This window comes from Pristis pectinata, chromosome 16 (assembly GCF_009764475.1).
Source record: "Pristis pectinata isolate sPriPec2 chromosome 16, sPriPec2.1.pri, whole genome shotgun sequence".
NCBI lineage: Eukaryota > Metazoa > Chordata > Chondrichthyes > Rhinopristiformes > Pristidae > Pristis > Pristis pectinata.
In genome coordinates this window covers 34,228,939-34,472,731 of record NC_067420.1, presented here as the reverse complement: position 1 = coordinate 34,472,731, position 243,793 = coordinate 34,228,939, and the positions used below count along the sequence as shown (strand labels likewise).

Genomic DNA, 243,793 nt, shown 5'->3' with positions numbered 1-243,793 from the left:
AATAAATTCAACAATTTAAAGTAATTAAGTTAATCCTCAGGCCCTCAACAATCTGCATACATGATGATACTATTCTGTTGATAATCTGTATTTAATTTAAAATTTAGAGACAAACCACAGTGAAAGGGAGGGAAAACATGTAATGAAAGACTTTGCAAATAGAATCCAGCTAATTGTTCAACCCTTGCCATTACCAACAGTAACAGAATTTATAGAAGTTGCATTGCCCAGTATTTAAGATAAGAGCAATAATGAACATAATCATCGAACCATTATTAGGATACAAAGTCCCAAGCTGCTTAACAGAAGAATTGTTAAACAAAATTCAATATAGTGCATTTAACGAGACATTAGGGTAGATGACTGCTATCTTCAATGCAGGAGTAGGCTTTCAACAATATCTTAAAGTAAGAAAGGATGACGAAGTTGAGGGAGCTTGGACCTTGGAAACTGGAGACACGGCTTCCAATGATAGACCAATTTTAAAGATGAAGATGTTCAAGAAGTGTAGAGATTTCAGAAGGCTCCCAGAGGATAGAAGGGACTATAGGGAAAGGGAGGGCATATTTGTGGGATCCTGGCCTCGTATGATAGATTTGACCATATTGGCATTGTATGAAGTTTGCTCCTTAAGGGCACTGTAATCTGGCAGAATTGAACACCCTCCCATTGTAAACCTTCTCAAGTTAAATTTCATTGATTTCAAGGATCCTAATGATCCATGGATTAATGAATAATCCATGGATAATGATTATGGAGACTGATGGTTGAAAGTTTGTTGGTATCAAGTGGAAGAAGCATATTTGAAGTTAAACAGTCTCACAAAATGCTTGAACACTCATGGGCTGTGGCTACTTCAGGATTCAGGTACTGTGGTGAGTGATGTATTTTCCTTTACTCTAATTGAGATGATTAGTCAACAACTCCATTATCATTGTATCATGTGACCTTCAGGGTGGACCGTGGTAATTTCTTGTCCATATTTCTGTGTCCCATTGTCAGCAATTGGCCAATGATACAAACTGCATGTATCAAACTCTTAGCAATATAGGACCCAGAACAATGAGGGGAAAACATATGTGCGATATTAGCTATGAGTTGCATTTGATTAATAGTTTGTTAACTTTATCTTGGATATATACAACCAGGAGTCCTTGGCATGCCTAGTTGAAAACCAATTTAGTTAATCCTTACTTTATAGTTCTATGCCTTTATACAGTTGGTATGAGGATGTGCTTGGCAATTATGAAGAGTGATCTCTCTCCTGCTACTGGACATAAGGTGGGTTTGTTTCACTTTGAAAACTGTCATATAATCTGGCTGTATGGACTAGTTTCAAAAGTCCTTGAAAAATTTCAAATCCTTGTTTATTCAATGCCATTTAACCACAAGATTCGTTGTCACAAAAGTATTGACTGCACATATTGATCAACAAGGTGGTGGCATAAGGTAAAGTGTAGACACATGCACAGTCCACGGAACACCTATCTTTAATAAAAACACTCACAGGTTGCTATTTGCAGTTACTATTGAAAACAACTTGAGCAGTATCAGAGAAAGAGAGAGAGAAATATCGTAAGATTACAAATTTACACAAAAAAAGGATTATTTGTCTTTTGATTGTCTTAGCAATAGCAGGTTTTTTAAATAAGAACTTATCTTCCATTGGGAGGGGCAAGTGTGCTTGCACAGAGCACAGCTCATATTGGGGGAAAAAGCAGGAGTTCATAAATAGCAAGAACCATTAAAAAAACAGTGATTGTACCACGCTGTTGATGACCACAAGTCACCCTTTCCCCCATGATGTCCAAAGCAAAGTCTCAATGACAAAGAAGGGTTCAGTTGACTTTGTAGTTAACATCATATCAGGTTTGTGTCTTTTCAGTAAAGGCGCATTTCCGTAATGAAGATAGTGGTGCAGTGGTTTTAAATGAATTGAGTTTTTTTTTTGAAGGTCAGATCTCATTCTTAACTCTGAAGCCATTTTCATTTTTCTTCTGTGAAGGTTAAGACAAAGCAAACATCAACTGCATAATCCACACATCTCATAGCTGGATCGGCGCCACAGTCAAGGAGCGAAGGTGCAGTCTGTCCTCTGCTACAAGTACTCAAGTTCAAGCGCATGCCGTAGGGCCTCAAGGTCTGCATGGCACGAGATCCTCCAGAACGGCATGTTGTTCTGTAAGAAGCACAGGAGAGTTTGCTGAAAGGAAAGGTGTCAGACTTCAATCTACAACAGGGTGACCAATCAGAATATTTAATTCAGAACAAACCCTGCCGCACATTTATGCCTCAGCTCCAACTGACTCTTGTAAAGGTGGGTTTGGGGGTGGACGGTCCGCTGCATTAAGTGCCCAGCTGCCATGCATCCACACTCCCGGCAATAAGTCAAGGCGAGATCTGGGACCAGGTCATCTACAGAGAAGAGGGATACTTGGGGTTGGGGTGGATTGGAAGGCGTTTGAGGATGATTATTGCCATTGTCAGGGTGAGGGTTGATAGCTGTGGATAAATGGTGCCGTGGGGGTACTGTCATTTGGAGAGTGGTGGTTGGTGACCTTGGGGATATTGGTAGTTGGTTGGGGGGACAGTGGTGGCCAGTCACTGAGGCATGTCATTCATAGTCAGGGATAGATTGGGAGCTTGACATTTGGGTGGATTTGATAGTTGTGGGGCTGAATGGTGGCTGGAGATGAGTAACTGGTCAGGGAGGTTTGAGTTGGGTCAGCATATTGGTGAGTGACGAGCGTGGGTGAAGTGTTTCGAGGAGATGATGGTAATTACCAAATGTGTGGGCAGGGACCTGAGGGGAGGCTGGGTGAGGGTGACTTACTAGAAGGAGCCCTGCCTGATGTGTGTTCCAGCACTGGACTGGGTCCAGCTCAGACAGATACTCTTTAAGTAATGATAAGGCAGACTCGTAGGTGTTGCTTCTGCATGAGGGACCCGTGGAATGAAAATTAACGAAGTTGCATCCAGCCATGCATGCATGTCCTTGGATGCCACAGCACTTGATTGGCAGCTCCCTGTGTTGACACATCAGGACTAAAAGGAAAATAGGGGACTTTGCAATCCGCACATTAAATCCTCGATTTTGCATCTCCTGTTGCTTTTCATTGAAATTGAATCACTTGGCACCCAAGAAAATGATGCTACTCGACATTAGTGAGTTTCTTCAGAGCAGCAGCACTACTCCCTCAAGTTAAAGAAGTTGTGGAAGGGGGTCAAAGACTTTCTTGTGAGGAAGGGAGTGAATGAAAATCCCTTATTATTTTAGTGAAACGTTTCTGCTTGTGTTGCAATCAGTAATGACATGGTGTGCTTCTGGATCAAATTTACTACAAATCTACTGCAATGTGCAATTCATTCCCTTGAAAAAGATTCAATGTCAACAGAACTCCAGCAGCAGTGAATTTGGAAATTACTGTGGGAAGCTAAAAGCACTGAGGACCGAACATTATGATTAGAGTCCGAATCTTGACATTGAAATTGCATTGGATATTTTTTCCAACATGTCCATGCATAAATGCTTTACACTTTACAAAACACTTCTTATGGCTTAGATCAATGTTAATATAGAGAATATGAGGGTAATTCTGTGGAGATCTATTTGTGATACAGAGCCACACTAGGCAGGATAGTGGGTCTGAATAGCTTTCTCGTCTTGATACCGTTCTTCACTGCCATACCGTGAGGATCCACACTGGGAATAAATGGTGTATTGTTATTCTTTACTGTCAAAGCAGGTTCTATTTACGCTGGCACCCACCTACCAAAGAGCTGAAATAAATATCTAAAATGGACTAATCCAACTTTTTGGTGAACATTGCTGATTTAGTAGAAATACTCATCTATCTAGCACACCCCAAACCAGCATGTGATCAATAAACACTGCAATGTGAGACTGAACCTGCAACAAATATCGCAACTTACTCCTTCCTCCAGGAAGACAAAACAAATGCTACCTCAAAATAACCTTAGCCCAGTTTAAGCTGTCACCTTAATTCAATGCAACAGGAAAGCAACTTTTTACCACTGTAAGGTTACGAGCATCATTACCCCGTACAATCAGCAGAACAGTCGGTAGCGTCAGCTGGGATTGGTACTTATACTATTCTTGGACTTTGAACCAGATTGTGATCTTCGAACCTGATCAGCAGACCACATCAAAGACCACGGATGGTAGGTTAATTTGCCCCTTGTGCAGGTGAGGGTTGGAATTGATGGGAATACGGGGGCAGGGGTTACAGGGAAATTGAGTGTGGGAATGGGATTGATCTGTGAACTGGCATAAACTCAATGGGCTGAAGAGCCTCCTATGTTGTAAGGAAATACGAGTTGGGATGACTGGCTAATTTCATTTGAGTTGCATTTTTCTGATTTTTGGGAGCATGATATTTTAATTTTATCAAAAAAGGTGTTTTTTTTATTGAAAACTGACAATCTTATTTGATGCTGTTGGGGTCAGCCATGTGGCACAGTAGCTTGTTCCATGGTTGGCTGTATGACAAACACTCCCTGGGACCCAGGCCTGTGTGTTCATCAGTCAGATGTAGTCTACCTGTTTCAGGACTCAAGCTCGGTCTACCAGCCATTCAGTTCCAGCTTTGATTTCTCTAGCATGGCTCCCACCCAGCCACAGATCGAAAGGTAAAGCTACTGATGCTGAACTAGTGTGGAGGTAACAGCTGTTGGGTATACTCACCTGTTGATAATCGATTCCTTTGACTTCAATGAAACTAAACGTAGATGGGGGCGATGGAATCATAATTGTCTTACATGTGTTTATCCTTGGTAACCAAAGACTAATTTCTCTCCAGTTATATTTTAGGAAGTGCTTGTATTTACGATTAGCTTAACCCGATAAGGGAAACAGACTGCATAAGATTTAATCTGTACTATTCATGCACAGGTGGATAGTGATCATATGATGGGATGTTTCTATTACTGAAGCATACTCAATGTGGGTATGGCAATTTGGATCTCAGTGCCTTCATTGATGGAGTAGTCTTTGTCCTGCTCCTCTTTACCCTTAAGGTAGTCCAAAATAAACAAACTGTGAAGAAGCACTTTGATTATCTAAAATACACTATTAATGTGCAGCTTTTGATTCTTTTGTAAAAGTTTTATGTTTTGGTATTTTTATGACACTATTCCTTTACTTTTATAAGAAAAAATAAGCAGGGCTTGTTAAAATGGGAATCCAACTGAAGTCAGATAGCATCTGAACTGTCGATACAACAGTTATTTGTAGTGAAAGTCTCTTCAAGCTATTATACATAGCTCAGGTGTGTAGCTGAGTCAGCCCTTCTCATCAATCAACCTATAGACAGGCATGCTGGCTGCTCTTCACGCAATGCCTTCACTACACAAACAGAGCATTCACACTGGGACACACCAGTAAGAGGCCACTTCAAACCTTTTCTTCAAACAGCTACTGAAGCTTATTAGAGTTAGATATCCTGGTAAAGACTTTGTTTGCTCAGTTGCTTCAGGTGTTGACCTTGGGGGGGGGGGGTGGGTGGGGGTAGGGGGAGGAAGATGGGTTTGCTTTGATGTTTCTGGGTACATCAGCTATATCTTTGTACAATGAATTTGTTACTGGGAAAGTGCTGTATATTCGGTGGGACCTCCATTATCTGTCATCATTGATATAGCCCAGGGTGGACAGTGGAAATTGCTGCATAATAGAGTGCTAAATTTTGATGTTGCAATATCCTAGCCATGGAAATAAAGCAAGGACAATATAGATAATGGTAAATTCCTGTTTTCTTTGATTAAGTTTGAATTATATCGGAAGAGAAGAAGATCTTGTGCTGTATCAATTGAGAAGGTGAATAATTTGATATACCATATGTCATGTGTGTACAACAACTAGACTCAAATCTGGCACTGTACTGGAAGTTTGTAATACCAATACTACAATACCACAAGAATGCATAGTTATGCAATACTACTGCATGTCCGCCCCACAACAATAGAGTACATGAAGAATATTGTTTAGGAAATGATTGAATTTACATTGAGATTTTTGGATGCTATCAGCATAGAGTAAATGCTTCATTTTGTCTTTTTGGGAAGTCAAGTCTCCCGGTGCAGCACAGTGTTCAGGCTGCTGAAAAGAGATATGAGGGCCATCAGGAAGGATCAATAGGTGACATGAAGCTTGAAGAAAGACCAGTGATGGAACCATGATAGGTACGAGATGAATACTGAAATGTAACCCCCAAATGAGTCCAATGTTAGCAATGCGTCTGTAGTAGCCCCTGAAGGTCTCAACTTGAAGGCTCAAAGTATTGTCAGGATCAGTTATCATTTGAGGGGAGCTCAATGACTGGTAGGTAGGACTAGTCTGGCTGCTTGAAAGTGGTGAGAAAAGGAGGGGACAAGGTTCTCATAAATCTGCATCTTCCTGATGGGCCCAGAGAGCCCATTTGGTAATCAATGATCACCATGTACAACACTTTCTACAATTAGTATGGTAGGTGATCTGTCCATTTCTACATCTGCTGCTGGAGTCCTACAATAGTTATAGGATCCTGACTTGTACATTTAAACAATATTCCTGTCAGTTGTGGAAGAAACTGTGGAACACCAAATAAAAGAGCTGCCTGAAAATTTAATTGGACAGGAGGATAGGGGTCCGAGTTATCTTGAGTTTAATTCTCCAGAAGCCTGCAAATAAAAATCTTCCCCAAAGTAGAACTGAAACCACCACTGCAAGAATTTTCACTTCCCAGTTAAGGGTAAGTGGGTTTTTTAAATCGAAAATGCATAGAGAACATTAGGAAAAGAAGGAATGCATTCACAAATCCTTGAGTTCAGGAGGAAGTAATTATGTTGCTTGGTATCTAATAATTGATAACTAATAGATTTATTCTATTTGAAAAGTGATGCAGTTCAACATAAAAGACGTACCTTTTTTGCTGCTTGTTCTTCTTCAACACCATCCCCCACCACAATGTAGACTGCTTTCCTTCCAAACCTTTGCACTATTCTTTCAAAACAGCTTTCCTTCCCTAAAAATGAACAACAACATTGATGTTCCTCCAATCTCAGTGAAGAGCAGCAATCGGTGAAGTATTTTCATGTCCCTTCTACAGCTGAGGTGAGAGTATTCACAATGGCATTAGGTGTGATCACAGTGCAACCAAGCTGTGCTGACACTTTCTTGTTCTTGGGCCAAGTACATTGACTAATCATTTACATTCAATTCAATATACCTTGCTTTAATTGTTTGTATTTCAAGTCTTGTTATCTATTAGCGTCACTCACGGCGACTCTAAAGTCAACAATGAGCAAATCCAGTGTTTGCTGAATTCAGGCTCTGCTTTTGTCTGGGCGTTATTTTCGCACAAAATGTAATCCCAAGCCAATTATTATGTATAATTTAGAATAAAAATAGGTTTCCAAGAGTCGTTAAAATTCCAATGCGCTTACCTGTTTTTGTAGCACTGTAGATATTTTCTATGGGGAAGACTGTACCCAGTCCGTACAACAATACCTTGGAGAGGGCAGGTATCAGCTGTGTTGTTGTAACCAGAATATTCACACAATTTGATCTGTAAAATAAATCAATTGACTCAAAGTACTTTTAGATCAGAGCTATACAGTGCCTCAGGATTTCATTAAATAATACTCAACACACCAAAATGTTTTACCTACAGTCTTGAAAGCAAATCATTTTTCTAACTATCTGATAAACCAAGGGGTCTGGTCACTCTTGAGCATTGTTCAAATGGCAGTTGCTACGTTGACATTTTTAACAGTGAATTCTGGTAGGCTATTTGATTGCAAATGCCATCACAGCTGAGTGCAGTCCAGTCGTACAGTAACACAGCACAGAAATAGGCCCTTCAATCCAACTGGTCCATTCCCACCAAGATTCCCATCTAAGCTAGTCCCATTTGCCTGCATTTGGCCCATATCCCTCTAAACTTTTCCTATCCATGTACCTGTCCAAGTACCTTTTAAATATTGTTAATGTACCTGCTCAACCACTTCCTCTGGCAGCTCATTCCATATATTGACCTGGGTGAAAAACTTGCTCCTCAGTTTCCTATTAAATCTCTCCCCTCTCATTTTAAACCTATGCCCACTGGTTCTTGATTTCCCCAACCCTGGAAAAAATACTCTGCACATTGACCCTATCTATGTACCTCTATGTTACCCCTCATTCCTAAGCTCCAATGAAAAAAGTCCCAACCTGCTCAACCTCTCTCTATAGCTCAGTCCCAAGTCCTGGCAACATCCTCACAGATCTCCTCTGCACTCTTTCCAGCTTAATGGCATCTTTCCTATAGCAGGTGAGCAAAACTGAATAACACATTCCAAATGCGGTCTCGCCAATGTCTTGTACACTGCAACATAACATGCCATTGACTCACTTTTATGTGCTATTGGCAAACGATAATGATTTTGCACAGTAAACATTAACATCCTCTTCTGAGTCAGTCCCATCATAATGAAAGTCTTTCAATCCAGGCAACATCCTGGTGAATTGCCCTCTCTCCAGCACATATCTTTCACCCATTCCCCATCCCAAACTTACCAACATATTGCTAGTTGAAAAAGGACCAAAAAACCACAGGTGGCTTACCTAGAGTTAATTAGACTGAGTGCTTTCAGTGCATGTGTCAGCCACAGGTCAGTCAGAGCCTCCATGTCTGCCCTCAGCTGCAGCCACCCTTCTCTCTTGGGTGTCCCGATTAAACCTGTGCAATGACACAGAGCCAAGTCTTAATGCAATACTGCTGGTTACAGTAGCACATTGCTGCTGCACGGTTCTGTAGCCAAGACTAACCAGGAAAACAACATGCAAAATATAACTGTCAGGTACTCGGCCATAATTGGTGAGAGGTCTGATACAGATTCACCAGTAAAAATAATGCAGACTGTCTCCCTTGTGATGAATTACTGCATTTACTAAACGCATCAAAAGTAACGGATGATTCATTGACTTAATTAACCCAGATATGGTTCTCTATCATATCCTGTGGGGTTTGCTTTTTATTACATTTTCCTCTTTCCTTTTGAGAGCAATTTCTTCTTGGAGACTGACAAGGAGTATTTCTATCTTGGTTATTAGATTTGTCAGATTTACTCTCACTGGAAAGACTTCTTTTGAAACTTTTTACGGTGGAACTGTCATTATGTGACTTATGGTCTGTGCATGCCAAGAATTTTTGATAGGAAGGTTTTCGTTCGACATCAAGTTGTAGATACTTGCCCCCAACATTGTTTTTGTAGGTGTTGTACATTTCTTTTACTCGACGGTAACGGAATGCCAACTTTCTCATCCAGTCTACACCCCCATGCACTCCAGAGCCTATGCAAAGGTTTCCACCAACTGCGGCTGTTTGGAAACCATCTGTTGCAAAGTTATATGTGCTGTGTGGGAGGAGAGAGGAAGACTGTTAGTGGCATTAGTTCCATTAATTAGTGCACAGCTGAAACACTGGAGAATTATACAGCTCATGTGGGATTTACTTTCAGTACAAGCTCACCTCAGATCCTGCCCGTTGTCATCTGAAGACACATCATCAATGTGGACCTGGTCACACTCCTGTAAAATTATAATTGAAACAAAAACTCCAGAGTTTGAGTAAACTGCAGCACACTGAATATTTTCATCACCAAATTATCTGCAGTGGAGCATTTTCCCATGAAAAGATCGTTTCCTGAAACAGTTGGGGATAAGAATATGGAATCGGATGTTATATCAAACTCCAGAAAAATGATTTTAACCTTTAGCCTCTGACCAATATCTATATTCTGTCTTACTTAACTGTATTCTCTCAAGGCACTGAGGTCAAAGTTGAAACCCATGTTGGCTTTTAGTATTCTACAAGATTATGTCTGAACAAAAGAATGTTGTTGGAAAATACAGCTAATGAGGAAATGTTTAGTGGTTCTGTCAGGTTCTGTATTTCTACTTTATCAGGAGAAGTTACAGTAAATTCCTTTTGCAGATGTTCAATTGGTAGTAAATGTGCAGAGGCTTTGAAAGCTGTAATGTCCTTTCTACTTCAGTAGCTTGGACATAGTCTGCCACAGCTTTGCAAGTGTGTTATCATTAGAAGTATCACCGGTCAACTGTCAATCTCAAATGAGCTTCATTCAGCAGCAAGGGGTTAAGCTACCGGTTTTACTTTCGTCTTGAAAAGTTAGAAAACGTAGAATGGACTTGACAGAAATGCTTTTTTTAAAGTAAATATGTAGGCACTGGTGGACTTGCTAATTTGAGCAGTTTTTTGCAAGTGAACCTGTGAGGGTGGCAAGGAACAAGATTGAAAGGAATATTCCTGTTGTCCCTCAATATTGCCTAAGGAGCAAAACTGGATAGCAGTCCTGCCTTGGGAGATAAATAGGGGAGAATAGAAACAATAGAACAATGACGACTTTCAGTTATGTAGCATCTTTAATGTAACAAAACATCCCAAGGTGCATAACAAAAATGTAACCAACCAAAAAAAAGACAGAGTCATATGACCAAAAGCTCAAACATAATCTTCTAAAGGAGGAGAGAGATGTTGAGAGGCAGCAATGTTTAAGGACAGAATTCAAATGTTTTAGGGCCTTGGCAGCTGAAGGTCAAGGCAGGGGTGATTAAAATCAAGGATAAGCAAGAAGCCAGAATTAGAGGAGCCCAGTTTACAGAGACTGAATGAGATAGGCCAGGCAAGAGAGCAGTAGAATTATAACACAAATAAATAATGGAATGTAATGCATGCTTGTGTGTGCCAGCTTATTTTCTTAATTCAAAAATAGTACATTTATTTCCAAACAATATTACAAAGTTAAACATGCTTGATATTCTCTTCCAGAACCTATCCCTGACAACCTATTTTATTTGTTGGATCTTGTCTTAACAGCTTGCCAGTGCTCAGGAAAGGCAAGATTTTAGACAGAGAGTCTGCATCAACCACTCCCAGATCATGTACTCTGTCACTGACATATACAGTAAAGCTTCTGTTCTGCTTTTGTCTTGTTTCCAACTTTGGAGATTCACTTCTTTATACCAGTTATTGTCCACTTCTCAAACTTATTCCCTGTTTCAGATTTCCATTTTAATGGCAGATATGGATAAGTCTGTACTGTACTAGAACCTCTTTGACAGGCTGGAACTCATTTTCCATGAGATCTTTACAGAGGGCAGAGTGGAAACTTTAATCCTTTCATTCTGAGCTGCAATCAAACACAGGTCCCAAAGGTGAAAGAAAGTCTTCTAACACACTGAGCCACCATGTCCCATAAACCCTCAGCATTTTTTTTAAATAACTCTGTAGCTTACCCTAAACCTGATACCCTCAGAAGCAAGGATGTGACCTTTTACACATGCCTGTAAAATAACTGCAACCATTTTTATTATAAATCAAACTATGACAAGAGTTCACATCAGTTAATAGAGTTAGTGAAAACTCAGTGAAATTGAAACTTATACTGCAATTGCTACCTTAAATCTAGCTTAGTTTTTGAAAACAGGAATTGTGAAATTCAAATACTACAGAACCTGGCCCAATGATAACACTTGGGTCAATGTTGCAAGACATTTCAATGGATCCTAATCAACATCTTCCTACCACAGTAGTGTTGAGCTCAAACACTCAGAGTGGAGCCTTAAAATACCAAAATCACAAGACCAAATGCTTGTTAAGGACTTGCCACAATGAATTTCTGTTGCACTCCTAACCATCCTCAATGTCAGTTCAGGTAACTGTCCCCTTGATCGTTGGCAATCAATGCAAAGCACTCTAACCAGCAGGTGTCTCCATAAACTTTGAAAAGTTCTGACTGCTTGAAAGAGTGTGGGAAAAGGCCTCTGTGAGTGTTACTTATCCATCCTCATTGACACAACTCTGGCCAAAAAGCAATGAAAGTTATCCTTCGGGGAAACTTGAGAGAGCTAGTTTTTGAGTGTGGATTCCTAAGATGTTTTTATTTACTTGTTCACAGGATATGGAGGGAAGGCCAGTATTTATTGTCCATCCCCAATTACTCCTTGAACTGTATGTGAGGCCATTTCAAAATCAATATCATTGGTGGGTCTGGGCAAAAATATTGCCTAGAATGAGGAAGAACAGCTGATTTCCTTCCCTGAAGGGCATTAGTGAACCAGATGTTTCTAAAAATCATAACACAGTCGTTTCACAGTTACCATTACTAGCGTTCTATTCCAGATTTATTTAATTAGCTGGATTTAAATTCCCCAGCTACCATGGTGGGATTTGAACTCCTTTTTCCAAATCAGTAGGCAAGGGCTCTGAATATCAGCTCAGTAATTTAACTATTATGCTACTGTGCCCACATGAGAGCTTCTGTATTGCACTACCTTTTCAGCACAGAGCAAGTTTCACTGCTCCAATCAGTGTGGGTCAATAGCTTCATGCCTTATGAAACAAAAAACTTAGCCCTGCATTGGTTCACTTTTACATGCTACTGGAAAATGTTAATGTTTATTGTGCAAGACTATTATCTTCTTCTATTGAGTCAGTCCCTCAAGATCAAGAATGACTTGTTTCCATTCCAGTTCTGTTTGTTCTGAGGAGGCTGAGGAGTCCAGTCTAGGACCAGCAGACTCTCCCACAGATGCAACTGAAGCTGCTTGACAGGGTAGTGGGGGTGGGAGGGGTGGTGAGTGGTTTGGGAGGTGAATCATGCCTTCCAGCATTTACATAGGGTTTCTGCCTACTCCCAGTGCAAGGACATGAGGTTCTAAAAAGCATCCATTTTGAATGTTATAAGCCAGAGATTCCAAACAGATAGTGGGGATATTACTCTTTTTCAAGGAAACTTTGAGAATATCCTTAAATAATTTCCTTTGTCCTCCAGATAACTTCTTGCCATGTCAGAGCTCAGAACAAAGCATCTGCTTTGGGAATCTGGTGTTGAGTACATGAATGGTGTGGTCTGCCCATCTGAGCTGACTAAGTGTAATTGGAGTCTCCTGCATGGGCACATTGGAGAGGGAGAGGATTCTGAGATTGGTTCACTTATCCTGCCCATAGACTTGGTTTTGCAGAGACGGCAATAATGGTATCTCTCCAGTGCCTTGAGGTGTATGCTGTAGATAGTCCATTTGCCAAAAGCCTACAGGAGGGCAGACGCCACTGCTGCCCATTAGATTGAGTGTTTTGTACTGGATTTGAGGTTTTGACCTTCCTACACTTCCTACATTTCTCAGATAGCCAGATGTTGTGCTGGTGCACCAAAGCGATGAATTTCATCAGTGATGTCTGCCTTCACTTAGAGGTGGCTCAAAAGATATGGGACGTGTTTTCTGAGGCATCGTTGTTGAGCTTTGTTGTGTGAGGCACTGTTGTTGAGAGAGGGAGCAGATCCCACCTCATGAGCTGTCACAGACTGGTGTTCCCTCGGTAAATGCCAGACCAGGATGAAGCTGATGTGACAGCTTTGGGTTTCTGGCCATGATAGAGCACTCCACCGGCTGACGCCATCCGCCCGCTCTCACTAGGTGGGCTGCAGTGTGTCACTGCCTTCAACCACTCCACACCCTGACTGGCCTTTGGTAGAGGGGAGGTTACTCAGCGATGATGTACAGGGGTGCTGTTTTTGTGGCTAGAGACTGAGGGAAGGAGAGTGTGGGGTTGACTTGGGAGTGAGAGGTGGGGATAAATGGTAGGAAGGGGATCGCCGGCACAGGGAAGGAAGTAGGGGGCCAACATCAAGGCGCAAGAGAGGGTGAAGGGTGTGTAAGGTTGGGGGTGTGGCTCTAAGAGAGGCTGGGAGGAGGTCAGGGGACAAGGTGGATACCAAAGGAGTAGACATTCGGGACACAGGACGATTAAGGGTAAGAGGGGTCAAGGGGAGGGTGGGTGAGGGGGAGTAAATGGGAGGAGGCAGTGGGCAAGGCTACGTGTGTGTGTGTGTGTGTGTGTGTGTGTGTGTGTGTGTGTGTGTGTATGAGAGTACGTATCTGGTGAAAGGCACATTCCTGCATCCAAGGGCTAATGTCCATCCAGCAGAGCCTAGTTTCCAGACATCTTAAACCCCTTCCCACTGGATCAAGACCTTGCTCTGTCATGCATACGTGCTAGCTGATGTATATCGGCCATTCCGTGGTAAAGGAGATCCCACACAGTGCCAAGACCATTACATGTGCATTGGCTCTCTGGAATAAATGTGCTCAAGCCTCAGCCAAATCTGCAAAGGATTGATTGCCTGCCTACATGTAATGAGTTTTCTTCTCTCAACAGTGGACTGATACCCTGAGAACAAATAACACGTCCAAATCACACCAATCAACATAATGTTAGAATGGTGTGTGGTCTTCAGGCTATTTAATAGGTGGGCCACCTGTGCTCTGTGAATATTTTGCTTTCACTGCTTTTCATAAATGTTTTTTAGATTTATAGTTGGGCAAAAATAATGAACAAAGTACCCTACTGTTCTGAAGATTTCTAGTTTTCAAAGTTTAAGCATTTATGCATTTTACAGTTTCTACCAGTAGCTCTAAAATTAAGGCCCTGGATTCAAATATACACATTTTAATCTAAAATAGCAAAAAGGAAGGACTTGCATTTACTTGGCACCTTTTACGTCTTTTTTAGGATGTCCCAAAGAGCTTTACAACCAATGAAGTACTTTTGGTCTATAGTTGCTATTATAATGCAGGAAATGTGCATATAGGAAGCTCCTAAACTATGTAATACTAACCAGATAATCTCTTTCAGTATACCTGAATGAAGGCCGAAAATTGGTCAGAACAACTTTGCTTCTGTTCTAAACAGTGCCAGCTGAGAAAGCAAACAGAAGCTTCGGTTTAACTTTTCATCCAAAAGCCTACAGCTCGAACAATATAGCACTCCCTCAGTACTGCACTGAGTCTAGACTTTGATGCTCAGGGCTTTGGGGTAGGGCTTGAATCCGTGGACGTCTGACTCAGAGATTGCAGCCAACTGAGCCGTAGCTGACACACGCCAGGTATTTGAGCCTGTGGCACAAATTTCCATTCTAATCATGGGTTTACTTTTACCACAGTTAAGTTCCAATCCAAGAATAGGTAGATTAATCAGATAATCACCATCCAATCTTATTAAGTGGATCAACAGCTTGGACTGCAACAATTCATCAATACTATTTTGGTGGCTACTTCCAGCCCCACAGTCTTTGGACCATTGTAATGTGATTACATGAACAGAATTACCTTCACACCACCCTACCTGCCCCACAACTTCCCCACATCCTTCCTGGAGTTTGCAGTGTAATCCTGACTGGTATATAAATCACCCATTACTGGTGCATTACTTAGTGTGGAAGAGCTATCAACATATTCACTGTGGAGACTCAAGGATAAAGCCCATTCATTATTGAGGGCAAATAGGCATGGGCAAAATAGAGAGTTTTGCCATCATCCCCACATCCCATAAGCAAACAGAATAAACATGTTTTACAGTATCCATTTAGACTGTAAGAATGTATTCGTTAACATAGCATGTAAAGTTACTCTGTGCATAGGTCTCAAATTTTACCTCCTTCTTTAACATTTTAAACAAGTTGTGAGTTTGTTACCTCTGACCCCTTTGAAAAGTTGCCTTTTAATGCCACATATTCACCCATCTCCAGCTACGTCATTTTATTATAGGCTAATTGAATGTGGAGAAGATGGATTACTTACCTCATTCTTCATTCAATGTTCTCTAAAAACTCCCACTCCAATTCTTTCCTTCCCATGCTTTTTGTGGGAGGCAGGATTTGGGCTGGACATTTAGCATAACAGGTCTCCTCCTCTATATCCTGTGCTTTGTGCCCAGGGAATGCATATTCTCTGAAAGCAAATGTCAGGAATAGCAACCCACTGTGTTTTTAATTATTGAAGATTATGATAGTGGTTCTGCCCATTTCCTCATCCTCTGAAGAAAGACGTTATGGCCAATTCCTTGTTAGACCTTTCCTTCCAGCTCATGTGGTCATGTCCACTGGTTTTATGTTCCATGGGAAGAACAAAATACTCGTTAATTTACACTGGAACGATTCTTCAGCAATTTAAACACTTGCCCTATGTCCCTTCCGATCCCTTAGTCTTGTTTCTTTGTTGAAAAAAAACCTCTTTCAATCTATGTATTTCTTGGATCAGAGCCCAGAAATCATCCCAGTAGGTATTCATTGCACATTTTCCGGAAGAATTTCCATGGGGACACATACACTCTGCAGAAACCTTGTATCAGACAGTTATTGGAGTGCATTCCTGAAGTCATGAACATTTATTGGTTCATGGTTAAAGCATATCTAAAATGGCTACTGAAGTTTGCATTGAGGTTATTTATTTCTATAAGAACCTTAATGAATTTCATACCACTCATAAGGTCATTGGAGCTAATTCTTTCACCAGGAGCAAAGAGCAGGCAAGCAGCAAAGTGGTGCAGTGGCACAGCTAGCAGAGCTGCTGCCTCATATCTTCAGGGATGAGGTTTGCTCCTGACCTCCGGTGCTGTCTGTGTGGAGTTTGGACCTTCTCCCTTCTTCCTATGTGGGTTTCTTTTGGGTGCTCTGGTGTCCTCTCATATCTCAAAGATTTATGGGTTGGTAGGATTACTGGCCACTGTAAATTGCCCCTAATGCATAGGTGAGTGGTAGAATCTGGTGAGGGGGTGGAGTTGATGGGAATATGGGGAGAATAAAATGAGATTAGAGTAGGATTAGTGTAAATGGATGATTGATGGTCAATGAGGACTCTGTGGGAGTGAGGGCCTGTGTCCATGCTCTATACTCTACAAAGCAAAATTAAAGTTGTGGTAAGAAGTCAGCAGGATCCCATATAAACATTCCAGGTAAGGACATAATATTTTTCAAATGGCAGGTCAATAAAATGGACTTTCCATGATGTTCCTTTGCAGATACAAAAATACATGACACAAAACTCAAATTATTAGACTAATGGAATACAACAAAGCATTTGCAAGTTGATTTGCAACAGCCACACAATGAATAGACCTATCCATCACCATGTCTCCCCACTAGACCCCACTATAAACCCTCCCCATCCCATTTAATCCCCAGTCCTCAGGTTGTGATTCTTGCCCACTCATCCCAATGACTTGCCACTCAACACCACTGCCCCGCTGACTACCAACTTTACCAATCTCCTGCTTCACCAATGTCATGTATTCCCCCAACACCCATACCCTAACCCAATTAGCTATCTGCCATCTGAATCCTCCCAGAATACCAGCAAACTTTACCCTACCCATGCTCCCATCCCCCAGCGATGGCCTGGACACTAGCCTTGTCCCAACGTTCCTGGCTGACACTCACCCTAACCACTCTACTGAGCTCAGGCTGCCAAACTGCTACTGATCCATGACTGTCCCTCTCACCCCTTATCTTCCTTGTCCACAAACTCCTGCTCTCTCCCCAACCCACACCCCATCCTTGTGCTCTGCAGAGGTAAGGTACATAAAGGGATCATTCCCATGTGAAGCCTGTTTGGTTTCTTTTCAATAACCAGCCCTCAAACATGATGTCCATGGCATACCACCCCATTGCCCCTTTAAGAGTGCCACACAGTTTCTAAGAATGAGTGAAGGCAGTGCTCGAGTCAGCTCCAGAAATACAAATCCTATTTCTTTTATTGTTTGCTTTCATTGTACTGAAGCAGGCACTTCCTTCAGTTCAGTTGTTTTCAATTACATTTATTACAAAGTCTTCTTCTCTTCGTAAGCGTCTTTACTAAACTCATTATAATTGCTTCATTGGCATCAGTGCATCAACCATTAAAATGTGCAGTCTGTTGTCGACACACATGGTTCAGTGGTCGTTGAATGGCTGAACGTGATTTCCAGTGGAAGTATGATTCTAAAAAACTTTTTCTTTGTCTGGCAGCTGCTTCGAACTTGGTATGAATCACGGAGAACTTGTGCCAACTTTTGATAACTGGCTTTGTATTCTGCACCTATTCTGTGAAGCAGGTTGAAAAGGCTTTGTATCAAGACTGGAATGTGAGGTGAGTAAAAATACATAGTTTTTACCCTGGAATGTACTTCAGATCCCTTAAGGCGGCAAAGTACAACTATTTGGATGCAATTTTTGCATTTCCAAATGAGCTATCTGACATACAGTACCATTCCTTCAGAATATTGTACATACTCTAGTTATTCTCCTTGGAATTCCACAAAGGCCTCTGCTAAATTTACAACTATTTCTAAGGAGTCCTTTTCAGAAAAGGAAGTATCCACATAAATCAAATTTTTTTCTTGACTAAAGAGTTAATTAATAGATTCCTATTTATTGGATAGTTTGATTTAAGGATAGCTCTCCCAACTCCTTTTGACCCACTGTGTTGGCGTTCTGCCTTTAGTAAATGAAAATAAAAAAAAACTGTATTTGTTGAAAATCTGAAAAGAAAACAGCAACTGCTGGAAACATTCAGCAGGTCAGGCAGTATCTGGAAAGAGAAACTGAGTTAACGTTTCAAGTCAAAGGCCCTTTGTCAGAATAATGTTCATCCTGAAACATTAACTCTCTTGTTCCACTGATGTTCCACTTATGTTCCCTAAGCTGCTGAATGTTTCCAGCATTTTCTATTTTTATTTCTTTCCAAAGTAATTGACCAGTATTATACATATTTTTGTAGTCAAGTGCATAAATGATAGGCACGTATTCTACTTCCAAACTTTCAATGTTCAACAATGATGATAACAGATGCAAGAGACCAATGATAATTCCATTACCAATTGGTTCCCTTCCTCCCCTTTTGTGGGAATGCTTTGCAGGTCCCCTCGCCATCTCAGCTGTGGTTCAGTAGGCAGTACTCTTGCCTCCGACTCAGAAGGTTGTAAGCTCAAAGCCTACGGGTACAGTTGTGAAATGGTTAAGTTACCGCACTAGCAACCAGAGCTCTGGAGAATAGATCCTGTGACAAGGGATTGAATCCTGCTATGGCAGCTGGTGAATTTAAATTCAAGTAATTAAATAAATCTGGAATTTAAACGTTAAAAAAAATGCCTCAGTACAGTAACCATGAAATTACCGGATGATTGTAAAAATACATCTGGTTCACTAATGTCTTTCAGTGAAGGAAATCTGCCATCCTTACCCAGTCTAACCTATATGTGACACCAGTTCAAGGCTAATAAGGGTAAAGCCAATAAATGTTGGTATTGCCACATCCTTTGAACAAATAAATTTAAAAAGAAAAGCTCCAGTAAATTGAACACTAAAGCTGTGGCTGACAATGCTGTGTAGCGCTGAAGGAGTAATACATTATTAGAGGTTCCATCTTTGAATGAGATATTAAACTGCACCCGTACTGTAACTGTGAAAAGAGAATCATCTTGGTGTTCTGATCAATATATATTTCACCATTGACAAGAACAGCAGAAACTTACAATAGAGAAGAATGTCACTTGGCCCATTACATCCAGATCTTCAAAAATACTAAGTCAGAAAAGTTTTATTCTATGTGGGACCTCATGTGTAGATTCAGTACCTTGTTTCCATATTACAACAGAGCTATGTTATTAGAATGAGAAAAGGCTGTTAAAGCTTCTGCATAATTGCAAGACTTTCTCCATTTTCATGGCTAAGTTTGGACAAGAACCTTTCAGACAAATCTATGAGCTACCACTCCAAATGAGAAAAGGCTCCAGTGTAATCCATTCTCTGTCATTATAACAGGATTCTTCTTTCACACCTAGTACAGTGAGGCTTTTCTGCCAGGATTAAAAATTGAAGAGACCCAAAACAAAAGCCAAACAAACTATAATTGAACCACAATTCTCCAGGAGAATTGCTCACAACCAGAAAGACCTCCATTCTCCCAACTCCACCCATCATCTGTACTCCCCAGCACCACCCCAGTAAAGAGATAAACGTCCTAACTTGATATTATAAAAATACATGCGTGTACTCCAAGAGAAAAGGAAGACCCAAAATTAGTGATAAGAATAATGGAGAGGACTTCATTGTGAAAGTTTTTGTCACTAATTCACTGCTTCTCTGCAAGGTATGCTGGTGTATCTTACTCCTGTGTGATTAGTCAACTGGTGAAAATTCCAGATATTCATGAACTATTTTCACTGTGAAAACACTGAAAATATTATGGCTTGCTCAACGTCAGAGTTTTTAACATCATCCTGTAGTGCAATTGTTGCTCAACAATCTCTCTGAACCTAAAAGCACTAAATTTATGTGTCATTCTTATTCTCTCAGATAATTATTTTAAAATTTTATCAATCTTAACAGGAATAATTTTTAAAAGTTTGTCTATGATATTCTGGATATGATCTTAATCTCACATTTAAGGCTCAATCTTTATTTTGCCCTCTGTAAATATTCAAAAAGTGAGTTAAAATTGATACATTCTATCTCCTGATCAATTGCCTCTGAGAATTGGCCATTCACCCCACTTGATAACATTCCTGTTACTAGACCAGAGATCCACTTTAACTGATGCTTGATTGCAACTTACATTGTCAAAGAGATTGCAAGATCTTTATGGGCAAATTTCTATAAGGTCAGTGGTGAGCACTGCCATTTTATCCACATCATTGTTAAGATGTATATTGGACATTAACAACACTACATCCTGACCTTTCAGGACATAACACTTATTTCATTTGCAGACTTGACCGCAGATTTTACAGGGCATTTTTCTGGAAACACATTGACAAAGAAGTTGCTTTTTAAAAATCAGAAGAGAATCTGCTGGACATACATAAGAGATTATTTAAGAACAGCAAGAGTGAAAAGCATTAACTTTACTATTTAATTCAATTGAAGCGTTAATAGGTTTGTCTTTGCTTTTAGTATAGTTGATAATCGATACATTTGCAACATTTATGATTTCAATTACTATTCCCAGAATTTGTGATTTACTTTTTATCACAATATTCCTTTCGTGGTGGGGACTGCTGCCCAGTTGAATGTAAGCATACTGTGGATTAATTATGCAGAGAGCTGTGGTGCCTACCCAGTTCCTATTAAGGCACAGTTCAAACTGCCTAAGCAGTTTGGTATTTGCTCAAGATCTGTGTTTTCCATTTTCTTTTTTTTAAACTGATTGTTCAGTGCAGGAACGTGCAACTCTGGTAGCTATCACATTACTGACTTAATGAAATACCATGAAATTAACTGAGACACTACCTCAGAACCCATCAGCAGCCGCTATCATGTTACTGACTAAGTGACTTGAACAGAAATTGACTGAGACACTCGTTTGGACTGGCAATTGGGACTACTCTATTGCTACTTGTTGAGACCATTTTATTTTGTTTGCATTTTTTTGTCTTAAACCTTGCACCACTTTATTAGATGAAGCTTTAGAATGCAGATGAAAAATAAAAGCACACTTGCTTGATAATAAACTCCTGTTTGCATCCTGTAATGGATATTGTAAAGACATAGGCTGCACAGTTGCTGTTTCTTTGTGCACAAGATCAAACAGTTCAACAGTAGTCAGTAGGCCATTCAAAAGATTGTACAGGACTGAATGATGTTGTCACATGATTATGACTTAATATGTCTGCATCGGTGGTAATGTACTATACTTGACCTATCCAGAGCATTTTAATTCCCATGCATTGCCTGTCTAACCTTACAGTATAGAGTGTAGAGTAAGTTCAGCACCTGGAGATGAAGCTATGATATGATGGAACTCCTGTCAAGCCTGTTTGGTATCACATAGATTTCTGCTAACCCTCTTTTGAGGAAATGTTCACTGTTCACTGTCTTCATGCCTGAATGATTTACCCTATCTGCAAGTTTGTACTCTTTTGGCTTGGAATTTCCTACCAAAGGACTCTCCTTATCTACCCTATAAAACTCTTTATCATTGCAAACTCATTTAGATCATCCATTTATCTTCTATATTCAAGGTAGTAAATGCCACATGTGCTCATATTTTATCCTTTCTTGTCTTGGTGGAACATTCTGATGGATGGTGATGCCCTTCCACCAAGATCAGTACTTCCTTCTAGAACTAAGTTCTGACCTCCAGATGAGTGTCTCACTTGGGATTTATCTAGGTATAATAACAAAATTTCTATCTGTTTGTATTCCAGCTCTTATGTTGTAAAATCCAACACTTCCGAAGCCTACATAATTACCTCTTGTACACATTGGTAGGCCATTTTGGTCATTGTGGGTTGCCACTAGAATGTGGGTGAATGAGAGAATTTAGGAGGAGTTGATGAGAGAATAAAATGGGATGAGTATAAATGGGTGCATGATGGTCAGCACAGACTGAGTGGGCTGAATGGCCTGTTTCCCTGCTATATGGCTTTATGATATCCATTGAGTAATTTTTGTACCTGAATCTCTAAAGCTCACAGTGCACACAGATTTCTTACCTTCCAGTCATGTAGGAAACACTCTGATTCATATTTCATGGGTCCAAAGTGGAGGAACTCGCACTGCTCTGCACTGAATGTTATTTGCCACAGTCTAATACACTTACATAGTTCCCCTGCTGCAATCTTGTGTGATATGCTGTGTGTCATCTGAGTTAGTATCAGCAGCAAACTCAAATGTGCCACTCTCCCTTCCTTCATGCACATCACTTACAAATATAATGAAAAACTGCCTGTCTGGCTTGTTAAATGTATTTGTATCTCCACCACTGACACATGATTTCACTGAGACATTATAGTGATTTGGTGATGATGAACTAACAACATAAACTTAAGTGACGGTGAACCGAAGTCAGTCAAGAATATGTTTTGTTTATCAGACTGATATTAGACTATCATCCTTCTAATTCTCTAAATAAGAGGCAAATCATAGCTTTAATTTTGTGAAGGTGATCCTCTAATATCCTTAGGTTTGGCTCCAGATTAGAATGATGCGGTAAATATCAGTAGAACACAAATCCAGAGGTTAGATTCCACCTCAGAGAAAGTTTGAGGGCTAAGCAGGTGGTTCTCATTCCTGGGAATAATTTTTGCTTTCCCAAATGCAAAATAGATCATCTGCTTGTTGTAGAAGCTGCCTGATTTATGTTCCCATTGATTTTTATTCTGCAGTCGGGAAACAAGTGTAAGTAACTCAGGAGAAGATAAAGTGCATTTCTTCAGGTGCTACCATGGGAGCTGTGTGTGTCTCTCTCTTATTCTTGACTTCAATAAACCACAGTGTGAGGATACACAGTGATGATCACAACCTCCCTCACAGAGTGTCTGAGGCTAGTTACATTCAGTAAATTATTTTTTTTTTAAGTTGCTTGTGGGTACAGGCATTGCTAATTTAAACAAGAAATTAGGAGAGCTAAAACAGGCTATGAAATGCCCTTGGCAAGTAGGATCAAAAAGAATTGCAAGGCATTTTATACATATATTAGGAGCAAGAGGGTAGCTAGGGAAAGGTAGGTCCATTCAAGGACAAAGAAGGGAATTTATCTTGAAATTAGAGGAGGAAGGTAAGATCCTTAATGAGTACACGTTGGTATTCACCAAGGAGAAGGACGTGGACAATGGTGAGATCAGGGAGGGGTATGCTGATATTCTAAGACATGTGAATTTAATCTGGACAAGCATGAAATGATGTACTTTGGGAGGTCAAATGCAAGAGAAAAATATACAGTAAATGGCAAGAGCCTTAGGAACATTGATATACAGAGGGATATTGGGGTGCAAGTTCACAGCTCCTTGAAGGTGACAACACACGTGAATAGGGTGGTAAAGAGGGTGTATGGCATACTTATCTTCATTGGTTGGAAGTCATGCTGCAGCTGTATAAAACTTTAGTTAGGCCACATCTGGAGTACATTTGTGTGCGGTTCTGGTCACCATGTTATGGGAAGGATGTGGAGGTTTTGGAGAGTGTGCAGAAGAGGTTCACCAATATGTTAGCTGTATTGGAGGATATTAGCTATGAGGAGGGGTCGAACAAACTTGGATCGTTTTCTCTGGAGAGTTGGAAGCTGAGGGGGGACCTAATAGAAGAATATAAAATTATGAGAGGCATAGATAGGTTAGATAGTCTAGAGTCTTTTTCCCAGGGTGGAAATGTCAAATGCAGGAGAACATAGCTTTAAGGTGAGAGGGGGAAAGTTTCAAGGATATGTGTGAGAGTGGTAGGTACCTGGAATGGTACCTCCAGGGGAGGTGATAGAAGCAGATGTGATAGCAACATTTAAGAGACATTTAGACAGACACATGAACAGGCAGGGAATAGAGGCATGGAGACCATGTGCAGGAAGATGGGATTGGTTTAGATTAGTGTCATGGTTGGCAAAGACATGGTGTGCTGTGAGGATGGTTCCTGTGCTGTACTGTTCTAGGATCTATGTTTGGACCATGCCTGGCATTTATTGCTCATGCCGAATTTCCCCTGAACTGGGCCATTTAAACTGCATTCTTGTAGGACTGGAGTCACAGTCAGTACATCAGTAAACCAGATCAGTACATAAAGCAGATTACCTTCCCTACTGGGCATTAGAGAACCAGTCAGTTTCTTTTTGATAATAAAGTCTCATAATTTCATCAGCGATTCGAGCTTTTTATTCCAGATTATTAATTAACTGAATTTAAAATTTCCACCTGCCCTGGGAGAACTTGAGCTCATGTATCTACATCATTAGTCCATTCCTTGACACTGCTAGCCCAATAGCAATCTTTTTTTTTGCCTTACTCCTGCCTGAAGTAGGTCATAGCAGCCTGTAACTTTGATTCTGAAAAACCCTAAAATACATCTTAAGAAGTAGTAGCAAAAGGTATTTATTGGGCTAATCTATTCTTCATTTATTTGTATTGGCACAGCTTGTAGAAGTGTATCGAGCTATTTGCAAGCAACTTTCATTGAATTTGCAGACAATAAAAGACTGAGGGGAAACACTCGGACAGTTGGATTAGTTTCCAATTGCTCCATCAAAAAGCTAGCACAAATATGATGGATAAAATAGGCTCCTTCTGTACATAGGTTTTTACAGTTCTACGATTTCAACCAGCACAGAAAGGTCCAAGAAACACTCAATATAGTAGCACAGTGGTTATGTTGCTGGACTAGTATCCAGAAGACTTGCCCATTGATTCAAAGACATTAGTTCTAATCCTGCCATGGCAGCTAAGGAACATAAATTCATCTAATTAAATAAGCCTACTGGATTGTTGTAAAAACCCATCTGGTTTACTAACGTCCTTCAGGACAGAAATCTGTTCTAAGCCAGCATGCATGCAGCTCCACTCACACCATTGTATTCAACCTTTAACAGCCTTCTCATTTTGGGGGCAATTAGGGATGGTCAATAAATAAGAACATAAGAAAACAGGAGCAGGAGTAGGCCACTCAGCCTGTCAAGCCTGTCCTGTCATTCGATAGGATCACGGCTCATCTTTCCCAGGCTTCATCTCTTCTTCTGTGTCAGTTCCTGTGGCCCTCAATTCCCTGATCATTCAAAAATGTATCTACTTCCTCTTTAAAATCCTAAATGATCTTACCTCCATAGCCCCCCAGGTTAGAGAATTCCAGAGATTCTCTACTCCCTGCAAGAAGTTACCACGTATCTCAGCTTTAAAATGATTGGCCCGAATCTTGTAACAATGACCCCTCATTCAAGATTCTCATGGATTCTTCTCAATATCTACCCTATCATGCTCCATCAGTATATTATATGTTTCAATAAAATCACCCTAATTTTTCTAAACTTCAAAGAACATCGATCTAATTTCTTCAGCTGTTTGTGATAGGACAACCATCTTACCCCAGGAATTAGCCTAGAGAACCTCTTTTGGACTGCCTCTTATGCCAGTAATGTCCACATCTTGTGAGTAAATAAATGAAAAAAATTAAATACAAAACAATGAAAGATTAGTGCCCATTTCTTCACAAGACCGTATTCATTATTACGGGTGCTGTTTGAGATGGAGAGAAATACATCTGTTCTCATGCCTCTTGAATGACCTTAAATGTTAACTATTGCTCTTGATAAAAAGCACGGGCACTCCTGTTGTAACACCTTCTGCTCTCTCTTTGCCAATGCTTTGCTCCTGTTGCCACAGCTTTTATAGCAGACTTTGAAATTAGCCTGTGCCTCCAGAAAATCACCCTCTACAAGTAAAATTCTAAGTGAGGGAGATTGCCAGCTTTGCACTGAAAAGGTTGCCTTTCAATTACACTGAATTCCTTTTATGTAAGCATTGATTACATCAACAAAAGCACAGAGAAGTACTTAACAGAGGACGCTTGAATACTGCTTGGGAGGCAATTAAGCTTCCACATCTGATTTTCCCAACCTCCCCTCTGTCTTTTCTCCCATGTAATCAGGCTTCTTTGCTCCAACCCACTGTCTCTTTACCCCCAGCTCAAGCACATATTTTCCAGTTCATTGCACCAAGGCTACACAGATGCATCATTAGCAAATGGAGCTCTTAATTAGCTAAATTAAGGGACGGTGTCAGCAACAACCAGTTCTGAGCTCTCAGCTCTCCACTTATATGCATTTTGTTACTAAATCTACTTTTATTCATATTTAGAGGACCAATTTGTACATATTTACCACTACTAAATGTGCTTATATCAAAATCATTGATATTGCTGAAATGTAAGAACTTAATGATGTTTATGACACCCATACAGAGATTACAGCTGTACCTTTACTATGTGAGAATATAATGCTTATAGAATTCTTATAAACTTGGTCACACACTCTAAAGGGGAATGTGGGATGAGATGAAAATCTAACATTATTTTATTTTCTAAAATTACATTCTTAAATTCAGGAAAATACATTTCCACTTCATCTCTAAACTTCAGTCCCTCACTTATATTTTCTCCCTAAATGCATTCATTGGATATTCACAGTGAATACTTGAAGCATTCAGTGTCAACTAATCAGACACTCAGGGTTTTGCATTCAGTAGCTCAGTAACATGCTCATCACTGACCTCAGGAAAAACTCCCTACAAAACTTTAAATCTCCGTTTTTTCCAATGCTTGTTGCTGTTAGGATTCCAGTCTCAGAGATGTCATAATGTCACCAAGACGGCTGAACTCCAATTCCCACAGACAGCGCATCAGGAAGCAAAAACCTCAAATTTTAATTAAATTGTCAAACAGTATTTAGGTTGCCAAATTAATTATTTTAAAATCCCTTATACATTTAAATATTTATATTAAGGAGTTGCAATATGTATGCATAAAACTAGTAAATCCATGTACTTTGCCAAGCAGTAGTAATGACTTAAAAGCTATTGAAAACTTACTTAACAAAGATATTTAAGGGATAGGACAACAATCTTTTTAAACTATCATGGAAGTAATATATATTTAGGCAATAATCAATAATGGTTTGTAAATAAATTAACATCAGTTCAGGAATTTTCCCTTGATTGGAGAGGAGATGGCTATGAACAGTACAGCTTGTTGAATTATTGATATTAATTTATTGATATTTATTGATAGCACTGAACTATTGATACTGATGTTGCTATTTCTGGGTTAAACCACCAGTATCTGAGATTGTTGTCAGTGTCTTGGAGTAAGAACCATACATTTCAATAATTTTGCAGTCATTACTACTGCAAATTCAGGGCAAATGGTTTATCATGTCTTTTTTTAAACAATAGAGAGCTCCTTGCATTATATAAATTGACCTTTTATGTTCTCATTTAATCACTTATAGCTCTTGGTAAAAATTACTCAGAATCCTGAGCTGCCTTTTTGTTTGGCAATTGGCTTCAAATATGATTAGACTTGGTGCCTAAAGTTCAAGAATTTGTACCTACCTGATATGAAAGCAATCTCTCTAAGCTACTTATGCAAATTATATATATTATGCTATAATCAATGAAGAGTGCAGAGTATTAACATTCTATAGTCACATAGAAGAGATGGAGAATACTAGACAGTGAATGTAAGGATTATCATATTACTGAGTGAGGAAATTCTTTCAAATATTACAGACAGGAAGTGAGTTCAGATTACCTGTATCTTTTTGTATATACATGCCCGATGTTGTTTGAATACTAAAATATGTCCAAAGAAACACAGCTCTGTTACAAGTATACCCATCTCGTCCATGGGTAAGTGCATTTTATTGAGCTGAGTGGATTTAATACATACACATGCATAGAAGTATAAATAACCAAATTCACCAACACAGCTGCAAAAACTAAAACAATGCATCGATGAAGGTCAATGCAGGTCAATGGATAAATGTGCCACCTGGTGTGACACTGAGACACTCAAAGCAGAAGGCTCCCAGAATAGATTGCTGGTGAAATAGTGGAGGTGCTGTGATTTGCCTAATTCCCTGAGACAGGGGGAAGGAATCAGCCAGGGCTGATAAAACCTACTGACCCTGGATGGAAAAGGTGGGTGTGAAGATCTTAGTCAAGGGAAGAATTAGACTTAGAATGGTCAATTTTGTCTTGGTGGTATGCAAAGTAGGCTGCATCACATTGGCCTGCCTATTATTTATGTTAAGGCCAACTAAACTCAATATTGGATGGGCATAAACCAAGATGCCAATACTTGTTTAATACTACCATCCAGGAGTAATTTCTACCAAGATACTCCTTGCTCCTTAGCTGAATAGCTTTCAAACATCCTACTCAGGATTACAAGCTCGGTATGGTCACCAAGCATGGTACTGGAGGATTTCCATTGCCAGTGGGTACACATCCCAGATGGAGGCAGTGTCTTAAGGAGAAGTGTGAAGAAACAAAAAAAAATCTACCTGAGGGATTTCTTGTTGATGAGCTAATTGAGTGCCTTTTTAAAATGCCTGATTGTCATAGATATATTTGTCTCAATTATTACACTGATTGTTCATGAATATACAAAAATAAACTTGTCTATCTAAAACTTTTTACCTACCAAAATGCCCCAAGGTACTTCTCTAGACTGTTATCAAACAAAAATTTATGCTGAGCCACATAAAGGGGTATTAGTGTGGTGACTAAACCTTGGACACACAAGAACACACACAAGAAAATAGCAGCAGGAGTAGGTCACCAGGCCTCTAAAACCTGCCCTGCCATTCGATATGATCATGGCTGATCTGCCCCAGGCCTCTCTCTACATAGCCCACATTTCCCCGATCTTTCAACAATTTATCTGTCTCCTCTTTAAATATCTCCATTGTTTGATTCTCTGCAACCTTCCAGGGAGAGAATTCTTTGCGAGAAGAAATTCCTACGCATCTTGTAACAATGTCCTCTTGTTCGAGTCCCTCCCACTAGTAGAAACATCTCAACATCTACCTTGCCATGTCCTTTCATTTCTTATATGTTTCATTAAGATCACCGCTTTTTTCTCTAAACTCTAAAGAATACAGTTCTAACCTTTTAAGCTCTTTGTAATAGGACAACCCTCTCATCCCAGAAACTAGTCTAGCGATTCTCTTCTGGACTGCCTCCAGTGCTAATGCATCTTTTCTTAGATAAAGGGACCAAAATTATACACAGTATTCCAGGTGCTGTCTCACCAACATGCTCTAAAATTGTAACAATACTTCTCTATCTTTAAATTCCAAGCCCCCAGCAATAAAGACCAAAATGCCCTGTGCCTTAATTACTTGCTGCACCTGCATGCTGACTTTTTCTGTTTCATGCACAAGAACACCTGGATTCCTCTATACTCGACTCACTTACAAGCACTTTCCATTTAGATAATACTCTGCCTTTTGATTCTTCCTGCTGAAGTGCATGTTCTCACAATTTCCCGCATTAGACTCGTTCAGCCAAGCTTTTGCCCATTCATTCAATTTATCTATATTCTGTTGTGGAGTCCAACGTTCCTTGTCACTACATGTCCTCTTGCCTACTTTTGAAACATGCAAGCTTTAAGGTCAAATGAGGAAAGGAGGTAGAGAGGACTAGATTAGGAATCCTAAAGTTTAGAGTTATCACTGGACAATTGCAAATGTGGGTCGTTTCAAAACCCTTAATCAGCATCCTGTGATGCCTCTGGTTTGTTTAGATAAAATTCTTCCTTACCTCTAAGTCATTGAAGAATAGGTGTGAATCAGCCAAATTAAAAATCATCTCCTCCATTCGCAATCCAAGCGACACTGCTGTGGGCGTATCCTGTTAAAAAGCAAGATTTAAGCTTCAGTTTTAAGATCTACTAATGACTTTTAGAAAGTTGGATGAATATGAAGACCTAGTTACTTGGATCTTCAAATACATTCCTGTAAATGATAATTTAATTTTAAAAAAGTCTCATTGTCACGTAAAGGTCTTAGATCAATCAATTAACCAATTGATCAGTATATAAATCAAATTATGCAAACCCAGGTTAGATAAGATAAAATATCTTTATTAGTCACATGTACATCGAAAGACACAGTGAAATGCATCTTTTACATAGTGTTCTGGGGCATCCCACAAGTGTCGCCACGCTCACAGTGCCAACATAGCACGTCCATAACTTCATAACCCATACGTCTTCGGAATGTGGGAGGAAACCGGAGCACCTGGAGGAAATCCACGCAGACACGGGAGAACCAAGCTGCTTACAGACAGCGGCCAGAACTGATGCTGTAATAGCATTACACTAACCGCTACACTACCGTGCCTACATGTAAGTCTGAGACAAAATAAATACTCCAGTTGAGCAAACGTTCCAGTGCAACTCAACTGATGGCTGCGTAACACTGACAAGATGATGGGCTGGTTATCACTGATGGCTAGCCAGTGGACCTATAGAGAACAGTCAACAGGCTGCAATGGTGCGTCAGTGCATTCTGGACTTTACACTGCAATGCGCAGGTATGAAATGCATTGAAGATCAGAAGCAAGTATGCCTGACATCTTGGTCTGTGCCTGGACTTGTCAATGAGTCTAGCTGCTGTTTCATAATTTGCTGAGCAAAGGCATCAACCATATGTTGTATCTGGCTCCTCAACTTTACAGCAATCACAGCTGGTATATTGAACATGGCCTCATTCATTTGAATGAGATTGTTGACTGTATTAGAAAGGTATATTTCACTAAATTTGTTGTTTATATTTTTATTGCACTGTGAATGTATATTTTAAGCTAATTAGAAGCAATTTGAAATGATTTTACAAAAATTATTATTTAAACATTTAAAAAAATACTTAAATCTTCTGTTCAACTATTTCTATATATCTTTGATCATCACTGACATTTGGAAATCATGAAAAGACCTTCTGGCAGTTTGACTGTCAGACTGCTATCAGGGTGGTCTATGGCTGTCTACATTGCCTGAGGCCCACTCATCTCATGGCTTACTCCTCCTCATGGAACTGTCATAGAGATGAGAACCCAAGGTCATTGGAAGATCCAAAGCTGCAGAAGGTTATTGCAGTCAAGGGATTGGTGTAGGCATGGCTGCAAGTCAGGGACTAGGTTCAGTCTAATGTGATCTTTTTTTCCCAAAAATAAACTTTATTCAGAATATAAAAATAATATACAAAAGAATAAACACAGTGCAAAACTTTTTTATATTCTTAGTGTCATATGGTCGATACATTCAGAAGTGTTAACACTTTTATTTAAACCATAGCACCATTGCCACTCATGTGGCCCCCTGGGGTGATACACCATTTCAATGTTTGAGGAGCTTCTCCACCCAATTCAACCCCTCCATGTGTGGTAGTGGAAGGAGCCAAGACTGTGTCCTTCCCCATAACGTCCTTGTTTTGGCTGCACCAAGCTTCAGTGCATCTTTCAGCCCGTACTCCTGCAGCTTGGAATGTGCCAGCATTCCCTTACGGACAGCTCACTGTGCTGGAAGACCAACAAGCTTCAGGCAGACCAAAGAGCGTCTTTCACTGAGTTGATGATCTGCCAGCAGCAATTGATGTCTGTCTGGGTGTGTGACCCTGGGAACAAGGGGGTCCAATGAATAAAGAGTTTGTACTGAGATACCACCTTCACAAGTTTAGGGCATGGTAAAGAGTTATACGGCTAATTAAGCATATTTAAAATGTGGCCACTATTGTAATGTTGGAAGTATGTAGGGCAAATTGTGATGTGATAGGAACAGATGGTCAGCTGAAGGATATTGGTTGAAGAACAAATATTGCCCAGAACACCAGAGAGAACAAGGCTACAGTGGAAATATCCTGCAAACACAGGGACTCCTTCACACCACTGACTCTGTAGCATTCCTTCACTGCTGCATTGAAGTGTCAGCTTCGGATAAGGACTTAACACTGAGCCAAGATGGATACCCAATACTGAATACTTGGGAAGAAATGAGAGAAATACTGACATATGGTAATGCTTACCCAGTGGTCACAAGGTTTTACATATATGAGTGATGATTTTGAGTTGAATTTTTATTCTAATATTCCATAGAAGACAAAAGAGTTATCCCTGGTGACGCAGATATTTTTCAATCAACACCTTGAAAACAGTATATCTAATCGTTATTGCATTGACCTTTGTGGGATCTTGTTGCACTAAAATTGGCTGCCACTTTTCCTATAATATAATAGAGATTACACTTTAAAGCATTTCATTCACTGTAAAGTACTTTGGGCTATCCTGACAGGGATGTGAGAAAGTCCTGTATATATGCAACATTTTCTTTCTTTCCACTGCCCACCCACCGGAACGTACTGTGGAACATTCTTGGTGTATGATAGTCTTGTCATAACCCATTCGTCACATCAAAGCATCAGATGTGTAAATAAGCTTAATCTGTGCAGTATCACCAAAATAGACAGTAGACTAGGAATACCTATTAGCAACCATAATCTTCAGCTATGAAAGACCCAGTTTTTTACACTGCTTGTGTGAGTAAAGATATATTAAAATGCTTTATAGTTGCTAGCCAATTCAGAGCAGTGCTTTTAATGTGGTTGAACTCTGCAATACTAGACCTTTTACCAGCACACATCACCAGGTTCTCTCACCTATGTGTAAATTGACTGCTGTGTTTCCTAATTACAACCATGATTATGCTTCAACAGGACTTCACTGTTTGTAAGGAGATGATGTGAAATCTGGAAGTGGCAGAGTAATGCAGAATATAACTGCTGCCTCACAGCCCCAGTGACCTCAGTTCAAACCTGACCTCCAGTTGTGTCTATGTAGAGTTTGCATGTTCTCCCTATGACTTGCTTGGGTATCCTTTAGATTTCCTCCCACTAGGATGTAGGTGAGTGGGAATTGATGAGAATGTGGGGAGAATAAAATGGGATTACTGTAGATGGGTGCTTGATGGTCACACAGACTCAGTGGGGCAAAGGGCCTGTCTTATGCCATATGATTCCATGCGAAAGCAACTACATAAATGCAAAATCTTCTCTCTTTTATCTAAATGGCTAGTCTAAGACAGCCTTCTGGCTTCTCACCATCTCTGTCAGCACCCTGATTTCTACAAGAGTTCTGAACCTCATCTTTGTAAAACAAATGATCTGCCTGTGGAGCCACAAACCGAGAAAATATTCAAGCAGTGTATTTAAAACTGATATTTTCATGTCCAGTCATTATTGGGGTCAGATGAGCGTGACGCATGTCATTGGTGTGTCAACACATTGCCATAGGTTTTAGGAAGACTCTGTAGAAGTTCGGTTGTCAGATTAGCTCTGTCTCCGTGACTATTGTATTTTAAACACTCAAGTAAAGAAAGGAAGGTAGATTTGAATTTTTGTGATGGGTAGAAAGGAAGTTTGTATTTCTCTGTATTTCATTTTATTATTTTCATTCTCTGATGTAATAATTGCCACTTAGAGAATTTCACCTTGAAATTTGATTTTTTGTGTCAGTTTGACCTCAGCTCTCAAAAACTTGGCAATGGATTCAAAAAGATGTCAACTAGATACAGTTTATGCTGGATTTGAATGTTCCTGTGTGGTTGATGCCTCAGAGGTTGGTATCAGATTCTCTAGATGTAGTATAGAACCGACATTAAAATGTGACCCCTGTAAGACCCTTATTATAACATTACAGAAACCCCTTCTTGTAGCTACTAAGTGATAGAAAACACATTTAGGATGTAAATTAACTTCACCATTCAAAGGATTCTGATATAATAGAACCCCAGTGCTTGGGGACAGAGATGGTGGATCATGTTTACCTTGATTTAGTGCAGCCCAAATTTAACTCAGCATTGCAAGTTAGTGAAACATTAAAGATAGGGCAAAACTTGTTTCAGCTTAAATTGATTTTCATAACTATTTTTTATCTATAGAATTAAAATTAAACCTATTCCACAAAAAACAAAGCCCTGGCATTGTACAAAAATGGGAAGAGGCAGATCAAAATTTCTACAGATACTCATTTGATAAATTTGGAACATTCCAACTCCGTTGGAAGTTCTCTTGGCCCTTAGATTGAAGTCAATGGGCTTAAATCACATTCTGCAGCTTTGAGTACTAAAATCTGAGTGCAGTACTGTGGACGTGCTGTTGTGTCAGACGTGCAGTTTTTATGATAAGATGTTAACCCAAGATTCTACCTGTCCCCATTAGTGGCCAATAATGATGCCATGATGTTACTTTGAAGATAGGCAGACAAGATATCCTCAGTCTGCTGAGTTTTTCATTCAATCAACATCAACAAATAGATGATTATATTATAGTTTGAAGAAGCATAAATTAGTTGCTGTGCCTCCAAAATTACAGGAGGGTCCGTCCTACACCTCATTAGCTGTACAGAGCTTTGGAATAACCTGGAATTGTGGAAGGTGCTATATAAATGTATGTATTTCTATTTTATAAGTTATTCTTTAATGTACACTTTGTCAGACAATTAAGAATTTTATAATTAAACTCCACACTCCAGTTTTCACTCTGATGAAATGGTCAACACGTTTACACTTGGTCTTATTGTTCCAGTAATTAAATGATTGGTGAGTAAGGCTGGGATTGCAAGAAGTAATACTTTTACATTTTTCCAGTTATTTTTGTGATTGGATGCCTGTGACTTGTGGTGTACCACAGGGATTGGTCTGGGACCCTTGCTGTTTGTTATATATGCGAATGATTTGGATGTGGATGGAGGTGGAATGATCAGTAGGTTTACAGATGACACTATGATTGGCAGAGTTGTTGACAGTGTGGAGGCCTCAAGGTGATATTGATGTGATGGTGAAATGGCAGATGAAGTTTAATCCTGATAAATGTGAGGTGATGCATTTTGGGAATACTAATGAGGCCAGGACATATACCATGAATAGTAAGGTCCTAAGTAGTACTGAGGAACAGAGAGACCTTGATGTGCCAGTCCAAAGGTCCTTGAAGGTGGCAGCAAAGGTAGATAGATAATATAAGTCAGGTGGGATACTGGCTTTCATTGGTTGGGACATTGAAAACAAGAGCAGGGAGGTTATGCTTCAACTTTCTAAAACATTGGTCAGACCTCAGCTGAGGTACTCTGTACAGTTCTGGAAACCACCCAGAGAGTGGTGGGTACCTGGAATACACTGCCAGAGAGAATCATTTAAGGGGTTTCTAGATGAGCACTTGGATCACCTAGGCATAGGAGGCTATGGACCAAGATGGGACTAATTAAGATGGGCACCCACTGGTCAGCATGGATTTGGTGGGCCGAATTGCCTGTTTCCGTGATGTATGACTCTATGACCCTTCCTAAACCACTGAGTTTTATTTACCTGTTTGACTATATTTGAAAGGAAAAAGGATTTTAAAAACATTTACTCTATTATATCCATAATGATTTTCAAAACCTTTATTCTATCACCCTTAATCTTCTAAAGAGAATAATCCTTGCCCGTGGTCATTACAAACAACTGAAATCCCTAATCTATGATCTTGTTTCCTCTGAACCCAAGACCTTACCATAGGTAGTGCCCAGAACTGGACACAATTCCACTGCTGATGTTCAACAAGTGATATATAATGGCTTAGCAGAACTTCTTTGCTTTGGGTCTCCATGCTGAGAATCCTAAGTGCTTTTATTTAACATCCTGATCAATTTGTCCTGCCACCTTCAGAAGCTGGTGAATCTGAATCTCTGGGACTCTTCCTTCAGGTACTTACTTCAACAGATGCATTAATTATTTTACATTGTCTCCATTTTTCCCAAATGCATTAGTTTCTAATTGCCATGATCAGTTAACAACTCCATTGGTGTCATCCAACTACCAGGATGGGAGAACGAGTCCCTGTTCACTCTTAATGACCAATTGTACTTGCTTTAATATTTGACAATGCACCCAAAAAGAATAAAACTATGCTAAATATTTATGATGCGGTATATAGAACAAATTAAAACTCCTGCTGTGTAGGCAATCTTTCTTAGCAAACAGTTCAGTGATTTCTATATCCCCAATAACCTCACCACAATTCAAGTGGCATCATAAAGATACAGAGTCTATGATTTGCAAACAATGTCAGGGATTGGTAAGCCTGAATTTATTAAGCCACTCAGTTGAACAAACAGCTCCTTTGTAAACCAGGATAGTCCTTCCCTTAGAATGACTATTCAAAGCCAGGGTTCATGGTATTCGTCAGTGTGTTTTCCTCAAAATAGTGATTCTTTTTTGGAGAAGGGGCTTTGTAATTCTATTCTGAAATTCAGAAACAGATGTCAGGTGAGCTTTAGTTGTGTGAGTGGGCTGTGTTGTCTTGGAATTGACTCCAGCATCTGATCCAGAGAAGTAGACTTCTAGGTCTAAAATATACAGTGTCTTTTGGCGTAAAATTCCAGGGAAAGAAATTTAATTCTTTTCAAGCTGAAAGAGGTGATGTTCAGGTGTATAAAACAATGGAAACTAAAAGCTGTATGAAATTATGAGAGGACTTAGTAGACGTATTAAATTATGAGGGAGCTGTAAAAGAAAAATATTAGGTGTAGTGTATATGGTTGTAAGTGTACCTTTAAAAAGTGTGTACCATGTGGTTTAACTTTTGATACATTGTTGTATAAGCCAGTGTTGTTAATTGAGCGCCGGGTGCCCTCAGTAATGGATGCTTGGTTGGATCCTCATTAAGCCTTAAGAATATCAATGTGAAAGAGCTGGGCACTACAGAAAGGAAGTATTTCTCTTAGAAGAGAGCTCAGTAACATTCTAAGGGATAACAAATTAAAGAATTTGGTAGAATTATTTGAAGGAAGTTAGGTAAAATCTGTTTCTGCCCTGAAGATTCACAAATCACTACCTAAAGTTTTGAGATATGGAATAAAATTCGCTCTTATATAATTTAAATGAAATAAAGCAAATAAATCAAAACAAAATTTATTTTTTATCAACTCATGTTTCTTGCAACTCGCATGCACAGATGATGCAGCTTTGTGTTATGGAAAATTGCATTATGGCCTGTTTCTATGAATGCAACTTTACTCCTCCACGACCCCCCACCCCCCCCATAATGCAGGGGTCGCAAGTACTAGGTCACCAATATTACAGGAGCTAACTTTCTATTACAAATTATTCCTGGAGTGATATATTTGTAAATCTGGCTATAAGTTGTGATTTCAGGTTTATTTGTACCTTTGTCTAATAATTTCATATTACTCACAAATGTAAGTGTCAGTTTGGCTCAGTGGAAGCATTTGGCCTCTGAGTTAAAAAGCTTTGGGCTCAAGCTTCACTCCAGAACTCTAGCACATAAATCTCTGCTACTATTTTAGTTAGCACTGAGGGAGTTGCTACATTGTGAGAAGTGAGATGGCTTAAATGTCTGTTCAGCTGGACGTAAAAGAAACCAAGGCACATCTGTGAAGCAGAGCAGTGTGTTCTCAAGTCCTGGCCAACATTCACCTCTGAATGAATATCAACTAAATAGATTAACTGAAAATTTATATGGTACAGTTATTACACTTCAAAAAGTACAGCATGTTATTGGTGGAAGCTAATTTGTGCATGTAAGCTGTCATGTGAATTCATGTTCTTCTTTCTTACCTCAGTAAGACAAATACAACATTAGCTATTGGAAAGAATCTAAGCAACATTCAAAATAGGAAGCAGCGTATGTTACTAGTACAAGAGTAAACAATAATCTTAGATGTATTGTAGCAGTTAGCGTAACGCTATTACAGTGCCTGAGACCCGCGTTCAATTCCGGCCGCTGTCTGTAAGGAGTTTGTATGTTCTCCCCGTGTCTGCATGGATTTCCTCTCACATTCCGAAGACATACGGGTTAGGAAGTTGTGGGCATGCTATTTTGGCGCTGGAAACATGGCAACACTTGCGGGCTGCCCCCAGAACACTCTACGCAAAAGATGCATTTCACTGTGTGTTTCAATGTATATGCGGCTAATAAAGATATCTTAAAAGCTGAAAACGCTGGAAACACTCAGCACGACACATGGCATTTGGGAAAAGAGAAGTAGTTAATATTTTGGGTCTGGAACCCTTTGTTGGAACTTGGAAAGAGAAAAATAAATTAATCTCAGTAGCAAAGAAGGTGGTGGGATAGAATAAATGGAATATCTCTGACAGGGTGAGTTCAAATGCGGTTAATGGAGGCAGTTGCAAGCACATCATGCTTCTTTGTCTGTGTAATGTGTTGTTAATAGCGAGACTGTGAGACAGGCCCAGCAGGCCAGACTATACAAATAGAAAAAAGACTGAAACAAACTGAACAGCAAAGGTGTGATGGGCCGGAGGGCCTGTTTTTATGCTGCACCACTCAAGGACTCTAAAATGATGACAGGCAGAAATGGCCAGTTCTGATAGGAAGAATGATGAGTTACCTAAAGTTGGCGAATTTGATGTTGAGCCTGGATCTTAGAAAACTAATTTAAAATTGTGTTTTGTTAAAACTATTTGAAAAGAGGCAGAATGCGAGGTGGAGGAATTGAGATGATGTAAAGGGAGAAAGCAAAAAATTACCACATTGTAAGTAAATAGAGTGAGTTAGGTTTTTTAATTGTGGCCTCCAAAGATACTTGTCGTGATGCCATTACTCTTAGCTGGAATAAATACGACTGGGATAGTTCCCCATTAATCAAGACCAGAGACCATAATGCTGCAAGTGACTGGGAATAACTTAGGCTCATAACCTGTATGCAGCAATTCAGCATCTTGCTAGAGAAATAATCAACTCATACTATGTGACTTTCCTCCATCCATTCACATTGCTTTGGTATTATTGTGAGGCATTGCTAAAGTTTCATTTGAATATACTGATGGCTGAAGTTTCATAGTCTGATATTATATAGATTCTGTGACTGTTTACTGTAGTGAGATATGTAAATAGCTTCTGTTCTATTTTCCAGCAAACGATGTCTGAGTAAATAGACATCTTTGCTGTAAAATAGACTGTTGTGAGAACTGATGTAATTCACACTCATTCCCAATTCACTGGCTGGAAGGGTGGTATCAGCAGACACAGGCTTGAATCTCATTTCCCAAAAAGGTGCATTTTACAGTCTAAGCCCAATAGGTTCACAGACATTTTGTTTGTAGGGTTAGTGCTAGGAAATACAATAGTGCACAAGATCCAAGATTTTTCACGTTGCTCAATTGATCTTGCACAAGTTTTCTTTTGTGTTCACTGCAAGGAAGTCTGAGGGCTGAGCCAGTAAGTTAGAGAGCCACAAGGATGGGAGGGGAAGGTCATGGATCAGGCCACTAAAGAAAGGTTTGCTGAGAAATTTGGTTGCTGGCAATTGGTGGGATGAGGGTGAGAGGGCTGGGGTTTATGATCGTCTGTCAGAGGGCAAAGGTGAATCTGGGAGCTCTGATTATTGTTGGAGTGGGTGTCAATTGTCGGGGAAGGGGTGGGACTGTAGTTTGGTGGTGGATGTCTGCAAGGTGCTGTGATCATTGGCTGAGGTGAATATCTATTTTCTGGGCTTGTTGGACAGGGTGGATGTCAATAGGATGCTGTTGTCTATCAGGCCAATGTTAGTAGTTGGGGAGAGGTTGTTACATTGGAGGGAGTGGGCTAAATTTAGTAGTTGGGCATGGGAAATGGTGGCCAGGATTATGTCAGATATAGGGGATGGGTGTTGGTTCAGGCTGGGTCAGGAGTTCTTGAGGTGGCAGGTTGTTTGGCAAAGGTCATACCACTGCGCACACCTACTAGCTGTCTCTCCATGGGTACCCAGAACAGAAAGTGTGTGCGTGTGCATGTATGTGAGAGAGACAAAGAGTCCCTGTGTGTGTGTGTGTGTGTGTGTGTGTGTGTGTGTGTGTGTGTGTGTGAGAGAGAGAGAGAGAGAGAGAGAGAAAGAGAGAGAGTCCCTGTGCGTCTGAGAGTCTCCCTGTATGTGTGAGAGACCCTCTGTGTGTATGTGTGTGCATGTGCACACATGTGTATGTGTCCCTGTGTGTGCCAGAGAGTCCATTTATGTGTGCAAGAGAGAGTGCCTGCATGAGGCAGTGAGCTGATCAGCACTCAGATCTGATAACCTAGGCCAGAGTACAGTAATAGAGGCCTAATATTGCAGAAACCTCTGTTTCTGCAAAATAATAATTTTGGTTGGGCCTTACTGATTTGTGAATGAAAATTCCAAAAGCACCATTCAGGCACACATTGTAAGCCTTTGGATGCTCATGGGACAGATCCAGGGGCTTCCCTGCATTACATGGGCACAATTTGCAATTTTGCTCTCCATGTAGAATTACCCCAATTTACGTTCACACTTTACTTTTTGTAGAGACTGGATCACAGCATGGAGTTATGCATCAAATGTCGAGGTAATTCTGTCCAAAGAGAGGCGGCAATCTAAACTCACCTGGTATCTTGGTAATAGTTTCCCATGATGAGCTGGCATTAGGTAGATTGATATCTGTTTGTATTAGGTATCACAAGGTATGGAATAAACAACTCAAACGTCATCATAAAGCACGTGAAGTGCATTTCACGGCCAGTTGTGTCTGAATTGCTGCTCAGTCATATTAAAAATGTACTGACATCTTGTCACTTCAGTTACACTAGTATAACCATAAATAGGCCATAAGGAGTAGGAACAGGAGGGAGCCATTCAGCCATTGAACCTGCTCCACTGTTCAGTAAGATCATAGTCAGTTAGATCTGGGCCAGGAAATTAAAAGATAAGAGCAAAAAGCAAAGTGTGGTGGTGGTTATATCTTAAATTCCGATAAAAGGTCATCATGATAGGGGTGGCACGGTAGCGTAGCGGTTAGCACGACGCTATTACAGCGCCAGCGATCGGGGTTCGATTCCTGTCGCTGTCTGTAAGGAGTTTGTACGTTCTCCCGTATCTGCGTGGGTTTCCTCCGGGTGCTCCGGTTTCCTCCCACATTCCAAAAGACGTACAGGTAGGTTAATTTGGGTTTAAAATGGGTGGCGCAGACTCGTTGGGCCAGAAGGGCCTGTTACCACGCTGTAAATAAAATTTAAAAAAAAAATTTAAAAAAACACCGATAAATCAGCCCTCTCTTCCTCCATGCACAGAGCCTACCTGATCTGCTGTCCCATTTTATCATATTCTGCTTTTGCAGCACATTTAAACTGCACAATATTTAAACTACACAAAGTTAAAACAGTTAAAACAGTTTTCACAAAGTTAAAACAGTTAAGCATCTGCTTGTTGATATTGCATGTAAATTTGGAGGTCTTTATTATCTGGAAGTACAGTTTAATTTTAAAGTCTTGCAACATAATTGCAGGATTGAACAGGTATGGCTGAGGTTTTTTTTGTGTATGTGTAACTGCGGTCGAACAGAATGGCATGTCAATGTGATAAGCGTTTCCAAGTAATTAAACTATTGCTGTCAGCTTCTAGCTTGCTAGGAACAGGCTTTGTGTTCTCGCTAGAAATGAGAGGATCTCGATTATCTCAAAGAGCCCTCAGCAATGCACTAATCCCTGCCTAACCTCTGGTTGACTCTTGCACAATTAAACCCACATTGAATATAGGGCTAATTTTAATAAAGTCCACTCCCTTATGCTTACAATACTATAGATACAATAGCCTCCTATAACTACTTTGAGCCTTTGCACTGTACTTTATAGAATACAGTTCTCTCTTTAACTTTATCTCATTAGTTGCCCTTAAGATCTTAAAAATTAAGTATTGACAAGTTTAATATTTTTTGCATTCATTCAAATTAATATACATTCAGGGAGAGTTGCAATCTCTACTCCTTTTTCTGGGAACTTTGCCAAAATTAACTCCCTTATGTTGTGATAAGCTGCATAAGATCAGATGTAGGCCATTCCGCCCCTCAGGAATGTTCCACCATTCAATTTGATCATGACTAATCTACTTCTCAGCTAGCTTTACTGGCCTATGTTCCATAATCCCTTGACATCTTTACCAAGAAAATAAATGCTCACTCCTCGTCCTGACAGTGTTATTTGACCCAGAATCCTTCTGAAACAGAGAGTTCCAGATTTCCTCCACATTCATATAAAAAGGTACGGACTGATTTTGCTCCTAACTATTGAAGTTCTAATTTCAAGATTATGCCCTTTCTTTGAACTCTCCCAAAAAAGGAAATAATTCATTATCTTTAACTTTTTCATTCTAAATTAGTGCAGCACTCAGCAGTCTATACACAAGACCTGGCCTTGCAATTTAACCCTTCAAAACTTGGTGTTCTGGTGAATCTGCCTCATACTCCTTTCTGAGCAAATAGATCACTGCTAAGGTTTGGTGTCTAAACCTGAACATAAAACTCGTCGTTGGCTTTGTCCATGCCCTTGCACAGTTTTTAAAATCCAGTTCCCTTAAGTTAAATGGCATCATCCCATTACCTTCTTAATTCCCCTTCATACCTTTTAGTGAATTTATAGTTTGGGGATGCTCAACTTCCTGGATCTGCCCACTGCAGGGTTTCCAGTATCTATCAGGTTTCAGTGCTCGGGCACCCTGCTCAGTAGACCAGACTCCTCTTCCTCAAGCTCCCCCATTGCACAGATCGTAGAGGCAGTTCATTGGAGAGAATCATGTGCAGGGGACTGGAGTCACAGAGAGGATCACGGTGAGGATGGGAAGTGGAGAGAGGGTCGTGTGGTAGGTCAAGCAGATGGTTGAAGGGCTGAAAGGAAGCTGGGTAAAGGGGCCTTCAGGCTGATGATCAGAGGAGGTCATAGGAGAGATAGTCAGGGGTCTTCTCAGGCTGATGATGAATGGAGGACGGGGGTCTGACAGATGACTTGGGGGCTGGGGACAGTGGCACCTACGAGGTGGGATGATGGGAGTAATTAGTAATTTTGAACAGAAGGACTAGTTGTCAAGAAGAAGTTGGAAACCTCAGGCTCTCTGACAGCAGCCCGGGAGGGTAAAGCCCTATAATTAACAATGAAGCGACCCTTCAGTTAAGACCTGCTTTAGTGTTGTAGAGTCATAGAGTCATACAGCATGGAAGAGGCCCTTTGGCCAATCAAGTCTTGCTGGCCATCCACTCTCATTAATCCTACACTAATCTCATTTTATTCTCCCTACATTCTCATCAACTTCCCTCAGATACGACCCCTCACCCACACACCAGGGACAATTTACATGCCCAAATAACCTGCTAACATGCTTCACCATTCTTGTGGGCCTCATATACACAGTAGGAATTTACACAGGTTATGTCAACCAAACACTGTATGCTGTATGTGTTCCAATAAGTCACGGACATAGTGGTGCCTACAACAGTGTTGGCTGCAGTCTTTTGCTCTGACCTGAAAGTGGTTCTCCAGGCAGAATGTTTGGGTCGCTAATATAGATTGAGGGCTAAATTGGCAGAGTTTCCAGCCTCTCACCTTTAATGACATATTCCAATTATCTTTCTCTTGACTTGAAGCAGATCACCTTGCTCTTCCTCTCATTGAACATTGCTTTGTTAATTTGTTTGGACTGTCATGATTCTTAAGTAATATCCTGCTCTTGTTTACATCACTTATTGTGTTTCCTAACTTAGCAGCACTTGCAAGTTTAGATATGTAACTACCCACTTCTTTATCCAAAGGGCAAAGTGTACAGTGGACCATATAGGAACAGCAATTAGCGCACTGGTCAACAAGAGATACTGAAATATTTTCTCCAGTCAAACTGGTCCAAGAAGGGAATTCCTGGGCCCAAGATTCCCAAGTACAGCCTTGCAACTGAAGTCTAATGTAGGCTTCAAGTATTTTTACAAGGACTAACAGAATAGATAATTATTTTATCTATTATTTGTCTTCAGCAGGTGCTTTTGAGAGGGGAATCTTGCTATCGGGAATCCATGCAAAAATAAATCAGTAATAAGTAAAAAAAACTGATCAAATACTGTTTTTAAACGTGTCCAAAATTTGTTAATTTAAAAATAGATAAATAAGCATCTTAATGCTTTAGAAGGGATGCTGATATAAAAGAGAAGGTTCCATATTTGGTCCATAATCATTGCTGAGTTAATTGGTTTTAATCAATATGTCAATGTAGAGGTCGCTGCAATTGACTTTCATGACCCAAATTAAGCTGGAGAAGATACAATCACAGTCTGCAGGATGGCAATTGTTGTTGAACAAGTTCATGTGTGTGGATATTGTGGAAGGCCGTGATGACCATGAATGGATTAGAACATAAGAAACTGGAGCAAGAAAGGGGATGAGCATCCTCAACCATTCAGTCACATGCTGACTGAACTGCTACCAACTTTTCTTACCTCTCCCTTTAACCTTTAAGTCCCCAAAGATCTATCCATTTGTCATGTCACCCCTCAGTCTCAAGAGTCACAGCTGAAGAATGTCCCCTTGGTAAAGCACCAGATAATAACTGGCATCCATGCAGCTTTGACAATCATATTTTGGTCCATACGTAGAAGTTATTTAATTTCATTTAGGGACTACATTGCAGAATTACTGAGCTAACAGATTTCTCTTCAGTCTTCTACCTCATTTAGGATTATATTAAGAAACTCCTTAGCTCTGCTTCTGCAGTGTCTATTCCATGGGCATATCTGTAGCTTGGCATTTGTTGGATGCCCAGTGTACACTAGACCATGCATCTGTGGGACGCCCTGTCTATTCCAAGGGCACATATTTAGCTTGGCGTCTGTGGGATGCCCAGTGTACTCTATGCCATGCATCTGTGGGATGCCCAGTCTGTTCCAAGGTTATATATTTAGCCTGGCGTCTGTGGGATGCCCAGTGTGTTCTGCGCTTTGTATCTGCAGGGTATCCAGTCTATTCTATAAGGATATTTTTAGCCTGACATCTGTTAATGCCTAAATTATTCTGTGAGTCTATCTTAGCCTTGGCGTTTGTGGTCATAGATTTTATCAGGCAGCAGTATTTTCACTGACACAAGAAGTATTTTCATCACAGCGCTTAGAGAAAGATATAGAAATAAGTCATACTGATAAAATATTCACCGAAACACTGGCCAGTAAAATTCCTTCTTATGTAGTTTAAATGGTTGTTAACTTGTTATTAACTGAGGGTAGGCCTAGAAACTCTCCTGGACCCAGGATGGTGGGTTAGCAGGAAGTTAACAACTGTTTTGGTCATCTTTTGGCCCTCATTCCAAATTTCAGTCGTTCCTGAGGTCAAAGGTTTATGATACTAGTGAACAGGTGTTGCACATTGGTGGGAATGGAAATTTTCTGGGACAGGGGTCAAGTAGCCACAGACCCAGTTGTGTCTGTGCTGTGGTAGGTGGGGTATGGGGAGAGGATCTGGAGCCCCAGCCTTGAGCTGGGGTGGGGCAGTTGAGATTGGAGCCTATTCCTTCCATTGGGGTAGTAGCAGAAGGGTTGGAGTCTGTACCTTCCTTAGGAAATGGGGGAGGGATTGGAATCTATCCTTCAGCTGGGGAGATGGGAAAGGAATTGGAATCTGTGATGGTGGAGGGGGGATACATATTAAAGCCTTCATTTGGGTTCATTGGTAAGGCGGTGAGTGGGATTGGAGATCAGAGGGTTGAGCAGTGGTGAACAATGTCTTGGGCTGATGGAAGTATCAATGGCCATAGGACTAGAAGGATTAAGAGTATGGTAAATTAAAGCATAATATGCTGAAAGCACTCAGCAGGTCAGGTAGCATCTGCAGAAAGAGAAACAGAGTTAACGTTTCAGATCTGAGACCCTTCGTCAGACCTGAAACATTACCTCTGGTTCTCTTTCCACAGATGCTGCCTGACCTGCTGAATGCTTCCACCATGTTCTGTTTTTATTTCAGATTTGCAGCATCTGCAGTTTCTTTGATTCTTATTGGCCACTGAAGTACAGGACTTACCGTACAGGGGTCCTAACCTGGTGCAGCACTCGGAGGAACCAACTGCCCTGGGAGTGGCCAATGAAGGTCCCTCCCAGAACAAAATCCTCCAGAATGAGAGTTGCTTCAGAAATGCCTCTCATCCTAAAGTGCCCAGCCAAATTTCCAGAGTGTCATGAAGTGACCCAGCACTAGTTGTTAATGTATTCCACTTCAGGAAAAAAATTGCTTGTAATTGCATAGTGCTGATACAAAAGTATTATGCAAATGAATTTCTAACCAACTCTATTTCAAAGCTGTGTTTTCTACAATATCCTTTGCCAGTTTTGGCCAGTTCCACAACTCCTTCAACCACATTGTTTAATCACAGATATATTGTATGAGGAAATATTCTGAACACCTCCTCTTGTGATTAACCTTAGAAATAGTTCACAATTCAGTCATCAGCATGAAGCTCTAATCTTTCTATTCCAACATAAATAAAAACTTTATTGAGGCTTATATCGGGTAATCTTTTGGGTATTTTTGAGCAAAGAATAACCTGTACTCATTATTGTTACAGATCCAGCTCATGTGGACATTGATCAGAGGTTTTTGTTCTGTTTTACTTGAGCACACCAATTATTTAAAATCTCACGGAGCCATTGCATTGCTGAGCTTTAAAATATTGTCCAGCACCGTTGCAGTAACTGTGCTTCAGAAGCACCTAAAAGGCTGTAAAGCACATTGGGAATGAAGTCATAGAGAGATACAGCACAGAAACAGTCTCTTCAGCTCACCAAGTCCACACTGCCCATCAAGCACCCAGTTTTACACTAATCCTACCCTAACCCGTTTTAATTGCCCCACATTCCCATCAACTCTCCTCTAGATTCTACCAATCGATAGCAACTTAAAGCAGTGAATTTAGCTACCAACCCACATGATTTTGGGTAGTGGGAGTGCCTGGAGGAAAACATACAAACCCCAATCAGACAGCACAGGAAGTCAGGATTGAACCTGGGTCGCTGAGCTTTGAGGCAGCAGCTCTACTGTCTGTGCCACTGTGCTGCGGTTACTAAACACACTTTGTTAGTAGAGGCCTTTTGTTCTAATCCCCATCTCCTTCACCATCTCTCAGCAACAGCTCCATATTATATCCAGTTATTTTTAGTTAAGGAAATGTGAAAAAGCAAAATAAACCCTGAAGGCCATGTAACAGTACAAGAGTGTTTGGCATCCTTAATGCTGTGTGTCATGGATTATTTTGGAGCATTTCAATGCAACCAGTGTAAAGACTCTAAACCTGAAACTTTTGCCTGACAAGACATGAATAATGATGTTCATGGCTTCTTCAGAAAGGGATGGCTTTGACCAAAAGTATGTGAAGAATTTCTGTTACCAACATTTGTTTCCAAGTGGTTGCTGGTGCCAGAAAGACGCTGACTTTGTGCTGATGGCTTGGAAGCTTCCGAGACATGGGAAACCGGAGGGGCCATTCACAGGCTGGTTATGGGTCACTGTTGAACTGTATGCTCTGACCTGTGGTGTCAGGTAGCTCATCTTAGTGTTTACAAAGGAAGGTTACAAAGGATTGAGTGGTGTTAAGCGACATTACCCAGTTGGCCTGGCGAGTGTAGGTTGGACCAAAATGTTCTAAAATTTTGATGTCTATGAGAAGCTCTTATGAAAACTACTAAAATTGTATCTGATTATTTTAGATGACAGTAGCCAGTATAAGTGCCTGTAGGGAAACTACTATTTGATTCTTGTTGTGGAGCTTTACGAACTGCCTGTATTAAACTAATTATATTATCTTTGTCATTTTCCTTCTGTTCCTCTCAGTCTGCAGGATTCTGGATTCCCAACATCATTTCTGAGACAGGATAGCTGTGTCTAACCACATGAAAGCACAATGGGCAGCAATTAATTCCCCAAGAGGAGGGATTATCTCTTCTGTCCCTTCCTCTTTTCTTAGGGGATGAACTGTACTGTCCTGGTGTGTTTTTCTAGAGCAAACAAAACACAGCCATTGTTCGAATCTAAGTCAGTTCCAGTGAATGTCAACGTTTTTTATTCACTTATCTGGCAAGGGCAGTGCATATTAGCCTTGTGAAGGTGGTGGTGAGCAACCTTCTTGAACTGCTGCAACCCTTCAGGTGAAGGTACTCCCTCAATGATGTTGGGTAGACCATTCTGGCATTTATAATCAGCAACAATGAAGGAATGGCAAGTCAGGATAGCGTATGAGTTGGAAGTGAACATCTGGGTGGTGACATCTCCATGCAACTGAAGCCCTTGACTTTCTTGGTGGTAAAGGTCACGGTTTTGGGAGATGCTAGTCTAGGGACAAGAATACATTTTGTAGATGGTTTACACTTCAGCCACTGTATGCCAGTGGTGGAGGGAATGAAGGTTTTGGATGGCAGTTAACCATTTTGATCTTAATGTTGACAAGCTTCTTGAGCTTTTATGGAGCTACATGCACTGAAAAGAGTGGAGGATATTCCATTGCAGTCCTGATTAGTGCCTTGTAGATGGTGGAAAGATTTTGGTGTTGGAGGTGATTCACACTCTGCAGGATACCCAGCCTTTGACCTTCTTTAGCCAACTGACTGGTTCACTTGAGTTTCTGGTCAGTGTTGACATCCAGGATGTTGATGGAGGCAGATTTAACAATGGTAATGCCATTGAATGTCAAGTGTTGGTAGGAAGGCCCTCTCTCATTGCCTGGCACTTTTGTAATGCAAGTGTTAAGTGTCAGCCAATGCCTGAACTCAAATGTTTGCTGAGACTTTAGCTGGAACATACATTTCCCAATTGAGAATTCAACATTTATAGACTTGTAAAAATTAACACTTCAGCATCAATATTCTGGCTGCTTTTTGAAGCTTCTGTAAATGTGATACCTTCTCAAGCTAAAATAATATTATTTCCCTGAGTTGATTCTTCAGAACTACCTTTTAAGGTTGGGCAGATCAAAGATTAAAATTATCTCCTTATTGATTTTCTGTATATTACTCAGTCAGATTACTAGTGATTATTATAGCAAATGATCTATTTTTAAAAATAACAATTATTATAATTGTGGTAAATCACTTTTGTCTAATTTGGTGGTCTGACCTTGCTGGTTTAATGTTAGTGCTTGCAGGTGAGGTCATTAATGTGCAATTCATGCTTTTGCCAAAAAAGAATGATATTTTCTCCTGTATGTACTCAGTTACACTTAGAAAGGACTTGTTCAACAGTTACAGAGGAAATGCTTGGAGGAATTAGACGTTTGGCAGCGTGTCAGTTAATATTGGACTGAAATATGTATCAACTGTTCAGCTGCCATAAATTTGACCGAATGACATGGCAACAACCGGTCTTGGGAATTCAAAACATCATCAGATAAACCAATGAGCCTATTGTTCACTGTGTGACTATCACAAAAGTTATAAAGTGCCAAGATCTCAGTCCGCATCATTTGATGTGTGATAGGCAAAGCGATGTTGACTATACAAGAGCACGTAGGAGGCTGTAGCTGATTCTTATTTGTTCCTCACATTCATAATAAATAAAAGGTTCCCAAGCTTCCAAATTGCTTTGGTTTTCTATAGCCAGCCCTTCAAAGGTATTCAAAGCTTTGAATGCTTTCTCATTTAATTAAAAGGTGTGAAGAGAAAAGTGCAGAGGTTTAGTTGTGCAGAGATTCTTGTGGTTTAGTGGTCTGTGTTTAAGAATACTGTAATTAGTCAGTGCAGTTGAACATTGTTACTGCAGTGTGAACTTGTGAGAATCCTGTGGCATAGCCACTGCACTGTGGAGAATGTTACAGCACAACTAATTATTCTGCTTCTGAACAGCCTGTAAGCACTTTCTGCCCAGCTGTAATGTGCACAGTCCTCTTCTCCATATTTCAGAAAGTGTATAAAGGCACTAGAAGAAGTGAAAAGGTGCAAATTTTGAACCATTTTTATAAGAATGATACCAAAAGGGAGAGGTTATCACTATCAAAAAAGTGTGCAGGCTTGGTGATCTAACAGAAGTGTTTCAAATTATGCCAGATCTTCCAAGCCCTGCCAGCATTCACCTCTGTAGGACTACACTCTAGGGTCCTTCCACCACCACACATGGAGGGGGGCTGAGTTGGATGGGGAAGCCCCTCAAAAGTTGAAATGGCATATCACCCCGGGGGCCATGTGAGCGGCAACGGTGGTATGGTTTTTTTTAAAATAAAAAGTCAGCACTACTGAATGTATTGACCATGAATGTAAGATGTTTTGCACTGGGTTTATTCTTTTGTATATATTTTTTACTCTGAATAAAGTTTGTTTTTGAAAACAAAAAAATTGGTGGCACTTACAGGCTTTAATTGGAAGGCATGCAAACAGGTGAGTGTGCTGTCTTCTGAATGGCGCCCCATTGATCCAGCAGGGACCTCAGCTGTGCTCGTGTGTCAGTGGGTGACCTCTGACCTTTGGTGATCCAGGCAGTTTTGACTTGCGTTGATGCCCCTAGTCTGTGGGATTGGCATGAGGCATGTACTTGGTGTCAGATACACTACTATGGCTAAGGATCCTGGTTTCAGATTCCTCTTTATGGTCTCTGGGTTCCTGAGCTCTTTCTGGGCAATTGGATAAAGGAGAGATCCAGATCCTGAATTAACTTTAACACTCTCCCACCACTCATTGTGGGAAATGATTTAACTTTTCTTCCTGAAAGGCCAGAGCTAGTGGCCAGAGGTCAGGGACAAGAACCTAGACTGTATATTCCCATCATAATCCCAGCAGAACTGAGACTGCTTGCAGCTCCCAATCCCAGCTCACTCAGCGCAGGCTGGCGATGGGGGCGATTGCTTTCCTGCTTCGTGGGATTTAATCTTTAAGGCCAAAAAGGTATATTCTATCAAGCCCCTGGGCCATTTAATGAAATATAGTGGAGGTCTGCATACCTCCAGGTTTTGCAGTGGAAATTCCCCAAGGTGGGGCCTTCCTGGCTGTCATGGCTGTTCAGGGGTGGAGCCGGCCAGTTATGATCAGAAAGATGCAGGGTTTCACCAACCAGCAGCAGACAGGTCTCCCATTGGGAGATTGCACCCAGAAACATGCTGTTCATTGGAAGATCCAGCTCAATGAAGGGTTTGATAGGTTGGTTACTGAGGTGGTGTTTCCACTTGTGGGAGGTTTCAAAACTAAGGACCACAAGTACAAGATTGTTGCTATGATGTCCAAGACCATAAGAAACAGACGCACTTTGACCCCTCATGCCTGCTCTGCTTTTTGGAAATATCAATACTGACCTTTACCTCAGCTTCACTTTCCGATATTAACCCTATATTGTTGAATCCCTTTAGAGCTTATCAATCTCTATCTTGAATATGCTCAGTGACTAAGCCTCAATGACTCTCTGGGATAGGGAATTCCAAAAATTCCAAAGATTTCATCCCTTGGTGAAGAAATTTCTTCTCATCTCAATGGCCAATGCTATATTTTAAAACTGTGACCCCTAATTCTAGACATCTCAGGCAGGGAGAATATCATTCTTGCATCTACCCTGTAAAGCCATATAATGATCCCTTCTTTCCAGGAATCAATGCAGTGAGCCTTATTGCAAGCACATCCAAAGATGCACTTAGTTGACAGAGCCCCTGATCATGTCTCATCCATTTCCCACACCTCTGTCTCACTCCCTCTCCTCTTGTACAGGGTAAGTTTCTCTGGTCCCCACTTTTCACCATCATCCCCTCCCCTTTCAGCATTATGAAGGGACTGTTTCCTTCATGGCACCCTGATCTACTCTTCTGTCTCCACCAACCATTTCCCTTTTCACCTCACTTTCGCAGCCGCCGTAGGAGGTGCAACACTTTTTTCCTTTCCACCATCCAAGGAACCAAACAATCCTTCCAGTGAAGCAGCAGTTCACTGTCACTTCTTCAAATCTAGGGTATAACATTTGGTGCTAACAATATAGTCTCCTCTACATCGAAGAAACTAAATGCAATTTTGGTGATCACCTCACGAAGCACCTGCGTCTGCTCCACAGGACAGTCCTGAGCTTCCAGTTGCTTGCCAGTTTAAGTCTGTGCCCCATTCTCACTGGCCAGTTCTGCTGTAAGTCATCCATCTGTACTCTTGGCTCAGTTGTTCTCTCCCTACCAACTGGATGTGCTGGGTATTTTCTACAGTTCCATATTTCACAGCAATTATATCTTCCTTTGTTTGTGTTTTCTTTGCTCTAACTTCCCTTAATCTATCAACCAGAAGGCTTCATCGACAGTTTATTACCATGGCAACTCTAGCCCCTCCCTATCAGAGATATGTCCTTTGTCCTATTCATTCTTCCCCATTCTCTCTGCAACGTAAAACGAACATGTTTTCTCTCTTTGATGAAGGGTCTTCAACCTGAAATATTAACTCTCTTTATCTTTCCACAGACACTGCCTGAGTATTTCCAGCATCTTCCACCTTTCAATCTCTTGCCATTTAAAAAATGTACTTTATTTTCTATTTTCTTTCTACTTAAGTGGATGACCCTCGCTTCACAGTCCATCTGCCATGACCTAACCCATTCACTTGGCCTGACTACATTCTCCAAAGCCCCTCTGCATCCTCCTTATAAATCACAATGCCACCCAACTTTGAGCGTCAGTTTGGTTACCTTATACTTGACCCTTCATCCAAGTCATTAATATTGATTGTGAACAGAAAGAATTCAGTATAAATTTGTATACTATGAGAGTGGTTAGAATGTCAATCTTCCTAATGAATGCATGGAGTTGAGGTGAATATCCTGGAAGCCTTTAAGTGGTAGCTGATTAAGTAATTTAGGAATAAGGAACTGAGGAATTGTCTGATGAGGCTGGAAAGAGGCAGATTAGGAAGAGGCCCATGTGGAGCATTAAACCAAACCAAACCAATTGAGCTAAATAGCCTGTTCCTGTGCTGCAAGTTCCATACAAATCTTTGTAACAGTCATTTCACTAAATCTCGGAAACACAAGTGAAATGGTTCTTTGCAAAGAAGGAATGGGCAGATATGTGACACGTGAAATAGGAGGTGATATATTTTGGCAGGAAGAGTGAGCAGAGTGAGATGGCTTGGACTAAATGGTACAATTCTAAAATGTACTCTGGAGCAAAGACACCAATGTCTTTGAAGATGCTAGGGCAGGTTGAAGGTGCAGTCAGTAAAGCACCTGAGCTTTATAATTAGATATATAAGCCTAAAATTCCAGTGCACCAGATGGGACTGTGGCAGGGTGTCAACTTCCACTGAAAGTTTTGGTTTTGCCTGAGACCCAGGACCTTGAAAATACCTGACTGGGAATTGGCATGTTTACAGCTCTGAGAAGCTCTGTTCAGTGCTTCTCTCAAGAGGCCAAGGTCATAGGGTTGGTGGCCACAGGCCACGAGGGTGGGGCATAAGAGGCTTATGTTGTGGAAGTTGGAGTTGGGAGAATGGATGGGGGCTGGCATTTTGAAACCAACCATTCGTGGTTTGCGAGTTTGAAAGAAAGTGGACAGTTTGGGAAGAATAGAAATTCACAAGAAGGTGGATTGAAGGGCATGATGACACTAGCCATTGACAGATTGGGAGGTGGGCAGTTTAAATGGGGGAGGATTATGGGGTTCTGCAGAGCAGATCATAGGGTTAAGATGTGTGACCTGGAAGACTGCTGGGTTGTGAGGCAGGCCAGGATTGGGGGTTGGTGCAGCATTTATGGTGGGGACAGAGTTGTCCCAAAGATTGAAGGTAAGTAATTCGCTTACCTGGCAGGCAATCCAGTCTGGTGTTGCACTGGAAAGACCATGACATTCTGAGAATGCCCAGTAATGGCTGCTCCTAGTTCAAACATGGTTCAAAGTCCATTGCAATACTCCAAAAGCAGTGCTACATGGGGGAATTACTCATCCCCTGCAGAATGCAGAATTCACATTGGGAATCATACTGAGGACACTTCTAGGAAGTTAAACTTCAGAGATTACATTGAGAGATTGTACAAATCATTCTTATATCCCCTGGAACTTAGGAAGTATAACAGTGAATTGGCTGATATTTTCGATAGTAAGAAAAACTGAAGGGTTGACAGAGAGAAACCTATTCATTAGGTGGGAAGCCTAGCGCTGGGGAGAGGGAGGCGGCAGACCTTTCAGGAGTGAAGTTCGGAAACGGTTCTGAATGCTAAGGCTATTGGTAGTTTAGAACTCTCTTTTAAAATGGGCAATTTTTGGTTACTCAAAAGTGACTATCTGTCACTCAGAGATATTAAGGGAGGTGGGCAGTGGAGTTAGGTCACATATCAGCAAAGGTCTCCTTGAAGGATAAGATAGTCTTGAGGAGCTAAATGGCTTACACCTGTTCCTGTATTCCTAAGTACTTTCAGGCAGGTTATACAATATCGGGATGTAGCTCCTGATAGAGAAATACTTTTGAACAGAGTTAACTGATGGCAGTGGCAGGTAAAAAGATACCAGGGTGAATCTGCTTAAGAACAACTGACAGAGAGGTTCTTAGTTCAATGGTAAACTCAATACTTAATGTGACAATGACATGCTTAGATTGAGGAGGATCTGGGTCTTGACCTGTTCTGATCTGAGCTGGCACAGCAGGGGAGATGGTCAACTTGTTGAGCTCACCATTCTTGAGCTGGGAGGGCAAACATCTTTCCTTAATATTTCTTTCAGTAAATCAGTATTTCTGTTCTGAACCATAAAGTTCACCCTCTTGTAAAATGTGTTTGTGGATCATATGGAACTTTTAATTTTCATCAAGCACACCTAAATCCCCTTCCTGCAGCTGTTTGTTTAACAATGTATTATTGCCAGTTATTGGCTATATTACTTCCTGTGATTGGACACTATTACTTCCTGAGATTGAGGCTCAAGCAGTTTGTATTGGCAGTAGAACTGACAGTTTGAATTATTCCTCCAAACTCAGTGCCAGATATTTGTTCATTGCAATATATGATCCGCAGTTTATTTAATAATTTTTAAATATTTTTTTACTGAAGTGATGCAGATGATAGGGAAGTAAAAGAAATCATACTAACTTGTTAGTTAAGCATTCAATACCCAATAAATCAACTCTAATTATTTCAGTACAGTGTATCTCAAAATGTACCTTATATTCTTATTATAACTTTCTGCACTTATTAACTGTATATGGACACTTTAATTTCAATTAAGAAAATACACAGCAGTGCACAATTATATATTTGGCTCAACTGCTTCCAAAAACTTTAGTGCCATGTTCTGTTTCAAAAGCCAGCTGGAAATTCCACAAGAGCTCACTAGGTTAGAAAATATGCTTATACCATATCCCTACCTAGGTCTACACTCAAGGGAAAAAAAATTACCTGTACTATAGCTGTTAATTACCATATTTAGAACAACCTATGACCTGCCTAGACTCTAGGCTAACAAATCTAAATACCAAACCAGCTTTTTCTATGGCAATATGAAGTTATTCTCTTTTGCTTACTCCCTTCCTTAAACTTTCATTTGCCCATCAGGCAGAGTTTGTTCCCAAGAGTTTTAAGAGACCAACAATTATTTTCAAGGAAACTCATGGTATAGAAGATTGAACAGTAAAACACCGAAACTGACCTGTCAGCCCACAATATCTGTGCCAACCATGATGCCAAATTAAATTAAACCTATCTTCCTGCACGTGATCCATATCCCTCCATTCCCTGCCTGTTCATGTGCCTTTCTAAATGCCTTTTAAACGTTGCTGTTGTATCTGCTTCTACCATCTCCCCTGGCAGTGTGTTCTAGGCATCTACCACTCTCTATGTAAAAAATCTTATCCTGCACATCTCCTTTAAGCTTTCTCCCTCTCACCTTAAAGCTATGTCCTCTAGTATTTGTCACTTCTACCCTGGGAAAAAAACTCTGAGTAACTACCCTATTTATGCCTGGTATAATTTTCTAAACCTCTATCAAGTCTCCCCTCAGCGTCAGACACTCCAGAGGAAACAATCCAAGTTTGTCCAACATCTTTTAGCTGATACTCTTTAATCCAGGCATCATCCTGGTGAACCTCTTCTATAGCCTCTCCAAAGCCCCCACACCCTTCCCATAATGTGGTGACTAGAACTGCACACAATACTCCAAATGCAGCCTAAGCAAAGTTTTATACAGCTGCAACATGACTTCCTCACTCTTAAACTCAATGCCCCGACCGATGAAGTCAAGCACACCATTTGCCTTCTTTACCACCCTGTCGTTGTTGTTTCAAACCACCCCCTTTTGTCTCACATGCATCATTTCCTTTGCCATCATCCCTTTAGTAACTCCTATCTCCCACCTCATCATGCCCTTTGCCCTTTCCTCTTCTCACTCCCCACTTTCACTTTTTCTCCAGCTCTGCATTTGCTTATAAACCATTGAATCTCCATTTTCTTCCAGATTTGAAGGCCGAATGGCCTATTTCCATGCTGTACCATTCTGTGACTCCATGACTTCTATTTGAGGACTGCGCCACCAGCCTGAGACATTCATCTTGTTTCTCTCTCCACAGCTGCTGCCTGACCTGTTAACATTTCTGTTCTGTGTTTCAGATTTCCAAGGTCCTCAGCACTTTGCACTGTGGTGCGGTTTCAAACTTCTTTTGAGTGTATGCTAACACATCACAACCTGTGCATGCAGGTTCCTAGACAAAATAGTAATACTTCATACAGTCAAGAATAGAAAACATATGCCATAAACGCAGATATAAACGTTGAAGGCTCACTTTGCACACATACTTGTAGCACACAAGTAGTCACAATAGAACAAACCAGTCCATTCCATTGAAGAAAAAATGCTGCTAAATAATGGGAAACAATCGAGATTGCACCACATTAGGAACTGAGCAGCAGTTTTAAGAGGGTAAAGAATGTTTGGTAAATTGGTAACAGTGGGGCATGGACTTGATCTAATGAACCACAGAATCTGCCTTTCTAGTTCTTTTCTCCTGAAATGTTGAAATTCAAGGAGGTTAATTACACTACCAAGGGGTTTCCAGTTACTACAGTGTTTGTTGTGCTGGTGGTGGACAGCTATGTTATATTTTATGACATTCAGCCAGTATGAAGGTGGTATAGTGTACACTGATGGACAAGAAACACGTAACCAATGCTTCATGATGTCAACATAGCCTGGAATACAACCGCCACACTTTTAGCATTAATAAATTATGTCTGACAATCAAGAATAATATATAATACGCTACTCATGTTGTATTACATATTTTCTATGCTATGAGTTAAAAAGTCTGTACTTAATTGCAGGATCTGTGTGGTGTACCTTTGTTAACTGCTAGGAAAAGTGCTATACTTAGGGCTTTGGGTCGCTACGACTCACGTGGTTATCTCTTGTAATGTTGTTTGTACCATGTTTGTACTTCAGTTGAAGACTGATTGCCACAAAGAAAGGTCCATATCTGAGTGAATGAATGACAGTGATACACAGCTCTAGAGACCAGTTCAGATGAACCTATTATACATAATAATCTAAGTTCTCCTTTCAAATGGCTGGTCTTAATCCCTGCATTTGTGAGGCCACTGCTAACCCACTGCAAGTGTCAAGAAACCTTGGTGGCTATGTAGGCCAGATTTTAGGCCAGAGAACAAACTGTTGTCACTTTCTCTCAGAAGGAGGTAAAAACAGTTTCGGTACAACCAGGGAAACTAGTCTTCAGCAAGAACGCAGAAGACAAAGATAGTACATATGTGCAGGATGACACTTCTCAGCTATGTCATTTGGAATTTCCTCTTTACCCCTCGTCCTTCCTTTAAGTCAAACCTCATAACTTAGCTCTTTGATATCAGCCCCATTATTGCTTTATGTGTCTCAGGTCAATACTTCATTTGGTAACATGCCTGTGAAATGCATTAAGATGTTTTTATTACATTAAGGGCGCTATATAATAGAATTAGTTTATTGTCATACTCCTCACTCTTCATGTAAGTACTTCCTTAAGTCTTTACTAAATTTTCCTTTTACTAACTTTTACTTGTCCCAGTCCTGTTCTTGCTGGACTGTTTAAAATACTGTAAGCCATCCACGATAATCACATTTTCTGTTCTTTCTCTTATTAAGAATATTTGCAAAAAATTAAATTGCACAACATGATTTCCTCAGCATTATGGAATTGAAAAACAATTCTTCCTGAAGTGAAACGTGATAGGGAATATTTTCCTGTCATTTCATATCAGTTTGGAAACTCAACTGGAACATAGAACAGTACAGCACAGGAACAGGCCCTTCAGCCCACAATGTCTGTGCCGAGCATGACGCCAATTTAAACTAATCTCTTCTGCCTGCACATGATCCATATCCCTCCATTCCCTGCATATTCATGTACCTATCTAAAAGCCTCTCTCCTGAGTGTGAGTTGCCTGCACACCTTTCGTGATTTCCACAACCATTTGGAGTATTTCAGGGGAAATTAGTTCCATATTGTCTCAGGCACGACATTACTGGACATTCACAGGTCCAACTAGGTTCACCCACCGCTACCCTGAACTGAAACCTGTCAGGTAAATCCCTTAAATGAAATTGTTCTGCTCACACTCCTCCCAATGATCTCCCCCTGATTCCCACCCCCATCTCCAGTTGGTGCACCCAACAGCTAATTCCCTGAGGCCCTCATCCCTGATTCTCCAATCCTCCAATGCCCCCCCTCCCCCACCACCGACCATCTGATCTGACAATGGAAGCCTTGATTTTCCACCACTTACACCTTGCTGCTAACCTCATCATTAGCCCCAGTCCTTGATGTGATTATGGGCCAAATGTTTCTTGCCTCCTCCCTCCCCATCTAAGATACTATTTCCTGCACTCCCCAACCCAGCATTCTCAAATCCCTCTTCCCTCCCAACCTATCACAGCACTGGCCCGATCGAGCCCACAACCATTGGTCAACTCAATCTTTCCAAACTCTGGCTTCAGCACAATCTATTGATCTGACCAATTGTCAGTACAGACATTTTCGTTGTCCAGACAGGAAAGGTCAACAGCATCCTGCTCCCTGGCATACCTAAATTTAATCTCTCGGGTGCACTAGAATTTTGATACCTTTCTTCAAATGTTTATCAAATTCCTTCGTAGAATCATGCCTGACTTAGGTTCAATAGATTCTTGTGTTGAATCATTCCCGATTAATAACCCTTTATGTGAAAAAATGTAAACTCACGCTCTGCTGTTCTAAAATTACATCCCTCTCTGCAGTCAAGAGGAAATAACCTTTCACTGTTTACTCTTATAAACCTTTTTATAATTTTACACACCTGTTAGTTCCCTTTATTCCTCATTGCCGCAGAAACAATGCTATTAATTCAATTTCTCACTATAATTATATACTGACATTTCTGATATTATTCTGTAAAAGCAATTTTACTCTCTTCTTATGCTCCAAAATCTTTACAGAATAATGTAATTGTAGCCAAACCAGTCTTGTGTAAATTGCCATCACTTCCTTGCTTTTATATCTGGTGCGTTAAATCAGAGTTCCATTTGTTCATTTTATAACTTTTCTACTTTCAAGAATCTGTATATACGTAGCCATAAATCTCCCCACTCCTCTATTCCATTAAGTGTTTTAAAGTTTGAGATTCTGGTCCACCCTTCTGTAGAAGTGGCAACACAACAGTTATTTTAATACTTAAGAAAAAAAGGCAAAATTAAGAACAATATCAGCAATCTGTTTAAACAAACATTCTTCTCTGGGTTCATTGTGTCATTGTAGATTCCTCTTGTGTCATCTTGATCATGTGACCTGAAAGGGTTAGGTCTGTGACTCATATTAGAAATGCCTTATTAAATTCTGCACTTTAAAAATCCATGGTCTACTGAGTACATTATGTTCTATTTGTTTTCTAGACTAGTTTAAAGGGTTTAGTGGGTTCTGTTTCACTTCTTTTGCCTGTAAGCCAAGCCAACATTGGAGTAAGGCATCTGCAGCTCTTTAATGTCCCTGAGTGCACAGCACGCATGACTAACATAGTGTAAATAAACACAGCTGAGCCAGGCAGAAATTGGAAGGTTTTCTCATTAGAAAAATAAAATAAACAGATGCGGTTAAGCGCTCTGTCTAAAGTGTTTGTCCAAAGAATGGAGATCTCTCAGAAGTTTGAGCACAAAGGTGACAGGGCCAAGTCTCGTGTAAAAGGAATGGAATCTGCACGGTCCTTTTAACTAATAGTCCTTGGGGAAGCCTGTTGATTTTAACCTTAAAGGAGTGTTACGTCTTGGGATTTTGGCAGCTTTTCTTTTGGTTCTTCAATAACAAACTTGGGACAGTGGTTTTGTGTTTCACAAGAAGCAGAATTTATTGAAGTTGCCCATTGCTGATGCTGGGCCAAGAAATACCTAATTCAGCCAATCTGGTTCAAATGGAGCTGTTTTTATAACACAATGGAGACCATGAGGCTCTGTATGAAACACAAGGTAATTCAACAAACACAGTAATCATTGATCTCTCGATCACTGAAATACCTTTGATGACATCCTTTTACCATTACAGAGCCATTCTAACTACACATTCAAGCAAGAAGTTATGATGTTTTAAATCTTAACTCTTCTGAGAGTATCAGAACAATGTAAAAAAAAGATTATTTTCATGTTTCAAATTTTTTTTTTAGAAATATCAGGATTCTGTCATAAAGCATATTTTGGTGGTTTACGTACATCAACTCTTTTTAAAAGTATTTAACTTAAAAAAATACTCTGTTCACTTTATTTCAGATATTGCTAACGCAAGGGCGAGGAGTTTGAGCCATAATATTCAGCAAAACTAATATAAAACAGAAGTGCTCAATATCACAGTAACATTTCAAATACATTTAACAGGTGGTGAGCAATTCTACCCGGGATTGCACCTCCTTTTTCGTCCTCATTCCTCCCCCACCCCCCCAACCCCTCATTGGAGAACCTTTAAGGAACTTCTCAGGAGAAGATACATGGATATAAAAGAAAAGGAGCACTATTCGAAGCAGCGGGTCTTGAGGTAAAGGCTGTGACCCAAACTCCATTCTGGTGGATTGTAGATGGGAATGGTTTCATCCTGCCACTGCTGCTCTCTGCACTCATTCACCAGTGTGGTCTGATCTGAAGGATCTTCTCTGTACTCCTCACCTGCCCATAGAGCATGGGGCAGCCATGGTCTGCCAACACCAGGTGCCACTGGGTAGACAGCCGGATTCTCCTTGAATCACAGAGTCATACAGCACCGAAACAGGCCCTTTGGCTCACCATGTCTGCTGACCGTTAAGTAACCATCTATACTAATTCCATTGACTAGTACTTGATCCGGTCTCGACCCAAAACATCGACTGTCCATTTTCCTCTACGGATGCTGTCTGACCCCCTGAGTTCCTGCAGCGGCTCATTTTTTGCTCCAGATTCCTGCATCCGCAGTCTGTTTCTCTGAGTCTTCTACACTTTGAGGATTCAAGTGCTTGTCCAGGTGCTTCATAAAGTAACTATCACCACCATCCCCACTGACAGTGCGTTCCAGATTCCAATCACACCTCTTCAGAGGGAAAATTCTTCCCTCTAAAGTTCTTTGTCCTCACTTTAAACCTATACCCTCTGATCTGAGTCACCTCTGCCATGGGAAACATTTTCTTAATATCTACCCTACCTATGGTTCTCATAGTTTTGTATACCTCTGTCAGGTACCCTCCCCCTCACCTCCCAGCCTCCTCTGCTGCAAGGGAAACAAACCCAGCCTATTCAATCTCTTCTCATAATCAAAACATTCCCTCCCAGGCAATATCCCAGTGAATCTCCTCTGCACCCTCCCAGTGCAATCATGTCCTTCCTATGGTGTGGTGACCTATGGTGAGTTTTCTGCAGTTGAGGGGGAGTGGTGTAATGTGGAGGGGTAGTCCATGCTAGGCTGTAGGCCTTGTGTGGTGTGGCTACTAAGACCAGGGAGGCGGGGGAGGGGGCACTGCTGTTCAGGAAGTGGCCTCCAGGAGGGAGTGGGAGTTGAGGGAGGGGATGAGTGAGTGGGAGGGTTAGTTGGAAGGAGACTGTAAGAGGGAGAAGGTTAGGAGGTGAGGGTTTGAAAAGAGAGTGTAGTAGGTTAATTGGCTGCTGTAAATTGTCCCTAGTGTGTAGGTGGGTGGTAGAATTGATGGGAAAATGGGGAGAATAGTTTACACTGAAAATTGGTGGGGGGAAGGGGTTGGCATAGACTCAATGGGCTGAATGTAATCATTTCTCTCGTATTTTATTTTCATTGTCCCAGGTTTCCCAATCCCATTCCTGCTGACCCACATTGTTAGTAGGTTTTTGTACAGATAGTGTTCCTACATACTCAATTGAATCTTAAATAGAATTGATTGAAACATATAGAATTCTGAAGGATATTGACAGGGTGGAGGTGAAGAGGATGTTTCCCTTTAGTGGGGGAAGTCTAGAACTAGGAGTCAGTGTTTAAAAACAAATGGCCACCCCTTTCAGACAGAGATGAGGTAACACTTTATTTTTTCTAAAAGTCACGAGTCTTTGGAACAATCTTCCTTAAAGGGTTGAAGCAGAATCTTTCAATATTTTTAAGGTAGGGATAGATTCCTAATAAGCAAAGGGGTACAAGATTAGTCCGGGTAGACTGAACTGGAGTCAAAATTAAAATCAGATCTGCCAGGTTCTTTTCAAGTGGCAGGGTAGGCTTGAGGGGCTGATTAAACTGCTTCTGCTCCTAATTCACATGGACACATGGTCCAAGTTAAAGTGCTGAAAGGAATTAAAATGGTTAAGAATTGTTTTTATTATTAATGTAATTAATGGTAATAAAGTCACTGAAATTTTGAAGGAAATGTCTGCACAATGTTGTGGGCCAAAGGGCCTGTACCGTGCTGTAGTGTTCTATGTTCTATGAAACCAAGAGACATAGTGGATTGGCATGAACAGGAAAACTCTTTATAGTCAAACATAAGATGGGTCTTTGGGAAGGCAGTGAACCATTCTTTTTGCTTCTGATGTTGAAAAGTTTGAGATCCTTTGAGCTAATAAGCGTGACCTCAAAAAGTTATTGCATTCTAAATCCAAAGCAATTCAAAGTTCCAGCATGAGCTGGTATTTACAGGGCCTGCATCCCAGGAAACTCCCAAGTGTGATTTTCCAACATTTCTTCCCCATAAGGACCAACCTACACTGCAAAAGCTGACTTAATCCTTAGATTAAAGCCTGTGCAGGCCTAATGTGGAGGCAACTGAAGCAGCACTGAATTTATGCTGTGTTTTAAGTTGGCTGTTTGAATAGGACAATGAGGAGCAAACCTTCTCTGCACCCCACATGCTGTATCTCCATTGTGAGTGCCCAGTGGATCAATGCAGTTGGAGCTTCTCTTTACTGTACCTAACTTTGGTCTGCCAGAGGTTAGAGTGTAAATGTTAACTGTCTGTGAATCAGATGATTATAACTGGAAGTTATGATGGGCTTCGTGTCCAATGCATGAAATTTATTAGAAGTTGTAATTAAATGCCGATACATTACCTTATCTATAATTTATTTAGGTTTAGAGATACAGGAATTTATATCCCTGGCATTTCCAACATAGTGACCAATGTACCTAAAGGGATCTTGGGTTGTTCAAACGCTTCAAGGATGCAGGATGGGTGTGATAAGCATGTGAGATTTACAGGACGCATCAGGGATAAAGAGATCTTCGGAAAATTCAAGATTATTAAGACTGAGCTGCCTTCTCCCAATTGATTGTTGTAACTCCAGTGGAAAATTAATAGAAACATCCAATGGAACAATAGGGTTTTGTATATCCAGTGGTGGAACTGTTTGTATATAGTGATAGAATTCACTATTCACATTGATATACAGTGATAGAATTGATTTGGTATAATGACAACTGAGGAACAGAATCAGTGAATTATGTTGACACTGTGACAGGATTCCAAAAGCTGGAGTTACTTTTGCCTTTAATTACTGTGCAATACTTATAATATTAGAAAACTTCCAAGTTTGGCTGAATATTGGTACCAAAACTACAATTCACAATCTAACAATGGAACAAACAACTGTGCAGTCTGGTTCAGGTGGTACGTTGCCACATCTGTATGATAGGAGTGCATTGGTTCAGATTTTCATTTGTACATCATGCTTATTGTAGACATCGTAACCCTCCAAGTGCTTTCTCATATATATGTGCCAATAATTTTGAATGTCAAATATGTGGAGTATAGTAGCATGATGGTTATGTTCCTGGAAATGTAATCTAGAGACCTGGATTAATAACCTGGAAGAAGCTCAAATTCCATTTTAGTAGCTGTGGCATTTGAATTCACTTAGTTAGATAAAAATCATCATTGAGAACTAGTATCATTATTGTTGAGCATGAAGCCACTGATTGCTGAGCAAATCTAAAGTCCTTAATCAGAGGAATTCCTTTACCTTTACCATTATGTATCTGACTCCAGACCAACAGCAATGTGATTGACTCTGCAAATCATTCAATTCTTGGGCAAGTAGGAATATGCAATACATACTTGGTTTGCCTGTGATCTCCATCTCCTGTGCATGCATGAAAAATGGACCAATATCAGATTCATGTTGAATCCTCAACACCAGAAAGAAGAACAACTGTCCTTCACAAAGTGCTGGTTGCCCATTGGGCTTGTCCCACATGGAAAATGCCCATGGTCAAGGCAAGTAAAAGAGGGAGGTCTACCAGACACCTTTCATTGTACCAAGAGACCAATTTCAATCACAGTTTTTGAAGCAGTTGGATTGAGCTGGCCCCAACCTGCCATCCATGCTTTTGTTAGCTCTCTATCTGCACTGCTTGTGAATGTGTGGCTTCCAATGTCCCTGAGTCCTGGGTTCAATGACGATGGAGTGGGCCACAACCAATGAAAGGGTCTCTTTATGATACAAACTGAGGCCCTGCCCACTGCACCACCCTGATGGCCTTTGGCACCTTGTGCTGTCAAATTCCAACACTTAAAAATTTGCAATTGATAGAAATAATTTAAACCGATACAAAAGAAACTGAAAATGAAAAGAATAAATTTATTTTAAAACACGTTAGAGTATTGTTAATAATTTAAGAACAAACATACAGTGAAGCAAGCAAAAATCTTAACAACATACTTTTTAATGAAGATCAAAAACTGCTTTCAAATGCTGGATGCCCCATGTGTGACTGGCATAAAGCTTAGAGCTAGGAACAATTCGTGTCTGGCCACTCAGTTCAATAAACTTCCAAAACACCTGCATCTGAACTTGAGCACGTACTGTATCTCCACACTGCAGGGCAAGTCCAGAATATGCTGACACTCATGTTACAGCTAGTTAGCAGTTCTCTACGGACCCACTAGCTAGCCATCAGCACCATCCAGATTGCTGTCTTGTTATATCCCTTGTCAGTCAAGAATTTTCCAAATATTCACTTCTGTGTTGTGTATTCCCTCTGTAGAGTTTAAACGAATGTTTTACTCCTCTCTTCCTGAGAGAATACAGCCAAAGACTTCAGGAACTTGTCTGAAACACTTTCTTAAAGTGGCACTGTGTATCATTGCATTCAATTTACATTATTTATAGCACAATAGATTAATATTAGTTTTCCATTGAACTTAAACACTCAGTCAGCACTAAATTTAAAGAAATTATTCCTGAGGATTATCCTGGAATTTGGTCAAAGCTGTATTGCTCAACATCTTGAGTTCTGAAACAACATGACCCTCAGAAGGAAATCCAACTTCCCCAAAGTACTGCAGCCTAGAGAGTTAATGTAATAGCGGTCACAGCCTATATCCGTTCACATCCACTTAGATCTCTCGGAATACTTCCTAAACCAGACTCCTGCTGTTCTTGCCTCCTGACTCAGGACAATATACCAACTAAAGGCTTCCCCACCACCCCCTACTCTTCCAAAGTTATTAATTTACAGTCAACAGCGGAACTATTGCAGGGAATGGTGTACGGATGCAGTCATGATGTCACCAGCCACTTATTCTCATTGCAACTTCTGTACAGTATAATTCTCCAGTTCCTTTCCATGTTCAGAAGCTACTTTACAAGATCCAATAGAGAATTGCTCATCAAACAATGTGAAATAAACCTACTGACTCCACTTCCTTTTGGCCAAACATATTGCAGCAAATTCCTGTCAGGGGAATGACTGGGTTGCTGTTAAGTTTGATTTTCCTTACAGCATTATTAATAATATAATGGCCTTTCATATTGAAATAATGACTCCAGCGTCAAGAGATCTGTTCTTCTGTAACAATAAAAAGGTGCCCCTTAATTTTTTTTTGACAGGAAAAGCTGCCATAAACTTATTTTTTTATTAAAGTCAGGGAATGAAACAAACTTAAGAGTTTACAACCAGCGCCAGCATCGAGTATTCCCAGGTCAGGGATAGCTACAGGGCAAAGTAAAGGAGTCTTTGATCTCATTTGTCTGGGCTAGTTCTGAATCCAGAGTCTAGAGCTATTAGAGATAGTGGTCTAGAAATTTGATGACAATGTGCCTATTTCACAAGCAGATTCTCAAGTCAATACTTCAATCAGGGATTCGCACAAACATGATACAAATACTTTAACCTAGTTTTAATTCTTCATTTTTAACTGGGGCTTAAACTCCTCCCCCCAACCTATTTTTTCTTCCTCAGCCTCATTTTACCTTTCTCATTTGATCACTTGACTCCAGGAGATTTTTCTATTTAGAATACGGGATTAGAGTACTACTGCTAGAATTAGAGAGTTATTTTACGCAGCAAAAAACTGCTTAATGGAACAGATTTCCAGCTCCTTGAGTCATATTGACTAAAACTTTGGGGGCTCCAGGGTTATGTGAGTCCATTTTCAGGCCCAAGACAGGCCAAAAGTTTCGGGTGTCTTGCAGAAGCTAGAGAGAAATAAAACATGTCTGAATGTGGGCATCAGGCATCTGCTGAGCTCTAGGCACCAAGCGTGTTGTTCACTGGCACATCACCTGCTGCAGCCCTACTGATTTGGAATAGCTGCAACTGCAGGTGCTGGCTTCTGATAGGTCCTGGAATGGGGGTGGACAAAATCATGTGGAAGCTGGTACACACTGGCTATAGTTTTCGGGAGTTCCTTGGAGCCGGGTGAACATACCTACTGATACCGGCTGCATAGGAAGGAGTTAATGAGAAGTGATTTACATCCAGTGGTTCTTGAGCTGAAGCCCCAGCAAGTGTGGGAAGACCAGAGGAGAAACAGAAGGGCATTTGATCTTTTTTTCAACATAAAGACAAACCAAGGTGGTCACGTCTTAAGATCTTTCTGATGTGCTAGTTTTTAAGCAGAAAATTGCGGTAAATCTACCATAGGGATTACTGGTTTATGATGACCACCTCTTGATAACAATGATTCTATCTTATCCTTCATTCCATCCTATCATAGTGAATTCATCAAGCATTGGATTGTCTGCCCATTAGTGGATAATTGGAGCTTGGTATGGATCATCATGAGACATGTTATCAATGGGGTAAAACTAAACCTAATGGTGCTGTAATAATCCTGCTCAGTAGGAGATGAATTGTAGGTTCTAAGCCTGCTTTGATTGGCACTAACCAACTTCTAAGGGGTTTCTTAACTTGGTGTTAGGTTGTTCATTTGAATATCTGAGGAAATTAATGTCCTGTTTAAGTTGGACACAGAGACATCTAAATATTGTATGTCGTATGTACTTCAGGCACCACAAAGTCCAATTTCTCTCACTGCATACTTGATTAAGAAATTCACTGGGGGTTATGAGAAAAAGGACTCTAAATCCATGACATCAAATATTGGTTAGAGAATGTTGAATCTTTTGGAAATGCTACAAGGGAAAGTAATTAGTGAAGGGTCTCATGATGTAAATTTAGTTACTTCCTCACAAAAACCAGTCATCTTCACGGTGTCAGTTTTAGCAAGGAATCCCATAAGTTCATGTTATACAGATGTTTCTAACAAGAGTGAAATCTTTGGAGGAAGCCGGGCAAAGATGATATCTCAAAGAATTTTACAGCCCATTGTGTCCATTGCCAGCTCCTCAAGAGAGCTCTTTGAAATGTGTACAGTACCATTGACAGACTGGTGCCCATTAGCACTGTACCCATACATTACAAGGAGGCAGACTTGTACCCACCAGTGTTATACAGAGACAGACCTGTTCCTGCCAGTACTTTACTCTAGTGTTAATCATAGACCTGTGCCTACCAATACTGCATCCCAGTGTTATACAGTGACAGACCTGTCCCCACCAGTACTTTACCATTGTGTTATACAGAGACAGAACTGCTCCCACCAGTACTGTACCCCCGTGTTGTACAGAGACAGACCTGTGCACACCTGTTTTGTACCCCAGTGTTATACAGTGACAGACCTGTCCCCACCAGTACTTTACCATTGTGTTATACAGAGACAGAACTGCTCCCACCAGTACTGTACCCCCGTGTTGTACAGAGACAGACCTGTGCACACCTGTTTTGTACCCCAGTGTTATACAGAGACAAAACTGTTCCCACCAATGCTATACCCCTGTGTTATATAGAGACAGAACCATGCCCACCAGTACTGTACCTCAGTGTTATAAAGTGACGGACCTGTGCCTACAAGTATTGAACCTCATTGTTGGAAGGAGATCGACGTGTCCCCTCAAGTTCTGTATTCCTGTTTTAAAATGTGACTGAACTAATTTTGTGCCATGTTTTCTTGCATACGTATTAACATTAGCAGAAGTGTAGACAGGAAACTGGAATGTAAAATCATGGAATGACTAACTCGATCATTAATCTTCAAGCTCCAAGGTAAATCCATGCCTCCAGCCCAACAGGTTATTTCAGAAAATCACAGGCTTTTACATCCAGCAACACCAACAGACGTGATACTGATCTGTTCAGGGTGAGGTGCTGTTGTGGCAAAGGGCTCAGCCGTATTTGCCTTCACGTTATCAAACAGCAAAGATGCCAGAGATGTCTGTATCCCACAAAAGATCAAAAAATAGCTAAATGATGAGCTTGTTGTTGATAACCACATTTATGATTTTGCCACAAATGGTGCTAAATCCCTCTCTCCTTGCACAAGTTATGGGGAAGATCCTTGCCTGCCACATTCACAGCAAGAATGCATTTCTTTAGGTTGAACCAAGCCATGGGTTTAAGGTGAGAGGGGAAAGATTTAATAGAAACTTGAGGGGCAACTTTTTTTTTACACAGAGGGTGGTCAGTATATGGAATGAACTGCCAGAGGAAGTGGTTGAGGAAGGTACAACAACAACTTATAAAAGACAGTTGGACATGTACATGGATAGGAAGGTTTTAGAAGGTTATGGGCCAAATGCAGGCAAATCAAACTAGCTTAGATGGGCATTTTGGTCAGCATGGACCAGTTGGGCCGAAGGACCTGTTTCAGTGCGATATGACTCTATGACTCTATAAAAGTTGGAAGACACTAGACAGGTGTGTGTTAAGTGTCACTGTTGGCAGGTTTTTAATCTATACACCTCGTATTTTGTTGTTGTGCTTTTTCACTTTCACTGTCTCCTTTTCATGCCTAGTCCAGCAATTCAGCACTGAACTTCTGCTGCACCGTTGAAGTTGTGGTGTTATAATCTCAAAAAGGCTATTTTTGAATCAGAAGGTAAAAAACTATGATGGATATTACAAATTGCTTGACATTAATTGAAGAACAGCATCATATCAGTGATCATTGTGTATCACCTCTTGTAGAAAAGGATTGTCCAATTACATGTCATTGGGACTTTGTTTGCCTTGGCAACAATTGTGATTAGCAACAATTGTGATTACAGTTCCTAATTACTTCATTGGCTATGATGTAATTAGGTAATTTTTGTGCATATAAAAGGCATTACGCAAAGCAAAACTTTCTCTTGTTTACTCTTTTCCGTTTTGCTTGTCACTTAACCTTTAACACCTTTTCACCCTCTTTATATCTGCTGCCTCTGGACCTCTAAGAACACCAGTGAGCAACATATAAAGTAAGGTTTTGTGTTTATCACATACTTTTCGTAAAATCAGGATGTGTCAAAGAACCTTATAGCTAATCAAATCATTTGAGATATTGTTCTTGTAGTAATGAGGAGAAAATGGAGCCAGATATTGAATACTTTTCTGAATGACTAAAGCACACCTTAGGCACAAGGACATGTGTTTGAACGCGATGGCCTTCTCTGCTCAATCCTTTTAGTGAAAGCATTAGTTAGAGTGTGTGATAAGCATATGCATCAGCTCTGCACAGGGCTCATCAAGAGCTCTTATGTTAATTCCCATTAGAACTGCTCCCCATAACATGGTGGAGAGGATGAGCAAAAGCTCTTGTCACTTGTCACCTCTTGGCAATGAATATTGAAGAGGGCATTTTTGATGTTCCTTGTTCCTTGTGACCCTCTCTAATACTTTAGAAGTGCACCACGATGTATAGCCAACATTTCCACCACAGGACTGGGTTCTGCTTAACAAACTTACTTTCCCATATGGCCCAGATGAACATAAAAACTTTACAAAGAGCTGGCTGAAAACACAAGAACTCGTGCTAGAATGTTAATGCTATTTTAAAAGGGAGTCTTCAAGCACCTGATTTTTCTATTTTCTCCACATCTGGTGACGGAAGGCCCATTATCCTGGATGCTCGATGTTTTATTATTATAATCCCCTGCAAAAGCAGTCGCCTTTTAAATTCCAAAGACTTGGTCTTATGCGCTAAAATAAGTTAAACGTACAGGCTGACAGAAACTTAATTTGGAATGGTTTCTTCATAAGCACAAAGACATTGTCTCAGTCGATTGACTTAATGTTACCCGAGTCCTCAAGGGGTTAATTAGAGCCTCTGTATACCACATAAAAGGGGGCTTCTACTATTCATTTGGTAAATAAATACACACACACACGCACGTGCGCACACACACACACACACACACACACACACACACACACACACACACACACACACACACACACACACACACACACACACACACACACACACACACACACAGCATTCTTTATCCTCTGAGGGGTTTAGAGTAAAGGTCCTACCTTTCCATATCGGGTGGCATATGTCCCTGTGAGTAATGAATGGAAAACAATGATGGTTTCATCCAAGTCCCACACAAAAACCCGCTGTGAAGAAAAGAACCAAAAAAGGGGTTAGCTCTGGCAATAGTTGAATATTGTTAGTCTATGAATGGAATCCTTGCTTATGTCAGGTTCTACTGGAATCTGGCATGATCACAGTCAATTTCTTGGAGTTGCTAGTTGTATTTGGGGGACAAATAACAGCAGCAGTAACTCTCTGTGCAACCTCTTCCCTCCCCACCAGCCCAAGAGAGGCACTTGAATTTGAAAAGGAACCAATATTCAATGCCATTATGAATAGAGTAGCTGAATACTTCAGGAAGTATTTTCTAAGGTATTATTATAAATGTGTTGAGGCTGATCACATGTTAACTTAACAAGAGCTGTTGCTTTTCAGTTTTCATAGAAAAATGATCGGAATCTCAGAATATAATGCCCAAAACACTGGTAAAATTCCCAGAAAACCCTGTCGCTTCATTTCATAAAAATAGAATTTGAATCATTCGGAAACTGTGAACTAGTAGCCCTAATTGTAAACAGATAGAATCCTGGAATTCAATCCCCAAAACACCTGTAAGAATCATGGAATCCTGTGTAATAAAAACAGTATTTGACTTATTTCATTTACTGCAAATCATTGCTCTGTGCAACTAAACCATGACAAAGATATATTGTGGAATTGTGATACCTATATTTAATGGGCAGTATGGATGAAACATATCCTATATCCTAGAAATGGCCAAAAACGTTTCATGCAAAGCAAATCAGTATGAAGAGCAGCCACAGTTGTGGCTAAACACAGTGCCATTTTGTGCTCAACATGATTACATAAAAAAAACAGAGACAAGCATAACCACTTAGTTCTTTGTGAGTGCTGATGGTTAAAGGAAGAATGTTATCATGGACATTTCGAGTATTCCATCCTCGAAACTGAACAGTATAGCTCACCTTTTTGTGCACTATGTAGTCCAACGTCTCTGCAAAATTAAACATTATAGAAGATTGGGGAATTATTACATGGTGTGTAAAGTTGGTGTTTTCCTTTCCAGGTGCTTTGTGTGTCTGGCATCCCAATCCAAATTGGACCCCGGACAAGTGCAGTGGCATCCAATGACATGCAGTGCATATCTGGATACGGTGTTTAGAATCTTCAGCCGTGCCTTGTGGCCTGTTCAGTACCTGTGCCACTCAGACTTCTTTCAAGTGGCTGTGAAGACTGCTTTAGTGTGACTTATAGGGCATCTCTTTAATAAGGTCCCAGGCTGATGCTGGGAATTTGACTCAAGTATATCCCCTTTAAGTCATTCCCTTACCTGCCTCTCCCTCAGATCCCTCACATCCCATCAAAGGTATTGAACCTCTCCATTTCCCAGGCTTGTGGCTATCACCTGGAACCCCACCCCCTACCATCCCACCACACCTAACAATTTCTTCTGACCACTGACACCGCACCAAATGACTTGTACATCGAAATACACAGTGAAACGCATCTTCTGCGTAGTGTTCTGGGGGCAGCCTGCAAGTGTCGCCACGCTTCTGGCGCCAACATAGCATGCCCACAACTTCCTAACCCGTACGTCTTTGCAATGTGGGAGGAAACCGGAGCACCTGCAGGAAACCCACGCAGTCATGGGGAGAATGTACAAACTCCTTTCAGACGGCGGCCGAAATTGAACCCCGGTCGCTGGTGCTGTAATGGCATTACGCTAACCACTACACTACTGTGCCTGCCCGGTAGTAATTGCACCCTCTCCTACTGTATCCCCTAATCCCATTCCCTCTTCTTACCAGCCAATCCTCATCCATCTCTCCCCATTCCAGGTCTCTCTCCCCCAACTTCCAGGACCTAGCCCTGTCCAGCACATAACTCATTTCACATCTGTGCTCTTCCCTGTTGTACAACAAATGTTTAACACATCTTTGCAGGAAGTTGCTGCCCTTTGAAAATGTGCTTTTTGGGAACATTTTGATTCATGCAATACTGTAACGTCAATAACTTTGGTTCAATCACCATCTTATATCTCCTCTGATTTCAATGAAATTGAACATTCAATGTACAACAGGATGAATCAATGTTAGCTGTTTTAGAATATTATCCAATGTCAAAAATATCCCCAGGAGATTTTTAATACTCCCTCCGAAAACATACTTAATGCCTTTACCAAAATTCAAGTCATTCATCACTGGAGTACTCCTTCACTGTTGTCCTGGAATGTTATCCAAGATTATCCACTCAAGACTTGAAGTGATACATGTACTCTCAGGTTTCTGAATTTACCATCTGAGTTGAGGCACTTGATACTGAATGAAAGAACAGGAAGTACAGAACAGGACCTCCTGTCTAATGTAACGAAGAAATCGAGCTATAAGCCAGAATATTATAATCATTTAAATCAATGAAGTTCTGCTTTACTTTGCCTTCTCAACTTGGTGCTGATTAAATAAAAATAATGCTTTTGAATACCTTTGGGTGAAATTCAAAATGAAGGTGCACACAGCTGGCTCTAAAGGAAGGGAGCTGGGGCTGCTTTCATCTTCAAGAAACAAATCCAATGATTTGTCATATTTACTACAAAATCCAACAACTTGCTGGTTAAAATTACACTGCATGGACCTTACTTCCAAATAATGAAACAAAAATCTGGTGGCAAGCTCAGTGACAAATTATCTTACTCAAAACTTGTTTGGATTCTAATTGTACTATTCTTGAAAAAAAACACAAAACTAAATATTAAGGGGATAAGTCACAGAAATATATTAAAAAGCAATCCATTGAAAATACATTACTCTAAAATGCATGCCACAGAGCTGATATCTCATGTGAACATATTAAGAAACAATACAATGGTCATACTGAAAAATACATTACAATGTCACATTAGAGGGATTTGTCATTTAGGATCCTAGGTTACTTTAAAAGAGGATGTCATTGGACTGTTATAAAGGGATATCATAGAATCACTGGAATTTATGGTACAGGAGAGCCGGAACAATAATCCTGTTTCTCTCTCCAGATGCTGCAAACCTCCTGAGTATTTCAAGCATTTTATGTTTTTGGTTGAGATTTCCAGCATCTGCAGTTTTTGCAGTCACAGCCACTGGAAATAGGACCCAGCTGTTAGGCCCAGTATAGAGAAGTTGGCAGGGTTGGTGGAGGGGGAGAAGAAAGATTGTGTAGTGTGGGTGGGCAAATGTTTGGCACAAAGCCAACAAAATGCTGGTGTACCTTTCAGATTCAGTAGCCCACTGGACACAACAGTACAGAGGAAACATTCTTAAGAAAATAAGAAATTGAAAACAGCTCAAAAAAATCACGTCCTACTTTGCGTAAGGCCCCAATATCAGCTTCACTGCTTATTGATGGTGGTAAGAGAACTCACCCAAGGCTGGAATAGCACTGAGTACATTTCTGGGACAGATGGAAGTGACACCAAGCCAGAGCTTCTCCCCCAGTGAAGGGGAGGGTGGGTGGAAGATCAACACCTGTAATGCTATAATGATGCGATACCTCAACCTTAATGCCAACTCTTTCACATTGTAGATCTCAACATTATGAGTGGAATTGTAATTCAGACATACTGTGAATGCAACACTAATTTTGTCACAATAAAAACTGACTCCTGTGGTTCCATAACAATAAGTTTGGAAAGGTGTGGTTCTTATACCATAATACTAAGAAAGCACCTGTAGCTCAGTGTAGAATTATAACTGATTTATAATGCACTAACACTTTGGAAGGAATCTAAAGGTCCTGCTAAAATTGATAAGTGCACAATACCTCAATATCAGTGTCCAGTGGAGGGGAGGGGTCATTGTTCCTTTTTGATCTTCCACGTAACTTTCCATCTGAGCTTCTCCGCTGTCGATCTGAATCCAAATCTTTCACAGGGGTCCTTGGTCGACTGACAGTACTGTAATCTCCTGGAACAAATACATTCAGACCATTCACCTCAGGCTGAACCCAGCTCTTCAGAGTTTTGAAGCAATCCCATTTTTGGGGTGAGAAATTTATATCTGATTTCCACTATAAAACAGGCATTATAGTATTGGTCACACATTCTATAGTATTCACCTCCTGATATTTGGTTTCATTGAAGTCAATGGGATGGGATATAGGGGAAGGGTACAATAGGATACCACCAAGCTTATTTGGCACTGGTGACCACAGACTAAATTTTATCACTTTACATGTAAGTTAGTCAAGTTCAAGAATGTGAAAGCAAAGCAATCTAGTGACAACATAAGGAAATGATGATACCACTGTGAAAGCAGAAGGATGTGATGAAAAGAATTTGTTATAAAGAGGCTCCTTCGGATTTGCTAATGCTGTGGTAGCTTGTTACGGGGGATCTGTGATTTTCCCTCATCACACTTGCTGTAGCTGTTTTCAATAGTGATTCTGTCACTGGATAGAGTCACTTTGCAGATCCGACCAAATGATTCTGGGCTGACATACCAATGCGGTACTGAGTGCTGCACTATCACAGGAGTTGTCTTTTGGATGTGACGTTCTAGCATGAGGTGAATCTGCTCTCTCAAGTGACATTAAAAAAATCACGTGATTCTATTTTAAGAGAGAGCAGCAGAGTTATCCCCAGTGTCCTGGTCTATACTTATTCCTCAATCATCATTGCCAGAATAGATTATTCAGTCATTAATGCACTTTTGCTTGTGGAAGCTTAAGTGTATATATTGGCTCTTGTCTTTCCTATAATCCAACTGTGATCATAGTTCAGAAGTATTTCATTGCCTGTAAGGAAATTTGTGATAGTCTCAAAGCGACATGAAAGGCATTACTTAAATGAAAGTCAGTCTTTCTTATAATATGGCTGTTATTCCCACCTCATTGAGTGTAAACACGTTCCCCGATTTGCATTGCAACACCAAAATGTTAGAATGATTGACAGGCGATAAACTACTGGAAGTGGTTCCAGGTGTGTCTGCCACATCCTCCAGTCTTCAGTGAATTGTTTAGATTGCTATTCCATTTAGCGTTATTCATTTCTATGTATTTTTTTTCAGTCATTTACAATCATCTTGATGTGCCACAAGAATCTCCGCAAGTTGGCAAAACCAATGTACCCTTTACATATAGACTCCCTTCTCACATTTCTCCATTTTACACTATAAGCCTTCGGTAAGAAGGCAATTTATAAAGAATTCTATTCAAGACAGACTTTGATTTGTACCAGATTTCCACATTAAAGCAGTCACCCCAAAGCAACTATTTAAATTCATGAGCAATGACATATTCCCCGCTACTCCTGTTCCTTAGACCGATAGTGTTTCAGTATTTTGTAATCACCCAGGTCTAATAATACTTTCTGTAGTTACAGTTTTTGAAGCTCATCATTTGTAATCAAATTTGTAAAATAATTTATTGCAATTTTATTGGACAAATACATTTCAAAAAGACACTAAAATTAATTTGCAATTAAACATTGAGCTGAAGATCAAACATAATTTCACTTTTAATTTTAGTTATCTGATGCAGGGTAGGGTAATTAGTTTTCATACATTATTTCTGCTTTCATCATTTCCACCTATAACCTTGCTGAATACAATATAATAATCCAGCTGGAGTTGGGAGTGGCATGGTATGACAGAGAATTAAAATGGTCAAATTTATTTACAGAAGCTAAGAATGGAGTTGTTCCTGGAGCTGTGGATGGTATGTTACTTATCAGAGAAGGATTTAGTTGCAGGAGAGGGGAATGGTCAGATTTACCTGGGGGAGAGGGGACCACTGCATTACTTGCAGGTAGGCGAATTGTGCATTATTGTACTGCAGGAGGCCTGTAGGAGAGAGTCAGGGGTTTTACTTGCAAGAGGGGGGAATAGTGCATCAGTAATAATTGAAAACCCACTTAATCACTTCCGAAAGGAGATGACAGTGATATATTAACTTGCAGACAATGCCAATCGTATTTCAATTCACTTCCTTTCTTAAAAACTAGATGATAAAATTGTTACTTCTAATGATATAATGTTACCGTTTGCATTGTAAAGGATTTGAAATCTTGTTCTGGGCCTCTCATTTGTTTGCTAGATGGTTCTGGCTGAGATATCCTCCATTGCCCACCACCCTCCACCCAACTACCTCTCACACTTGAAAATACCTTATAAAGATGTTAACCATTATAATACAAATCTGTGGTAAATCTGCACTGCCTTGGGAAAGCAGCCAACATAATCAAGGACCCCTCCCAACCCGGTCATTCTCTCTTTTCCCCCCTTCTAAAAAGCTTGAGAACACATGCCAACAGCCTCAAGGACAGCTTCCATCCCGCTGTTGTTAGACTCTTGAATGGACTTCTTGTACAATAAAGATGAACTCTTGATCTCTCCATCTACCTCAGGGTGGTCCTTGCACTTTATTTGTCTACATGCGCTGTCTATTTATTTGTCTACCTGTACTTTCTCTGCAACTGTAACAATATATTCTGCATTGTTCTTTTTTCCTTTTGTACTACCTCATTGTACCTATGTATGGAATGATCTATCTGGATCGCATGCGAACAAAAGATTTTCACTGTATCTCGGTATATGTGAAAATTATAAAGCAATTTCCAATATTATTAATATTATATCTTTTGATGATCCTCAGTTTCTAGGCTATTGAAGGCTTTTTGCATTGAATTAATTTAGTACAAGACTGTATCTAGAGCTCAGAAGTAGCAGATACGAACACTTGCTTCTGGGAGAATTGAAGACTTATGTCCTGCCCTTACCTGACATTGACTCCACATTTGTTTGATTGGTTATAGCAATTGGTGGTTCCGGGATCTGATAGGTCATTCCAGAAATGGCTGATGGACTTATGCTGTTTGCTGTTACATATGGAGAGCTGTATGGAGAGCTGTAATACTGTGGATATTGCCCTTGTGGGAAGCCTGGATATGTAGCGTATTCCTTGGAAAACAGAAACAACCAACAATCTGTCAGTTTAATCAAATTAAATACAAACACCACCAACTCTTTTCTGAGTAAGTTGAATTGTGTTTAGAGCCCAATGCCACAAAATCTATCACAGGTTATGAAAAGGATTTTCACATTTGTTTAGGTGGCAGAAATCAGGTGGAACGGGAGTTAAAATCCAAGCATTATCCCACTAATCTACCAAGTCAGACAGGGGGTTCAGAAGTATATGTCTGGGCTAGAACATATTGACAGGATCCCTAAGCCATTTTACTGGCATGCTGACTAACTGTCCAGCGTGGACACTTCACTCAGTAGAATAGCATTGTCATCTCAAGTATTCTTCTGGGGTCCCAGAAGAGATTGATAATTAATTGGCAGGAGTCTATAGAAAGCAAAAGTATACAATTTCAGTCTTTTTGCTTCTCAACTATAAATATGGTGAAGCTGTGAAAGGAAAGGTTGTCTGAATGCAGGATCATCCAATCATTTGCTGAAGAATCTGTTAGTTTTTCTTTGCACTGTGGGAATAAACTCATTGGGTGGGGATGGGGCTAGTAGGGGGAAGAACATCACATCATAAAGTCTCCAACCAGGATTAGCTGTTATTCAAGAAATGAACTTTCCACAGAATCCTAAGCCAAGACACATAACCTCTACAGTATTGTATAAATAATTTGATTGACTGATTCATGCAGATGATAAATACCAAAGGTTTCACTGCTTATTGCCATAGTCCTTTCTTTAAGAAAACAGAGGAAAAAAACTTTCTTTTGCTGGATGGAGATGCCCTTGCTCACTCAACTTTTCTATTCCCAATACAATACTATCTGTGACTGTTGAAGAAAACGGACTTCACAATGGAACTGGTTTAACATTGATTAAAGCTTCTCAGTGATCATGCATGGGTGAAATATGGCTCTGAGATAAAGGGGATATTCTTCTAATGGGCATTGAAGCTCAGGTATTCATAATCTGCTTAAAATAGAAAATGTAATTATCGTTACATGGTGTAATGGCTACATGTCTTGGTTTGGGATTCTTGGTACCTGTTCAGCTGTATCCAATAATTGACAAGAGGTGATTTAACTGTAAATTGGGCACTCTAACCAATCAGCACTCCTGCTGCCCTTGGACAGGGAGTGCCCTTATGTGCCTCATTAGGAGGGCTACATTAGCTCTTTTGCGCACCTGCTATTTTTAGTACTTGAATAATAGTTGATATGCAGTCCTTTCTGAGGAACTGCACTTTTCTCAATGGTTTCTCAAAGTTCAGGTAGCTTTGGGTATGGGTTCTATTCTTCGTAGCTAAGATAGTATAGTTATTATAAAGCTAGTTTCTGAGGGATATCCTAAATATCTGTTGAATTGAATGATATCAATCATACCTGTTGTGCACTGTTAAAGCCTGTTGAGCTGGTGATTGTATTGTTTCCCTGATAAATCCCTGACGTCGCTGTCAGACCACTACCTGTGAAAGAAGAACATATCCAATGATACTCAGTTTGCAAAGATAATGTGCAAATTAGTACATTTGTAGAGATAACTCTACATTCAACTTTCTCCTGTACTTTTTATACTATCTTGATGTCTTCACTTGTAGCCCACTTTAAGCCATCTACTTTCATCAATTTCAACAACTGCTGGCTTTCATGAAGATAACTGTTAAGAGAAGCAATACAAAAAATACATAAAGACATAATCATAGACAGGAAGATTTGTGAATACAGTGATAGATGAATAGTCTTGCACATTTATAGATTTACAGATGGGCAGTTTTATAAACTAACAGGTGAAAAGGTTTATAGATTGACATTGGACAGATTTATGGACTGGCAGGTGAATTACATCACACAGACAAACAGATGGTAAGGCCTCTAAATATGTGGAGGGTTAATGGACGAACTATATAATGAAAAGTGTGTGGTTTTAAACTTAGACAAGGTTACAGATGGATAAATTGACCGTTGCCAGGATAAATTTGCAAATGGATAGAATTGAAGATTGACATATTAAGATCTCAGTATATTGATAGCCTTTTAAAGATACATGATGTCATGCTGCCAAATGTTATGTAATTTTTTTTCTTAAAAAAAGACAAATAATCCTCGTCCAACTATAAAGAGTGGTATTTGCTAACTTCATTCCTGTGATTATAGGTGGGAAAGATTGACTTATTTATTAACAGTTAGAATTATGGATTAATAAATTAATTAAGATGTAAACTAGCATTCATGTGGGATAGAACAGAAAGAGAACATGGCAAATAGTTTATGGCCAACCTATGGTATTCACAGTGCCCCCGAGCACTCTCCAGATTAAAGTTTAAGAACATAAGCAATGGGTATCATCAGGATAACAATGAAGTCAGCTTCACTGGCTCCTGCAGTTGGATGGTCTGGCAATACTCACTGTCAAGGCTCGCTTGAGGTCCACAGTCACATGCATCCTTTGAAATGAGACAGGATCCACAGCATTTGTGAAAAGAGTGCTCTGCATTTCTGCTACTTTTCTGGAGATGGCCTGGCTCTGATTTTAAGATTATATACTCTAGTTCTGGATTTTCCCGACAAAAGGAAATAGTTTCTCCATTTCCTGTGTATTGAACCCTTTAATCATTTTATTCAACCTGATTAGATCAGCCCTCAACTTTCTAAAACAAAGGTTGTATGCCAAGTTAGTGTAATTGATCTTGCTACTTTAACTCCTCATTTTTGTCAATTTACACTAAACTTCTTCTGAGAATATATCTTGCTTGTGGTTTCTTGCCCAGAATTAAAAGCAGTACTCCCAATGAGATCTGACCAAAAGCTTTACACAACTAAAGCCTTCCTTCCTCAGTTTTGAATTCCAATTGCCTTGAAATATTTTTTCAAATAATTTTTGTGCCCATGCAGACTAATGAATGGACACAAATGTATTGATAAGCTCACATATAGATGGGCAGGATCATGCTAAGAATGGACGCATTTGCAAAGCATGTAGGCAGATTTACAATTGGATGGGATGCATATAAGCCAAAATATCTTCATGTTCATACAACTCATGAGTGGCCAGATAAATGAACAGATTTTGATTGAAATACAAAGATTGGCTAAAAATTAAGACATTTAAATAGCGATGGGATAACACATAGATAGACAAACATATGCATCAATTGACAGATTGTGGATTAGCAGATTTACATTTTGTTAGACTTACAAATGGACAGATGGGAAAACATATTAATTATACATTAGTAGCTGGATGGATTTACTAATCCAGAGATTCATAGCTTGACAGGTGGTGAGAATTATTGATTAACCAATGTAGATTGACAGATGGACAGATTTACTGATTAACAGATGGCCAGATTTAACAACAGACTTATTTCCAGATGAATATGCTTATAAATTGATATTGATGGACAAGTTGATAAACATTAGAGTAATTTTTAAAAAATGATAAATAATTGTAGGTGAAGACCATTACTGCAAAAAAATGGAAAATCAAATCTCTGCCTCTGAATAGAAAGGAAAAAAATAACATGGAAAGCTACAGATTAGCAGAAAGGTGAGTTTTCTTGACAACTATATTCATATGTGTAGGAATATTGACACACACTAATTGGTTCAGATATGGATTTACAGATGAGCAGAGTTATTGATAAGCTCACTAATTATAAAATGTATAATCAAATGTAAGGTGTATATAAACCAACACTAGTTTAACAGTTAACAGTTGCAGAGATTAACAGCTAAAAATTGACAAAAGACTAGATCAATGAAAGGAGTCATAATCTGAGATATATTCTGTAAGAATTGTGGCCAATCTTCTGATGGAATCCACCCAGTTGCACTGGCAGTTTTCCCATTACTGGGCTATTGCTGAGCAGAGGCTGTAGTGCAGCCCCTGTTTAGCAGAGAGATAGCATGGGACAACTGGTCTCTACTGGAGGACATCTCATGGTGTCTGATGGGACAGTTTCCATAAATTTCCCCACTCTCAGACTGGATAGTTCACCAGTTCATAGCATTAAACTGGCCCATTGACAGAAACAGAGAAATCAGCTGGGAGAACATTAAGTAAAGCTTTTTTATTTGAGTAACAAGTGATATTGAATATATTGAGCTGTTTTCAAGTCTCTGTGGGTATGAGTGTGTGTATCTGTGGGTTTTTAGGTTTTTTTACTTTTAAAATTTATTGAATTTAAAATGCATCTTTGACAGCCTGTGAGCCTGGGGGCAGATCTTTACCAGCTGTCAAAGCTGTTGTGTGAGTGCAGCCAACCTCTAGTGTTGAGAAAAACCCTGCACTGCTCTATGCCATATGAACAAGCCGGGACCTAAGTTCCTGCTAGAAGAAATGACCTTCTCAGGGCAGCAGCATATCTACCCAATGTGTGCATGCGTTTGTACCTTATATACACGTAGATGGATAGAATCATAGTTTTTCAAAAGTTAACACTATAGAAATTTCTGATCCATGGATATGTTAACCAATGAAAGATGATAACTGAGTGGCTTAGAACATTAAAGATAAATGAATAAATTAGCACATTTTAGTCTGTGGAGTGATAATACAAGTAATTACCATAAATAACCCATTTCAAAAGGATTAGTGGTAATTAAGAAATACAAATGAGTGTGATCACAATTTTCCCCCATTTGATTTCTGTTGGTTTTTATTAAAAATGTTTTTAATTTAAACTGTGAGTGTTAATTATATAATTGGAAGAATTATCTTGCAGAAGTTATTAAAGACCAGAAAATGAGGGAGTTGTTTTTAATGCTTGCAATTAATGTTGAAACACTTGAAGTTAATGAAAGCATGTCTCCTGAAATTAATCCACCTCCCACATACTGTTTCTCTCGGTAAATTCTCCATGCTATGATCCTTAAAACTGTTGATGATTTAAACAAAGTATATTAAACAAAGTCTGACAAAAGGTAGAATTTTAGAATAGCACAGAACATTCAAAAGTGGCCTCACCAAAACTAGAATAACATTATCTGTCCAATGTCCTTGAAATATATGAGCATTTATTAGTCATACTGACAGCAGCTTTACCTTGATAGATAGTTTCAGTGGATGTAAACAATTGTAACTAAATTCATTCTCACCTTTGCTAATCAACATCTTTTTAACAAGCTCCAATATGTATTATGGTACAATTAACCAGACTAAAATCTATCAGATATTGATTAACCCATTTAGATCTCATCAAATGCTATCAGTCTAAGTTGTATTGCTCATCCCAGCAATGAAAATTTTCAAAATGAAATTGGATAATTATTGGGGGCCGGGGAATTTTATAATGTTGGAAAAAGAGCATGGGAAGGAGATATTGAGGCTGATATCTAGCCTAGCCTTGCTGGGCCAACTGGCCTCATTATTTCATTTTATGATTCTATGCTGCTTTACACAATAAAATTTAGGCACTGTTAGAAAATGTATGTGAAATAATTGATTATATTTTTTGTTTCAATTCAGCCTTGATTCAGATAACATTGATGGGTTATCTACATTGTATGTTCCAATTAATATTTAAGTAATTATCATGCCCTGAAATTCTTCTTTAAACTAAGATAATGAGAAACATGGTACTCTGCATAATTAACAAGCCACTAAGAAAAGAGTTTATGATGACAAGGAAAAAAAGGATCTTTGTTTTTTCACTTAGAAAGGAATATCAGTGCTTAAATGGTTCCAATTACATGGGTGGGAATGGGCCTGTCCTTGACAGCTCAATTGCACCTGTGATTGGATTGACCAAAGAGCAGCACTGAGATGGCTGAAGAACCAGATTGTTTCACCCAATCACAAGGTGGTATGCACGTCTGTGGAGAAGGAGAAAGAATGACAGAAACGAATATAGAAGTGCCAAAAATCCAAAATAGTCATTTCAATAAATAAGCCTTCCATTTACTATAACCCGTGTTATCGCAAGGCTTATTTTGACTGATTCTATTCTCAATTGTTGAATGGAGGCTTCAACACAAATAATTGAGTCTCTTACTAATAAACTTTTCCTTGGTTACCTGTGGCTCTGGAGGTATGCCAGCTTTCTACAACATAGTGCAGAATGAAGTAGATTTGGTGAGTTTCCATTACAGATAGCAGGGGAGGGAACTGCTCACAGGAATAAAAGAAAAGATGGATGGTGCTGTCATTAGCCTTGTTCTTTATAGAATAACCCATTTTACTGCTTAAGTCTGTACCTGTCTTTTTCACACAGCAGGAAGCTGAAGAATTCTATCATCATTTGTCTTGAGGTTTTTTTTCCTCAGTTATACTGCTTATTTTACGTAAAGTCTCTTAAATGAATTTTAAATCGTTGGAGGGGACAGCTGTAAAACCTTCAGTAACTGGGTCATCCTTGCAAATAAAGCCCTCAAAAAAACAGTACACTACAAGACACCTCAATGGCACGTGGCCCTAAAGCCCCTTTGCCAAAAAACAGGAAGCATGGGCTTTACTTTTGTATAAACTCTTCTTCCTTCAGGCCTCAGTAGACCTGTTTGTCTGAACTATCGCATGCAAAATACCTAATTCTTTTCTTCTGAATGGAGGGCAGAGGAAAGGAGGTAGCTTTATTGCTGTAAGGCAAAATCTTAATAACTGATACCAAAACAAAAAAGCCCTTGTATCTTTGAGCTGGGAAACAAAACAGGCTGGAACTTTTTTACTCTTAACAATGTCACTTCATATAGATCCATCATTCTTTATTAAGTCTGTCAATGAGAGGACACAGCTTTAGGCAACCAACACTAAAAAAGAATTTGAATGTTAAAAGTTTATTACCTGTACTCAAGCAATATGATACTCTGCTTTACTCACACAACCTCAATATGACGCCCTTCTTAATTCTGTGGGAGTTGGAGATAATTCTATTGCTCAGGAATGTGAACATTAACAACAATGAAAATAAAACTAATAACTGCCAGTGATTATCATTTAACGGACTGAACTACAAGGCACATTCCCGAACATGTTCAGAACTAAATCCATTGAATAAATGGGACATTGTACATTGTTGGGAGTGTCCTCTATACAAAAGAGTGTCATAACTCACTCATGCTTTGGACACTCGTGATTTACAGGTCTTTTCATGTGGCAAGGCTATACATGTAAAGCATTAATCATTCTACAGAAATTCCTTTGGTCTTCCCACATCATAGACTATCCTTGAATTGAAGAAGGGGACAAATAACTGTTTATAAGGTCTCTAAGCAATGCCACTGCTCAACTGTCCACTCAGTGTGAAAACATCCAAGCATGATGATGTCTTTCCTTTGTTTCTTATTGTTTTTCTTTCTCCAAGTAACCATCCTCATCCTCTCCACCCACCCCCCCACCACCCCTGCACGCCCCAGGGATTGACTACATTGTGAACCATACTTATAATGAAGCTCCGTCAAGCATTTTGTGACCTTTAATTGACATATAAATAGTGTTGGGTATGGAGATACAATTTAAGGTACAGGAAAGCTACTGAGAAGAATAGTTACTGCTTATAGAAACAGGATGTTGATATGGCGTTTTAATTTTGTTAAACAAATGTGAATAGAAATTCAAACTATTTCAGTTTTCTTCTTGGTGAACTTGTTCCAAAGAATTTGATTTGCCTTAAGGTAAAGCCTAGTCAATCAAGACTCCCTTGCCATAATGCTCATTTCACGGCCCTCAAGTGACTTATCAAAGGCTTGTCCAGTTAAAAACATACAAGGACATTAATCCAGCACTGAGGGGCAGGAAGCAGCAGGAAATTAAGCAATCTAGTGAATTTCTATGTCAAGTTTCATGTCAAGATTTATGTGTATATGGGTTGCTTAAAATAACAAATCACCTGCTTCATATCCAAGCAAAAATAAGTGAGCAGTTAGAATGGCTAGCCAAAGATGTTCTCAGTGAGATATTAGAAAAGACTTCCATATCATCATGCTGCTTCCTATAAATTCAGGATATCCCAAAGCGCAAAATCTTCTGAAATTACTTCATAAATGTAGGAAACATGGCAGTTGTTTAGCACACAGAAAGCACTCAAAAAACAACAATGAAATGAATGATCAGGATCATCTGTTTCAGCTTTGTCTAAGAGGTGGATGATGGCCTAGACATTGGCAGAGCTTCATTTCTGTTCTTTGAATGGTACCATGGGATACTTGTCATACCCAGTCTGCATTGATCTCATTTACACTAGGTCCAGATGAAGGATCTCAACCCGAAATGTCAACTGTCCACTTTTCTCCACAAATGCTGCCTGACCCCACCCACCCAGGACATTCTCTCTTCTCTCCTCTTCCATCGGGTAGAAGATACAGGAGCCTGAGGGCAAGTAACACCAGACTTAAGGACAGCTTCTACCCCACTGTGATAAGACTAAGGTCTTATACAAGGTTCCCTTATACAATGAGATGGACTATGACTTCACAATCTACCTTGTTGTGACCTTGTACCTTATTGCACTGCACTTTCTCTGTAGCTGTGACACTTTACTCTGTACTGTTATTGTTTTTACCTGTACTACATCAATGCACTCTGTACTAACTCAATGTAACTGCACTGTGTAATGAATTGACCTGTACGATCGGTATGCAAGACAAGTTTTTCACTATACCTCGGTACAAGTGACAATTATAAACCAATACCAATACCCGCTGAGTTCCTCCAGCACTTTATGTGTTGCTCCAGATTCCAGCATCTGCAGTCTCTTGTGTCCTCACTTACTCTAATCCCAGTTTTATTCTCCCCACATTCACATCAACTCTTCCCAGATTGTACCACTCACCTATACACAAAGGGGCAATTTACAGTTGCTAATTATCCGTCAACTCACACACCTTTGGGATGTGGGTGGAAACCAGAGCACTCAGAGGAAACCCACATGGTCACAGCGAGAACATGCAAACTCCACACAAACAGCACCGGAGGTCAGGATTGAATTCGGGGGCTGAATCTGTGAGACAATGGCTCTAGTAGCTGTGCCACCATAAACATGTAGACAGGGTCTCGGTTTTACAAACTCAGATGAAATTTGGCATCTTTGATGTCGCATTACCCCCTCTATACAGTGATGAAATGTCAGCCTCAACAGTTAACTCTCAGAAGTAGATAGACTCTCAACATTCTAATTCAGCAAGAATGCTCTCATTGTCAAGGTAAATTTGTAGGAAGGTGAGAGGGATATGAAACAGGGTTTCAGAAGAAAGTTTCAGTTTGTGGTCCCAGATGGTTGTAAGTCTTGCCAGAATGGTATGATGAAGGTGCATTGTAAATTTATTTTATAAAAGTGGAAAGAGTGTACAGAGAAGTGGAGCTGGAGGAAGTTGTACTGAAAAGGAAGAATAATACATGGAAGGATTTAAAGATGAATATTTAATTTTGAAATGTAGCAAATGGCGAGCCAAAAGCAGACAGTAAGGTCAGGGTACAGAGCTGGCCAAGAACTCATCAGAGAAAAGACATGGCTTCAGAATTCTAGATAAGTTGAAGCATGTGGGATGGAGCTTGGGGAATGGATGAAAGGGATATTGACAATGTTGAATTGAGGTTACTAATGTATGGATGAATGTTTTGCCAGTGGAGGCGAAATGGTCTGGTCAAAGATGCTTTACGTGTGAAGTTGTTCATTTTTGAGGTGGTTCAATTGTGAGAATTGAAGTTCAACACTGACAGAAGCAAATATCAAGTCTATGCATTTCCACAGCAGCTTCAGTTTGCTGAGTGGATTACTGTCAACTTATCACTTTTGGCTCTGGCTATAAAATGGGAAATATCCCAAACAGTTATGTCAATTAATTTTAGTTAGAGCTACAACTGACCAAAAATATTTGTATTGTATCTACAAACCATACAACAAATGATCAGCAACTAAACTTCTGTGCAGGCAATGATATGTAATTAAAAATGGGAGTAAACATCAGTTATTTTCCTATCATTATGCATGAAATGACTTGGTAAAGTGGACAAGCTAAGATTTTCATAGTACATTTCCTCCTTTTCAATGAAATAGACTTGAAAAGTCATTCAGGGGCCACTTTAGCCTTTCCTGTGAAATGTGTAATTCTTTCTTATTCGACTCGATAGGTTGCTGGGCTTTCATCTACTTAGAAATGCATCCCCAGCTGGTAACACTAAACATGCTACTGGCCACAATGCAATATTGAACACAACACATGACTTTAATGGAATGAATTTCTTAAGCAGAATACAACATGTTGGTGGAAGTAACCAGTGAATGAATATCCAGACAGTTATATTTATCACTGCCAGTGTGGTGCTAATAGAAATAACCTGTGTGTGGAACTCAGTGTTTTGCTTCCAGCCTTTTTTAGCAGTATTGAAATTAAGTTAGCCTTACAAAGTGTGGTTAGATCCAAGAGTAAATCATTAAATCCCTTTCCTGCTGCTTACTACAAGAGAGTTTTAGAAATTGGAAATACACAGGTGGATTTTGTCTTTCTTTTAAGTACAGCAATTTTGCCATAAGAAGAAATATCTAATGGGAAACTTGGTAACAGCCCAATTCAAACACATTTGAAGTATAAAATGTGATATTGTGTTATGCTTTGTCTAGCCCACAATTTCAGTAGCTGCACATCATCCTAATACTCATAACCAAACTCTTGTATTGGTAATACCATTTGTTTCATATTATGTGCAATATCATTGATTATCACTTTTACAAACAGCCAAAAGTCATTCCCTTGTCATCTTTAGGAAGTGTTTTAACATTTGTGGAATTGTCCTGCTGTGTAATTAACCTTTAGTCTGTGCCTTAGTGCAATACTGATATCATTAGAGGCACTTTTCAGTGAAGGTCTGAATTAAACACAGAGTATAAAGATGTTACCTTTTTTCTAAATGAAACCTTTTTCTATTCTCAAAGCTTCCTTATAAGATAGTGAACTTCTAGCAGCTTACTCCGACTACAACTCCTTTAGACTTACTCTCAAGACATCTGACTAGTAGAGGCAGTTAATTATATTGGTCAGTGAAATGATGCCCAGAACTATTGAGGAGAGGAATAAAACTAGATAATATATTCTGTTTGTATTTTCACTTGTATTTGGGCTGTAAAATTATGCTATGTGGATGTTAACAAATAAACACCATTGTTGACTTCTGTTACCAAGATAGAATTCAAACTATTTAAAGTAAACAGGCTAACTTCTTGGTTTTAGCAATGGAATAGATTAAAAATTTATGGCCGATAGTTGCATTGTACAATTGGAAGGTCTTTGTGCACACGTACAGAGTATTGTTTTTACTAGTGTAAGACATTCAGCCAACATAGTTCAGGAATAACTTTCTTAATTGTGGTTTACAGTTTTAATTTAGGAGATATGGTCTTTATCACCTCTGCAACAACTTTTGAAAAGTGCAACGATAGAAAGCCAAATTGGACTTGTTGTGGTTTATTGCCCAATTTGGATAACCTGGTTCTCATTTCCCACATTTGTATTATAACACTGTGGCCAATAGTTTCACGGGGAACAGACACATTTTCACGCTTATAATGAAACAGTAAAGGTGATTATTTCTGCTACATTTACAGTCGACCCATGTTTGTTTGAACACTTTGGAACCTGATGGGGTGATTTTCTGCAGTGATTTTTTACCCTGCTGTTTAAAAAGAGGGGTTTGACCTCTGCTGAAGGAAGCAGCTGCTCTCGTGCTGTGTTCACCACCATTGCAGTCTCAGAGACTGTGCCAAATGAGAACCATGTGTAGAGTGAGAGGCCAAGAGGACACAGGAGTTTATGGTGGCTTTGCTTTTAAATTATATATGGCAGAAGTTTAGCTGTTGCAATAAGTTATAAAAGGACTTCAGAAGTATCTGGAGATTGGATGCATGGGGAGAAGGTTGTGTACTTATGTGAACTTTTCTTCTTGGAAAGAAAGAGCAATCTCCTTTTTGTTAAGGTCAGAGTTCAGGCTTGTAGAGTTCCCAAAGTCTCCATAAAAGACAGGATTTGAAGCAGGCCTGCTGTGAAAAATTGATAGATCCCATGAGAACGACTTGTCTTCTCCTCCTTAGGGTGGACCTGTAGTTAGATTTTCATGAAGGGTTAATATGCTTTTAAGTCTCTTTATAAGGTATAACAGGATAGAAATTCATTGTTGGCCACTAGCAATAAAGGAGTGCTAGAATGCTAAATCTGGAGATAAATTTATGTCCAATATCTCCAGAGGTAAAGGGCTGACTCTCAATAAGGGTACATGAGTTTAAATTTCACCCATAACTCAATTGTCTACAAATCAGAGAGGTGTTGTCAGATTATGAGAGATGAGATTGAGGTAGGAGAATGTAACAGCAAAAGTGGTTAGTCATAAAGGAGTATCTGAAATGGCCAAAAATAAGCTGTGACTCAGTTGTTCGAGCAGAATGCATAGGAATAAAAGTAGACAATCAAACTGTCCTTCCAAAGATGACATTGAATCTCTGTATCCAAAATAAAATTAATTTCAGATTTACTGATTGTTTTAATTTAAATCTAAGCTAAAATTAGAACAACTATTTCTTTTCATTTCATAAGTGTTTTCAGAATCAGTGAGGAAAGACCACCAAATTTGAAGACAAATTGGGTCAAGTTTAAAAATGATAACTTCCATAGACTAATGCATATATAACCAAAAATCTACCCTTTGTGTCTGTGTTTTGAGAAGGATAAAAGTATTTTGGCATTATCAGTCCCAGTCTTCTGGTGGCAGTGGAAAAAAAAGCTGGAGTATGATTTTAATGAATACTGAATCTGCTGTGGAATTAAACATGCAGCGAATATGATATTTGAATCTTTGGGTGTGCCTTACTACCTACGTCTTGAATATAATGCAGCATGGAGGTGATCGGATTTAGAGTCACTGTGATGACCTGTGTAATGCCATCCTTTCACATGCCTAAAGCCTAATTCTTTTAAAAAGTTCAATTAGTTCTCAGGGTGTGCACATGGTGCAGCTATTATTAATGTAAGGAATGTACATACAGATCCTGAACCTTCTCCCTGGTGGCAATGAGACAAGTTTGAAACCCACCTTGTCTTAATTGTATGTTTTAAACTTGGAATTTCTATTCTTATCCTTTTGAGCAGAGAATGATTGATGTGGAAGAAGTGCGCTGTGTGATTCCATGATTTGAGTTCCCAGAATTTGATCTTGACCTTGTGAGACAGTTGTAAAACAAGTAACAGTGAAACAACAACCATTTATAGTTTTTCCAGTTTTTATTTTCACCGAATTCCATAAAAATCAGCAGTAATATTAAACAGTCTGCCAATGCACTGTCACTTGCATTATAACGCTGCCAGACAAGGTGGTGGAATTACTACACTTAAGAGGCATTTAGGCACACACTTAAGTACGCAAGGCGTAGAAGGGCATGGTTCTAATGCGGGCAAATGGGATTACTGTAACTGGGCAAAAAAGGTCGGCATGATTATGCTGAGCTGAAGGGCCCATTTCTGTATCGTACAACTCTATTCACGACTTGTATGCGGTGTCTGTTCAAATATACAGCATGTTCAATGTTTATAAAGTTAATTAAAAATAGTCTTTTCTACCTCACTTGTTGTCAGTGACAATTAACATGATTAGCTGCTTAGCTAGTTTATTCACATTATAAATAATTGGTGCCTCCTTGAACTGGAAATGCCTGATGTTGAAAAAGGGGTAGTCCATGTCTCAGAGACTACTAGATCTTTGAGGGCAGATTTCTGTGCAGACGAGGTTAGTTCCATTGCTTCATCCATAACCATATATTCCAGGTCACTGAGACTGTACATTCTTTAAGAGAATGTAAGTGGGCAAACTCACTGAATCATAGAACCAGAAATTTACAGTGCAGACAGGATGGGCCAAATTATCTTTTATCTTGTAAATTTTCTGTGATTCAACGAAAGCGGGCCATTCAGCCCATCTTTGTCATGCTAACCAAAACTGCTCTATTTAGGTTAATGCCCCTCGCTTGTTCATAATCTTGTATGCTATACTGTTCCAAGTATTCTTCCAAACGCCTATTCAATGTATTGAGGGTTTTTGCCATCAACACTCCTGCAGGCAATGAGTTTCGGATCCCCAATACATATTGGGTGACAAAAAAATCCTCAAATCCCCTTTGAATCAATTGCATTAACTCTCTGTCCTAAGGTCCTTCCAGTTCACCCTGTTTTGGTTGCTCATATTTGTATACCCCTCAGTTAAACCTCCTCTCAATTTTCTTTGCTGCAAACAAAACAACCATAGCCGAGGCAGGCAATCATCAAATCTAAAATTCTCCAGACATGGCAACATCCTAGCAAATCCCCTCTGCATCCTCTCCAGTGCTATCACATCCATCCTGCAACGTGGTTGACAGAATTGCAGACAATACTCTAGCTGTAGCCTACATTGCATTTTATACAGTTGAAGGAAAACTTTCCTGCCCTTTTATCCTCAGACTTGACCAACAAAGGTTTAGAATCTGTAAGATCCCTTGGATCCTTTTTGTTTCCTGAAAATATTCTTCAATACATTGTGTATTTTCCTACTTCTTATCTTTCCCACATTTACTGGGCTAGCTGATGCTCCGTTAGTTTGGGAACATAACTTAGGAACAAGCAGTTTTCTGCTCAGGTGTAAAATGATGGGGATTTCATGTTGTTGCTGATCTAAGGTAATAACTAAGTAATAAATAAAAAAAACAGAAAGAAACTGCATTTCTCACTGGTTTACATTTTTTTTCAATGAAAAATCTAGGTCTAAAGCCAAGTTTCATTTTTAATTACACTAGCAGATTGTAGAACCAAGGACAACAAAAATCAATAAGTAATTAATGGTAGCAATCAACACTTTTCTGAAGTTTGTAAAGATGACTCCTAACTCTGTGACCTCTATCACCTGGAAGGTCAAAGGTAACAGGCAGAATGGAACATAGCAACACTGCTCCAATTTGCTCTCCAAGTCACATCCTGACTTGGTTCCCTGCTGTTTCTCATCTGCATGCATGATAACATTCAAAAACACAACACTAGGTTTCACAGAAGCATCTTGTTCCAACTCCCCAACACATATCTCAACCACACCATTGTCCTGAAATTGTGAGGCTGCTGGGCTGATGTCTTATAATGGATGAGTAAACACAATCAACAAGTGCATCACAGTGGCATAGATAACGGAGCCACCATCTCACAGCTCCAGCGAACCAGGTTCAATCCTGATCTCCCCTGCTGTTTGTGTGGATTTTGCATGTTCTGCCTTTGAACCTGTGGGTTTCCTCCGGGTGCTCCGGTTTCCTCCCACATCTCAAAGACATATAGGTTGGTAGGTTAATTGGCCACAGTAAATTTCCACTAGATTTTAAATGAATGGTAAAATCTGGGGGGAGCTAATAAGGAAGTGGGGATAATAAAAGAAAGGGATTACTGTAGGATTAATGTAAATGGGTGGTTGATGGATAGTGTAGACTCAGTGAGCCTAAGGCTTGTATCCGTGCTGTATCTCTCTGTGACTCCAGGACCCTACTGGGTAGATTTAAGTCATTGCCACTGATCCATCATAATCACCGTTCCTTGTCTACTGACTTCATCCATCTCCCAGACATGAACCAGGTGAATGAGCCAGGTTGCTTGCAGCTTTGGTGTCATACTTTGATCCCAAAGTGAACTTTGACCTTATGTCCATGCCATCATGAATCTGGCCTATTTCCTTATCCGAAATATCCTCTGACTTCCCTCCACCTCAGATCTGCTACATCCATTCCCTCTCCAGATCTGACTATTCCAATGTACCCTCGGCTGCCCCTCCATCTTTCACACGCCATAAACTGGAAAGGTAAGTAGATACATGCCCCCACCATTCCTCCTACCTCCTCACCCCTGCCCCAACATGCACACATGGATAAACTCGAGACGTTTGGCTGTAGAAGCACACACTTTCCTGAGATTGGCAGATTTGAAACCCTGAGGAACTCCTGGACAAACAGAAGTTTATTCCAAAACCCTACTGCCTGTTTGTCTTGTTTACTGATCCAGGCTTCCCTCACGGACTTGCACTGAGCAAGGCTGTGACTTTAAAGTTCTCGTGAAAACCAAAAATACTGCAGATGCTGGAACTCTGAAATAAAACCAGACTATTCAATCTGAAACATTATCTCTGTTTCTCCCTCCACAGGTGCTGACGAACCTGCTGAGTGTTTCCAACATTTCTATTTTGTTAAAAATTGTCATTCTTGTTTCCAAATCCCACCAATGCTTCACCTCTCCCTACCTATGAAATGTCATCCAGCCCTACAATCCTCTGAGCCATTAGCATTTCTCTAATTCAAGCCTCTTACGCTTCCCCAATATTCAACCACAATGCCTCAACTTTTGAAATTCCCTCCCTTAATCTCGGCACTACTTCTCATTGCTTCTTTAAGACACTCATTAAAACTTTGGATTTTGACCAGCATTTTAACTATTTACCCTAATATTTCTTTTTTGACTTTGTATCCTGTGAAGGACCTGGAATGTTTAACCTTGTTAAAAGGTGATTATGGTTAGATATTTATTATTAATTAATTGACAGCCAGCTTGAAGTTAACAATTCCAGTCGTCAGATCTAGTTCTGATGAAAGATCGTCAACCTGAAACAATAACTCTGTTTTCACAGATGTCACCTGCTTTGCTGAATATCTCCAGCATTTTCTGGTCTCATTTCAGATTTCCAGCATCTGTAGCTTTTTGCTTTTCTACTGAAATTGTCAATTATTTGATGGGAACCTATTTATGCCTCTAAAATCAGATTATTTAGCTATTTTCATATTATAGTACCCCATCAGAGGACTGGGGGTGATTATAGAAATAGGATGAAGCTTTGGAGAGGGTCCCGAAGAGGTTCACCAGGATGTTGCCTGGATTGGAGTGTAGTAGCTATAAGAAGAGGTTGAACAAAAGTAGATTGTTTTCTCTGGAGCATCAGAGGCTGAGGGGGCAACCTGATAGAAGTATATAAAATTATGAGAGGCATAGATAGGGTAGATAGTCTGAGGTTTTTCTCAGGGTGGAAATGTCAACTACTAGAGGGGCAAAGTTTAAAGGCAAGTTTTATTACACAGAGAGTTGTATCTGAAACGTGCCACCAAGGGAACTGGTAGAAGCAGGTACAACAGCAATGTTTAAGAGGCATTTAGAGAGACAAAGTGAACACGCAGGTAATGGAGGGATGGAGACCATGTGCATGCAGATGGAATGAGTGGATTAGCGTCATGGTCGGTGCAGACATGGTGGGCCAATAATCCTGTTCCTGGGCTGTACTGTTCTACGTTCCATGAGGCCATGGAAGGTTTCAGAAATAAAAATTAGAATTTTTAAATTGCTTAATTGGGAGCCAATGCAGAAAGTTCAAAGGTGAGTGGGCCTCTGTGTCAGGTCAGGGAGCAGAGTTTCTGATGATTTCAAGTTTTCAGGGATAAAGAAAGGAAGGCCAGCCAGGAGTGTGCAGGCAAAGTCAAACCTAGTGCTGTGTTGGCCTCTTCAACGAGGGCTTCCTGTTCAACTGGCACTGAGTCATATAATATTACTGAAACAGGAATTAATTCAACCCCATGCAAGTACAATGGAGAGAGTAGTCACTTCATCATTTGCAACCGGAAGCTATTATTGGAAAGCTGAGAGTTGTTAACTGTGACATTGCACACCTGGTGTTATGGCAGCATTGCACAATGGGGTTTAATTTAACTCTGCCAAGTGCAGGCATGTTCATCATTATTATTCAGTGTTTGTGTGGGTGTGAATTCCATGCAAAAACTGAAACAAAAAATTGAGCTGATTTTGTGCGTTTATCAACATAGCTCTTAGAAGGAGCTTTGATCTTCAGCCAGATTACTCTTAATTTCAATGTGGACCTATTTTTCCCTTATGACTTTGGGATGTGGCTGGCATTTCTGGTTTACTGTGTATTGAAATTGTATTCCCTCTTCATGAGAAGTTCAAGGTACATGACAAACAGTCTGCATCATTAAAAAAAATTAAAATGGGATCTGTTTCTGCCACTGGTGATGAATCAATGACTGAAACTAATGCCTGTCCAAAACCTTTTATTCTAAAATCTAAGATGCTGCCTCTAATATCTTGGTTGATTAAGTAGCTTTGCTGCACAGATAAGGACCATTTCAACCCTGAGTTCAATTTGTTTTAAATAGATGTCCCCAACAAAAATCGGATTGTCGGTGACATCAATTTTGTTTCTCTTTCCATAGACGCTGTCTGACATGTTGAATATTTCCAGCATTTTCTGTTTTATTATTATTGGTCATGATGCTCAGTGGTGAGAGGTTAGGATAGGAAAACACATGGGATTTGCTATTGCTGATCAAATGCCACTGTCCTTGTTGGAAGTTCAGGGGTATGAGCCTTGGTTGGGTTAGACTTTGCCCTCCAGATTCCAATTCCCTCCCCCAGCCACACAAGGAAGACTTCCATTTACAGCCCCTTCCACATCCTTTGAAGCATCCAGAGGATGTTATAGATAATGAAGTAGTTTTGAAGCTATTGTGCTATATGAAAAGCAGGAGCCAACGTGCACACAGAAAACACTCACAAGAGAAACGTGGTGGCGACTTTAGCAAATTTAACTGTGGGATAAATATAGTGGGCAGTGGAGATAATTTTACTGGTTTTCTTAAAGTAAACGCAATGGGATTTTTCTATTTGCAGGTGAGACGGCTGGAGTACCATCCAATAAAATGGCACCTGCCTTGAATCAGAAATATAATTTAAAGTGTTGGTAGTTGTCCCCACTGGAGCTATATGGTTAGAAGTTTGCCTTCCGGCTGCTAAATTCCTCTCCCAATATTCAGTTTCCACTGATTTCAATGGAAACAAATACCAGAATGTGAGTACCATGGGTCTCTCTCACCCAATTAGCTCTGGTTAACAAAGATGAATTCCTGCCTCAGTCACTCCTACCCAATGTACTGGGTGGGATTTGTGTGTCTGCCACCATTTTACACAATTAAACTAATTTCACATGTAAGTTGGAATAATAGAGAGGAAATTAACTGGAAATTGTCACTAAGTCAGACAGCATCTGTGGAAAGGGAAACCGAGTTCGTGTTTCAAGTCAGAAACCCTTTGTCAAATACCAAACCAGAAATATCAACACTGCTTCTCTATCCACAGATGCTGTCTGACCTGCTGTGTGTTTCCAGCATTTTCTGTTTTTGTTTTAGATTTCCAACATCTACAACTACTTGGATTTTCATTTACTGGTAATTGTCAGTGTTGTGGTGGTGTAAAGATGTTATATTTGTGTTCTACTTGTCTAGTTTAGACAGATGTATCTTTGTATGTATTGGGTAATTAAAATGCCATCTCATTTTCTGATGTAGACAAGAGGGTATTTCCATTTTCCTAGCAAATTACAGTAAGGATAGTTGGGGCTTGCTTTTATTTAGGCAACAGTTTTTTGCAAACTTCCATAAATGATCAGAATTAAATTTTAGGTTTCAATTACTTCAGATCCAATACCAAAATATTTAAAACCAAATACCTACCCTAGGCAGAGAGGCACATTAGATATCACATTGATATATGCTCATTGTTAAGTATTTTCTATCTTTACTTTGATTTAATCGCTCAACGTATCCTTAAATGGCTGTGGAAGAAAGATTTCCGATTTATCTGTTTAAGTTCAATGGGATGTTTCCTACATTAAAGGCACCATATAGATGCAAAATCACGTTGTTTCAGTTTTGAAATTAAGTTCTTGACGGTAACATATAAAATTGGTGTAGAAATTCAACTTTGTTGAATGGTGTGAAATACACAATAAAGTAGCATTTACATGTTAAACTGTTTTTCAGGTTCACTGCTATGGATGTCAATGGCATTCAATTTTGAAGGAGATTGCAATGTGCATGTGCTGCTGTATCATGTGTTAACTGCATGGAACTACCCCAAATGTCTTGAACGAAGACTTGCACATTTATCATCCTTCACTTTTCTTGACTGTTACATTTAAGGAACTTAATCCATTAAGCAACCCAATTAATGTTTGGAAATGTATTAGGAAAATATATGCCTAAACAGCTGGGAAAGCTATGCACCATAGATGTTATCAGTTAATAAAGGATGCTAAATCTAACACCATTTCATGAGAGCTGAAAATGGATCCTTTACAGAGTGAGATATTTCCTGTCCTTCTGACTGTTTGGTGAGCAAGGGGATGGGTGTGAAAGGATGTGCTGAGTGCAGGGTAGAATCAAACTGAAATTAAGAAGCATGGCACTGATTGAAATTTCCTTAGAGCTTCCCCTGTTCACAACTTTGAATTTCCACCAAAGTCATCCTGATGGAACAGGAACATGAAATTCAAGCCATTGTGAGGGAGAAGGCAGGAGTGAGGAAGAGAGGAGGAGAAAGTTCGTGGGGTGACAAAATGTAACTGTGGGAAAATAAGAAGTGGTGAGATGGTTCATTGCTTTGTATTTAGCTTCCTGTAATGCAGCATATTAGAAATGTAGCTGTTGCTCCACAAAAATTGCTGCACGTTTTGTAGAACAGGCTGTAATCAAATGAGGACCAAACCAGGAGATTTCCATACAATGTTCTGTATTGAGCTGAGCTTTAAATCCCATGTCTCACACATCATTGAGGCCTCCTACTTCCAACGATAAACTACTGTGGTCTTTGCCCCTACCTCAACACACTGCTACTGATTTATTCAGCTATTGACTTCTCACTTGTTTCCTGAATTTTGTCTTACATAAATTCCAATTAATTAAAATCTTTGCTGACTGCAAGCTATCACCTATCCATCTTGTCCTCGCCAACCTTTATTACCTTCCATCATCTAAGTAATTGAATCCAAGTATTTGCCCTGATTTAGAAATTTCTAAATGGTTCTGTGTCTCTCTTCCAGTCCTTATGATAGGATTTTTCTCCTCTGTTCTTTCTTTTTTTTACTTCCTTCATTCTTCCATTCCACTTTCAGTAGCAGAGGATTTTGCAAACTTGATCCATTCTGAAAGAGCCAAGTTAAAAGTTGCCTCTTTTGCTCATGCCTGTCTCTTTACATGTACATTGATTCTTCTACACCCATAGCTCACTTAGTAACACTCTTGTCTCTCAGCCAGCAGATGTGGGTTCAAGTCCCACTTCCAAGACTTGAGCACAAAAATCTAGGTTGATAACAATGAGGGAGAATTGCACACACATGACACTATTTCAAACAAGGGAAGGGGAGAGGACATCGGTACCCTTGCAAATATTTATCCTTCAGTCAACATTTCTAAAACAGATTATGTGGTCGTAATCATTGTATTGCCTGTGGGAGCCTGCTGTGCACAGATTGGAGGCTGTGTTTTCTTCATTACAAAACAGTTACATTTCATCAGTAGTTGCTTGACTGTAAAGTGTATTGGGACACCATAAAAGGGATATGAAAGGTGCCATAAAAATATAAGTTTATTTTTTTTCCCTACCTGAAATATTGTGGCATGTTTTGATATGGTGAGGGAACCACATAAACTCAAGTTCTCATTGTTTATCCTACCTGTTTGGGTATTATTATGGCCAAGGCCATTCTGAAACTTTGACACAGATTTCTGAACAAACTAATGGTTGGAAACATGCTTAGTCTGAGCAAATACTAACCATGCATCTGGTAGCTGTAAGGTGCTTGTCCTGGTGAAGGTGTACTGAAACTGGTGCCATAGCCAAGAAATCCCGTCTGTCCTGGTGAATGTGCCTGGCTCAGACCATCTTCTGTCTTGATGCCTGATTGAAAGGCACACTATTACTTCAGGAAAGTGTAAACCAAACCACAGACATGATGTTATTCATCTGCCCACAACACACCTTGAAACATTCTCTTAAGTAACTCTTTCAAGAGGTCAATTGAAAGCTACTCAACACCTCTGTTTAATGTTGGACATTAATTCAACTTGAGTAGGCCACCCTGTTTTGAGAGAACTAAGTGTTAAAATATTACTCTCTTCTCCTAATTCAACACAGACATCCTCTTTGGTTTATTATGTTACTTGCCTGAGCTCCCAGTTCCAATGTCTTGACCTGAATGCAGTCTATCCTTAGAATATTTTCATAGTTCCTTATAAGATCAAAGGAGGCCATTTGGCCTATCAAGTCTATGCTGGCTCACAGAACAACCCCATTCCCTCACTAATTTTCTCTATAACCTAGGCTCTCAACATTCCCATCAGTTTTCTGCATCATCCAGTTTACCACTTGATTCTACAGATCATTTTGACAAACTTTTCAGAGGTAATGGTTCTAGGAAAGTGTAATGATTGGCAAACAGAGGCCTCTTGCAGCAAGGCCAAAATGCAGCACCAACCTTGATACCCATACCAGGCCTGCAGGCAGTTTGCATGTCCTTAACAACCATTTTATTATATAGTGAGGCTGGTACTTTGAACTCAAAAGATTTGCAAAATAAACATTATAATCAGTGGCTATTACTGGTGCTTAACTGGAGCATATAACTTTTTGAAAAGTGATCTCAGCTTTTGACGTACGGTCTCCTGAGATAATGTTTTCTATATAAAAAAAGTTTTTCCTCATCTCAGTCCCAACTGGCCAACCCCTTGTCCTGATATTATATTCTTGATATCCTTTCACATGACTATTATTTAAAGTTAAGTATTTTTATGGTCAAGTTGAAGTCTTCATTCAATGTGCTGTATTACATTGACGAGGCTGACTATAAGTAAATGATAACAAATGTGTAGTGTTCTGTTTGCCCACATGGAACTGTACTCACTGTAGGAAGGTAATCCATAGGGTTGACTTGGTGGCGGGTAAGTAGCATAAGCAGCAGCTTGCTGAATCCCCGCAGTGTACTGCGCTTGTCCGTAGGCAGCCATGCCGTGGAGGGAAGGTGTAGGAATAATGTGGGGATATGATCTAAATAGGATAAGCAATATGATTAATATATCAATCTTTACATTATATTACATACCATTACACTTGCCTATAAATTATTAGAATGAAGAGTAGGAATGGGACTACACAGCTGAGGCAGTCTGTGAAGAACTCATCCCAGTGCAAGTGCAATAACCACAGCCCCAATGCCCAACAGTTTACTCAGCTGGTCAGGAAGAGATAAACAGTGTTTTGGGTTAATGACCTTTCATCAGAACTGGGGAAAAGATTTAGAGATGAAACAAATGTGGAGAGGTACAGGGAAGGGCAGCGGGACCATCAAAAAAGGTCTATGATCGAGTGGAGGGCAAGAGGGTTTAACAAATGAGGAATAGTGTGAAAGAAGTTAAGAGGAAAGACATTAGTGAATAGCAAAGGGTAGGTCGAGAAGAAGGGTAAAGGATGAATAAATACCTGCAATTACAAGGAGAAAATAATGAATGGTGGAAATGTGAGATACAAGGACTGGAATACTGATAATCTGAAATCTTTGAACTCATTGTTAAATCCCGAAGGCTGCAAGTGCATAATCAGAAGAGGCATTGTTTCTCAAACTTATGGAAGGCATTTGGATCCACAACCTAGAGCTATAAATAAGCACTAGTTTATGGTCTTCTGTAATTTTGTGGAACCAAGGTTTCTTTCAACATATAGGGAAACCTGTTGTGCTAACCTCTGGAGGTAAACATGCTCCTTCTTATTTATCACTCTCGTCCTCAAGAACCAAGAAATGAGATCAACCACAAGAAACTGGGACCAGTAACATCAAGTATTTTAGTTGTCGTAGGTATTCCTTAGAACTACAAAGTGGTGTCTGTGGTACATGTAGCAAAACCTGCAGGTTCCCACGTTAACGAGGGTAAGTAGTTTGCTTGGGTAGTGAACGTTGACTGGAACTATGCAGAGCAGTAAGAATCATGATGACAATCAATGCAAATTGTTGGTTTGACACAAACACAGCCATTTTGAAGTTTTAGATTCCAACCTATGCTTTCTCAACCTCACACAGCTGAGCATGTGTTCAACAGCAACAAGGACCCCCAGCAGGGCTATTTAAAGGGATTATCAACCACTTACAGGTTAGTTGCTAATTGATTACTTGTGGCTGCTGCTACCATTCTACATGTATTTGGTGCTCTTTGTAATTGTTTCAAGTTACAAATGTCTACAGGGAGTATAATGGCAGGTGTTGAAAGACTATTTCCTGACTTCAAGGTTTCCACACAAACCAGTTGCCCCCAAGAGTGGCTCCATTAGTAGACACTCCCCTTGGAGTACAGAATGAACAGACCTCATAGGGAGCAAGACCAGCTGCTGGGAGGCAGGGGGGAGGGGACATGGATGTGTTCAGGAGCACAGCTGGAACCCATCCCCATGAAAGGTGTGCAGGGAAAAATTTTACTACCTGAACATCTGCAAGGAACTGCATGTAAAATGACTGTGCTTCAATAAGGAAGTGTTTACAGAAATTTCCCAAGCATGGTAGCCCCAACGCAAAGCAGGACAAGGACCACATTGACAGTGGCTGTCAAGTTGAATGTGTCAGCGAACATGTATGTATCTGGCACCTTCCAGGCTGGTTAGAACTATTTGCAACATCTCTCAGTTTGCTGTCCTCTGTTCAGTGAAGGTGGCACTGAGTCTCTCCATTCAAGGAGATTATGGTTCATTCTTTTTTGCTAGAAACACAAGGCCATGCTGGGATTGCAGACTTTTCCATATTGCACAGTGTTATAGACAACATATAGCACTCAGGCCCTCTGATGAAGCCAAAACTACTCCATCAATGACCAACTCTATATGGCCCTAAGTAGCAGATCGCCAGGTCAATGGCAATATTCCAAAGCAGTCATAAACTACAGAAACAGACCCTTCTGTCCACCTTGTCCACATCAACCATCAAGTACTCATCCATACTAGTGCCATTTACCAGCGTTTGATATTTCCATAAGGCAGTTGTTTGGCAACAAAGGCCATCATCTGACAACATGGTCGATCACTCTGGAGTGCAATAAATGCATACACATACCACAAGTGTGCAATGACAGTCATGTTACCCCATGAAATATGATAAGAGCATCCCAGTGGCTTGCTGAGCTGATGTGGACAACAGTTGTAATGAATATTGCATTTGTTCGTTGCACGCTGAATAACCTTTCTTTCTACTGTGGCCACCACCTGTACAAGAGCAGAAGCAATAGAAAGAGCAAGGAATGGGATAATCCAGCCAAGGGTGTCTGAAGAAACTCATCCCACTGCATGAGCAATAACCGTAATGCCAATAGCCATGAACAGAAAATACTAGAATTACTCAGCTGGTCAGACAGCATCTGTGCTGATACAAACAAAGTGTCAGGTTAATTACCTTTCATCAGAATCGTGAAAAGATTTAGAAATAAAACAAATATGCAGAACCAGCAGCAACATGTCTTTGCTTCCTTATAGATCATGACAAAGTTCACATTACCACAATGCAACATTAAAGAGCAGCACAAAAGAACCATTCTAGACCAAATGCATCATTGATATCACACTAAATTGCATCCAAGCTAATTAAAATCATGGTGCAATCCCTTTGTGACTATTCTATGTGGCTTTGCCAATTCTAGTACTGCTTTGTTGTGCTGTCCTTCTAGCTGTGAAAAGGCTGGTGAAGAGTCATTGAATTTCAAGAGTGAGCTCTTGTCCTTTTTGGTGGTAGAGCCTGCAACTTTTCAGGATGTTCTGGGAAGGTTGTGCATTTAATAGATGGTACACACTGCAGCTACCCGTGTTCTCAGTGGTGGAGGAAATGCATCATTAGGGTGGTCGATTGGATGGCAATCAAGAAGACTGTTTGTCTTGTGTTTTGTTGAGCTTCCTGAATCTTACAGAAGCTGCACTAATCAGGCAAGTGGAGAGTATTCCATCCTGCTCCTGATTTATACCTTGTTGATGTTGACTTTAAGAGGAACCAAACTCTCAAGATATTGGCCCTCGCTGACACATGCAGCCAATGAATAGTGTGGTTGGATCCTGAAATCATTGGACTGATCGAAGTTGCATGTCACTTGCATTAAATGTAATGGGCATTGGTTAATCACACATTATTATCATATTTTGACGGACTATTGAATTTAGCCCCCCAAGTGTTCCTCAAAGTTTCTGAGTTTGATTCCAGAAAACTCCACTTAGCAATAAAAAAAAATCACTGCTATACCTGGAATGAACTCAAATAAAGGGTAAGTAATAAAACAAGAAGTGGATTTTGTTTAGAGTCAGATGGTAGGAATATATATAAGAAATATGTATGAACTGAATTGGTGCTAAAAAGTGGAACAAATTCACAAAATGGAGAATGAATTGTATGGAAGAATACATGCGAACAAGAAACATTTGAACTATAAAATAATTTAGAGCACTTTGTATTTGTGATGTCATCATGTTGGCTGTGAAACTAAATACATCCAAGAATTCCTTCATGATTAGATAAACCATTAAAAATGTTGAACAGTTTTATAACTAATGTTTTTAAAGAATAGAAGGTAATAACAATACACATCAAAAAAGGGACAGATAGTCTGCAATGCAGGAAACCATGGACTAAATATAAAAAACTCACCTTAGACCCTCTGTAACTAGGTATTAGATTTCCAGTACATTTTAGAGAAGGACTACTAAATAATACCTAAGCTTGTTAATTCTACCAATTTCTCTTGATTCTAATGGAGAAAGCTGCAAACAGTTTAACCTGCAGAATGGGACTGAATCACTGAGAGCAACTCCAGGATTTCCTCGTTAAACTTACTTATAAATTCCCAATTCAATATCAGTTTCATAGAGAAAGGATGACTGATATTGCTGCAATTCCCACTGCAAAGTTCAAGCAATAAAGGACAAAGAACTATGAAAATGTTTGTTGTAATATAACAATGAAACCATCTGCCTTTTTGCAAGGTGAAAGAAGATATTTTACTTTTATTGAAGTGAAGTATTTTGACCTTGACTGCTAGTGTTGGCACCTCTAATCCTGACATATTATGTGTAGCTGAAAAACCGCAACATATGTCCAAATTAATTTTAATGTAAAAATTACAGATTAAAGTTCTTCTGTCTCTGGCTGGTGTCTGAGAGAGTCACTTAGTATAAAAACATATTGTGGAACATTCAATTTCTGTGAATTGAAGAGCTAGCTTACAATTGTTTGGTCTTGGTTATTTTCTGGAAAGTTTGGCATGGCATTTTGTGAAGACGTCTCTTGTTGGATAAGCCAACCCTTATTAAAAGAAAGCAGGGCATGTAAAATGTACCGTTATATCTCAGGCTAATTAGCTCAAACTTCAGAGTCAGCCTGCAGACATAACTCATAGAACCAGAACATAAATGGCCTGAGGTAAATTCTTCTCTTCATTGGTAGCAGCAGCAAAGTTCATGAGGGTTGTACAATGGGTGATGATCTGTACTGCCAGATTACCGTCTTGCCACTGGAGACAAAAATTTGCCCAAATGGAGATAAGCCACACAGTGCAAGTTCTGAAAATCTTGGCTTCAGTAAACATGGTGATGATAAAAGGTTAATATTTATCTTTAAAATCTAAAGTGGTTTACCATCTAATTGTTTATATATGCTAGAAGATAAGTAGATATTAAATGTTTCAGGAGTAAATGCATCAATGGAAAATAACATTGATAAGATGAGAAATAATACAATCCAAATTAAAACAAAATGTCATACAAAACTAACTTACTTTGATGTATAAATCTGGGATGAAAACTGATGTGGTTGTCTTTTACTGAAGATATCACTCCTATTAGCTATAGGATATAAAACAGGCAATTAGACAATAAGTTAAATGGCAAGTAACAAAGAAACAACAAAGGTAGAATTACAGACTCCAGCACTTATGTCACAAAGTATAGTTCATTTGCAGCAATTAATATTCATTGTCATGTCATATAGTGTACTTAATAATGGGATTGGTTTACACAAAATGCTAATTAATCAGGCAAAATTAACCAATGAGATGGAAAGTTGGAAATGTGGATTTAATACTGTAATATATTTTGTTCATCTATAAGAAGGAGATTATCTGTTTATATTGGGCACAATCAGAATGCATGCGATGTGAAAATTTCTTTCATTTACAATATAGAATTGTTTCAGCAATTAGAAAGTGATGATATACTGTTTAAATATTCATAGAAATTACATTACATGTATAGTAAGAAAGGGGTTAAACATAAACGAGAGGGGGCAATAACAGGTCATGGAACATGATCAAGCTAAGCAGTGAATTGTTAGGGATAAATGGCAGAAAAGGTAGGTTGAAACAGATAGAGAGAATGGTAGACAAAGGATAATTGTGAAATTGAACCAATGGATCATAGAAGGAGAATAAAGGTGCACATCTGAGAGAGTTTTATGCAGCCCTGTAGTAGTTCTTCAATTATGATAACTTCACTTTAGAACCATATTGCAGGGAACTAATTGCAGGGGTCCAATCATTAAATTGTGGTCAAAAAATATTAAATTATTTAAAATGATAAATAAATTCAATACACAATACACAGAGGAAATCTTTGGAAATTCCAATATGGATGACAATTGTGAATGATATAAAACTTGTTAAAACTTCACAAGGAAAAGTATTTTTCTCTGTTGTCAATGCCAACAGACTGACTATAGGGAGGAGCTACAGAACCAAATTGATTAATGGAAGGTTGGAAATGCAGGTTGTATGAATCAATCATTCAGATACTTCTTTCTTCCACTATTGGTTTTGTATATCAAACTGAATTTGAAATTTTGAAAACCTGTATCTTAAAGTTGGTGTGTTTATTTTCAAAAGATGAATGTTCAGTTAACTAATATCGGTATGTTAAACTTTCAGCTGTTATTACAATCAGCACCTGTATAGAATCGTACAACCAGAAGCCAAGGACAGACAGGGTTTGGGATCATCTTCTTCAGTGCAACTTGAACCAAGTCATAACTGCTAGCCTTAGCAGTGACTTCCACATCCTCAGAGATAATTTTTGAAATATTTTCCTAGCTTAGCACAGTACAGGTTTTAAACACAAAAACATGTTTGAGATGCATAGCATTTGACAAAATAACAGGTTAAAATTAGATGCAAAGCTTTATCAGAACTCATTTCTATCATCTTTGATTGTTATCAACCATTACCAATATGGACACTACCTTAAAGGTAAAAACTGTTTACTTAAGACAGTTATATAAGTGAGTCCAGATAATGGGCTACTTGTCTCCTTGGACTGCCATGCAATCTGGGTCATATGTAATAGTATGCCATTTTATTTGGGGAATTTAGAATACATTGTTGGTTAGATGTAAAATGAGGATAAATTCAGAATAAAAGTTGCTACTCCCAGTATAATACAATTGAAATTTATATAATTATTATTACTTCCATATTTAAAATCTATTTCATTGAGGATAGATCATTTTTGGCTTGTAAGGCAAAGTTGCAGAAGGCTCAAATGATGGGAAAAGTATTGCATAGACTGGAAAGATATAGTCCAGATCTAGATCATATAGGAATTTGTAATTAAAAATTACGGCAAACTCAGTTTTCACAGAGCTTTTAATTTCACGTCTTGCAGATTAAGGTAATATTTAGAGCTCTTTCTATCGGTTTTTTGAATTATATGTTTCATTAATTCCTTGTTAATGGTCCATTTAACAACCACCCATAAATATTCTCCCATGGCTGTTCTGAAAGGTTCATTATTTTCCAAGTCCTCATTTGTGCTGCCATTTTAAATCCAAACAAATGTTGTTATGATCAAAGAAATGAAAGGATGGTGCACACATCAGTCAGAAAAGTCATCTTTGAAAAAACCTTTGGTTGAATAAAATATGGCAGTGATCAATGGCATTTGCAATGTAACCCTGTTATTGTAGCATCAGTGTCATAATCACCAATTGCTTGCATGATTAAAATATAAGGCACAATAATAAACAAAAGTTGTCACGTGTAACTGAGAGGTATGGTAGCCTTTTGTGAATATGATATCTAAGTCGTATCATGGACTTTCAAACTTACCTTTCATAGAACTATATTTTTGCTGCCTTGTCAAAATATTATTTACTTCACTGTCACAGAAAAACTATGGAACGATGAAATTTAGCTACCTGGAAGTTCATCTCCATTCAGAAACACCAAATGCATTATCCGCCAATGTCTGTGCGTTGTATACTCCCTCTGAAATTTGTTCCACTTTGATCAATGGAATAAATTTTGGAGCACATTAAAAATATTACAGTGCCACCATATAGAACATTTAGTGCACATGACGCAGGTGAATTTCTAGGCATGAAAGTCATTGGTCGAGTGGGCTTCACCTTTATCGTGAAAACTCAGTTCAGAATAATACCATAATTAGCAACTGGGAGCAGCAGAGAGAGGCCATTATTAAAACTGCAGACAACACTCTTTCATACAACTATAGATCCACCCATCTACTGAATAAGACATTTTTTCTGTGCAACTGCTGATGGCCTGAACTTTGTGTAACTGTGGGGCTGAACCTCGTTTTTTGTGATATATATCAATGACTTGAACCAACAGAGAGGCCATAACTTAAGGAGTTTACAAATGGTGCCAAAATTGGCAATGAGGAGGATAGATAAGAAGAAAGCCGTAGACTGCAGGAAAATATTCAATGAATTGGTTAGTTGGACAAGGTAACAGCAAATGGAATTCAATCCAAAGAGATGGAAGGTAATGCTTTTGTGGAGGACAAATAAGGCAAGGAAATGAATACACAATATAAGAGGCCTAGAGGAACAAAGGGATGTTGGAGTTCATATCTATAGATCCAGGACCAGTGGAAAAGGTAGAAGGCATTTAGGAAACTTGCCTATGGTGGCTGATGCATCGAATATATGGGTAGGGAGATCATGTGAGAATTCTATAAATCAATTAAACCATAGCTAGAGTGCTGTGCGCTGTTGTGGTCACCACACTACAGGGAGGATGCGATAGCATTGGAGAGAAGGTGAAAGAGATTTTGAAGAATGTTGTCAGCAATGGAAGATTTTACTTATGTGGAGGTGTAGGCTAGGTTGAGTTGTTTTCTTTGGAGGCTGAGGATAAATTTGGCCAAAATGCATAAAACTTTGAGAGGCCTCAACAGAGTGATCAAGAACGGGGCTATTTCCCTCAGGAAAGAGGTCGATAACAGTGGGACATAGATTGAAGGTGGAAAGAAGGGGGAGTTGAACAGAATCAGGTGGAATCTGAAACTCTGGTGGAGAAACATGCACCGCATTTGGAAGATACTTGGATGAGCACTAAATGTGATGTAATGTACAGGGCTAAGGTCTGTGATCTGGGAAGTAGGATTATTCTAAATAGGAATATGCACAAAGGCTGCAATGTGTGGGGAGCGTGGGGTTGCAGAGGTGTGGGGTGGGTAAACAGAGGCATGACCTTCCCAATAATCCACACAAAATATAATTCTAATGTGAGATTGTGAGCACACATGCACACAATTGATATTTGATATTTTTGATATTTATTAGTCACATGTACATCGAAACACACAGTGAAATGCATCTTTTTGCATTGCTGAGAATGTGCTGGGGGCAGCCCGCAAGTGTCGCCACTCTTCCAGCAGCAACATAGCATGCCCACAGCTCCTAACCTGTATGTCTTTGGAATGTGGGAGGAAACCCACACAAACACACGGGGAGAACGTACAGACAGCGGCGGGAATTGAACCTGGGTTACTGGCGCTGTAACAGCATTACGCTAACCGCTACACTACCGTACACAATTGTGCTATAATGTTAAAGATGAAGGTGCAAGCCCTGCAAACGTTAGCAAATTTATATTGCTATGCGTGCCCTTGAGCCTGTGTACTTTTGGTCATCATAGATATGATGGGCTGAATAGCCTCCTTTTATGTTGTAAGTTTCTGATCCTATTATTTTTTTTCCCAGTCTGCAAACTCAGAGAAGACCTCCTGCAACATGAACAAAGAGAGGCTACCATGCCCAACTAGTAAAGACCTGCTCAAGTTGTGCGGCGGTAGAAAGTTTCCCCTTGGATAAATACAGTGAACCTTACTAGTATATCAATGTAAGGAGGTGTACTGTCCGATGAATAAATGTAGGAGGGCCCTCCTATCTAACAAATGTCTTAAATCAATAACTTCTGATTTGATTTATCACTCTGCAGTACATAGTGAATAAATACAAATGTCAACCCAGTACTAACAGTAAACATACCTGGATTAGAGAGATGTTCTAATGTTGTGGCAATCTCGCTGCTGCTCATTGACTCTGATTTGTCTGAAAAGAAAATACATCATTTACTGCACATTGAATAAAGTGTACTGAGCTGCTGAATAAACAGTAGTGAATAGGGCTGTGAAGCAACAAAGTTCAGAGAAAGGCTGAAAGAAACTTCCACTTGAAAGCAATAATTTTTACCTCCATTTAAGACATCTGAAATATGTAAAAATACTTCATATTCCACTCCATTCCTGTGCTCACCTACATGTTTGATTCCCTCTTTTTCTCTTTATATTTTGAGGGAGGATGACAAGAAAGTGGTTATAAAATATATCTTTAATATAGTTACACATTGCCTTCACTCTTTCCTTCCTATTTGTTCATTTTCACAAGGTTGTCTTTTCATTTCATTTTTTTCATCTTTATCTCTCCATGAGATTTTTTTTCTGTCTTTTCTACTGTCTCCTTGCCAATTTTCTCTGGAAAACGTTATCTCTAGTTGGTAACACTAAATGTGCTAATTAATGCTGTTGGTGTGTTGTGCTCTGCCTCCAAGTTTCATTTCAATAATTTCAATGGAATAAATGTCAGAGACAGCATACAAAATGCATATGGTGCATATAAAAAAGCTACCAGTAGGGATGTATTTCTGGGAGATATAATTCATTGCAGCAGTCCAACATGCTGAGATATTGGGGGAATTTTGGTCAGTTTGTCTGATCCAATTTACCATCCATTATGGAATGATAATTCTCTGAGTTGTTGACTTAGAGATTTCCTACACTTTGCAAGGTTGAAGAATGTTTTTAGCAGTTGAGACTGGAACTTAAGAGTGGTGGCCAGTGAATACATCAACTAAGGCATGTATTTAAGTTCCAGAAGGTCAGTGCACCTGGAATAAGTTTCTAATGACAGTTTTCATATGAGATTAATAATGTAGTAGAATAGAGTCCAAATTAGTGCAATTTTACATATAGTCCAAATCTTTAAAGTGATTGCCTTTTGTATTCCTGTAGTGTACTTGGACAATTGCAAATGCCCAGTTGGTTACATTTTTATGGATTCTCCTAATTATCTGCACTAACTTCAGGAAAATCCTGGAATATTAAGATTATTGAATTCATGGCACACTGTTCATATATTCTATGATATACAGGTTTTGTTTTTACTAACCCTAACCCTAATGCAGCATTACATAGCTAAGAACAGGCTGTGCTACTTTGTGCCATTTATTCACTCTACTTATTATACAGGGCAAAATATGGACAGAAATATAGGGCACAATTTAGGGCAGAAGATCAAAGAAACCAAAATAAAATCCCAAAACAACCACATACAACCATAAACTGTGAATTTCCTTTGGGGTTTTTCTCTGACAGGAGAATCAAAGGAACACCAACAATTTGAAGCAATCGGTGTTTATCCCCTTATTTCTGAGCTTTGGCAGCTCTTCTGCCAAAGGTCTGGAAAACGAGTGTGACAACAGATATGCCTCAAAGCAGCAGATTACTGCCGTCACTGGTGCTCTTCAGGTAAGTAAGTAGACCATGGGTCAAAGTACAAACAGAAGGGGAAGAAACTCAAGCTAAGAAGTGGAATAACAATAAATTGGCCAAGTTTCAGCTTTGCAAAACCGGCTTATAATACTTTGAATGAGGAACATAATAATATTTCACAATATGGAAGATAGCCATTTAGTCCAGCACACCTGGCTGACTATCTGAAACGCTATCCACTTAATCTATGTAGCCACTTCTAACTTAAAAGCTTGCTTGATTCTACATGCACATCTAAGTCTGATAAAACTGCTGGGATATGGAATGTCCTGTGTTTAAAAAGAAATAAGCTCCAAACCTCTCTCATCATTCTTTGGTGATAATCTTATTTCACAAATTACAAGGAAGGGATTACAATTCATAATCTGTGTCCCCTTTACCTTTTAACATAAACTTCACACTATCATACCTGTACATGATTAAGTAGGTTCAGCATTGTCTCTTTGTTTTTGGATTCAATCACCCTTTATTTCTTTAAAGCTTTGTCAATATGTTTTCCTGCTTTTAAATGGAACTTTGGCATGGATTTTTAATCTGACATAGAGGCATAACATTGATGGGTCCACCAAGACAGATACTGCTCGGTTTTACTTTCCATTGAAGTCACTGTGGTTTACAGACTGGCTGGTTGGTCTGCAGTGCAGTTTTATAACTTGTTGTCAAGTTGAAAACTATGCCATTTTGTGGTAAAATTAGAGTGATGCATGGAACAATGAGTAGGCATCATTAATCATAATAGATGAAAGCTATTATATTGCACATTGCATATTTGTGTTGGAAGGGGAATAATTTCAAAGCACCAAAGAACAAAATGGACTGACGTGGGCGATTGTCCAACACTGCACCCAATGCATACCTGATTACTGATGAAGAAGTGTATCCCTTTCAGAGTCTGAATGATTTTGGAGTAGGGTCTTTGAGCAAACCGTTCACTGGAATCAGGAGGCTAACCCATGGTCCATCTGCTGACTGGTTTGCTGTGACTTAAATTTGCTTGAGCTAATAAGTTTCCATTAAGACTGTCAGGACTTCTGACAACACTGCTACCTCCTGTGAGAGACTTTGACCTAAATTTCACAGGATTCCTGTTTCTCCAGAATTATTTTTCCTACTAACAAAAATGTAGGATTTTGAAAAGCAGGTCTTAAATTTCATTGCTATCTGTTTTGCCACAGACTGACACCAATTCTGAGCAGAGAGAGTTTGAAGCAAACATCCTGTGTTGGTTAATTTTCTTATGGGTTAGGGCTAGGGTTAAGAGTTAAGGGTTATGGTTAGGGTTATTCTTAGTTCTGCTGTGAATGAGTGCTCTCTTGTCTGCCCTCTGAGAGAACATAACAATCCACTGACTTTATATTGATAACCAAAGCACTTTCATCAATATGCTGGTTAATATTTATTCCTTCACTGATGTGCTTAAGCAGGCAGGACAGTTTTCATTTTGGAAGCATGCATGCACGAACATTTTGTACATCAGCATTGTGACTTATCCCAAAACTATTTAGTTAGCTGTACATTGTATTAAGGCAATATGGAATTTTGAAAAGTACTAAATGCAAATTTTTCATTATCCTTCCTCAGTCAGGCAGTGCATCTATGTACTGTAACTGTTGATGCATTATTAAAATTCTTCATAGCAACGTAGTGCATGTAGTATGATTGCATCCTACATATTTCCGCTCTCCGCCTGTACTTGGGTTGAACCACTGAAATAAAACCATTCTTTACCTTGTTATATTTGGACTCGTTTGCATGATTTAAATTCTCACACTGGGATGTGTCAATCATTATATTCCAACATGACTGACCTCCTGATTGCGTAATCGACATTCAGATTTTAATCACATATATCTGGTGGCTTAAATTCATTATACAGCAGTGAATTATTTTTGTCTAGTGCCAACAACCTCTGATTAACCTTTCATAACAAAGACATGCATTGTACCTGTGAAAACTTGTTCAACTAGCTCTGCTGCTAATAATTCTTTGAAAAGATTTTTAAATTTTGGTACTTTCTTTTTCTCTATAAAGTAACAAATTGGATCCAAAATTGGCTTGGTATTAGGAGGCTAAGGGTGAAGGCAGAAGGTTGTTTATGTGATTGGAGGCCTGTGACCACAGGTGTATCACAGGGATCATTGTTCGGATCCTTTCTGTTTATTACATTATCAATTTGGATGAGAGTGCTGAAGATATGATTAGTAAGTTCACATGAACATTGATGGTGTTGTTGATATTAAAGAGGGTAGTTTTATATAGAACATAGAACACTACAGCACAGTAACAGGCCCTTTGGCCCATAATGTTGTGCCAACATTTTATCCTGCTCTAAGATCTATCTAACCCTTCCCTCCCACAAAGCCCCCTATTTCTCTATCACTCATGTGTCTATCTAAGAGTCTCTTAAATGTCCCTAATGTATCTGCCCCCAAAACCTCTGCCGGCAGTGCATTCCACACACCCACTAGTCTCTGTGTAAAAAACTTACCCCTGACATCCCCCTTATACCTTCCTCCAATCACCTTAAAATTATGTCCCCTCGTGTTAACCATTGTCACCCTGGGAAAAAGTCTCTGACCGTCCACTCGATCTATGCCTCATCATCTTGTACACTTCAAGATGATATTGATCAATTAATAAGAAAGTCAGGGCAATAGAATTTTTAGTGTGAGATAATGCACTTTGGAAGGACTAATAATGCTAGATCATACACAATGAAAGAAAGAAAGTATTGGAGAAAAGAGGGACTTTGCCGTACAAGTCGAAGGACCTCTGAAGACTGCAGTACAAGCAGATAAAATGTTTAAGAAGGCATGTAGGATACTTGCCTTCATCAACCTGGTCACGGAATATGAGTGCAGGAAGATTATGGTATATCTATATAAGACATTGGTCAGGCCACAAATGGAGTACTGTGTGCAGTTCTAGTTGCCATACTAAGGGAAGGACATGATTGTGCCAGAGAGGGTGCAGGGAAGATTCACCAGGATATTACCTAGGATGGAGTATTTCAATTATGAAGAGAGACTGGATAGGCTGGGTATGGTATCCACCGAGTGGAGGCGGAGGGGGGACCTGATAGAGGTATACAAATTATGAGGGACATAAATAGGTTAAATAGTACGACAAGTTTCCCTATAGCAGAGATGTCTAAAACCAGAGAGCAGAGGTTTTAGGTAGAAGGTTTAGAGGGGATCTGAGGAAGCATTTTTTTACCCAAGGGCAGTTGCAATCTGGAACCCACTGCCTGGAGTGGTGAAGGCAGAGACTTCCACAACATTTAAGAAGTATCTGGATGAGCCACTTGAATTGCCAAGTCATAGAAGGCTATGAGCCAAGTGCTGGAATTAGCTTAGGTAGGTATTTGATGGTCAACATGGACATACTGGCTAAAAGATTTGTTTCTGTGCTGGCTGACTCTCTGATTCTGTGCATCTAGCTAGATGGAGACATTTTTGAATCAAACTGTGAAATCATCAATGTACCAAAAATTTAAAAAACACCTATTGCACACACCTTTCAATATCCCAACATCCAAATATGTCTTACAGCCAATTATAGTTGCTATGGTAATGTAGGAATGGCAGCTGCTAATTGCACATTGAAAGTTCCCACAAACAGCCTTGCCTTGTGATAATGACCCAATCATTTGCTTCAGTAATCTTGCTTGTAGGACAAACATTGACCAGGACGTAGAGGAGGATTCACCCATTCTTCTTTACTTAAAAGCAGGGTAAAAGGAATATAAGGGTAGTGTAAAAGTTGTTCATCATTGGTGTATCAGACATGGGGAATGCCACTGTGCAGAATTACAGATTAAAGTACTAAATGCTTATGTAAATTGCCATCTTCCGTGCCAAGTAATTGGGCATATTTCATTCCTTTGAAACTAATGGAATGAAAAGGGATGACTTTGAAAACAAGCTGGAAACCTACTGCCTAAGTGGTGAAGATGGAAATTAACCTCACAGGAAGTTGCTTTCTTTTTTTTATTAATAAATTAAAATGTAAATGTATATGCAATCCAGGCAAATTAATAGATAGAAATCTATGGGGAACACTTTAATTTCCTATTTCCTATATATGGGTGGGGGGTGGGGGGGAACACAGTTGAAAAATTGCCTGTCCTATTTAGACACTCATACATGGCAAGTTTTGTGTCCTAATACAAAACTCTTTTCAACATTATCTTTACTGATCTTAAAGTAGAAATGAAACACAGTTGTATGCATTTTGGGTGTACCTTGAATCAGCACCAGTCACTTACAAAGAAATAGCTGTTAGTCTTGACCTAGATACTGACTTCTAAGGATTGAAGTGGGAAGAGTTAGTGCTGCCAACATATGAAATCATCAATACTCTTTTGTCATCAAATGGGAGACCGATGAGTACATGATTAAGAGAATGTACTTTATATATTTTATCTTGAAGCATTTCTTTTCTTTTAATTTCTAACCCTTCACTGCTTGCCAAGAGTTAGCTGCAATCAGACAATGGCTTATAGAATCTTACAACACAAGAGGCCACTCTGCCCATTGATCCTGTGCTGCATCTTTGAAAACACAATCCAATTTGTCCCATTCATCTGCTCTTTTCATGCAATCATACAATTAATTTGTCTTTAAATATTTATCCAGTTCCTTATTGAAAGTTACCAGCTAATTTGTTCTCTAGCTTTCAAGAAGTGTATTCCAGATCATAACAACTCGGTGCAAAGGGATTTCTGTTTCTCATCTTTGAGTCCTTTGCCAATTATCTCAAATCTGTGTCCTTTGGGTAATAGCCTTCTGCCTAATGGAACAGACCTTCCTTAATCACTCTCACAAAAACGTTTGTGATTTTGAGCACCTCTGCTAAATTCACTCATAACCTTCTCAAATCTTAACAAGTTCACCTTTTCTTGCCATTCTAGATACCTGAAGCCCCTCATTCCTGGGATCATTCTAGTTAATTCCCTCTCAATACTCTTGATATCCTAACATAAAATGTGTTGCCCAGATTGACAACCAATTTCTAACTTACATGTCAGATAGTGACTACAAGAACACAAGAAAATAGGAGCAGGAGTAGGACACTCAGCCTTTCAAGCCTGCCTCCCCCTACTTACAACGATCATAGCTGATCTGCCCCAGGCATCAGCTTCTCTTCTGTGCCAGTTCCTCATAGCCCCCAATGCCTCAACCTTTCAAAAATTTATCTACCTCCTCTTTAAATACCTCCAAAGATCTAGCCTCCTCAACCCTCCAGGGTAGGGAATTCCAGAGGCTCACCACCCAGAATATGATGTAATAAACTTATTCCCAAAACAGGTAGCCAGGGTGCAGACATATTACCCTCTTTAAATATAGTTCCATGACCTCCATCAGACAGATATCTTTATTATTCACATGTACATCGAAACACGCAGTGAAATGCATCTTCTGTGTAGTGTTCTCGGGGCAGCCCGCAAGTGTTGCCACGCTTCCGGCGCCAACATAGCATGCCCACAACTTCCTAACCTGTACGTCTTTGGAATGTGGGAGGAAACCGGAGCACCCGGAGGAAATCCATGCAGACACGGGGAGAACGGACAAACTCCTTACAGATAGCAGTGGGAATTGAACCTGGGTCGCTGGCGCTGTAAAGCCTTACGCTAACTGCTACACTACTCTTACATTCAGACGAAAATCAGTAGAGCTACCCAAGATCAGCAATTTAATGATTAAATGAGTCAACATGGGCTGGGCCTCACATGTGCAAAGTTGAAATGATCTCAATGTATTTGGGAATGGATGTGGCAGAGGAAGTTTTAGTACCTCCAGCCATCTTTGCACTGGCTCTACCACCATATACAATATGAATTTGTTAACTGAGGTTGGAAAAACATTTAGCCAAGACCATTTGCCAATGGCTACAAATACTTTTGCTGTCAAAATAAAATGTTGAAGTGTACTTTAATGCTTTGCACAATCTAAATAAAATACAGCAGAGATTCTTAAACGTATTTTGGCTGCGCCCACTTCACAGAGTTTTGTTTAATTCTGTGATATTAATTCTGTTGATCTCTCTTCAGATGCAGAGTTTTTCCAGCATTTTCTGTTTTTATTTTTGTTTTATTCTAAACATTCACTCTACTACCCATCAGCACCACTCACCACTCCTGGGATAGGGAAGCTCTTCATACATTGTGCATTCGCACAGGGAGATTTTAGTAAACATGGGATACTTTATATCATTGACATATTTACATTTACATTTAATAGTTTGCACCATCAAATACAGACAAATTCAGTTGTGGCATTCAAAATGGAGCTGGATTAGTATTTGAAAGGAAATAATCTGCAGAATTATGAGAAGATAAAAAATTTGTTCTATAATTATATTCCACACAACTAACTTTATGAGATCCTTCACTCCCAGGTGCACCTGCCCCCAGTTTGAACACCTTAGCAATACAATGTGAAGTCATGAGGTGTACTATAATATTTTCCACAATCTAAATAAATATCATTAAAAATTGAACTGAAAATAAAGTGAAAACAACGAATGTACTTGCCTACATAGTTGCTGCAAATGTTTTAAGCACTGATAGGAGCAAAGATTCAATTTGCCTTAGGAAAACCATTTTCCTGACTTTGTCATGTATGAAGTATTAGGTCCCTTGTTGTATAAATTTTCCATGCCACTGTTCCATACAGTATCACTGCCATTTATGAATGGATTTTAATTTGAATCCTATTCTTTAACATGTGTTTTTTCCTCCATAGGGTGAAAAGGTTAAACTAAACTGATACTCAGCTATTCATGTCTGATGGGTTTTCAGTGCCAATTTGCTTATTTGTGATTGGCAAGCTGTGCCTACACTTCTGTAAATGATGCCATGGTCAGATGTTTGTGCTTGTGGTGGTGTGACATGCAATGAGAATTCTGGGCTGGTTCTTATCAGAGCTAATGTTTCAGGAATGATATGTTCACAGTATGAGTCATTGCATGCACTGAATAGATAGTTATTCCAAGTAAATACATCGGTTGCAAGTTGCAACACTTTACATACCCTACTTGTATTTTACCCAAAATATTTATTCATAAAGGAGAAGTTGCATTGAAGATAGCCACAAATCCTTTCTTACAAACCAAATTTGGATGTTGGACATGTTGCACCTATACTTTTAAAGGAATATTTTTCTTAGAATCATTAAATCATAAAATGGTTGCAGTGCAAGAGGTCATTTGGTCTGTCAAGTCAATACTGGTTTCATGTAGGAGCAATCCTGCTAGTCCTACTAACTCTCCGGATAAGCCCTGAAAATTCTTTCCTTTCAAGAACTTATCCACTTCCTTTTGAATGCTGCAATTCAACCTGCTTCCACCACTACCCCTGGAAGTGCAAGTTAATGTGCATGTGATGGGGATAAAATAACCTGATATTTACAAAAATATACCTGGATCACTAATGGGTGTGGAAAGTTTCCCTCCAGTGGATTGGGTGTAGAAAATCAAGAGATATGATTAAAAACTGAATTAATCTTGAAAGAACTAATTTAAGAATTAATTCCAGTGGAATTAAACAATGGCTTGTGAAGAAATTGCTACATTTCAATGACTGCAGACTGCATTTAAATTTAAAGGAGTAAAGAGATGTAGAGAGTTTAAGGAGAAAACTTCATAATCTGGACAGCACTTAGTATTTACAAAGCACTTAACAAAGTTTTCTCCTTAAACTCTCTGCATCTCTTTACTCATTTGAACATTCAAAGAGAAAATCAACAGCCACCAAATTAAATAGGCAAAGTTGAGAGCAGTGGAGAGCAGCAGCCTGCGGCTTTATTACCATTGGGCAGGAGGTACAGAAGCCTGAAGTCTCACACCACCAGGTTCAGGAACAGCTACTTCCCTTCAACCATTCGGTTCTTGAACCAACCGGTAAAACCTTAATCACTACACTTTAGCAACACTATGACTACTTTGATCACTTTGCACTAAAATGGACTTTTTTTTTTGTTCTAATTGTGTTCTTTCTTGTAAAAATTGTGTATAATTTATGTTTAGTTTATGTTTTTCTTGTGGATGCTGCTTATATGATGCTATGTTCCTGTGATGCTGCTGCAAGTAAATTTTTCATTGCTCCTGTGCATAACCTGTACTTGTGCATATGACAATAAACTCGACTTTGACTTATTATTATGGCCAGATTTTACCTCGCACCGCAACAGTTGGTGGGTTCCATGGAATGATAGCATGAAGAATTCCACCTGTGATTCCCAAAGCTCTGAGCATGATCTTGGATGGATGGAACAGCAAAAAACATACAGTGTCTCACAGAGAAGGAGGGCATATTAGAACACCTGACATCTATTCCAAGCAAGGCTTCTATGACTACACTGCAGCAGCCAGTGACTTGTGCATAAAGGCCACAATGTTATGTTTGCCTCTGATTTCAATCAAAGATATATTTCTGGTAGGGGGGGGAACCGGTTATTTCAAGAAGGCATTGAAATATCTGCTATTCCATGACACACTTATTTGTATTCTCATCCCAAATCCTATGAGCTCTGAGTATTTCCTTGCACAGGCATTCCTTACACAGAAAAACATGGAATTTATAGGATAGAAAAGATACATGAACGCAAAAAAAGGGACTAGGATGATGCCATTCAGCCTCTTAAACCTGCCCTGCCATTCAATATGATCATGACTAATCTGCCTGAGGCCTGCTCTTCTGTGCCCATTCCCCCAGCCCTGAATTTCATGATCTTTGTCTACCTTCTCTTTAAGTACCTCCTATGATCCAGCCTCCACAACCCTCCAAGATAAAGAATTCCAGAGAGTAATTAGCCCTTCAACCCATTCAGCCAAATTAGCCCAAACCAAATGTACATGCAGCCAGTGAGCTTTCTCCCTTTATGATTCACTCAACTCCATTATCATGCCCTTCTATTCACTTCTCACTTGAATACTTATCTGGCTTGTCCTTCAATGAATTTATCCTACTTGACTCAACTACTCAATGTACGAGCACATTCCAAATTCTGAAAACTCTATGGGGGAAGAGGTTTCTCTTGAATTCCTATTGGCTCTCTATCATATATTTTTGACCCATAGCTCTGAATATCCCTTCCACACTCACATGTGGAAACATCTACTCTAAGTCTAACTAGTCAAGGTGCTAAGGAATAGAAATTCATTCTCAGTCAGCAGTACTATACGCTTTATACTCTAAGTGTCATATTCTGCTTCCAAATTACATCTCAATTTATGTTACCATAGGTGTTTTTAACACTATTAACCGGGGGGTGAATTTTTAGGCATTTAGAGTTGTCAAAAATACAAGAATTAATCTTGTTTTGATTAGCTGACATTAAAAGAATTCAATGTATTCTGTTAGCTTTGTTAAACAAGACTCAAAAGGATTCTGACATCTCAATTATTAACTTCCCTGTCATTTCTCCAGTAATAACAGCATCTTTCGAGACCAGGTTATAGTCACAAACAAACCTGTTGGATTTGTTTCCCTACCTGCTTTGCCATTTGATGTTTCTGAGATGTTATTGATATGACTGTCGTTGAAGTCTGAATTGTTGGGGCACTCGATACTTGCAGTCAGATTGTGTGGGATCACCAGATCTAACATTTCCATGCACCTGGAAAGAAAAGTAATGTTTTTATCATTTGATAGCGTGCTCAGAAACTTTAAAGAACATTATGGTTACTTGCCCAGGCTACTCTAATCCCAATAGACTATTGTTTATTGACTACAGCTCTGCCTTCAATACAATAATTCCAAACAAGCTTGTCACCAAACTCCGAGACCTGGGACCCAATACCTCCCTCTGTTACTGGATCCTTGACTTTCTAACCAACACACCGCAATCAATGTGGATAGGCAGCAATACCTCCGGCGCGATTATTCTCAACATTGACGCCCCACAAGGCTGCGTCATCAGCCCTCTACTCTACTTCCCTATACACTCATGACTGTGTGGCCAGATTCTGCTCTAACTTCATCTACAAGTTTGCAGATGATACCACCATTGTAGGCCGTATCTCAAACAGCAATGAGTCGGAGTACAGGAAGGAGATAGAGAGCTTAGTGGAATGGTGTCATGACAACAACCTTTCGCTCAATGTCAACAAAACAAAAGAGCTGGTCATTGACTTCAGGAAAGGAGGCGGTGTACATGCACCTGTCTACATCAATGGTGCTGAGGTCGAGAGGGTTGAGAGCTTCAAGTTCCTGGGAGCGAACATCACCAACAGCCTGTCCTGGTCAAATCACATAGATGCCATGGCCAAGAAAGCTCACCAGCACCTCTACTTCCTCAGGAGGCTAAAGAAATTTGGTTTGTCCCCTTTGCCTCTCACCAACTTTTGCCGATGCACCATAGAAAGCATCCTATCTGGATGTATCAGGGCTTGGTATGGCAACTGCTCTGCCCAGGACCGCAAGAAGCTGCAGAGAGTTGTGGACACAGCCCAGTGCATCACGGACACCAGCCTCCCCTCCTTGGACTCTGTCTTTACCTCTCGTTGTCTTGATGTAGCAGCCAGCATAATCAAAGACCCCACCAACCCGGGACATTCTCTCTTCTCTCCTCCTCCATCGGGTAGAAGATACAGGAGCCTGAGGACACGTACCACCAGACTTAAGGACAGTTTCTACCCCACTGTGATAAGACTATTGAACGGTTCCCTTATACAATCAGATGGACTATGACCTCATGATCTACCTTGTTGTGACCTTGTACCTTATTGCACTGCACTTTCTCTATAGCTGTGACACTTTACTCTGTACTGTTACTGTTTTTACCTGTACTACATCAATGCACTTTGTACTAACTCAATGTAACTGCACTGTGTAATGAATTGACCTGTACGATCGGTTTGTAAGACAAGCTTTTCACTGTACCTCGGTACAAGTGACAATAATAAACCAATACCAATACCAATACCAATAGCACATCCCAAACCCAAATCCACAACTGCTACCACCAAGAAGCACTAGGGCAGCAAGTACATGGGGACACCACTGTCTGCAGGTTCCTCTCCAAGTCACACACCACCCTGACCAGGAAATACATTGCCATTGCTTCATTATTTCTGAGTCCTGGAACTCCCAGCTCAATATCACTAACAGTTCAAGAACATAGTTCGCCACCATCTTTACAAGTGCAGTTAGGGATAGGTAATAAATGCTGACCTTGCCAGTGACGTCTATATCTCCAAACGTTCATAAAAGTGAATGATCTCAACAGCACCTCTGCAAGCTCCATTTGATAACCCTATAAGTGTCCCAAACCTGCTTTCAAGTTTTAGAATTCAAACTTTTCCATATTGTGATCAATTGAGATGTTGTGAAATGTTCTAAGTATGCCGATCAAACTGATGTCAGTTTTGCATTAATGAGGTTACATTTATATTTTGTTAACAGTGATACTTTCATGTTACTCGAACACTACACTTTTGGAAATTTTTGAATATCCACCTGGAAACCCTAATGAAATGTTTGCAGAGCATTTGTACATAAGTTAACATGGCAAGTTTTAAATTGGCATGATAAGATTTTGCTGGGAACCACAGTGGAATTTGCCACTATCAGGAGTCTGGGTTATGAACAACTGGAGAAATATTCCAAGTTCTGGGTCTCGAGCAATCCTCACTCACTCATGTTAGTTTAGCAACTCCCACTGGCACATTAGAGATCCTTAATTTGAAACTTAAACAAATACACATTGTTAAGTTTATTTTTTGTACAGAATTACAGTTGCCAAACAGAGAAAATATTCATAGCTCTTATAAATATTTATTGGTCCATTCTGAAGGGATATTCATATTGGGAACCTCAATGGTCATTGCTATGACTCTTTACTCTGGTAATTTTCCATTAACCGAATCTTGCTGCTCTCAACAAATTATATTTTTTGATTATGTCCATCTTTCTTTTAATTAACAGACAAGCCTCCTCCTTACTTTGAAAAGCCCAAGTATTGCAATAATTAAATAGACATCTTCTTCATTATCAGTAACTACAGCATCCCCTGCTGAAGGACAAGTATCAAGATTACAAGCTGAGAAGGTTAAAAGCGATGACAGCAAAATCTTGTATTTAAATCAGACCTTTTAATAACAGAATATCCCAAGGCACCTCATAGGAGCCCCTTCAAATACTGAACCACATAGGCTGATGTCAAAACACTTTTAAAGTTTTGAAGAGTGTCTTGAAGGGTGAAAGAGAAGTGGAGAGATGGAGACATTTAAGGGGGAATTTCAAGCTTGGAGGCTTGGCAGCTGAAGGCACAACCACTAATGGTGGAGCAATTAAATTTGGAAATGATGAAGAGGCCAGAATTAGAGGGGTGTAGATATCCCAGAAAGTTGTATATCTGGTGGGTGTGATAACATTTGGAAGTGGGGAGGCCATGTGATGATTTGAGAAAAAGATGAACATTTTAGAAGTGGGGGCTTTGCTTACATGGGAGCCAATATAAGTCAGCAAGACCAGGGGTGATGGACAGATGGGGGTTTGTGTGAGTTAGACCATGGGTAGCAGAGTTTTAGCTGAAAGAGGTAGAATTAAGGAGGTAGGCCAGATCTTCAAGTTTACAGATAACAAAGGTTTTAGTCAAAGACGAGATGAAGTAGAGTGACCTTGTAGATATTTCTGGTCTCAAAAACAGAAGTCTTAGTGATGGGACAAAAATATGGCCCAAAACTCATCTCAGGGTCAAGTGTGGCACCAAGGTTGTGAACAATCTAGTTCACTTTCAGACAGTTGCCATTGGCAGGAGCTTGGAGTTATTGGTTAAGGAAAAGAGCTTGTGAGAAAGATCAATGTAAAAGTACTTTCCATTATTTGGATGGAGGAAAATTCTACCCATATCATCATCAGTCTAACAATTCAGAAACAGTGGTGGGGAGAGAAGGTATTGGAAGCAATCTTTACTATGACAGGTTAGAAAAGAATAGAACCAGGTAGGAGCAGTCTCACCTCACTGTGTGACAAAACAACCAATTTTTAGAAACGAGTGCAGTATGCAGTAGGTATTACATGCTATTTGCTATTACCTCCAATCTTTGTACAACTGCTCACCTAAAGAATATTTTCTCTCTCCACAGATCATGAGTGGCTGAGATGTTTTGATATTTTGTTTCAGATTTCCAACATCATCAGTATTTTGCTTGCATGTGAAACAGTAGGGAATCTAACTTTATACTAAACTATGGACATTTTAGAACTGATATAAAAAGTTTCTTTTAGAAATCAATGGAACCATCAGAGTACGATACTCCTAACTAATTAAAATCACACGCTTAACATAAGTGACCCAGGACAGATTCCTGCCCAAGTCCTTTATAACTTGTAACTCTTCTGTGATCAGAACTAGCAACTGTATGTTAGAAAATGGATCATTGCCACTTCTCAGTCAGGCTTGGAGCAGATGAGGTTGAAGGGAAAGTTGAAGACAATAGTAAAATACTGGCAAAGGACTCTCAGGGGAATGGAAGAACTCTGGTTAAGCTGGTAAGGTACTGTAAGGGTAAATGTTTGGATTTGTGATTCATCCTAGTTCCAGTATGTTATTACCAGAGTCTGTCTCTTTTCTGATAAGAAGGTAAGATTATTGGAGGTGGAGTAGACCCCATGACCCGCTAAAACCTGCTGTGCCATTCAATAAGATTATAGCTGACCCTCAAGTCCACTTTACCACCTTATTCCTTTATTCCCCCTAGTGTCCAAAAAGCTAAGAAACTAAGGCTTGAATATACTTCATGATCAAATATCCACAGCCCTGTCGGATAAGTAATTCCAAAGTTTCGCAATCCTCTGAGTAAAGAAATTTCTCCTCATTCAGTCAGTCCCTTGCCCTGAAATAATGCCCCCAATTCTAAACTCTCCAGCCAAGAGGAACCAGCCTCTCAACATTACCCTGTCAATCCCTCTCAGAATGTTATCTTTCGTTGAGATCGCTTCACATTCTTCTAAACTCCAGTGAATATTGCCAAACCTACCATTAATCTTCTTCTGGGAAAATTCCATCTACGTAGGAAACAATCCCTTCATCCCAGGAATCATCAAATTCTGGCAGCATAAGTCAAATTCTTTCTTTTCTACACAGTTTACCATACATCGTAGGACAGGTTTCCTTTTTAGAAAATTGGTGTTAATTGGGTGGCTGAACATCACAAGGGAGTCAATGACCTTGCTGCCCATAAACTACAATGGACGCTTACAAAAGCCTAGTGCAGGGTAGCTGAGGTGTCCTCTTGAGGCAAGTAGTAGGAATCTGTCCCATAATCAGTGCCCTGCAGATGTAGTTTGGACTCCAGTGTAACTTTAAATCAGATGTGGGAGGATTATACATTTGTACACTTTGTCCAATACCAGTGATTGACAAGTGAGGATGGTCTGGTCTCTCTAGCTCCAATGGTATGAGGGAGCTGGTATAGGTGATATGGAAGATACACAAATTATTATAAAATTTACACATTTTTCTGGATGCCAAATTGGTGCCAAAGTCAATATTTATTTCCTTTTCCTAATTGCCCTTGAAATGAGCTGGCATCTTGAACCACTGCAGTCCTCCTTGTGAGGATGCTCCCACAGTGCTGTTGGGTAGTGAATACCAGCATTTACACCCAGTATATTGAAGAAACAGTGATATACTTTCTAGTCAGAATGATAAGCAACTTAGGTAGTTACCTGCCTTGTCTCCCTTGGTGATAGAGGTCATGCATTTGGGAGGTGTTGTTAGAGAAGCCTAGATGAGTAACTGCAGTGCATTTTGTAAATGGCACACACTGCAGCCACAGCGTGGTTGTGGTGGAGTGAATTAATATTTATGTTGGTGTTTAATGTTTAGGGTGCTTAAATTATCTCAGATTGGATTTCTCCTGCTTTTTGTGAACAGGACAAATCTGGACAATTTCCTACCCTCTAAGGTAGGTGCCAGTATTGCAGCTGTATTGAACCAGCTTGGCTAGAGGCATGGCTTGTTCTGGAGAACAATTTTTCACTTATACAGACAGGATGCTCCATGCTCATTGCCTCTGCTGCATTGAGTATTCTTGGTTGTGTCTTGATATCGTGTAGAGTTTATTGAATTGCCTTTAACCTGGCTTCTATGATGGTGAATCTTCCATTCAGCATTTCACGGTCATGCATGCCTCAGCCTTCACTGATGATTTTAAAACTGAGGTGCTGCTTGACTGGATGAAATTGAGTATCCTCAAGAGGCCAGAATTGGAGGAATGCAAAAATTGGATCAATTATAGGGATAAACAATGTTTTATAAATAGTCAGAAGGATGAGAATTTTAAAATTGAAGTTGTACTATTGTGCCAGAGTGACACTGAAACTGCTTTTTGAAATGAGTTGCATTGAGCCAGATTGAGGATTTGAAATAAGTACCCCAGCAGCACAAGGTATACCCTGCTAATAGGTGGACAAAAGTAAGTCTAATACGTGGCAAATAATCGCATTATGTCCTGATTAATTAAATTGTTCATATTTGCCTTAAGTACTGAGGAGACAGAGAGATTAAACCCTACCAAAACATGTTTCCACAAAATATAAAGCTGCCTCACTGGGGTGGGATAATTGAAAATGAAAGACAGGACCATGATTAAATCAGGAATCCTCACCCATTTTTCCTAATATCCTATCAGTTAGTGAGGGAAAATTTGACTTAGAAAATTGGCTTCAGCCTCTTGTATCTCTGCAAGGTCCCTGTTTATCTGTATGAGCGATGATCAAAACCAATAATTGGCTGAGAAATCAGACCTTGACTGTGTGTCCAGCAACAATATCAGTGCCTTTAACAGAGTTAAACATCATCATGGCATCTTCAGGTAAAATTTGACACAGCACCACAAAAGGAGAAATGTAGACAGGAGACTAAATCCTTCATCAACGATGTCAGGGTGAAAGGAAACCTTTCAAGAAAAAGAAAAAGAGGGAGAGATATGTGGCGTTGGTAGAAATTTACTCTTGACCACATATACTAAACCAGTGGAGAACAATATTCATCCACTGAAGGCCAGATTGACAATTGGAATTAGTTCTGAGATGCACTCGCTGCTGTCATTTTATCTGTGTTCCTCTTGGAGTCCAGCGGTGGAGGTCCAGCTTCCTATTGTTTCCTTGCAATTAAGTTGAGAAACCTGCTCATTAATCATGTGTCAGGCTGGACTCCAAGGTAGAGAGATAAATTAGATTATTTTTAATTAATTATATTAATTAAAATGTACTCAACTAAAATGTATTTTATTGTTTTAAGTGCTTCCTGCTGTTTGTAATATTTTTTAACATACAGTTTAAATTTTAATATCTTTGATAATTTAAGTTTCTTTAATAATTTCTGGATATTGCTCAGTGTTTGTGAATATCATACGTGAACACTCAAGGTCCATTGACAGTTTTGACAGCTGCTGAGAATGAGGTGTTGCTTAGCTGGCTGTCAAGGCATTTCTAGAAGGGAGGCTTGATATTTATGTAGTGATGGCCCTGCACTATGTAGGGTCTTACCAGTGAAGAGCTGGCTTTTGAAACAACTTGCTTTTGCAAGTAAGTGTTTGTAAGAAGATGGTAAATATGAGCTGGATATGCCTAATGTAGTTAAGCACAACTAAAAGTGGAATACAGTAGTAGGTTGTATAATGCTTTCAAAATTCAGTTCCATTACAAACAATGGACCCAAATTTTCCAAGCAGAGTTCAGTGTGCATGTGCTGCTATAATGTGTGTTTGGCACGTACAAGCAAGGCAGAACCTTTAGCCTGGAAGTTACACATTTATAGTGTGATTCTCTAGCAACTGAATTGCTCCAAAGAGTTTCTTTAAATGTCAGTTTACCTTCATTTGAATATCTAAGGAAACCCTGGAGAACAGGTGTAAACATTGTGCTGTAACTCTGGGGTTTCTACTGATCCTGCACCAAAGGTACAGTGGACAAGGAGGAGAATGACAAGGAAATTCAACCCTTCTCCCATCTGTTTATGTCAAGAAAATGACTAAAATGTGAAAGTTATCCCATAGCATTAATCAACTCTAAATGTTAAGCATTAGTTCTGATGCTTCAATATTCATATTATGTAAAAGATGAATGTACATTACTATGTTTTAAATCTCTACTAAATGGCAATTATGACTACTTTAACTTGTATCAAAATAACACCTGTAATTTGGCAAAGTAACTCCAGTGCTTCATATGAACATTAACAACAAAACTTCATGCATATCATACCATATTTTCTTACGATATAGAAGGATGCCATTTGACCCATTAATTCTGCGCAGGCTGACAAAGCAATCCCATTCCCTTACTGTTTATTTTCCCTGTATCCTCTTCTCCTCACATTTCCATCAGCTAACCCCCAGATTCTACCCCTCACCTAACACTAAGCAAATTCAGTCCCCAAATAACCTATCAACTCATACATCTGTGAGCTGTGAGAGGAATCCTATACAATCACAGGGAGAATGTGTAAACTCTACACAGTCACCATTGGAGATCATGATTGAACCCAGATCACTGGAACTATGAGGCAGCTACTCTACTAGCGGTACCACTGAGCTGCCCAATACATGCTTGTTGACCAAAAGCTAGCTTAAAGGGAATAGTTTTAAAGGATGTGTTAAAGGAGGAATGAGACATAGAGAGTTTAAGGAGAAAACTTCATAATCTGGGGCCTTGCAATTGAAGTTTCAACTGCTAGTGATGGAGCAATTAAAATCAGTGTTGTTTGTGAGGTCCAAATCAGAGAAGTTGGGGTTTCGCAGGTGGGCACAGGGCTGGAAGAATTTACAAAGACAGAGAGGGATGAGACCAGAGAGAAATGGTGAAAATAACAAAAGGAATTTTAAAGTGAAGTATCTGGGAGGTACTTTCCAAAAAAAGAGTTATGAATTCACGGTGAATTGATTTGAAGCATTGTTTTCATTCCGTACATCACTGCAACATCTAGTTTTTTATTTGACATGTAGATTAATCTGATTAATGTTTAAGCCAAAATGCACAAAATTTTACAATTATTTTATAAAAGCATGAGCGTTTTATAAGGCACCTCAGGTAATCTCCAGTGAAGAATATTCAGTGATTAGAAAGACCATAAGACCATAAGATATAGGAGCACAATTTGACCACTTGGCCCATCAATTCTGCTCTGCCATTCAATCATGGCTGATTTTTTTTTTCTTTTTACAATATTTTTATTAAATTCATGAAAAAAATACAGAGTACATGCATCAAGAAAGAGAGTAAAGATACTACTAAATATGTTGTGTTAAATCATACTTAAGATCACAATACTCTAAATTAATAATCACATGTAATAGTTAGTTAATAAAGGAAAAAAAATTGAAATATTTTATTATAAAAAAAATCTACTCCCACTACCAAAAACCGAAGCTGTTTGATGGAAAAAACAAGGAAAACCCCTTAAAACGTAACAATGTCAGCCAATATCTGTATTTTAGTCATCAAATCAGAGATTTTGAAAAATAATTCAAAAAAGGTCCCTACAAGGTTTGAAAGTCTAAGTTAGATTCAAAAACTGAACAACGAATCTTCTCTAGATTCAAGTATGACATAACATCCCGTAACCATTGAGCATGAGTAGGCGGAGTAACTTCCTTCCATTTAAGCAACACAGCTCTTCTGGCTATAAGAGAAATAAAAGCCAGAATGTGTAAATCAGAAGCCTTCAAAGTTATATCTTTTTCTCCAATGATCCCAAATAGTGCAGTCAAAGGATTAAGTTTAAAATTTATTTTGAAAAGTACAGAAAAAGTTTGAAAGACCTCTGTCCAATATTTTTTAAGACTCTGACAAGTCCATAACATGTGAATTAGAGAAGCCACTCTGTTATTGCATTTGTCACAGTAAGGAGATATATTGGAATGAAAACAGGATAGTTTATCTTTAGACAAGTGAGCTCTATGGACCACTTTAAATTGAAGGAGACAATGACGAGCACATAATGAGGAAGTATTAACCAATTTGAAAACTTCATTCCAAGTTTCCTCAGAAATTGACATCTGCAAATCTTGTTCCCAAGCGTTTTTAATTTTATCTAGTGGCACCTTACTCATTCCTAGTAACCTGTCATAAATATTAGGTATTGAGCCATCATGAAAGGATTCTAAATAAAAGATTACATCTAATAAATTTTTATCAGGACTCAAAGGAAAAGAATGTAAATGAGATCAAAGAAAATCTCTAATTTGTAAATATCAGAAAAAATGAATTTTTGGTAAATTATATTTGGTAGACAATTATTCAAACGAAGAAAGGTTTCCTCCAACAAACAGATCTTGAAAACAAGTAGTACCTAATTTGTCCCACTGTTTAAAAACTACATCAGTCATAGAAGGTTTAAAAAAATAATTAGAGAAAATGGGACTGGACAAAGAAAAACTCAATAAACCAAAATATTTTCTAAATTGTAACCAAATCCTCAAAGCATGTTTAACTACTAAATTATCTGTTAGTTTATTAAGTGATATTAGAAGTGAAGAACCAAGCAGAGAAATAATAGAAATTTTTTTAACAGAGTTAACTTCCAAAGAAACTCATACTGGACAGGTCTCTTGATTAATGTAATGTAGCCAAAATTTAAGATTTCGTATATTGACTGCCCAGTAATAAAATATAAAATTAGGTAAGGCTAGACCTCCATTCTTTTTAACCTTCTGAAGGTGAACTTTATTTAGTCTAGGATGTTTATTATTCCATATGTAGGAAGATATAATTGACTCAAGAGAGTCAAAGAAAGACTTAGGAATAAAAACAGGTAAAGCCTGAAATAGATATATAAATTTAAGTAAAATATTCATTTTAATAGCATTAATTTGGCCAATCAATGAGATAGAAATGATGTGTGATATCTCTAGATGCTGAGAAGGCCTTTGATCGTATTGAATGGAATTACTTATTTAAAACTTTAGAGAAATTTAATTTTGGGCCTGATTTTACCCAATGGATTAAATTACTTTATTTATCCCCTTCTGCTCGAGTTCTTACTAATTTTCAAAATTCTAAATCTTTTAAACTTCAGTGTGGAACCAGACAGAGATGTCTTTTGAGCCCTTTGCTCTTTGATTTGGCCTTAGAACCTTTGGCTATTTCTCTCCGAGAATCTAGAGATATCCTTGGTATCTCCAGAAGAGGAATTAACCATAAAGTTTCATTATATGCTGATGATTTATTACTTTTTATATCTAATGCTGAAGTCTTGTTACCTCCTATGCTTTCTTTACTTTCTCGCTTTAGTCATTTTTCAGGATACAAATTGAACTTACACAAGAGTGAACTTTTTCCTCTGAATAACCTGGTACCATTTGATATTAACGTTCCTTTTAAAATTGTAAGAAATCGTTTTACCTATCTGGGAGTGTCAATTACTAAAAATTATAAACATTTATTTAAAGAAAATTTTTTCACCTTACTGCATTATGGCTGATTTTTTTCAACCTCATTCTCCTGCCTTCTCCCCATAACCTTTAACCTCCTTACCAATCAAGAATCTATCAGTCTCTGCCTTAAATACATCCAATGGTTTGGCCTCCATAGCCCTCTGTGGCAATGAATTCCACAGATTCACCACCCTCTGGCTGAAGAAATTCCTCCTCATCTCAGTTTTAAAGGGACGTCTCTTTATTCTGAGGCTGTGCTCTCGGATCCTAGATTCTCCTAGTAATGGAAGCATCCTCTCCACGTCCACTCTATCCAGACCAATTGGAAAAATTTATCATGTGTCCTCTTCGTGGCATATGATAAGTAAAAAGATGGCAGGAGACTCAGTCGATTCCCCGTACCAACCAATGATTTGTAAACACCACAGAAGTGTTCGGAAAAAGCTTGAACTTGTAACAAACAGTTAGCATTAAAACTGTATTTTGAATTGAGAGGGTATGCTGTTGAGTATAGTAATGCAATGAAACAGCTTTCAAAGAGCAAAAGGAACTTGCATATGATCCCATTTAGGGAAGAAAGGACAAGGGATTGTTCCTTTCTGAGAATACAGGACCTTTGGCTCGGAAGGGATGTGCTGATGAAAGTAACTGGTTCACAACATGATTCTCAGTCTGTCAATTGATTTGCAACATTAACACCTACAGCAAGTTTAAGCTGTGAAAACAGCGCAATTTCAGAGCCCAGCTCCTTTGACATTCAGATGTAAAAGATCTTGAAAATATTAAATAAAAGAAATAGAAAGTACGTAGTAAGTCAGCCAGGTTTGGAAAGGCAAAATGATAAGGTTTAATTTTTGCTTGGGACCCCATCGCACATTTTTAGTTGCTGCTTATTAAAATGGACAGTTTACAACATATTTTCTGGGAATTTTTTTTTAATCCAGAAAAGATAAACATTTTAGTGTACTGAAAATCACAATTATTTGTACTATTCTGATTTCCATACTTTTATATAAATGAGCATTAGAACATGGAGAAAATGAAAAGCAAGAGATAGTGTGACTCATTTTGTGGTGGGGTTCTCAACTATATGATTACATTATGGTATTCATCTATTGCAAAAAGCGACCCTTGGACACAAAAGCCTTAGATAAAAATGACAACTGGTTTCAAATACAACAATATTATCTTTCCATGTGACTCAGACATTTTGGGGTCTGACTTGCATTCTTGGAGCCCTTCAGGCAACAGCATACGATGAAATGGTTGAACTCAGCATTTGCTGGAGTGTTCTAAACTCTAGTCAGAAAACAGAATACAAGGGTGACAGCTGTGTGTGACTTCAAAAGGTTCCTACTGTTGCAACTACATCTACAGCATATGGATGCCTCTGAGTCACTCTTAAAAGAGTTCACCTTTCTATTCATCAGTTCTGTTAATTCTGCAGATAGCCAAAAGATTAAGGGCCGTAAACTTTCTCTTATCTTGAGAAGCAGCTGGCATGTTCCACATCTGGCCACACGACAATTTATTTTCTGTTATAGAAAGGTACATTTTAAGGGAAAACAACCTTACCCCTTTATCTTGCATTTTAATTTGAGCACATCTTTTAATGGAATTTAAACAAAAAAGGATTTGACAATTTACTGAGCATACTTCATTTATACTGCAAGCAATGATTTTATAATCTGCCAATCAATGTTTATTGAATAAACATATTTGTCCTATTTTAGGAGAAGTTTAACAACATTTTGAATCTGATGTGCAGAGAATAACTTATACTGGAGTATTTCTAATTTGCTATTAGTAATTCATTTACACATTTCTTCCCACTCCCTCTGTTTTATTAATAATACAATTGTCAAGGATGGGCTTTCTTTCATTAATCTCACTATTCCACAAGTTTCTATTGGAATTATTTTGTTAAAATAAAGAAATAGTGCACCATTCATTCAACAAAAAACTCTTGCATTTATGTAGCATCTTTCAACTCTTTTTCAACAATAATTTCTTTTTGTATAGTGTCTTTAACAATGTAAATTGTTCCAAAGCACTTCATAGTATTGTTATCAAATTCAAGTTGACCTCAACCCCTGTAAGAAATACAGTGCTCTTGATCAAACTCCAAGTCAAAGAATTTTTAGAATTTCAGTAAGTTTTAAAGAGGATGTAAGGGTGGATAATGGCAATTGAAGGCATAGCTGCCAAAGGTAGAGCAATTACATTTGGGATGAATAGGAGGCCAGAATTAGAGGAGCTCAGATGTCTTGCAAGCCTTGGTTCTGGGGAAAGTTAGAGATAAAGCAGTGTGAGGACACAGAGGAATTGGAAAACAAGCATGATGATGTTCCAAAAAGCTTTATAGCCAAATGTGGTTTAGTGCCCTGGTGTCTGTGGGACATGTGGATGTGCATGTGTCTGTGTCCATGCATGTCCACGTATATGTGCGTGCTAAGTTTGTGCAGCAGAGCCTTGTCTTCAGTCATCTTGGACCTTCTTGCCATTGGACCAAGACCTCATTCTGTAGAGTTTGCTGTGCAACAACCATCTCATCTTAAACGAATCCATGCACAGGCTTTCCTCAGACCTCATCCTCGACCTTGAGGGACTGCCGACAAAGAAGGTGGCTGATATAGTGTTCTTGGAGTGTTAATGATAATGGATAAAGGATATTCCCAAGCCATTCTAGGCCTGTTGCTGATCTCCCATGTGATTAGCTGTTTGGGGATAACAAAGAGTAACCCCTCAATCCTAATTCTCCTCTCTGATTTCTTCTCTCCCAGGCCGACATTTTCTTGGATAATGTCAAAGGCACCAGGAATGGAGCTGTGTGGAGGCCTAAACCTGCACCTGCCCTACCCCTGGGCAGTAATCTTCAGTCCCAATGTACCATCCCAGAAAATAATATCGTCTAGCCATTCTAAGACTTGTGTAATGCGTTTCAAAATTGTTTAACTCTTTACCTACCTCCTTTTCTTATTACTTCCTACAAACATTAATCTTTTAGAGAACACAAGCTCTTTGTCACTGATTGCATCTTACTGATGTACTTCATGGTCACTTTAACCTTTCAGTAACAGGTCAGTATTTGAATTACACCTGTCAGGTCCCGAATAGTTTTGTACACTCACTGTTGTAGTGTAGGAAATCCTGCAATTCGTTTGCAAATTGAAAACTACCAAAATCAGCATTGTGATAAATGGACCAGATCATGTGTGGACTCCTCTCTGCATGCCCCACCGTTGCATCTACATTTTGCTGCTGCAGGGCTCTTAGAGTCTAACAGGCGATACTGACACAGTCCTTCTGCAAGGCAGAGCAGTGTGTGAGCAGAGACTAGACCACAACAGATGGAAACAAGACTCAACCCACAGACTGCCCTGATGCCTTTATAAAGCTTGTGCCATCAAAGGATTTTTCCATGTTCCTGAGAGGCACCTGGAGACAGGTGAAAAACTGTTAAATAATATTTAAAAAAAATAATTAAAAAAGAGTTGAAAAGTAACAAATTTACTGAAAACAATTGTGGTTGACAAAGTAAATTAATTTACATTATATTTAAGTAAATTAATTAACTATATTAATATTCATTAAAATAAAGCAATAAAACAAATCACATACATTATTACCAAGGATCAGTGACTCCACTCATTTGGCTGAGGGGAGGGGCAAGATACAATGTATATCCAACTCCCTTAGCTCAGCATATCAGAAAAAAAATCTTTGTACTCGTTCACAAGATCACAAGACAAGGGAGCAGAAGTAGGCCATACGGTCCATCGAGTCTGCTCCATGAGCTAAAGAAAAAGAAAAAAAAGAAAAAGAAAAAGAATTCCTTTCTAGCCCCAGTTTCCAGCCTTATCCCCATATCCCTTGACATCCTGACTAATTAGATATCTATCTATCTCCTCCTTAAACGCCTCCCGTGATCTGGCCTCCACAGCTGTACGTGGCAAGTAATTCCATAAGTTCACTACTCTCTGGCTAAAGAAATTTCTCCTCATCTCTGTTTTAAACCTGTACCCTTTAATTCTAAGATTGAGACCTCTGGTCCTGGACTCACCCACCAAGGGAAACAGCTTGACCACGTCTACTCTGTCCAGTCCTTTCAAAATTTTAAATGTTTCTATGAGGTCCCCTCTCATTCTTCTGTACTCCAGTGAGTACAGTCCAAGAACCGACAAACGCTCATCATACGTAAGCCCTTTCATTCCAGGAATCATCCTCATAAATCTCCTCTGAACCCTCTCCAACATCAGTACATCCTTCCTAAGATATAGGGCCCAAAACTGCACACAGTATTCCAAATGAGGCCTCACCAGTGCCCCGTAGAGCCTCATCAACACTTCCCTACTTTTATACACCATACCTCTCGAAATGAATGCCAACATAGCATTCGCTTTCCTTACTGCTGATCCGACCTGGTGGTTAACCTTTAGGGTATCCTGCACGAGTACCCCCAAGTCCTTTGTACTTCTGTACTTTGAATTTTCTCCCCTTCTAGATAATAATCTGCCCGTTTATTTCTTTTTCCAAAGTGTAAAATGGCACATTTCTCAACATTGAATCTCATCTGCCATTTCCTTGCCCATTCTCCTAAACTCCAAGTCCACCTGACCCGCAGCACATTCTGTATATTGGGCTGTTGTGTACTGACATGTACACTGCAGCTAGCAGAGATCTCTTCAGAACCATCAGCTAGCCAGTAGCACAAGCTAGCCCAATGACCAGATAACCCATTGACAGAATGTTGATTGAGCTCATGTCATTGGAGATAACTCAACTCATCTCATGTGAGAGGGCAAACAGGGTTTCAGCTTAATGTCTTATTTGAAAGCCTGCATCTTTGAAAGTTTGGCACCCCCCTCAATATTGTGCAAGAGTATCAGCTTAGAATTTTACACTGAAGTCTCTGGATTGGGCCTTTCTATCACTGACCCCTTGTTGATAACAGCCATTGACTCCATCGAATGAGCTTGAGCTTTTAGAGCAGGTAGGGACCTAGCATGTCCAGAACCCATCCTATTTCCAAACAAAAGGGTTGAGCAATATCAGCCAAACTATGCATCTATATTATAAAGTAATTTATTTTTCTTCATAATTTTTTTCTCTATTATTCTGATACGTTCTCCCTTTGGAGCTGAACAGCTTCATCTCTCTCCAGTTCATGTATTACTCCAGATCAAGGGGAGAGGCAGAGGTAGTCTGTCCCAAGATCTTCACCTATTTGGCTTTAAGTTGTCCATTCTATGTACAACTCCATTCTTCTTCCTTTTGCCCACACTATGTATCCCCTTCCATCTTCCTTTCCTTTTCCTACAGTCATAAAAACAGTATACTGCATCAATTATACTGGATACTACAATTAACTGTCGGACCTCCAAGCTGGGAGAGCTGTTAAAATCTAAACTTGCTTCTTAATTTACCTTTTCTTCTCTTCTACACTTTTTGGTGTAAATTGAAAATAAAGACAAAATTCAGCCTCAGTTAAAAGTGGAGTTTTACCACGACGCTCCCATTTAAAATGACATAGTTACAAAAATGGTATCTGATTGTCTGTTTGGTCTTTTCATTCATTCTTGGCTGGAAAGAGTTACAGACCATGACTGTGAAGACAGCTGAGTTATCATTACACAAAACACAACCCAAAAATAAGTTGCTTCAACTGTGGTGTGTTGTATTACTGCAGAGTGCACATTTTACTTGGCTTTATTGAATACAAAATTAATCTGGTTGTTGAATAGCTGTTTGTTGTTACAGTTCTGAACTAAGGAATAAATTTGCTCAGCTCTTTAACAGTGGAATCACTGTTATTCATATTTAGTTTCACAATAATTGTATTTCACATGCGGGGAATGTTGGCAAAGTTGAGTTATCATTAATTCACTTGAGCATGTCATACATGTTTCACAAAATATTCATATATTGAAAACTAAATACGTTAAGGTTAAACGTAATCCATTGCAACATTCTGATTTTTAAAACAAGATAGTTAGATGACTCAAGTCATTGAGTCACACAGCATTGCCCAGTATGTCTTTGCCAACCATCAAGTACCTATTCGTACTAATCCCATTTACCGGCACTTGGTGGGCAGTCTACTGTCCCTTGGCAATTCAAGTGCTCATTCAAACTAATTTAGAAGTAGACGTCTTTGAGATCAAACTTAATTCCATCTTCCAGGTTAGAAAATGTTAGCAATGACCCTAGAATCAGAGATTTGAATTTATTGTCATGATCTGCTGCAATCCCATAGGCAATTATTCTGCTTTAGGGTCATCCCAATCACACAGATGAAGCAATCAGAAGACTCATTAAACTATGTAATTCAGAGTCCTATCACATACATAGGGAATGCAATTCTAAGGGTCAAATAGGGCAGCTTAACCTGAAGCAACCATGGAAGGCAATGTTCAGAGCAGCCAAAAAGATCTTGATATGAGCATTTTTATTGGACCCAGGAAGCAAAGGAGAGTTAAATCTGGACCTAAAATACAATCCAAGCTCTTCCGATCTGTTCCCCCCGACCCCCCTTCCCCCCCCCGCCCCACCCGGCTCTGACTGATGATGGCCTTTCAATATTGGCAAAATGCCATTGGGCCCCCACAGTTAGACACTGACTTTAAAATCATGCCTGGTGCAAATGCCTCACTCACGAATGTCCACACTTGTGAAGTAATGATCACATTTGCACTTGATCAGTTGAAACACTATTACAAATGATTGTGCATCACAACTGTATTTTTTAAGCAGCTTAAAAGCAAGTGCGAATGAACATACTTTCCCAAGGTTTCCTCTGGGTTGATTAGCCCCATCTTTTACTAAGAGGAGGAATTGGGATTTCCATGCAGCTGCCTTCCTAGAGGAACAGAAGCAGTCTTCCTTTGCCCTTAAAAGGCTTGGACACTTTAAATGGTGCTGGACGTGCAATGATACTGGGCCCTCTGCTGACACACCCATCCTCCAGACAGCATGGTTTACATTGACTGGGTGGGCAAATCATCTAAATGAGGAGGCAGCATGAGGCTGTTATGTTGTCTATGCAGCAATCAGTGGAGGCAGGTTGACCAGGTAGCTCCACCTTCATGCTCAATTTCATGGACTGGCCGATGTAGTCCCCACATTGGCTAGTCTAATCTGACTTTCCACTTCATACCCCTCATTATGATACTAATTTTTCAAACATGCTTTTGCAACAACTGTCACTGGAGAATGTGTCTTAAAGTGTAGCATTTCAATCTTTTAAAACCCACCTTGAATTATGGATCCTTTAAGTCCAGTAAATGAAATAGATATGTTAAACACTTTCAAACAAAACTTTTCAGTCTGCTAAAGAAATGACAACTTTGAATATCGAGAGTAAATAGGTCTTATTTCCTAAACCATGGCTGCCAGTAATTCTGAAGCAATGTAACAATATTGTTATCACAGGTTTATCCAGCTAAACAAGCACTGACCAAAGCACAAAGCGTGGAACCGTCTGCTTACCTGATTGAACATAAATTCCACACAGAGATAGGGAATAGTTATAACTTTTATGACTAAAAAGTGTATACAGAGAGGCCAAGATCCTCCTCAATTCCCAGGAACTGCATACTGTTACAGTTAGTAACCCTAACTTTGCTAGTTGGAAACTGTTCCAAGCTACAATGAGTAAACTTCACCTTGCTGGTTAGTAGAAGTTCCACATAATACATAGTATATTATCCCAACCCTACTGAGTAATCGACATTTTCAAATGAATCATCTCCAGCATAATTAATATTTCCAATAATTACCTTCCTTTTAACTGGTGTTCACTGCAAACCAGCAGCAAGAACTGTTGTTTAAAGTCACGTACAAATCATTTCCCCGCTAGGCAACATTATACTGAAGATATTCAGTTTTTTAGCAAATTTTTTTACGAGCCTGTAGCAAAATCCTCACTTACTCCCAGGAGCCGTACTCACCTGCTTCTGAATAGCAACAAGACAGGACAGTCAATTAAACTTAAATCTGATAGAAGTGAATAAATGTCCCATTAATGCAGATCCATCTGTTGCACATTTCACTTTATGAAGCTCTGGAGCCAACGTGACGGGCACATTTCTACCAGCCAGATTGAAGCAAATGCTTTCTTTGAGCGTCATTGTGTATAGGTTAATATTACTTTGGCCCTTTCTTCTGCCTCCTGGATATCTGCTCCTCCCCCAATCACAGAAGGCAGCAGACTGACTGAGAGTCATTCATTATCACAGGGCAACAGCTGGGATATGGACCTCCCTGAAACTCTTCCACTCCTCATGCAAAACAGCTTAGTCAAGGTAAGCAGCCGGATCTTCCTACAAAAAAAAGATAGCTCTCCATAAAAGCTGTTCATAGGAGAGAAGTCATGCATTAAGTCCCCAGTGAGGCTCAGCACACGGCAGTGACTTCCCCCCTCCCCCTCTCTCATCAACTGCAAAAAGAACTTCACAACCCTCTCTATCTCAGCATGCTCACAGTCTGTCCTATTGTGAATGCATGTTCATACTTTATTGATTAATGTGGATCAGATGTGACTTCTGCTGTGAAAGTTTATCTGCAGAAGCTCTCCCCCCAACCCCCCCTACCCGTCAGTGACCTAATTCCAGGCCGCTGTCTGAAGGCAAACTGACCACCCCACCTGTGCCTGAAATCAAACACATCTTTATAAAGTGAGCAGGGCTCAGTATCTGAATGTGACCTCGAGGCTGATTAGACAAAACTGCTTGATAATTACAGCCCAGCATCTCTCTATTCATGTCACATACACACCTAGTTTTCTAAAGTAAACTGAAAGCAGTCAGCATCTTGTGTAAGCTTCCAGGTATGCAAGACTTTGCTTCTGTATTATATTAAGGAACACGCTGCACAATAAAAAGTTTAAAGATCCGCAGGAGTGGAGGAGGGACACTCAGAGAGATGGGTTATAACTGTCCCTGCTGGCTTCTGGCATCTTCATCAGGGGAAAATGGCAGTGGTTGGCACTGCATGTCTGGCCTCACAGCTACAGACTGTCCATCCATTCAAGGATGAAAAGTGAATAGGTACAAAAGCAGAATTAATTCACCAGAAATAAGCTACCATGAAAAAAAGTTCAAAGAGAGAGGCTTCCTTTCCATATAACCTAAAGTCTGCAAGATTCACAGGGAAAAAAATGTGCCTTTGTTGACAGCATCATATTTGTACTCACTCAGCACAGTTGCTCCAATGGACCTAAAAGTTGGGGGGAGGGTGGGGGTGTGAGGAGAGGGGGGCGGTAGGCAAGGTCCAGCAGCAGTTGTTTCTCAGTGGAAATTTTCCCCCCCCGTTTATAATTTTTGTTTCAAATACTGTGGAAAATTTATGTCCAATGGCAGTTGTTCATTTATTTGCACGCAATAGAATGCACCCCAAGGCCTTCCCGTACAGCTGTTCATCTCTAAGTACTTCAAACATTAGTATAAGGCTCAATGAATTAAGTCAGAAGTTTGACTCTCTGCAGACTGTTGCTTATGAGATTAAGCAATAGTTCCCTAGTGACTTTAAATGTGTTAAAAACATTTGATAAAGCACAGCTCACGCACAATCAAAACATATGATTACATCAAATTGCACACATTTATTTTTTAAAAAATGGCATCTCTATTTCAAAATTATAGAATTAATGTTGCAGTACTTCTAATATTATTTTTGTTGTAGGACCATAACTCATGCACAGCAGGATAAGCTTTGGATTAAATCAGTCTAATAAAGATTAGCCACAGGAGAACCTTGTGGAAATGTCATTGTTGCTTATGTTAATGGATTGCCCCTCCTTCTGGCATGGCCCTTATGTTATGAAGATTTTAGTCATCTGTCACATCAGAAGCCATTCTACAATTGGATTTTAATCTGATTTATACAAGAATAATGAAATTATTGAAATTCATGCTAAGTGCTTTAATTTGTATAAAATGGAACAGAAGACTTATTTCTCATTATTGTTTTGTATAGTTTCCAGGTAAGATTAAATCTGGGATAGCACAAAGGGGAATATATTTTGTACGCTCCTTGGCAAATAGTTCCCGCTGTTCCATTTTACAATACGTCTTTCATTTCTATGTTGTATTATTAATTCTTTCTCCCTCATTTCTGCCTTACCCCATACTTCTACTTAGATCTGAATCTGTAACTTTTTTTTACTATTTATTCTTTTGTGTACATACCCATTTGCTTGTATCTATCCTTGAATCGGTCGAACTGAATGTGCAAAATGGGGTTTCTGAAATTTGGTTCCATTGAAAGTAGAATGTGCAGATGCCACTTTTGTCTGCATTAAATGCTACTGATCTCAGCACGAGTTTTCCTCTTCATGATCTCAGGTTATCCTGAAGTACTTTACATCCAAATAAGTAGCTTTGAAGTCACCATGGTAATTTAGGAAATATAGTAATCAATATGAACACAGCAAGGACACACCAACAGCAGAGAATTACCTCTCAGACTATTTTTCTGAAAAGGTGATATTGGTTTCAGAAGAAAGGCCATCCAGGAACTCCTATTCTTCAATAGTTCTACATGATCTTTAATGCCTATGTGTTTACAGATGCAGCTTCAGGTTATGACTACTGAGTGTATGTGCTGGTTTCCCTTCCTCCTTTGCTTAAATATTCTTTTTACCAATATATTTTTATTATTTCTCCAATTGTGGTATGGATAGTGAAGCTCTTGCTGGAAGATCAGTTGGTTCCAGAATCAACGGTCTACTGCTGTTTCTTGCTGATGGGAGGGTTATCTTGATTTGGACTTGTGAATGCGATTGTGTTGGCTGAGAGTCAGGTCAGATTGATTTACGCCCCAAAGCATCTTTGAACTGATATTTTTCCGAAGGGGAGTAAAGGTAGGGTTGGCTAAGGTTCAATCTGAAAATGGAAGACTTCTACTTGAAAACAAGGTTGAGTGTGGCTGAGTGCATGCTCAATGCAAGATTTAGGCATTCACTGGAGGAAATGAAGGCAGATTCCTCCAATGGGGGAGGGGGTGGGAGTTGGAATACATTGTGAGGTTAGATTGGATTGATTCACCAGAAAGAGGACTAGCTCTTAATGACGTCTGGCTTAAACGTTTGATTTGTGCCAAGATTACTCTTACAGGGACAGAGGGTGTTACATTTTGACTCTGCCTAAGCCTAAGATTGATGCTGCTTCTTATATCAAAAATTTGTAGGTTTCTCATTTTAAGAAATCACTGTGTAAAATAGTAATGTGTTAAAATGAGGATCATGCTTAATCTTACCAATGAACCCATCTTTCACATGGGCCAAAGTTTCATTTGAGGTTTGTGTATGGAAATGATGTTTGTGGGTGGAAAGTTGTCAAATACACAAGATTTTTGTATCTGTTATACAAATGTGTTTTATATATAAATATGCCCAGCACAGAATAAGGAGTACAAGTTCTAACTATGGAAGCAAATGCATCATACGTTCGACAACTATGGTCTCCAGACTCTAACCAACTGTCAATGACAACCCTTGTTATGGCTGTGAAACTTGGGGTTTCAGTAAAAAATGTTGAAAGACCTTAGCATAGTGCCTTCAGGACAACCTTCAATCAATCTCCAGAATCTAGTGGAAAAACCACACACAATGCAAGTGTCTGAAGCTAAAACTAGTTGTAATGAGACCATGGTAACAAAACATCACTGCAAGCACATGTCGAATGAGTGCCTCTCCAAACAACTTCTCTATTCCCAGTTCAGTCTAGACCAAGGAACTTTCAGAGGTTGAAAGAAACATTATGAGGACACCTTCAAAGTATCTGTGAAGAAATTTGGGATTGACATTGGAAGTTGGGAAGTTCAAGCAATGAAGAAACCAGTACTGTCATTATGAGGAATCCTTCCACTTTGAACAACTTTGCCTCTCAAGCAGCAAGAAAATAAGGAAAGAGGAAGCAAAGGGAAAAGGAATGACAACCAATATGAGCAAGCCTTCCCTTCACAACATCTGTTCATGGGCTTTATGCCTTGAAGAGTGGGGTCAGAACTACACAGTGCTTACAAACTTCCCTGACTTGAGATAAGAACAACATGAGAGTACACACTCATTCTCTGTGAATTTCTGTCAAGAAGAATATATATATTGTTCATGCATATTACACAATATAAGTCAGGAACATGAATTTTAAAAAACAATGCGTTTATATGTATTTGGGAGATAACAAATAAACTATGAACCTATGTTAGTGGGTATGAGTGAGTGAATGACATATCAGTAAGATTATGAATAGGATTAATGGTTTGGTACAGAGCAGTGTTCTGTTTCAATACTTACACATTTCTGGACTTGCCACCTACACCACAACGTGCATGAAGTGTCTTGAAAGTAGTGAACAAACAGGTATAGAAGTGATTTAAAAAATTACTTCAATGAACATTGCCTCCATGAAAAGAGATATTACAAACAGAAAGTTATCCATTGTTTCATCTGACAATGATACATAACTTTTCTATAATTTTATACCATTATATAATTTGATATATACAGACAGCTGGACATATAAATGCAATTTTATCAATAACACTGCTTTTGCCTATATCTATGTTATTTCTAACAACTGTACATTGGATGCCAGGATGAGTAAGTGTGTACACCTGGAGCACATGTATGTTATCTATAGGGAGAGTAAGGTGGGGGGGGTTTATTGTTCTTCATCCAACCCAACCAAACAGACAGAATTGGGCCATTTCTCCAAGAGTAGGGGTAAAATTCTCCAAATAGAGAAAACTTGGGGCAAGTCACAAATCCCTTAGGTGGAACGGCATGAAATATTTGCAACTGAAGCAAAAATGATTTATAATAAATTGTCATTTTCCTGTCCCTTGCTGGATGTTCAGAAGCACTTTACCTCTGGATTTTATGATGAAGGGTCTTTGATCTGAAACATTAACTCTATTTCTCTTTCCACAGATGCTGCCTGACCTACTGTGTATTCCAGCATTTTCTGTTTTTATTGCAACTAATGAAGTGTAGGTACAGGCCATCCTTGGGTCAAGAATGCCCAACTTATGGACACCCCGACATATAAACAAACTCCCATAATATTATTAAATTCACAAGTCCAACCTTCGTTCCAACGAATGGCAGAACTAATTTTCACTCTCTCTCCACTTCTAATAATTGTTCTTTCTCATCAGACTTACGTGCTTTTGATGCCATTCATTACAATACTGTGGAGGTATGGTTACCATATCGAGTGATTTTTGTGTATTTTCCAACCTATGGACAAAATCAATTTATGGACGTCCATTCATTACCTGAGGACAGCCTGCAGTGTTATTCAGTGGTTAAGGTTCTAAACAGAATGATGAAGAGAAACTGCCTCCTATGGCAGAGGATTGAGAACCAAAGCACATAAATTAAAGGTGAGTAATGAAAGAGGTGATGAAAAAACTTGAGGCAGAAAATAATTTGCGGAATTATAAAAAAGGAGCTCAGGGTTTGGACTGCCTGTAACCATGGTGAGATTGGTAATACAGAGGTTAAATTGTTGGACTAGTGATCCAGAGGCCTGAACTATTTATCCTGAGATGTGAGTTCAAATCCCACCATTGCAATTTGAGAATTTATTTTCAGTTAATTAAATAAGGTGGAATTTTTTAAAAAATCTAGTTTTAGTAGTTGTGACCACAGGATCATTGTTAAAAACCCACTAATTTTCTTCAGTCTTAGGAAATCTGCCTGTATGTGACTTTGGACTTGTAGTAGTGTGGTTGATTCTTAAACGTTTGCTGAACTAGTCGAGCCAAACACATTTCCATATATTTCCCTATTTTCTTAAAACATAGAAGGAGGCCAGTCAGCTCACTGAGTTCATGCCCGCTCATGGAGCAATCCCATTCCACAGGTAATTTTTTTTTGTAACTTATTCTCCCCACATTCCCACCACACACACAAAACACACACAAACATACATATATGTCTTTGGGATGTGGGAAGAAAGTGAAACACCGAAGGAAATTCATACAGTCACAGGGAGGACGTGCAATCTCCACACAGAGAGCAGCAGAGGTTGGGGTTGAACTTTAATCCCTGGAGCTTTGAAGCAGCAGCTCTACTCACTACCCTACTATGCCACCCTTTCTAAGATTTGAAAGCTGCTATGTTGGAACTTAAAAGAATAATTTCAACAGTCCATTGAACTAACTAGATTCAGATACAGAAAAGGTGTTCCCTGTCCAATCTAGCTTCCTTGAAGTGGGAGAGCTGTCCCAGAAACTAGTCAAGTTGTACTCACATGGGATGTGCCCAGGTATGTCCCATCCAAGTTATTTCCTTTTGTAGTGATACTACTTGAGTGATGACGACTGGCTAGGATACTGGGGATAATTTTCTTGCATTTTGCTGAAATAGCATTAGGTGATCTTTTACATCACATATGAGCATACCTGTGACCTCGGTTTAATGGTTTATGTAAAAGACAGCACCTCCAACATTTCTGCATTCCCTCTGCACTATAGTGGAATAAGATCTTCGGTTATTGTGCTTGGCTCTCTGGAGTGTGACTTAAACCCACAATTTCCTGAAACAGCCAATAATTCTACCAATTGACCCATGGCTGACAATGTAATTGTTAAAAATAGCTGCTGGCACATATATAAATAAATGCACATCAGTCTGAATGGAAGAAAATTTGAGAAGCAGAAATGGATTTGCTTTGTTTTTGCATGATAATGGACACTCTTATTTGTTTCACTTAAATCTGGTTCTGCTTTTATTTGCAGTCACAAGGTTTGCCTTGTAGGAGGTTGTGCGTACATGTGTGGTGGCTCCTTATGTTCACAACAGATCACTCTGGGTGATTGGGAGAGAGAGAAAGCGCAGCTGTTTCAAATCCTTTCGCCTTTATTTGCTCTGATTTGTGCTAAAATAGTATCGTCCACTCTGTGGTCTGAGGGATGTGGTATGCATTCCATAACAAGTGTTTGTCTCGTACTTTTATTGGGCCATGTATGTTGTGTAATCGGATGCTTAGAAATCCCACATGATTTTGATTAGCAGTTCATTGCTGGCAAGACAAGGCAGAGTGTGTCTGCTAAAGCCAAAGCCAGCCATTGGGGTGTTGGTGATGTAGCTCAATAATGCATTACAGTTCCTATCCATGGTTTCAGACAGGAGTTTTGGTAAGATTGTGTGATGGGTGGGAGAGTATGAGACATCGTTTTTTCCTTTATTTCTATAAGTAGCAAGATTTAAGTGTATCTTTTTAGGTCTAAGTTACTACAAAATGGCTCACAGGAAATTCTCTCTCACAGAATGAAGCAAAATTGGCAAAGAAGGCAACTTATTATGCTTCCTCTTGATGGCGGTCTTACTTGTGGTATAGTTACTGGTCTGGCTGAATTCTCCAACAGGGAATGAGCGAAGACGCCAGGGAAAGCTAAGTGAGGATGAACAAAAGTAATAAACACACGAATCTGAAGTGAATTATAATGACTTTGTTTCAGACAATAAAATTTTAGTGAGACTAATGGGAATATTAATTCTAAAATCTATATGATCTAAAGGCTGATTTTTTTCCTTAAGTCTCAGTTTGCTAGTGTGATGTTAAGATCAGCAATCTCCCTTTAGTCATCTAATTTTAGTTTCAGTAACTTGGAAAGAACATTTTGCATTTATATAGTGCTTTTCATCTCCCTCTTGGGACTTCACAGAGCACTTTAAGGCTAATGAAGTAAGGTCACTGTTGTAATCTAGGAAATATAGCAGCCAATTGTAGCAGCCAGAAGCATCAATGTGATAATGACCAGATAATCTCTTTTTAGTGATGTTGGTTAAGGGATTAATATTGGAAAGGACACTGGTGATAATCCCCCTGCCCGCCTTCAAGATAGTGCCATGGATCTTTAATGTCCACCCTTGAGAACAGACAGGACCCTGGTTTAATGTTTCATTCAAAAGACGGCACTTCTAACAGTTCAGCATTCCCTCATTATCATAACGGAGCATCAGTCTGGAGCTAGTGATGAATTCTCTGAAGTGGAACTTGATCCCACCACCTTGTGACTCAGAGGTGAAAGTGGCATCAGCTGAGCCATAACTGACCACAAGAGGCCCTAAAGCAGTAGCAGCAATAATTTCAATCTCCCTTGTGCATGTTCTCAAAATTGAAGTGGACTCATCTGTTCCAGCCACTAAAATCGGTGGTGTCTGATTCTGACCTACAATTAAACAGTCTCTAAGAAAGGAAACACTGACTTTGTGGTGAAGACACAATAAATATAACCTACAGGGGAAAAGATGATGGTTGGTTTGATTAAATAAGCATAGTTGCAAGTAAATATTATGGTGAATGGTTCTCATTACATTTTTCTTTCCAGAATTAATTTATATCAAAAATATGTTGTAAAACACTACCATATAACAAAATCAGTTCTCAGTACATGGGTTATAAAATTACAGGGCAGTTTGCCCAAAGTCATCTTGGTTGTGTTTCATATTAGACTTCAGAAATGGTAAGGACTCACAACCTGAGCACAGGGTGACAATTTTTTCCATGGTGCACTCCATAGTAAAGGATCAGTATTATTTCTGCTTACTCTCACCCTTCATATTTTGTAAAGATCTATTTCTACAGGGATTCAATGATCTTTGTTTTATGTGCATGTAGCTTCTAGGATGTTTGGAATATACCACCATTTTGAGTGAGAAGTTTCAGTATAACATTGGCAAACAATTCCTTTGTTATTTATTGTTAGGATATCTCCTTTTTCAACTTATGGGAATTTATCCTCCCTTCCCAAAATCTTTTGAATGACCATTTGTCAGAGCTTGAGTTATATTGTAAAGCCTTGTGCACATTCCATATGTGGATAGAAACTACACACTGGACAAGTGCAAATGTATATAAGATACTTGATATGTCTGTGCAGTTCTGGAGTTTTGAGGATCATAGAGTCATAGAGCCATAGAGCCTTACAGCATGGAAACAGGTCCTCCAGCCCACTGAGTCTACAATGACCATCAAATACCCATTCGTGCTAAACCTGTAATAATCCTGTTTATTCTTTTAACATTCCTCACTACTCTCCCCCAAATTCTACTATTCATCTAATCACTAGTGGATGGTCAGCTAGGAAATCATGTGATATCTTTATAAGGTTGGTTGGTCTCAGCTAAAATCTCGCACCACTTATCAAGATTTAGAAATTGGTGTTTGAATGAAACCACAGAGTATTGGGCTTTTGTTAAGAGAGAATAGAGGTGCCATGATTGTTTACTTTAGAGCAAGGAACATTAAGGGGGAACTTAATGGAAGAGCTCAAATTTATGAGTGGTTATGATGGAGTAATTATGGAGAAAATATTTCCACTGGTGGAAATTAAAGGAAACAAATTTTAGATGATTCTGGTGATAATCAGAGGAAAGGTGAGGAAAACATTATGCAATGTGTTGTTATTATCTGAAATTCACTCTTTAGAACTAGATGCAATGATAACTTTCAAAGGAGAGCTGGTCATTTACATTAAAAAATATAGTAACAGTGGACTGTGGGAAGGGCAGGTGAACTGGCTTATTAGATGGTTCTTCCAAAGAGCCCACCCAGGCACTTTAGACTTGTGCTATATGACTTAATGGTACAGAGATGACTTTAACATCCTTAATGCCTGATATTTTATTTCAATATGATATTTCTATGTAGTTTATATAAAGATGGATTTCAGTTGATCATTACTGCTTGCTCCTTTTCTTTCCCGGCAACCTTCTCTCTTAAAAGTTTCAGGACATAATCTTTAATACTACAATGATTTTAATGAGGATGGTATGCTGAACTATTGCATCCACTTGTCCCTCTCAGGATTCAAGCATTAAACTAAGTCTCAGTTGTTATATTTTGGGCCCAGATCCTAATTTTAATTTATGCCTCACTTATCTGTCAGTGGACCCAGATCTGAACCTTAATCTATGGCTTGCCTATGATACAGTTGACCTGGATCTGAGCCCAGATACAAGGCTGTATTAAATCATTAGTTCCTACGCAGCTAACATGGGCAGCATAGTGGCACAACTTGTGGAGCTGCTGCCTCACAGTTTCAAAGACCTGGTTTCAATCCTGAGCTCTGCTGCTGTCAGTGTGGAGTTTGCACGTTCTCCCTATGACCGTGGGTTTCCTCCAGGTGTTCCAGTTTCCTCCCACATCTCAAATGCATGCAGGTTGGTAGGCTAATTCATCATAAATTGCCCTGTGTATAGATGAGGAGGATAATCTAGGGGGATTTTGATGGGAATACAGGGAAAATAAAATGGGTTAGGGTAGGACTAGTGTAAAAATTGATGGTTGGTGCAGACTCAGTGTTAGAATTGATGCAGATCTGGTTAAGTGTTACATGACACTGAAACATTTTATTTATATAATTAATTCAGCTTTTATATACCTGGTTATAAAGTCAGGAAAAACGTAATTGTGTTCTGTGACACTGGAGAGTTTAGAACAAGCTTTACTTTGATTCAGAGTGAAAAAAACTTCAAAACATTATTTCCATTTTAACAATGGCAGCCTATCTATCCAAAAGCACACAGAAGTTCTGGAATGTTGCTTTGAATATCTTAAGAAAAGAATGTTTGGCCAGAACTTTTAACATTTGTCCCCAACTCCTGACAGGTTTTTCTGATGAAATAACAGGGAGGTTAAGTGAGTTCACTGTTATTTACACACTAATTAGACAACAACCTATGATGACCATGGTTAAATGAGAATATATGCAGTTGTACCTGGCTCCCCATTTAACTGCAATGAACAGCATGAAGTTATTGAAGAGGTATCGCAGGAATGGACTAAACTCACCACAAATGTGTAACGCACCTGTCAGTTTAAGAGGCTAGAAATTGGATTGTACCCAATTTTGGTGCTCTCACACATGGTTCTCCACAAAAAGAAAATCACAAAATTGGCTAAATTCAGTTTGAGACAACATTTGGATGGTCTACACTAGAAACAAGTGCTCTGGTGGGATCTTGCACAATTGTGTGCAGCTCCTGAAACTTTGCTGTGCAGGATTCAGGGGGGGGGGGGCGCTTTAGCTCTTAAATGCACACTCTGCTTGGCACTTATAACACACACTGTATGTGTCATGGCAGTGACTGAAACTGGAGAGATCTGGACAGCTTCCACATTTACTCAAAGGGATATGCAAGATCTGGTCAAAGAGGAAGCTCCAATACACTAGGACCTGGCAGGCCCACTGTAAGAAGAGCCTGGCATGAAGTCACTGCTACAGTCATCTTCTCCCACATGGTGGAACAATGCTGAAAGAAATCACAGCATGGTGCCACAGTGGTTAGTGCTACTCCCTCACTGCCTCAGGGACCTGGCTTCAATCCTGGCCTCCGGTGCTGGCTGTTGGGAGTTTTCATGTTCTCCGCTTGACCGTGTGTGTTTCCACCAGGTTCTACTTTCCTCCTGGATCCCAAAGACAAATTGCCTCTGTAAATTAGCTCTAAGTGTAGGCAAGTGATAACAGAATCAAAGAGGAGTTGATGGGCATGTGAGAATGAATTAGTTGCAGGACTACAGGGAAGTAAGGAGGGGAGGAATGGGATTGCTCTGTTGGCAGCTGATATGGACCTGACCATATGAAATAACCTCCTTTTATGCCCTAGTAAGTAAGATATGTCAATAATCTGCATATTTTTGCAACTGCAGAATGGAGATGCTCACAGAAAATGTATTTTTGCAGAGGTGCAAGGAAATTATCAGGAAATGTAATCAATGGCAGTTAATTTCTACAGTCGGTGGCTCCTGCAGTTGTGGGAAGCCAGCAGTGTTGGCATGTATCGGTACCTAAGATGTCACCTGTTCCTCCCTAAGATCAAAGCAAGTGAAATAACTTTTTAGCAAGTGCAATGCCTTTTATTGCAGAGCTTGGAAGGCATAGCCACAGCCTACTTCAGCCACTTGAAACAATCCTGTGGCAAGGAAGCTGACCTCCATGGAGGGAGAAGTCCAGACATGAGAGTCTGGTTGAAGGACTTCCCACAGAATGACACATATCTCAGGGATGAAACACAGAGAGTGGTGGGTGCATGGAATGTACTGCTGGTAGAGGTTGTGGGGGCAGATACATTAGGGACATTTAAGAGACTCTTAGATAAACACATGAATGATAATGGAGGGCTATGTTGGAGGGAAGGGTTAGATATTAGAGCAGGATAAAATGTTGGCACAACATCGTGGGCTGAAGGGCCCGTACACTGCTGTAATCTTCTATGTTCTAAAACCTGAGCCTATAAACACATTGGATAGGAGCAGTTAGGATGTTGTGGCTTTGGACAAGAGGCACATTGTTGATTGGGCTATTGTGCTCTGGGCTCCCCAGGCCACCCTAATTGGCCAGTCATGGCCATGATACCATCCCCAGCAGTAAAACACTGCCGGAAGTGTCATCACTGAGGCACCTATTGAATGAATACCTCAGCAGCTAACTAATGGGAAAAAAAACTATTAGTTTGAGTATAACCTGTGAACTTTGAAAGGTGCTTTATCAACCTGCAGTCACATCTGAAGGTACTTAGTCAGGTTTTTAAGATATCAACCCTTTAAGTAGCAAGGAAAAAAGCAAACAAGTACCATGTACTCCTAATTCTACTAAGACTGTCCCATGACAGTTGTATTGTGGACTCTCTGCTCCAAATTATGTCTGTCTGGATGGAAGTTTGCACAGCCAGCAAAGGCATTAGGTGTGTGATGACGACAAGATAAGGTCAGGTATGCTCATGTGAATGGAGCACGGATGTACCCAGTACAATATCATCTAGAAATTTCAGATCTCCAAAGAACTTTTTTTAGGGACCTGAAAAGTAGCTTTAACAAGTGGAACAGATTCAGATGGTAATAATTGCTAGAGATTTTTAAAAAATGCAACTCATTTTGTTCTATAATTTCCATTTCTTTCTATTGCAATCCACTCTTTCCCTCTTTTTATTTTCATTTCTGTATCTGATTTAGCATTGAGTTCATAATTCTAGCTGACACTTCCTGATTCACAGTCTGCACTGCTCATCATTGATTGTTCAGTCTGATTGGTTAAGGAGATACATTATTACTTTCCCTTTTAACACTGGTCCAAGATGCCCTCTCAATGTCACCACAGCATTTGGATGTCCCACTGACACTTTGCAAAACTATATGGAAAAATTGGCCAAAATCTATACCTTGTGTTAAACTGATATATTACTGTGTTGATAATATGAGAGTGTGCTTAGTTGGAAATACCTTGCTGCAATACTTGAGAAAGTTTTCCTTGAGCCAGACCTCACTGCAATATTCACTGCATCCTCCCAGGTACTGGTGCTGAATAACTTTATCATGAGCCAAGTTTTATTTTGACACTGAAGAAGTTCCTCAGAGCACAAAGTATGCCACAGAATACACTGAAGTTTTGACCTGCTATTGGCTGCTTTGCTAAGCATAAGTACTTCTTTTCCACAATCTTGCAATAAAATTCTTTCTTGTTGTTTTCACCCACACAACAAATACAGGGAAAAATCTCATAAATTCCAAAGTCCAGTAAAAATTTGTTAAATCTAGTTAATCCTGAATCAACAACTGATGGTAATTTAATACCAGACCACAACCCTATACAAAAATGAAAGTAAAACTTCCATGTCAATTAAACACAGATGTGAGGTGACCTCATCTTTCAGAAAATGTTATATTTCACATACCGTATTTTTTCTATTAGACTCCCTGTTATCTCACAACCAAAAAAAATATGGGGGAAATTACTACAATTGACAAAACCTGGAAGCAGATTGCCTGAATGCATTTTAATGCAGTGAAAGGTGTATGGTTTGTGGAGCTGACAAAGGAACAACAATAAATTAAAAAAAAGTAGAAAATAAGTTACTGAAAGGCTTTAATCTCCGGTGCTGGTCAAATACTGGTCAAGCAACCTTAAGGAGAGGAAGGAATGGGCTAGTTATGTGAGGATTAAATGGGCCACATGACATTGGGAAAAAACAGCTCCAAATTGAATCCAGATTGAATTTGGTTGGGCCCATTCCCTTCCCCCAGTTGTGTTATTCCAGGTAGTGATGGTAACTGAGATTAGATTTATCCCAGCCATAAAATGCAATTAAATTACTCCTGTCCCACACCCTGATACAAACCTTACTCATTGTTTTCTTTGACCTTGTATTTATTTAAAAACTTGAATTTCTTAGCTCTGAGTTCTGACAAAGGGTCATCAGTCTGAAGCATTAATTATTCTCTCCAGAAATGATAGTTAACATGCTGTGTGTTCTCTAGCATTTTCTGTTTTCAGGGTCACACATTTTCCTGACTTGGAAATGGATTACCATTCCTTCATTGTCAATGGGTCAAAACCCTCCCAACTTTCTATCCAGCGTCACATGAATTATAATGATTCGAGAAGACAGCCCACCTTCTCCTTTTCTAGAGAAATTAGGGATTGGCCCTTGCCAGTGATGCTTTAAACGATTGACAGAATACACAGAATACACGTTATATGTTGTTTTTGACACAAAATACAATAACTGGGCCCAATAATAGGATAACTTAGGACATTACATTCTTCCTGAAGAAAAGGCTGACTCATTAAGGTAAGGGATGCCATGTCTATACGTATATGCTGCAACTCTTATATGGTTGCACCAATAAGCATTCCAGGCTGGGGCACTGCAAATATTAGTGGTTCCTTTATACTGTCCTAGTAACTCTCATTACATCTGTGTCATTGAATGAAGAAGAAACGATGAATATGATTGCAAAGTATATATGTTTTTAGGCAAATAATCCAGAGATACAGACCAACGTGCCATTAGACACGAGTGCAAATCTCACTAAGATTGCTCAGAATTGCACGTATGGTTCATTCCAAGATGTCTGATCAGGACACCACCTTCTTGAACAACTTGTACAATAAGATATGGCACTTTATGTTATGGTGTTGTATGGTTGACCATGAAACTATCAGATTTTGATTAAAACAAAAAAATTGGTTCACCTGACCTTTTAAGGAAATAATTTGCTAACTCTACCCACTCTAATCTTTAACTGACTTCAGACCCATAGTGGTTACTCTTAGCTACACTGCAAAATGTCTTAGAAAACTCTTCAGCTGTGAACAACTGTCATACTACATGGACCTTGGTAGTTTAAGAAGGTGCTTCACTATTAAACTCTTAGGGGCATTGAGGGATACTTCGCAAGCAATGTCACCATACCCTGTACAAGTTAAGAAAAAGGAGAGTCAACTTTATGCCAAATAACCTGGTATTGTAAGGATTTTGTCATACGGTCTTATTCAAAGAAAAGTTAAGCACATTTGACATCTGCGATCTGGGCTAAAATTATATGCAGTTCCTAGAAAAGGGAGGGCAGAATGCCAGCTGTCTGTGCCAAACCCAATAACATATCTGAAAATGTTGGAAATGCTCAGTAGATCTGGCAGCAGGCAGCAGGTCAGTCCTGGTGAGCAGCGCCAGCACTTTCAGCTTTAATATCAGAATTCCAGCATTTGCATTTTTTTTGCTTTGCTGATCATGTAATCATGTGGCCGTTATCTTTTCTGGGAATGCGCTGGGTCACCATTGCTGATAAGGATGCACCAGAAAAGTCTGTCCAACGTTACTGCAGAGAATTGGCTCCAAGATAAAGGAGGAGAGCCAGAATGGACCCGTGACTTTTTCTTTAACTTCAGCTCTGGATAGAGTTGATGGATTACTTTCTAGATGTGACAAATCCTTTCATCTACCCTTAGTTGCAAAGCTTCCAAGACCTTTCCAAAGGCCACAACAGAATGTCTGACAGATAGATCCTCACAGGTGAATGTTCCAGTTAAATCCTTAATGCTTTGGACAACAAACCCAAGCCATCACTAAAACTGCTTGCACTTCTGTAACATTGTCTGACCCTGGCCAAGCTGCTGCTGAAACCCTTGTCAACATTGTTCTTGCACACACCATCAGCCTAGTTTTTCCTACCCATTGCTTCATTTGAGACCTCTGCTGCCCACATCCTAATCCACCCTATCGCTTACACCTACAGATCTAATTAACTCCCAGTTAAGAAGTACCCACAAATTTACCCTCCCATCAATCCCATTCAAATCCCTCCATGGCTGCACTTCCCCCCACACCCCCCACCCTTGCTGTTATCACCTCCAGTTATGCAATCCTCCAAGATATCAGACCTCTTCCAATTCTTCCTTTTTAAGCATTCACCTCTCCAATAATGATTATATCTTCAGATCTTCTTCCTTAAGTCACTTATTAAAGCCTAACTCTTTGACCATGTTTTGGGTTACCTGCCCTAATATTTTCTTATGTGCAATTATGCCAAATTTTGTTTGATAACACTCCTGTGCACTACCTTGAGAAAAGTTACTATTTCTAAAATGCATGTTGTTGTCTTGTGGTATTGGGCAAAATCTCTGGAGAAACCCAGAAGCTCCCCAACACATTCCCTCCAAATAGGGACACTGATGTGAGATCTACCTTCTATCCCCCATTAGGATTTCTGGGCCTCCTCTCACTGGGCAGAATCTTAATGACCTCTTTCCAACAGTTGCACTAAAGAAGCACCAAAGGACCAAAGAAAAATTTGGGCCCAATATTTTTTGATTTGTTTCTGTAACCAAAAAGAACAATGAATTACAATGACAGTCTGTTATAGTAACTATTATAAGATCTATTAAAAACAGAAAGGGTGCATTAATTCAACATCTGGTTTGACTTTTGTGGCATGATTTGTAAAATTCTGTGGTAAAAGTAAACACACGTTATAAAATTGCCTGCTTTGCCTCTCCACCTTCAACCAGAAAAATTGAAAGACATTCTGAGTTTTATTGTCAAATAAAACGGCTGTATTTTCTCCATCTGGTGACTCTGCTTTGAAGAGGAATTTCAGTTTGTTTTATTACAAATAAACAATTACCATTAAGCCCAGGCCCACCAAAGCTGTTTACCAAAGCCGCAAAATCAAATACTTGTAGAAAGTTGCATTAATACTCAGATTGAAAAGTCCTGTGCATATCCTATTGTGCTTAAGTTTTGACAGTCTAATCGTGACTTAAATAGTATACAAAAGAATATCACAGAAATATGTAAACAGAATTCAACTCTTTGGTACTTCGTAGCATTATATTATTAACCCATAGATACTGTTACTGACTTCTGAAGTGCTTTTCCAATCCAAACTGCAAAATTTGCTTGCAATGTACTGAAATTTAATATGAACCTGGGTAACAATACAGTCCCAATATTTATTCAGATTTGTCACAAGGTGTAGTGCAGAAGGATCTTCAAATAGGAATTCCGAAAGTACAGGCTTCATTGGAAAGTAAGTGCAAGATATCCTTTCTATTTTTTCAAGAAGGTTTTCATGTAACAGCCAGCCTGACTAACAGGTTGGCAGCCTGTTGAGTAGGAAGGCAGCCAGAAACTGGTTTGTTGTAGGTTGGAGAGGTGGTGGACAATGGCTAATAGTGGTGGATGTTGGCCAATTGTGGCATCTGTAAAGAAACCTCAAGGAAACACTCCTGTTGTCCTATAAGCTGTTCAATGAATGCACTTAGCTCATGCACCCAAGCCTTTCACCTTCTTGATTTGCATAGTCCCAGAACAATCCAGCTTCTAAGGTCAAACATCTCCTTAGAAGCAATGGGTCACACCCTGCTCCCTGAGCTACCTCCATTAAAACCAGCAGTGTGTGGGTTGGTATTGGGTTTGACATTTTAAAATTTTCTACCTCAACTCAGTTGTTGTTCAGGTTTAAAGTTTCCCCCAGAAACTATCATGACATCAAAGTAAGAATGTAATTGAATAAAACATTCATGGTTTTATTAAAATTTTAAATCCAAAAGACACCACATGTCATTACTCGGACTTGACTGCTGTTTCTGAGTAAGTGTACATTTCTCAATGACATGATCAGGAGCATATTATTTACTTACACTTCAAAAATGCGCTAAAGCAACTCACCATTCCCCAAGGACATTTCATATTTACATTATCTTCTACAATCTGATATATAGAGTGTTAAGGCTGAGTCACCAATCTGCAGTAACTCTGGGTTCTACATTCTTAACTTATGTAAAGACTCTACACGCACATGCATAACCATAAAATCAGGTGTATACGTTGCCCTATGTATAAGTCACTCCCATTACCCTTGAAAATATTCCCAGCATCTTTTCACAAACTGTCAACTGTCCACGTTACCAAGAGATGCTCTCTTTGGAAACAGTACACAGTATGGGAGAACTTCCTGTCTGGATCACAAGATCCTATAATCTTGTAAAACAGAGACTGAAACTTGCCCCCTTACCTGCAGTTTGTGCACGGCAGAATAAGCAGCTACATAGGGCTTTGTTACGGAGACAGCTGAAATGGATACACTCTGGGAACTTGTATGCAGAAATGGAAGAGCAGCAAGAAGCCAGATGGGGAGTAAGGCAGAGGGGGGAAGAGGCATCTATGTTATGTATGAAGTGTTTTAGAATTTCTGAAAGTTTCTCACATCTCTCTGGTATGTAAGTCACACCTCTTTTTTGGACCTGTCAAAACAATTTCTAGAATATCAATCTATACACTGAACTTTACAGTAAAAAACAAATGTGCGCTTCACTTTGACATCATACTTTACACGTGTAGTCCTTTCACATCTGGGAGACCAGCCTTGCCATTGACCCGACTCATTAGAGGCAGGCTGAGAGTCAGGCTACAACTGGTGTTTACTTCTGGTCTCCACACTACAGGAAGGAAGTGATGGCACAAGAGTGGGGTAGAGACATTTTACAAGGATGTTGCTGCGGTGGTAAAATTAGAGGAGAAATTAATCCTTTCATTTGGAACAGAGGAGACTGAGTGGAAACTTAATTGAGACATGTAAAAAATGGAAGCCTAGACAAGGTGACCTGGAAGGCTCTGCTTCACTTAGCAGAATACAATAGGTTTCACTGATTTAATTGATGAAAAGATAAAAAGGTAGTTGAAGACATTTTTTTTCACTCAACAAGTAGCGGGGGTTTGGATCTTACTGCTTTAAAGGGTGCTGGAGGCAGAAACCTTCACTACGTTTATTAAGTACACAGATGACCACCTGGATACTATTATACGGACCAAGAGATAGGAAGTGGGAGGTAGTCCATTCTTGGCTAGCATGGACACTATGGACTGAATGGACTCATATTATGCTTTAAATTTCTATGATTCTCTGAACTGACGTGTAGAGGTGATGTTAAACTGAAGCTCGATCTGCCTGCTCATGTGAGTGGAAAAGAGCCCAAGGATCTCTTGATGTCACAGACAATGTTTATGTTTGCCAGTTCATGCATTTGGCTGTGATTCACTGCACATCATCAAGAAGGAGATACACAAGGTGAGTAATATAAATTGTGGATACCATAGTCTCCTGGACTAGTTTTGATTGTTCTGGGATGAAGGGAAGAATTTCCCAAGGATTATTTTTTCACCTTAAATTGGCCTTTTGAGAGCTGGGAGGCATTTTTATTTTTTGCATCTCCCAGGAGATCAGGTGGAGAATGCAGAATCTCCAGAATCAAAATGTTATAGGCATCTTGAGTGTGCGGAGGAAGCTCAATGAACCAGATGGTCCTTTAACTGCCATTATTTGATCATAGTTCATATGCTTTAAAAAGACCTGAATACTCTTCCGTCAGCCAGCACTACCAAAGGTAAATGTCTTGGAAATTTGTGGGCTTTTGTCACATCAAAATTGGCAGCCAGCAAACCCAGTAATTTCACTCCAAAATTAATAGGTTAGATGAGTACCACTTTGCAAGGAAACATCTGAGGTAAACTTTGCTTTTTTTCTGCATCTGCGCATGGGATTCAATGTACATTCTTGATGTTTCACATTGATGTTATAGGTCACGATACCACCCATTCCATAAGCTTGGAATGAAGAAGAGCTTTATGGGTTAAGTTAAAAGATTAACTTTAAAGTAGTTCACAATGCTTCAAAGGCTGAAGAATGATTTTACTAGATCTATATTGTTGTAAAGCTTGCTACTTCATTTCAGCATTCAACATAAGCCAAACAATCCTGATGGATTGCAAATGCTGTATTATTAATCACTGGGGATTCATTGTACACTATAAAGTGAATTAGTACTTCTACTAACCCATAGTTTTTGCCCAGGTTTAGCGCATGCATGTCGCTAAACCATTTTTAATTACTTTTCTCTTTGACCCGCCTGCCCTTCGACCTTTACTCAGCCATTATTGTTTCCTGAATGTTGTTGGTCTGAGAGGCTTTCTGTCAGAGTAAAATTACAAATCACTTTAATCCCCAGCAGTGGGTCCTCGAGGTTAAGGTAATGCCCATAAATGTACAGACAACGCCCCATTGGTGAGGTCTGAAGACACAATAATTCAAAGTCTCATTTCAACTTCTAAAGAGATGTTTCCCACATGTCTGCTGATGAGACTGCAGATTTGGGTAGGTTTTAAACCACAAAAATTAACATTTCCAAACTGCTGGTGTGGCACTTACACCAAATGTGATTTCACTAATGTTGTACTGGTCACTGGAAATAAAGACTGCATGAGATGCAAAATAGGCTTCTAGACACGTTAACCTGTATACTTTAAATTGGTTAATCTCCATCAAAGTAGGAATTTGGTTTGAACATTTGTAAGACTACAGTGCTCATGCGTAATTCACAAGCAAATTTTAACATGTGTAGGTATTTTATAATTCAAATCGTCATGCAAGAAAAAAGAGATAAATGAAGGTAAAAAGCAATAACCAACCATTTGTAAGGACTTTTTTTAATCATTCTGTTTCTTCCATCATGGATGAAAGCTTAAATGGGCATCTTGGTCAGCATGGACCAGTTGGACCGAAGGGCCTGTTTCCATGCTGTATAACTTCATGAATCTAAAACAAACTATTCTAAACAAGACAAAGTTCCAAGTAGGTTTATCTCTGACAATTTTTTCCACACTAATCAGAACCATACTGAATAAATATTAACATAAAGATCCTAGCTTGGAGCTTGTCCCGTAAAGAACCATCCTCACATTGTCCAAGGTGAAAACAAACCTTTACATAATGACACATTCTGATAACTTTATAGTGATTCCTACTACATTTTGCATTTTATCTGGTCCAGATGTTATCAGAAGAACATCCTATACCAAAAATATTCCCCAAGCAACAAAATGAAGATGGGTGCATTAACCTCTTTCTTTGGTTATTTGCCTGCAGAACATTATTAGTCACCAAATGCCATCCTGAATCTGTAATATCCATTTGACCAGGTGAATAACTTCTCAGATCATTATCTCATCTGAGAAACAGTATTTTTAACAGTACAGCACTCCCTCAATCCTACACTGGAGCATGCACTCAGTTGTTCATTGTTGTTACTGGAAATAAAGACTGCACGAGATGCAAAATAGGCTTCTGATTCAATACTACTATTTTACGTGATGTAGAAAGGTAAAATTACTCTCTGGTGCCAAACATCCACAGCTTTCTGACCCTGAGGCAACAATCCTGCCAGCCTAGTCAAACTCACACACTCATGTACTTCACCTTAGGTTTGTGCAACTAATATGAAGCAGTTCTTTCCCTTTTGAGCTGATAGCTGCCCTTTTCCTCAGGCACAATATCTCAAGAGTTTGAAAACACATGCAGTGCCCCAGCCTATGCCATTATATATGTTGCAAAGTTATGCTGTTTTTATTTCCACAGTAGTGAGTTTGAAACTAAGTTTGACACACAGTTTCTAACATAACCAAATGTTATTGGTACAATTACATATATGACAGCACCTTCTCGTTTCTGAAAGAGACTGGCATTTATAAATTTCTAACAACCCTTGGCAACCAATTGAAAGTTGTAGACAGGAGCAAATTGAGAAGAATATTTTGAGTGGAGCTTAGTCAAAAAGATTGAAATCAAAGAATGACAGCAATATCTAGCCTAGAAAAGAGGCAAGAAGGAGGGGCACTGATTATTTAAAAGGTATTCATAAGTGGACAGGAAATTTACAATGCTTTCATTTTGTAGGGAAATTTTACTAGAAGCATATGGCTAAGTTCTATATTTCAGTTGCTTATTAATTGTCTTCAATAAATGTGCTTAATTGTTGAAAGCAAGCTCTGAATTGACACTCTGAAATGAAACAGTAAATGCTGGAAATACTCAACAGGTCAGGCAACTTCTGTGGAGAGAGAAACAGAGTTAATGTTTCCGGTTATAGACTCATGGAAGTTAGAAATCAAACATCCTTTAAGAGAAGGGAAGAGGGGCGAAGAATGAAAAGGGAATCTCTGTGATGGGTGAAGATCAAGAGAGCCTGAATGACCAAGTGATGGCTGTGTTAGCTGAGGGAGGGAGAAGGCATGTTAGTTGCATTTGTTCTGTATGGAGGAGATGTAAGTAGAAGGAGATGAATGAAAATAGAGGAGAGAAAGAAAAGTAAATAAAATGCTGGGGCTGTTATCTGAAATTGTTGAATTATTGCAGTTGTTCAACATTTTCAGTTAACCAGGTTTTCCAATTTTCATTAGGACCCAACATTTCTAGTGAAAAATTACTAACTTATAGTGCTAACTCTGCTTTCCTCTCTCCACAGATGCTGTCAAACTGACTGAGGATTTCCAGTATTCGTTATTTATGTTACATATTTCCAGCAACTCTGGTGTTTTGTATCTCATGGTTCTACCATTGTTTTTCCCTCCGTTTTAATTCATCTCCTTCTATTTACACTTCTTCCAGATCAGCTGCAATTAAAAAGTTTTCACAGTCCTCTCAATCAGCACTGCCATCACTTGCGTCATTCAGGCCGTGTTAATCTCTAACTTATCACGGACATCTTTGAGCTCTCCATGCCTCACACTTCTTTGCAACAAAACAGGTTTGATTCTTAACTTTCTTCAGTTCTGATCATCTTGCCAAGATGTTAATTCTGTTTCTCTCTCCACGGATGTTGCTTGATCTGATGAGTATTTCCGATATTTTCTGTGTTCCTGTTTTTATTTCAGAAGTACATTTTGTTTTTGCTTTTCTGATGCTCTATTGCTTATAGGATCCATGGCAAATTGGAAATAAATTGATTAAATTAAAAATGATTAGAGAAACAAAGGACTGCAGATGCTGGAATCTAGATGAAAAACACGATGATGCTGGAGGAACTCAGCAGACAAGGCAGCATCTGTGGAGAAAAGCAGGCGGTCAACGTTTCGTGTCAGGACCCTTCTTCAGGACTGAAGGTAGGAAAAGGGGAAGCCCAATATATAGGAAGGAAAAGCAGAGCAGTGATACGTGGACAAAAGAGGGGAGGGGGGGGCACAAGGTGGTGATAGGTAGATTCAGGTAAGAGATAGTGATAGGCAGGTGCAGGGGAGGAGGGGAGAGCAGATCCACCGGGGGATGGGTCAAAGGGAAGGAGGAAAAAAGGGGGGTAGAAAAAAGAGAGATAAGCTAGGAAAGGGAAGAAAGGAGGCATGGTGGGTGTGGAGGTGGGGGGATTACTTAATGTGGGAGAATTCAATGTTCATGCTGTTAGGCTGCAAGGTTCCAAGACAGAAAATGAGGTGCTGTTCCTCCAGTTTGCACTTGGAATTCTCCTGGCACTGGAGGAGGCCAAGGACTGACATATCTGTGTTGAAGTGACTGGCAACGGGGAGATGCAGATCATGGTTACAGGTAGAGTGCAGGTGTTCTGCGAAACAGTCACCTTGTCTGTGTTTTGTCTTGCCAATATAGAGGAGGCCACACTTGGAGCGCCAAATTAACAGCATTTCTGTTTTCTATTCCAGTTACACTGCTAAATGTTTACCTTGATACCAATAATGAGATGTAGTTGGGGCTCAGAAATGAAAGTAGATTTAAGTATAAAAGAAACAAAAAAAATCTAGAATATGAAGACTGTAAAGGAGTACAAAAGACTCCAAACTCCAAACTCACTATCGTGTCAAAACAATGTGAACAACTAAAATCATGGATCTCTTTAATTTAAATGTTCATACACAGCATGTATAGGAATTTTTGGAGGGGTAACACTGAAGCTATAAATTCCATCATTGGAGTTATGATAGCATGTTCAATATACAGAAAGTAAGGCAAGGTAGCAGATGACTCTTTAAGCTGCTACTGGATTCCAGACGTACAACATCAGCAGGTACCTGAATTGAACATATATTGAAAGAAAAGATGCTAACAAGGCTGAAGGAGTTACTGAATATTTTGATAAACTTCACCTGAATTAATCTGAGCAATGCATTATATGTATCAAAGTGGTTCAATCCTTGAAGAAGCTTTAGAATGGGAGCAAAAATTAGAACTGCTAATTAAAACTAACTCTTAATACATCTTCGTCAACAGGACACCTACAATCCACAGACAAAGTTACATTATCCCTTCTATAAACCAAAATTCTGACAGAAATTTGACTACTAATGTCCATTACGATACTAATCCTGGTAATTATTGTTGTATCCGCTTGTTCAGATTCCCCAGCTTTTTCTGCTAAGCTCTTGTTGACATCTTTGAATTCGGCTGGATGTTACAGTGTTACTGGTTTACTACTCGTGGTTCTACATTCTTACAGACATGTTCACCTGTACACACAGAAGTACACAATGCCAGCAAAACCAGTATATCTTCTGCTGACATGAAAAGAGATTATAGGCAAATCTGGATGTAGCTTTTGGAGGTCTGATGGCTAAAAACCATGAGAGTGGGAGATTTGAGTTGAGTAGCAGAACAGAACTGGTATTTCCATATGGGCCTTAAGACATTAAAGCAAACAATGTGCGGAATGCAATCATTTTTACTCAAGCGACGTGAAGTTAGCCCACTGAACATTAACAGCAAGTAGTTTAGCAGTTGCACTAAAATTAGAAAAGAATTACTAATTTCTGTTTCCACTTGACCCAGTTCCTCAGGTTCACAGTTTGGCTAACAAGGAAAAGAAATTAAATCGAATAAAGCTGTGCCATCACAGTTGGTTGTTTGGCCAGTAACAGCCACCACCCCCCCCCCCCCCCCCCCCCCCCCAGCAAGCCAAACTGTTTTCTCCCTTTAATTTTCTCTTTCACAACCCCTTCCTGGTGGTGCTTAGACTCTTAACTCTGCCTCTCGCAGTTATTCCCTTATTGTCACTTTAGCCTTTCTTTTTTGCACTACTTCAGATTGCACTACTATTTTTGCACCATCTGTTGTTTTGCACTTGTTGCTGTATTTACTGTTGTATTTATTATTACCCTCTATACTGTTTACTCTGTGAGCTTCACAGAAAGGAATTTCATTGAACCCTGGTGGATGTGACAATAAACTAATCTGAATCTGAATCTGAATCTGAGTCTTCTCTCTGATTTTCTTAGGAACAGTAGAATAACATAAGGAATAGAAGCCAGAGTAACCTGTATGGTCCCTCAAGATAGCTCTGCCACTGAATAAGTTCATGAATGATCCAATATTACCAGTCCATTTACCTTTTTTACTATCCTACCTTACCCTTCTTTCTTTGACTGTAATAATCGTCAGCACCCTGAACCAGCTCACCCAAGTGTGTCTTCTTTATGGAGGCCTGGACAATCAGAAAGTAGTCCAGTCCTATCCTGCGTCAGTATAACAGTGTTCACCAGCAGAAGCCTTGGCTCAATTTTCCTTTTGCATGATTGAAGCCTTTAGTAGCAGCTTCATGGTCAATTGTTTAGTCAACAGAAACCAAAGATTGAATCCAGGCAGCATATAGTTTCCATAGTTAATCCTGCAGGGACTACAATGGCATTCCGGCAGGGTTTGCAACACAGTTTTGTTTTTAAAAATGCTTTAGACCAACAAAATATTATTTTCTCACAAGGAATTTTGATAAAGAATGCCCTAGAATTAAAAAAAAACTAACAGATCTCTGAAGAGCATTGGTCAAGAATAGTCTAGGATGTACTATCTCAAATAACAGCAAATTTACTGAAATATTTTAAGTTACTACCAAAATGACACAAGTGAAAAGTGTTACTAAAGCTAGGAGTTATGACCTTTTAAATACAAACCTTATTTGCATAAAACCAAACTTAATTAAGACACAAGTAGCTTAGTTCATCCTTCCATGAAGACTCCTATTTTCAGATTTTTCTGTTATAATTAATTTTGGCCTTTTACTGTTCTAGATATGCAGCATATGTGATGGAAGTTTTAATTTACTTACTTCTTCCTTCAACTCTTGCCTCTTTCACAAAAAGATCAAAGGGTTAAGTTTACCCTGTTTTCTCTACAGGTGCGACCAGAAGGGTGAAATGTTCTTGACATTTACTATCTCTATTTTTGTTCTTCTTTCACTGAGCTATCGATGGGACTATTTTGTTTCCCCCTTACCTTCAAAAGGGAGTACCTAGCTAGCACTTATTCCCCCACCACTCTCATTGTGCCAATCCCATTGACATTGCCAACATGTCAGCCAACTCAAACAGTTGCTACTCATGTAGAAATACCCTCAGCCTCATGAAGACAAGCCCATCATAAGCAGCATAACCAGACAGGATATTTTTTTATTAGCTCACTAACTTGAAAGGTTGTTGACCTGAAAAGTAATATAAACAAAAACTGCTGAAGATATTCAATAGGTCAGGCAGCATCCATGGACAGAGAAACAGAGTTATTATTTCAGGTTTATCATAACAGCTGCAATGATAGACCATTGACCTGATACATTAACTCTGTTTCCCCCTCCACAGTTGCTGCCTGACCTGCTGAATACCTCCAACATTTTCCGTTTTTATTTCAAATTTCCAGCATCTGCAGCTTTATGATTTTCAAGTTATTCCAGTTGATGCTGAATATTTATCCTGTAATTAACATCACTGATTAACTGTTGATCATCTCATTGTTATTTGTATGACCTTGAAGTGCTTAGTGTGTTTAGATTGCTTAGTGTATTTCCTAAATTTGTCAATGACTGCACTTCAAAAATACTTCACTGAAAATAAAAAGTTTTAGGATGTTGCAAGGTCATGAAAGGCACTATCTAAATGTAAGTCTTGCTTTATTTTTCCTATTTTTAGTCAGAAATACTAACATGAATGAGAAGGACAATAATCCTGGAGGGGTTGTGATGTGGGTGTGAGTTTTCAGCTCTCAATAAGTTCCAATGCTGGAGGTTGATCAACAAGAGACACAAATTGACTGGTGATCGAGGTTAATTTGACGTAATACACGGATGTGGATTGAGAATTGGTTATAGGACGGAAAGCAAAGAGTGGGAATAACTGGATTTTTCTCAGGTAGGCAGGCTGTGACTAGTGGGCTATCGTAGGGATCAATGCCATTGCCCTAGCTATTCATTACCTACATCAACGATTTTGCTGAGGGAACCAAATGCCATATTTCCAAGTAAACTAGGGTGGGACTGTGAGTAGGGAGGTGGACATTAAGAAGTTTCAAGAGGATGCAGACAAGCTGAACGAGCAGGCAAGAACATGGCAGATGCAATATAATGTGGAAAAATGTGAAGTTATCCACTTTGGTACATAAAACAGGAAAACAGTGTTTTTTAAATGGTGAGAGATTGGATACTGTTGATATTAAAAAGGACTTGGTCTCTTTATGTAGAACTCATGGAAAGCTAACCTGCAGGTGTAGCAAGTGATTGGGAAGAAAAATCGTAACTTGATCCTTAATATGAGAGGTTTTGAGTACAAGAGTAAAGATGTCCTATTGCATGTATATAGGCTATTCATGGGAAAAATGATAGGAGATCTCATTGAAACTACACAATTCTTTCAGGCTGGATGCAGGGAAGATGTTTCTGCTGACTGAGGAGTCTACAACTAGGGTCCCAGTACCTAAATAAGGAGTAGGCCATTTAGGACTGAAGAGAAATTTGAAGATGGTGAATCTTTGGAATTCTCTGCTCTGGAGAGCTGAGGAGACTTAGCTCTTGAGTTCATTCAACCAGCGATCAATAGATTTCTGGATATTAAGGGAATTGAGGAATATGGGGATAGTGCAGGAAAATAAGGTGAATTAGAAGACCTTGACGAGTTGAATAGCAGGCTTAGAGAGCCAATTGGCTAACTCCTACTCCTTTTTTTATGTAATCTATGAAATGAATCTGCAGAAAGGCTCCCTTATTTTTGTTAAGTTCTACGCTTGCAAAATATTTAAACATGTTGATCTGGTGCTTGTAAAGAATTCCTTTCCTTTATTGAGTGCCACTGCTTTTTAATTGTTACACATTTTATCAACAGGGAAAATAGAGCCAATCAATATTAATTTAGTAGTTAGCAATTACCTGAGGTCAGGACATTTTTTTGCCCAAATTATATGTGATTCATTGGAAGTGCAATGCTTGTTTTGTGATTTTAGTACCACGCTGTGAATGCCTTTAAGAGGTGTTAATTAAATGGATATAATTGCACTCAGACTTTCAAAAGCAAAATCAAACAATTTAATTAACCATTTAAGTGATTTAATTTTCAGCATGGACTATTTTTTAAACACAATAGTTAATGTACTTGGAGTTTTTGATTCAACTATACTGTTATAACCTGTAATCATATATAATGGACACCTTCCATCTCTGTAATCGTGCAGTAAGTACACTCACATTTATTACATGCACCTGCATGTTAGGCACATTTCAAACTGGGCATTATTTAAGACATAAAATAATGCATTATCAATGACTTCACAAAATAATTCTTAAAATGAATGCCGATGAGGCTCACCACTCATTAATTAGTGCATGGATTTAAAACCAACCAAGATTTGAGTGAGCCATCCATGTAAAGCACAATGCCTTATTTTGTTGCCAAGGTACCTCTGTGTTTAAATTTGCCTTTCCTTCTAATGATACATCCAGTTGCTGTGAATAGGATACCCTGAGGTCAAGCAGAGGATAAATAGAGAAAGAGAGTTGAGCCATTAATGAATAACCTAGGATGGAATACTCGATAAACAATTTATAGCAATCTATAATTTAGCCAATCCATTATTTACTCGTCATTTTATTGATGGATTCTGACCATAGAACTTGCCTAAATTCCGTTCTACACTTGTGCGTCTAAGGACCCAGAAGCAAGGAGCTGAAACAGCTAGAAATAAAAATCAGGTTAAAGAATCCCAGAAATTTTACTTTAGAATTCTTGTCTGTGAACAGAAGGTGGGATTTTAACTTTCTCTGTCCAGTACAAGCCTGGCAGAATGTTAATATCAAGTTGTTTTATTGCCAATCAATCTTCACCACACAGCGGATTTAATCCTCCTGCTTTTTCCAGTGGATTAAGTGTCAGAGTCGGCAGGAGTTTCATTAATATTTGATAACTGGGGTTCTGTAATATTATCCTCAAGGTTCTTCAAGGAATGTCTGAGTATCTGGTACACCTATGTTAACTCTGTCCTATATGCCTATGTGACTTCACCAAGCCCCTTTCCTACTGACCTGCGTAGTCTTTCCCTGAGAAAAACAGGTTGACTGCTTCTTTATACTGGCTCTAAGTAGGCACTTGGCTGCAGGAGACTCCTGGCAGGCAATTTCTTTCATTTTGCCTGCTTCTCACCCGGGAATTAAAACTCTTCCTTAAGTGTAATTTGATGGACTAGTGAAGATGGTGCCGACATTAACCTTCTCCATGGATTTCACCAGGCATCTTGTTTGTATTTTTTATTGGTGAGATTTTAAGAATTTGCAATAAACTTTAACCACCAACTGGGATTGGGCGAGAGGTTAAAATTGTAGAAATTGCAAGCCAGATTGCAATTGTGCCTCAAACCCACGCCAGTTCTATAGGTGGCAGAACTAGGCCGAGTGACCAACCTGCTCCTTGAAAGTGGCTGCACGGTTGCTCATTGCCCTGATCTTCCTCCCTGCTCCTCCATGGTCTCTTACCATTCCCCATTGGTTACTGCCATAACCGATAATCTTCCTCATCAGGGACTATGATGGTGCTTTCCCTCCCTCACTGCATGCTTTTCTCTCACCAGCTATCCACACGGTCAATCTGGCTGGCTGTCAGGCAAGAAAAATGCAGAAAAGAAATTAAAGGACTTTGAATAGCTAATATCAGATAAGAGTTTTCTGAAGCATTGTCAGGGTGCACTTGGCAATGGCACAGCAGTGCTGTGATTAGTGCTGTTGCTACACAGTTCCAGGAACCTGGGTTTGATCCTGGCTTTGGGTTGTGTTTGTGTGGAGTTTGCACATTCTCACTGTGACCGTGTACATTTCCGCTGGGTGGTCCATTTCCTCTCACAGTCCAAAACTTTTGGTTTTATTTATACAGCATGGTAACAGCCCCTTCCAACCCAACAAGCCCACACCACCCAATTACACCCATGTTAACCTACTAACCTGTATGTCTTTGGAATGTGGGAGGAAACCGGAGCACCCAGAGGAAACCCACACAGTCACAAAGAGAACGTAAAAACTCCTTAGATTCAGTGGTGGGAATTGAACCCTGATTGCTGGCGCTTTAATAGCGTTATGCTAACCGCTACGCTACCGTGCCCCGCCAAGTAGATAACAAGCTGGTAGATAAATTAGTGACTGTAAATTGTCCCTTTGTGTTGGCAAGTTGCAATAAAAATCACACGGGAGCTGACAGCCGTGTGAGAGAGAATAAGCTGGAGTGGGTTCAGGGGGAAACAAAGGAATGGGATTAATGGGATTGCGATACTGGGAGCTGGTATGAGCCCATTAGATTGAATGGCCTCATCCTGTGTAGTAAGAATTCCAAGAGCGGCCTGGGAGCTCCCCTGACATAACATTTGTGCCTTAACATGGTGTAGGAAGCTTTATCCCAAGATGTAATAGAACAAGTCAGGATTGTGCCCCAAATTCCTCCAAAAACACAGTACCATCATGTTACGCTAAGAGATCTGACTCTGCTCCTTCCAGCCCCATAAATACAAATGGAACATTTCCTGGAGTTTTTTCAACCAGATCACTCAAAAGTCATTGGGTTAGGCAGCTAACTAAAAGTCCTGCTCATTTCTACTGGAATTTCACAGTTAGGGCCTAAGACCTCAGTATAAAGTGACTTGACTCTGCTGTTCAGTGCAATAGATAACAACATGGAATTCAAAGGCTTAATGCTGATTTGACATCAGAAATATGCATGGCAAAATTTATCTCCCAGATTTTTTTTTGTGTACAGGATTGGTACTGTGGAGATTCAGGTCAGCTATAAAGTGATTAGATGGAGCTTTAAGTCTTTCTATCCCAAGAGTGTGAATTCTTCCATTTTAGACTTCAACTACCTCTGTGAGATCTCAAAATGATATTGAAGGGTTTTATCAATTTGTCCTAATTTAGTTTGCAATAATCAAAGAAAAAGTTGGAAAACACATTAACACCTGCATACAGAAAAAATAACCCCCAGCCATTTTTGGATTCCAAAAGAGACTTAGCTTTGATCTCACATATTTTACTTAGGTTTTTTCACACCTTCTTTGGTGATTGCTTTGGTGAACACGAGAACATATTATTCAATTGATTGAGGACCTAATTGGCTTTGAAGTAGTTTGTGAATCTCTGATAATTTAAATTGCTTCATGTTACACATTCCTTTCCAGCATAGAAATAGCCATTTGGCCCCACAAGTCAATTCCAGTGTTAATGCTCCTCTCATCTAAAGCCATCTCACCCTGTCAAGAGGCTATATTTTTCTTTCTTAATTGTAAATTACCAATATTATCTTCTATAGGTTATGTGCTATCAATTTCAGTGCAGTCATTTTGGGAATCATGATAAAAGCCAATCTGATGATGATGCTTTGGCATATTTCAAACAGAACTTTGGCAAGCGTAAAGAGAAATTGTTCCAAATTGTTTTGAACAGCAAATAAAGTATGTTTGCAAGAGTACTTTTTGTTACGTGAGTTATATAGGTGTGAAGATCTTCTAATTTGGCATTATAGGTAACCAGTGTCAAACAGGAATCTTATGGGTCTTTATTTTATGATATCTGGGAATCACAAGATCCAGAACCTGGAAGCATGTTGAAATTATATGGGAGTTAGAGAAATTACATGGACCATATCCTGTAACATATGGAAATCGTGCAGAGCAGTGCCTTGACATTTAAGGAAATTGTGGGATTGGAACTCGATGGTAAATGAGTTTCATACCCTGCAATATAAGAAATTTTATGAACAAGTAGATTACAAAATATGAGAGAACTATCACCTATTACTTGCTTTATGTGGAAACAAGGCAAGGCCACAAAATAAAATAATCATTTGACCTTGCACCTAATTCACCACATGGATGGCAAAGGTTCAACAAAATGGCAATGGTTGCAACTGAAAATGTAGGGTACGGGGGACCAGTTCTATACAATGCATGAAATATGTGAGCTAGCACCTTACAAAATACTGAAATGGTACAACTGGTATACTGATTGCTTTTGAAATCAATCGGGTAGATTGCACTAAATGGAAATCACATGATTTTGTTCCTTGTGTACTTGTCCTTAGGATGTCGCTATAAATGCTAGGGCAAGAACTTATTATCCATTTCTCATGGCACTGGAGTAGATGGTACATTTTCGTTGATCCTCTGCCAGCAATGTGGTGAAAAGGTTTGCACCATTATGTAAGACAGGCAATTCTAAGAGTTTCTGTTTGATGTGATTCAAATCAATTTGCATTGAGTTCCACTAAAAATATTCATAAATGTTTTTGGGTGGTGTATCAGTTTTCCTAACAAGCTCAAGAAAAGTGTGTGAAATTTTCCATTGTTTTCTTACTAAAAGCCAGATCCAGCGTTTGGCACACAGTGTAAGCTGTGTGGACCTTTTACAGATCTCTCATGTGCATGTCATTAACTCTGATATTCAGCAGCTAAAACTATGAAACTTAGATTTGTTTAATTGTTCTGGATTATCTTTAGTTGCTGGTGTTAGAAATGTACTCTTTAAACTGTAGTACATGCCATTCTTACATTACTTTTAAGGCAGGGAGAGAAAAAAATAATGCATAGTCCTTGGAAACCTGAGATCATACATAGAAAACTGACACTTTTCATACACTTGGGCATTGCTTACTAGAAACACAGCTACACTGTCTCCTTCTCCATACTATTCAGTAAACCTTGTTCTCCTACCGTCTGAGTACAGCTAGTTGATTAGGATCAACTTTATTGTTATCATAAAATTATATTTTCCCATTCGCCCGGCACCCTTGTGCTAGCTGACTTACATAGGCTTCAGATACTCCAACATTTCAATTTTAAAATGCTCACTTTTGTCTTCAAATCCTCCTATTTTACTAACCTCGGTGTCCTCCTCCAGCCCTATAGAGTAATTCCTCAATTTACAAATGTTCAATTTACAAATTTTCATGATAACACCAATGCCTTTTTGGGATAGATATATCGATTCAGAAAGCTGTTTTCCTCTGTAACAAATAACACACCACTCTCCGCACATAGCAACAGACTGCACTAAAGTACCCACTCTGCATCTTTCAAAGCCTTTTCAATATACTACATTTTACATAATGATTTCCAAGGCTGCGTTGATTTTGTATATCAAGGAATTACTGTAAGTCTCTAAAGCTAGGGTGCTGCAAGTCTGGCCTCTCCCACATCCTTGTGCTCATTGACAGCTTTCCAGCTCAAACACGAAACAAATAAAACTGCAGCTGTTGGAATCTGAAACGAGAACAGGAATGCTGGCAGAGCAGTCAAGCAGTATCTGTGGAAAGAGAAACTAATTAACATTTCAAGTTGAAGACCCTTCATCAGTGCTGATGCTCTTCCAGCATTTTTGTTTTCATTCCTACTCCATTTCTGGCATCTCTAGCCCCTTGTAACCTGCCCCAGAACCCTTAAATTTCTCAAACTCTCCATCACCTTTTCTAGCTTTCAAACCTGTCTGTTTAACCATGCTTTTAGTCATATTCTAATACTCCCTGTTTGAGATTATCAAACTTTGTTTTATTATTTATGCCCTTGAAGATTCCCAGGATGTTTAATGGTTTTAAAGGCACAAGATAAATGCAGGTTGTTCTTGCTAAGTGAAGTGAAAATCTGATTGTGATCTCAACAGCTGCAGTATCCTTCAATAAATAGTTGTGGGTTGTATTTTTAAGTTCTTTTTATTATTTTTAAGATCATTGGTAATGTTGAAAATAGAAATAGTACTGCTTCTCTTTGAATTAATAGGTTTTTCGTGTCCAATTTTCCCACTAATTGTCTCCAAATTTGTACCATTAAATAGTCCTGGTTTTAAATTGGCAATGTGAACTGCCTTTGAAGATCCATGCCTATTTTGGATGGTAACCAAGCACACTGCTCAGAATTACACAAATCACATAAATACCAATACCTTGGTTATTTGCGGTATTATCCTGAACTTTTATGGAACCATGAGACCGGTATCTATATCTAAGGATCATATAGCTCAGTGTCCTGCATGGTACGAAAATTACCAACCAGTATCATACTTTATATGGAAGCCATGCGAATCACTGCCCTGTTATATTCAGGAATTACATAGACGACCAATTGTACTCAATTTCTACTAAGATTACTATTAACTTGGTTTAGCTTCGCCAGTGGAAATGGTCACCCACTTGGATATAGAGTGATGTGTTATACTGCAGAGTCACATATAATGCACACTTCCCATGTTTAAACAGTTCTTGTTCATTAAGTGTACCTGCCTTTTGGCCACACTTCAAATCATGATACACACTGTTTATGAAAATATAAAGTTTTGTCATTAATTTCACAGGGTAATCTAGTTCTTAAAAAGAACACAGACTCAGTCTCACCTCTCCTTAAATACATATGGCTTTAAAACTGATTGGGATAAGTGAACCTCCCATGTAAAGCACAACAAATTAATTTGTTGCTAAGACACTGCTGTGTCTGAACTTACCTTTCCTTCGAATGACACATTCAATTAGTGTAAATAGGACTTCCTGAGGTCAGCTAAAGTTTACCGAGAGAGAGATTTGAGCCATAGAAGAATAACCTCAAATGGAATTCTTGATAAACTATTTATAGCCATCTACAATATAGCTAATCCATCATTTAATAGTCATTTTATTGACGGATTATTATTTCCAAAGAAATGCTGTACAGTCTGCTCTCACGAGATTCCTGTAAACAAATAAAAGTGATATGTTTCATTCCACCTGCTACAATCCTGGTGAAATAGGGTTAAAATTGAATGGCACCATTCGCAATCCATTCCCACACAGCAGTTCACTTAATCCCCTTTTTTCACCCAGTAAATTAGGTGTCCTAAGGTAATTATTAGGTCCAATGGTAATTTTGTTTCTATGGTAATTACCATTGCTTTAGTTTATCATTTGCAATTCTGAAATCGGGGCTGGTAGCCGGTGACACAATATACTCTTTCCTGTAGTAACACTAACATTTCCAATAGGTCTTTGTGAAAGCTCCCCCTTTTTTCACTCAGTCTAGAGGTGGGCAGTTGCAGAGTCAAAAGGAAAAAAGATTGTTTTCATTTCTCCAGCCTTCATATTCATGCTGCATAAAATGTGGATACCTGATGTCACCTGTGATTGAGTCAGAATGAATTATAATAAATACCATTGATGGTGGAAACATTTCCAGTGATGGTGTATTATCAATGTAAAAGTGCCCTTGACTAAAGGACCAACCTGGTGACACTATGGTGAATAATGATTGTTCCTGTATTATAAACCTACAACAACCCGTGTCCATGAAGAGATTGCTGTCTTGTGTGATTTTCACACATAATATGAAGAGATTATGTCAGATGATTTGTTGGTAATTTCAAGTTTCTGACTATGTGAAAAGGAACAAGCTACAATTAAAACAGATTAAACTTTGACAATTCAAATGAAATTGCTCCCAATTCATTTTACATTGCTTTGAATAAATGAGTTGCATTCACTTTCTGTGGTAATTACAGCTGGTTTGATTTATCATTTGCAATTAACTCAAAGTAGTTAAAAACATCAATAAGATCGAACCAAATTATCAATTTAACTACAGCGGGTGATTCATTCTTTAAAAACACTGCTTTCGTACAACCATCAGGTTCTTGAACCAACCTGTACAACCCTAATCCTACTCAGCAACAGAACACCTCTTGCACTACCATGAACTTGTCTCTGATTGTGTTTTTCTTTGCACTGATGTCTTGTTTTGCACAGTTCTTTCTTCACTGATTTGTATAATTTATGTGTTCTGTGTGTTGTCTGAATCTATGTGACTGTGATGCTGCTGCAAGCAAATTTTTCATTGTACCTGTACCTCACTGCACTTGTGCATATGGCAATAAATTCAACATGGTTTGACTTGAAATGCAATGTAAATATCAGTTGGTCATTATGATCTGCTGAAGAATATAAATCATTTAGGTGAGTGGACAAGAAACTGCCAGCTGGAGTATGTGGGAAATTGTGAGATTATTCACAATGGAAGAATAAAAAATAATTATTTAAATGGAGTGAGACTACAAAATGTTGTGGTACAAGAGGATTTGTGAGTCCTGGTATATGAAACAAAAAGGTAGCACACAAGTACAGCAAGTTATTAAGAAGGCAAATGGAATGTCAGCCTTTATTGCATAGCTATAAAAGTAGAAAGGTTTTGATGCCACTTTTCAGGGTTTGATGAAACCAAAGTGCAGAGACGCTTCACTGGATTGATTTCTGGAATGAAGAGGTTGATATTTGAAGAAAGGTTCAGCAGGTTAAGCCTATACCCATCAGAGTAGAGAAGAATGACGAGCGAGCTAACTGGAGTATATAAGATACTGCAGAGGACCGACAGGGTGAATGCTAAGAGGATGGTTTCCTCCAGTGAGGTAGGTAGATCTCAGGGGCATAGATTCAGCATAAGCATTTCTCATTTAAGATGGAGATAAGGAAGGATTCCTTCCCATGGAGGGTTGTGAATCTTCAGAGTTCTCTAGCCAGAGAGTTGTGGAGGAGGTATCATTGAATCTAGTCAAGGCAGGGACTGAGAAACTGAGAGAGGGGCTGATTAGCTAACTCCTGCTCCTGTTTTTCATGTTCTTATCTATTATCTTCATTAGATCAACAAAAGAGCAATCAAGTAAACTGGGAAAAATCACATTTAAAGACAGCCATGTTAAAGCACTTTTTACATCAAATGGAGCAATCTTTAGATCAGCTAGGTTTTGATTCCTCGATCAAAAGCCTAATTCATACAACTATCTGCTCCAAACACACCAGAATTTGCACAATAGTATAAAGATAGTCTATTGAATCAGAAGGCCACTTTACAGCTTTTCCTGAAAGTAAAATCCAGAGAAACGTAAAATGGACTACTAAATATTTTTTTTATTAGGTGGTCCTTCAGGATCAAGGATAACTGACTTACAGCCTGGTTCTGTGGTGACTGATGAACATGGGAACCATACACTCTAGCAAGGGATTAAGAAGGCAAGTGGTATGATGACATTTATCATAAGAGGATTGGAGTACAGAAAATAAAGACATAGTACTGCATTTATATAGGACCCTGGTAAGCAAAACCTAGAGTAATATCTACAGTTTTGGTTGCCTTATCTAAAAAATGGATACACTTGCTATAGAGGGTATGCTGCAGCAATTCACTAGAACTGTTCCAGGGATGGCAGGTTTGCTGTTTGAGAAGAGATTGAGAAGACCAGGCCTGTTTTCTCTAGAGTTTGGAAGAATGAGAGCTTATCTGAATGACTGTAACAAAATTCTTAGAGGGTTCAACAGGCAAGGATGATCCCCCTGGCTGTGGAGTCAAGAACCAGGGGTCACAGACTCTGATTAAGGGGCACACATTTAGGACTGAAAGAGAAGGAATTTCTTCATGCAGAAGGCAGTGAATCTTTGGAATTCCCAACACCAGAGGTTTATGGAGGCTCTATCATTGAGTTCTTTCAAAGCAGAGATCAATAGGTTTCTGGATGTTAAGGGAACCAAAGTATATGGCAGTGAGGTAGAAGATCTTGCTGAATGGCTGAGCAGATCTAAGGGGCAAATGGCTTAATCCTGTTCTTATTTCTTATGTTCACAGTTTGGACAGGACATGCCTGACAAATTTGGCGGGTGGGTGGTTTGTGAGGTAACACACTCCTTCCATTTCTTACACTGGTTTTGCACTTTTGCCTGTTTTACCTTAACACACAAAGTCAAAATTACTCTATGTGATTCACATTTCAGGAGCATTAACATTTGTTCAAGGACTACACAAACAAAATAGATGCATTTATTCAATTATGCCAAGCAATTACACAACTAGAAATATCATTCAATAGACCAGCAACGTCATTTGTAGTTAAAAGTGCTCACATGTCCGGGGATTCTCTTTGCAAGATAAAAAGGTATGTCTGTACAGCCAATTATGATATCTACTTGATCTGGTAGTCCTGTTTATGTAAGGAGGAACCAAATTTACAGGATTGCTATTTACACAGTGAGGAGTCTCATTATACAATCAGGAGAAGCATTTACAGGAATGAAGTTGCATTTACATGATTAGTAGCCAATTGAGAACTCATGTATAGATGTTCAGTTGCCATGTCTGCATAATTGGTTCTCCATTTGCACAATCAGAAAATCAAGATACTTGGTCTGGAAATTTGCTTCCATAATCAGTATCCTGTTTCCGTGATTAGGAGCCTTTTACCTGAAAATATACATTATTTGTGTCATCAAGAGTAGCATTTAAACTCAATGGACATCTTATGAAGATTCTGTTGATGGATTAGATAAGAGGGCAGGAGGAAGTTCAACACTGGCATGCACTGATTGGGTATAAGGCCTGTTTTGGTGCTATAAACACTATTTTTGTTGCAACTGAGGCTTGTCTCCCTTATTACAAAAATACTATAGACTTCTTGAACTTCCCCACCATGCAACCAAATGTACATGTCTGTGATCCCGATGTGGGGACATATTGCGCATAGTCAGAGCACGTATAGATACAAATGTGTCTGTGCATTGTCCTCGGATGATCCAGGATGGGTTGGTTTACAAATACAATTCTGGGATCGGCATAGTGGTGCAGCTAGAAGAGCTAATGCCTCACAGATCCAGCACTCAGGTTCGATCCTGGTCTCTGTCTGTGTTGGGTTTGCACATTCTCCCTATGACTGGGGGGTTTCCTCCGGGTGCTCAGGTTCCCTCCCACATCCCAAAGATGTGCTGGTTGGTCGGTTACTTTGCCATTGTAAATTGCCCCTGGTGAGCGGTAGAATCTGGGGCAAGTTGATGGGAATGTGGGAGGAATTAATGTAGGATTAGTGGACAATGGGTGCTAGATGGTTGGAGCAAAGGGCCTGTTTCTGTAGTATACAGCACTCAGATTCAATGAAAATGATTGCTCTGAAGCCATACTGCAATTTTGGGGTGGGTTTGGGGTTGGTATGGGGGGAGGCAATTGTGGAAAGAGATTTCAGCGCATGGACCATGTTGCGTTAGGCAGTCCATATCACTAGCATTACTGCACAAGCAATGGAAATTCCAGCCTATTAGGAAATGATTAGTTGTCTGGATCAGTTGGAGGAGGACAGGACTGGAGCATTGGAACAATATTTACATGCTTATTCAATTAGGATTTGGGATGTGTTGGTAAACTTTACTTAGAGATATGTTAATAAGTAATTACATCACAAAATTGTTTCGAGTAAAAATGCCAAGGGATAAAAAGAAATTTCCATATTGTCAGTATTCAGAAAAGAGTCATTGGTATGCACCCTGACATAGTGAAATAACGGGGTTCCTTTGTTTCTGTAGCACATTATTCATTTTTTTATGTTATCTTCCACATCCCTGATCTTAATTATTTCTCTTTTGGTAGCCATGACCTTCAGCTGCTGAACCCCTATCCTCTCTCCTTCTCAACACTTGGAATTCCCTCTCCAACTCTCTACCCCTCTTTCTCCTTCAGCACACTTCTTTTTTTGATGATATTATGAAGCATCTTAATACATTTTATTGCATTAAAGTTGCTTGATACAAGTATAATGATTCAGAGACTGTATCTGTCTCTTGCTAGAGGATCTGTTGCTCCACTAAAACATTTTGTAATGATTCATTAAATTATTTTTTAAGATGCCATTTGCTGTAGTATTAGAATACACTGGGATCTACTAGATCTTCAGAATCTGTCTTAACTTATTGCACAGATCTGCTAACAGAAACCGTGATTTACTTGCTCAACCACTGGTCTCAGTATATCTTTCCAACCATGAAGTAAAGCTCCGTAACTAGAAAATAAAACAAAAATCACATTTGAAAATTTCTGCAGAATTTTCCAAGGCACAAGGGAAGAACCTTATCCAAAAAAATCCCATAAGTTACATTCACAAGTGTACAGTCTAAATGGGATAGACCCCAGTACACTAACAGCCAAAAAGGAACTCATTCTATTTGAAGTGCTTATGATTGATGTAATGTGATATTAGTGATCACTATTTCCCTCTTAACGGCACAGTTTATAGACTTTCCTGTTTCTGATGTACATGGAAGCATGTAAATTCTCTTACATGCAAAGGAAGATACTTTATTTTGAAAAGATTTCTGTTAACAATATTCTATTAAAAGTAACTAAATTATTAGTTACTGTATATGTACCATGGCAATTTTGGACCATTTAATTTCTATTCATGTTCCAATTGCAATTGCAATCTAATTATTTATTCCCAAATTCCTTGTTTAAAAGAATTTTTAATTGCATAACTTTTAGTTTTTTCTTTAAAGAATTATTCATATGTTTTGGTTTAATAATATCTTTAGAGAAAAATTAAAAACTCAGTCCCATGCAAAATAAGTAACTTTGAGACATGGTGTATAATGTATTGATTTAACCACATCTAAAGCTCTTTTGGCTCTTTTTAAAATCCATTTCCTTTGTGATTTACTCTTACTATGAAACACATACCACTTTGTAGATTTCAGGCAACAGTGCCGAGAAGGATGTTCGTAATGATTGATAGCATCAATCTTTTAGTTAGTAGCATTTTTGTAAATGGATGTTTAGTCTGGTTTTTGGTCTCCCTATGGTTTTTCTGGGGGATTCATATCAGAACAAACTTGACAAGACCATTTTTTTCTTGTAGTCAATTAGTTGTGTTTGCAGTGACTTACATTGGGCTGGTGATGAGTTAATGGAACATGAATAGAAATTAAATCCTCCAAAATTGCCATGGTACATCTAACTATTAATTTAATTGTTTTTAATGGAGTATTGTTAACAGAACTCCATTCATCCAAATTGTCACATAATCCAAAGAAAAATTTCCAAAATCAGGAATATCTCCATTTCACTGAATTGTATGTTTAATGTTTTAATCAAAGACAGCCTATGAGCTGCTCACTCACTGACATTCTGACGTTCCTCATGGTGGGTATAGAATAGAGGATATGTATCATTCCTCCTCCATAATGTCACACAGAGGAATGCCCACACATTTTACTACTATACATTGCCACTAATTATAGCCTTGGACTCAGGAGCAAAACAAGAATTAAAAAGTGTGAAGAAGTGGGGGCATATGCACTGTTTAAAAACCATAAGTGCTGTTGGCTGTTCCACTTCCAAAAGCAATGCAATTGCAATTCCAATTGCAAAATAAAAGTTGGAGGAAGAGGCAGCCACTGTATTTCAACCTGCACAGGCTTCATTCCAAAGTACTCTGTACCAAATCCTACCATTTAATCTGCTTGGCTTGTACAAGCCTTCAGTGCACCTGAGAGAGATGGTGGTCCACATTAATAACTCACTCTGGCAACTTAATAAACCATTACCATCAATGCTGGTGGATCTAATACGTTGGAAACTGACCTACAATATAATTGAGCAGTTCTGCAGCATTGGGAGCTAAGGTGCATCTTAAGAGTGATCTATAATAATCCAGCCTCTTATTGTACTGTGTTTAGGTTTTTATAGACTTCAGATGTTCTGTAGTTCACATTAAGATTCATCGTTTTTGGCCAGTCAGTAGAATATACTTGCAACAGCTCACTTGCCTGTGGTGGTCCTATCCAAAAAAAACCACATGGTGAGACTGCTGCTGGCCTTCCAGCAAAACACAGCTGGTTCAAGTTAAAGAGACAATGTCTTCATGAAAAAAATCTTCTGCAAGCCATTCTAATCAACTACATAACTAATGTCATTGATGCATGATGTCATCACCCACAGAAACATCTCCTCCCTATTGGAACAGAGTTCATTGTAATTTCTACAAGTCCCTGACCCTGTAAGACCACAGTGCAATGTGAAAATGCAACATTATAATCTTTTTCTACTCATCACAATTACAGCAGTTTGCTTCCTCATTATCTACCAATAACTAGTTCAGAGTTTCTGTTGAGCGAATTTGTGGAATTTTTATTACAGTTCTACAACACCATTGACATTTCATAAGCACTAGATTGATTGTAAAGCATTTGGGATCAAATGAAACTGTGAAAGGCACTGTACAAATGCAAGGTTTTTCTTGAATTGGCCCCTCTTGGAAGTTCCAGCTCTCAGAAAGCACTTTGCATGTAATCACACTCCTCAGCTTTCTGCTTTTCAAATATTTATCTATTGTCCAGCTTTTTCAATTACCATGGATTTCACTTCCAGGAGAATTCTGGCAAGCCATTTCATTCCACAACAAGCCTCTCTGTGAAATAAATCTTCCTAATCTCTCACTCCATTTTTTTTGTTTATTAATTTTAAAGGATCTGGGTGTGGCTGACAAGGCCACCATTTATTGCCCTTCAGTAATTGCCCTTTATATATGGTGATGAGCTGCCTTCTTGAATTGCTGCAGTCCTTCAAGTGAAGACACTTTCACAGTGCTGTTGGATGGGGAATTGTAGGATTTAGACCCAGCAATGATGAAGGACCAATGATATATTTCCATGTTAGGATAGTGTGTGATTGGAGGAGGACTTGCATGTAGTGGTATTTCCATGCACCTGTTACCTTTGTCCTTCTTGACGTTAAAAGCTGAGGGTTTGGAAGACTAGCCTAGGCAAGTAAGTGCAGTGCACTGGGTGGATGGTACACACAGCCGCCACTGGAGACAAAGAATGTTCAGATGTCAAGTGGGCTAGATTCTGGATGCTGTCAAGCTTTTTGAAAGTTGTTGGAACTGCACTCATCCAGGGAAGTGGAGAGTATTCCATTGCACTCCTGCTTTGTCCCTTGTAGATGGTGGAAAGGCATCAGGATGTCAGAAGGTGAGTCACTTATGGGTGAATACACAGCCTCTAAACTGCTGTGTAGCAACAGTATTTATCTGGCTGGTCCAGTTGAGTTCCTGATCAATGGTGACCCTCAGGATGTTCTTGGCGGGGGATTTGGCAATGGTAATACCATTGAATGTCAAGAATATGTGGTTAGATCCTCTCCTGTTGGAGATGGTCATTGCTTTGCACATTTTTTGGTGTGAATGTTCCTTACCACATCAGCCTATGCCTGAATGTTGACTTCTTTTGGTCTTGCTAAGAGGACTGCTTCATTAGTTGAGGTGTTGCAAATGAAATTCAACCATCAGCAAACCTCCCCACTTCTGACCATATGATGGAAAGGTCATTTATGAAGCAGCTGATGAGAATTAGGCCTGGAACATTACCCTGAGGAACTCCTGCAATGATTGATGTCCAACAACCACAGTCATCTTCCTTAATGTGAGAAATGACTCCAGCCGCTGGAATGTTTGCCCTTTGCCCATTGAATTCAATTTTATTGGGGTTCCCTGATGCCAGTCACTCAAGAGCAGTGACACAGCTTGCCTCTGAGATTCAGCTCTTTCAACCAAAGCTGTGATGAGGTCTGAAATAGAGTGGTCCTAACTGGGCGGAGGTAAGTTATTGGTGAGTAAGTGTCACTTGACAATAACGTCAATGACAGATTCCATCACTTTACTGATGACTGAGAGTAAACTAAATGCGTAATAATTAGCGGGGTTGTTTTTTTGACAAATCTAGGCAATCTTCCACATTTTCAGGTACTTAGCAGTGTTGCAAGTTACTAGAATCGCTTGGCTAGAGGCACAGCTGGCTCTGGGGCACAGCTGGCATGTTGCCTGGTGCCATATCTTTCGTTGTATCTAGAGCTTTCAGCCCTTTCTTGATATCTCATGGAGTGAATCAAATTGGCTGAAGATTGGCTTCTATGATGACAGAAATCTCATTTAGTGATGGTTTTAATCTTATTCCTTCTCAATAAAATGATTATGCTTGTTTAACTTGTCATATTCATAACTCTAAGCACAACTACATCAGATCTCTGGTAAATTGTCTTCATTTTTGTGGAAAGAGACCATGTTTCTCTTAATGAAAGCATCTTATCCCTGGTTTCTTCTATGACCTGCCCATAGTGTTGTCATCCTTCCAAAATTAGACATGAAATTCCAAATGCATTCCACACTGTTTTTTTTGTAAGCTTTGTTGGGTCTTTTTTTAAACTTGATTCAGTGATTTAGGAAACTGAGAAATATATATGTATACTTCATTACAAATTCATCTACGTTCTGTTGTCTGTACTTGAACCTCTAAGTTTCACTGCTCATATCATTTGCTTACATCAAAGTATTCCCATTTACCATGTGTTTACCATCCTTTTAGCTCCTCCTAAAATGTACCATTCCATGTTTCTCCATATAGAATTTCATCTGGCATTTATCTTCCCAATCTACAAAGTTGTTTATATCCTCCTTAAGGCACTTACATTCTTCTTTCTTATTTATGCCAATTTTCATGTTGAGTCCCTACTGCCAGATCCAGACGAGTAGTGGTTAATGTACTTTTAAAAATAATGTTGGGATGGATTTGTCCATTAACCACTAGTCTGTATTCTCTGTCACTTCGCCAACTTCCTCTTCAAAGTTAATGACCTAAAACATTAACCCTGTTTTCCTCTCTCAACAAATACCATCTGACTTGTTAAGTTTTCCAGCATTTTACATCATTATTTCTTTTGCATGTTACTATTAGACTAGAATAGCATATGCCTTAGATATATCAAGATATCTCTGCCATCCCAGTAAACACTTTTGCTAAACTGTATAATATCCATTCCATTTGTTCACCATTAAAATCAGCCATCTACTCAAAAACTCTATCAGACATGACTTAACCTTATTTCCTGACTCTTTTCTACATTAAAAGTTAACAGTTTAAAAGTATGTTGAAAGTCCATTGATTCTGTTTCTCCCTCTGCGCATGCTACCTGGACCACTGTTTCCTACATTTTCTGTTTTTCTTTTACCATTTACAAATACAGACTGCCATTAAACTTTGCTCTTTTTAAGTGGGTATTAATATTATATGGTGTTACTGCTTGATACCAATGTTAAGTTAACTAGTTTATGTTTCTCCTGAAACTAAAAATTCACAGTTATTAGGCAATAAATTGGCAGTCAGAAGAGAGGTGATTTTAAAAAACAAAAATTTGCAGAATGTTAGAAATTAGAATTGATTTATTATTGTCACGTGTATCTGTTAGCTTATCTTCTAGAACCACCATTGTCCATAGCTCATGGAACTTGCTGCTGCAATGATCATTGCAGGGGAAGTCTAAATGCCAGCTCCTACCATGTCAGATACATAATTCAAATTGTTGTAAGCAACTTAATACTTCACACATTCGTAACCATTAATACCAAATTTCCATTATAATTATTCAAAAATTTTCTTGATAAATGGCCCAGAATTTAATGGGAAAATAATGGTGTAATAAATGTGTACTCCAATGTTATTGTGTAAAAGAAAACAGCAATTCATGGTGAGCTAGTGGCTGAGTCACCTCTCTATTAGTATTGCAAATCCGGAGATCAGTGTCAACACCACATCTGTTTCAAGAAATGACTGTATTTGCACCATTAAACAAATCAACCTCTGTGCAGGAAGTCAAGGCTGGTAGTTAACAACATAAGTATTGTTTTAAAGATGAGATTTATGTCCTTGCACTGCCATTCAGAGGCTCAGAAAGAGAGCAACTGAAACCATGGAGTCTCAATTTTACAAGTGGTAAATTGATCCTATGTATTTTTAAAAGTTATAACATCTTCTCTCTTACTTATCCTTCTGCTTTATCCCACATCTCCTTTCTTAAGTCAACCTTTCCTTTGATGGCTTTCCATTCTTGATTGAATCCTGTCCACTTTTTCTCCTTCATCATTCCTCTGTTGCCTTCTCTATCTTGAAATTTCTCTGGTTAAGGTGAATAGTTATTCATCAAAGTCCCAGATGTCCTGTTGACCTTGCTGCACCATTATCACCTAATACTGCCTAGCCATTTGCAGTATAAACGTTTTTCTCGCAGTTTAAGGGTGGAGTAATGAAAATCTAGCAGATGGTACCGTCTAGAAAAGGCACTGCTCCACTGCTCTGGACCAATATTATTGCATTAAAATGCCAATTTTCTTCATTTTCTTTCTTTCCATTTTGATTCCTGCTCTTGTACATGTGGTAAATGGAAACTAGTCCACTGGGTTTAAGTTATCAAATCCTTATTACATAAAAAAAGGTTCCTTGCTGTAATTTAATCTGACTTCACTGTTTGAGAATTTAAACTCTGTACACAGCAGTAACATTTATCAAGGCAGTTCTTACCTAATTGAAGTTATCGAGAATGAGAAAGGGCTACCAGGAATTTTGACTTTTCTTTTTCAAAAACTAACCTCTTTTGGCTATGTACATTTTTATTTCACTAGAAACTAATTCAACATTCAGGATTCTAACTAACGGGGTCCTTGAGACACCGACATTGAAACATCTATCTGGAGCATAGTTAGTCTGACAGATGGCCAGAAATTAACTTGTGGCAGATGACAACAATGTAAGGTTCAGGAGTCCCTGGGACTTCTCCAGACAATCTGCATGCAACCATTTAATTGTTGAAAGGAAATAGGAGACTGCCTCAACTCTGAGTGCAATTTTGCACCTGCTGGTATACATTTAATAAATGTGAAGTGCTTTCACCAGTTCTGATGCACTTAGCAAGCATAAACTATCTTTCATTTCATGCCAATGTGCTCACTAAATAATTATCAACCCCTCCTAAATATTTTTGGAAGAGAATCATAAACTCCATTTTACTTAGCTAATGCCTTCTTTACCCAGTCTCAGATATTCAATAAATCTATCCAATTCTATGAGTTCAATAAATGCTCACTTTTTGAACGTTCCCCTTCTACAATAGGATGGACTCTTGACTTCACAATCTACCTCATTATGGCTTTGCACCTTATTGTCTGCCTGCACTGCACTTTCTCTGTAACACTTAATTCTGCATTCTGTTATTGTTTTCCCTTGTACTACCTCAATACGCTATTGTAATGAAATGATCTGTATGGATGGCATGCAAAACAAAGTTTTTCACTTTACCTCAGTACATGTGACAATAATAAATTAATTTAATTTAATCTAATCATACTTTGCACAAGGTAAGAGATTGAGATAGTGAAGGATGTGTGTTAACATGGATTGAAGACTGGTTATCATATAGAGAGTTGGTATAAATGGTTCTTTTTCAGATTGGAAATATGTAACTAGCAGAATGCCCCAAGGATCAGTCCTTGGCCCTCAATTATAGTAAGGACTTGGAGGAGGGGGCAGAGTGCAAGATGTCCAAGTTTGCTGAGGACATGAAAATAGATGAGAGCACATGATGCAATGAGGATTTTTCGACTCTGTAACATAGATTAGTTGAATCAGTGGGCAAAAATTTGGAAAATGGAGTGTTGTGTAGGATAATGTAAGGTCATATGCTTCAGAAAGAGGAATCAAAAGGCAAACTACTCTCTAAATCAAGAAAGATTGAAAATGAGTGAAGTACAGGGGGGTTGAGGTGTTCTAGTGTATAAAACCCAAAATGTTATCATGTAGATGCAGCAAGTAGTTAGGACAAATGGTGTGTGGGTCCTTATTCATAGGTGGTAGGATTTTAAAAATAGAGAAGTATTGTTACAATTGAACAGGATGTTGTTGAGGCCACACCAGTAGTACAATGTATATATTTAGTCCTCTTATTTAAATAAGGATATTCTAGCATTGGAGGTAGCCCAGAAAAGATTCACAATGCTAATTCTTGGGATTAGAGAGTTGTCCTATCATGAACGGCTAAAATGTTAGATCTGCATGCTTTGGAGTTAGAAGAATGAGGTCCTAAAGGACCGTGAATAGGTAGATATTGAGATGTTTCCATAAGAGTATTTAAATATATAATGAGTTAGACCTATATAATATTTTCTCTCAACATATTTACACACACATACACACTTAATCCATTTACAATGCAACAAGCTTTTCATTCCCCTTATAAACAGTGTAAACCTAAAAGCTTATGCACACTGTAATTGACAATTACTTTTAATGTGTAACTTCTGTTATTAATTATTACGATACAATCAAATATGTTCGGGTTCAATATGGATATCCCAACACTGACTTAGTATATCAAATGCATTTAGTATATTTATATATTGTGCACTTGTCAGTACATTCATGTGCATGGTTACTATTGTGCTGCATTTACATAGCAACTTATTGTACCAGACTAATAGGTGCAATATTAGTTCCAGGCAGAAAGCATTTTATCTATAGAGCATAACTGAGCTCCTGCTCAGGGGACAATATGTATGTATATAAGCATGCATATAACCACATATTCAAGAGCTCATCTGCCACTGGTTAAAATTTAAATATTTACATTCTACATATAAACAATATAACACAGTCAATTAATGCACACTGCAGCTGACGGACTTCATTATATTATACTATAACTGTAAACGTTTAAGTGTGTTAATTATTACTGTGGCTGTATTTTTTAGGGTCACATATTGAATGTATGTGAAAATGCATTGACTTATAGTAGAATGGTGTATTTATATACCCTGTGCAAACAGATGTTGTTTTCACTGTTAATAAATACACCAGAAGGCAGTTTATGTGACATTATTTGTCATTATTGTAGCACAGGATGCATAATACAACTAATTATTTAATTAGTGATTGTCTATTCTTCTGTGAATACAGCAATCTACGCATTTTAACATTAAAATGTTTTTGTTGCATGCAAATACTGGTATAAGATGTAAAGCATTTCCTTAACCATGCTGTAATTAATATGCTAGCAAAAAACTATACAGAATAATATATATGCAGAATAACACCTTACTTGCAATGTACAGTAATATTTGCAGGATATTCTGTCAACAATTTTAATAATTTGCAATTCTTTTTCAAATTCCATTGCTAGTTTACTTATGCTCAAATGGAGTTAATGATATGTCGGAAGCAGTTAGATATGAAATTGATTTTGCATATTGACGTGGCATTCTATTATGCTTAAGGCTCCATTGCTCATGTGTTATTTGGAGCGGTTTGTGTGTGCAGAAAGCAATATCTCTATTTATGAATTATCATAATATATCCCAAAAAGAGAAGCATGTTGAGTATGAGAACGATCAGTCTTCATTGCAAATTTTGCCAAAAGATTTAAAGTAGGATGAAATTCTTCATGCCCATAAGGTTTGAAAAAAAAAGGCATTGTAAGTACAAAGCTGGATTTTCTATTGAACTCCAGTGATGTAAAGGAAAATTGCAGTGCCTAATCTTTTACAAAAATAGCTCAAATAAAATATCAGTGAAGAACATATATACATTTTATAAGCACACATGGAAGTACTTATACTGCAGAGTTCTGGATCATGGGAGCTAAGCTCCAAAAGGCACTGAAATTATAAAGGTAAGTTGAATTATAACACATTCACTGCACAACTCTTGGTACATTCACAAGTAGAACAATTATACTCAAGCTTGATTTTTAGCATGTAATTCTGCTAATGTGCAACATACCTGTATCACTGTGCTGCTGCAATATAATTGTTTAAGTTCCACAAAGTTGAAGTAATTGTATAATAGGAATGTTATGTCATGAAAAATGGCATCACAAGTGTGTATTACAGAGAATCAGTTTAAACCATAATTTACCCCAAATAACAAAGATAGAAATTACAGCATTGTTTTTGTTTACTGCATTTGCAATGAAACGAGCACCATCATGCTCCACATTTCTTTAAATCATAAAACCACATTATGGATTTTAAATGTTCCAATGTTTATCCCAGTGATGAAGTCCAAAATAATTATTTCTCTGTCTACCAGTCCTCTTCAGAATAACTCAGAACATTACGGAAAGATCAGGAGGAGGGGGAAAGAATCTGATGTTAGTCTCTGTGTGATTTCTGTATCCTATAAGTACAATGATTATATATACCCCAGCTACTGAGTGAATTTGGTGTAGTTAATACAGTATAAGTTTATTTATTCTCAAGATTAACTTCATAAGGAATATAACTTTCAATCTATTTCTGTAATCATGGTGCATATTGTAACACAAATCACATCATTGTTGCATCCTTTTTTTAATCTATACTCTTGTTAGTGCAATAGTTACTAACTCAAGTACTGATATCATCATCACCCGCGTCAGTCTGTGAAACTTCTTAAGAAGAATCCTTAAATTGTAGACAGAAGAATGAACTGAAATATTCAGATCCGTTTATAACTTTTTTCTGTATTTTCAGTCCAATGACTCATTAGGCAACTAAGCGTTACTATTTCAGCAGAGCCCTGAGAAAAGACCACTGCAGCTAACCCAAGGCATTCACGGCTCAGCACAACAGAACCTTTTTTCACTGTCATTAAGACACCATTATAATTATTTGTCAGCTAAATCTAGTTTATCTCCATTCACCTGATTAGTAGAGGGTGTTGGTGAAAATCCATTAGTAGCAGTGTGATCCGTCAGGAAGGAAAGAAGAGCCCCTTTGTCTTTCCTGGACTATCTGTATTTTGATTGTCCTCTGAGTGAATCTTTCAGCTAAGGAGCGTAGCAAACAGACTAAAAGCCGCAAAGCCATGCCCCAGTTTTTCAGAGTTTCCTCCTCTGTCAGCAGCTCAGTGTTTGCTGAACATTTAAAACCTTTTTTATAAAAGACCTAGTCCTTCACAAGCATCTTCTTCTATAGCTTAATTTACTACTTTTTTTGTTGGCAGATAAAACCTTGCATTTCCTTGCCTGTTTCTTGTATTGACACCAAACTCTGACCAGATAACACCTACCATTTACTATAAGGCACATCTTTTGCTTTTCGACAGCAATCATGATCTTGTTGTTATAGTCTCCACTACAGTTCAAATGACAATGTTAAAAATCCTGTATGCTGATCAGTGACCTGCCTGTGGTTTAAAATGGAGCTCCTTAAACGAAGTATAATGAGCCGCACAAGCTCTCTCCCTCTGACCCTCTCTCACTTTTTAAAAAATCTGACTAAACATAAATTCTGTACAACGCAAATACTATTTTTGGAACTTTTTTTCCAATCACTGCAGGTCTAATGTATAATGTTTTTTAGCAACTCTAAATTTTATGATAGGAATTTAACTTTCTATGTTTATTTCCTATAGATCACATTCAAAAGTGCTAATATGATTAACGCTTAATTTAAGGAATAAGTAAAATAATTTTACAGTTTTTTTTGGCTAAATCCTCTCACTAAATTGAGTTCAGTTTTTAATTCCTGGAAGTTTGTTATGGACATTAAAAATAAGGATTGCCATGAAGTCATCTGTACTGCACTGACTATAGACACAGGTTCAGGACACCAAAAGTACATATTTAAAGATTGTTCATGTTTGCCTCCTTGCAAAGAATTCAGATTGACAGATGACAGATTGCCTAAAATACAACATTTAAACAGAATCATTTCAGATTCAATATCATACCACTGCTTGCCTCCTCCATATTAAACAAGCAACTGTACTTTAACTCCTAATTCTATTTTTTTTAGCATTAAATGCTAATTAAACTTTCAACAGATTGACAGATGACATCTGTATAATAATTTTGAGATGCGGGAAAATCTTTTTGGTCTAAATATTTGAGAAGGTCATCTTTAAGATGCATTTTATTTGTTTAGTTTTAAATATTGCACATTGCCTTTGCAATTAGAAATTGATTTAGTTTGAAATTGCACAGAGACTATTTCTCATTTCATACAAATGCGTGTGATCTAACACAGTAATTTAGCTTATTTAAAATTACAGACAATTGTTTCTATATCATATTTCTTCCTCGTCATGAAAGAACTATAATGTCTCAGAAATCATTGTGAAATAAAACTTTTGAAATATTCTGGTACACTGCGAGATTTAGGTAGTTTACTGAGAATAAAGGGGGGGCCTATAAAATTAGTCATTTTTTTAACAAATTATTCATGAGAATCAAGATTTTAATATCAATAACAAAAACTGCTAACATTGTGAAACATATTTTGTAACCGAAATAGAATTCAGAGGCAAAGATCTGAAAACCCTCCTTAGGGCAGTTCACAGATGAGTACAATTTGTATCTTGCCGTTTTCATGCCAATTTTTACGAACATTATGATCATGTCCATTATCAGGAAGGAATCCAATAGACCTCTCATACACTGCACACTCCTACACTCCGCAACTTCTTCCCACATTCAGCTACTCACGGATACGCCTGTCGTTTTCCTCAAGCGAAACAATGACAGCATTTATATTCTGCTAACAAAAAGCACGAATACTTTAATACAAGTTGCACTCTTCCATAGTTCATACTCTGCCTTTCTCTGCGTAAATCCCACGCCTTTATGAAATGGTAACTTTTCTTTCATCTCGTTTATCTTTCGTATTGTATCAAAAATAAGGTAAAAATGAATGCCAGCATCTTACGATCCAGAATCAAATTGCATTTATATATAATTTAACAGGGATCTTTGCTCTCATTCAACGCAATGTACTCCCCGTATGTTTTGCGGCTTATTTGTCCCAGTCTGTTTCTCACGCCATCGTGAAAGGTCGCGCACGAAAGTACAATTTCATAATTCTGTTGCCGAAATCGCCTCCCATTCACTGTAATTGCTCCAATCATACAAGAACTTCAAAATAATGGTGTTTCAGACTTTGTTAAATAAACCCCACCGCATTGCTGCTCTGAACCCGAGCACATTTGTCTATTTTCAGCATAATTTGTAGAGATGCAGCTAAGCTTAACGCACAAAGCCACTGGTACCACTCATTCTACAAATCAGTTTTAGTGTTAAAATGTATTTTACACGAAGCCAATATGTACGACGCCACACGCAACAAGAGACAACAACGAGCTTACCCACCACTATCCGGGCCAGTGTTTCTGCGTGTCTCCAAGGCAGAAAGTCTAACCCTGCAGCTGTTGCTATTCTGTAGAACTGTCGACAGTCTGAGAGCGACTATGCTGTTCCACACAATTTAACAGCAGCGAGAGCACACTCGCGGTTCCAGCACCGATTCGTGTGTTGATGGATCCTTTAGGTTTCCTCTCCTGACTTCTCGTGGGCTTGGCTACACGAGTTCTAGAGAGCTGCTCTCATAATGAAGATGAAGGTCTTTATTTCCATGACATCTCACTTCTGCTTTAGGCTATCTGAAGTGCATTTTTAAACTACTCCCTGGTAGAGTAGTTTATGTACACTGACTGACTGACTGACTGCTCCTGCTGTTAGATGCTGCTCTCAGTCTGCGAGGCAGTGTCCCAAACGAGACTTGCACAACTCTCTCTAGACCCAAGGGATCCAGGCTAGCTTCCAGCAAAGCCTGAAATGACTGCTAGCAGAAGGCATTGATAAATTCCACTGCAATCCTCTTCCTCCCCCCACCTCTCCCCCTCCGTCCCCTCCCCCCTCTCCTTTTCTCTTGATCAATACCCCGGTCAGACTTTGAATCTAGCTCAATTAGATATTATCTGTAGCGCTCAGACAAAGACCCAGCCCAGAGCTGAATAGCAAAAAGCTCACCTTCTGTTTTCTTTGCTTAATCACCTTGCTACTGGGTCTGTACCAATTGCCATTGGGATTCTGGTTTTCACCTTTTCCCGTTTTTTAATGTTTGACTTCTCGCGGCTGGCTGAAGCATTGGTGTTTTACTTTATCAGTTGTGATTACTTAAAATAAATGCCCGTAGTTTTTTGGTAGTTTCTTTTGTGGGGGGGGGGGGGCGGGGGAGGGGGCAAGGGGTACCTTAAGTCCTGATGTGTGTAGCGCATTTAAAGTAAACCAAACAGTGAATGAGAAGATCGAGTGAATGTGCCTCTACCTGGGAACGCTTTGCTTTCGGGAAGAGGCTCGCAGTTTAGCTGCTACATGGGGAACAGACCCGAAGAACTCATCTTCAAGGGGTCACTTGGTAAAATGACTAAGGTTGTGATTTACATAAAGAAAATACCAATTTATATTACACTAATGCATATATCTCCTCATTCACACACCACACACACAGCTTTCAGTGATTCATGCTATTGGGTTTATTATTTTAGTAAATACTTCATAATGCTTTGTTTGCACTATATCAAGACACCAAAGACTTAAGATGAATGAATTACAAGGTAGTTACAGAAAACTGTTTGCAAAGGTCAGTAATTCCGTTTAATTGTCATTTTGATAGACAGTCTAGACAATAAGTTACTTTTTATTCTAATTTTCTCATCATTTAGTTGCTTTGTGAATTGAATTCTATAATTTTTAACAGCTGGAATTACCAACAAAACTGACCTCACTTTTATACAGTCACACGAGCTCAAAAGGAGCTTCTCTTTCTCTGCCTTTATGAGCTACGTTGTTAAATGGAGTGACTGCATTTCTTGCTTATAGTCAGATCACTGCATTAGGCGCGTTGAATGGTTTCCCAATCGCTTGAGACTAATGGAACCGCCTGATTTACATCAAGGTCCTCCTGATGTTGTTTTCGGTTTATGTAGTTTGGAAGATAAATTCCGAGGGAACCGGCCAAACATTTCGTTCATCTTAGTCGTAAATGTCATAGTACCAGAAGAGGGTAGTACGCTCATACTCTTTTACAGAAAACTCATTTAATTTTGGTCGGTAGTGCGTAAGGCAGAAAGCTTAAATATACAGGCGCAAGATGATTTAATAAATGAACGTCACTTAGCGGTATAATGAAAGAAGATGAATTTCCGAATTTTTCCACAGAAGAAATGCATAGCCTTTATTTTACGTTTGATGTCCGCCGGAATTAAGATACAATGAATAATGGAGATCGTAAATTAAAGTCCGACATCTCCAGCTTGAAAAAGTCTCATCAGATAATTTTGTTCCGAACACAAGCCATGAACACCATCACTTGGTGATTAATCATAAACTTGGCAATATTCGCATAAGTCACAGTAGAATCGAATGCCAGGATACAACCCTGCGTTTTTATCCCTGTTCGTAAACTCACGATTATTTTTAAACTCCCGTTGAAATAAATGATGGCTCACAAATCCCCATCACAACGGAACCCTTCGCTCTAAACTGCAATTTAACAAACCACTGCACAACTACTAAGATTAAATGAAGCTGCCGCATCCTGTCGTGCCACTGGAAAAAAGGTGCTGACTTCTCCCGAAATTTAGGACGAGATGGCCGGCCTCAATTCGGGAACTTATTTTTCAATTAAGCCAAACAATAGGCTTTGTGGCGTTCAGCGCCAGGTGTAGCTCAATGGTCAAGGTTCCGATCGGATGGACGTGCTTGAGAGATCTCGCCAATTCGGGAGCTAGTAATTTCGGGTAACAAGTAACTTTTTGATCAGTCCCAATGCGTTACTTTGTGGGCAGATCTACTTACCAGCTCGCTCTCACTCATGCACCAAAGAACCATTCCAATTATGGAACCATTCTTGGTTACATGAAAATATCAGTTGATTATAATTGCCAGCACATAAAACAAAAGTAATATGAATGGCAGTTGTGTTAGTAAAGAAATTCTGAATTAGAAATACATTGCAAAATAAATGTGGCAATGCTTATGGTCACTCAGAGAAAAGGAGTTGCACAGTTAGAGCCCCTTCGCTTCTTGAGAGTACGGATCTCCATTAGTGGGATTCAGGTTAGCTCTGTATCTAAACTGGAAACACAGACTCGGGTTTAATGAGTTTATCGAATGCAAAGAAAAGACATAGAATAACTCACTTTAGTTCTGGCGAAGGTTTGGAGTCAAAATATCAATTTATATTTTCGCTCAGTTGGCGAGCTTACAGTAACTTTTTTTGTATTTTTAAACAGGCTCTGGCATTAAATTTGGCTCCGTTCCTTAACCTCCGTGACACAAAGAATGGGATTCAGAGCATCAGTGTATTTTTTTATTCCTATGAGCTTTGCTGAACAGATGCACAAAATCGAAAGCTCTGTAACCGCCGCTGTACTTGGACATTGCTGTTCTTGGGTGGTGAGATGGAAAATACTGCAGTTGTTAACTGATGTATGCAGAAAAGTACCTTACGGGGCTGCAGGTGGGTTTCCCTGAACTGTAGATTAGGCAGACAAATGTTTACTTAAAATCATCAGAAGGAGAAAAAAAGGGGGGCTTCAGTCAGCGCTAAGCCACAGACCGTTCAGGGCAATGATTTACCCTCAGACTTACACCTGCAATCTCCCTTGCACTCCAGGCTTGACGCATGACATTGTTGGGAGATGCGGTGTGCAGGTCACAGAAAAGGGGAAAACGGGAGGGAGAGAGGGTCAGGGCTGGTCATGTGCACCTCCCTGTTTCTGGTTTCACAGCAGCGTTGCAGAGGGCGGGGAGGAGAGGGCAACTACCCCAAACCCAATTAACCCCCCCCCCCCCCCCCCACACACACACACACAAGTCCTTGTTGCATATGCAGAGCTATTCGAAATGGGAGGAGTGCAAGTTGTGAAGGAGACTGCCTGGGGTTGGAAGTCACAACTGCGTCCACTGCAGAGCGCAGGGTTTCGCATTGACACCTAACAAACATGCTGCTATACGATTGAACCTGCCGTTGATGGTTTGTTCCAATACATTGACCACTTAAACAGATACTGTAGTAAGCAGATACTGGCTCTCTCGTCAAACCCAGTGTGTTAACTCTGTGTTCCCTTCCAGCCTTCATGGAGTCGGCTCTCTCCCTCTGAAACACTTGCCGATTCCACCATTCTTCCTACGTGACTCGTCGCTTCGTCACGACAACATTGCTAACCTCTGCCCAAGAAATTGTTTTAAAAGCAGCATCGTTCATAACTTAGCCCCTGAGTTATCCTGGCACTATTACTCAACGGCAATGCACCAGAAACAAAAGGAAAAAAAAAGATCTCCGAGTAAGTGAATCCCATCTGAAGCCAGACTGACGACTGGACGTGTATTTAAAACCTTGTAGCAATTTGCTATCCGTCTTGAAACCCGATTCTTCCCAAACATAGCACTGAAACTCCGAATGCTTTCAACACTTTTTTTTTGCCGAGCAGTGTCAAGTTCAACCCAGCAACTGAGAAAGTCTTTAAAACCCACCCAAGATTATATCTAACAATCTAGCCATTAAACTCACCTTGCTCACAGTTCAAACCTATGGTCGAAATCGAGCAGTTGGATGTCAGAAATAGCTCCATGGAGAAGGCTCGGTATTATCCAAAGGAAGGAGAAAGCTCAGCCACAAGCCGCACACACCTAGATTTTAACCCATGTAAGCAGACTGCCCGAGAGTGCTGGAGCGGCCGCTTCCCATATAAGGAAAATAAGGGTAAAATGATCACCCCTTCAGGGCTTCTTCTCAGCAACAACAACACAAGCGGAAATAATCCTCTGTTTTCAAATAAATCAAGCATTACCGAAAATGATCTAGATAAGATTACACCCAAATCACACTGAATATTTATTAGGCAATAAACCTCAAGGAAAGCTTGTGATTCACTCCTTACCTCCTTCAGTGTTTATTGAAAGACTGCAATGAGTTTTCATGTCTATTTATGATCTAGTATTTGCGTTAACTGGATGAATCAATGCTAGGTAGGATATCTGGTGGTATCCAGCCCCCTGCTGATTAAGATAGGAGAAGATAAGCAGATATCGGAGGGAAACCATCATGCTGGGATGTGGGGAAGTGTCATGTGAAATGAGTTTGCTGCTTTCATGGAAGCGTTAATCGTTTAAATTGCGGGGAGAATGTTAAAATAGCAAATGTGCAGATATATCTGAAGTCCTTGTGAGCGGCAAATTCCTGGCCCGGGGTTGCATTCTCTCATTCCTGCCCAACACTCTATTCTCGGTCGAATGCAAAAATCCATTTTTCCAGAGTGAATTGATGGAATAAACGTTGAATTTCGCTGTCTATGTCGAGGCAGAGGCCTAATCTATAACCTGCCGATGTGAACGGGATTACTTTCCCGAATGAACGTTGTTCAACATAATTCCATAAAATGCCTTTGCACGTGATTTAACGCACGCGGCAATTTGTTTATTTTAACTGGGTTAATATCTGCTAATATAGTCTATGAAATTTTTCATGAAAACTAAGCCAAGTCCCTACCAGGGGAAACAAAATTCCGTAAAAATGCAAATTTAGTAAGAAAGCCCCGGCTCTTTTTAATCATTATTTATCTCTTTGATCTGTTTCGGTTAGTCTACTTCTTATATTCTAATCATCCACTTGCCAATTCTGGTCACCACACTATAGGAAAGATGTGAATATCTTAGAGTGCAGAAAAGGTTTACTAGGATAGTTATCGGGATGTAGGATTTCAACCACAAGATTAGACTGGGAAAAAATTGGGTTTGCTGTCCTTGCAGGAAAGAAGGTTGAGGGAAGAGGTGAAAGAAGTGCACCAGATCAGGATTGGTTGAGACAGGGTAAATAAAGAGAGGCCATTAGCAGGTGGTTCAAAGACCAGGGGGCACAGAGTTAGTTCTGGTACAAGGACAAAATAGGGAGTGAGGAAAAGTGGGGAGGAACTCACTGCTTGTTGGAGAGATGGAAGCAGAATCAATCAGAGCTTTCAGTGGGGAATTGGATAGGTAACCATGAAAATAACAGGGGGCAATTAGGAAAACCAGAGGAATGGGACAGATGGGATTGCTCTGGTAGATATCATCACACACCTGGTGGACCAGTTGACTTCTCCCTCTGCCGTAATGATTGTATGACTCAATTATTAAATATTTTTACTTCCAAAGAGGAGCAACAGAGTCATCACAGATCTAAAGGCCTTGAACATTTTAATCCAGTAGGCAAATTACTCAATTCTTTACTATTAAAGGTATTTGGGATATGTGTTTTGTTGTGGATGAAAACCTGTAGGTGACAGAACTCTTCAAGATATAAAAATATTCCAGAGAATTCCATTCAATAACTTCACTGTTACTTATGATAAATGATGATTGGAATCCAAACAGCACTTTGCTATTGTACAGACAGTTATGTTTTTGCATTGTACTGCTGCTGCTGCAGAACAACAAATTTCATGTATACACGGTACTGCTGCTGCAGAACAACACATTTCACATCATATAAAGGGATGTGGCCACAGACCTGTTTATTTTACAGGTTTAGCAGGGAGAATGAAGTATACTCATTAGCAGCAGCCTGAAGTGAAAGCATAAAATCCCATGTATAAAAAAAACTGGATTATGTTGAGAAACTTAGTTCTATCTGTTTTAACCACCCTTCCCCCAAACACCCTCACCCCTTTAGAATTATACTCCCTGGCTCAGTTCTGCGTCCCATGGGAAATAATTTGATAACAGCTGAGTGTCCCATAAAAACAAGACCATGATTGTAACTGTTCATCAAGAGATTGAAAAAATATTGCAAGTGTTTTTGCATGAACCCAAAACTCACACTGATGGTTGCTAAAGCAAATGTTCAAATTCAAAACTGTATCTTGCAGTAATCATTTTGATTGAATGGTTAATCTAACTCTATCAATTAAATGAAGATCCCTGCATTAACAATCTCAACTGAATGATGCCCCCTACAGTAACATGATTAAAAGAATGAAAACCCTTATACTAACAATTTCAATTGACTGTGAAGATTTATTTAAACAACGATAAAGTGTTAAGTAAAGAGAAGAAGAAAGAAGCTCAGCCATCCTTCGCTTCCTCTGAGTGAAGGTCAAAGTGTTTACTATTTTAAGGAGCTGTAATCTGAGCTGCACAGGGCTGCAGTCTTACAGCTAAGGGTTATGTGGGATCTCCATAAGAAACAGAATCAGCAGTGACATTCCCATGTTAATGTAGCAAGACCAGGGGCCAGCACAGCCATGTGGCAAGAGAAATCTTCAGTTACTTGCCATGACTGAACTGAGGCATCGTTTGCAAAATACCATCCATGTCTGGAGATTCAAACGAGAAGGGGCAAAGTAGATTCAGACAAAAAAATTGAGTCGCTGCCCATTTTGGTCTGCAGAGAATCTCTAATAGCAAGCAAGGGAGCAATAAATTGAATGCAGCAGTAGAACAATTAAAGCTTGCATTTATGTCCTGCACTTCAATATGTTATGTAGTGCACTGAAAGTGTAACTTGAATGAGTTTAATAATTTGGACATGATCCTAATGCATTTGGTACTGTATGATAAGACAGTAAGTATTAATCTTAATATTAGTACAGTTAGTGATTACTATTAAAATTGGCTTGTATCTACATTACCAGGGCAGATTAGTAACTAATACCCTGAGTACAACATCGGTAACAATTCAGCTGGAATCAGGAGTGGTTTGCTGAGTAAGAGGCATGGTCAAGTCAATGAAAAAAATTATTGTGCAACCAACAATGCTTTAAGACAGTCATAACTGGATTTGTTGTAAGAAAATTAGAACCTAAAGAAAATATTTTGCTTACTTTCAAGGTGTGCATAAGGTAGGAAATAGCTTTCATAATTGTTTTTGTCTTTGGTCTTTCCTAATCTTTCTAGTTTAGATTATTTTAATTCTATTTTCTTGGGTGTTATTCTCATACTTAAGAGTCAAGTATAGAATGCTTGGGGGCACGATGCATGCCATGTTGGATATTTCAGTGTCCAATAGAAGTGGGTTACCCAGTTTCTAACCATAATTATTTTCCCTTTCACAGATTATTTTTATTGGTTGCCACTCTGAGGCTTCCTGTAGTGGATTTTCAGACTTACCTTCATTTTGAAGTAAGCAGTCTTTAAAAAAGTATATATCCAGAGAACAGTTATGGGGACTTCCTGGATTTTGAATAGCTGACTTACCAAATACAAAAAGGAACTGTCAGTCAAATGAGAATTGAATCAATCACATTGTTCATGTTCAATTTATCTCTCCTTTAAGGCTGTAATTGACAATGCATTGTTATTTGCTCGATTCATGGGTTATGCTTATCTAACTGCTAAAATGCCTGTACAGAAAGATTGAAAGAAGGGGTAATCATGATGCCAATACCAAGAAGAACAATGCATAATTCCCCTTGACATTCCTCCATCCAGCATTGAAGTGGACTAACTTATTTATTTTACTATTTAAACGGAGGAATATAGAGTGAACACCTGGTAAAATTTCAAATGAATTCTACATTTGTAACCTAATATGTGGATATTGTAATTTCTACGTATGTTAAAATAAGGCACAAACAAAGTAACACACACATAAACAAAATAAATCTAATCCCTGACTGTATTTTGCATCTCAGTTTAGCCTTAATGAAAATATTAAGGTACAAATGAAGCATTAATTTGAAATTCCTTTCCTTGTTACTTCAGTGAAAGTATTAATAAAATTAGTCAATGAAATTTAATATGAAGGAAATAGATGTCAGACACCAAAATTTGCACATTGTAGTTTTGGGAGCAGACACATTAATATATTTATGCAAAATAATATAGAAAATGTGTATGCAAAATAAACAAAACATGTATACAAATATACTAAATTGCTTATTGGAATTGACCTTACTCAAAATGTTAATATGTCATTGATCTTCTGGGCACATTTTCCATTGAAAGATTTGCATGTGAATTATTTTAAAATGTGTTTTAAAATTAAAACTTTGCTTCATGATGTTAAGTTCATAGGATGCCAAAGCAAAGGTGTGTAATATGTTTTAGACATTTCAGCCATCATTTCCACTCATTGTACCGCAATAGTCACATTCTTTTGAAGTAAACTGGGCTTATAGCCATACCAGGTTATTGGAATCTACTCACACATAGGGGAGGAATGGTATTCAGCTTTGACTGATGAAAGGTCAGTGACTGAAGTGCCTGCTGATAGTTCATTGACTTGAAGTGCAAACTCTGTCCCTCTCTCTCTACAGATACTGTCTGATTGACAGTGTGTTTCCAGTATTTTCTGTTTTCTTTTTAATTCCAGCTTCCACATTATTTCGCTTTTATATTCATCTAGCTTTAAATCTGCTGCCATTAGAAGATACATTTGCAAATAATAGATAAAAAAAGAACCTACAGTTGGAAAAAATCTGAAATAAAAATAGAAAATAGAGGAGATACTCAGCAGATCAGGCAGCATCTGTGGATAGAGAAACTGACCTTTCTTCAGAATAATAAAATTGACATTAGCAAAAGGTTCTTATTATTACACCCTAGAATATAGTATTACATAAGCAGACACAGGCACTGTGATTCAACTCCTGGGCTGCTTAAAGAATAGTTGATACTGTGGAATGCAAGGTCCAATGGCAAGCCTACATTTGTAATACTGAGATAAGGTAGTCTCACATTCTTATACCAGCACACAAAATGCTGGAGGAATTCAGCGGGTCAGGCAGCATCTGTGGAGGGAAATGGACCATCGACAGAACCAAACCATTGACTGTCCATTTCCTTCCACAGGTGCTGCCTGACCTCCTGAGTTCCTGCAGCGTTTTGTTTGTTGCTCCACATTCCAGCATCTGTAGTCTCTTGTGTCTCACATTTTTACACCCCTTTTATTGCTGTATGATGAATGATCTGTGACTGTTGGAATGTGCTGGAATCTATTTCAGCAAAATAAAATATTTGTACATAATCTTCAAGCTAATTCTTCCCCATCATTGGAATTAACTTAAGTAAAACTTTATGAATTAATGCAGTCATGCACAAAATATTCTGGAAATTTGAAATGAATGCAATAAATATTAGAAGTGCCGATCAAGTCATTCCATATCAATATAGGGAAAGAATAACAAGAAATGCTAAAACAAACCCTTCAGCAGGTCAGGAAGCATCTGTCCAAAGGGAAACATTTCACCTCCTTTCATCAGAACTGGAAATAGTTAGATTTAGCAATTTGTAAGAAAGTTGGAAGCCAGGAAGAGGAGGTTGGGTGATGAGTGGACAAACAGAAAAATTGAAAGAAATATTCAGTGATAAGGTGAAGACAGGGGTGATTAAATGAGTAAAGAGATGAGTGTGAAAGGCAAATGGTAGTATCATTTGGACAGTGAAGAGACAAAATGGTAGAGACAAAGGAGGTTTAAATGGTTACAACAGAACCATTGTCAGTTTCCTACTCTCCAAGGAAGTGAAAGTACTGGTTATGATCTGAAGTTTGTGGAATTCATATCATTGTGGCTCAGTTAGTTGCAGTTTTACATCTGACTTTCAAGTTAACCCAAAAAAAACACAGTTGCCATTCCAGTCCCGTACTGAGGGAGTGCTGCTCTGTTGGAAGCATAGTCTCTGGTTTGAGGTTCTATCTGCTCTCTCGGATGAATATGATAGATCTATTGCACTATTTCAAAATCTCCCTGGTGTCCCGAACTTTATGAATCCCTGACTCAACGTTATTTAAAAACTTATTTTCAGGTCGTTATTATATTGCTGTTTGTGTAAGCTTTCTATGTACAAATCAGTGGCCATGTTTCCTACACCATAGCATTGACTCTAAAAGAAGTCAATTGCTTGGGATACTTTCTAAAGTTTTATTTCGAAAATAGTTGAACTCAGTGCTAAGGCCATAAAGTTAAGCGTGCCCAATCTAAAGGTGAAGTTCTCAAGCATATGTGGAGCTTCTTATAACAATGGAGGAGCCAGAGAGGCTCAGGGTGAGCACAGGGTGGAGAACTAAAGAGGCCATGATTGCAGTGCTCACGAAGAAATAGATAGGAGGTGTGATATTTCAGCAGAATTCTGACATTTTTCCAGCTTCTGGTTGCCTGAATTTTGGGATCTGTTTTTTTAAAATCAAATTCAATTTCAAACTATCTGGTAATGTGTGCTCTAAGCAGCATGAGCCCGTTAAGTTTTAAAGCTCTTCACATTAAGGAGTGATCAATGTGTTATTGGCACACAATACATTTTCTTTGTCATTTTAGGATTGGAGTCAGATACCAAAAGAGCTTTCATTACAGCTTTATCTGAGGATATTCCTTAGATACTGGCTTAGAAAGTCTCAAACTTCATAGCCAAAAGAATTTTAACTATTAAGCTAGAAGAGATCACTCTGGGAGTACTTTCACCCTATGGCTTTGTGAGGGGCAGGTCATTACTCACAAGCTTGATTGAATTCTTTGAGGATGTGACAAAGCACATTGATGAAGGTAGAGCAATGGATGTGGTGTTCATGGATTTTAGTAAGGCATTTGATAAAGTTACTCATGGAAGGCTCATTCAGAAAGTCAGGAGGCATGAGATCCAGGGAAACTTGGCTGTGTGGATTCAGAATTGGCTCACCCATAGAAGACAAGGGTAGTGGTAGATGGAGCGTATTCTGCCTGGAGGTCGGTGACCAGTAGTGTTCCGCAGAGATCTGTCCTGGGACCAATGCTCTTTATGATTTTTATTAATGACTTGGATCAAGATGTGGAAGGGTGAGTTAGTAAGTTTGCAGATGATACAAAGTTTGGCGGTGTTGTGAATAGTGTAGAAGGTTGCTGTAGATTACAACAGGATATTGATAGAAGGCAGAGCTGGGCTGAGGAGTGGCAGAGGGAGTTCAACCTGGAAAAGTGTGAAGTCATACATGTTGGGAGATTGAATTTGAAGGCAGAATACAAGGTTAATGGCAGGACTCTTGGCAGTGAGGAGGAACAGAGGGATCTTGGGGTCCACATCCATAGATCCCTCAAGGTTGCTGCACAGGTCGATAAGGTTGTTAAGAAGGTGTTTGGTGTGCTGACCTTCATTAGTCAGGGTATTGAGTTCAAGAGCCACGAGGTAATGTTGCAGCTCTATAGAACTCTGGTTAGACCACACTTGGAGTATTCTGTTCAGTTCTGGTCACCTCATTATAGGAAGGATATGGAAGCTTTAGAGAGGGTGAAGAGGAGATTTACCAGTATGCTGCCTGGATTGCGGAGCATGTCTTATGAGGATAGGTTGAGTGAGCTAAGGCTTTTCTCTTTGGAGAGAAGGAGGATGAGAGGTGACTTGATAGAGGTGTACAAGATGATAAGAGGCATAGATCGAGTGGACAGTCAGAGACTTTTTCCCAGGGTGAAAATGGCTAACACGAGGGGGCATAATTTTAAGGTGATTGGAGGAAGGTATAAGGGGGATGTCAGAGGTAAGATTTTTACACAGAGAGTGGTGGGTGCATGGAATACACTGCCTGCAGAGGTTGTGGGGGCAGATACATTCGGGACATTTAAGAGACTCTTAGATAGCCACGTGAATGATAGAGGAATGGGGTCTATGTGGGAGGGAAGGGTTAGATAGATCTTAGAGCAGAATAAAATGTCGGCACAACATTGTGGGCCAAAGGGCCTGTACTGTGCTGTAATGTTATATGTTCTATGTTCAAAATGCAGCAGTTTAAGGAGGTATCTTAAGAAGGGCACTTGAAGATGGGCAAGTTTACTAGCCATGCCAGTGCTTTCTTCGTGCAGTAAATGAATGATTAAATTAAACCCATGCATTGCATGGCAAAAGGTGGCATGGTATAGGAGAAACCTATATATATTACAAAGATGGACAGGTTTGTAGTTTTGTTGATGATTTAAAAGCAGCTCATTTTCTCCTGTTTTGTCTGCAGGGCCTAACACTCCAATGCAGCCAGGGACCAAAATCTAAGGAAATTTACTGGAACAGAATTTTTCAATGCAACATCTGTATCTCCCATGCATTGGACAGTGCAACATTAAGAAACACCAATGGCATTTCCAGAGCAGCTTTTTTGCAATAACAATAAAATCTGAAACATTCACGTCTTACATGTAAAATTTTAATTTCACATTCTTTAAATGTTTTCCAAGCTCTTTGCAGCTGTTTGGATCCATGTACTCAGGCTGTGGATTGGAGCCATTTTGCACAATGGACTATTTTGCACAAGTTCGGACATCCCAGTAAACAGCCCATCATTAAGATTAACCTTTATTACCAGACCTTGGATTGAATCCAAACCTGAATGCCTCATGGAAATATTTTAGACAGTATTCTGCGTAAATTCTGCTGAAAGCTCTTTTGAAACATTGGAACTGTGTGATTTGTGGGTCTGATCATTGCATTCACTATTAAATCATATAAAACATTGAGCTATTTCTATTGTTCATTTTTTGGTCATTGCTTAATTTTCTGATGGAAAGATTGTGTACAAACTGACAAAAGCATCACAACTTCCCAAAGCTTCTAATTTTGTGACTAGTTCAAATATCTTTTTCATATAAAGTGTCTGAACATTCACACAAGTGTCACACCATATTCTCCCATAATATTCCAAGGAACAGGTCACTGCCACTTATAAAAGCACAATTACACACCTTAACAAGTTTTACTAGTTACACCTGTACATGAGAATAATTTAAAACTTCATCATACAGGGGCTTTTTTACATGTAAACACTTATAATGCCGTGCTCACAGATATTACTGACATTCATATAACTCATCTTTCAAGTTGCAGCCAGCAGAGATAGAATTTCTTAATATTACAACCACAAAACCAGTCAATCCACACCAAGCATTAACTTTTACTCAAGCACAAGTGATAGGTCATTCAGAAGTTAGCAATCTAAAATATTTCAGATTATATCAATTTCAGATTATATTTGTGGATTTCTTCCTTTGAGGACAGGTGGAAAAGGTTCAAACAAATGGATAAACAGCTTACTCCTATATCTGGCATTTTACCATGCTGTCAAATTGCTTTTGAGAAAGGTAATATACCAAATATTTGAGCAATTGTCAACAACTTGCATTTATAGAGAACATGTAGTGTAGAAAACGTTTCATGGGCCATTTCACGGTCATGAGAAAAATATAGGAATAGAGATGATATTTTGGGTAGAGAAATAGATTAGAACAAGCATTTAGTTGTAAAGGTAGACTGTCACATTATAGAAACGAGATAAAGTACGCGGTTAAGGGAAGAGTTCATACTGAGTTCAGCTGAGGAGGAGGATGTGCTCACTACTATTTATTGATCTGATAATTCACTGTAGTGGTAAAGCCCATTTGCATTGATGGTTTGTTATTGGTATTTAAGACCAGTGGCTGTAAAATGTTTTTTTATCGCGCAACCCATTTTAAACAACTGGTTCACCCATGTTACTCAATAATACTCACTAATTCGCTGGTCTGCAATTTAACATATAGTTAAAGCAGTGGAGATAGTGACCTATTATTTAACATCCTCCATCCCACCTGAGAATTGCACCCCACTTTGTGCATCACTGTTTTAGAATCCTGCAATAAGTAGCACATAACAATTTTAAACGTACTTGTGGAAAGTATTCACAGTTGTTCCAGTAAAAGCTAGTTAAGTGTCATTTGTAGACACTCCTAAGATTTGTGCAGGAGTCTGCACTGTTGGCAATGGTCAATCAGTACAAGTAGATTTTGTACTGATTGACCATTGCCAACAGTGCAGACTCCTGCACAAATGAGTCTGCACTTCAAGATTGGGGGACACGTTTGACCAATAATGTATAAATGTGCAATATTATGCAGGAAGAGAACAGCGACAATATTTCATGCAGAGGAGCTTCAGTCGACAGCTGAGAGCTCTAAAGTTCCTCAGTCTCCCAAATGAACCACCTGGTGTACTCAATAGATGCCAAGCAACCTTCCACCTTCCAAACAGCAGCCACTGGGGAAGTTTTATTGATACACCAAGATAAGTAAATAAAGGTTTACAGTGATTCAGAATTATTTCTTTTACCCACTTAACCAGGCATTATGGTGGCATGGCAATTAATGCTGCTGCCTCACAGCTCCAGACCTGGGTTCAACCTAGACTTCAGTAGCTGTCTGTGTGAAGTCTGGATGTCCTTCCCATGACTGTGTCAGTTTCTGTTTGGTGCTCTGGTTTCCTCCTGCATTGCAAAGATGAGCTGGTTGGTTAATTGGCTATTGCAAATTATGCCTCAGTGTAGATAAGTGGCAAAAGAATCAAAGGTGAAATGATGAGCATGTGAGAGAGAATAAGTTACTGGGCTGAGGGGAGAAAAGATGAGGGGGAATGAGATGGATGGAATAGCTTTGTAGGGAGTTGGTATGGACCTGAGGGGCTGAGCTGGCATGGATCTGTTTTGTAATAAGTAAGTAAGTTAACGTGATGGACAAAATAATCGGAGGCGGCATGGGGAACATTTTTTTGAAACAGTGAATTGTTATGAATTAGAATGCGCTACTAAGGGAATGGTAGAAGCGGATTCTTTTATAACTTTCAGAAAGAAACTGATACTTGAAAAGAAAAGAATTCAAGACCACCTGAAACATGCAGGAGAGTGAGGGACTAAGTGCAAAGTAAATGGCACAGATAATAATGCTCTAAAAATCTTTTCCTGCCTTGGATTCTTATGATTCTATGATTCCAGGAATTGCTAACAGAAACCTACAGCTCACACTTATATGTCACCAGCGTGAGCCTGGAAGAAGTCCATTGCATGAAGAAGTTAGGGAGCATGCCCTGGCATGTGACTCAAATTGTGACTTTGCTGGACATCACAGCTCAATGACTGCTGACCTTCTGCAAAGAGTGCCTGAGATATTGCTCCTCAAGTAAATGTGGTCACTAATAACCCATGCAGGCACGGTAGTGTAGTGGTTAACGTAACACTATTACAGCGCCAGTGACCTGGGTCCAATTCCAGCCACTGTCTGTAAGGAGTTTGTACATTCTCCCTTATGTCTGCATGGGTTTCCTTTGGGTGCTCCGGTTTCCTCCCACTTTCCAAAGATGTACGGGTTAGGAAGTTGTGGGCATGCTATGTTGACGCTGGAAGCATGGCGACACTTGCAGGCTGCCCCCAGAACACTCTTCGCAAAAGATGCATTTCACTGTGTGTTTCGATGTACATGTGACTAATAAAGATATCTTATCTTATGTGGCTATGACCACTTAGAAATCCTCTCAATGCCACTTCTCCACCCTTTTCCCATATCCCTTTGATGCATTTTGTGTCCAGATATCTACCTATCTCCTTCTTAAATATGTTCATTAACTTGACCTCCACTGCCTTCTATAGTAGATAATTTCACAGGTTCACCATCCTATGTGTGAAGAAATTTCTCCTCAACTCAGTCATAAAAGTCTTGTCTCCTGTCTTGCAATGTTGTGTTCTCTCCTCTGCAGTACTCATGCTCTCTCCTGTATTTATTGCTATTTATCCTTAGTCCTCCAGCTCCACTGCTCTATCCATGGAATGAAACCTAAAAACCCTGAAGCACCAGAAAGCAATTCATCAGACGGCAGAATTCACAGTCAAAAAATACAGAACTAAATCAGCAGTCTCAAGTGTACCAGAACACCTTGCATTCATCATAATGTAGAAGCAGAACCCTTTAAGTAGAGTCACAAGGCTGTTGCCTTTTAATGTCGTGAAGTATGAATTAATCTCATGATGATTCAGGGCTGGTAGAGTAACTCAAAAGTGTCCCAAAGCAAGAATTGGCCTTTTATATAAATATTTTACTTAGTGATTGAAACAGTTATGGTGTGTGTCATGAACCAAATGGAACAGCCCCATCCAACATAATGATCAGCATGCTTCCAGTATGGAATAACTATGTGCAGCCTGCCTAACGTATTGATGATTAGGTACCCTTATTGTTCCTGAAAAGCAGCTGGGTTCTTCTGGTTTTGATGTCTCCCAAGAGTGGCTGACACTTGCAGAGAAGATTGTAAATAGCAACAGAAGTATCTTGTGGATATATTAAAAATCTGATACAATCTCATCAGGAGCAACTTTCTTCTCATTTAATGAGCAACGTCAACAATGCTGGTTGATCAGACCTGTGAATGCTAGATGACCCTGGTAAAATCAAATAGGTACCGTAGTGCATGAAAGTCAGTATCCATCACTACATCTGTTATTGGCATTTAGGATGAAATCCTCTGTAAGGTAGCAAATCAATTGGATAAGCCGTACATGACCTTTAAACCATTTACCAAGCAGCAAATAGAGTTGTTGTCTATCCAATTATAATGTGGCAGAATGGCAAGAAGAATTTCAGGACACTTGTGTTGAATTTGTTGCAATCTTATGATCATTATCTGATAATCCAATCAGAGACACAGTAACTAACAAGGGAATACTGCAGTTTCATAAAATGTTTTCCCTAGTTCAGCTGAGGATTTGGAACAGACAGTAACGGTATATAAAACACATGCTTGGGAATCTACCATATTTTAGCAGCTGTTGAAAATTGTGCTTCTGTAGCAACAGAGGAAAAGCAAAAGGATTCAAAAGCTCTGGAGGAGAATAAATTCAACTGGGCTGAATGGCCTGTTTCTGTGTTGTATCTTCTGCAATTATTGGAGATTCACCAGTCCGTGAGTAAAAGACCATGAAGAGGAATATTGATATGGTGTTGATTTCATAAAATACAACGATGGCAAATTATCCAATAATTCGTAACAATTTGTAGTTGAAGGTTTAGCTCTTCCTCATAACTTACTGCAAGGATCATGCATTGCTAGCAGCAGGCACCATTATAATTGACATTATTTTGGCAGCAAATTCTGGCTCAACGATATACCGGACAAATTTCTTGGCTTCATATGACTTTTCATCTTGGCTTTAACCATGGAAAATATTACCTAAATGGGAGTTGGCTGAAAGGGATGGACCAAAAACTGCTTTTATGATTGATAGTATTCTTTTTTCTATTCAGCGATGCCATTCAGTCTCTGTAAGGGAGTGGTGCTTATTGAGCACTACTTAGACTAAGTGTTGAAGGACTTTCTTGGCAAACACAGCAAATACTGTAGAGACATACAGCATGAAGGAAAATACCTTAACTCAAAAATAATTGGATTTAATAGGAGGTAGCAGCATTTGTGCATGTGGATGTTTGCATGCAAATATGTGGATATATGTGCAGAGTCTGCAGATAAATCTAATATCTATACAATAGTGATTTTTTTATCCACCCATTATTTCCTGTTTTGAGGTCCTATAAGCAATATCTAATGCTAAGAAAACAACTTTTGTAAGTGTCCAGGAAATCAATGCAAACTGAGCAAATTTTACTCTCAGTTTATGTGATCAGAAGCCCACAATAATACCAGCATCTGTCACCAACCCTAAAATTTAATTCCTTGATGTGTACCATATAATCAGATTACTGCCCTGAACATTTCCATGCTATTCTGCATTTCACTTTTAAAACTACCTTGACCTGTCAGTTAGATCACATTCTAAAGATCATTCCCTTATGCCCAATTTCAATGACTATCAATTGATCTGCACAGTTGCCCTTTATGGTCTGGTGGGCTTCCTTCTACACTAGTAAGAAAAACTGGAACATTGATTTCCTCTTCTGGCTTTTTAGATGTATGTTCTCATTGCAGCATGGTTTGTGTTACTAAAAATGTTCTATACTCATAGTTGTTAAGGTCACTGTGAAGAAAAAGGTGACTAGAGCACTGGATACGTCAATTTTGGTTGAGGGTCCCAGCCTGCAACATTCTACCAAAGCCTTGTTAGCAGTAGAATGGGCCTGACCCAATGGGGTGAGAGGAAGATCACATTTGTGGAGATTTGGTATGTCACCAAGGACTCTTGCAAATTTCTACAGGTGTACGGTGGAGAGCATTCCGACTGGTTGCATCACCGCCTGACATGGAGGCTCCAATGTGCAGGATTGAGAGAGGCTGCAGAGGGTTATAGATTCAGCCAGCTCCATCATGGGCACGACCCTCCCCGCCATCAAGGACATCTCCAAGGGGCGGTGCCTCAAGAAAGCAGAATCCATCATTAAGGACCCTCACCATCCAGGACATACCCTCTTCTCATTACTACCATCAGGGAGGAGGTACAGGAGCCTGAAGACCCACACTCAATGTTTCAGGAACAGCTTCTTCCCCTCCGCCATCAGATTTCTGAATGGTCCATGAACCCATGAACACTCCCTTATTATTCATCTTTTGCAATATTTATTTATTTTTGTAACTTATGGTAATTTTTATGTCTTTGTCTTGCACCGTACTGCTGCCGCAAAACAACAAATTTCACAACCTATGCCAGTGATAATAAACCTGATTTGGATTCTGATTCTGATTAAGAGGACGGGCAGGGGATTGGGGAGAAGGATCCTGAGCGGGATGTGATTGTGAGTGGTATAGGAGAGATGATTGCAGGCCTGGGTGGGAAGATGGGGGTTGGGTGTCACAGAGACAATTGTATCAGAATTAGGAAGATACAGTAATCTAATGGATGGGAAGGGGTACCCAAGAACTTTATAGATGGAAGTGACCACCGACAATGAAACATCTAAGATGCATTCCTGTGGGAACATGGACATCTCAGGCTCCCTGTCAAAAGCCCAGGTAAGATCATGTCTTTTAAATAGCACTGAAGCAGTTCAGTCCATCAATTAAGAATCATTTTGTGGCTTGCACTATTTGTAGCTTCACATTCAAGATAGAATTACATCAGGTAAACATTGTGATCTCATTTGATGTCATTGCAAATGTCCAGCTGCCTCCATTCGCCTGTCTATTACATGCACGGAGGCTCCAAATCTAGGTCAAATACTTGAAAATCCTCCACTAGCAGACAAGCTAGCTGATCATATTCAAAGATTGGGCCTTTAATAAAATTATATTATGCTGCATTTTGTGATTGAATTTCCAGACCATTGTTCATTAATATTTCACTTGTACCCCTTTTGAGACTCCTCTGAACTTTCTCAGAGTTCCTCTTCTTCTTCCTTACAGTAACAGTGCAGCAGATCCATAGGACACTGTCCCAGTTCTCATCATCTTCAAATCTCTCATTAATGAATTTCCCTCCATCATAAGGTGGGGATGTTTGTTGATTACACAATGTTCAATCCTACTAACAATTTCTGAAGCAATCCATAGCACAAAATGGCAAGACCTGAGCTACAATCAGATTTATGCTGATTAATAGCAAATAAGATCACAAGATCACAAGATCACAAGATAAGGGAGCAGAAGCAGGCCATTCGGCCCATCGAGTCTGCTCCAAGGAAAAGGGAAAAAGAAATGGGGTGGGAAAAAAGAGAGAGAAAAAAAAACTATTCTAATCCCATTTGCCAGCCTTATCCCCATATCCCTTGATACCCTGACTATTTAGATATCTGTCTATCTCCTCCTTGAATACCCCCACTGATCTGGCCTCCACTGCTGTGCGTGGCAAGGAGTTCCACAATTTCACCACCCTCTGGGTAAAGAAACTTCTCCTCATCTCTGTCTTGAAACTGTACCCTCTAATTCTAAGATTGTGCCCTCTGGTCCTGGACACGCCCACCAAGGGAAACAGCCTAGCCACATCTACTCTATCCTTACCTGTCAACATTTTAAATGTCGATACGAGGTCCCCTCTCATCCTTCTGTACTCCAGCGAGTACAGTCCAAGAGCCGACAAACGCTCATCATACTTAAGCCCTTTCATTCCTGGAATCATTCTCGTAAATCTCCTCTGAACCCTCTCCAACGTCAGCACATCCTTCCTAAGATGCGGGGCCCAAAACTGCGCACAGTATTCCAAATGAGGCCTCACTAGCGCCGCGTAGAACCTCATCAACACTTCCATGATATTCTGCTGACCCCTCTCATTAATATTTATTAGCATTAACGTTGTTGAATCTCTCTTGAAGAGAAACTTTGCCATATCAGCAGGAGCCAACAGAGATTTGATATTCTGTACTGAGTGCCTTACCTCCTACCTTCCCAGAGCATTATCCACCATTTACATGGCACAGTCAGGAATCTTATCAAACATTCCCCACTTGCTTTGATGGGTACAGTTCCAATCACATTCAATATCATTCAGATAAAGCTGCCCACTTGATTGGCACCACTGAACTTTGATTTCCTTCACTGTTAGTGGAAAGTGTCTGTCACGTTTACTGCTTACTAAATGCACTGCCAAGTCTTCTTCAGGCTCCCAAACCAGTGACCTCAACCACCCAGAAAGACATGCAAAATAGGGAGATGAGAGCACTGCCACTTCAAATTCACATGCCAAGACTCTCAAATAGACTTCTTATATGATAAAGATAAACTTTTGATCTCTCAGTCTACCTCATCATGTCCCTTGGACTTTATTTGTCTAGCTGCATTGTACTTTCTCTGTAACTGTAACACTCTCCTGCATTCTGATTTTTTTCTTTTTGTACTACCTCAATGTTCTTTTGTATGGAATGATCTGTCTGGATGGCACACAAACAAAAATGTTTCACTGTATCTTGGTACATGTGACAATAATAAACCAATTACCAATTACTTTGTGACTTGGAAGTATATAGCAATTTGTTCATCATTAGTCATTCCAATTACTGGAACCCCTTACCCAACACGGGCTGTACTGGTTCACCACCACCACCTTTCCAAGGACAATTAGAGGTGGAAAATAATTTCTGCTCTTTTTAGCTATAACTGCATTCGTTTAATGGATTTTAAAAAAAATTTGGTATCCATTTATTTGACCAAGATTTTGATCATTCCTGTTTCTAAATATATTTTGGTTTGGCGTCTATATTTTCCTTATGCCTCAGCTAAGTATCTTGAGATATCTTTCTACATTAAGTGCAAAAATAAGTGCAAATTGTTGTTTTGTTCATCAGCAGAGAGGAATGAGAGAAGACATTTGCTACAGGCCTCTCCTACAACATCCTTTAAATTACAGGTCACTGATGTACTACAAGCTCTGGAAAAAGCTGGTCCCTTGATTTCTCTTTCCCAGGCAGGAATAACCAATTAATTAGTGCTAGTATTTGCAGACTTTATTATTGTTTATTTGCACCTGTGCAGGGCAAACCTGACATGAGTGATGACTCTCCAATAGTGGTCAATTGGTAGAAATATTAGGTTACATTATACCATGTTTGTGGTTATCTCAGTTGTTTTACACCCTGAATGAGATGACTTTGGTTACAGAAAATTCTGTGTGGACTGCTTTCAATTATATTTCCTGGGTCAGAGAGACAGGGCCTGAAAGATTTTCCATTCATGTTGCTCTTGCATACATAAATGAGAGTTAGTGCATCAGTGCCCTTTAACTAAGCATCAGTAATATCTAAAGAATCAAACTCAAAATACATCTGTTGGACGAGAGCAGCAAAATAAGTTTTTGCAAACACATGGGGCACTTTAGACAAATGCTATAACAGGGCAGTGTATAAATATTGAGAAAGTGGTTGAACTAACAATTTTGAAAAATGTCTCAGTGAAAGTCTTGCAAATTATAAACTAGTGATGGCAATTTATTTTATTTTTGGAAGGACTTTTAATTTTGTGATTACAAAGTATCCAGTTTTTATCTGATAGTTTCTCTTCAGTCCCATAGACAGACTTGTCAGTTTTGAAATGAAAGCAATGTATTTTTTAGTGATGCTCTCTTTCAGAGCCAATGACGTATATTATTAATGGCTATTTTATTTGGAATGCTTTATGGGACTCTTCTCCACAGAATGTCAAATTTAGAGTACTTTTAGCAGACCAAAGCAGGTAAAATAGTTATTTGAAAATATATGGAAAAATTGAACAGGATTAAATTTGGTCAAGTTTGGACTATCAGAATTGACTCAATGGGTAAAACAATCTCTTGTGCCATAACAATTCTGTGCTCTAATGATACCATAAATGCAACAGAGTGAATAATATATCTTTATTAGTCATATGCACATCGAAACACACAGTGAAATACATCTTCTTGCACAGTGTTCTGTGGGCAGCCCACAAGTGTAGCCATGCTTCCGGCGCCAACATAGCATGACCACAACTTCCTAACCCGTATGTCTTTGGAATGCGGGAGGAAACCGGAGCACCCAGAGGAAACCCACGCAGACACGGGAAGAACATACAAACTCCTTACAGACAGTGGTTGGATATGAACCCGGGTCGCTGGTGCTGTAAAGCGTTACGCTAACCGCTACACTACCATGCCTGCCCTAGTAAACACTGTAAATATTGAGAAGATCTATGAACTTTTCTTGTAAGATTTTATATATTGAAGACTTCACTTGTGTCTCTGTCATTGGCTGAGATTGAAAACTGAAACAAGAATGGCAGGGATTGGGGGGATTGTCCCTTGTTCAGTTCAGTAAGTTTTAAACATATACCTGTGAGGACAACCTGTTAGGCCACATGTTTTCCCTAAATACCAATGGCCCTGAATCCCTCATAGCAAACCAAAATTGTTCAGGGGGCTTCCTCTTACTTGTTATAGGCAAGGGCCCTGGGTGGGGATGCTTTGGCCTTTGTGGCAAGTGTTGAATTTCCACCCAATGAGTGTGTCCATCCTTGATGTCTTCATATTTCCAAGTTTGCTGATGATACACTAAAACTCAGTGGGATTATGAGTACAGAGAATGATGTACAAAAACTTGAAACTTCTATGGACAAACTAAGTAAGTGAGTGACAATGGCTAACACAAGGGGACATAATTTTAAGGTGATTGGAGGAAGTTATAAGGGGGATGCCAGGGATAAGTTTTTTACACAGAGAGTGGTGGGTGAGTGGAACGCACTGCCGGCAGAGATTGTGGGGGCAGATACATTAGGGACATTTAAGAGACTCTTAGATAGACACATGAATGACAGAAAAATACGGGGCTATGTGGGAGGGAAGGGTTAGATAGATAGATCTTAGAGCAGGATAAAATGTCGGCACAACATTGTGGGCTGAAGGCCTGTACTGTGCTGCAGTGTTCTATGTTCTATGGATATGGGCCAAGTGCAGGCAAATGGGACGAGCTCACTTGGGCAACTTGGTCGGCATGGACGAGTTGGGCCAAAGGGCCTGTTTCCTTACTGTATAGCTCTATGACTCTACGACTCTAATTACATAGAAGGCCTTGGTGGACTTGGTATTGTTTGCAGTTTTGTGCTTACCTTAGAATATACTTGCTGTAGTGGAAGGACAATAAACAAGTGTGGTTCCTGGGATGGCAAGTTTGCCACATGAGGAGAGATTGAATAGCCTAGGCTTGGATTATCTAGAGTTTAGAAGACTGAGAGGTGATCTCATTGAAACGTACAGACCTTGGCAAGGAAGATGCAGGGAGAATGTTCCCTCTGAATGTAGAGTCCAGTATCAGGGTCACAGTCTCAGTATTAAGGGAAAGCCATTGAGGATTGAAATGAGGAGGAATGGTGAATCTTTGGAATTCTCTACCTGAGAGGGCTGCGGAGTCTCAGTCATTGAGTTTACTTAAAACAGAAATCAATAGAATTCTGGATATTAAGGGAATCAGGGACTATCAGATCCTGCAGGAAACTAGAGCTGAGGTAGAAGATCGCCATGGTCTTAGTTAATAGCAGGGCAGGCCTGAAGGGCTAAATGGCCTACTCCTGTTCCTAATTCTCATGTTCTTTTGAGGCTTTATGTCAGGGTTGATGAGTAATAGAAAACATTGCTTCTGGAATGCTCTTTGGTGAGTGCACCTGTCATTATATTGGAGTCTTGTTCTCATATCGTGGGATGTTATATAACCCACTTAAACTAAAAGCAACAAAGAAAGATGTCAATATTTGTGGCAGCTGACTCATCAACAAGCTGAAGCATGATGCATACAATGTTGCTGCAGTTAACCATGTGAAACAGGTAATAGCAACCCAAAGGATCTTAAAGCAACACTCCCACACAACAGCTAAAATACATGAGCCAAAAAACAATGCATATACATCACACTACAAGCAACACAGTCGAAGCAGGAGAGCATATTCGCATTACGAACTGAACACACTAGTGAGTTAACACATGAACTACTTACACACAAGGACTTATGTAAACAATAACAAATCTAAGTGTATTACAGGTTTTTGATCCTCAGAGACGATCTCAGCAGTGCAGGTGTGTCCGGTACCTTTTATATATCTGCTCTGGATGCTGGTGAGACTTGTGTTACATTTTCCTGGAACTTCTCTTAGACTCTCTTTGATTCTGTGTTTTATCTTTATTCTGGTTTGCCTCCTTTGTATGGAGACCATTCCCTCAGGCTCTTCCTGTAACTTGTATGTCTGATCATTTTCGGTGTCACATTCCAGCCATCTTCGTTGGCGCATTCATTCCTTCAGACACTTTTGGAGAAACTCATGCATTTTAACCTTGCTCTCTTTCTGGATTGTGGGATACATCCCTTTACTTTGATTTGAACACTTCTCACCAGTTCCTCTTGTCCCTCGCAGACATTCTTCAATGCTTCCCATTTGGAGTTTTCTCTATGTGCTCCGGCTCTGCTTACTCTTTAAGAGACTTCCCAGTGGCCTCTGTTGTCACTGGAGCACTTAGAGACTGGGTCTACTGTGCTGGAGTGGCTGCTCACTGAGCAGACACCCGGTGATATTCCAGCCTCTATCTCTTTGAACTAGTCTAGATCTTGTACGAGACCCCATAACGCTCTCTCATAAACCTCTTTCTGCAACTTGTCCAATTCCATTTGTGATTATTTGATCCCTCTCTTATGTTCCGTGATTACTAATGACCTGGTAGAAGACAGATAGAAATCCAGCAACTTTACATTTTTTATTCAAGCTGTGATGAGTGACTTTTCTCTAAAGACGCAGTTAACCCACAGTTAATTCTACCGTGGATCCTATCTCCCATAGGGGACAGGGTGACAGAGTCTTGTTGCATTTATTTCAAGCCTGGCAAAACTAACCAAACCCATGCAGCTGCAGTGCTCACTCCTGCTTCTCTAAAAAATACCTTCACACTGGCTCACTATGAATTGTCCCATTGTTCAGCCATAGCAAGATCACCGTTCACCTCATGGTCTCACCTCTAGCTGCTGAAATAAATACTCTCCCCCCCCAGAAGAAAGCTCTCAATGCATTCTTTAAATCATTAAAACTGTTTTCTTCCACCAGTGATCATTGCCAATGATCACTGGAAATTCTTCAGGAAACCACAACCATTTGTTCCCAAACAAAAACAGAAAATACTGGAAACACTCAGCAGGTCAGGCTACATCGGTGGGAAGAGAAACAGGGTCAATATTTCAGGTCTGAGACCTTTCATGACTCTGTTTCTCTTCCCACAGATGCAGCCTGACCTACTGAGTATTTCCAGCATTTTCTGTTTTTGTTTAGTATTTCCAGCATGTGAGGTGTTTTTGATTTTCAACCATTTGTTCCATTCCCCTTGTAGAAATTATTACTTTAAGTTCTACAGCAGCTTCCATGCTGTTCGCTTTGTCCACCCTCATTCTCTCCATATTACATAACACTACTATAGCCTTTCACAAAAAACAAACTGCTGGAGGAACTCAGTAGGTCAGGCTGCACCTGTGGAGGGAAATAGACAGTGAATCTTTTGGGCCGAGACCCTTCCTCTCGTCTACTATAGCCTTTCTTTAAGTAGTTTCATTGTATCCCCTTTGAAATTCACCTTCCACCTCCCAATTCATTTTCTATTGCACTTTTGCTTTGGTGGCTGTCTTTGTCTCAACTTCACTTTGCACCTCAGAAGCAGACCATCTGCATCAGAGGCAGAAAAGACACATCTGTTTGCTCCTCATCTTCTATCGCACGTGATGTTTGAACAGAGTATGCTTACTCCAAGTGATCTGATCCCATCTCTGCTCAGCACTGTCAGTTTCTGGTTAACGTTTGCACAATTAGGCTGGAAAGTAAGAAGCTGAGGGGTGACCTTGCAGAGGTTTATAAAATTATGAGGGGCACAGGTAGGAAAGATAGAATCCCCTTCCCAATGCGGGTGAGTCTAGAACTAGAGAGCACAGGTTTAAGGTGAGATGGGAGAAATTTAAAGGATATCTGAGGAGTAAGTTTTTCACACAGAGGGTGGTGAATATCTGGAATCAGCTGCCAGAGGAGGTGGTGAAGGCAGATACAATTTCAATGTTTAAAAGGCATTTGGACAGGTACTTTGATAGGAAAGGCGTAGAAGGATACATGCCTAATGCGGGCAAATGGGGTTAGTGTAGAGAGGTGTCATGGGGCATGGATATGGTGGGCCATCAGGCCCATGTCTGTGCTGCACGACGCTACGACTCTAATTATAGGCAGATCTATTTCCCTGCTATCTAGAGCACCTGTTCACCTCATCACTCCTAGTACTCTCAGCACTTCTCCTAGGTACATGCAAGGAAGGCTCTGGTCAGTTACCTCAATGGCAATTTTAAGTTCATTTCTTTACAACCATCTGTGACATAAGTACTATGTAATAGGCTCTTTCCGTGTCTTTATTTAATTTTATTGTATTCAATGCACCCCAATGAGTTTACACATTTGTTTTTTTTCAAGACAGACATGAACTGTAACTCATATATTCTCTATATTTTGCCTGCTTTTTCAAACTTTTGCAAAGTGTCCTAGTTTATTACAACTATAGCAACTGGCTATTCTGAAAGAACAATACAAGGCTGCATGATTTCCAAAGCATGAAAGTGGGTCTTGACGCAGGGTTTCAACCCAAAAAGTCATAAATTCCTTAGCCCCCACAAATGCTGCTTAACCTGCTGAATTCTTCAAACACTTTGGGTCCAAATGGCTTGCTGTCCTCTTGCTGAAGTCATCAGATCTCAGGTGACCAGATCCTCATGAAGAGGACATAGATGACACAGCCATCTATACCAAGATCGCACAATTATTTTCTACCTGTGTCTTGAATTAATTGAGAGTCTTTTGTGTTGTTCAATGCCTTTTCCATTGTGGTGGTAATCCTATTCGTCTTTCCAAAAGTAAGCCTAGAGTGTTAAAGAGCTTAGAATGAATTCATTCATCAAAAAAAAGTTGCACCCAAATCTCTCCCTCAGATGTGTACCTATTTGTTACAACACAAGAGGAGGCAATTCAGCCCATTGGATCCATGCTTTCTCCCAGCAAAGCAATCCATTTCCTCCTCCTTATTTTCCCCGTAGCCCTGCAACTTATTCTGCCAACATGTTGATCAACTCTCCTTTGATTCTTTTGTCACGTACCTCCACAAAGGGGTAGTTTACAGAATCCCATGTCTTTTTAGTTCTCCCAAATTCACAATATGATCACCAATTGTACCTTTAGCATCTGATTAAGTGTGCTGAATCTGCAGCTTCCAAAAATTTGAATTCAGGTTGAAGTGAGAGTTTCATTTTTCAATCTCATCATCAAATACAGGACATCAACTGCACTACAAAATGTCAATTAGTTTGTAAAGATATTTATTTACTTATTAGTCACATGTACATCGGAACATACAGAGAAATGTGTCTTTTTGTGTTACTGAGAATGTGCTGGAGGCAGCCCGCAAGTATCGCCAATCTTCCGGCACCAACATAGCATGCCCACAGCTCCTAACCTGTTCGTCTTTGGAATGTGGGCGTAAACCAGAGCACCCGGAGGAAACCCACTCAGACACAGGGAAAACGTACAAACTCCTTACAGAGAGGGGCGGAATTGAACCCAGGTCGCTAGAGCTGTAATAGTGTTACGCTAACTGCTACACTACCAAAGTTAATATGTTTCACATGTGCCCGAGCCCAGTTCCGTCAACACTTGAGTTTTCTTTTGGTTGCAGATCACTGCATTTTGTTCTTCAGAATTTTCACCTGTAACTTCAACAAAGTTAGTGGCTTTGAAAAACACATCCAATCATTCAGGATAGATGCTAAACACAGCTCTTGCGTTCTGTCATCTTTACCATGTTTTTCCAGTGTACCCATTTGTGCTGTTTCAGCCATCAAGTTTTGATCCCTTTTTACACATGCTACTTCTCTCATCACTAGTGGACTGCATTGTGTTCCTCTTGTACTCATACTGTGGAATTATGCAATTCACTTAGGCTAGGAGCATTAAGGAAACATGTTTTTATTGGTGGCAACCAACTCTCCAGCTGAGCTGAAGTATGGTACATTCAATTGTTAACCACATGACACTGTTTTGGTATTGGTATTGGTATTGGTTTATTATAGTCACTTGTACCGAGGTACAGTGAAAAAGGATTCCGACTATCAATCTTATCTATGCTCCTCAGAATTTTATAAATTTCTATAATTTCTAAAAGGTCATCCCTCAGCCTCCTATGTTTCAGTGAGAATAAACCCAGCCTATCCAATGTTTCCTTTTATCTACAACCTTCCATTCCAGGCAGCATCCTTCTGCACTCTCTCTATTGCTACCACATCCTTCCTGTAGTGTGGCAATCAGAACTGTACACAACACTCTAAGTACCATCAAACCAATGTCTTGTAAAGCTGCAACATGACATCCCAACTCTTATACTCACTGCCTTGGTCTATGAAGACAAGCATACCAAATGCCTTTTTCACTACCTTATCCACCTGTTTTCCAAGTTCAGGGAGCAATGGACTTGCACCCTGAGGTCTCTCTGTACATCAACACTCCTAAGGTCCCAGTCAGTCACTCTATATGTCCTACAAGAATTTGACAAAGTGCATTACCACACACTTGTCTGGATTAAGTTCCATGTGTCACCGCTACACTCAAGTTTTCAGCTGATAGATGACCTTGATCTCTCTTGGGTCCTGTATCCTGTTAGGTGTGGACTCCCCTGCATACTAGCAGTGCTCTGCCTGACAAAGGTCCTGCTGGGTTCCTTCCCTTATGGTTGTTGCAAAAGGTGTGAGGACTTCTAAAATGACCAAACATAGGTGGGAAAGGGGTGGGAGGGGGGTGGAGGATTGGACAGATGGGCAATGGAAATATGAGAACTGTTGCACGTTGATGAGCCTTTCTCAGAGAAAAAGTCAAAAGCCTGCACATTTGGCCTGGGTTAAGAAGAAGCTACAATAAACCACTTTGCAATACGATTGACAACATTATAACTGTAATGAAATGATTGAAAATTACATCAGGATGGCCTTGGACAATTGAAGAATCTCTTCAACTGCTGGCCGTTATTCCAGCAAGATATGGTGGTACTGCAGTTGAAAATCATTTCCTGCGTAGCAAAGTTTCTTTCTTCTTTTCTAACTTTGCCTTAAGTTATTGCTGGGTGCTGGGTGTAGATAACTGGAATCCTATGTACCTTGATCAAGTGGCATAGACAGTGAGCCTTATCAGTTTATTCATTAGGTTTTCTGCAGGTAATCTGCAGGTAATAGGGCAGATTATGGAAGGGATGCTTCTTTGTCTTTGAAATGTATTGTTAAAGCAGGGCTGTAGGACATACTCAGCAGGTCAGACTGTGTTACTGGAGAGAGAAAAACTGAGCCAAAAATCACAGATGGATAACTTACAGCAGATCTGGACAGTTCTGATACGGAAGGAAAGAGCAAGTCCCCTAAATTTGGAGAATTCAACATCGAGTCCAAAAAGCTACGAAGTGCCCCTTCGGAACATGAGGTGTTGTTCCTCAGGTTTGCACTGGGCATCATTGTAACAATGCAGGAGACCACAGACCAATAGATCGAAGTGAGAGTGGGATGGAGAAGTAAAGTAGCAGGCAACAGGAAATTCAGAGTCGCATCTGCAAACTGAATGCAAGTGCTTGCAAAGTGGTCACCCAATCTGGGTTTTGTTCTTCCACTGTAGAGGATACCACATTGCAAGCACCAGATCCAGTACACGAGATTGGAAGAAGTGCAAGGGCAGTCTTCACCTTGAAAGACTGTTTGGGTCCCTTGAATGGTGGAAAGATTTGTTGCATCTTATGTAAAATTACTTATCTCTCTTTCCAAGTTCTGATTAAGTGTCTCTGACCTAAACCATGAATTCTGTTCCTCTTTCCCTAGATGCTGCCTGATCTGCTGAGTGTTTCCAGCATTTTCTGCTTTTTATTAATTCTCATTTCCATCTGTCCTGAATTGAGTAGCATGCTAGACTATTTCAGAGAGCAGTTAAGTGTCAAACGCACTGCTGGTCTGTGGAGTCACATGGGGCCACACTGAGTTAGACAAGAAAATTAGCTTTCCTGACAGAAGGCTTTAATAATCTAAATGGGTTTCTACAACAATCCTATATTCATGGTCACCGTTACTGATGCTGGCTTTTAAGTTCCAGATTTCTTTAATTACTTGAATCTAAATTAATTTTCCACTTGCTGTGATGGGATTCAAATGTGTCTCCAGATCAATAGTCCAGGCCTCGGGATACAATGCAGTAACTTAATGGCACATTATCAAACTGTTGCATCTAAGATTGTACTGCTTTTCCAGGGAACTTTGTGTCAACTCATTACAAGAAAATTAATGTGGCTGGATGAAAATGTGCTTCTATGGTCAGATTCCAATGCCAGCATCAAAAACTCTGAGGGTAGTTAGATGGAGAATAAAGCTCTCTTCTCTCTGTCCCAATAACCTGTCTTTGACTCATTCCTTATAACAGCATCCCCTGTTGTACCAGAGGGACATTTTATCATTTCTTCCACTTGCCTGTGACCTTACTAACTGAAACTGCCAATTTAATGCCAAATTAGAAGCAGTTTTGGGTAACAGAATGAATTTACAGAGATAGACAGTCACCATCTGTGTAGCACAAGTGGAGACCCACTATTCTTAAAAGTTGCTCAACCGGATTGATTCCTCACACACACACACTACACCTATTGTTCTACCTGATTTCTGATAATTCTCTATGCAGCTGCTCAGAGACCCTACCCTTTAGGGAGAGCTGTACCAATAAGTACAATAGAAAATGGACCAGCTGTTTACAAAAAGACCTACTGAAAGTCCTGTGCAGTTGTGACTTCACTGGATGATATTGACCCAATCTGTCTGCTATGATCAGCATTTTTTTAAAAAAGGTAATGATTACCAATGACTGAAAAAGAAAGGCATAATAATTGATGCAATCTATGGAACTAGTAAGACCACAGCTGAATTATCCAGTCCTGCTACCATCCATCTCCTGAGATTAAAAAGAGTTGTTTCAAATTAAGTCAGGTTTATAAATCTTTTTATAAGTCAATATCAAAGCTTGTTCTTTTTTGATAATAAACCTAAATATGTTGAGGCACTTAATTACATAAGTGACACTGCATAAATGCATGCATTTGCTGTTGCTCTCAGAAGCTTACGTATATATTCTTGAAATAATTTCAAGTCACATTACACACGTGCAAGTATTGTCCATTTAGAATCTCAGAGATTATGATCTCGTGCTTGCTCTTATCCCTGATGTCCTACCCCTAGCAAGAATGGGATTATCCCCAATGCAGGAACTGCGTTGTTTGGTCACATTCAGTGAGGAAAAGACAAATCAGGACAAAAGCAGCCATCCTAACTATCTTTTCTATATTTCATGTTTTACATTGTAGCATTTTAATTCTTTGTCAGGAGTCAGTGACAAAGTCTATATTTATTTTCATTCCCTGTTGCCCTGAGAAGGTAATGTTCTTCCTGAGCTTCTGATAATGATTTAATGCCACTGAGTGACTTGCAAAGTCACTCCTGAAGGAAGTTAAGGGTCATTCACATTGATGTGAGATTAAAGTCACATGCTGGGTATGGACATCAAGTTTCTTTTCCTAAAGGACTTTAGTCAATCAGTCAGGCTTTCACAACAACGGTTACTTTTACTGATAAAGGCTTTAAAAGAATCCAGTTGTCTTTTAAAAATTCAAACACTTACGTTGGGAATTGAACTTGCTTTCACTGGATTAATTGACCAGTAACACAATCACTGTGCCAATATTCCCCACATCTGGAAATTTTTACATGAAAATACACGTTGAAAAAGAGTTTAGAATGTAGGTTTTGCTCTTATCCTAACTTGTCTAGGTTTTAGATACAGCAGTAAAGTTATTTCCATTTTTAAAGCTAACACTATATTGGATTTTTATATCAAGTGTGGACATTGAAAATGAAACATATATATCCAAAGTTTCAAAATACAATGATTGTTTTTATGAAGATTAGTCTTTAATCTGACAGTGTATGGTATATGTGCAGAATCAATCCACTGTGAGTCTATCTTTGCTTACAAAACCAGTTGGTAGTCAAGCTTGGCAAACAAAATGAAATACTGCACTACTATTAAATATTTGTGAACTCTATAACTCTTGGCGGAGGAGCAATACCCTTTGGCCCATTGGCGCTCTCAAAGCTCATGACCTCTTTCATTATTAGAGAGCCGAATGTCAAGGTCAGAATATCTCTGCTCTAAGAGCTTCAGATGATTTATCCAGTGGTAGCTACAAACTGCAAAATCCATTAAAATGACTTTATCAATTAAAATAAAGAAATAAGAGTGGACAGGTAATATATTTTTGATGAAGATGTTGCCTTTTTTTATTAAAAACATTTTAGGGTAATAAAATATATCTTTTTTTGTGTGTTACAGTAATCAAAAGGGGTAATTCTGCAATCCGGAGTGCCAGCAAAGAGCTGTAGAGAGTAGACAAGGATGGGAGCTGCTTTTCTGAAGTTTTACTTCCCAGCTGCGTGTCCTAACAGCTTCACTCCCATATGGAAAGAGAGGAGTGCAAATTTACTCTTGCTGTTTGAGTGTGCTTATTTTGGATTTGTGCATTGAGAAAACAGCAGATTTTCCCTAATGGATCAACCAGTAACATATTAACTATGATCTATAAATTAATATTTCTGTTTGGCTTATTCAGAGGGTTCTCTGTAAGAGTTCAGATGATTCAGGCATATGGCTAATTTAAACTGTAACCCCACCTAAATAAATAAACCATTCCTCTTAAATATCATGATTCCCTTCAACCATTTGGTTCTTGAACCAACCAGCAAAACCTTAATCACTACAGTTTTTTTTGTTCTAATTGTGTGCTTTCTTGTAAGAATTGTGTATAATATACATTTAATTTATGTTTTGCCTGTGAATGCTGCTTATATGATGCCATGTGCCTGTGATGCTTCTGCAAGTTTTTCATTGCACCTGTGCATACATGTACTTGTGCATATGACAATAAACTTGACTTTGACTTTAAATTCAATCAGATATTAAAATAAAGTTTTGTAGACACTTGCCTCTATTTTTCTCTTTTTCATTCCTTTTCTGAAAGCACGCACTCATGCCTTTTGGATAACAACTGCCCTCCACAATCTTCCTTATTGTCCCCCCTTCATTTGTGTAGCCGTATAATGAAAGCTAGCAGACTATTTGAGCAGGCATGTGAGCTGAGCCCAAGCCTGCCCTGCCTGAGGCAATGCTTTCTGCTGTATGCCCATCTTAACAGAATAGTAAACGTATGCAAAAACCAAAAGAATATCTAATAGAATACCTAACAGAATCTACATTACAATCCTAAGAATTATTTCCATCTTAGAAATATTTAATGATTAGTGTTAAAAAACCTTGTCACAATTTTGGCTTTTAGAAGTGGAATTATGAGAAGATCCTAGAGAATTATGAGGTTGTTGCTAGGGTTAACAACAAAGGACTGTCCTGAACTCTAACTCAGTTTTAATCAACTAAACTATGAACAAGAGTTCATAAAAGAAGTGAAAAGTACTCAGCAATCTTAGGCCCTTAAAATGGCTGCCCAATTATTGTTAGCTTTTAGTGCAGCAAGGCCAGGAGGAGAGGGTGACCCCAGGGGTGCAGAGGGCAAGGGAAATGTTCTACTTCAGAGAAAGAAGTACCTTAGGCAGTAAATCTATGCAACAGTGTCAGGTTTTTAGACATAATAGAAGAGAAATAGGTTCAACAGAGAACCTAGAACAGGAATAGTAAACCTTTTGCATTGCACAATTGACGATGAAGTACACTAAACCTTAGACCAGGAGAACCTTCCAGGCACCCATATGGGTTGCAGGAGCTAACAATTTTGCCATTCACATCACCATGAAGGAGCCATCACCTCCACATTGTTTGACACTGACCAGCAGCACCACCAGTAACAAAAGTAGATGCAAATCAATGCATGTTGTGAAAAAGCAGGAGCTTCGTGCAGCCACCGTTAATACTGTAGGATATTAAACATAGGTCTATTCACCTGTCAGCTTTCAAATATTTATGCACCTTTGACGATAAATAATGTTCATTAACGCATGCTTCCAGAGCAAGGATAGAGGTGGTGGGATGTTGGTAGGGCGTTGAGCAGGAAAGTGCAACAAATGCATCTTGATTTAGCTTTATAAAGGAGAACAAATAATTGGTTCCCTAGAGATCTTGGCTATGTAATGCAGTCAGAGCCTATGACACCCTCTGTAAAATGTACATAACCCTAAAGAGTATGGATAGTCCAAGATATATAGGCAAGTCATAGAATTCACTAAGATATCCATGGCTCTAAAGCAAGAGTATACACCAGGTAGAGGTAAGTGTAATATTCCCCAAAGAGGTATGAGAAAGTTTTAGCAAATGCTGCCAAAAATTGTTATGGACAGATGTCCTAATATAGACTCAAACAGAGAGCAACAAAAAGCTACAGAAGAGCTAGAGGGTACTGGTTTGTAGCTGTGTATGCTCTCCCTCTTGAGGAAATAGTGAATGGCCAACTAACAAGTTAAAGGGGATTCAGCAATCCCACTACCTGGACATGTGACTTCCCTTGATACCCCTGAATCAGTTCGCGCATGTGTTTAATTGAATTCGCCTTCAACTTACTGCTCCCTGGAGCATTACTCGCGCTCAAAGTGAGGTACAGACCAACAGTGGTATCTGAGTGCTGGTGTTATCCATGCATGCCATTCCTGGAGGATATTGGGGTCAATATGTTTTTCTTTTAAATGTCTGAGCATACAGCAGTGAACACCTCTGAATTCTCTAAACCTCTCCATCTGGATTGTCTGTAACTGTTCACCAAACCACTCGAAGCTAATCATGTACATTTGTTCACACAACAATTCATTACCATATGTGTATATGCAGTATATGGAGGCAAGTGACATGAGCCATACGTTGCAATATCCACTGTTGTGAGGTACTGCCCAATGTCTCCTCAACCAATGGCTTTGCAAATCCTTCACCACCAGTACACTGCGAGTGGATTTTGGACCCTCACCAGTAAACCATTGGAAGAGGAGTATGTAAGCAGCAGGGGAGGGGAAACCAGAAGTTGAAGAACTTGATGGAGAATGAGAGGGCTATAAGAAATTTGGAGGTGGGTGGACCAATGTTTTAACCTGTAGCTGTGGAAGATTGTTCAGGTATTTATCACAAAATACAAGACCAACTTAACTTATTTACTACTAATCATCAGTAAAGTTATGGAAGATATCATTAAAGATGCCATCAACTGACACCTTTTCATCAGTAATTAAAGATTAAAAAAACAGCAATTTCTGGAAATCTAAATAAAAACAGAATATGTTGGAAGAACTCAACAGGTTGGGGGGCATCTGTGACCACTTCAGGTTAACAATTCAGGTCAATGATCATCAGAACTGATATGAGATCACTGATCTGTAGTGTTAATTTAGTTTCTCTCTCTCTACAAATGCTGCCTGTCCTGCCGAGTATTTCCAACACTTGTTCCTGTTCATCAATAACCTGTTTGGCTGTGCTTAGAACATAGAACATAGAACAGTACAGCACAGGAACAGGTCCTTTGGCCCACGATGTTGTGCCGAACCAATTACGTTAGTAATAAAATGCCCAACTAAACTAATCCCTTCTGCCTATACAATGTCCACATACTACCATTTCCCTCACATTCTTGTGCCTATCTAAGAGCTTCTTGAATGCCCCTATTGTATTTGCCTACACCACCACCCCAGGCAGCGCATTCCAGGCACCAACCACTCTCTGTGTAAAAAATTTGCCCTCCTTTGAACTTACTCCCTCTCATCTTAAATGCATGCCCTCTGATATTAAACATTTCAACCCTGGGGAAAAGATATTGGCTGTCTACTCTACTATGCCTCTCATAATCTTATAAACCTCTATCAGATCTCCCCTCAGCCTCCACCACACCAGAGAGAACAACCCAAGTTTGTCAAACTTATCCTCATAGCACACACCCTCTAATCCAGGCAGCATCTTGGTAAATCTCTTCTGCACCCTCTCCAAAGCCTCGACATCCTTCCTATAATGGGGCAACCAGAATTGAATGCAATACTCCAGATGCAGCATAACTAAAGTTTTATAAAGCTGCAACATAGCTTCCTGACTCTTGAAGTCAGTGCCTCAACTAATAAAGGCAAGCATGCCATATGCCTTCTTTATCGCCCTATCAACCTGTGCAGCCACTTTCAGGGAGCTATGAACTTGGACCCCAAGATCCCTCTGCTCATCAACACCGTTAAGGGTCTTGCCATTAACAGTGTAGTGTCTCTTTACATTTGATCTCCCAAGGTGCAACACTTCACTCTTGGCTGGGTTCAGCAAGAACCACTCAGCTCTAAAACCTTTTACACCCCTAATCTAGGTATCAATCCACTAAGACTGGTGAAAGTAGCTCTTGTCATAAAGGTAATATTCAATCAAAATGCCAAAGTTGGAGACAAGAGAAAGGAGAAAATAAGATCAATTGAATCAACGTGAAAACCTAGAGCAATGGAAGGTTTCCATGGTTGTTGGAAGCCAATCATTTAGGACTTCACTATTACTGCAGGAGTTTCCCATGGCAACGTCCTTAGCCAAGCCATAACTGATTCATCAAGGACCTCACTTTGATGATCAAGCCATGAACAAGTGATCTTCTGATGTTCAGCTCATACACATCCTTCCCAATAATGAAGCAAGACATCCTACCCTAGAGGAGGAGCTGAACCACTTATACTCTGCGGAAGAACAAATTACTTCAAATCCCATCACCCACCTCCAAGGTATCTGCAGCAGAGCAGGGATGGCAAATGACAATACGAGAAACTGGTCACCCGCAAATGCTTCTCAAGCCACTCAGTATCGTGTGCTTAGATCATGCAAGCAGCCAAAGTGCTTTGCATGGATGACACTTTTGGTCTATAGTGTGCAGACATTTATTACTTCTTACCCATTAAGTTTTGAGCTCAACAATTAAGATAATACAGAATTACGTCAAAAGAAATTTGTAGTCAGACAAGCAGCACAATTGCTTCCATGCAATACACTTCAGTGTTCATGTGTTAGAGAGGGGGACAGATCAGCAAGGGGTTTCTGACTGTTACTTTGTCATCCAGGAATCTTGCAATGGAAACTGAGGACAGAACAAGACAGAATCAAAACTCCCTATCTCTGCAACCTCCTTCTCCATGTAAAAATTCTGTGCTCTAATCCTGGCAATTTCCATATCCCAGATTTTAATCTTTCTGGGGTGGCACAGTTGTGCAGCAAGTAAAACTGGTACCTCACAGCACCAGAGACCCTGGTTCAGTCCTGACTTCGGGTGCTAATTGTTTTTCCTGTGACCCATTCCCTCCAGATGCTCCAGTTTTCCTTTACATCCTGAAGATGTACAGGTTCGTAGGTTAACTGACCACTGTAAATTGCCCCTACAGTGTAGGTGAGTGATAGAATCTGGGGGAGTTGATGAGAATGTGGGGAGAATAAAAAAAGTTGGGATTAATGTAGGATCAGTGTAAATGAGTGGTCAATGGACAGTGTGCACTCAGTGGGTCAAAGGGGCTGTTTCCATGCTGTATCTCTCTGTGACTCTATGAGCTAGACTTCAGATGCCTGGATTCTAGGGTTTGGAATTCCTTAGTTAATCCAATCTGCCTCATTATCTCTCTCTCTTTCTCTCTCTCTTTCTCTCTCTCTCTCTCTCTCTCCATTTGTTTAAGGCAATCCCTAAAACTCACTATCAAATCAAGCTTTGGTTATTCTTTTTGATTATTTATTTGTTTAAGAGTCACCACATTTGTGGCTCTGGAGTTCCTTTAGGGTATAGGTGAACCAATAAGTTATTGAATGAGAATCCGGTTGTTTCTTGGTCACCATCAATTTTTTTCTTCTCGATTTATGTAATTACTTGAGTTTAAGTCCTACATCTGTAGTGATGGAATTTGAATTCATGTTATTAGGCCAAAAGCTTTGGATTTTAGATTAGTAACTAAACCACTACAGTACTGTACCCAATGCTACCTGTATTAATATGAGGCTCTGTGTCAATTTTTATTTGATTGCACGTATGTAAAGGGATTTGGGAAGTTTTACTCATAAAGTTGTTAAAGGAATGCGAATTGTTGTTGATGATAATAAGGGACAGGACGATGATAGCACTTGTGGTTGAATAGAGTAATGACACTCACTCTCCAAGCTCCTTCATGAACAATGAACTAATGGATGAAGAATCGCTGGTTGAGGGATCAGAAGCCAGACCGCACCCATGAAACAGAACCACATGTTGTCATGAGTCAGTGGTTTCATGATAAGGCGCATTGTGCATTGTATCCCATTAGAAACTGAGGACAGTGAGCCATATGCCAAAAAGGAAAGCTTACAAAGACTTAACAGAAAAAAGTCTATGTACCGCTGGTGGTATATATTAAATTTAAAATAATAACTTAAGTGTAACAAATAACATGCTCTTAATCTTTCATCTTTTTAATCCTTCAATTCTTTTAGAGTCAAGAGCTCTCAAGATCTTTTGCTTGCAATATGTATCCCACTGCCCCAAAATGTATCCCACTCCTCCACCCCCAAACACTGTGCGCGCACACACACACACACACACACACACGCACACGCACACACACACACACACACACACACACACCACGACCGCTGCCCTATGGCATTGCTTAGCTGTTACCACACAGTAATGCACTGATGAATCAATAAAATGATGACTATGCAATCTGTAAAATAACAAGCTTGTTGAAATACTGCCCTCATCTGCACAGAGCTAAAGTTAATAATTAATAACATATTGACGGAGAGTATGTATTGATGGATTGCATACTACTCCAATATCAGGGATATGGAGAGAGTTCTATTAAAGGTCTGCCCTATCTTTAGAGAGATTGATTTCTAACACAGTAAGTAAAATGCAGCTGGTAGACAATATTTAGGAGAAAGGTGCACAGATTCCCAGAATTTATGCTTTTGAGAAGAAATCCATTGGCCAAACGTTACATTTCTACTTTTCCTTTCTCATAGCTAAATACAATTGGATGGCGTAAAGGAGACATTCATACCTCACAAGGGAAATCAAAGGATATTACAATCGTGATAGTAGATTGTTAGGTTATTTTATGACTGATAATAAATGATAAAGTCAGTGATGAGGTTTTAATCATTGTTTTCAACACCTACTCTGTTTATTCTTTGATCATTTAATTACTTTAAAAAAATTCCAATTTTTTGATTTGTTTTGTGCAACTGATTGCAAAATGATTCCTTATTTAGTGGAAGTGGAGAACCATATTCGTTGACGGGAACATTTGAAGTACCTGTCCCTACTGCAGAAAATGGAACTCTCCAAATTTCCAAGGATTTGCAACTATAGAAAGAAGCCCATTGAAGGCCCCAAATAAAACTGTGGCTTAGATGGCTGAATGCTTTCGATTGGAAATGTATGAGCAGAGAGATGTTGAAGGGATGGTTGGTCTTTTAAAGCCAAGTTGTCGCTTAACCACGGGATAATGTAGATCAGCAAGCACATGGGTTGGATGAAAACAACTCACCAGGATTTAATCACCCTCAGTTCCCAGCTCCGTGAGCTAAACTGACTCCTGGCAAAACAACAACTTAATTTTTAAAATCACATCCTCAGTTTTAAATCCCTCCTTGGCTTCCTCTTCTCCTTTCTCTGTAGTTACTTACACAACTACAACTGCCTGAGATATCTGTCTTCCTCTGATTCTAAGCCCTTCCTCATCCCTGACTATAATCACTCCCTACCCCGTCAGAGACTCAAAACCTACTGTTTTGATTAAGCCTCCGGTCATCTGCCCTGATTTTCCTTCATGTGAACAAATGTTGTTTGAGAGTATTTTGGTGAATCCCCTTGTAACAGTTTGCTACATTAACCGCAGCATATAAATGGGAGTAACTGCGGCTGTGGGGATGACAATTCTCTTCCATTTCAAGGACTCAGGATTTTGGGATAACTTAGCCACTTACTTTACCACCAATAAGAAGCTAAGCTAAGGAGATGGGAGCAGTATTAGAGAGAATGTTAGGGAAAAGGCTATTAGGAGGGGGGGGTTACTGGGTTTCAGACAGGAAGGTGGGTTTGTGACTGGTGGAGGACAATTGGAAATGAGCACTAAAGCTGAGTTCTTTAAATTTCACTGGATCATCAGTGTGCATTCAGGCAGGAGATTCATGATGTCTTTATCTTATTTTGTTTTTGGTTCTATATATCACAAGTTTGTTTATTTGTTCATTCATTCTGCACCCACCTCTTGTATCTCCCTCTGAGTCAGATCATCTATTTACCCTGAATGAATGTCTGTATCCCAGCATAATTGATTTTCAACTGCCCTTCATCCTGTAGTTTGTGCATTTGTTCCAGCTTCTCTGTGTAGCTCTGTGTCCATCCATGGTTCATATACTCAGCCCCAGAAGTCACTTGACTGCCTTTGACTTTGGCTTCAACGTTAGAGCTCACACATCATCAGTTGACTCAGCAAATCACATGCCTGCCCTTGACTTCACACTTCAGACCTTCACCTTTGATTCACCCTTGTCTCTCCATCTCTTGCATATTCTTTCCTTTATTCTATGAGAGCAGAATAGCACAGAAAATCTGGAAGTGGAAGACAATTCAAGTATTTATTTCTCATCATTACTGTTTCACAGTGTTAATCAGCAGTGTAAGCTACTCGATCAATTATTTCAGTTAAATGACTTTTGTTGGAGCCAGATCTTATCAATTTATACCTTGATGTTCTTTGGCTCTAAACTCTTGGTTTTGTTCATCAGATGATAAATAAGAAAGAAGAAAGTGGAAGTCTAGGGTGTACCAATATGTTTCAATTTAACACATCTCTGCTGGCAAGCTCTAGGCAGAATATATTGATAATCTGACCTCCAGTTCCACGTCGATCACCTGGGAGCCCTAAGTAACAGTGCTTCTGCTCATAATGAATTGCACCACAAATGAAAAGAAGATGGATTGAAAAATCCAAAAGTCCACTGTGTCATGTATAATTGATGATATCCTGAGCGATGCTTTAGTACCTAATAAATTATTAAAATCCAGCTCATTAGGGAAGATTTCATTATGGGATAATTTAATTAAATGACAGGTAAAAGGGTTATAGGGGCTGAATTCTCTTTTGGTTTCACCAACTATTGATGGGTTTGGGATGCCAGTGAATGATAATGGACCAAAATCTATAATTTATAAATGGACTCTAATAGTACAGAGAGGTTGCTGTAAAAACAGGGAGCAGGAACAATGGGTTTCTACATGTAAGCTCCATCTGAAATAAAAGGAAACTATATTTGACATCAGAGCAATGCAAGGAGAGACACACTAACAAATCTCTGTATTTTTTGAAAATTTTACACTGGTATAAAAAAGCTAATTAATAGCAATATGTCATTCACTAAGAAGCCTAGCAAAGTTTACCGTCTAATCAGACCAGATCACAGTATCTTCCAACAAGCTCCTTTATTCCTAATTCCATCTCTGTGTTGTTGGTACCCTCCTCTTAATAATATATTTAAAGTTATTTTCAAGAGGCATAGCATCTGGCATCAGTTTCTTGTGTTTCAAACACATTGGGCAATCAATGTAGATTTTCAGGGGATGGCAAGATTCTATAACTTCAATTGCATTATCCTTTGTAAAGGACTATTCCGTACAAAAATGTCAAGTCACGAAAGCTACATTAAGAATTAAACACCACTGGTAAAATATCCATATTTAACTGATCCAGGAGCTTACTTGAGAAGATTTGCAGGCCCAGACATCTGCACAGTTCAGTTGTGTCACACTCAGATAAGTCACACGAACCGCAGTGTATAGAAATGACTTTTCAAAATAAAAGGACGTCTAAGAGGCCAGCAGACCACTAATATAAATCAACTAAAGATTCACAGTTTTCATTAGTAGTGTTGTAAAGCAGGGTATTGGTTATGAAGATCAGGCTAAACAGGTGCCTGGGACAAGTGTGTGGATCGTTGCTAGGGGAAATTATCCAAGACAATCAGTGAAGAGACAATGGCGAAGGATAATGCCTTTAATATGGAGATAGCAGCACATATCATAATGTCACAAGAGTGTCTTTTTTTTTAGTCCTTAGGATATGAACAACCCTGATGATACCGCAGTAGTTGCTTGTTTTTTTGTTATTCTGAGAAGATGATGCTGGACATTACCTTATTCATAAGAAGAAAAGAGAGCTTGCATTTATGGAGTAGCATTCTATTCCAAATACATGTACCTGAGCTTTAAGACGCTTGTGCTATTGGTTGCAGCAAACATGACAATCAGTTTATGTCTAGCAAACTCCCGTCAAAGTGCTGAAGGATCAGTTGATCCATTAACAGTTCTGTAGATTGTCCCATTCATCGGGAGCAACCTTCTCTGCATACCATCAGAGCAGATTTAATCCCATCTGAAAAATAAACTGAGCCTTGGTTGAGCATCTCATCCAAAGTAAAACAAGGTATTTCTCCATTTTTTTGTATCAGCCTAAATTACATGTTCCATTCCTGATGTGGAGCACAAAATCATAACTATCTGACTCACAAGGGAATGTTATTACATCTGGCACGGTGAGTACTATGAGAATAAGACACATATGCTGCATCCAGTAGGGGCAGATTTATGTACTGGAGCCCCACAAACATGCAACTTATATGTAACAACAACTAAAGAACTCAGTCTGTTTTAGGAAGCTTTAGTTTGACACTTGAACAGTCATTATCAGAAAGGCAGATTACTATGAGACCTGAAGTAGGACTCTCAAATCTATTTTTTATATGTTATTTCTTTAGTATAAGGCACAATGGATTACAATTATATCATTATTTATGCACTTTACAACAATATTCTCCTTGTTATTAATATAATTGGTGAGAGTTTTTATACAAATTATTTGTATGTAAATATGTGCATGGAATCATGATTGGTTCCTCAGCAGTATTCACAAACTTATGAATGTCAATAAAATTAAATGTCAAAACTGTTCAAAGAATGAAATGAATTGCATTGGAAAGCCCTGGTTACATGACCTAAACAGTTAGAACTTTGATGCTGTCAACTTTGATCATCTTGTACTACTCGGGAAGATGAATATAATGAGGAAACAATATAACAGAGTATCTTGAGACCATTAATGTTTTTCTTTGTTTTGGTGTATTACAGGTTGCTTTGTTGATGAAATAGTAATTGTATGTTATGTGAGAATCATATTGCTATTAAAAGGGTAATGTACAAATTTGCCAAAGTTGAACAGCAGCAGTAAGAAAGAGGAAGAGGATGAAAATGACCTTTCTGCAAAGGTTAGTGGAAATGCCCCAGATAGAGCAAGATCTTATGCAGGGTCATTACAATTTCTTGCCACAGAGAAACATAAATTACTGTCCTTTAACTACACAGCAGTATTTTTTCAGGTTATTCTCCCAAATGCTTATAAAATAAGGGTTCGCCTTAAGACAGCAATAAATACGGATGGATATAGTAGTTAGAGTATTCACAATTTGTTTCTGTTACATTGAGTGTCTACTTTGTGACTATTATTATTATGAGAAGGTGCTCATTTGCTGGCCTTCCATGCTGCTGTATCTATAGTTCTCCCTTGATTTGATCCACTAGCTACAACATAACAAAAGCACATAGGCTTTTTCTATGAGGAAGAAATAGTCTTTAATTTACAGGTCCTCCCCAGGTTATGAAAGGGTTCCGTTCCCATGAATTGTTCGTAATCCAAACAGTTTGCAAGTCAGAAATGCAACCAAGAATTGAGTTCCCACCCGACAGAAGATGCCTGAAGCCTCACAGCAGCCAGCATCCCACCAGTCTCCCAAATACTTGTTCATATGTACAGGCTGCACATAAGTCAGGAGTTCGGTTGCTGGGGAGGACCTGTAGTGGCTGCTGAGTTAGGCAGCTGGGGAGTGAATGGTGGTAACTGTACATAGGCTGGAGTTTCTTCTGTTCCATGCCTAGATAGATGTGCTAGCTTCAATCGCACACACCTTTCAATGTTCTTCAGGATATGATTTTTCAATGAAGGTCAATTAGACAGTTCAACCACAGGCCTGTACCTCCTAAATACACATAAATTAATCGGTATTTTATTGAAGCCATGCATTACTGTATCTGTGGCCATCATAACTTGCACATATTTAGCAACCATATTCCACAGAATGAATCTTGGATGTTGCATTAAACGTGTCCATTATTCAATGGCAGCTTGGAGATCCAAATACTTACTATGCTGATTGAAAAAGTGAGTGGAATAATCCAAACCTCTTGTATCCCAACTTGTGTCTTCACACAGCTAAAGTCTAATACTTTTTCAGATGTTCTTGCACTAATAAAAATATCAGAAGGTTACACTGAACTGTTTTGTCCAGAGAATCATTGAACAAATAAAGATGGAAAAGAATTAGGGTGCATGACAAGCAATAATTTGGAAGTGCATTTTATGCTCCAATGTTTTGTCAAAAAGTCCTGTTTGGTCTGGGGTTAAAAGTTTTATTCAGCTGCAAATATATTGTGTGTTATTAATTGCATAATAAAGCACAACAATTAGTAACACCATTTTAACTCATTACCAGGAGCTGGAATGTAAATAGCTGGAAGATTTATATGCAATGTTTGATTTTTAGAAAGTGGCTACATTGATTGAAGTATATTTTGTGATTATGAGACATATTTATGGGGCAATATTAATATTGCATAGATGGAAACTACATTATGTCCAACAATTTTTTATGATTTACCTGGCATGAACAAAACTGCTGGCTACAAATGCTCTCCCTTGCTCTCACTTGTAAGTGGAATGTATGGTCACTTTTCTTCTTGCCAAAGAATTATTTTTTTCATTTTAAGTTGCTTTGAAATTGTTTTATATGTTTTTTCTATTGAGGTTATTCAGCCAAATCATATAATCCCCTTGATTAAAGAAATTATTTTGGCCAATAGATTTGCAGGGTTCTTTTTAAACCCAGCTTTTTCTTTGCCATCTCTTTAACTAAAGTGAGAGATTTATGCTCCAAAAAGAGTATTTTATGTGTTAACCTTGGTGCTTTGGTTTTGCTATCAGTGGTGGAAACTTAAGTCAGACTTGTTAAGAATGTTTAATGTGAATGATTTCTTAATGTTCCATCACATGGACTTGCTATTGTTAGCTGAAATATGAAATAAAACAGTGGTAAATTGTATGTTGACATTTATAAAAACATAGCATCAAAGAGCAGGGAGCAAGTCCAATCTGCTTTTCATGCCTTTGAAGGAGCTAACCAATTAGACCCACTCCTTTTCTCTTTTTCCAGAGCCCTGCAGATTTCTCCTTCTCAATATATCCAATACCTTATGAAAGTTACCTCTAAATCTGCACTCACTTCCCTTTCAAGGAAGTGCATTTCAGATTACGATAACTTGCTTTGTGAAAACAGTTCTCATTTTTCTCTTGCATTCCTTCCCAATTATTTTCAAGTTGATTTTCAAAGTCTATAACTCTCCCGCATCTTCATCACTCTACTGACAGCAACCGTGGTTTCTCCAGACACTGCACTTTTCTAGAGTTTCAACTGGTATCATTCCAGTAAGTAGAATCTGATCTAATCCTTGACACATTCCTAATGTATAGTACCCATAATTATTCCCCAGAATTTGGAAGGCAAGTATAGGTAATGAGCCCCACTTATAATCCAACAAGCTGTAACAGCCACAGCATGATGATGTCACACTTAAAGATCAGGTAAATGAACACAAATAAAACTGAAAAGCAAAAAATTCAGAAATCTGAAATTAAGCAGAAAATGCTGGAAAACTCAGCTGGTCAGGCAGTACCTGTGGGGAGAGAAAGAGAGTTAACATTTCAGGTGACCTTTCATTGAAACAAGGAAATGTTTTCAACAATAAGACCCTTCCAAACCAGTGAATGAAATTCATCTGAGGTACCATTGAGGCATCCTGAGGTATTTCCCATATTAAAACAGTTACTACATTTCTAATATTAATTTATTATTTGCAAAGACCTTTGAAGCATTCTGAGACCATGAGTTTTTTAAAGCATTTATGTACTTATTATACCAAAACTATTGTTTAGCTTTATGGATTGCAAGCTTGTTTTAGCTTTTAAAATTATAGCATTCATTACGTGCAGAATTACGAAGAGCAATTTAGACTAACTAACACAAAATATCCCCATCAACAGTGGAAGTGTGGATATAAAGCAGTTAACCATCACCAAGCAATATATTAAATCTCTTCATCATTGTAAGGAATTGACTTGATGTAGGCATCCCACTATTTCTGAATTGCAGTCTTCTATATCAGCAATGGAACTTGGTCATTGATGGATTCTCCTGGAGAATTTGAATTATAGTTATTTAATATAATTTGGTTTGTCCCCTTTGATACTCACCAACTTTTATCGATGCGCCATAGAAAGCATCCTATCTGGATGCATCGCGGCTTCGTACGGCAACTGTTCTGCCCAGGACAGCAAGAAACTACAGGGAGTTGTGGACACAGCCCAGCGAGTCACAGACACCAGCCTCCCCTCCTTGGACTCTGTCTTTACCTCTCGCTGCCTTGGTGAAGCAGCCAGCATAATCAAAGACCCCACCCATCCAGTTCATTCTCTCTTCTCTCGTCTTCCATCAGGTAGAAGATACAGGAGCTTGAGGGCACGTACCACCAGACATAAGGACAGCTTCTACCCCACTGTGATAAGACTGTTGAACGGTTCCCTTATATGATGAGATGGACTCTGACCTCACGATCTACCTTGTTGTGATCTTGCACCTTATTGCACTGCACTTTCTCTGTACGGTTATTGTTTTTACCTGTACTACCACAATGCACTCTGTACTAACTCAATGTAACTGCACTGTTTAATGAATTGACCTGTACAATCGGTATGCAAGACAAATTTTTCACTGTACCTCGGTACAAGGGACAATAATAAACCAATACCAATATTTTGTGTGTATCTTTAACAAAATGAAACAGACTCTTCAGCACACCAAATGCATGCCAATAACCAAGAACCCATTTACACGAACCCCTTTTTATTTTGCCCATATTCCCATCAACTGCCCCCAGATTGTTCCTCTCACCTTCACAATGGGAGAAGTTTACAGTGGCCAGCTAACCTACCAACTGACATACCTTTGGGATGTGGGAGGAAACCAGAGCACCCAAAGCAAATCCACCTGGTCGCAGGGAGAACTAGCAAGCTTGATATTGACAATACCAGAGGTCAGGATGGAACCTGGATCACTGGAGCTGTGAGTCAGCAGCTCTACGAGCTGCATCATTGTTTTGCCCATTTTTGCCCTTCTTGAACGAGAGGAGATCGCAGAGGCATTGACTAGAGAGAAAAATAATCATCTGTCCCAACTGTTGATTTAATTTATGGTAGCGGCATAGAATCGGCATGGAATAATGATAAATTATTCAACCCTTTATTCTTCATGACTGAAGAGTAGAGATACCTTCTGTTAAAACGTTGTTATTTAGATCTGATAAATCTTACTTGTTTTCTCAGTACACATTAAAATAAAGATGTGTTGAAAGATGATGCAGCTTTGTTTAATATTAATGTGGCAAACTTTCAAATATTATAATTCACTATATAATGCACAAGAACAAGCTGAATCTAAGAGAAAGCAATTTTGGTGGGAATAATGTGTGGATAAAAGCTAACTGGAGCAAGGAAGGATTTATCTTGAAGGACAATTCTGAGATTTATATCATATCCAGAAGTATAGATGTGACAGTTCAGATAGCTTGGATTTTTTTTGCTATTAGTCAGAAAAGGTGCAATCAATCAATCCATATATTCAGATGCTGGAAGGAAAGTGGGGTGAATTTTCATTCTTCCTGTTTTAGCAGACACCCTGAAAATAGTGGGCAATGATAAATTGCCCATTGCCACTGTCCATGCAGCCCCATTGAATACCCTGCCTGGCCTTACCACAGTGGCCAGAATAGTCTCCCTGAGCCATGCAGGAGCCCAATTTAACTTTGGTGCAATCGCATCTATTTTCTTCTGATCTGGATCATGTACTGTGCATGCTCTGAACATTGCAACAGAAACAGGAGAAAACCCTAATGGCTCCTTGAATCTATTCCACCCTTCAGTGGGTTACAGCTGATTTGTAAATTAATTCCAAGCACCTGCCTTTCCCCCCTCCCCGCTATCATTTATTACCTTTGGTTAATAAAAATCTATCAATATCAAATATAAAAGTGACAATTGCCATGTGTCTCTGTTTTCTCGAACTTCACCCCTGAAAGGCCTGGTTCTAAGTTTTATATTATCATCCCCTCCACCCCCAGTTCTACATTTGCAACTACAGAAATAGTTTGCTGTAGCTACTCTATCAAATCCCCTTCACATCTTCAAGGTATCCCAAATGTCCCCTCACTCCCCATTTGAAATCAGCCACTGGCCCCCTGCTTGTCCTCACCTGCCTTCCCCACTTCCTTCTTACATAGTTTCTTGGTGCCTGAACATTGGTTAGGCTGTCCAGTATTGAGATATTCCCTGGCTACTGGGTTGACCTGAGAAACTCAGTCTACTGCTGTTGCCTTGTGGTCCTGTGCAATGAGAGCCAGGCTTTCTCACCAACACTACAGACACTGCCAACATTTGAGGGGAAAATCCACTGTGTTTTTAAAGACCATTATTTTATGAAGTACTGAAGTAATAGGTGATGGAGTTGGAAACCATAAATACCAATTTGTAACCTGTCAAGAAAGAAATTTTGCCTAAACTTGGCAAATTCCAGATCAAAGTAGTTTGTGACTTAGAGTAAGCACACGTGGACTTTCACAGGTGTGATATTAGTCAATCTTAATTATTATTATAATACTTACAGCGGTAATAATACTATGCAAGTTTTCAACAATATCGAAAACTTCCATAGTTACAAGCCCTTTTGTTCACTGAAATATCCCAAGGCATTTAACAGATGTTAATCAGGTCACCAAGACAAAGTATATATTTTAACAGAAAAAGCTGGAAACACTCAGCAGATCTGGGATTATGCATGGATGGGCAAAGGTCCTGCATCAGATTTCATTTTCATTTTCAAGCTAAAATATATATTAGAGGGAGCTACAAAGAATTCTGTAGAATCTACAGTGCAGAAACAGACCCTTCAAACCAATTAGTCTGTCGGAGTTTGTACTCACCCCCTCATCTCTCTTTAATAAGCTTTTCCCAGACTGGTCCCATATTCTTCTATTCCTTTCTCTTTCATGTATTTAACAAAATGTATCATACCATCTCCCATGTGACAGTGACTTCCACATTGTCACCCTAATCTCTGCAAAGAATATTTCCAAAATTCTTTATTTGATCTGTCAGTGACTTACCTACTTATTTAGAATGGATTATCCATTTCTGCCATATCAAATGCATTCATAACTTTGAAGATCTCTTACAGTCCTCAGCTCTTCAGAGAAATGTGCCTCAATTTGCTCCATTTTACATTATTAGTGTATTTACTCTAAACTTGATCAAAGAGGGGGATTACATAAAGGTATTTGAAGAAGGTGACCTAAGTGGAAAGTTGCAAAGATATGGGCCCTGGATGCATGAAGACATGCCACCAACTGTGGGACATATGGGATAGAGAATGGACAACAAATCGGAGTCAGCAGAAGGACTGTAGGAATGGAAGAAGATACAGAGGTTATAAACATGTTCAGAGTTTAAACATAATGATGAGCATTTTCAATCGAAGACATGAGGTGACTAGGAGCCAAGTAGGTTGGTTAGTGAGTGTGTCTACTTGCTTGAAAAAATCAACAGATATTTTGACATATTAAAGCTTTGAGAGGGAGTCAAATGGAAATGGGCCAGGATTGTTCTGAGACAGATAAGTCTGGAAGTGATAAAGGAATGCAGATAG

The 243,793-nt window shown here is 39.2% G+C and overlaps 1 protein-coding gene across 2 annotated transcripts; it reads right to left on the bottom strand.

Moving 5' to 3' along the window:
- Positions 1-1,371: 1,371 nt before the first annotated feature.
- LOC127579010 (eyes absent homolog 1-like) lies at positions 1,372-197,384 on the bottom strand. Of its 2 annotated transcripts, none has more exons than XM_052031642.1 (17): positions 197,250-197,384; positions 121,038-121,162; positions 109,981-110,043; positions 105,473-105,539; positions 100,585-100,727; positions 99,459-99,581; positions 79,254-79,336; positions 77,679-77,859; positions 74,726-74,868; positions 70,909-70,992; positions 29,892-29,981; positions 9,507-9,565; positions 9,230-9,390; positions 8,600-8,714; positions 7,441-7,562; positions 6,919-7,019; positions 1,372-2,179 (listed from the first exon to the last, which is right to left on the bottom strand). In XM_052031642.1, exons 2-17 carry the CDS (start codon positions 121,156-121,158, stop codon positions 2,099-2,101), a joined length of 1,737 nt encoding a protein of 578 aa, XP_051887602.1. In that variant the 5' UTR covers positions 121,159-121,162; positions 197,250-197,384; the 3' UTR covers positions 1,372-2,098. The 2 variants fall into 2 exon arrangements, with proteins under 2 accessions (XP_051887602.1, XP_051887601.1); XM_052031641.1 differs by lacking the exon at positions 197,250-197,384 and adding an exon at positions 193,043-193,209.
- Positions 197,385-243,793: the final 46,409 nt, after the last annotated feature.

Coding starts and splice junctions, on each gene's coding strand:
- LOC127579010 (XM_052031642.1), bottom strand. CDS start 121,158: ATGGAAATGTTAGATCTGGTGATCCCACACAATCTGACTGCAAGTATC. Junction 70,993..74,725: donor CACTGGACACTGATATTGAG/GTATTGTGCACT, acceptor TTTTCTTCACAG/CGGGTTTTTGTGTGGGACTT. Junction 8,715..9,229: donor CTACAAAAACAATGTTGGGG/GCAAGTATCTAC, acceptor GTCATTGCACAG/GTTTAATCGGGACACCCAAG.